At 38.1% G+C, this 288358-nt stretch overlaps 4 protein-coding genes and 5 long non-coding RNA genes across 12 annotated transcripts in view; 5 read left to right on the top strand and 4 right to left on the bottom strand.

Annotated features, from left to right (window-relative positions):
* The window catches only part of SYK (spleen associated tyrosine kinase), a 46993-nt gene extending 10384 nt beyond the window's left edge, over window positions 1-36609 (top strand). The window contains exons 2-14 of one of the 3 annotated variants that reach the window (XM_088156638.1): window positions 6800-7253; window positions 8622-8782; window positions 17260-17398; window positions 18888-18963; window positions 19980-20026; window positions 23892-23960; window positions 29813-29903; window positions 30568-30745; window positions 31902-32111; window positions 32524-32713; window positions 34030-34170; window positions 34362-34474; window positions 36049-36609. In XM_088156638.1, coding sequence (XP_088012764.1) covers window positions 6840-7253; window positions 8622-8782; window positions 17260-17398; window positions 18888-18963; window positions 19980-20026; window positions 23892-23960; window positions 29813-29903; window positions 30568-30745; window positions 31902-32111; window positions 32524-32713; window positions 34030-34170; window positions 34362-34474; window positions 36049-36121 — 1902 coding nt within the window. In that variant the 5' untranslated portion in view covers window positions 6800-6839 and the 3' untranslated portion in view covers window positions 36122-36609. Of the gene's footprint in view, window positions 1-5298; window positions 7254-8621; window positions 8783-17259; window positions 17399-18887; window positions 18964-19979; window positions 20027-23891; window positions 23961-29812; window positions 29904-30567; window positions 30746-31901; window positions 32112-32523; window positions 32714-34029; window positions 34171-34361; window positions 34475-36048 lie in introns of those variants that run through there. The other 2 variants (XM_014869180.2, XM_088156640.1) reach the window with 2 other exon arrangements.
* Window positions 16832-80441, bottom strand: LOC148219816 (uncharacterized). Its single transcript, XR_015799522.1, has 4 exons — window positions 75431-80441; window positions 39247-39310; window positions 18589-18659; window positions 16832-17047 (listed from the first exon to the last, which is right to left on the bottom strand). It is a non-coding gene; the product is annotated as an uncharacterized LOC148219816 (long non-coding RNA).
* LOC148219815 (uncharacterized) lies at window positions 78966-91802 on the top strand. The gene is made up of 4 exons (XR_015799523.1): window positions 78966-79011; window positions 79809-79892; window positions 83014-83126; window positions 90394-91802. It is a non-coding gene; the product is annotated as an uncharacterized LOC148219815 (long non-coding RNA).
* Window positions 91803-133157: 41355 nt separating this feature from the next.
* AUH (AU RNA binding methylglutaconyl-CoA hydratase) lies at window positions 133158-244024 on the bottom strand. The gene is made up of 10 exons (XM_014869075.2): window positions 243744-244024; window positions 233269-233336; window positions 233084-233171; window positions 203755-203841; window positions 188220-188312; window positions 187228-187284; window positions 138403-138590; window positions 137089-137139; window positions 135273-135320; window positions 133158-134342 (listed from the first exon to the last, which is right to left on the bottom strand). The coding sequence occupies exons 1-10, from the start codon at window positions 243964-243966 to the stop codon at window positions 134265-134267; spliced, it is 981 nt and encodes a 326-aa protein (XP_014724561.2). The 5' UTR covers window positions 243967-244024; the 3' UTR covers window positions 133158-134264.
* LOC148219814 (uncharacterized) lies at window positions 142294-152975 on the top strand. Its single transcript, XR_015799524.1, has 3 exons — window positions 142294-142387; window positions 149019-149084; window positions 152677-152975. It is a non-coding gene; the product is annotated as an uncharacterized LOC148219814 (long non-coding RNA).
* LOC148219813 (uncharacterized) lies at window positions 162171-176305 on the bottom strand. The gene is made up of 2 exons (XR_015799525.1): window positions 175894-176305; window positions 162171-162512 (listed from the first exon to the last, which is right to left on the bottom strand). It is a non-coding gene; the product is annotated as an uncharacterized LOC148219813 (long non-coding RNA).
* Window positions 244025-244139: 115 nt separating the features above from the next.
* On the top strand, window positions 244140-260032 carry LOC148219812 (uncharacterized). Its single transcript, XR_015799291.1, has 3 exons — window positions 244140-250198; window positions 259436-259483; window positions 259783-260032. It is a non-coding gene; the product is annotated as an uncharacterized LOC148219812 (long non-coding RNA).
* An 8521-nt stretch (window positions 260033-268553) lies between these two features.
* LOC148219811 (uncharacterized) lies at window positions 268554-270400 on the top strand. Its single transcript, XM_088156469.1, has one exon. The coding sequence runs from the start codon at window positions 268554-268556 to the stop codon at window positions 269415-269417; it is 864 nt and encodes a 287-aa protein (XP_088012595.1). The 3' UTR covers window positions 269418-270400.
* A 5223-nt stretch (window positions 270401-275623) lies between these two features.
* NFIL3 (nuclear factor, interleukin 3 regulated) lies at window positions 275624-288187 on the bottom strand. Of its 2 annotated transcripts, none has more exons than XM_014869181.2 (2): window positions 287975-288187; window positions 275624-277565 (listed from the first exon to the last, which is right to left on the bottom strand). In XM_014869181.2, exon 2 carries the CDS (start codon window positions 277370-277372, stop codon window positions 275999-276001), a length of 1374 nt encoding a protein of 457 aa, XP_014724667.1. In that variant the 5' UTR covers window positions 277373-277565; window positions 287975-288187; the 3' UTR covers window positions 275624-275998. The 2 variants fall into 2 exon arrangements, with proteins under 2 accessions (XP_014724667.1, XP_088012954.1); XM_088156828.1 differs by lacking the exon at window positions 287975-288187 and adding an exon at window positions 286165-286228.
* Window positions 288188-288358: the final 171 nt, after the last annotated feature.

Here is a 288358-nt window from a genome sequence, read left to right as displayed (position 1 = left end):
CGAGGGCAAAACTGTTTCCTCTTAAGCTGAGAAAGATGCTAGATAGGCCACTAACTTCCATAGTAATGATAAAACACGAACCTGTTACAGATTAAACAATCCCAAAGTTCACTGTTGGATCTAGATTTTGAATTCATCATCAGAAAAGTCTTCTGAGCCAAAGCTACCACATTCCCTATTTATCCCAGACAAATTTTAATTAAGCTATATTTCTGGTAAAGAATACATCTCAGTGTTTAAAAACCTTAGCAGAAAACACCATTGGCACCCTAAAAACATCACAATAAATCAAAAATATCTGAAAGAAAGAAAATGCCTCTGAAACTGAACTGTTAAAGTAAGATATGGAACTTGATACCCCAGACAAATATTTTTACTAGATAGAAGTGCTAAGGAAAGAGCCCAGGGCTGAAGAAATAGTAAAAATGAAGCTTGCTAAAAACACATGCTTTGTGTGTCTGTCAGCACTGGCCAGGAGCATGTGTGGAATAACAGAAAAGTCTTTGGAGATAAAGAAGGCATATTTTAAGAGTCCAAAGTACAAGGCAAAAACCAGAGCAGCATAGCTTAAATTGTCAGTGAAAGGTTGCAGAATTCAGAGATGAGTGTTGGATTTTATGAGGAAAACTTTTCATGGAGAAGCTGGAGAAAACACATGGAAGAGGAGGCCCAAGAATGAGTGATGGAAATGCTGCTGTAGGCTGTAAGCTGATTAGAGACACAGTAGGTGCAGGCTGAGACACAGTGCCCTAAGCATCAGTACTCAACAAGAGCACTTCCCTGAGGAAGGTCAACAACCCAAAGGAATATAAGCGTCACTCTTCCCTTTTAGACAGTGCTATGGTACATCCCCTTCAGTGTGATGAATGGGACATTGTTTGAAGTTGTTACAAAAATTACAATATCACCAGTACTATCAGTTGAATTACACAGGATTTCAAATGTTTTTCAGTAGGTCAGTAAGTTCACTGTAGTGTCCTGATCAAACTCTAGTTTGTTTGAATTACCTGATAAAATTATATTCTGCTACATTTCCTGCCGTAATGACTTCCTTTTATACCCTTGCTGTGTTCTTCCTTTGTTTCTGTATAATTTGCTCATAAAAAACTCCTCTCCTAAGGTGTGGATAGAAATTAAATCATAATGTTTATGCAAAAAAGTAAAGGAGACATTTAGATGATCAAATTAAGGCCACCATTCAGCTGCTTACACACATTGGAAGGTGATTTTAAAGGTGCAAAAACAAGAATAGAACAGTAATTCAAATTCATTTTCTTTGTTAAACTTCTTCAGATTTAGTTCCTTTAAAAACGACGTAGTAGCAATGGATTTATAATACTTCAATGCTAATTATGTCAAGGTGTATATGAGTTTGGAGTATACCTTTAAAGTTCTCCTTAAACACTGAAACTACCAAAATATTTGATATAGCATCTCACGTCACCATCAAATATGTATTTCTAATTCTATGCATGCTGAATTTCTTTTAGCTTTCAGGTATGTTATATAACTTGAAAATGCAGAGACGAATCTTAAAAAAACTTGTAATGCTTTTCTCAGAGGCACATATCTTGATTCCAAGAATCCTAATTAAATTGGCGCTTCAGAAAAATGTACATTAATATTATTCTTTTATTGTTTAATTTTTTCTTATGTATGATTAGAGAACTGTTGAAGTTCTGTGGGTGCTTAACTTATCATCCCTGTCCTAGAACTAATTGTTTCAGTAAGCGTATTTTCATCATTTGGCACTGTCTAGCGAGCCTTGTACATATGTATGCACACAAGAAGTTTGCTTTAAACCTTACTTCTTTACTTTCATACTCTGCTCACAGAATACTACGTTGAAAAATAGAAAAACTGAAAAAATAACTGCTCAAATAAGGAACATTTTTTGTAACACTGTTTCATCACTACACAGCTTTTGATCTCCTGTCACATTTCAGTCATTTTACCCAGGGAGGAATAAATTAATCAATCAGAAATCCCTAAATATCCCACCACACTACGGTTTGGTCTTTTTAGAAAGATTCATATTCCTATTTATATTTTTTCATGTTAGAATCAGTGCCTTGGTAATATTATACTATTTGCTAGGCAAAATTTTCAATGCAGCACTTATTCTCCCTTTATCCTTGTAAAAATATGAGATGAAATAGAATTAAGCTGAGCGTAGCAGTATGGGTAGCACAGATTTTTTCTAACACCTTTCAGTTGAGTTTTCCTTAGTTTTGCTTATCTGTTCTGAGAGAAGGTTTTGCTTCCTAGTATGCAAGAAATGTGTGAGGTACTAAACTCTTGTGCTATGTCAGGAGTACCCTACTGAGTTGATGAGGAAGCTGCCTGAGGGGAAGTGAGTACTTAATTTTCTTATACATTTGCGTAATACTTTTTCTTTCATGTGGGATAAGCCTGATATTTGTGTGCATTTGCAGCTTCCTTAAAAGTCAAATTTAACGACCAAGGGGAGAGTTGCACTTAAGACCCTCTTTTGCTATTATGCTCAAGCACCTCCCTTGGGTAGCCAGCCACACTTCCTTCAGCACTCTCAAGGGTAAAGCCATACATTCAATATTAGGGGCCCTAACTCCACTTTACGGTTTCATGTTTGTGACTGCACTGGCTTAAAAAATGCTGCACTGTTTGTGCATCTGGAAAAATTTAGAGGAGAAAACCCTGAATTCAAGCATTTTCTTCTACTCCATTACTCATCCTAGAAGGGTATTACACTCCCAAAAAGAAGTCAAGATTTTGAAATTCTAACTAAAGAGAACAGCCATCTCAAATTCAGACATTCTTCCAAAATTGCTTAGAAGTTTTTAACCACTGTCTAAACTTTTTTTGTGATTAGTTGCCTCTGTGCATACCCTGGAGATGCTGCATCAGTCCAAACATTTCCTACCATTGCTGAACACTAAATATTCTTCACATATTAGAAAATGGGGTAGAGAAATTTGACCTGAAATCTACCAATGGTAACCTATTTTGTGAAAGTAAATCAGGCCATTGTTTTCTGAAACGGTTACAAATAAATAATTTGGGAAATATAAGAGATAAGAATCCTCCTGCTGCTCCTTCCGTAAGTGAGAAATATTCTTCATATTTTAGAAACTTGTTATATATCAGGCCTTCTTATTCTGAAGATTTCAGAGACAGTCCCTCACCAGTGCCATCACTGATATTTCATCTAAATTGCAAAGTGGATTTCCCCACCGCCTCTCTTTTAAGAACTTTTTCCCGGGCAAATCATCCTGAAGAGTGTGTAGAAAATACTAACATTAATCTGAGACAAAACAATACTCAGAGGAGTAGCCTGATCTGAAACACATTGTAGTTAAAGTGAATTTAAATTTCAGTAGCCATAAAGGTTTTTGTGACCAGGGATGACATGTTTATCCCCTCTAACCCTGTCCCTCACCCCACTTTTATTTTATTAGCTGTGATTTTTCCTTTTAAAGTTATATATCTTTTTTAAGTCTGAAACTAGAAGTATGGCAAAAATGAACCTTAATGAAATACATTCTTGAAAATAAATTTCTACAGATAAAAAGTGTGGAGATATTTTTCTGTTTGATATTTGTTCAGTATGTATTACTGAGGTGTTTTGAGAAGGCACTGCAGTGCAGTACCATTCTTGGCATGAGACACATTATGGGATTATTTTGTCCTTTTCTCCAAGTTGTACATTGCTGGTGAAGAGCCAGTGTCAATCAGTCATGCATCCAAATTCTTTCCTTACTAAAAACCTAGCAGTAAATCTGTTTTTTTTCCATCATTCCTGAAACTGGTATTGAAGACTAGGAGCCTGCCTTCCAGGACCATTTTGCTAGAAGTTGAATAATATATATTCATCTCCTTAGGAGCACTATGTGTCATGCATAGTGGAGTGAAGAAAAAAAAAGACATGGGGGTGTGTGAGGGAAATTGGTATGCAAGAATAAAGAAAAAAGGAACTAGAGTATTCAAAACATCCATATTTATAATGACTTTCAAAATAATAGAATCAAAGAATCATAGAAATATTTAGGTTGGAAAAGATCCTTAAGATTATCAAGTCCAGCTGTAAACCTAACACTATCCAATCCATTACAAAACCACCTCCCAAACCACCAGTCTGTAGGTCTTTAAATCCCTTCAGGGATGGTGATTTAAACACTTCTCTGAGCAGCCTGTTTCAATACTTGATAACCTCCTCAGTGAAGAAGTATTTGCTGGTGTCCAATCTAAACCTCCTCAGTACTGCACAAGGCCTTTTGCTCTCGTCATCTCACACGTAGGAGGAGACTGACTCCAGCCCTGACTGGGGTGTCTGGCCCCATGCCACTGTCCCTTTGCAGCAGAGTTGTTCACCCCTGTGCCTTCCTAGGTGCCTGATGCCATGTCCTGCCAAGGGAGACATACAAAGTGATGGGGCTTGCCTTGTGCTAGGAGTAGGAAAGTCAGGGAGGCATCAGAAGGCTGTGGGAGAGGGAAGACAGTGGAAGAGCCTCTTGATAGCTCTCCTTGAAGCAGCTGCAGTCCTGGGACAGGGCAGAGAGATGTGGGGCTCGGCTGGTCTGTGCCTGTATCTCTGCAACCCACTGGAGGGCAGGGAGCAATGGCAGGCATGGAGAGTAGGAGGAAAACCCTGCTCTTCTCCACGCCTCCCAAGTGCTCAGGCTGAGATGTGTGTTGCATGTGGTGGGCTCTGGCAAGATGTCCGGAGGGCTTGGGATAAACACTTGCATATCCCTAAGCACCCATACCCTCCCCCAGCCACCACCAGCTTAGCACAGTGCACCTGGGGGAAGTGGTCACGGAAGAAAGAGGAACTTCGTGGGAGTACCCTCCCCCTGGCATTCTTGTTCCCACTGTCCCAGGACAGGCTCCTGTGGGACCCGCAGCGCTGTGGAGCTGGGCAGGGGAAGGGAAGCACAGGCAGGGGCTGCCCTTGTGCAGTGCCCAGACCTGCTGCTGTTCCCTATGCCAAAGCTGGGAGACCAAGCCAAGAGTCCTGATGGAACCTGCATGCCTTGCGTGTGCACCAACAGCAGCCCTGGAGAAACTCTGGGGAGTTTCTCTAGGGAGACCCTGCTGAAAAACATCCTGGTCACAGACCTTCCTTCCATGGTGACATCACGAGGGTGTGAGACATCACCTAGCCAGGAGGGCAGATGCCCCAAAAGGGGAAATGTCTGCTCCACAGGATGTTTGCCTTTGTTGAGTTTTATTAAATTCCTTTCATTCTAATTCCTTAGCCTTTCCAGGTGCCTTTGAATGCTATCACAGCTCTATGATGTTTTAGCCACTGTGCCATTTTCTATTATTTGTATAATGTGAACTTGCTGGGGCTGTTCTCTCCCCACTGTCCATTACCTCAATGAAAATTTTAAATAATATTGACCCCAGTCCTGACCCTGGGTTACAATGCTATCGACTGGCATCCAAATTGGCATTGTTTTATTGATTGCAATCCTCTGGTCCTGCATTAAAGTTACTGAATGAATCTATTCCATTTGAAGAAAGCTTTGTCTGGTACAGTCAGAATGGTCATTTTGTGTACAGAATAAATATTTGGTGGTGACTAACTGAGAGCTGCCTTCTGTGTCTTCAGTTACAACTTTTCTTCTTTGCAATTAGCAAGCAAAACTTATGTTACTAGATTAGTATGGAAACTTAAACCAGTAACTTTTAGTTCCAGATCAAAAGAATAATAAGTAACAAAGCTCTGTTTTGTAGAGTTGCAATATCTTTGCAACTTTGATATCTCCCTTATTTGAGATGGTGGGAGAAGACCGGAAGATCTGCACACCATGTGGTTTGTCATGACTGTGTCCTGTCTAGTTAACTATGCTGTGTGAGCCTTGTGGATTTGACTCTTTCGCTCCCCATATCAACCCTTTACGCATTCACAGCATAGCACAGGTATTTCTCTACTGTTTTTTGACGAAAGCACAAGTGACAGCAAATCAGCAAACTGATGGATCAAATATGAACTAAGTGGTAGGACTGCCTGCAGGACTGCAGGGAAGGTGTCAGTCTGAAGCGCTGTATGCCAAAAGGCTCTACATTAAGACTCCAATTCCTCGGTTACACCTTTGCATTATGGACCCTTGCTTTTTACACAGGTATCTTCTGCATTTTTCTTTTCGTATAACTCAGTTGCACTCTTTGGCCAGCTACAAGCTGTAATTCCCATGTAGCCTGAACTGTTTAATGCTGTTTTCACAGATTGCTGCATGTCTTCCCTAAAGTCATGCTTCATTTTATTGTGAAGGGCTCATATTTTAACTCTTAAGTGCTTCACAAAAATAGAAGCAGAAACTGAACTTCTGATAATTTTGTCCTCTTCTAGCCAAGGTGTGGGGAAGCAGGAAAAGAGCTGCTGGGATTTAGAAAGACGACTTCGAATAAGATAAAAATAAAAATGAAACATTCACTTTAAAATAAATTTTGAAATTGTCAACATATATATAACCAACAAATGCATTACCAAAACTGCCTCAGCCTGTGCCGGGGAGGTTCAGGTTGGACAGCAGGAGAAATTTCTTCACAGAAAGGATTGTTAAACATTGGAATTCTCTGCCCAGGGAGGTGACAGAGTCAGCATCCCTGGAGGTGTTCAAGAGACAAGTGGACAGAGCACTCAGTACTATGGTCTTGTTGACAAGGTAGTGATTGGTTCTACTTTGGACTCAACGATCTTAGGTGTCTATTGAAGCCTAAATCATTCTGTGATTCTGCAAATATACTGCAGGTGAAATGCCATCTTACTGCTTATCCTCTTTTTTCTACTGACATTCATGTCTCTTTATTTCAGATAGAGTATTCTAGGTTTACTACTTGGAAAAGAAAAAACCATGGCTTCCAGCACATCAAACCCTGCTAACCATTTGCCATACTTCTTTGGTAATATCACACGTGAAGATGCTGAGGAGTATCTGATGCAAGGAGGAGCAAGTGACGGACTATACTTGCTCCGCCAAAGCCGGAATTACCTGGGGGGCTTTGCCTTATCCTTGGCCCATGGAAGGAAGGTTCACCACTATACAATTGAGAGGGAGCTGAGTGGCTCATATGCTATTGCAGGAGGCAAGTCACATGCCAGTCCTGCTGAACTCATTAACTATCACTCAGAGGAAGCGGATGGCCTTATCTGTCTACTGAGAAAACCTTTCAACCGGCCACCAGGCGTTGAACCCAAAACAGGACCCTTTGAAGATCTGAAGGAGAACCTCATCAGAGAGTATGTCAAGCAAACTTGGAATTTGCAGGTAAAACCAGACTGATCTTGCCATAAAGTAATCTTAGAGCTAGGATAAAAAGAGATTGCAGTTTGTTTCCATCTGTTGCTGCTGCTAGGTAGTATTATTTCACAATTAAATCATAGCTGTTTGAGTTTTAACAGTGAGGGGTTTTTCTCCCCAGTACATGCAGTAACTTGGCAGTAAGTGTAGTTTTCCTGAAATTTAAACCTTTAGAATTTCTACAATGTCCTGGGCTAGCATAATTTTATCTACCTCTGCACTAACATATAACATCAGATTTGGACCAAAAATTAATACATGTAATGAACAAGATACAGAAATGGTTTGTCTCATTGCTTTTAATTCTGATTTTTTATGGATTAATATGCAGGCAGGCACGATGACATGATGACTTGTTTTACATCCTACTCTCTTAGTTGACCTTGTTTCTGTGATGCTAATTTAGATTATGTTCAAAACAGAAATTGTTCCTGAAAGAGAACAGTTTCTACACTGCAGAGCACTGCCTATACATCTTCAGTGCTGCAGTGGTCAAGCATGAATTTTCCATGTGAAGGATAAGATGTTGAATTTTTTTGTGAAGAAGCCAGTTGTAACATGGAAACACTAGTAGTAGGAGGCTGCAAAAGGATTATTTCATCTTGAGACGCCATGAGTTACCTTTATGAGCTCATGAAGTTATGCAAGTTTCTAATCTCTTTTGCTGCTAGTAAGTAACCCTATGAATTCTACTCTGTAAAATATATGGAGCAACCCCCAAGCTGGGAAAGCCTGAAACTTATACATTTTCTATTGCTGCTGAGGTTCACAGTGTCTTTTCTGGAGAGTCTGAGCTCAATTTAGAAGGAAGTTGATGAACTCTGCTTAAACAGTGGTGAAACTAGTGGGGGTTGCCCTCAGATTCTGAGCCCAATTTAGGTTGTAGACAAGGTTAGAAATGTCTAAGTTAATATTGCTCTAAATAATTTACTCTAAAATGGGGACTGTTCTGTCTGGGAAAATTTGCATTGATGTCTTTGACATAGACGTGCTGAAACAGTGTAAAGCACATTCAGTTTATTTTAGTACACTGCCATAGGATATATAATTTGGAGGTATGCTTGAAATCTCAGATTGACACTAATTCTATTTAGCTATGTCTCATTAGCATAACAATATAACTTTATTTAAAGTTTAAATACTAATATATCTGTGGTTTAATTTACTGGTTATTTTTCCTTCTTTTTCTCAGAGGTAAAGGGAGAACCCTGGATTTCTGATGTTTAGATTGCCATATGTTCGTTTCTGGTTTTAAATCATTCTTATAGTCTACCTGTCATCTTTTTATTGTAGAAGATAGTTAGACTGTTTTACCATGTTTTTACTGCTCTCTAGGGGCATGCCCTTGAACAAGCTATCATTAGTCAGAAGCCTCAGCTGGAGAAGCTGATTGCCACTACAGCTCATGAGAAGATGCCATGGTTCCATGGGAGGATCTCTCGGGAGGAGTCAGAACACCGCATCCTCTTTGGATCAAGAAGCAATGGAACATTTCTGTGAGTTTATTTTTCTGTGGTATTACTGTTTGCCTCCAGTGTTACTGTACAGCTCTTTTGAATAAATATCAAATGAGACCATGCCCTAAAACATGGTTCTTCCACAGTGAGGGTACCCAGTTTAGCATAATTTACATGACATGATGCTTCCTGCCCTAAGCAAGTCCCTCACTTAAATAAAGATGGAAAACTATAACAAAAGCTTGGAACACCTTCAGGGGTGTCCAGCAGGACTGTTGGAACCAGTCGTGATCAGCCCAAGGCATCCCCTGGCCTTGGAAGCCCCACAGTCAAAGCCTGATCACCTGCACCCAATACACAGGCTTATTAAAGTGGTACAATTAGAGACAAACTGCCTATCTTAGCATATTGGGATCTGTATCTGCCAAGTCTCCCAGGGACAGTGGTACTGCTTTGTTTTGTGTTAAGCAACAGAATGAATCACTTCTATCTTGACAGCACTATTTTGTGTCTGCTCCTTACCCCCTGCGTTTACCCAGCCTAAGGACCTTTAGTTTTCTGAACAAAAATGTGTCATTATGATAGTGGCTGACAGCCATCATCTTGTGAAGATTAGAGCCAGGGGTTTTTTTGGAGAAGCCTCATTTGAAAAATACCAGTGTTTTAACAGAGTTTTCTTGTCACTCTCACTCCCCACTCAGAAAGTATATATATATATAATGATAAAAAATTAGGCTGAAAAGTCATTGCAAGTAAGGATCACTTACAGCTTTATAATTTCTGAGAGAAATTTAATCACCTACCTGTGTAGTTTTTTTTAGCACTCAGCCTTCTTTCCCTTTTTTTAGAGATAGTCCAAAGTGAAACCCCACAAGTGAGCGCAGGAAGGTTATGTTTATTCAGTACCAACCCTTTCACTTTACTGATTTTCTGTAATTGTGCCATACTAATTGCTACTGTGGGTCCAACCCTTGCATATTTCCACATGTCAATCTTAGTTGACAGGAACCAGTAACTCCTTTAAATCCTATTCCCATTAGAGTGAATTCCTATGAGGTTTTAACCACAAATGCTTTGACTGTAGTGACATCTCATTTCTTGAACTCTCTTTTCTCCCCTCAGTCCTTGAATTTTTTTGCATTTCATAGCCACTCTCACCCAAGTATCCATGCATGCCTATTTTCAGCCTCATATTCCTTATGCCCTATTCACGGGGACCACATCCAGAGGGCATTTATCTAGTTGCTCTGGCTTCCATGAGTAATAAAACATTGTAATAAACTTGTTACAGGTTTTGTTACACTTGTAGTAAAAAAACTGTTGCAAAAGTTACAAAAATTTGTGGAGCAATATATTTCTTTCCACTGCGTAGGAGTTCAGAGGATTTGATGAACAAAGATGCTGTTACAAATTACCAGCCCAGCATCACCACACAATCTCTCCTTTTTCTTGCCCTCTGATTTTGCTAGTTTCTTTTCCTACTTTTTAGACATAAGGTCCAGTAATTGAAACAAAAACCAATCCTTTATTTTAATGACAGTTTTATACCTAAAAATATGTTATTTTTTGCTTTCTGTTTTAACGCCGTAACAGGCCAGCTTTGTATCACCTGAGTCATGATGTTAACCATGTATTAAAACTGGCAGCTTTTCCAGTTTGCCTCAGGCACACATTGTTTTCTCTGTGGCCAAAGTACTTCTCTGGGGCAAGGGTGGAGGGGGAAGGAAACTAGTTTTTCTTCAAAGAAAATCATCAGCTAGCTTTTCTGAAAAATGGGGACAGATTTGGAGTAATTGAGTGAAATTTTTTAAGAATTGACATTTTCAGCCTTGGTTGAAACACTGGTCTCCTTTTAATCTTCTATAAACATTCCTACTACTTTGATTGGAAATACTTCAACAGCATTTTCCTGTGATCCTTAAAGAAGGCCTAGGATGCATTTCTGATGCTGTTTGCTGCGACATGTTCAATGAGTTGTGGAGGAGCATTCAGACCTTCTCTCACAGGACTCGTTATGTCACTGGATCCATATTTTACATAGTTTTTTGATGGAACACAAAAGTGGATGTTTTCATATCAGGGACAGAATTCCAGGGAGGAGAAAATGCTAATTTTAAGGCTCTGTTTAAACCATGAGAACTGCCACTGGAGCTTAAAAAATGTGAACTGCTAGTGTGTTGATCTTGGGTCCCTCTTATTAAGGACAAGGCTGTTTACTTCTGCATCTGTAGGATGCTTTCTGATGTATTAATTGTTCTTGCACAGACTTCCTATCTGGCCATTTTAGAATGTAGTAACCACTCATCTGCCATTTGCTCTTATGGTCTCAGGAAAGACACAAGGAGAGAATTTCATCTACCCCACAGTTCAGTAGCCAGTGCAGCAAGAGAAAAAAATGCATTGTTCATTTGTGTTGCAATCAGTTATTTTAAATTCCTGAGCCGTTCTACCTCTCAGACCCTTCTACTTAGAGCCTCTTCAGGAATAGCAAAAGAACCGTCTAAGTCAAAGAGGTTTATTGCTTTCTGCAGTGGGTTTCCTAATGTGGGCTTGCTCGGCAGGTGTTGTGAAATAAACCACTCATCTCTGGCTAACTGAAGCAGAAGTAGCAAAAGTGTTGTGTGTGAGAGTGGTGCACTGTTTTACATTTCAGGCACAGACCTCACGTAGTTTTACTTACCCAGCAGCAGTGCTTGTCAGAATGTACAGACTCTGTGGATTCTGCACATCTGAAGGCTCTGAAGTTGTCACTGTGAATTACTATTTTTCCAACACTAGTCGAGATAATCAAGCCCAGTAGCTGACTGAAAGGTAAAACTTTCAAACATTTAAGGTCTAAGAGATGTTTGTTTGCTGAGGTAGGAATTGGAATCTGGGAAAAAAAGAGGAGCTAGCTTTTTGAAAGATTAGGTACTGTGAGGTTATTTAACAAGTCCACAAGTGGACACTTGTGTGTGTGAAAAATATCACATTTTTTATTATGGATAAAATAATAAATATTATATATATATTAATATATATTAGATATATATATATTTTTATATTTTTAGCAAGGGTCTCCAAAACTTCATTACACCAGAAATTTCCTATACCTCTGACCTACGTACCTTGAAAAAAATTCCAGTGCAGCAGTCTGTGTAATAATGCATCTAATATATAAATTTCTTTAGCACTGCTTTGCAGCAATATAAGATTATCAAATATAGAACTGTTTTAATGGTTTAAACATGGAAATAGTAGAAAAGCTGCCTGACTGTCCTTCAAAAATATCATTAATAGCACCATAAAAATAACACTACAATGCATCCAACGAAAAATTCAGAGCTAAACGTGGGTATTTTACCAGGGAATTTTCAAAGACCTTTTTGAAGGTTTCTTTTCACGGCTTAAAAGTCAATAAAGTATGTATGCAAATGCTTGAGAGTTTTTTTCAAAACCAAACACAGAAACCTTGTCATGAAATGACATGAAATGGGAAGTAGTTTCTACCTCTTCTGTAAAGAATGTTTATGTAAGATTGCCACTCTAGGCATAAACTTTGGAGGAAAATAAATAGCAGTGGAGTAGAAGTAAAATATCTTAAAATTATCTGAAAAGAAACTGAAAATAGGGAACTTTATGTCTGAAGTCCCACTTAATTTCACTAATACTATTTTGCATTCTATCTTGGATGACGGTTCTTGGCCAGTTTTCTGAGGTTTATTACATTTTGCCTGGTAAGGAACATTGACCATAGATCAAACTATTAATATTTGTTATACTTTTATTAGCATTTTAATAGTATTTTTATTAATAATACATTAAATATTTACAATATTGTTGATATCTATGTGAGTTCATGCATACATGTGTGGAAGAGCTGAAAAATGCATTATAACTTTGCTAAAAGCAAACAGCAGAAGAGTTAGTTTCCTCTGTAGTTTTACATGTGAAACACTTCTGGTATGTGGCAAGGGTTGGCATATCTTGCCCTCAGGAATGACCACTTAAGTTATACAAGCATGTGATCTTGCATATGTGTTAAAGACCAGAAGTTCTGAAGTTGGAGGAGGATAAAGAATATTCAGAAATACTGTTAAACTTAAAAATTCAGTATTAGGGAAATTGTGAGTGAAGGCATTGCAAATTAGCAGTTTAGTCTATATAAACTTTTTACATCTGTTCATAGTTGTATGTAGTTCACATAAAATATGAAAAGTTGTGTAAAAGGAAAGTAGAAAACTATTTTGGTGTCATGTGAGTGTCTTCAGTGTGTAATGAGAATATTAAAGAGGACAAATCTAGTTTAGACTATTATAATGTGTCACGGTAGTATGCCACATCGTGGCATTCCATGACACCTAGAAACTAAACTGTCTTTTATACATCACAATAGTTAATACTAATAACAGCATTTCAAAATAATAAGGTTTGAAGTGCAGGTGCCTTGTAAGAGTTTTCTTGTCATTTGTCTGACCAAAAATTTCTGTTTCTGGTATATGTAGCAGTATACATTTACACTGATATTGCTGCCTTCTTCTAGGAGTTTTCTGCTGAGATAGGTCATTTTTCTTACCTTGTAGAGAATTCTTTAGATAATTCTATCAGTATTAAGTTTATATCCATAAAAGGGACTAGAAATTTTTGACATCATAGAAGATGAAAACAATCCTATTAAATGTGATCTTAATTCAGAGATATTAATGATGAAGTTCCTCTTGAAAGTGCCAAGCAGTTGCTAGGCTTAGATGACCATAGAAATTTTTCAAGATGAATGATAATATGCAGACAATGAACTGTGTTTCTGGAGGTGCTGTCTTCCTCTCCACAGCAGCCTGGATGATTCCCATGACTCTTTGGGAGAGCTATTTACTGATCTTCAGTTAGGTATGTGTTGGGTGCCACTTGCAGACCAGTGTGGCAGGGCTGTGGCTTCTCTAGATGGGTTCTGCACTGGGTGCTTCAGCAGCAGAGTGGGTCTGAGGTGTGAAGAAAGGCTTTGATCTAGTTGAGATAGCTGTACTAGGAAGATCCCCTATTTCAGAGACAGTTTTACTGTAGAGATGTTTGTTAGGGATTTGGTGGAGCAGGGTGTATTTTGCTGCCAGGGTGAAGTGAACTAAATAGACTAATGTGATGTAGACCTTCTCACAAGAGTATTTTGTAACTGTGTAGCTGGCTTACCAGGAGATTAATTTTTAGATTCCATTGTAGATAGCAGTAGTGTGAAGCTGAGATATCTCCTAAATTCTGTAGTGTTCTGACATTTCTGAAACAGCTCTGAATATGTTAGTGACCAGGGGAGAAGAAATCATGTGAATGAAGACAGCAGTCAATCCATTTTGCTGTTTGTAAAATTCTTTTACAGATAGCACCAAGTTAATTTCTTGTTACCCTCAAACTTGGAACATATGCAATGTGCAGCAGATCTTTGAAGTGATAATGAGTAGCCACGTTGTTAACAGCATTACCAGAGACATGGTCGTGAGGGCAAGATAAGCAGGGCATGGCTGGAGCTCCTTCAGCAGTGGGGAATGTCATATCTCTGGCATCAACAAAGCCATAATTGCTGAGAAGGCAAAGCAATGCTGAGCATAAAATTTAGCATGCTTTTGGATTCAGGACCAAGAATAATTTCACACCATTCCTAAAGCAAGCATTTTATCTGTTTATTTTCTTCATAATTCTCCACTGCAGAATGATGCAACTTCTGTTTTTTCTATACAGTCAATGAGGTATGTTGAAATAGCAATTTATTTCTTTGACCCTCAGGGATATTTTCTTTAGAAAGAGAGGGATCATTTGGGTTTTCAGATGGAAACAGAAAAAATTGGGACATTGTTCTTTTTGCTCCCAAATGAAAATACCAATGGAAGGAATGGATGGCTATTTACACTGTGTAATAATGCTCCAGTTTGTTATTGGTCGCTATCTAGGCTGCATTTCCAAAACCACAAAAAATACTCAAACACATATTGCATAAAATATAAAATCAATACATAAATATTCTCTCCACTGCATCAGGTAACAATTTGAATTTCTACATTCCTTATTCTGCTGTTTTAAAAATGCAAGTCATTAAAAATCTAGATACCTTGGAACTTCTATAATATAGCTATGTACTCAAATCTGTTCTTAATGAAGTTGTTCATATTTTTTATTAATCTCAGTGGATGAAATGACAGTGTTTTTTATTTACGGGTGTTTATTATCTTTATGTTTTCTTCTGCACATTTGCGATTCTCAGCAATAGCATGAAATGGAAAACCAGGTGATACCTCCCTGTTGGCTTCCTTCCTTGCCAAAATTTTAAATTTAAGATCTTTTTTTTAGCAGCTTTTATTGAAGAACAGTAAATATTGTATTTCATTTCAGACCACTTTAAAGCAGAGAGTGCATTTGGAATTTTGAATTTTTTTCTCAACATTCTGAAAATTGTTACTTTCCATTCAAGGCAGCACCATCAAGAAGATGTGAAACTTTTATTTCTATTCAAAGTGGTTTCAGTTTACAACTTTTTAGTTTGAACAGCATTTGCCTATTATTCTGTTTTTCATAGCAACTGTTGACATAGAACTGGATACTGTTACCCAGCTGCAGTTCTGGAGGCTTAGCCTAACCTAGACACCCATTACCGCAGCCTGCAAAACCAAAATGTAATTGTGAAACATGGCTTGGGGCAATCCATGTCACCTAGTAAGGGCCTTGTTTGCCAAAACTAAGACTTAGGCTGTCAATTCAATACACTTGATACTTCTGCTTTTCAGATATATTTGGAAATATGGTAATATCTTCTGTTTTCATGTTTTGTCGGGATCCAGGTTGTGTACCTCCTTGATTTCATCTTTTGTAGGATTCTAGGTTGTGCTGGAGTTGACTGACTACAGTTAAAACCCATAACCCAACAACTGCTCCATAACCCAAGAACAAGGAACCCCCTGGACCCTGATTAACATGTGTTACAATGAAGGTGTTTTTAGGATGTGCAGTGATAGAGCTTCCTGACAGAAGCTGACAATACTGTGAACTGGAGATAGCTCCAGAGTTGTGTAGCTGTTGGGTTAGGGGAAGAAAAAGCTCCGAAATGCAATTACAGCCTTCTAAACCTGAACTTCACCTAAATCCTGCACTGAAGAGTGATAGAGCTGTCTGGATCTATGCCATGGTCTTCAGAAATCAGGAGTCTCCCCTCCCATGGGTGTCTGTGCTCTCAAGAAATGTTTGCAATGCCTCTCGTGAGAGTAATAGCTTAAAAATGAGAACCAGTTTCAGTAGAACTGAATTGTATTGGAGCCTCCATTTCCTCCTGTGAAACATGAAGGATATTTGCTACTGAGAAACAATCCATTGCATTTTTATAATCTTACTTGTGCTTTATTCTGAACAGAAGCCTGATTGCAATGAAATGCCATTTTTTAGTGTTTTAGAAACAATGCCTTCTATTCTGAAAATATTTTTCTAAGCTTTATTTCCTTAGGGCAGATCAGAAGACAAAGTAAAAGTCACTCTTCACTTTAGCAAAGCCTGTTGCTCTTCACTGGTCAGTCAACACAGGAAATCAGCATGCTGAGGAAACACCTACATGCCATGAAGAAACCACAAGTGGTTCAATTTTCTTTAGAGACTTACAAAAGTTACTTTGGTTTTAGAAAACAAAAAACTGACCCTACTTCCTTTTCTTTTAGCCAGTGTCCTGTTCACATCTTAGGCAACAAGAATCACTCCACTTGAAAGAAAAAGGTGCATAAGTAATTCAGACAAAACACAGTGTTACTTCAGCCTTGAGAAAGTCAGAGGAGGAAAATAATTTAATACTTGCCTCTGCGATCTCCTAAGATATAACAGCAAGTATCAGTGTTGTACCAGCAAAGGTTCTTAACACCTTAGTGAGAACTTACTGCTATATTTCTTTTCAAGGCTGTGAACTCTCTATGGTGAAGTTTAGATGAGATATGTGCACTTCAATACCATGTGAAGTTTCATATGAATTTTATGTGAAATCCACAAAAAACCATTCATGTCTTTCCTGAAATTACAAGAATTAATGATTACAGAAATATATTTTCTTCAAATTCCCAGGCACATAACAAGATATTTCAAACGCAAAAATTTTGCTGTGGCACATTACATTCTTTTAGTATTTTATTTTCTGTTCTTACTGTCATGTCTTTATTTCAAAATAAAAGATACAAGAGAGGTAAGCCATTACTACCAAAGCTTTAAAATGCATACTTGCCCAAAGAGGGCGTTATGCAGTGTACAGTGCTCTGTAGCTGTCTAACAGTGCATAACATCATTGATTTTTTTGTTTTCATTGAATGTTGCCTGTTGAAAGAGAGAAAAGAGATATTTTAGGCAATTTATCTGACAATTAGTTACATTAAGAAATAAATGAAAGGCTTACAAAAATGTTTTCAGAAGTTGCAGTGCTGATTTTGTTTTGGTTTTAATTCAAAAGCTTTAAGGAAAGTGTGATTTAAAAAAGAAAGCTCATTCCTGGAAAAGTGTAACCCTGAAAATCTTTCTTATTTCTACAGTATCCGAGAAAGGGACAGCAATGGTTCCTATGCCCTGTGCCTACTGAATGATGGAAAAGTACTCCACTATCGTATTGACAGAGATAAGACAGGAAAGCTCTCCATACCAGATGGAAAAAGATTTGACACCCTATGGCAGGTCTGTTAAATTTATATCACATGGATATCTGTCATCACCTTTCCATATAACTGACCAAGCAACGTTGTTTTATTTTGCTTTGTGACAATAGTCTTTGACTGAAACCAAAATGTCTTGGCAGGTTATTTGTCATATTTCCAACATTGTGTGGTTTCTGAACAAGAAGCAAGCATATATTTTAATGTAGAAAGCTATGTGAGTGTAGAGTTAAATAATTTTTAAATGTGATGTTGCAGCCTGACCGAGTTCAAAACTGAGATTAATTATTCACTTAGCTGAACATTCCCTAGAATTTGCAAGTAACCATTTTCAATAACAGATATGCTTGGTTTATTCTTTTGCTAATGTCCTTTATGACAGCAACCAACAGAATTCTAGCAAGCAAAAAGAGGATGGTTTCAGACGTTGCACACATAATGCAGTCTATAGCTTTGAAATTCTCCACCTTCAAGTCTCTAAAGCATGGCTTGGTGAGGTTTACCACCAAAATATGTCTGAACCCTGGTAAAGATTAAGGAATTAAGAAGTCCATAGCTGACCATGTCATAGTTGATACTGAAACTGAATACTGGTAAAATGACTAGGTAAATTGAAAATACTAAGGGAATTGAAATCCCTGCAGAGATATCTTATGTACTCTTGCTTAAAAATTTATTTAAATGAGAAAAGTGAGTCACAGATCTAAAATATGAATCTTTGCTTGCATATATTAATTCTTAGCATTTTTGTAAATGTCCTATGTATTTCTTTCCTGGTGTCACTGGAAATTTAAAAGCAGCTCTTAAAATCTTACAATTTTTGTAAACATGTCTGCAACTCTTATGCTCATAGACTTCTCCTTTATACCCAAATGGAAAATTGCAGTAACAAACCTGTAAAAAACGGCCTGGAGAGGACAATCTAGGAGCACAAATGGCCACAACTACTGGTGCTATACATTTATTAACTGTGCACATCCCACTGCAATTCTGAGGTCCAAAGAAAGTATTGCATACTAGGGCAATTCTTCCACTGTAAGTATGCGCAAACATTAAAAACAAAATAAAATTTAAAATGAAAAAAAAAAAGAAAAAAAAATGAAAAAAGGGAAAAAGAGAAAAAATAGTGGGAACTCAGAGATATTTATGAAAAGAAGTTATTTGCTCAGTTACAAAGCTGTTTAGCAGCAGAACCAGAGGGGAAATACTGACCCTTACAATTCCAGTTCCAGGATCACATCGCGCATTTATCCACAAGGTTACTTCAGAAACATGCACCCCTGCTAAATAAAGATAAAAATATAAAATAAAAAATAAAATATAAAATAAAAATAAAGAACATGTGCAGTAAAGATCTGCTGTATGCCAAGGTCATTTGTTGTAATATAGATCGACTATTTTACATATGAACACATTTCTAAAGAGACAATATATTTAATGATACCATCCTCATATTTTCATATCTTTTTCTTTCATTATTTCTTTTTTTTCCTCCCCTCTCATTCTGCTAGTTAGTTGAGCATTATTCATACAAACCTGATGGATTATTAAGGGTTCTTACCGTTCCTTGTCCACAACCAGAAAATGGTGAGTTATTCCTATTATTTTTATATGTTATTTATATGTTATTTATTTTTTAATTACAATAAGTATGTGTGAATTTTTTCCACTTGCCATATAGGTGGGTGCAGATTTTCCTTTTTCAGATAAGGTAATATCTGCCAGACTGTGCATAATGGAGGCAGATCCTATAGCTTAAGGCTACCAAATTACTGCTGGGTCTAAATTATTGTTAGATCAGAAATATGCTTTGCTGCTCAAAGTGGCAGTGTGTGTTACTTGGACCACAAACATGAACAAGGTGGTCTTCCCAGCACTGCTCCAGTGGTCCTTACTCCAAGCTGAAGCAGGGACAGCAGCAGTGCTGCTGCAGGAATTCAGGTTGGGTGCACCCAGCAGGTGAGTTCCCGTGTTGGGGAGAGCAGGGCAGAACAAGGCACTGGCTGCACACAACTCTGAAAATGGGGTCAGAGAGGCATTCCTTGATAACTTGTGGGAGAGGAGAAGGTAGGCAGGAAAGTGTCAGTGTGCTTTTTTTTCTGTTTTTTCTTTAATGTCAAGTCACACTGAAGAGAACGTTGTCCTCCCTCTTGTCCTGACTGAAAAAGGAAAAGAGATGCACCTGACTGGTCTATGTTCAGCTTCCGCTCTTCCAGAACTGATTTTCTTTCTCTAAGGCAACCTTCCGTAATTCTAACTGGATACCAGTGCCCATGATGAGAGGGTATAGAATAATAGAATATTATTAAGATCATGAAATCCGACCCTGAATTTTTTTCCATTCCTTAGAAACCCTTCATTTTTTTCCCCACCATTATTTTCCTTCTCCTTTGAACGATTTAGTCTCTGCACTTACTTTAGTCTCTGTGGCCAGAAGAACCAGAGTCTGCTTCATATAAGAGACAAAAGCAAAGAAGATAGTCCAAGAGAAACACTGTAATGTGATCTAAAAACTAGACAGTTGGTCCTCTCTGTAAAATTCTGTGTTCCTACATAAATTTCTCACCTTACTCAGTATCGTTTTACATTTGATTATTTTGCAGATAATCTTAGTTTAAATACTCATCCTTCTTCTGGAACGCTTACTAAGGTAAGTGAAGGTACTGGTATAGCAATAGCATTCATTTGAGAAGGATTGCAGTCACATACTGTTCTGGGAATTCTAATTCTTGTGTATTATTTCATCTGTCAGTTTATTTTTCTAAGGTTGTAAACAGTGAGTTGAAAAGAAACTTAACATATTCTATCATGATATTGCTTTCATTAGTGTTTTTAGATATGCTAATAATTTAACTTCGTGAACCTCTTTTACACATATAATGTATGTGGAAAAGTAATTTACATAGGCAAGATGCCTCATTGATGGTCATATTCTATAATGATTGTATCAACACTAGGAGGAGAGAAACCACATTGCTTATTTTGTTCACTTTGAGAATCTGCTGACTGAAGCAGAAATGGAAGTTCAATTTATTTTCATATCTGGTCTGTGCAGTTAACATCAGACTTTGCACAAGAGTTTTATTTCTTATGCACTGCATTAGGGGTGATTCTTTCATCCACTCCATGAAGAGTGAGCAAGTCCACCTCTTATTATAATTGCCTAAGTTCTCAAAGTTCATTGACTACACCTGAGGTGTGATCCACAGAATCACATAATACTATCTTCTTCAATATAGTTGATTTCATCTGAAATAGAGAGTTAATTTTAGTCATTTCCCTGCATAGCGTAACCATCTAGGGACTTATCTTGATGCAGTCCCACATTATGGAAAAAAAATTATTCAAATAAGCAATTACCTCTATTTCAATACAATTGACTCCTAGCAATTGACTCCTAGGCCTGTGAACAACCACTTTCATACCTTCACTTCTGAAAAGCAGGTACTTTTTTAAATAATTGGAAATTGAGCAACCCAAACCATCCATTTTGCATTTAAAATATTTTATATGTATTACTTCTTTATTATTAATAATATTTTAATTAAAAAGAATTAAATATAAAAATACTGCCTTGAGGTTTGGATCTGTGACATTTACATGGATGTCCATGAAGTTTAAGCACATAAGATCATATGTGTATAAACTGGTATGCATGCAGTTGTAGAGATAGGGCAAGCACATTCAGTGTGATAATACTGTGTATGTTTCATAATATCCACAGAAAAATTCACAGTATAAGTGTAAATTTAACTGCTACTGCTTAAGACCTGTCATGTCATGATAGCTAAAAAGAAAGTCACCAAAACTAAGACTGCATATTTTGCAAATAGTCTACTAAAACATTGTTTTAAGCTTCAATATATCTGACATTTTGAACTTCTTAAAACTGAAATCTGAATTTTGTGTTTTTCTTGGGACATTTTAAAAATGAGCCTGCTAAATTACTTCTTGTAATATAAATATAAAAAATGGAAAATTTTAAATAACTATTACTGCTTGTGGAGCTCAAAGACTTCACTTAATATTTCCAGGTTCTCACATCTTAATACTTTTCTGTAAAAGCAGTAACTCATGAATATTTTTAATATGCCTGAAATACAATTATTCAGATTACACACACACACACACAAAGAGAAGAGAAGTAATACAGTCACAAACATACATAATACAAATACAATTTTATCTGGAAGATGTGCAGTCTATCTTCAAATTATTTTCACCATGATAATTAATAATTAGGAGTTTCTGACATTTCTAGTATACTGCACAGATTTTTTTTTATTTATTAAAAGCATTGCCAAAATATGTAAATTGGAATAGTGAGTTTTTGAACTGCATATCAAAATAATTGCGATGAATTAAAGAAATGTCCTAGGGAAAAAAAGAGTGAGACTCAGTAGAAACTAGTGTAAGATATTGCACTTTTAATAGTCAGATATAAACCACAAAATAGCGAGCAGACATAGCTTTTCAGAGGATGGTATGCCTGCAATGAATCAGAATGGGAACAAGGATGAGCAACCACCATGCTGGTAGAGGAAGGGGAAACATCAATATGTTTCCAGCTTTTTCAACACTGGCAAGGTCTCAACTGAAGGACTTTCACCATTTTCTGACACTGCACTGAAGAATGTTGTCTGGCAGGAGAGCCAAGGGCTTGGAGTAAAAATTATATCAGGGATGTAAATCCACATCAGATTTCTCTAGTATTTGCTATTGTTCCTTGGACAAATTTGGAGTAACAAAATGCTTAAGTTTATGGACATCTCACTTTTAGTGATACAAATGTGCTTCCTCTGCAAAAGAAAGGACTTCATGCTAAATGTCTGTATTGAAGGTAATTTTCCATGCAGAACATGGAGAGTTGCTTGTTCTTGTTTCTCCCAGAACATGCTTAGACTGGGATGTTTCTTGCCTTTCACCAGCAGCTCCATGGCTAGGTTTAAGGTGATTTTGACCCCTTCCATTCTGTAAATTTCTTTTTTCTCCCTGCAGTCAATTTCACTCCAATATATATTTGAACAGGCAGAGGAGTTTTTGAAATGAGTCTTTAATTCAGTTCTGCAGCTGATGACATAGTGAAACTGCCAAATTCTGGCCATTTCCCAAATTCCCCTCTTAACCTTTCTCAGTATTTTGTGTAGTCACAGTCTTTCAGGTGGTAATTTACAAGCCTAAACTTTATGAGTACAGCCTAACTGCAACTATCTGCTCTGCCTGATGAGACATTCATCTCAACATGCATTTGTAGGTCTAACACAAACGCATGAGTTAAGCAGTATTACCATCATTACAGGTGGCTGCTTGCTCAAGTGCTGAGAGATACTCTTATGGAAAAAGTATAATGAAAACCCAGCTCAGCTTGTGCAAAAGAGCACTTGACCTCTTAACAGAATTTATCTATTGAAAAACTGTAACTAAGTAGTACTTCAGGTTTCATTTATTCCCAATATGGAAAGAAAATTTCATGAAGTAAAAGAAAATGGTTGATTCAGTAACCTTTTTTAATATGCAGTATATTGAATTTTTTATGCATCATAGCTATGAAGAATGTCAAGCATCAAAAAGGTGTCTGTTCTTCCAGCAGCAACAGGGACCATACAGCTATCACTGGTGTCTTAAGGCACCTTTTTAATGTGAAATCAGGCATTTTCTTTTAAAAGAAAACTAGGAAATATACCAATCCTATCTATTTAAAAAAGATATCTTTTCAGAAAACAGGAAGTCCAAATGGTTATTAAAAAGTTCAGAACGTCTAAGTGAGTTCAGTGGGAGTTTAACGTGACTGAGAATGTGGCTCAGATTATTGGTTTAGCCTCAGATCAGACTAAATGTTTGAACGATAAGTACTTCATCTGAGTTTTTAGTAGTCAGGTATGATCTCTCAGTGACCCCTGGAAATGCTAATTTGTTACATTTAATTAAGTTAATGGGTTCTTTTAAAATATATTTGCATATCTTTTAATGGTATCTTTACACAGAACATAAGTGCGTGTGTAAAATGTAAAGCCTGTTCCTTTTTGTTTGAATTAATATTACTTTGTGTGCTTTCTGCTTCAATAACCACATTGTTTGTTATATGACCATGGTGTTTGTTTATTGACCAAGGTCAAATTTTGCTTGATACATTAGTCATACTTTCAGATATGAAAGTTACCCACTCATTTCTAAATATGTTTGGGGGTGGGGGGAAGGAAACTGAAGTTCAGTGACAGAGGCAGGAGAAACATACAACATACTCTAAAAATAAAGATATGGGCATTTGAATTTAAAAACTGCCTTAAGGTATGTCTACAGGTTCAGGATCGTTTGACAGTAATGTAGATGAAAGAAAATTTAGTACAAAGATTTCCAGTACTACATTTGTTTGATGCATTATATGTGTACTTGCAGGCATGCACAACAGAAAGTTTGGGAGTGTTTTATTCTTTTAGAGTGTTTTTGTTTTGTGAAATACCTTTAGCTATTTTCATGACACATTTACTCTTCCTCTTTGACATTGTGGTTTCTAGAGTTGGACAGGAGGTGGAATTATCTCAAGACTCAAATCGTACACCTTTCCAAAGCCTGGCAGCAAAAAGGTGCCTCATATACTTTTTTTGACTGAGTTAAAAATGCTTAAAAAATACTTAAACTATTAATTTCACTCTCTTCTCCTCCTCTTTTCACTTGCTGTCTTGACTACTAACAATTAGATTGTGAAGATTTTGTAAGCTTTCTGTATCTATCCTAATCATCTGCATAATTATGGGCTTGGTTTAATACTGAAACAATAGCTTTGAAGGAGTTTTAAAAATAAAGGGACTCTTTTTATTTAATTTCTGGCATACCAAAAAAATGCAGATCTCAATATCTCTGCAAATGAAATGTAAGTGATAAAATGTTTTTCAAAACCACTCTGTTATATATATAAAAAAAAATTCTACTCTCTTTCCTAATCATAAAGTTGTCTTGCTTACACAATTATGTTATTACTGAGCACATTTATGGAACAATAAAAACAACAAAATACATACTTACATAACCTATGTGCACAAATCTTGTTATACATTCACTTACATTTAGGCAAGTGTAAGATGTCACAAGACCAAGGAGAATGGGAAAATTGGCTAGGTGCCAGAGACCTAAGGGGAGCCAGAGCCTGTCTTAGTGAAAATGCTTTTGCATGGTCCGAAAATGGTGCTGTCCAGTAACTGATGTAGTTCTGAAGCACGTAGCTATGAGAATATAGCTATTCTCTGCATGTAGTGAATAGTATGCATGCCCCTTTTCAATCCATGGGTCTCTCTTTATGTTTATTGATTTATTTATGTTTGCACTTCAACAAAAATGAGCAAGCATGAAAAGTCCTAGAGGTATGTTACTGTTCAGAATGAAAATCTGTGTTTGATATATACTGTATTTGATACTCCTTATAAATAACAAATACTCTTTTCCTATAGCTTCAGTTCACTTTTTTGCTGAAGTACCAACAGCTGTTGTCAGCTGTGTATCCCTACAGGACCCACACCTCTTTTTCAATATACAAATATACATCTCTTTTATCATATACAAATATAGATGCAGTCTCACAATCTACTCTCAACGATCTGAAATACAATGCCAAACTATCACACATTTTGGGTTGATTCAGAAAAATGATTGTTGGTTCTGGACTCTATAGACATGTTTTTTGGTCACACTGCTGTCTGTTAACCAGGTAAAACCTGTATCTTGCTCTGGTCACTTTCTGCTGTCGAATATCTATTTCCTGCCTTCTGGGCAACATACACAGAGTAGAGACTGGAGCAAAACCAATCATTTAAGAAAATTTCAGAAACCCGATTTGATCACCACTTACATGTACTGTACTCTGAATACTCAGACCCACATCATACTGCCAGGTTTTAGACTCTAGACAAAAGCTTTGCTCTGAAATATTAAAATATTTACCATTCTTTAACCCCAGCAAGCAGAGTTTACTTTAGACCTGGTTAATTATGCAATTACTTCCACTATGTCAAAAGCTTTCAGACAGTAAATTTAAAAAAAATATTTTATTTGTTATGTTATATTTACTCATTCTTGGAATTTTTTTTCAATTTCACAAATGCACTATTTGTATTAAATTTTAGGATCCAGATCAAAATTTTTCAGTGTTTTACTAATGTAAACGCTCAATTTAGGCAATTTAAGTGAAATCCTGCCACCTAGTGGCAACTGAGATGCCTTAGCCAAAGCTCCTATCCTCTTATGGCTAATGAGATGTTTGCAGTAATGTCATGCAGTATTTAGCTATTGATTTTTAATAAAATGACTTTATGGTCTACATTTTTTCAGACCAGAGTTATTAACCTGAAAGAATATTGCACTTGCTGTAAAAATTACCTTCATGAGAATATTACTATACTATTTACTATAAAATTGTAATTGTCACTGTAAATGTTGTAGTTGGAGCCATTTCATTCATATGTCACATTTTTAAAAGGCTCCTTTAGAGGACTCTCTTCTTATATTCCTTTTTATTGGTTGAATAAATCCATGGTCATCTTGCCCATTCTCTGTTTCTCATAAGAATACAAGAAGTAATCAGTAATCCCATACCTTAGATGTATTAAGACAAAGATCCTTTTGTCCAAAAAAGATCTGCAGAATTATACTTGCTGTTTTAAAAGTGTAGGGCAGAAACAACTCTGCATTTAAATGATAGTTAAATAAAAAGGAAATTTTATTTTACTATCATTCAGATCACTGTATATGCAATGATGCATACCTCCTGCCCCATTTCTAGTCAGTCTTGCTTAACTTTAAGAGAAAAAAATTCTAATTCCTGGTGGAAAATCCTGTTCAAAGTTATGCAGGGTGCTACATGCCATGAATACATGACTGTCAGTACTAAAGAAAAATATTTGAGGTTTTCTGAGTGCTGCACAATTTTTCCAAGTTGCTAATAGGAGCTGAAAACGTGCCTGTGAAATATTAAATTGTAGTTCAACCAGAAATCATAGAGTCAAAGAATGTTAAGGCTTGTAAGGGATCTTAAAGAACATCTAGTCCCAGCCTCCTCTGTCATGAGCAGGGACCCCTTCCACTAGACCAGGTTGTTCAAGGCCTTATCCAATCTCTCCTTGAAAATTTCCAGGGATTTGGCATCCACAGCCTCCATGGGCAACCTGTTCCAGTGCCTCACCACCCTCACACTAAATAATTCCTTCCTATTATCTAAACTGAATTGTGTCTCTCTCTCAGTGTGTACCCATTACTCCTTGTCCTGTCACTACAATTCCTGATGAAGAGTCCCTCTCCAGCTTCCCTGTAAGCCCCCTTCAGATACTGGAATGTTGCTATGGGGTCTCCATGCAACCTTCTCTTCTCCAAGGTGAATAGCCCCAACTCCCTCAGCCTGTCTTCATAGGAAAGGTGCCATTATCAACTTCGTGGTCTCCCCTAGACTTGCTCCAGCAGTTCCATGTTCTTCCCATGTTGGGAACACCTAAGCTGGATGTAGCCCTCCAGGTGAGGTCTCACCAGGGTGGAGTTGAAGGGCAGAATATCCTCCCTCTCTCTGCTGGCCACTCTGCTTGCCACGCTGCTTTGGATGTTGACTTTTTCATAATTCCCAAGTCCTTTTCTCAGGGCTGCTCTCTATCCCTTCTCTGCCCAACCTGTAGATCTGTCTTGGATCGCCCTGACTTAGGTGTAGGACTTGGACTTGTTGAACTTCATGAATTTCACACAGATCCACATCTCAAGTTTGTCCCTCTGGGTGGCATCCCTTCCCTCCAGCATGACTGCATCACACAGCTCAGTGTCATCAGTGAACATGCTGAGACTGCACTCAATCCCACTGGCTGTGCGACCAACAAAGGTGCTGAACAGCATCAGCCCCAGTACTGACCCCTGCAGACACCATTTGTCACAGTGGTGACAATGACAATGTTCCACATGAACATTGGGCCCTTGACCATCACTCTTCATGTGTGATCATACAGACAATTCTTTATTCACCAAGTGGTTCATCCGTCAAACCCACCTCTCTCCAGTTTAGGGACAAGGAGGTCATACAGAACAGTGTCAAATGCTTTGCATAAATCAGGTGGGCAGAGACAGCTTCTCTGCCCTATTCACCGGTGCTGAAGCCCTGTTATAGAAGGTCATAAAGTTTGTCGGATATGATCTCCCCTTAGTAAAGTTTTGTTGGCTGTTACCAAACACCTCTTTTTTCCCCATGTGACTTAGCATACTTTTCAGGAGAATCCACTCCATAACCTTGCCTGATACAAAGTAAGAGTGACTGGTTTATATTTCCCTAGGTCTTCTGCTTTTTAAAAATGGGGTTCATGTCTCCTTTTTTCCAATCATCAGAGACTTGACCTCACTGCCACAATTTTTCAGAAACGACAATGACTTAGTAACTTTGTCTGACAGCTCCCTCAGTACCCTCAAATGAATCTCATTGGGTCCAATGGGCTTGTACACATTCAAGTTCCTTAGATGATCAAAGACCTGATCCTCTCCTATAGTGGATTTAGGGTGTTCATCCTCCCAGTCCCCACATTTTCCTTTCTCGACTTGGACAGTGTGGCTACAGTGCTTGCTATTGAATACTGAGGCATGGAAATCATTGAGAACCTCAGGCTTTCTCTTTGTCCAGTGTAGTCAGGTCTCTCATTTCCTTCCAGAGAGGAAAGAAGGAATAGTATTAACCAAGCTAAGTAATAATAAGACACTATGATTCTTCTTAAACATGAGCAGCTCTCTGAGAAAGAGAACCTACTTTGTTATATCTGGTGTCACTGCGTGATTTCCAGCTCACAGCTGCAGAGCTTTATTTACAAGTATGGAAGTGATGTACGTTTTTTTTAATGCAGTTGCTGAGCAAGAACATACAATCCTTTCTGATATTTTTGTTGTTGTTCTTGAATTGCAAAGAGCAGGAATGTCTCACGTTTCTAATTTGAGGACTCAGCTATGTCTTGGCCAGAGCTAGGTTTTTACCAGCTGTTCATCACTGGTAAATGGATTCTTCAGGTGTACAAAATTTGGAGTACATAAATTACATTTGTCCAGTTCAAAGTATGTCAGTTGTCTTCCAGTCTTAGTGGAGGTTTGGGGTTAGTGAATTGGCTGTGTGAAATAGAGTGACACAGGTCTTAGAAAGATGTCAGGGTGAATCAGTCTAAAAAAAACAAAACTAGAGCTGAGGATCTTGGTTTATACCTTCATTTGCCTTGAGAATGGTAGATCAGTCAGTTTGTTCTTTGACATATCCCAGAACTGTCTCAGGGGTTTTGTGGCTTGCCTTGACAGAAAATGGCCTTTAAGGCCACTGTTCCAAGTCACAATTACCCTTACTGTACCTGATGTCAATGTGGCAAACTACTAGGCCAGAATGTTGCTGAAAATTGGCTTCCTACACATGGTTTGCAGTAAAATCTATGTAGTGAAACTTTTTCTATTTCATCCAACTGATAACTTCATTATGATTTCAAAGTCTGTAGTTCCCAGGCCAGGTGTTTCCCCTACTAAACGCAGTTTCCAAAGGATAAAATTTCTATTGCATCCAATAGCTCACTATAGGAAACTTCACAGAATCATCGAATAGTTTGTGTTGGAAAGGACCTTAAAGATTATTTTGTTACAATTCCTTTGCCAGGGTCAACTTCCACTGGAGTTTTGTTTCTCTTTGCTTGAAGAGAAATTAACCTGCAGAAATAGGTTCTGTAATTCTATGTTCCAAACAGCTCACAAACAGAAGTGACCAGATCAGTAGTTTCTCTCACCTCTACTTTATTGTGCCATACCCAGGCAAGGAGCTCCACAATGGATGAGATATTGTTTCTCTGACAAGAATAAAGGCAAAGGAATTTGTATTTGAACCAGATGCTTAATTAATTAAGTAATCTTGCCCCTCCTCGGAGAAGACAGACAGGCCAAATATCTGGTGTTTGTCCCTGATGTTACACAAGCCTATTAAAGTACTAAATTTTTACTAAAGTTGCTTCCAATTCTTTAAACTAGAGTTCCTCTGTAATATTCCCAAGAGAAACAGGAAATTGTTTTTGTTTACATTTGTGCTAGTAATTTCTCTATAGCCTAGATAGGGGGAGAGATAACTTGAAGAAGGAAGGACAGATTAAAGAGAAATCCTTCCGACTACTTGTGTTACATGGCAAATTTGAAAAGAGCATGTAAATGTAATATTTGCAGAATAAGATTTGTGCATGACCCACTACAGTTAATTCTATCTTATTTAATGCTCTGAAATATATGTAATACCTTTCTGTGCTTTTGCCCTGCTCTAACAATAACTTCTAGAATGATTTCCTTCTTCTTTTGTGTCCCTTTCCTTCTAATTCTCTTGCAAACATTATGCCAAAATTCTTGGGGGGCAAAAATGCTTTTAACTTACCTATTCATTGTTAAATAGAAAAACTTTATTTGTGTGCTACAGCTTCAGTCGTCTATTGGCCACCCACCAGAAGAAGCACCTTTTAATCCTTATGTGCTGCAAAGGAACAGAAGTCTTACAGGAGCAGAAAGAGGTAGGCAGAGTAATATACATAATTAGGAAGCAATTTTCTTCCTTATGGCAGAGCTCTCTCTCAATCTTTATTTCTTTTTCCTTGAATAAATTTTACTTTCTGTTGCGTATTGGTATAGCCACTATCATGCCTCAAGCTTGGTAGCTGAAGATGCCAGATGTCACCATCTACAACAAAAATAATTTAGCAGAAACCCCTTTTTCCATTTTGAAGTGGAGTATTATTTCCTGGACTGTAAAAACTATATCCTTGCATCTCATAAAAAGAATTGTGCCTTGTTGCATCCACAGTACAAAGCATAATGCAGTTAAAGTTGGGTGCCTAAGAATGAAGTACATATAAGGCAGCATTCTGAGTGAAGAATTGTGTGAGGTAACTAATGAGAAGTACAAGGGGAAGGGCCAACTTTTAACCCTCCTTTTGCCAAGGAACCTCCTGGTTTCACCCTGCACTAATGTTCAGTAGTTACCGCATGTCACCAGGGGGAGGCCACTGCCTTTTCGTGTGCTCTAAAATGCGTATAGATGGACTGCCTGTGGTTTCTTTATAATACCCTTACAAGTCAAACACATGGATGATCTTGAACATGTAAAAGGTGAATATATTAGCTGTGGAAGAAAAAATGTCTGAAATCATGTCTAATTTTTCATTGTTTGAACCGCAGGTGATCAGAGAGAGGCTTTACCCATGGATACTGAGGTCTATGAAAGTCCATATGCTGATCCAGATGAAATTAAACCAAAAAATGTCACTCTTGACAGGAAATTGTTGACTTTGGAGGAAGGTGAACTTGGGTCTGGCAACTTTGGTACTGTAAAGAAAGGGTTCTATAAGATGAAAAAGTGAGTGCTGCCTTCTATTTTTATGGAATCTAATATGTAAAAGCTCTAGTCTTTACTTTTTGGAGCATGTCATTTGGGGTGACAGACTGTAACTAATTTGAGCTAATTTCGCCAGTTTCTCTCTTTGTATGTACACTTACATACTCATTTTTTCTGTTAAGTGGGAAAGTGCTGTTTATGACTATTTTCTTTCCTGACAGGGATAGTAGAGTGGGAATTCCACTGCCTTCCTCTACAGTTTGCAAAAGTATTAATGCTACAAGTATTTCCCATCTGCACAACATCTCTGTCAGAAAACTTGGAGAGGCCCATGGACAGTTTACCTATAGCAAAGAGAGTTTTGCCTGAAGTGTGATAAATACCAGTTTCCTGAAGCTGGAATGTTGATTTTCAAGAAGACAGAATATGTTGTAACGTTTTCTATCATGTCATGTCAGTAGGAAGACCCTGTTTATACTTGACTCTTCATGCATTTTCACAGTAAAATGTTGTCAGTATGCTGTTTATGTGCATGGATGGATTATGTACGCACTCTCATCTCCTGAAGTTAGCGGCATTTCTTTAACCAAGGTTTTCAGAGGCAGAAAGTATTTCTATTTTTCCAGTATAGGCTGTAGGGATTTGAAGGGCTCTGATCTCAGCTTGTGTATATTTTAATCTTGTTTCATACTTTAACTATGTTGATCTCATCAGTCACTCTTTCAGTTTACTGTATGAATGGAAGGTTGCAGAAATAGGCTTAGATTCTCAGGATTTCAGAGCACTGCCTTGGCGCCTGGCAGTGCTGCATATTCCAGTCTCACCCCCAAAACACTCCAGTGCTTAGAAAGCTCTTTATAGCTTTTCTTGCCAGAAGAGTTTTATGCCATCCTTGCCAGTGTGGACAAGAAAATTTTGCTGAGTATTTTTTTTCAGGCTTCTTTAGGCATTTTTATGACAATCTCGGATTCTTCTCATTCTCACTCTTTTGCTTAGCTGTTTCTGAGCATTTGATAGAGAGATATTCCTGTTAGGGCTGGTTTTTTTCTCCTCTGAATATCAATTCTGTCTTTTGTCACAATTTGTACTACGTGAAAGGAAATATTTGATGAAGATTGTGTTTGTTAGTGCACAGATTTTTCATCGACTAGTCTCAGAGCTGGATTCTCTTTTGCAGGGGTTCCAAGCCTGTGGCTGTAAAAATTCTAAAGAACGAGAGTAATGATCCAGCCGTAAAGGATGAATTACTGAGAGAAGCAAATGTAATGCAGCAACTGGATAATCCATATATTGTCCGAATGATAGGTATATGTGAAGCTGAGGCCTGGATGTTAGTAATGGAAATGGCTGAACTTGGGCCATTGAACAAATTTTTGCAAAAAAATAGGTATGTAAACTTTTATTCTATTCCATAAGGTACAGTTCCTTTCTTTTATTTTTACTTTTTTCTTTAAGGACAATTAAAATGCATATGTTGTTAATGTAATTAATGATTGTAGTTACTCTTCACTGGAATATGTCTCCAAACTGTCAAATATTTCTGCCAAAATAGAGTATTTTGAATAAATGAAAGACTTTTCACATATTCTTCAATTTCTCCTTTATTGATGTGATCACACATCATCTTGCCCAGGACAGGAGCCTAGATTAGCTTTTCTAATTTAAACTTAGCTAAACGTAAGTGAATCAGGTTCCCAGTGTAATGTGGACAAGTTCAGAGTAAAGATTTGTATTTGAACTCCATGAAAAGTCATGAAAATGAACTGCTGACCTCTTTAAAATCCAATTGTGATTTTCAGACATGTCACAGAGAAGAATATAACAGAGCTGGTGCATCAGGTTTCCATGGGGATGAAATACCTGGAGGAGAATAATTTTGTTCATAGAGATCTGGCTGCAAGAAATGTTCTGTTAGTCACCCAACATTATGCCAAAATTAGTGACTTTGGACTTTCTAAAGCTCTTAGTGCTGATGAAAATTATTACAAGGTAAGGTCTGAACATTGCATGAAAACTGTGTTGTAACATAGCTTAATAAGGATATTTTCCGTTGAAATGCAGTTGAAAATCAGAAATATTATGTATCATTCAATATTTTATAACCTGATATTAGATTACCAAATTCAAAATATGTGATCACCATTAAGAGACATGTGGGGAAGACAAAGCTTTTCCTTCCTTTTACTTGTCTACTTTCATTTACTTTTGATAAACTTGTCATTAGAAGATTGAAAGTTATTGTGGAAATGAGATACTACCTTATACAAAAGAGGGAAAATGTATTTGTTGCAAAACAGTTCTCATCATGTCCAAGAAAAATGTAGGCTAGCACTAATACACTGTCTTATATAACAGAATTAGAGGAGGTTTTTGAAAGAATACTATTGTTAAATAATAAATTAACCTAAGAAAAAATTGTTTATCTTGGTTTTGAATTCCTTCGACCTCTGTACACCTCAAGTGATTAAATTAATTGCAACATTTCATAAGGTAAAAGGTAGGAGACAAAGGTTGTTATCACGTCTATATTTTTTTCCTGTTATATCACTCTTGCAATTCAAATTACTTCTTCCTTCTGCTTATTACCTTTTATCAGTTCTTTGAAACTAATAATCCAACCCTGAACACTGCAGAGGAGAAGCAAGCACATGCTCCCTGCTGATGAACTTCCTGTATAGGAACCGTAGTCACTGCTGCCAGAAAAGGCATGTTAAATCACTGTCACTAGCCTAGCCAGAGATGCTAGTCAATCCCAGTCTCAGGACCTCGAGAATTAGTATCAAAGTCCATTTTCTTTAAAACTCCACGGGCTGAAGTAAGGTCCTGTCACTAGATCTAGCACTGTGTTGGTACAGCTTGACACTTGAATGGCCATATTGCAGTTTATGGAATAATTTAGGTAAACTGTGGCAGTCACTGTGCTTTGAAATAGAGCACCCACTTCAACCATCTGGACATCTCTTGCCCTTTGTGAAAGCCAAATGGAAAAAACTGATTCTAAAGAGCAACTTTAAATTAAATGCCACTAAACACGTGACTCAAAAGTCATTTAGCTACGCTTTTTTTTAACCATAGATTTCATTTCAATGCATTATTTTGAAAATGGAAGATTAGAACAATTTTGTAACACTTTTGAAGAAGCTGTTACCCATTCTCTCTAATGCTAACTGAATCAGAAATGTATGGTATTTAGTACAAATGTGCATAGATCTAAGTTAACGTGAATTATGTGCATTCAGGTGTTGTTTACTACTTATCATTACATCCAGTCTGCTTTTTTTCCTTTCTGTTATGATATATTTTAGGCACAAAGTCATGGAAAATGGCCAGTCAAATGGTATGCTCCAGAATGCATGAATTTCTACAAATTTTCCAGCAAAAGTGATGTCTGGAGCTTTGGGGTTTTAATGTGGGAAGCTTTCTCTTATGGACAAAAACCATATAAGGTGAGTAGTCATATTTGACCATGTCTTTTCTTTAAAAATTCAGAGCAGTTTTGAACCAATATCTTCTCCTTTGCTGCAACAAATGAGACAAGATACCCGAAAATCAGTTCCAAGCCTCTATTTGATTTATGCTATCATGTGTGCTGTAATAATTTGCAACTTGGATGTCTGTTCTGGTCACCCTGTTCCAGGGAATGAAAGGTGGTGAAGTTGCACAGATGATTGAAAGAGGAGAACGAATGGAACGTCCTGAAGTCTGCCCAACAGAAGTCTATAGTCTAATGAAATTGTGTTGGACATACAAGTGAGTGTGACCGGATGCTCTTTTTGAAGTACATTTTAATCTACAGGGTTAATAGCCAGGAAGGGGGTCAGTAGGGATTACTTCAAAACACATCTTCTTGGCTGGAGTTTAGCTTACAACCATACTAAGCTAAGGAGTCAATTGCACTCTCAATTATAGTGAATTGTCTGAGTTATAGAATATACTACAAAAAGTCAATTTTGTACAATAGAGTTTGCTGGAACAATTATATACAAAATACAGGGTACCATAAAAAAGTAAGTCCACAAAAAGATCAGTCTAATACATTTTGAAAAGAATATTTGAAATTAAGCAAACATTTTTGTTTCATTTTTTATTGTGTTTCATTTAATTTTTATTTCCAAGGCTTTAGCTTTACTGAAATTTCAAAGTCATATTGCCAAAATGTTTGTTCTCTTCCTCAATATTTAACTGTTTTGAGCTGTTTATCTCTTTTCTCATAACTGAATATATTCAAATTGGATCCCACACTGACTTCTTATCAGTGAGAGGCAAACTGCCTTTTCAGGTCATACTGATACATCAGAAACGTTTTTTCTGTTTCATAACCATATAGAAATTAGAATTATGAAATATAGAAAAAAATAAAGCCTACTTGATTTTTTAAATTAGCATATTGCAAAAACTTATTAAAACTGGTTTATGATCTGTTGTTTTAGACTATTCTGCTGAAGTTACTTTCAACTTAACTGTAGGAAGTCTCCAGAAAGCACTCAAAATGACTGTAGTATCACTTATTCTTCCAGTTTACCACCTGGAGAATAAGTTTGTCCAAAAGGACTACATTAAGGAGCTCTGGTACTTCATTTTTAGGTACCTTGCTTCTTTGTTAGCTTTATTAAACCTAGTACTCTAGAAAGAACATGCAACCAAAAAGTAATTCCTGCCTTTTGGTTTGACTCAAGGAATGCTGTAACAGTTCTTCAGTGAAAGGGATCAGACTTTTATATAGTAACAAGCATACCATAAAGCATGCTGACCTCTTTTTTTTGTACTAAAATATCTTTATTACTGGAAAGAAAATAAATTTTAAAAAGAAGGTTCAGGTCAAGCAGAGAAACTATCTCAATATGTGATGTAAAATTGTGAGAGCTTGTTGTCAAGTTAATTGTGTTCTCCAAATAAAGAAACAATTGCAGATATAAAAGATGGTACAGTCATATAGTGTGTAGGTAGGCTCCTCTCAGTGCTTCTAACTATTCTGTGTGGCACTACCATTATAAGGCAGATATTGCATGGCAAATATTCTTTTCTCCAGATAATTCCTAAAGTAAATGAAGTAGAAAATTAAACGAGGCTGATTTGCCGTTTCTTTGTTCTAGTACCTTCACCAACCACAAAGTAACAGGCATGATAGTAAATCCACTGACTGGATGCTCTGTAGTAATATTTGCCAGTTGGCATTAATTTTGTAGTGTCATTTTTGTAGCCTTAAAATACTGCGCGCATGTTTAAATGAGCTGTCACAGCGGTAGAGCCTCGAGGGCTGTAAGGCCCATGAACTTTGACAGCTCTGTCCTTCCTGTGCAGTGACACTTGTCATCTTTCCACAGCGTTGACGACCGACCAGGATTTGTTGCAGTCGAGATGAGGTTACGTAACTACTATTATGACATTTCCCACTAACAGCGTGGAGAGCAGCAGCTTCCTCATCTCCAGCCAGCACCCTCTGAGAAGCAGCTCATTTTCTAAAACCAAGCAACCTCGATTTTTATACTTCCATTTTCAATCTGCAAAGCTCAGAGCTGAGCTTTGTGTCTGTACGGTTGCCTTTTCTTACCTTCTGCACAAAATCCAGCCCCAAAAAAGTGTTGGAGGTATAACAGTCTAAAAGTGTGCAGCAAGGACGTTGTATAAGACGCTTTTACTTTTGCTACATTCCATTTCATTTTATTTACAGCTTTATTTGCATTATATTTTGAAGTCTTGTAAAACCTGTTTAATGACTTTGAGCCCTCTCCCTCTTCTATAGTGGAATTGGAATTTAGATTTATCTCATCAATATTCTTAGCCTTTAAATGTATTGAGTTGTTCCAGCCTTCCCTTTCCTCAAGGAAGAACAGCATAAATATTTCTCACAATGAAGCAAATTCACTGTGGAACTGTGTCAGACACTTTGACTGACGGTGTGTTTGATTATATCACCAAATCCCTTTAAGCCAAACCACATTCTTCTTAGTAGTAAACTAAGCAGAGGGGAATTGGGAGTTCTGACTTTCTAACACCGTCACATCCTTTAAATGTGGCCATCTTTTGTTCCTCATCTCATGTATGGAGCCCAGCTGTTCCTCAGGGAGTTATTTTTTTCCCAGTGAAAACTGGAAACTCAGAGGCTTGGTTTCATCTTGGAAGGTGCAATAAACTCCAGCACTCCATTCCTGAAAATACACCTGTAATGGAGCAGCATTTACCTTTCTCAGTGCTCTTCCATCCTTCTCCAGACGTATCTTTTCTATTTTATTTGTCTATGCCATCGCTCCTTGTGTTGTGTTTTGAGAAGCAATCATTTCTATCTTTTCTTCAGACCTTTCTTTAAAATGCGTCTGTGAGAATTTTACTGCACCTTTTCACCTCTAGAGTTAAATTTCCCCTCTAGCTCAAATATTTTATAACGGGCATATGGACAACAAGATTACTTTAGTCAGCTCCAAAATCTTACTATTTGTCCTGTGGGACAAATCCCTGTGGGCATCTCAGGAAAAGGCATTTGTCTCATCACTCTTCAGTAATGCTGCATGCGTCTCCATTAAATTGGAAGTATAGTAGAGTAATAACAAATAATGTGGTCAACTTCTGTTTCTGTTTATAGCCTTATGCTTTGCTTGCTCAATCTCATTTTAAAATATTATCAATAGCAACATTTCTATCACTTACTACTCACAAGCAGCTACTTTATTGTCATTTGCATATATCTCAGGAATCTACATACATTTTGTCTGCTAGATATACAGATTTTAGAAGAATATAAAGAATAGAATTTAGAGTAGATGTATTTATTGCATATGGCTTGTTAGAGTATACATGTTTAATTTTTGTGTGAACAGAGTATTCTTAGAATGCAGTGATTTTTATTTTTTGTCTGGTAATGAAATTGTGTGAGCAATTAAACTGAGAAAGGATGAAATAATTTTCATAAAAGACAGGACTATAAACATATGTAGAAGGTACTGGGTAATTTTTCTTTTTACTAAATTTACAGTCTATTTGTTAAATAATATCTGGTGCCTTTTGGTAGTTTAGTCTTGGCCGTCCAGTGCAAGGCACCACAGGCTACTGGAAGATACTGAATGCAATAGACTGTGTTTCAAATGTGACCAAATGTGACTTACCTTGAAGATGATTTAAATTTTGTTTTGTTTTTGAGTAACATTTTTCTACAAGACCAGCTTGTGTAGAAGTTAGCCATAATTACACATAGGTGGTTTGTCACTTTAGTTATGTTGCAGAGAATTTGTTATCTCTACACGTGCAATTAGTACACTTATGGGGATATTAGTTATAAACAAATTGCACAGGTCTCTATGAACCAGCGAGTGACAGTACTCAGTTTCCTAGAATGAGAGATATATTCCTCTATATCTCTCACTCTCTTTAAAAGTGATGTCTGATACAACAAATCTGGAGGATTATTTCTTGTCCTCTCTTCACTCTCTTCTGAGTGAATGTCAACATCGCTTTCTGGAATTACTTGATTATTTTTAACTTCACTATTACATAATAAAAGTTTACAATGAGAATGTAAGGTAATAAATGGATTCGGTTTTAACATTTTAATTAAAGATACTTTTACAAAATATGCTGTCTTAAGAATCCTTTAATAACTGCATACTTTGTAAAAAATCCTGATGCTGTGCAGTGTGTATATGTACTGAGTTGCTGTGATTGTTGTGGAAGACTGGGTTTTTCCTACTGAGAGTGAAAGGTACCCAACAGGACAGATAAGCCCACTGAAGCCTGGGCTGCCTTTGGAGCAATTCAGGAATAGCAGGAAATTCCCAAAATATGCACATTGTTATTGCACCTAAGTCTTTTCAAAGTGATTTACAACAATACTGTGCTGGATCTGGAGAGTTAGAGATGCCAGGAGTCAGTGCAGTGGATCAGCTAGCCAAGAATTTCTGCCTTATAGATGTCAGCTATGCAAGATTTAAGTCACATTATATAACATGGAGCCTCCCTCAGATAGCTGTCTTAGGTATTCTAAAATAAAAACTGCGACATCTTAGTCTTTCATTTAGCTTTGTGTGCATGCTCAGGTTCCCAGGAAAGCTAAGGCTAGATGGGTGTGAATGTGAATTTGAATAACAAACAAGAAAGGTAGACAACTCTTCACTAAGCTACTTACCTTTGGGGGGGGATCAGACAGTGACTGACTCTATTCTGCTGTGGTTGTTGTCCTGCATAGCAAATCTGGCCTAATTGCTGCACTTTCCCACTTGTGGGGCTGCACCATCAACTGACATGAAGGGATTCTTTTGTCTTTTTTTCTAGATCTAGTTGTCAATTTTTAGACTTACCTGTCTTAGAAATTCCACTTGGTGGTGTAGGCCAACAAGTGATTGTCATGACAGAGTTAAGGGGTTAAGGGATTAAGAAAACTGCAGCATGTAGTTAGGGACTACTGGAGAGGAAGGACCAGTGATAACATGCTAAGAGGGGTTTTCACTGGAGGAAAACTGTGTGTTTACACCTTTGATTAGGGCTCAAATTTACAAAATCATTGAGCTTTTTGAAGTATGGGAAGCATGTACCTTTTTTCATGAAGACACACCCAAACATCTTGAAACTCTGGTCCAACTGTCCTTGCTTCTAACACTGTGAAAAAAGGTGACTTTTAATCAGACAGTGAGAAATACCCATAATTTTCACCCCTGAAATCATCACAGTCAGCATTGCCAGTTTGCCAAAGAACCCATCTGCAGGGGGCCTGGAGTGCACAGCCAGGTCCAGCACCAAGGCAGCAGCGTGTCCTTGCCCCAGCCCTGCCAGGAGGTGGCAATGACTGAGCACGGTTGGAGTGAAACACTTGTCTGGCCATTCCTGGCACTCTCCACTCTGCCCCGGCTGCTGATGTGCCTGCATGTTACAGAGGACACACTCTCTTTGCTCCTTGCTGTGAAGCAATGTTGCATGTGAGGACAAATCATCATTTATTTATATGGTGAATAGTCAGCTGTGGATGATTAACAAAGACTTCTGAGACTCGATGTCCCTTGTCTTTTAAGTGATTGCAGCAGTGAGAGATTGCACGCAGAAAGATACAGACTACGCCCTACACGTGCCTAGAAGGGAGTTGGATTGAATAAAATAGGGAAATATTAAGCAAACAGTTGTAATTACCAGCCCTAAGTTTAGTGAGGACAGAAAGACTGCAAGGCATGCAGAAGAAGGAAAAAATAGATTCCTGTTAACAAAACAGTCAGAAAGATGTTAGGCAAATCCTGAGAACAGTCCTCCAATCACTCAGAGTTCCCTGAAGCAAAGCCAGAGCTGTGCATCTGTCTCCAAATAGGTATTTTTTTTCTTTTGTGTCACATATGTGATAATTGAAGCAAAGACCTACTGGGTTCCTTGTCTTGATAACCAGAGGAAAGAAGAGAGGAAACAAGAGGCAGCTGGGGAAAGCATTACACTACTGTCCATTAAAATTCGTTACTTCAAATATAAATAGTCCCTGGATGAACAGTCCAGTGTAAATGTGCAGAGATCATTAACTCCCCTCATCTATCCGCTGTTGCAAATGCCTTAAAATGTCACGTTATAAACAGTTAGGTCTTGCTTAACTGTGTCAAAGTGCTTGTGGGGGAATGCCAATGCCATTCTCCTGCAGCTACACTGCCCACCTAGCACACTCCAAGTGTCAGAGGTTCAGTCAGTTGAGTTCCAGATTCCCTGCACCTCTGCCATGTTAGCAATGCAACATATTTCTGCAATGTCAGAAAAAAATTTAAAAAAAATTAGCAAAGAACAGTTCAATGATGTTGTCCTGTTACATTGCCACATGCCAGTGGCTGCATTGACATCAACATCTGTTCTTCCTACTTCCTGCTTTAATAAAGAGAAACTGTGCCAGTTTCAGCAACAGCAACAGTGCCAAGACTAAATTGCACGACTGAGCAGCAGAACAGGTAGCAGAGAATTTTAATAGCTGTCTCTTGAACAGCTTGAAGACTTTCCTTTGAAAATATTACACACTTATGCACATATGCACATGTATTTCTTGTCATTTCACACTTGGGTTCAATAATGACTTGTTCGTCAGTTGTTACTGCACAACCATTGTAGCTGTATCTTCATGTCTTGTTCTAATTTTTGTGCAGATTTCACCAGTGTTACCAAATAATTTCTCTCTGACTGGTGTGTCAGGTTCCACTTCCAGCAATCTGAGGCTGAGACCAGCTGGCAAGAATTAATAATGCTGATATTCAGCATAGAAGATAACAAAAAAACTACATGGAAGGAAACAGGAAGCACGGATACATCAAGAAATGCATGAGAGGTACAAGCTCACTGACCTTGTGAAAGAGCAGCACTTCGGGGCATTTTTCTCTCTCTGCTTTGGAGCAGATGTAAATTGATTGTTTGGCTATGTTTGATGTTTCTTTTCCCAAAAGATATATATTTAGAGTCAATGTTTCCTTAATTTTCCCCAGTAATAATACATCTTTATACCCATAGTTGGGTATAAAAATCTAGATTATCAATGTCATCTTACTTCAGCAAGATTTCCTCTGTTGCCAGTAAATGCCCCAAACTGGGCTGTTTCTGTGCATACAGCTACATTTCTGTTCTGGCAGCTTCCACAGGCCTCATCCTTCTGACTACCCTGCCAACATACGCTTAAGTTAAACAGCAGCACAAGCAGACAGCCCTCTGCCAAAGCCCTCATGCTCCCACTGACAATCAAAGGGCAATGCAGAGAAGCACAAGAAAGTTCTGCCACCACCACGAGGAAAGCTCCCAGCCTCCTTCTTTCCAGCATGTCTGCTTTTTTAGACAATATAGCCTCTTTAAGAGAGCGAACACAAAATTGTACGGATATTTATTATCAGATTACATTGGTGTTACAGGACTTCTACATACACCTTGCACTCAGGAGGCACCTCACTTTTTGCAGACCTCTAATGCACTAGAGTGCAAAATCTTCTTTCTTGTTCCTCTTTCTTCTGAAAATGTGCTGTTGACTAGTTCATAGATACACGCATATCTTTGGCTATTTTAAAATTGTATATTCACTGGTATAACTGCCTCCCCAGGGGCATGCAGCAATGAGGTACTATTTTTAAACTTCTCAGTCAGCCATGACTTCCTTTTTGTCTGTCCACTCTCTAGCTGCCATAGGGAGTAAGCAAGGCATTCCTCATCTTTTTGTGGTTTCTGCTTATATGGAATAAGCAGAACAAGCAGTGGTTCTTGTTGGTGCTGGAGTACTACACAAGTCAAATTACAGGAAAAAGCACAGACTGAATCATGTCTCAGAAATTCACCCACCAGTGTCACATTGTACCCGAGTTAATGTAAACCAGAACTCCTGCTATACAAGCACAAGTACAAAGCTCACAGTTTGTTCCCAAAACTCCCACAGCTTTTTCCATGCCAGCTATATAAAAGAAAAAGCAAAACCAAAAACCTAACCAAACACCAAAACCCAACAAGATTTAATAATATGACACATTCCTGTGTTTGTTTGAAGAACTGTATGTGAGTAATTTTATGAGTCATTTAATTACAAGGAAGCCAAGGCCTGGACAAAGAAATACACTCAAGGTTTTCTTGGGTTGAGGACAGTCTCTCTCTTTCTTTCCCCCAAAATGAAAAGGTCCCAATGTGTTTGAAATGCAGCTAGAAGGAATTAAGACATCAGATGCCCCACCAAAACTGGACTCTGAGACAGCTGTGAGACTGATGGTACCTACACCTTTTGCTTTAAAATTGCTTTACTTGGTAGTTTGCTGCCAGGTCCACAAAGCCAACATGTCCCACTGCCTGGCCCCTAGGTCTCAGCAGGAACCTGCTGATTAAAATACACATTAACAAACATTTGTGGAAAAAACACCCAAATACAGCACCCTCTTCACCTAACATGAACACCATACACTGAAAATGTCATACAAACTGGGACTTGTACTTGAAAGGGAAGGAGCATTTATGCTTTTAAATATATTTATCCCAGTAAATGCAGCCAGTCTTTGCTCCTTCTTACCCAAGGAGCACTTCCAAAAAAATCTATGAAACATACTTTCACTCATAAGATAAGAAATTTAAAGTAGCTGGAAACTGGGTCTGGAACATTCAGGTCACCAATAAGACTCAACTCTCAGCCTAGCAAGTAGTACCATGTTTGTAGAGGCAATGTGATAGAGCACAATTTTAAAAAGGCCTTTTTTCATTTTGCAAAAATGATACACATGTAAGATTAAATTCATGGGCCTTCTTCGGTTGATTTATTTATTTTTCTTAGGCTGTGCTTAGCAACATGCACCCATGTATAAATATGCCTTACTTCAGAAATATTTTATTCTCACCACTAATTAACAGGCAAGTACCTTCCAGTCTTGGTCTTGGTTGCAGGAAGCCCACAGCAGCAGGACAAACTAGATCCAGATCTACCCATTTCAAGGAAGAAAACTTGCAGATCTTGCTGCATGCTCACTGCTCCCCTGCTTCTGCATGGCCATTTGTATTCCAATTGGGCTGACCATACTTGTCAGCAATTCCTCTGCCACCCAGAGAAACTCCTTTGACCCCCAGCTGCAAGTTGTGTGGAAGGCACTGGACAGCTGCCAGCCATAGGAGACTTCTATGGGAAAACGGTCCAAACAATGGTGAAATGGCAAAGAACACCTGGCACCACCTTCTGCCACTGCTGGGGAACAGGATCTGGGTTCCTGTTCCACTGAGGCAGCAGCAGCTGTGGCACAGCCATGCAGCACAGCTGTTCTGCAGTACCACTAGCTGCTGGGGAGGCAGGGGCAGAGTCTAAGGATGCCAATGCAAACCTCAGATGAAGGGTTGGTAGCAGTGCTCTTTCTATCTTTTAGACAAATATTGGTCAGCCTAATACATTGTTTCCTCTTTCCATATTTCAGACAGGCTCTTTTGTGTCTCTCTCAGAAGGAATGTCAGTCTACCTCTCTGTGTAAAGAAAGCAAGGGAGGAAATGAGGTTCTAGATATCATCACAAAAATGATGATGTGCAGAGGAAGCATTCATGTTGGTAGGGATCTTTTGTTATATTCTAGGAAAGTGTCTCTTCTGTGGCAGAGTGTAGGTTTTGAGCTGAGCTTTTACCCCCTTATAGTTTAGATTGAAAAACATTCACCTAGCTTCATGTGACCAAGTGAAGCTAAAGGACAAGAAAGAAGTCTTGTACTGTGAATAGTCAAGTGCCTATAAATTTCAAGGTCTTTTTTTATTATTATTTGACTTGTAACTCAAAACCACTTCAGATTGGTTCTATGATGCTTATTTGTTTCTGTTCCTCACAGTCTTCATGTGACAATGAATAAACCAAAAGGTCACTTCCTTTAAAGCTCTCCAATACATGCTCCTCAGCCATAAACTCAACAAGGCCACAAAGAAAACCAGGTGAAACCAGCCAAGTTTCCAAAACTGCAGGCATTGACAGGGAAGTTGGAGCACACACCTGTAGATCAGAATGGCCTGAACAGGTGATCTCATCCAGCCTCTCTCTGACCCAAAGGACAAAACCCCCTTCCAGCTGAAGAACTCTAGGGTGAAATGAGTGTGCAAGAAGCTCACAGGGGTCACCAAAGTTTAACAAAAAAGAGAACTATGTCATTTCCATCTTTGTGTGCATGCACATACACACACACTCACACAGAGGCATCCCTGGTCAGGAACACTTACCAGCCAACATGCCTTACTAATAAAAGGCAAGTAGCAACACCCGATTCTTAAATTTCCTGTCTTATCTATATTCATATTTCTCTAGCAAATCTCTATTTCTGTTGTCATATGCAAATTTTATTACAAGCAAATTTTCCTATATTTTCAACTCCACAGTAAAATAAAGAAAAGGTATTTGGCCTAACATGAAATGCATTGGATTCCCTCAACAAAGATGGAAAGGAAAAGCATCTCCTGTCATCTATCACTTTGCAATTGCAAAACTCATTTAACCTAGAGGAAAGGGTTTTAAATACCCTAGAATAATAGCACAGAACTGACAGATCACACAACAAAATTGTTTTAATATATTCCAGATGTATTGTTTCAGTGAATTTAATACAAAGACTAATCTGAATCACTGCTCCTATGGTTGTCACTCTGCAATTCTCTCATGGCTACATGCCAATTTTATTTTTGCTTTCCACTGCATGGCTTTCAACAAAGTCAGGCTAAGAGAGTACACAGTTTGGTCCCAAGTAACTAGTTAAGTATTTGAAGCTGGTGCCAACCTTTTATGAGCTAAGTTCAAATTGATATTTAGGGAGGTTTGAAGCATCTTAGATAAGAAAGATGTTGAAGAAATTGAGGAGGATCTTCAGCAGGGGAAAAAAAAAGGAAAATCACTATCCTACTGAAATAATAGAAATTACATACATAAACAGAACACGTACATATGTCGTTCCCCTATTCCCTAAGTAAGCGTGCATCATTAACAGAAATTCTCAAATTATGAAAGGATATACAAAGTTTTTTAAATCCTAAACCTTCAGTTGTAGGGAAGTGATTTATTCTGTATCATTAAAATGTTTAGCTGCAAAACAGAGAACAGAATTGAATGTTCTGTTCAAATACTTACATAAATCCACAGTAAAGCTGGAAGACAGCTCTGATACCATCTTAATGGAATCAGTATTACAGTGTTATTTACTTAAAGAAAAACTGCATTTTGAAAGATTAAAAAGGACAAAAAAAAAAAGTTTGGGCTATGGTAAACAATCCAAACTATCTCTGCAAAAATAGCAGAAATTCAGAAGAAAGTATCAATGTCAGAAAATCTTTTGTAGGCAAGAATATTAACTTCTGCTGGTATGAATAAATGAATTCTAAATTATTCTTTGTCTGATGGATTTTAAGAAGTATTACCATAATCGCATAAACTCCCTTTTCTTCATATAAAGCTATGTATAGCATAAGTCTTCTCTTTCAGATCAGAGAAAGTGTTTGAATGAAGATATTAAAGAAGTGAGATTCCAATTAGCGTATAAAACACTAAATCTGTCAAAAATGAGCTGCTTGGATTACTGCTAAACTCAGAAATCTCCAAATGATGGAAGATGAAGGTGAGAAGAAACTCAGATGTGGAGCTGTACCCATTCCACAATCCCCTCTCCCCCACTCTGTTTGATCCAGAGCATGTCTTTCTGCAGCCAAATTGTGCTTTTCCTGTTCTACAGGTAGATGAAGAACAAAGTTTTATTCAAAATGAGAGTCAAGAATATGTCACATAGCAGAGGTTTGAAAGGCAGTGACCCTATCTGTCTTGCTGAACAAGTATAATCTGTCTGATGTAGATGTATGTGGAAAGAGGAGAAAAGAGAGCAACGCTGATGCCTGGGCTTAAAAGAGAAGTTTTACATAATAGCTGAAAGGACAAGATTCTTGCCCTGAAAAATGTGAAGCTTCTTGTCAGAAATCAGCATAAAGCTAAAGAGACCTGACAAATAGTTGTTTAGTGTAAAAATGTTTTATGGGATTTCTTTCAATGTCTTCAGTTCTTTACTGCATCTTTTATGCCTGTCAGGCATACACACACACATACACAATCAGGAAAACTTTTTTGGAGATGTAGATCAAATTGCTGTTCAAAGGAGTCAGCTAAAACAAATCTACCAACCATGCAGTGAAGTGATCATGCATTCATGCATCTCAGCGCATCCTAAGCAAACTCAAGTGTCTCATTCTTTACTTGAAAACAAGCATACGGAAAATACGTCTCCACACTGTCCTGGAGTCCCTGGTGAGCCACAGACCACTCACTGAGGCCACAGAAAAAATGAAGGAATTATCCACTCTTACCCCTGTGCTGAACCATTGACCTTACTGAGAATATCCCTCTAGTAGTAATAAATATTTACAAAAAAGCAGATTCCTTCTCTCTCTGTGAAAATCACCTATATTTTCAGAGGCCAAGAACTGTTGATGATTTATTCTTTGACCTGTCCAGAAAATATGTGCTGTGGGGGGCAGACATGAAATTGTCCTTTTCCTGGGAATTTTTCTAGGCTGGGTGACACTTTGTGGTCGCTGCAGGGGGAAATGCCTGGTCCTGGCAGAGCAAGGCTCAGTCCTGATGAGGGCAGGAGCCAAGGTGTTCCCAGCAGAGACAGGATGAATGGCAGAGGACAGGCGCCACAGCCCACAGCACCTGTGCCAGGAACCATGTGGGAAAACTGCCTGTCAGGGCAAGTTGCCCCTGTGGTTGCTGGACACCTTCTTTGCCTTCCTTGGCTGTCTACCAAGTGACATTCTGCAGCTGCTGCAGCCACTTCGGCCATAGCAAGGCTGAAAAGGAGAAAGACCTAGTATGGAGGAAAGGTAATGCTGCCCAAAGTAACAGAAACATGCGCTCTACTCTTTATGTGTTTAGACGAGGCTGAAAAAAAAAGTGAAATAACCAATTTTCACTATCCTCTCTTCAGTTTCTGAGTACTTATATATTTTTCATATTTTCTCAACATTGCTACTAGACTGCCTAGTAGTCATACTGTGGGTCTGATGGCCCAAGGCAGCACTAAATAAGATCATGAGAAGTGCTTGGTACAGACAAATGGTAAGTGTGACCTGTGGCATCACTACCCTCCAGGGCTTCAGACAGTTCCTCTTACAGTATCCAAATTTTATCCTAGTTTCACTTCAATACACTCCTCAAGCTGTCTGTAAGAGGAAGTGGACTAAGAAAGGTACATAAACATAAATAGAAGAGTAAGCCAGTTATCTTAGGAAGTTTCAGCCACCACTTTCTTGTCTTCTTAGGTACCTTTTGGATCAAAGTGCTGACTGGAACAGACCTGGACAGATGAAAAACATTTGCTCCTCAAGAGTCATTCCCACATGAGGGATCTGGCACAACCTCCTCTCTTGATTATTGATCTTAACACGTTTCCTTCCTTCAGTCTTCTCCGACTGTAATACCAGTGTGTGAAATCTTCTGATGGTCTAAATGCACCTCATAATCTTTACCTCTTTGAAACTGTTTGTTGGTTTAGATTGAGTAGTTTTACACAGTTAGTAGTTCTACACTTGATTTCAGGAATCACTGTTAAGCCTAGAGAATGTATTCTGCTCAGAGCATGAAACTTAATTTTAGGGATACTACAGCTGTACTTTGAAGCTGTTGTTTGTTTTATTATTATGTTATTATATATATTTCTAGATATATAATATTATAATCTATATTATATATATAAAATATTACAATATATATTTTATATATTATTATATACCTATTATATTTATTATATCATCCTCCCTCAAATTAATTCAGAACTTACTACGGTCTATGGTATTACTTCAAAATGTTGTAGTAATAAGCAGGTGTGTCACTTTGCTACATCTCTTCCAAGACTTAAAAAAATTCCTTAGATAAATGCTTTTACAGCACAATAGCTAACTCATTAGGAAGTATGGCTTTTAATAATAGCATTATTGGAAGTGATTACTAACATATGAAAAAGGTCTTTTTCATATATACTGAAAAGGCTGCAGTTATATATCATTTCTATATGATAAGTTGAGTCATATTTATTGCGGAATAATATCTACCAATTCCACTGAAGCTATATTAGGAATTAATTTTGGTCATGACGTCTTGTGTTCCTATTCTATATTAGCTACATTATATTATCTCCCTCCACAGGCACAATTGCATGTACGTCAAACTTCATTTGATGTAATTATCTAGGAATAAATGATCTTGTTTTGGCTTGTTTTAACAACTTGAGCCATTTCCACCTTGTTCTCACAAGATTTTTCTGCCTGCAGAACTCTCTTGGCAGTTCTTCAACTCTGATCTAAAACTCAATCTAAAAAACTGCAAATCCTTTTTGTGTACCTACTGTACAAACATAGTTGGTGCTTTTTCTTTTTGCTACAGCATGTCACAACTTTTGCAGGTGGCTTATGAGAAACATTATTTAAAGCATTTTTTAGTACTAATACACTTGCATATGAGAAGCAGGGTATCCGTGACACTTCAGGTGCTTGTGAGAAACACACACTTAGGTATCTATTGCAGCTTTAGCTCCTAAATCACTTCCATCCTTATAGAAAAGTATTTGTAAGCTATCATTTGTATGTGGTTGTTCAGACATATTCTGGTCTATTGACCAAAAAGATAAGAAAAAAAAGGTTAGGTTTTTATCACTAGGAGAGAAATTGGCAACCTACCTCAAAACACCCTACAGCTAGCAGAGGAAGAAGCTGTGTTTTCTTCACTGTTAGGCAATGTTTCAGACTTGAAACATCTAGGAGAAGGCAAAGAGCAAAGACTGATCTGGGCACCCTCCCCTTTAACTCCTCCACTTGAAAGCTCTGTGTTTGCTAGCATGCGGATACACACTTCTGTTGCCTTTCGAGGGTCTAGTGTTGGCAAGAAAAGTCTCAGTTTTGACTGAACTAACACCTTCAGGCATATCAGGAGCAGAAATGAATTTGGCAGATACATCAGACAAAGCCCTGTACTTTGTCCCAGTGCATCACAAGTTGCTGAGAAAGCAACTGGTACTCCTCATTTCTCTGGTTATTGTCTGATGTTTGCAAAACCTGCACGGTCTAGCGCCAAATCAGGCATCCAGCAAATATAGAAACATCTAAAGAAATGTCAGGGCTATCTACAGCACCCACTGAAATCTGCCTGCTTTTTTTCACTAAGTGTTCTGATGGCCAGCTCTGGTGAGTTGAGCTGCCTTTTTGCTGCCCTTGAACAATGAAGATCAGATCCAAGGCCTCTAGTTATTGCTGGATTAAAACTGATCAATATTACTGACATCCTAGCAGTCAGGAGCTCACCTAGGACCAGGACTTGCTGTCAGCCCTCTGTACCATTCTAACCTGGAAAGAAGCTAGCAAGAACATCTATTTAGTAGTAGATGTCGCTGCTCCATGGCACAAGACAAATCCCACTCCACCTTACATCTCTCATTTTCACATCAATACTGGGTGCTCACATACAGTGGGGATCCCTGTGTTCTCTGTGCTTCCATGCTCTTGCATTAGGCTGAGGAATGACAGCCCCTCACTCTGTCCTCATTTCATGGAATTTCACCACCACAAGATGCTTTATTTAACAGAATTATAAAAAGTTGCAGAAAGCCAGGAATAGAAGGTCTACTGAAAAAAGAGAGGGAACAACCTCCAGCACAGCAAGTCTCTTAGCCTGGCTGGTAGGAAGACTTATACCAGAGAATGCTCTAGGATCATGGGCTTCTTCTGGTCTAAGCATATGTCAGAGACAGGTCATGTGAGCAGATGAATTTTTCTTCTGAACTCATGTGGTTGGTTCTGTACTGTCAGTTTAGTTTTCCTGTTTTCCAGACCTGGTGAGATGTTACAGGAAGAAAATTAGAAGGGCCGAAGGGCCAAAAGCCAACTAGAATTTTATCTGGCTACAGATGTAAAAGAGAATGAACATGGTTTCTATAAATATATCAGGAGCAGAAGGAGAGCTAAGGAGAATCTCCATCCTTTAGTGGATGCAAGGCAAAAACACAGAGATTAAGGATGTGGCAAAGACTGAGATACTAATGCCTTCTTTGCCTCAGTCTTTAATAGAAAGGCCAGTTGTGCTCCAAGTACCCAGCCCTCTGAGTTAGAAGAAAGTGATGGGGAGCAGAAGCTCCATAATACAAAGAGCAGTGCTCAACAACCTGCTAAATGGTTTTCATATACAAGCCTGTGAGACCTGATGGAATCCACCAAAGAATAGTGGGGGAGCTGGTGAAACTTTCACTGAGCCACTATCAATCGTCCTGGTCAACCAAGGAGGTCCCAGTTTGCTGGAGATTAGAAAATGTGATGGCCATCTATAAGAAATGTGGGAAGGGGCACCCAGGGAATAATAGGCTTGTCAGCCTGATCTCAGTGCCAGGGAATGTCATGAAACAGATAATTTTGAGTGCCATCATGCAGTAAGTACAGGACCACCAGGTGATGAGGCCCAGCCATCATGGACTTAGGAAACACAGATCCTCATTGACCAATGTGATCTCCTTCTGTGACAGGGTGACCTACCTAGTGGATGCTGGAAAGGCTGTGAGTGTTGTCCACATGGATATTAACTAAGCATTTTGCACCATTTCACAGATATTATCCTGGAGGAACTGGCTCCCCATGACTTGGGCAGGGGCTCTCTTTGGTGAGTTAAGAATTGGATGGCCAAACCCAGAGTGTGGTGAGTGGAGTTACATCCAGCTGCTGGACAGTCATTAGTGCTGTTCTCCTGCACTCAGTATCAGGGCCAGTCCTGACCAGGGTGAGGGGACCACCCTTTTTAGTTCACCTGGTAAGTTCTCAGACTCCAAACTGTTGGAGGGTAGAAGGCATATGCAAAAGGATGAGGACAGGCTGGATCAATGGGCCAAGGCCAGAGGTGTGAGGTTCAACAAGGCCAAGTGCTGGGTCCCACAACACCCCCAGGCAGTGCCACAGACTTCAGGCATTGTCTGGAAAGCTGCCCAGTGGAAAAGGACCTGGGGGTGATGGTCAGCCGTGACTAAACACAAGCCAGATGTGCCCAGATGGCCAAGAAGGCTAATGGCATCCTGGGCTGTATCAGCAATAGTGTGGCCAGCAGGACCAGGGCAGGGATTGTCCCCTGGCATCAGCACTGGTCTTCAGCTCTGGGCCCCTCAGTACAAGAAAGACATTGAATTTTTTGAGCAGAGAAGGGCAACAGAGCCAGTGAAGGGTCTGGAGCATAAGTCCTGTGAGAAGCAGCTGAAGGAGCTGGGATTGTTTAGCCTGCAGGAAAGGAGGCTCAGGGATGACTTTATCGCTCTCTACAACTCCCTGAAAGGAGCATGTAATGAGGTGGGTGTTGGTCTCTTCTCCCAAGTAATGAGTCAGGGCAAGAGGAAATGGCCCCTATTTCCACCAGGGGAACTTTAGATTGGATATTAGTAAAAATGTCTTCAGCAGACAGGTTGTCAAGCAGTGGAAGAAGCTGCCCAGGGAAGTGGTTGACTCACCCTCCCTGGGGATGTTTAGAAGACATAGTGCTTAGGAATATGGTCTTGTAGTGGACTTAGCAATGTTAGGTTAAGAGTTTTACTCAATAACCTTAAAGCTCTTTTCTGACCTAAATGATTATACTACTCTTATTAACCTATTACTTTTTTCTCTCATTGCTCGTACTCTCACTCTTGTCCTGTAGTGCTTCTCAGAGAAAATGGAAAAACCTGCTGTGGTTAAAGATTTTTCAGAAACAAATAAACAAACAAACTCCTAGCACTCCATAAAATACTGTCTCTGGTAGGCTGTGAAGGTTGTAAAAACCATATGCACATGTGGCTGCAACACATTTCAACTTCCCAAGGGGAAGTCCAGTCTGCCTGCTAATCAGGCAACATAGGTTTTGTCACACACAGAGGCACAAGGGGAGCTATGGCGCTACTTTGCTGATGAAGGTGCCAGGTTATTGCTTTTCTGGGCGTGGTGCTTGGCCCATTTTCACAGCTCAGTTTGACAGTACACATCCCATAAAGCCAAGAACAACAAAAACACCAGAGCCAGATTTCAGCAAGGTCTGAAACACTCTGAATAAAACATATAGCCTCTTCTGCCTAAGAACATTTTGTTTTCAAAAGCAGAATTTTTTGCATGATTTCACTGATTTGAATGAAATTGAGAGAATTTGTGACATGTTTTTTATAGTGAGATTAGCCGAAAAATATGTGTATGTGGTGGTCAGTAGCAGTCACCATCTTCAAATTCTGCAAAGCACAGCTCTGCCCCTGGCAAGGCTTGGAAAGGCCACAGATGAGAAGCACATGACGCTGAAAAGAGAAGAATGGCCAACAGCAATCTTGACACTAAATATACTCTTGAGTGTGCAGGCTCAAAATTATCTCGTATTCTGCAGTGCAAAGCACTCCTCTGCAAGGCCAGATGCCCAAACAGTGTAAAGCATTTTCCCAGTGCTGCCATCAGCTGTGGGTTTGACTGTAGGTCCTTCTTTACCTGAAGCCAAACACCCCTAAAAGCAGTCAGCAGCCTTAGGCCTTGCTGTTTTCCTTCTCCCACCCCTCCTGGTGGCAAACCTACGTGGCAGCAGCCTGCTAGGAAAATGCATGTCAGTTTTGAAAAGCACAACTGCAAAAATGAAGGGAAAAGTCCTACATATCTCTTCCCTTTCTCATTCCCACCCAGAGGAATCTCACCATCCCACGGAGGAAGAAGGCTTGCTGGACAGAAGATGTAGCCCAAGTGGGATATTCCAACCCACTCAGTGAGGGGGAAGAGTCCCATTGCTGTCAGGCTGGAGGCAAGGACAAACATTTTACACATCTATTTTTGTGGTGGGATCTAATGGCTTGGTATCTGAGACATCTGCTGAAAACCAAACACCCTTTGTACACAGCTCAGCCAGCCTCACACTTCTGGTTGCTGAAGCCACAGCTCTGGACTGCTTCTCAGGTTTTCTTAACGGCAGACAAAAACAAGAAACCAGCTTGCTTTAAACTGCTATCAATCATGCTTAGTGTTACTCTATCTGGTACACCTTGTGCAAAAACCAAAAACCTGCAACATCCCCTACATGTCTCTCTGCTTCCCCAAATCCTATTTTTGAGAGAGGAGACAAAGTAAAAGCATGGTTGTGGCAGAACTTCATGACTTGCAGGACAATTGTAGGGGAACCTTGATCTGTCTTAACAGAAAAGCACCCTGCCCCCTGCATACACATTCACACCCACTTTCTCAAATACTATCATTCAAGTGCCAATTTCAGGTGCTGGTTCATTCATGGGAACAAAATACGAATATACAATAGTCTCAATGTATTTTTTTTCTGTTTCTTCACTTTAACCATTTCATTATTTTAATAGCTGAATCTTAAGCTCAATTCTGTTATATGAAATCCACTACTTAGGCCCCCTGTCCTAAACCAAAGTACCCATACCCTTAAACCAGTATCTGTCAGCATCAGTGGGTGCTCCAAGCACAAAGGGTGGGCAAGGAAGCAGCAGATAGTTTTTCAGATTGACCCATTATACTTTTGATGCAAACAGAAAAACTTTATGACAATCTATTTGCTCTGCTTCTTGCAGAAATTCCTGCAGCACTTGTCACCTGTGCTCATAGTGAGATAAAACACACAGATATTTTGTATTCAGAGGTAATGCTGTTTGAGACTTTGGGAAGGTAGTGTGCAGTCAAGATCTGTAAGTCCTCCTGAGGTATTTTGCTTTATCTGTGGCATATAGTCTAAATGAAGTCAGGGATATTATCTCTAAGAGCTGCAGCATCCAGACCTGCCTGGCCTATGGGCCTACTGAGCCATATATATGTTCCCATATATGTGTGTATATATATGTGCAGTAAAGAGAGAATAGCATTCAAAATCTACTCTGGACATTTTGTAAAATTCCTCAAGAAAGGGCATCCCAATGTCTCCGCAAAATTCTATTTTTGGAAAATGTGATTTAGCTTTTCAACATCACAGGGGAACAGAGTGGTTCCTTTGGCTTCATGACTCAACCACTTGGCTTCAAGCAACATGATTGAAGGCCAGAGTGAAATATGTTGATTGCCTAACATGAAAAAAAGTAGTCTTCCATTTTTTCACTTGCTCATCTGCCAGGTGAGGATTTGCATAATCTGTGAATCAGCCAGGCTGAGGCATGAAGACCACCCAGATCACCCAATGGATAATACACTTTCTATGATCCAACCCATATATTTTGTGGCTGAGGAGATGGCTCATTGGTCTGTGAGCAGCTCCTCAGGGCCCTCAGCTCAAATATACTACATCTTTCCTTAGCAGGACAGTGGCATAAGATTGGTTTGCTCTTTGTTGAGCTCCAAATCCAAATCTGCATCCTTTGCTCCTAGTTTAAGAAGGTCATATGCTATTTCGGATATGTAACCAAAAAAAAATGTAGTTGAAAAAATCAAAGAAAATTAAAAACAGCTTGTTACACTCAAATATTCAACAATTACATGCTAGTCCTTCATAATATACAGTTAATAAAATAGGAGACAGCAGGCAGAAACCCCAAGGAAATGTACATCACAGGGAAAATACAGAGGAAGATTTCAAGACTGGAAGAGATTTCAAGAAGCCATTCACTCTTTTTCTTAGGACAAAATCACTATCTCTGTCATTCTCTACAAATGCTTTTTTGTTGTTGTTGTTTTAGACAAGATAAGAAAAACAGAAATTCCCAAGCTGTGGGGATTCCACAGCCTCTCCAGGCAATCTGTCCCAGCACTTCACTATCTCTGCTTTAATGCCTTGCCTAAGTCTTCCAACCCTTACTTTAATTCTGTTCCTTCGTGTCATAACCAACAGGGACAAGAAAATTAGTAGAAATCAATTTAGAGAAATTACAGTGTGTTTTGAACAAGGGAAGCAAATGGTTTTCCTTTACAAGTTCATCATATGTAGTCCCAGCTTACAACTATGGAGTTTTCCCTTTCTCTTTTAGGGCCAAATTAGTTTCCACATGCTGGCAAAATTATCTGCTTCAGAAAACCCATTAGTAACAATAAATTCTTATAAAGATGTACTGAAATCTTTCCTGAAGCTATTTAATAGTGTTCCTGTTAGAGGTCTGAATCTATAAGACCTAGAGGCATGCTGGGGTCTTCAATGTCAATGCCTTGAAAGGCGATTTCATATTCTTATCTGTAAGGATATATGTTGAAGTTTTTATATGTATTCTGCTTCAGCCAGATAGTTCCTCTCAGACAATAGGAGTTTTACCACTGATGTAATGTGAGATCTTTAAAGAAGAAACTGGTAAGAAATAGAGTCTAAGTTCAGGCTGTGGCATCATTGCATTGTATTGCCAAAAAGAAATCAGTTCCTATGCAGCACACAGTTACTTTGCAAAAGTTATGGTTTTGACAGCGGCATCCTATTCCCATGGGAGGACATTAGTCACTGTGAATGGCCACATTCAGCTTGTGCCACATTATCCATACAAAGACACATTTGCAGAAGCCAAAAGGCAGATCTGCTTCTGGGAATGAGCTGTCATAGCTTCACCAACTTCCACTGGGCAGCAATAAGTTCCATAAATTAAGAAACTTGTTCCCAAGCATCTGCATGCTTGATTTCCTTCTCTGCTTACAGAAATACTCTCTACTAAATATGCAGGCTGGTGTCAGCTCTTTTTGGATGTGTTCCTGAGCAACTTATACCTGTTCAGCTTGGCGTGATTATAAACATTTCAGTACTGCTAGTAGGTACAGACCAGCCAGATCTTTAGCAACTGAATTAGGAAAAAACCCTATGCCTTACAGTCAAGTTAGTTCTGCATTGAAAAGAATATATTTAATGTGGAATTACTGCAATTTGTGTGGGACACTTATAGCAAGTAAATAGTGTGATGTAAGTTTTGACATGAGTTTGATAGTTTGAAGTGGGCAGAATGTCTTCAGACTTTAATACATACTTCACATATCCAATGAAGAATAATAATGCTTATACAAAGACTTGACATGTCTTTTATTGAGATCCTACTCAAAGACTTAAACTATGGCATAAAAGCAAGACTGCAAGATAAGTCTGTCAGTCTGTGTGTGAACCTGAAATTTTGTAGATCAAAATTCTGCCTGTCACAAACACTCAGGTTGATGCTGCAAGGCTCAGAGCAGTTGGAGACTCTGCTTGCTAGATCTGCCTGACATAAATTGTCTCACACCACTCAGCTCTACTAACTGCATGAAAGTTTGATGGGGCAGGATACAATCTGCTACCAATCCCTGATCCATAGAAACATGGAAGTGCATGTACAGCTTACTGCTCATGATCATGATCATGTGCAATGTCAAGTCAATTCTCTTACACAACCCAACCTGAGTCTGAGTTTTGCAAGAACTGACTTTTCATCATTTGATATTGTAAATGCAACATATCCATCACCTATATTGCACAATATTATTCCTGGACTGAGATAAATAAAACCAGACACTAAATAGGACATTTTTCAGAAGTGTGTATGTCTTCCTTTCTCTTCTCCATGACTTAATGCTATTACTTTCCAAAAGTCATGGGGCACATATCCAAAATCCCACAGCCCTGAGAGAATTTTCTAAGCAAATTGCTCCACTTTATTTTCTTCAGCATATTGTCTCTGCACAGCTGGAGCAGAATGGGGCCTTGAGTCTCTTACCTCCCATCTCTGTGTGTGATTCCTCATCAGTGTTGAAAGATACTGTCAACACAGCTTTGATTTCTTTTTCATTCCCTGCCTGACACATTTAGAATGGCAAAACTTCTAGATGCAAGATCAATTTGGCAAGAAGCCAGTAACTGCCAACACAGCTAAAACAAAAAAAATATAAAAACCCCTTCACTGTTGTATTAACAGAGGTCCTAGATGATGTTTAATTTTCCCTTTGTTTCTCTACAGAACCCTTGTTTAGCTACTCGAGGCAGCCAGATGCTCATATAAAACCTCCCAGTTCCTTGGAGAATCCCAGGCCTTGTGCTCATGCCCTGCTGCACGTTGCAGTGGCAAGGGACAGCACACGCCCAGGAGGCTCTGGTCCCCCAACCTGAGCTGCCAGAACCTAGACTGGGCTTGGCAGCTAAGGGAAGGAATGTCCCAAAAACCTCAGGGGGACTTCTCAGCATTGGTGAACCCATGGGAAGCTCTGCCAGCCTCCCTGGCATTCACAGCAACAGGCAATAGAAAGCCAGATCCAACAGCACATATATTACATTAATGTGCAAAGTTTAGTAAATGTGTTATAAGGAAGGAGATTAAAAGGCATGTCTTTAGCTCGATTTAGCTTTAAAGGGCTTCTCTTTCTAAATTCAGACAACAGTTCCAAAGCCAGACTTATCTTTGGAACAACTAGCACAGCTCTATTAGAGCAATATTAAAGATATGGACTTTCTTTATATTGCTCTTTTCTTCGGTAGTTTCACCAATGTGCCTGTTCACACATCCCTAAGGGTTTTCTATAACCCCCCCATCTCCAATAACTAATTCAACCAAGGCATCAGTTTGTACCTATTTGCCTTACTAATGACATTCCATGTATCACCAGCTCAGCTGCTGGTGGGAAAGTGGCTTTTGAAATCCATCTGCACAAAGAACAGATGTAGAGCAGTCAAAGAAACCTAGAGCTCATGTAAGTTTATGTGCATAACATCTCTAGATAACTAGAAAAAATCTAGTTATTTATAAATACACAGACAGAATTAGAAAGAAGCTTATTAATACTGTGTAATAGAGTTTAGACACAGGGAAAGTAGATAAAGTTTGATTAATAGTATCATTGGAAAGGCGATTTCCAAACATAATTTCCTTAGTAAAAATAGGGAACAAACAGTGAATCTTCTTCCATGGCAACATTCTCTTTTACTCCCTGAAATCATCAGGACCTCCCCCCAGAAAACCAGAACAAGGCAATTTCCGACCCATTGATATTCTGTGCTGCTCCCTCTGCCAGGTCTTAGTCACTATTCTTACTCAAAAGGCAGCAAAACATGCAGTTGCCATGTAACCATAAACTTGAGTGGTCTTGTATCAAATTACCCATAATTTGCTATCGGGCTTTTCTTTTCCAGGTGTAATCAGGACTTTCTTCTAATGTAATCAAATTAATTAGGTTCGCCAATAATGTGAGAAGTTTTCTAATTAACCTTCTCCACAGCTCAAATAAAACATCTTTCTTGTTCCGTCCCCATAGCCCCTGCCCAAGAGGACTTCAGCAGCATCCTGAGCAGGTACACCTGGGGAGAGACATTGAGCACCTTATTATAATTAATATTTTATGATACTTTAACTGGCGGTCTCTGACTAATGGCATTAACTGCCATGAGCTAAGTGTTATGGAGAGCTAGAGGAAAGCTACATTTTGTCCCAGGGAATATTGTTTACTTCTGCTGAGCAGCACGGGGTATCCTATGGGAATCCTTGCTTATAAGGAAGAGAAATCAGAAGAGCAGCCACATAATCTCTTGTCATTTGTCAATTAACAAATCACATTTGGATGTTGTTCCTTAAGTCAGAAACTAATTACAAATGTGCAAGACAGTTTGGGAAAAGTCAGCTAGCAGTGCCCTAAGGCAACCATCCATCTCTCCCTATCCATCATCATCTCTCCCAAGTGAAGTATCACCCTTTTTTGATCTCTCCTCTGGTTTGGAAATCCTTGCATCAGTTCTCTTCAAGAAGGAGGGCCCTGAATGGAAAGGGAAGTGCAGGCATATCACTTCTGCTGTAAAGATGTTTCAAGATATGAGGGAACTGCCAGGCTCTGTCTCTTAGTTTTAAATCTGGCAGAAGTTAAGAGTCTGGCAGATGTCCAAACTGCTAGACGGTTGCTCCAGGTATATCTGCTATGCCAGCTTTATCCAGTCATTGGCACACAGTTATATGGATTCCCCTTAACATCTCCACACTCAGCTGTACAGGAAGAAAATGATTCTGTTTCTTACAGTGAAGTAAAGACCACTGATCTTCACATTCAGCTGGGTGTATCTATGGAATAGACTCCTTTCTAGTCCATTGCAGAAAACCCTGTCTACCTTAGCCCCTATTTACAGAAAGTGCTGCAAGTCCAGTCAGATCCTAGGTACCAACTCTCCTTGTGTTGTGTCAGCTTGCGTGTAAGCAAAACTGACTTGAACACCATAACCCCAGCAGGCTAGGTTTGCCCAAGCTTAGAGCATCTCCAGCCTCTAAGCAGGGGCAACACCTGTAGCCTTTGATCTAACAGCTGCCTAAGTTCCCACACGTTAACATGACAATGGGAGTTTTCTCCAACACAGGGATTCTACAGAAGATTTCTATGCCATGAGTCATTAGCACTGTAAGCTGTAACCATAACTAAAATATAAACTCATCTGCTGAATTATTTTGAGAGCATCCTTCCCCCCTCCCCCCACACACACCTTACCTGAACGGCCAAAGTAAACTAGCTTTTAAGAAATACTGATAATACTTCACAGTAGGAGGGGTATAATTTTTCAAGGAAGTAATGGCAGCTCTTCCAGTGGCTGAATAAAAAACGTAAATGCTACTTGCCTAGGGAACAACCTTGAAAGAACTAGTGTCTTACATGCAAAGATGAAAAAATACTGTGTAAGATGCAGCTGTTTATTCACAGCCTTGTAAAATTTAATGATATCATGTAGAGTGTGGCTGCTAATGTAAACTGTAAATAATTCATTGGAAGCAATTTATGTGAAGGGACCTTCCAAAGGTCTTGTGTGGTTTTTTTTCTCCTAGTCAGTGACACTGACTTAGACCAGAACAGCTGTGCACAGGCTTGGAGTTTAGTGGGCTGAAGAAGACAGGCCCAGAAATAAGAACACTGAGCTACTGATTTTCAGGGGTTTTAAGGATGGAGCTATTGGTGCATTGCAGTGCCCAACACCTCTTTGTGACAGTAAGTCTATTTGATTTTGGGTGTTTTCCCCATCTCTTCTAGTAGGGAGAAAAGTGCTTTAAGTCCTGCCAATTGGCCAGCTGCTTCATGCACACACATGCATCAGTGTCATCTCCTATTTATCCACCTGTTTGCTACGGCAGACAAAGCCAAGCCCCAGCCATGCTGGCAGCTCTGATAGCCCCAGGGCTGCACTGGGGTCACTGTAAAGTTGCTTCAATTTAGATTTTCTCCTTGCTGTTAATTACAAGTAACTATTTCTCACAAACCTTCAGCTTGTGGCTATACTTGCACTTCATCACCAACAAAAGAAGCTGCATGCTGGTTTTAGTTCTCCTTCCTGCTGCGGTATTCATAACTGATGGCAATTAACGCCCCTCTGAAGCACGCTTTATTCATATTTCTGTAGCTGTAAATACCACCCGGTGTGCAGGCAGGGCAGCTCTCACCTCATCGTTGCCTACAAACCTCTCAGGGTTTGCATTTTGTGGTCAGAGGAGAAACAGAACTTGGGATTATCTATCCGTGCTACCATGGTTAGCCTAAACCTTCCTTGTGGTGACCATTAAAGTCCTGTTCCTAAAACTGGAGGTTTTAACAGGAAAAAGAGGCATATTTCAAACAGAGGTGGATATTTTAACTTCCTCTCTTCTCCAGAGCAATACAGCCTTAAGATTTAGCTTCCCCCCTCCCCAGTTTTTAACCAACAGAACAAATGCAGAGCAGAAGTCAGCATGCTGGTGTTACTTATCAATGAGACTGTGTTCACCTCGTGGGGAGACACCTCATTGTCCCTCTGTGCCTCAGTCCCCCCGTAATGGCTGTTCAGGTTTCTCAAGGACTTTCCTGGGAAAGCACTCTCTGTGTGTTAAACATCATGGTAAAGGCTCTCTGTTCCCATGCACTGGAGAGCAAGCTGAGCAGGCTCGTCTGGCAGATGGTGTAGTGGATCTGCCTTGCCCTTGGTCACCCTCCTTCAGCCTCAGTCCTAAGCCTGAGTCTTTTTGTTTTCCCAAGAGGCCTCATTTCATATGCAGTCTTTATTTCTTAAGAGATGTCATGACAAAAGTGTCAAGAGTACCTAGGTTAAAAATTATATTTTGAAAGCAAAAATAATGATTTTTCCCTGCCATGGTTTAGCCCTAGTAGGCAACTAATTACCACACTGCCACTCACTTACTGTGCCCTAAACACCAGTGGGGATTTGAGGTGGATTTACATAAGAACAGTTTTAAAATTAAAATAAAATATAATAATAAGGTAAACATAACACTAACATAACACTGTATTTAAACATAATATAACACTGTGTTTAAAAGGGAGTCAACAGAAACAGAAGCAAAATCCAAGAAAGACAAGCGATGTAGAACACCTGCTGACCAATGCCCAGCCCATCTCCCAGCAGAGATCAGCAGCTCCCAGCCAACTCCTCCAGTTTGCACTGGGCATGACATTCTACCAGTTCAGGCCAGCTGTCCTTGGCTTAGGGTTAGCACTACTTAGCAACATCCAAAACATAGATGTGTTATCAAGATTATTATCATAATTAATTCAAACCACAGCTACTAAGAAGAAAATTAACTGAATCCCAGTGAAACCAAAACATTTGCTCATCATTTTAAACCTCTTGTCTGTGAATAATGCATGGATCTATATTTTTCCCTGTCAAAAGAATAGCAAATGGACATTTCATCCATTTTAAACTTAGTGGAGCTTAAATCAAAAACACCTTAAAAGCCCATTTACACCCCAATCTAAAATTCATCAATCAGACCTATTCTGACAATTTTGCAGGTCTGTCCCAGATGTTCTCAAAATGTTGAACCACATCCCACCTGCCTCTGAACTGGCTTGTTTACAGGGTGAAAGTCTCTGCAGTCCTCTCCTTCCTTCCATGTTACATCCTCCTCCTCCGATGTTCTTCTCTGCCTCAGTCTGGAAGGTGGCTACTCAGATCCCTTGGGCTGTGGCCTCAGCCAGGAGCCCCATCTGCCCAGGCTGTGCCAGCACCTCTGTAGTAAGAGTGCAGGAGGAAACTGTGGGGTAACATCATTTACTTGACATCTAGGGTCATTCAGAAGCTGGGGAGAATTTTTAAAATTATGTTTATGTATATTCATATCTACTGAAAACAACATAAGAAGGATTCTGGCTGGAGGATTAGGTATGTGGAAGCAGGCTGGGAGCCAGCAGGAAGAAATAGAGGGAGCCAATTGAAAGGCAGGAGACTAAAGACTTTTCCACTCACTGTAATGAGCATCCTCAATGCTTTTCTGTCTGTGTGTGTCTTGATTTCTAAAGCTAGAATTTCAGAAGGAACAGTAATAAACTGTTAATGTTGGTTTACATATGAGTATTTAAACTTAATATATGCAAGAGATATATAAAAACAAGATGGAAGCATATAAATGTAATCTCATTAGATAAGATTCAAGTCATCAGATCATCCTCCCTTTATCAACACTGCTGAGCTATGTCACAGACTGAACATTTCCACTAGCAGAATATGTAATTCTTTTAATTAGTTAGGAAGCATATCAAGAGAGATTGAATTAAGAATTCCTGGCATCTCAGATTATGTGAAACCTTTATTCACAAGTGTGTCCGGAAAAAAACAGTAATAATTTGAACTGATATTACCCTGTTTATAGGTTACACTTGAACCTACTGCATGTAGTACTGACATTATGGGCAGAAAATAACCAGTTCAAGCCCAGATGTTGCAGTCCTCGCCAGGCACCCTTTCTGTGATTTTCAGCAGTTTTAAAGGCCGTAACTCAGCTTACATGAAGTGCTAATGAAGCTCAGCCCAACAGACCAGATTACATTTTGTGTAAAATGAAGTCCTGAGCCCAATGGTGAGGAGAGGAAGAAAAGAGCAGGAGAAGGAGGGACACTTGCAGCCTTCAGGGAACGTGTTTGCAAGGAGAAACAAATGCTCTCCATGTGCCTGTTCAGAAAGCTGCCAGATGTCCTGCAACATGGGATTGATGTGAGGATGGTAAGCAACAGCCAGATACCAAGAAGGGGTCTAGAACGGGGAGTCTGTCCTGGGGTGTGGCTCATTAGCCACCAGATACATCAGCCTTACTGGGGTTAGACAATCCCTAGGAAAAGCAGCACCCTGCACTGCCCTTATTCTTCTCCCTTCACAGACCTGACACTCTTTGCACTAGTATGGCGTTATTCCTTTGCCAGCATGGCTATGTCCTGAAATGCTGGTGCTCACCAGGGCAGGAAGCAAAACTATTCTGGGAGGCAGGGGAGGCAGCAGAAATCAGAGCGCCTGCTGATTGGTACAGCACCTATGAAGAAAAAGTTTATAACGAGCATAGTCAAGGGAATAACTACAAAAGCAAAACAATTTAACAGGTATAACTTAACACTTAATTCCTAATATCATTGACAATGTTTAGAAATGCCAGTAAGAATGAAATATTTAGAAATAAGCTTGAAGTCACACAAAATGAGATCTTTCTGTGCGAGTAGCCCAATTAATTATTAACAGTGCAATTGGGTCAGCAGTTATGATTTTATTCCAATGGCCAGTGACTGACATTCATTGCTGTCTGGGCTGAATGTCAGTTGCAGATAGCCATGTTGTTTTATTTTTTATTTATGTTCTTTTACTGTTGTAAAAAGCCCAAAGACTCTAGCAGACCCAGAAATGAAGGGAAAAGAGGACGTGCTTTTCACAGAAATGCAGGGATCACTTTTCCACTTCTGAAGGTCACCCTATGTGCCTCTGGAATAAAGCCCAGCAGGGCTCCCTTTCCAGGAGCAGTGGAGAAGGAGATGGATGTGAGGTTTGAGTTTTGGCCATTAGCTGAACCCTTGCTGTCATTGTCCACGCAGAGCTCTGAGCTCTGCAGGTGCCTTTGGCTTTAGCGCTGTTCCCAGCCAGGTGCCATGCAGCACCTACAAAGCCTGAGCGAGGCCCAGCACTGCCTTTATTCTCACCCTTGCACTGCCTTTTCCTTGCACTTCCATGAGAAATACAAGCAACTTTTATGAGCAAAATGAGCAACTTTTATGAGCATTGCATACAAACCTGTCTACAGCGCATGTGGAGACATTCACACTCCCTAGGCTGATTATCTACACTGTTTATAAAACACACACACATTCACAAAATCCTTATTTTTCCCAAGCACTGTATTCAAATTAAATATTCATCTCCCTTAAAAACCAATTAAATTTTACTCTCTAGCAATTTGCAAATCTAAACAGCAAATGTAGAAAAATAATTAGCATTGTAAGAAATAAGTTATTTCTCTGATAAGCTCATAAACCCTTTTAATTAAAGTCGCAATATTTTTAATTGCTAAAGGGAATATTTTGTTTATAATAGCAAACATTTCTAAGTTTTAATTTAAGTTTCAATCTAATATTTTGATAACTGAGAAATGGCCTCCAGGGGGCAACAGTATCCACAAAAGAAAATAATGTGCATTTCAACTTTATCGAAGGATTTCCTTGCCTGTATCTTCTTGGGATACAGGAAAGTTAAGTTAGCCTATGCAAATTCTGACTAGCCTCCTGTGAGAAGACACTGAAGAAAACAATTGCCACTCATTCAAAACTCCATTTATTAAAAATATATTATTAATCAAACTACAAGAGCATACTTCCAGTAACTTTATGCAAACTAAAATTCCTAATAAAACGTATAAATAGGCATTATTTGTTTTTTAAGCTTTTTGATGTGCTGTTTCAAACACATCTGAAATGTCTTGGAATTGCTGTATTGTGTCACTTTCCCTGTTGACAGCAACCAATTGACGTGCAAAGGATTTACGAAACCTTGGGGCTGACAGAGCTGGTGGCCTGATAGGGGTCAGGGTGACACCATCCCGTGTGCCACAGGGCCAGCCACGCTCACAGGCGTGCTCAGCCCTCACACAAACACTAAAAGAACTATAGGTAACCCCAGCTGCATCCATATACACACGCACAGCATGGATCCCTCCCGCTGGTGGCTCCAGGAGCAGCCATGGGGAGATGGAGCAGGGTCTCTCATGGAGTTCTTGGGGCTCTCCACCACTCCAGAAGCTCAGTGGCCTGCCCAGTCAGGCTGAGGAGTCACACATAATCACGTAATTAATCACATAATCTAACAATGAGCACACCCAAGTTGTATGTGTTGGATGACAAGAAGCACGTGTCTCAATGCTACACCAACATTCATCAACCAGAAGAAGGATTCTAAAAAACGGCATTGAGATTCTGCCAGGGGTACCTTCGAAATGGCAACCCCTGAGGAATTGATCACAAGGTGTTGCTATCAGACCACTACTTACTGGCAGCTTCCTGGCAGTAACTTTGTAAAATGTTGTCATCCTAAGTTCAAGTAACAGTCACATTAAAATCCAACTTTTCTATTATAGATTAAAAAAAAGCTGTTCATTATTCATTATTTACCATGCTGTTATGTTTAAGCACTTAGTCAAGATCATGCTGCCCAGGCTTTTGGGAAAGGAATTATCCCAGAGAGCCTGTAGTCTGAAACTGCAAGAACATATATAGGACTGAAGGTAAATGCAGGTGTCACCTTGTGAAGCAATACGAGACATGAGGTTGTAGCTGAGAAAAAAAGAAAAGCGTCTAAAGAAAGAAGAATATTATGATGTCTCCAGGTGCCATTTCTTTAAAAATTAAGAAAAATTTAATTAAACATGAAGACTGAATATGCAAGCAAATCACAGTAATCAAAGACCTCATATTCAAGGAAGGAGAACTCCCATCTTCCCTCAGGACACTATCCACAGAGATCTGGACTAGAGGTACATGGTAGGAGGAGAGACAGGAGAGACTTTAGTCCAGGAATGTGGTCAAATACTGTCACTTTCCTTTTGACTTTTCAAGATGCCTGAGCAATGATGAGATCCAAAAGTAACATTGCTTAGTCCACGTGTTGCTCTCTCTTGTTCTGTTGGATTTTTCTCTTCAATGTCTACACGGCAGTCAGAATAGAGTCTTAAATTAACTTTCTCATGTTTAACTTGGCAGTTCTATTTCGGATCCGACGAGCTGGTGTAATATTTTCTTTCATTTTGATCATAAAGAAGGAACTCTATTTTGAAACACATTTTAAATTCCATTCATCATGTTGCTTTTGTAGTTTACCATGTCCAGGCTTGACAAAGTGTTGATCAATCACCCATTGAGAACATGACTCAGATAGGAGAAAGCACAATGAAAGCTGTGTTTTTCTGACTGCGGATTTTAATAAAAGGAAACTGCTCTTTGAAGAATGCCAACTTTTTTCACCCTACAGCCAAAGGGACATCCAATAAACCTTAGGAAAAAAAGTCAAAATAACTATCTTCCTCCATATGAACCAGTATGTCAGAGTCTATTCCAAATGCCTTTAGCAGAAAGACTTCAAATGACGTTGGATTAAGCATCAATTAGCACGGTGTTAGTAAAGCTATCCTCAACAAAATAAACAGTTTTTTTATTGTTGCTGTTAGCTAGAAAGGGAAGTATTTTCATTGTTAAAGGAGGGAAAATCTGTGTCATGTAATTATTTAAAATAATTTTTACAGTTAAATGTAATTCCATGTAATAAAATACATTCACTGTTTGTCTTGTAGAAAAAAAAAAGATTCTACAAAGCCATATCAAGGTATAATTACATTAATAGAAACTTGGGAGAATAGAGTCACAAGATCAATATATTCCTATGTTATTTAATCAAATAAAACCTAAGGCAACCATATTTTTTCCAAGACCAGAAACATAATGGCCATTTCATTTTGAGAGATATTCCATAGCTTTCTACTCTGGTAAGCTGAGTAGAAACATGAAGAAGTGCTGATAGGTAACACAGAAGACCAAACACCTGAAGCTGTGTGCATTAAGGAGGAACTTATCTGGGAATAGCTACAGCTGTGAGGTCACTCTCTTACAACTATTGAATAGCTGGAAAGTGGAAGCTGAGAACATCTTTTGCTGTGGATAAGTGGCTGGGAGTGTGGGGCTGCCTTGCAGGGCATGTCTGCACATATCCCACATTAGTTGTCATGACAACATGAGCTTTCCTTGCGTCAAAGTACACCATTACTGTGGGTTTTCCACCTGATTCTCGCCAACACAACATGTCCAATCAGCTGTGCAACTTGCTTAAGTGATTTTCCATGGACATCATTAAAGTAGAATGTTTACTACAAGTTCAGGCCCTGTGCAAATCTTTTCTTCTGGAGAGCCTCGTCATTCATGTTTATTAATTATACTGGCTCTCAAAGCTCTTAATTTCCTACTATTTCCTTATTTAGTAAACTAGCATTGTTGGATAATAGAACAATATCTATCTGATAGTTTCCTTTTGGAAATCATTAAATCATCCAATTTAGTCTGTGCGTCCTCATGTTCTTTTCTGTTGGTTTTTTTTTTTGTTGGTTTGTTTTATTTTTTTTCCATAAATTCTGGAAGCATCTGGATTTGTTCCTTAGCAACACTTTTTAGTTTGCCATTTGCTTTTATTCAGCTCTCCAAAGAGTGCTTTTAAAACTGTAGTAAGGTTGGCCATTTTAGAGAAGCAGCTTTTATTTTTCCTCTTGAATGAATGGTGAGATCATGTCCAGATATCACAGCCTGACAGAAACATTCTCCAGTATATTAAAAACTGTCCTTGAAACAATGAAATACTTTTAAACTGAGATAATAGGTGAATTACTGGCAACAATACTGATAACTTTGTCTATTGTGCTTCGGAAGGGCACAAGAGGAAAAGGACAGCTAATAACTTAATGTTCTGTATAGAACATTAATTTTGACTAAACGAAAGCTGAGACATTTATCTGAGCCTCCAAAGTTACTTCTTATCTTGTTCGTATATATCTAGCACCTAGCTTTGCCTACCCACACACAGAGGGCAGTCTAGTTATCCAGCACATCTCACAGTGGTGCTTAGATATTCCTGCATTCTGGTAAATACCAAATCAACAGCACAGATTTTACATGTAATGTAAAGTAAATAATTTGAGATTGCCCCCTTTAGACACAAAAGGTACCACAAAATATACATCACCCATACAAATAGTGAAAGACCTCCCAAATAATTCCGGGTCAATATGTTGATGCCTCTCTCTGTACTTTGCAGTTCCACCCTTCATCACACAAAGAGCTCTACACTGTTTCAAAGGTGAGTTTTTTCCACAGCATGCTCAGACAATGGTAAACCTGACTCTTTTAAGTTAATTTATAGTGAAATAATAAAACAGAGCAGAACAAAGAGTGCTACAATGGAAAAATAGTGCCAGCAGAAGTCTGTTCACCCATTAACTTCTGTGGAAAGGCCCTGAGACATACAATGGGCTCCAGATTAAACAGAGATTCTGTGCCTGCTCACTCACTGCCCAGAGTCCCCGAAATATACAGTGCTCTCTTTGCTTCCTGGCACTCTTCCAAGTTTAATGGGTGCCATGTACTACAGATTGATCAGTTTATCTATAAATAAATATATTCCAGAGAAAAAGTCCATTTTCTATATGCAGGTTTCAGCACATTTCATGATCTCAACTATTTCTGTCCAAATAAGTCCATTAACAAAACCCTGCAATAAATAGTCTCCTTGGCTAGACCCTTGTCCTAGTCTACTCCCCTTCTGTCGTTTAACCAGAACAAAAGACACTTCACATTTCTGAGGAGAGATAATAAGTTTGCTACCCACCACAAGTCTTTGTGTAGCTGCTTTGGACGTGGTTTCTGGCTGCAGTGCGGAATTTCAGGCAATGATCTCCAGCGTGACAAGGAGCAGCTATTACTGTATGCAATGTAAAATGGTTTTTGGCATCACTCTTTTGCCCCAACATACACCACAGAGAAATGCAACTGGAATTTCAACACACTTGGGGATCTATTTCTTGAATCAAACTGAAATTTAAAAAGTTGCTAAGACTGATATAAATCTTCCTTCTTTTGACACACTCTTGTCTATGAACAGAAAATCTAAAGATCCATCAGGAACTTTTAATCTACAGGGAAGCCAGGATGAAACCATCTTGGAGGACATTTGACAACACTTAGCTTGTTTTTTCTGTTGAATCTCTGATGTTCATGCGCACAAGTCTCAGCCTTGCCCCCAGGGCAGCTATTAATATGGTCAGCATTGGGATCAATAGTAGCAGCAGAAGGGCCAGAATAGAGTTGTTAACAGCCAGATCTGTGACATGTGTTACCTGTTAGGAGGTCCTGTGACAGGTATCAGCCCTGCTAAAGAGAGATAAGGTGTATCATACCATCATCTGACACAGCACAGCACAGACACAGCCCAGTGTCAATGCTGAGCACTCACTCAGAAGATAAGCAAAATGGAACAGAGACACAAACTGGATAGATATCCAGCATTATGTCTTCTTTTCTGCCCCTACAGTAGATACCTTTATCAGCTTTCCCAGAGTTTGCACTTTGCATTATCAGTTTCCAAGAGCTCTTGCACTTCAGTGGAATAATAATTATAACTCCTCTCGCTCAAACAGAATTCACTGCCTCTGAGATATCTCACTTAAAATTACAGAACTTAATGGTGCAGTCTTGGTTTTGTTCCCTCTTAAGACCTGGGCTTTCATATTCTTCAGAAAGACACTTGGTGGCACTCATTCAACATCTTTTTTACTTCACATACCACAGATTCTCTGGGTTAACCTAAAAACATGGGAAAATTCCCCTTAGTAAGTGTATCCTATGAACTCTGTAACTAAGACCTACTTTTGCAGTCATTACTCACTTTTCGACTTAATCATTAATGACGCAAAGAAATACTTCATTTTTTGTTAAAAAAAACCCCTAAAGATCACTTTGTGATAGTAAACTGATCACTAAATTTGAGCTGAGATGTTTTTGCCTACCAGTTACTTTGCAGAATCTTCATGTTTTTGCTTTGATGGATACTTAAAATTTACTTCCCGTGTAAAGTGCAAATTCTTTGTCCCTTAACATCACTTCAACTTGCATACAGCTCTTCGAAAACAAACAAGAGAAACACACCCCGACTGAACCATCTGGTGACCAGAACAGTTACTCAAAGACAACTGCAAAGGAGGTAAAGGGTTTCACTGGCAGTACCCTGTAGTTCTTCTAATTTATACTTCTGAGTGACAGCCATTTGCAACCCAATATTTAATATTCACGTTTTAAGAAAGACAAAGGGGAGCCAGCAGCAGCCTGACCCATTTAGATTAACAAATACCTACAATCTCTCTATAAAACCCAGCTTTTCCAGGAAGTACCCTAGTAGTTCCTCATGGACAGTACCCTAAAGTGCCGCCAAGGACCATAGCCTTATCACAGACACCTGGCAGTTACTCTTATCAAGGCTGCTGAAAGATCTGACAGCCAGGAGGGGATTTATTTATTTATTACCCTTAACAGCAGGACAGTATGACATTAGCTAAGGATAATCTAACACGGTTAGATATCCCAAAGCTTGGCTGAAGGTGCCTCCTTTGTGGGAGGGGGAAGATCATGCCCAGATGTCCCTGCAACTCTCCACTTACCACACTCAAAATAAAATTTCTGCGAAACAGATTACAAATAGGTCAGTGGCCACTCAGTGGAAATACGTTAAAGCAGTGGAGCACAGCTAAGCGCATTCTCAAAGCACAGATAATGCTCTCACCACCAGTGTAAGTGGCCTTCCGCTAGAACAGAAACAAGGGTCATTGCCTATCCCCACCATCCTTCAACGGCAGCCAGAAGAGTGACCCACAGCTGTTACTCCACGGTCACAGTGACCACAGAGCTCGATTACTCCGTGGACGCCCATTGGTCCCAAACCTATGAAATCCATGCTGCTGGGAAACTCCTTTCCCAGCAGTTTTGCTTTTGTTCCAAGTTTCACCAGCTGTACCAGGGAAAGCTTTAACTTTTTCGGACAAAGTGACCATGCCATTATCTTCATGTACTTGAATGCAATTTCTTTGTATACTCAGTAGAGTTTACATACTTGAGGAAATGCTTTGCTGACAAGTTCCATCGTTGTCTAGTAATCTTTATTAAAACCCAGGAGGCTTTTCAATGCAAGCAAAGTTTTTTGCACGTTAAAAGATGTGCACTCAAGGCAATTTTTTTTATTTCAGTACATTTTACTTCTGGCCTTTCTAGAAAGAGTATTATATTTTAAAATGTGAGAATATTATTTTCCCCCTTTCCAGACATTTGTGCAGCTAAAGGTCTTTTCCTCTAATATTCTTCTAAGAAGAGTGAAAGACAACCCATTGTTTTAGCAAAAACACAGGGAGACAAAGCATAATCCAGAAGTGAGTTACAATTAATCAGCTGAATATCATACTGAGCACTATTTGACCACATTAAGAACATCCAATACAAAGCACTTACATGTGCTCTTCACACCAAGCCAGTATTCAGCGTATGCTGTGTCAGACGTGTTTTGTCACCATAATCATACAGCCTTTCCCACACCAGGTGCCAGAGCATGAGCCACAAAGGGCAGAGCCTCTCCAAAACGCTTTGATGACCTGTCCCTTACAGGAAGGTGGGGCTGCATTTTACAGAAATGCAAACAGCGCCATTTCTGTGAATTCTAGGCACTTCGTATTTCATTACGGTTGTTATTTGCTTTGTCAAAGGTTCGTTAATGGGAGGAATAGGGAAGAATAACGGGAAGTCGAGTGAACGCCAGTCCCGGGGAAGGTCAGGGCAGTAGGCGAGCAGGCAGCGGGGCGGTTCAGCCCGGTGCCGTGTCCGTGTCCGTGTCCGTGTCCGTGTCCGTGTCCGTGTCCGTGTCCGTGTCCGCACACTGCCCAGCGGGTGGTGCTGCGGCCACAGGCTGCGTGGAGGCCCGGCCCGACCAGCCGCGCTCCGCGGGCCCGCCGCCCCGCATCGCCGCATCCTCGCATCCCTCCAGCCTCACATCCCCGCCGCCCCGCATCCCTGCATCCCCCCATCCCCGCCGCCCCACATCCTCAAATTCCCGCTGCCCCGCTGCCCCGCATCCCCGCATTCCCGCTGCCCCGGCTCCGAGTCCCGCGGCCGGCCGGCACCGGGGAGCCGCGGCTGCGGCTGCTGCGCTCCGAAGGGTTAAAAAGCTTCGAGCCCCATGCGTGGGAGGGGTCGGGGCAGTGTAGGGAGAAACGCAGAGAAAGTAGGTCAGCTGCTCCCAGCGGCGGAGCGGGACGGGATGGGATGGGACGGGACCGGGAGGCAGGGGCGGCGGGGGCTCTCTCCTGCCGGGGGCTGCAGGCGCTCCCGCCCTGACTCCAGGCGCCTGCAATTTGCTCCCGGCCATTAGCAGGTACTCATAGTATTTACAACCCGATAACTCTACCGCTAGGTACACATTTGTATTTTGGTAAATACACAGACACATTCAAGGAATTTCGGAGGGGGAGGGGGGAAAAGGGGGAGGGGGGAGGAGGGGAGGGAAGGGCGCTGGAAATTAAAAGTGAAGCACAATTTGAAACTCTGCCTACACCACAGCTTTTATAATCAGCTTGTGACATGCTTGGCACTAAACACTGTTTATGTCCACAATTAATGCAGTTAATACTAGGTTAGTAACTGTGGCAGCCAGCCACGTGCATCGCCTGGCACATGGGTGCCTGCTCCCAGCCGAAGAGGCAGGCTTTGCTCTTCAGTGCACGCAGCCAGGCCAGTTCAAGCACATCTGGAGCCAGTTTAACTAGGGCCTCCCTCCAATGCAGTACTTACCATTGCCAGTGTGTTCTTTCACACAAAACGCTAAAAAAAGGGGAGAAGGAATTAGGACAAAAATGGGAGTGAGAGAAGATTAAAAAAGGGGAGTGCAAGGCTCTTTCCAGTAAAAGCCACCCTGTCGCACCTGGCTTCAGAGCCTGCCTGAACAAGACCCAGCATCAGGGAGCCCCTAATGGGGCCTCCAGAACCAGTTTGACCAGTTCCTGTTTCTCGTATCTCTCCATGAAGTTGGACATCTCAGCGAGCATTACACACCTGTAGCTGCTGCTAGTCATCTGTCGTCCCCACCTGATGAAGAGAAGTGGCTCCTCTTAATAAAAGGTGGTTTACCTAAGGACTGTACACCTACCAATCACAAGCATGCAATCCCAAGTAAAGTTTTACAAAAAAGTCTTTCTCAAGACAGTCACCATGTTGTGATGGGGAGATTTTATGAGCTGGTTGCAAAAATTCATTTGTACTTTTTGGGTGGGAGGTGAGGTTTTTAAACAGAATTTTTACAAAGCTCGAAAGCTCTAGCAAGACTTCTGGATCAAGTTCAGGGCTTCCTTGGGAAATCCAGTATCTTCAAACTGCATCTATGTCAAGGCATACACCTACAGACCTGCTCACTGATACACCAGGCACACTGGCAGCATGACCTGTTTTCCTTTTGTGGCCACTTACGGTGAGAGCAGAATATACCTGAGAATCGGTCACGCGTAAAGCAACGTCACTATCATCGGTCACGTGTTTGCTCACTTATCTGCTCCCCAAGGAGAGGAGTGTTTGTTTTGAGATTTTACATGCCTCTAAATATTTATTCCAGTAATGTCAAGGTCAAAGCAAGGTGTTCTTCACTTGCGGTAGGAGCTGGTGTAATCTGAGATAAGGTCCCAAAGGACAGTCGCAGCTTGGCCATCGAACACAAATGCATTCTGCACAGACACACAGCAGCCTCCACCTGGAGGGCTACCTCATGTTAGAAGAACATCCCTGTCAACCTTCATGCTATAACCCAGCCCTTCACACAATCTGAAATGACTTGTCATATCAATTTCCGCTTTCCTTGGCATGGTAGCATTAGAGACAAATTCTGTATCTCATTTCTATTCGAAACAAGTCCACAACTACTAGAGTCATAGCTTCTTCAGTAATATTTTAATCAAAATTATTGGTATTCTCTTACTTTTTGCTGAGCAAAAGGGATAATTCCGCTTGTTTTGGTTTTGGTTTTGTTTGGGGTTTTTTAATTAAGCTACAAATTCACTAAAGGAAATTAATACTTCACAGGATACAAAGAATACAAAAGACCACATGTGTTTACTGTTACTGTTCTCCAGACGTCTTTCCTTTATTGCATTCTTAGTCACCCATTACTCCTTTTTCACCTGCTGCAAGCTATAAGCAAGAGGGTAGCAAATACAAGGCAACACATGCTTTAAATTGTGCTATTCTTTCCTGTTTGAAGGTTTTAGAAGTAACTTCAATGCACATGCCTCCAAAATGCTCCAAGAAACCCCAAATAATTGTCTTCTTAGCAGAAAAAAACCCCACTGAAAATTATCTTTAGCCGAGATACTTTCAATTTAGTCATGCTTAAATATCACAGAATTAACACTGCATATAGACAACAAAAGGGTCACACACTCATCAGCAATTAAAAAATAATCATCTAGCAATGCAAAAATGCAAATGTATGAAAAAGGATTGTGTCCAAACAATGCAAGGATTATGAGCAAAGAAACTTCTATGCCCATTGAAGGGAAATGGCATCCTATGCAGTCTGCAATCATTGGGTATACTAGAGAGATATTTTATCTCCTAAATTATGAAGAAGGGGGATTAGTTAGAGTCCCTGTTCATTGCTGAGTAAAACTTTTCACTATTTTTTCATCAATGCAAACTTGTGTTTAGGAAGATAGGATGGTGTATGAGAAATATTCCCTCTCCCTGCTGTTGAGCTCCTCACTATATCAGATGGGGAGACTTCCCCTGTTTCAAATGTCTTTTCTATCCATTTGCCTACTGGGGATAATTAGAGTGTTTAAGCTTAGTGCATAGCCCCCACTTCTGGGGACAAGGAGAGGCTGACCAAAGCCAATAGAGCTAACATTATTTAGTGGATTTATAAGTAGAATTCCTTGGACTCACTGCTATTCATCATATATTTTAAAACTTCTAAGATGGAATTGCAAGGCTGAGAATGGACATGGAGTACACTTGGTCTTATCACTGAAATCACTGTGTGTCAATTATCGTGTCCACAACAATGAAGTTAGTCTTCTACATATAGCTGGAGGGCACAGATTGCCACTGTAGCCCTCTTGGATAACTCCTTGCGGGAAGAAATGTTTCAGAAGCCCTGGTTTCAATACAGTGGTGAAGACTATGGAAGTAATGACAATCAATTGGCAGAGAGGTCATCTTAATTTATAGTGAAATCTAGGAGGAAGTCTGATGCATTTGCATGCTCTCTGCCCTTTTCTCTCTGCTTTGCTTCTTAGCAGCATGTTCAGGAAGAGTCAAAGAGTGGGAGAGTGAGCTGAAGGACACCTAGGCAATGGTCAGAGGAACTGGAATGTAAAAATGGAAGGCAAACAACGCCACCACTCACAGGCAGATATCAGACCCATGAGCAGCTATCAGCCCTCAGAATAAGCACTGCCTGTTGTAGCCAGTGCACAGTCAAACCATATTTTACCAGCTGAAAGAGGAAGAAAGGAGAATTTTACTCACTTTCTGCTTCTTCATCCTGTTTCTTCAGATATGCAGGAGTTACGAGAGAAAGGGATAAGGCAGTCTTTGACCCACAGTACAGAATAATTGCCCTGTAAGTTACAGTTGCAACTGAGTTCTGCTGTTCATCCTGAGGAGTAGAGCTAACTAAAATGTGTGCCTTCAATCATTTGTTGACTAACCCAGTCTTTGTGGCCAACTCATGCACGTTCCACTGCAAATGCTTTTGATAATGCTGCTATAAAGGCTTGTGAATATCAGTGTAGAAGGGCAAAATATTTTGAGCTGCTCAGCTTCACTTTATAAATATTTTTGGAAGCCACCAGTGTGAAATGCTCCATTCACATTCAGCACTGAAAAAAATAATGGCTTCTTCTAAAACAAAGACACATCTGTCAGTGCAGCAGAGTATATGAATTTACATAATCTGCAGCACAGAAAAAGTACTTTCTCAAACAAATTAAGTCAAAGCAGGCAGAGAAAGAACAGCATGAAGCTCTCTATGCAATGTCAACAATAATTAACAGAGTACTTTATAGTCTGCCAGTGCTTCTCGTGAATAAGGTACTCTCAGACATTTGGTATGAAAAGGCTGCCCTCCTGTTTCTCTGCTGCAACCCAAAGCTGCAAGTCTTCACCCTTACTGCCTAGCCTATCATTAACTTTTAAATATTGTATGCCACCCAACATTTCCCCTTAGAAGGACAAAGGACAGAGGGCATGAAGATTGCAACTGCTGCAGGGATTCATGGGGTTTACTTTGCCATGCCATACTAGGAAATTCAGGGAGTTTGCTTCTTTCTCAGATGCATAAAAAAAAAAATTAAAACAAACAAACAAACAAAAGAACCCAAACAAACTCAAACGCATTACCCCATGCACAGAACTTGTTAATTCCTTTATTCCTCAGTTTCTCTGTTGATACCTTGGGAGAAGGCAGCTTTCTTGCTTCCCTCACATATGCATAAAACATTTGGAAGTTTTCTTCAATTCCTTCTGATTCTCCAGGGACACAGACTGCAGACATTTTGAGTCATGGAGTCTCTTCTCTTAGGCTGCCCATGCACAAAATGCAGAACTGTTGTTAGCCTGCTTTTGTGCACAGAATACTATTGTATTGCTCCTGTACCTCTGATTTAATCATACTGCCTTTGCATGTACTTACAGATTAAATTTCCAGTATTGCCACAGAATGAGACACTCCTGACATCTTTCTCTCTTTACAAATGGTAAAACTGAAGCCTTGCCTAGAGCAATAGGATTTCCACAAGTTTTTTCCTTATAGACTAATTTTGACTGATTTCTTCCACGTGTAAGAGTGCTCAGAAGGTTGTCAGGGAGACAACTGTTGACACAGCTTTACCCTGGTATTTGAAGGGCTTGGGCAGTTGAGTGCTTTTCAGCAGATTGTGCATTCACGCAGATGCAAGCACATTGGCAAACTACAGACCTGACTTTTTCATTTGCTGGTCTGAGCTCACGAGCAAGCACTGCCTCCAAACTACAGCTATAAGAGGAGGCCAGCATACCTCAGCCAGTGTTATTTGAACTGGTTTAAGCAACAGAAAAAACCTGGTGACCAAAAGTCAAGTGCAGTCAGTGTGAGACACAGGACTTATATGGAAGGTTGGCCTGCACTGTGTATATTGCTGCTAGTAACACAGCCGGTTGTTTAAACTCATCCAGACCAATATAAAACACTGTAATAATGCTTCTCTGATGCCAGCATCCTTTGTAAAGTGCAGCCTTGAGCCCAGAAATTCCCATCAGCCTGCAGTCTGTGTCATTGCCTCCAACTCCTCTGTGGATCTCAGTGCTTTCTTCCTTTCCTTCCTGCAAGTTGTGACAAAATTAAATCAAAACCAGCCATCACGTTCCCTGAATTGGTGTAAAGGTTGAAAACAAGTATAATAAACTTTGCACTGACTGTGGCTAATTAGCACACAGGCAATCATTTATGATTAAGCCATATAAAATGTTTGTTATTAGCACAAGAGCTGAATGCTGCAGTACACAGCAAAGGTCCAGGGCACAGAGAAGTTAAGTGACTTGCTCGGTTTGATGCAGCAATTCAGTGACAGAGGTAGAAATAGTCCACTCAGTTTTCTCTCTCAAAACAGGTCTAATCTCTAGATCATACTTTGATCTCCCTTTAGCAGCAGAAAATAAAACCCCTCTGTTCACGGTATAAGTCTTTACAGAAATTACTTTCAAGTTACAGACTCACCATTATCACATCACTGCAAGATCAAACAAAGAGAGGGGCAGTAGGAGAGGAAAAGAAGGGTTACTTTGTGTCATTTACTTCTACAGTCTGCTCAACAAAGCCAAAGAGGAAAAACAATTTTTTTTTTCAGACAGATGTCTTTTACAGCACATCAAACACTTCTCATGGGCGTATGTCAGAGACATTTTACTACAAAGGCTTTGTCCTTTGCATTCACAGCAGCCCGGATGTTTATCAGGATTTTCCATTCCCTAAATTCAAGATCACACTGGGATCTGTGTTAAGATGGCAGCAGAAGTACATCAACAAAGTCCAAAGTACAAAGTCTTAGTAAAAAGAAAGCACTGACACAACTTGTTCCTGCACTAAGGCTGTAGTGGGGGAGTTCCTGCCATCTCTAAAGGAATGTCTGGAGAAGGAAACAAACTATTTTCAATGCACTGGCTTGGAAAAAGTCAGTATGAGGGAACAATTGTCTTTCCTAATGGATTTACTTCTAGTAAATGTTTAAGTCCTTCATGCAAGGCATGTGACCACAATATCACGAAGACAACATCCCCTTATTTACTAAATAACCTCTCATGCACATATTGTGCTCTCAGTGTGCCTGCAGCAATCCTCTGATTTGTTTATTCATAAGGGCAGTTTGTAATTCTTTAAGTTATCTAGTACAACAAAGAGCATTACACACAGAGACAAACTAAATTTTACATTGCTACATACTCTTTCTATCTTAGGCCAAGACTCAACAACATTTTGCATTTCCCCTCTCCTGACCGCATGCTCTGGTGTGCATAATCTCAGTCTACAAATTACTACAGGATCCTTCACAAAATTCATGCATCCTTCCTTGGTGAGGTGTTCTTCTTTCTAGGAACAAACCATGTCAGTGAGTGTTGCTCTAAGGCAGTACTCCCAGCCTCTCTGCCAGTAGAATGGCACATGCTCCCCCAGCAAGCTGATCTGCTCCACTCCCTGGGAATGGTAATACCTGACGGTTTCTGAATCACCAAGACACATCAGCAACAGTAGAAGCACCTGTCCCCAAACCTGATACTTTACTCTTTTCACCTAAGATGACACTGAGCTTCCACAAGACATTCTGTTCTCTGGCATCTCCATAGATTTAAATGCCTCACTTGAGAGGAAATTTCATTGTAAGCCAGAAGGACAGCATGGTCCAACATTTACTGCAGAAGAAGAGCATAGGCAGAAATAGCAGAAATGTCTGAGGTCCCTTCTTTTGCTTCTGTTTGGGATATTTAAAAAATCTCATAATTCTTCTCTATGCCAATTCTCTTGTAGGTTGAAATTAACTGTTTTCCTATTTTGGTGGTCCTAGTTTCTCAAGAAGGTAAGACATCAGGCAATCCTATACCTTACTGTCTGCCTATCACCACTGCTACTGTATAGTCTCACACAGCATTTGTGCATTGCCCTTGCATTCACCAGCAAGGAATAAACAGATCTGTCCATCAGGCTCCAGCAAATGTGTATCTGCAGAGAAGGGAACTCATGTCTATTGCTAGTAGCAGTAACTCCTTGCCCAGTGAGTATGAGCAGCCTCTCTCTTCATTTTAAACCAAATGGCTTTGGTTGTCTCTCAGAGATGTGAGTGAATGGATGTGCTGCCCCAAAAATCCCACCTCTCAGATCATACACTACTTATGTGAAAACAGTGGGTAAGCTTCTGGCAGTTTTTCCTGTTTAAAATGGGTTGGGGAAAAGCAGCATGTAATTTTCTGGCAGCAACACTGGAACAGTAAAACTAATGAGTCCCCACAGCTATTCCCACCTGTCTAAGAGCAATGTATATATATGAGATATATAACCACCCATGAATCTATCTGTGATGTTAACTCAAACTATTAAAAAAAAAACAAAAAACCCCACCCCGGACTTTCCTTCATAGGAAAAAGGGTGTAAAGGAGCAGGTGGAAATTTCACCTGTTTTGACATCTCACTTAAGTTGGATCTAAACTCCTTCTGTAGAAGGAAATAAAAGCAGGACAGATGTGTCCTGCAGCATCAACCCAAGGGTGATACTGACCAGAGATACTGTACTACTTGAATATGGAGCAAGACGAGGGTGAGTCAGCAGAAGATGTTTGTCTTCTATCCAGAGTCCTAAAATTTGTCTGTCTGTTACAGGAAATTACACTAATACTGAATCACAGTTCTGTACACATCATCATCCTGTACAGATGTTTTTCATGGTGAGGAAGCTGTTGTTAGGTAGGTTTTACAATTTTATGCAATAATTTTATTTCAAAATGTGTCCTAGAGCATCTAGTTTTTCTTGTGCAAGAAAGTATCTGCAGTATTTATGATTTCTATTCTCTCTAGTAAAAACTGACCAAGACACTCCAAGAATAGGTGCAACAACCTTTCCACATCCTACTTGGAAAAGACAAATCATTTGCAATTATTCTCTAACAAAACACACAGAAGAGAGGATGAAAGAGGTGGAAAGGATCAGTGGAATGTTCATAAAATGGAGATTTATCTCATGACAAATGCACTAGGATTGCCTGGGATTTTTCTGAGATATTTTAAATTATTTTCCATATTATATTTTTTGTCAGTGGACATATCTTCACAAGGAATATACTAATTTAACAGTACTTCCATTTTGCTTAGAATAGGCAAGCTTTCTGGGCTCCATAAACTTTTTAAAAAGTCTTGGGGAATAACTGTTAAAAAAAGTCCCAAAGCTTCTAGAAGTTGACAGGGAATTAAATCAACTCATCTGTAGCAAAACATGTTTAAAATTTATCTCTTTTAATAGCTATTAAATGTTGACAGTGCAGTAAAGAGATATGCTGATAATAGAAAAATCATCTCTTTTGCAAATAGTAAGAGTAATGAGGCATTATTGCATAAGGGAAAAAAGTAGAAAAGCATTTCATCCTGGATACTCTTTCCCCTCAGACAATACAGCCTTTGGCAAACTGATTTTATCGAGGTCTTTAAATAGTGAAGTTTCAAAACAAAAGATTGTGTAAAAAAGATTTGAAGAAGATATATTTATAATTAATGATGGAGCTTGGAAGAAGTCCAACAATGAAAGCAATTCTTGTTTTCTAACCTGGAGAGCAAGCTTTCTATAAACACACAGTAAAGATTACCCCAGTAAAGAAGCAAAGTGATGAAGTAAATCAGGATACACATACCATACTTGAAAATGTTTCAGACTTTCAGATATTCTCAACCAAGATGTAAGCTATCTACCACAGATAGATTCAGGATGTAACATCAGTGGAAGTCGGTGGAGACAACATTGCTGCTACATCAAAACCAGCTCCAAATGATCCTGCTTCTTTTCATAGCTGCTTCTGGGTGGAAACAGTTCTACTATCTTTTCAGTAGCCCATAGTCAACATTGCATAAAGTGAAGCAGCTGAATTGCAGTTGTTCTTTTAGTGTTTAGTGTTTCGTTCTGCTGGTGTGTGCTGTTTTTATACATTCACTGCTAGTTCTCTGATTGAGGCTTTAGCCTAAATACAGGGGGAAGGGAAAGGGGTGATTTGGTCTTTGCAAAAGCCAAACCAAAGTTGTTTCAGTTCCAGGTCCCATTTTTTCTGAACCCTGAAAGTTAAAGCATGGATCGCTTTGATAAGTGCTTCTAATTCTAGCATACCCCTATTTAAAACAAGAGGGAGGATGTGTTTTTAAAAGCTAAAACTAGTATGGCTGGAATTAAGTCTCTGAAGACATTTAGGGAGGATTCAGATAAACAATTCCATTCCTCTCCCCACCCCTTATATCTCTCATTAATTTTTATCCTATCCCTTCCTTGCTTTCTATCTCTCAGATATCGTTTGCTTCCCCTCAATTTCCAATGGAGCTTGAAATTAGATTTCCTTTACCTCCTTGCTAGTGAACAAAGCTCTGAACTGCACATCCTGGTGAAAGTTAACTTCCAGACTGAGTCACTGTACCTGAACTGGGTGAAACCACACAAAAGAAATTACTGTGTAGTCCTGTGTTCATCTCACACCATCACTATTTGACTGTTGGAAGGATAACCCTGAGTTTAGTTGGACAGAAATAGAACCACCCAATTGTAATGGTTTTAGTCTCCATTTATGACAGCAGAAATTGGGCCACACTGTTACTCAAGATAGAAACAGCACTCATTGTCACAATTTATAACTTCATCAGGAGTTAACTTGGGAGCTGCAAGCTGGCAGCAATAATTCATACATTGCTGCAAACTGTATTTTCATAATTTCTGTTGATACTGGCAAAGTGCTTGTTTTGGCTTTCTGCATGTTGCAGTCATTAGTAAAATATAACATAGCCACTCAGATATATTTAGGGGAAGGTCATTTTTATACAAATTATTATGTACTGGGAAGTTAAATAAACAACCAAGCTAAAGATATCAACAATCCCACTCCTTGATCCATGCCAAAGTGAATTTTAAACACAAATTGGTTCAATTGGAGGAAAAGTCAAGAAGAGATTATGTCAGTTGGAAGAGAGAGGACATAGCATTTCCTTTTATTTGAGCACTAACCTGGAATGCTACTCTTTGAAAATGGCTAAATATATCCATAAAGCTAGAGGTGTTCAAAGACAAGCTAGAACACACTTGGTCATTATGCCATTAGCAACATTACTCATCCTGTTCATAATAATGAAAATTCCTATTGAAACTTCACTGACCAGAAAGTACAGTATCCTGATTATTTATTAACAGCTCTTTGGAATGCGTTTCCAAGGCACAAAAGGACACTGACCTTGAAAATAGTATTTGGGTGGAAGTAAATGTCCAGGGTTTTCATTTTGCAAGTTTGTAACCATAAAAGTTACAAAACAAGTCAATTTTGAGAAGCACTCATCTTTTACGCTCATTAGATTGCAATCCAGCGATGACTGAACATGATATTTAAACAGTAGTGTTTTTGCCAATGAGTTGCATGATCAACACGAACTGCTAATGTTTTCTATTCTAAACCTTCTCAAAATGTCAAGTGTTCTTGTCAGCTGAGTGGAAGTGGCATAAAAGTAACTTTTCAAGTTGTTGTTGATGAGATACCCTTGGGAAACTCAGTACATATACTGAAATGATATTCACAATATTCTCTAATCTCCCCTGCTGCAAAAGAATTAGGATCCCAACTCACATTTCCATTGATGGTAATGTAGCACAGTCTGGGTCTTCCTTCCAAAAAAGACACTGAGCACTCTTAAATAATACAGGTCTTGTGTCCTGAATTTTCTCAAGTGGCAAGAAAATGAAAACCTAAATTAAAGAAATTCCTTTTGAAAACCTAGACCTGATAACTAACTCTGTTACAACCCTCATAATTGCAGCACTGTTAATTTTCATGTTGTTTTTCTTACACAGCAGAGCACCAGGACAGCAGAGAAATTCACAGTTGTCTGAGTCACACTGGCTGTAGCAGTTTCACAGATTTCTTCAGTTCCAGTTTCTTCTGTGGCTTGAAACATCAGAGAAAGGTAAAGAAACTGGTACATTACCAAAGGTCCTTGCCAAGGATGTGGAAAACCTGGGTTCACTCCCTGGTACTCATGGTTTTTGTGTGAACGTGTACAAGCCATACAGAACTATTTCCAATAACAAACTGAGGCAAAACTTTGGTGTGCCTGTCCAGAGGTCTCAGTCAGGTGCCTCCAGAGCTCTTCTGGCTCTCGGGGGGCACAGTTTCCCCTCCTTGATTTCACCCTATTGCAGCAGGAAGAACCACGGGCTTCTAGGCTTTTGGCCCAAACCAGTGCTGGTGATGTTTGTTACACCATTTACAGCAAAAGCCATGAATTAATTTGCTTCTAATGTTCCAATTAAGTCAAGATCATCACTGACACTATATTTCCAGTGCCATGGGTTTCACACGTTGCAGATCAATTGTTCCTCGGAGTCCCCTTTTTGACTACCAAACAAAATTTTTTTACTCAAAGTATTTCCCAAAAGTTTAGTTAGACAGATGGAAATTTATGGAATACTAGCACAAGGACTGCACACTTGTGATCAGTGTTTGGTACTTAATTCACACACCAGAGAGTCGCAGAATGGGCATATTGGAGGGGACAACAGTGGGTCATCTAGTCCAACCTCCCCACTCTAGAAGGGCCATCCTAGAGCTCATGGCACAGAATTGTGTCCAAAACGTTCTTGAATATATGAGATCTTTTCCTCAAAAGGTGCTGAAATGCCCTAAAATCTCTGTTCACTTTTTGAAAGGCAAATAGGTATTTTATGATGCTGTTTTATGAACAAGTGTCTGATTGCAGTAATAAATAGTATTTTGAACAGGGAAACTCAATTTTCAATTTTAGCACACCACAGAACTACAATGGTGCAAAGCATAAGTGTTTATAGAGATGAGCTTTCATAAACGGCACTTCATGGGTAAAGTAAAAATAAGCATAAAAATCTAAAAGCAGGGTAGAATTTGGTTTGCATTTTTATTATCTGATTTTGTATCTGCATTTTTTCACTTGACCTGTAGCAAGCATTAGTTAGGATATCAGTTCCATTAAATAAACATTTCAGAATTTGAGTGCTTTCAAATTGCTAACTGCTCATTTGTGATCATTTAGTAACACTCAGTGATGATGTCCCTATAACAAGTAATTCATGCCTAAACTGGCTTTCACACTGCTTAAATGTAAAAGTTCAAGTATGCTGGTAGAACAAGTTGGCCTCCTAAGAACATTTCAGGGTCATTTCACGTGTTTGATCACGTCTGGTCTTGTAACTGTGTTATGACACTCCTGGATCTAAAAGCCTGTTTTCACCCAGGTAATATACAGTACTGCAGCCTCATTTGCATTGTATTCACAAACTTAGCAAGCGTGTTGAAAAATGCAGAGGGATACTCAGCAGAGAGGCTAACCCACATCCAGAGATATCCAGAATGTGGGTTATGTGCAGGTGGAAGAGGTAGAAGAGTAGAGCTGCCACATCCAGGTCAATGAGATGCATCTGGGTTTTCAGCCCGTCCTTGCCTCAGCTGGCTTCCTCTGTAAACCAGGCAACGGGGCCAGTGGGTGATGCTGCTTTGCAGCTCACCCTGCAAGGAGGTAATTTTTACTGTCAGCCCCAACTGCTCACACAGTCCTGACAGTTGTAAAACCCAGAATTTTGCAATATCAACTCACTGTAATGAAGTATGAAATTAATCTTTAGAACATCACGTAAGGTAGGTTCTTTCTTAATTCCTAACAAGGATCACAAACTCCTCAACAAGGTACAGAGCCAAAAATGCAGCAAAAAACATTCTACCAGTATGAATTTTTAACCGAAACATCAGAAGCCAGGGAACTGATTAGAAGCAAGAGGCTACCTGTTTTTGTATAAAGTAATAGTAACTTTAATGCTTATAATTTTCAGGTGATTTAATTTAATCTTCACACACATCCACGATGAAGGAAACCAAAACAATTCTGTCTGTGCTACACGGGGATGACGAGGCAGCAAGAATACAGAATCTGCCCAAGGCCAGCATGAGGAGTCTGGAATGCCTGGCTGCCAGCCCCATTCTCAAAATACATCGTTCCTTTCTAGAGACAGCAGCTGTTTGTTCTCTGACAATTATAGAGCATCTAAGATTATTTCCATTGAAGTTAATAATCTGTGCAGTCCAGTGAGAACAAAATTGGGTCATAGATGTTTAAACTGGCCCAATTTCACTTAAGACTCCTGGTAAACTCATGGTTACACACAACCCTGTAATTATCAGGTTCAGTTTGGGAAGCTGAGTGGCACATGTGAAAGACTGGGGCAATAACACAAAAGCTGTGTACTGAGCTTTGTTCTGCTACAACCATGGCCAGTCTTTTGGCCAGGGCAGTTCTTGTAGACTGAAATGAAGCTCAGGGTTGCATGCACTCTCTGTTTCCTCCTATGCCATTGCAAGAGGTGTGTGGCTTTTGCAAGGAAAATCCAAGCATTTCCCCAGCCCGTGACCAATGCAGGCACCAGAGACATGAACACACAATGCCTTGGGCAAAAGGGCTTCCTCTAGGATATATGACCATCTATCTGCATTTCAGTTGTGTGATGGGCTTGTCCATCCCATGACAAAGAGGGCATTGTGAGCTTCTAGGGAAAGTGGCTCATAAGGGTGTACAGACAGGAGAGTTGTCCTGGCAAAGCAGGATCCAGATTTGAAGGCCCAGGTAGGATGTCCTTATTATGCCAAAGTCTCTTTGTGAGACTTTGGGCAAAACATAAGCATTTGAACTTTTTTCCACAGCAAAGCTGAGGATATTAATTTTTTTTTAAATGTTCTGTTCACCAAAATTTGATAATTTTAAAGCAGAAGAATTGCATTGAAGCTGATGGACAATACCTTGTGACTGCAAGAAAGACTTCAGTGCTGACTTCCATCAAGTTCCTGCACAAGCAGGACACAGAAGCCAGAAGCCATGAGCCACTGATATTTGTATATCAGGAACAGTAGCATTTAAATGAATATGATAATTTCCACGGAGGAAATCTGTCCTTATTGCTTCTTTTTTTTTTGTTTGTTTTGGTTTTGGTTTTGGTTTGGTTTTTTTTGAGCAGTGGTAGACAGAATGAAAATGGATGTAAATCTGACTGCTCATTACAAACTTCCTCCTGCTTTTTGTACCAGATTTGGCCCTTACTGTATGTTCAGAGGGCATACTGAGACACTACAGGCATTTCACTGGGGCAATCCTGAGCTGCTGTGTAACACTTTGGACATCCTTAGTCACTGAAGAAATGCAGGTACCACGAAAGGATAATTAAGCCCACCTAAGAATCTCAAAGTGTGTCAAACAGCTAACACAGAGTCTTGTATAATAATCTACAATTAGCATGTAATGCCCAAGGCACTTGCACATTGACAACATGGTTTAATCCAGTAATAAAGTAGGCTAAAATTATTATTATAGCTAATAGCATTTTTAACAGAAGTGAAACTACAGAAAAGAAGCTACAGAAGCATATTGATTTCAGCTGTGCCTCCCTGACAAGTCTGTATAGATTTTGTTATTTATGGTCCATTTTTTTCAAAAAGGACTCAAGGCAAATGTAGAAATCCCTGGCTGTATGAAATGGATGGTTGTGCATCAAAATCAGGGATTTGCATGTTTAACTGCCCATATTTGTATCCTTCTATCCAGTTTGCATATGCAAAGGCGAAGATTGTTATATTTATCAGTGCATAAATGAAAGGAGAAGAGATAAATGACCTGGTTTGCAGAGGTGCTGAGCACATGCAGTTTCCATTTATTTCAACTGGAGTGTGAAAAACAGGCCCTAAGTGACTGGCTCAACCTCACACAATGCATGATTGTCAGTGCCAGGAAGAAAACCCAGAAATCCTTCCAGTCTAATCCTCCCAGTCTAAATCCTCCTCAGTCTAAACTCTAGACACAGTCTCTCCAAGAAATAAATTTTTTTAAAAATAATAATAATAGAAATCTGTCCAATAGTCTGACCACACTCATAGTCCTATCTTAATTTGCTAAGAGAATAAAAAAAATGGGACATGAAAAACTCCTGCATAATCTTTAATGACTAGCAAATAATGCCAAGTAGGGCAAGTAAATATGTGTGAAGCATTGCTCACACACCCATCAACTTGCATGTGTGTCACAGATGGTTTTAGTGAAGAGCCAAAAAGAGAAGGAGAGAAAGGAAAAGGAAAACAAGTCCAGATAAAGAATAAGCTAGAAAATGAGACAAAGACATTCTCTGTTATCTAAAAAAAAAATAAAATCTTAAAAATGCTACAAAAATTAATGATTAAAAAAAATCACCATTCCCTTTCCTTGATAACGTGTAGGCTAATCTCTACATAAATAGAAATAACAGCCCTTTGAAATGGCAATGATTTGCTTGGAAAACATTCATTAAAAACGTCCTGCAATTATTGACTCTATCATTATTTCTTGGCAGCAGCTGAGTCTCACTGCATCTTGTGTTGTTTCTCCAATGAAAAGCAGAGCATTGTTTGGGAAAAAAACCCACAAAAACAGAAACAACAAAAAAAAAATCAGACCAAAAAAAGCCCCACAAGGACATTGTATTTGAAATATGTGCTTGGTGACATAGAGCTGATTGCCCAAAGGAATCAGGATACATATATTTGTATTATTGTACACGTGAGTAGCTTGAATCATGTACTGCTCGCTCTCTTTGTTTGGATTATGCAGCTTGGCTGGGCAGCCATCCAAAAGATTCACATTAAATTCTAGCTATATTCAGCACAAAAGTCATCTAGCATCAGAGGATCAAAGTTACATCAACCAACAGGCACTAAGGAATTGATAAGCCACTAAAATTAGGTCATCTCCTAGCAGCTGCTTTTGATGGATGAAGCAGAATTTAGCCTCAGGTTTTCTATTTAAAGATCTGTTACAGCATCTTTTCCTGCAGCTACAATGAGAACACAACAAAGTATAATGCTTCTGATTAAATGTTTAATCATTACTCTTTACTCTTCTGATTGTTTCTGCCATGGCACAGATTTACAGCACATACTATTTGCAGCTTTCCTAGCCCTTTTTAAACTGACATTAAAACAGTCAGGATTTTAAATTCCTTAGTTGAAAAACCTAATAAATTATTTTTTAAAATGTAGATAAAAATCTTTCAAAGATATTTACTTGCCACACTTAAAGAGACAGACTGTCATTTACTGGAACTGAAAATTAGTATCTAAGCAATTATCCCATCACTGTGTACTCTGGAAGAATCACCACATCACTAGGAACTGTATGAATACAGAAGTACATATCCATGCATAAGTACATGGGGGGGCCTAAGGAAATTCTTATGTTTTTATGATTTTATTTGTGGCTACTTTTTGGGAAATGATCTCATTAATCTAATTAATACATACTTTTAAAAGTACTAGCTAGTGCACTAGGCTATCTTTGGTCATTAGCGACTGGCATTATAATTGCTGGAGTAAGACATATGTCCTACTAAGACATGCTTGTGGTACCAGGGAAATACAAATAGTGCCATCATTATCACCATTAGCATCAAAACCATGACACAGCTTTAGAAGAGAGTTCAAAAGGAAATTAATAAAAAAACCTGAATTAGTTTCAAATGCATAGAATCTGCCCTTGAACTGTTCAGAAGGTTGACTGGCTGCAGCCTGTGTAAAACACTGTTGTGTCATCATTTCATAAATGAAGCTAGTGCAGGACTTCATTGTCAGGGTTTTCAATGTGACATCTCTCATGTCTGTTAAAATCACTAGAATCTTATTTAAATAACCTACTGAAAAAAGGACGGGAAAAGAAACTACATCTGTCCAATGAAAAAAACCGAAGTAAATAGTCGTCTGAACTGTTCAAGTAAAAAAATGATAGGGGAGAAAGACTGAAAAATGCAGTACATGACAATGCCACATAAGATACATAACTTTCTACAAATGACAGACAAATGCATGCTGCTCTATAGCAGTCATCCTCTGTGCTCCCTTCTGCCAGCCTTGTAAGAGGGCTGTTGCTGGAAAAGAGTCGTAAGAAGTCGAAACTCACTATCGTTTCCATTCCAAATTTGGTGTGCCCGGTCTGTATTACTTGCAAAAGCAACATTATGCACTGCAATTCAAAGCCCAGATCTAGCTTTTTCCTGCTACATACCTCTTCTTCAACAGAAAGCCTAAACTGGAGTGGAGGGGAGCGAGGGGGGGAATGTGTAATATGTAATAAGTCTGGAGTAGATAACACATCTGAAACTCTTTCTTTTCAAGAAAGAATCTTTACAGGAAGAATGCAAATGAGTTTAATTTATCAGTTCTTCTTAGTACTGTATTCTGCTTGGATCTCAAGCTAATCAGCTTTGTCTTTTGCTTGGGGCCTCAGAGAAAAAGCCAGCCAGGGAGCCAGCTTGTAGGTGCCTATCTGGCTCATGGAGTAGGACATCTGGTGAGATGGGGATGCTTTGATGCCACATAAATTTCTGACAACCTCAGCTGAAGGCTGTCTGTCATAACATCTGCTGTCTTGCTGCACTATGACCATGCTATGCATTGAGCATATCTGATATCACACTATGTAAATCTTGGGATTTCAGTTTTGTCTGACCTAAGTAGAAGTAGGACCAAAATGTCTCTTCTGTGCTCTAGCTGGCCTCCTTGGCATATCCTAAGATTAATATCCTTTCTGTTCATTTGTTTACTACAGTCACCTACTAATTACTGTGCTTAAGGCAAAACTGTCCAAAGATGCCAGAATGCAACAAGAGTTTGCTTACTTTGTGCTATTGCATCTCTGCATCAATCTAAGGAAATAAACACAACGTCCTCTATTGTGAAACACAATACCCAACACTTTTTCCACTGAAAAAAACCACATATTTTCACTAGGTCCACAAAGTTTTTTTTAACTGAGGACAGAAAAGAAGCATAGCATTTTCAGGAGAAACTGTATTATCCTGGTAAATTTTCGGGCAGTGGATCTCATTTAAAGTTAAACCAGTTACTGAATATTTTCTTCTTTCAAATTATTCTTATTCTTGACAGTGACAGACATGCATAAATGACAGTAGGAGTTTAGTTTACATAGTATACTGAGTCTGATACTAATCTCAACACAATGTAACATTACTTAACCTATGACCATACACTAAAAGTTGATTGCTCCAAAATGGACCTGAGTCACTTTTGAAAAACCCACTGGGCCAATTTATCATTTGACAGTTTGAAAAATTACTTTTTAATTAATGTTAAAAAAAAACAAACAACAACTTTCTTTTGCCTGTTTCTTTTCCTAGAATCGTTTGCTTCAACAAATCATGTGATGATCAGAATTTTGGGATAATCGAAAAAGGAAGAACAGCTGCCCTTCTCTTTTGTGCCATTACCAGCTTTATCAATTGTCAATATCCTAGAAAAGATAAATGGAGATAGAAATAAAACACCAGGAAAAAATAAATCAGTGCAGTAATTTCTCATATTTAGGGCATTTGTTCGGTATACTACAGCTCCTAGTTTTGATAAAACACTGTGTTTTTAAATATCAGATTTGTCCTTGTGATTGTGAGAAACTGTACTTTGTTAAAAAGAATGTGAGGAATTGAAAACAGATCAAATCACATTATTATGAGCTGCAGTTCTATTCACCAGGTATGAAAGCTCTAATAGTTGTAGCTCTTCTTACTTGCCCACACATGGTTGCTATGCATTACGTTCCAAAACACAAATGCACAAACCTGCTGGCAAAAGTCAGTAAGAAGAGGAAAATTGTGGTTACGCATCTTTTTAGATGAGATTACCTGTTTCTTTTAGGTCTCTTTGCCTCTGCCTATGTCAGAAGAGCTGCGCCATCCTATCTGTATCTTCTTGGAAGGGCAATATGCCCTATTTCCACTTAAAGGTTGAGGGTTTGGCAAGGAACGTTCTGATCTTCTAAGAGTGAACAAACATTGTGCAAGATCTCATTACAGAGATCCGAAGTTGCCAGCCTAAAATGCTTTACCAGGCAATCACTATTTCCTGGATATGCTTATGTACCACAAGGAGCCTGATATTTATGCAGCTTGCAGTATGCTGCACATATAAAAATCAGCTACAAGAGGGAAAAAGTGTTTATGGAAGAAGAGGTTGGTATACACTGACACATTTTGATGGGTTACTAATCTAAACAAGGCAAAGCAAAGATTAAGCTGACAGTATGAGGTTTGGTTTGTGGTCATGTGTGCTGAGGAACCAGCTGTGCCAGCTGTCTTTCAGAAAGTGTTCATGTTGTTATCCATACCCATGAACTGCACTGGAGAAGAAAACTGTGAAAAGAATAATTAGACTTACAAAATCAAGCCCTTGAACCTGTGTAAATTAAGCAATAGGATCAAGGTTTTTCTCTGACTCTTAATTGAGCCCCCCCACCACGCTCTCCAAGGTCAGTTCCTGTGGCCATGTTCAGTTATACACTTCATACCTATAGCCAAGTAAATAATATAAAACACAGCCAGATATTCTGCTGGAACTTTGACTTCTTTCAGTGAATGGGCAGTTACTCAATACTTATGTTTATCCTACTCATTCAACATGAGATCTCGGGTGTCATTTGCTGCATGCTTTTCAAACCCTAAAAGCAAAAGAGAAACTTTCTTTTTCTCAGGCTTTTATCTGGCTTCTACACCACAATATGTTCACATTGTTTCCTGTTTTAGTTTTTGTTTTCCCTTAAAATAAACCTGAATACATTTACTAAAAGTGTGATGTCATTACTAGCATTTTTAGATGCACAAAAAGATCAGTTTCAGTGAGAAAAAAAGTTAAATTTGTCCATACTGCAAGCTATTTTGTGTGGCCAGTCTGACTTGCCAGCTCCAATTCTCAGTACTCGAGAGCACTCTATATTTGCCAAATATGATTCTCACTGCCATCGGTTTCTGCCGTGAGGGTTTAGTATTTCTGCATATCAGATCAACACCTCTAAACATGGATATTCCTAAATCAAGAATCTACTGTTCTTCCTCAGCCATCTAGGTCCTTCTCTTCACCTGCTATTTCTCACCTTTTCACTGACTGCATTGCACCAAAGCTGCCATCTTCCCCTCCTACCAGGTCAGTAAGATTTGGATTGCAGCAAGGGTAGCATCTTTACTCTTGTGTCTAGTATTTAGCTCCAGATAACAGCTGACAACAGCAATTTCAAGGGAAATTTGCAATGAAAAGTCTCCTCCCGTTTGTGTATGTGCATGCATGTGTGTGTAGCAGAGGTGACTGAAGTAGAAAATGATCATTTTACCTTGTCTTTATCTAGTATCTTGTCTAAAAGCCTCTGACCACATCTCTTTTTCTATCCTGCAGCTTGTTGCTGAAGGTAGAGAGCCCACTTTGGGGTGCTCTACCCCTTTAACCTTTCCCCCACCACTCCCACTGAGGTTTGGGATGGGGTTACTTACCTAGGGCCAAGACCCATAATTGTGAGTGGTTTAAAATGTATAGTGAGAATAACATGAACGAAAACAGGAAAAAAAGAAGAACGTTCACAAAATAAAAAAGAGAAAAATTTATCACACTCGGTAATTTATTTAAATCCAAACCAGGCTTCTAAGTGCCTAATGGTGGAAGACTCACATCTCAGAGCTGTGAAATCAAGAGGACAAAACCTGTTTTATGTGTGTTTGTGGAGGATTATTTGGACACATTGTACCAGATCTTTTCCGGCTAAGATTCCTAGAATTAAAGCTTACTCTTGAGATGTTGCCAGCAACCTGTGTAAGCTTTGCCTAGTTGAAGTGGTCAAGAAAGTTACATTCACAGCTACATCAAGGCCTTTCCAACTTACTTGCAATAGCAGTAATGAATATATGAAATATTTTATCTTCATTTTCTTTGCTATATATAGCAATTATTCTGTCATTCATCAAATGTACACAAATTTCTTTTCATATGTAAATAGACCATTTGCTTAACAGCTCTAGCCAAACAGTTGTGCAGTTCTTTGTTAAGAAGATAATATATTTAATGATGGAGTGCCTTGTTTCCATTGTATGGAACAGGTGTTGTTTAATGGCACAGGCATTGTAACATTATATTCATTTATTAATGCGAGTGTTACAAACATATTGTAGAGACATGAAGGTACTGGTCTCATGGTTAGGGTTAGTGGTTTCTTATGATGTGGTAAGTGTAGCATAGTGGCTTAGATTCAGACTGCAGAGAAGCAGGAGTTCATTATAGCAAATCCAAGTGATGTGGCTGGTTTTGGCCCTTGTTCACTTTTGAAAAGCAGAGAATACATGAAAGACTTCATTGAAAATGTGCAAGTTATTCAGTGTGGTTAATTTTACGTTGGCTTCGCTCCCACCTTCTTTCAAGACTGTGTATGTGAACATGCTTTCTGAAACAGCAAAACCAATCTGCAATGCATTTACGTTGCTTTTGGATACATGCAAAATCCCTAGTAACCTATTTCATGAAGTCACCTGTCTTCAAATATGAGGGAAGAAGTCTGTGGGTGATCCACTAATGCCATGAAACAATGCTTGCTCGGATAGTGCACTTACAGAAAGTTGGACCTTTAATCTTTTTCACACATTCTGCAACATTTTAAGAGTTTCTGCTTTGCTTGTTACTTACCAAGAATTTCTGCCCAGCCAACTGGCAAGGTAGCTACAGCTGCACAGGCAAACCAGGTGATTGAGTGAAGTAACTAAAATATCTGATTTTTCTTATTTTGTGAAATTACTTCGTTAGTACCAGTCAGAGGGCTAGAACTGACAAATTCAGTTAAATGCTGGCACTGTCGATTTGCTTATGAACTCAAATGCTCACTTCAGTTTGTTTGGACACATCTAATCTTTTTTCTCAAGTGCCTCATGCTAACTTTGATGCTTGTTATCACCACTATGCAGTGCAATAAAAGTATCTTTTTTTTACCTACCTTTTTGGAAACATTGCCTTTAAGAATCAAAGAAAGCAATGAAATGATTCTGTTAGAGAAAAGTTAATAAGTGTGACTAAATCCTCACCTCTCCACTACCTTCTAATACATGACATATCTTAGTTTTTGTTTCATCTGGCAATTTAATAATCCTAATCATGTTAGTCAACATTTCACTTCCATCTGTAATGTTAATGGGTCCTTTCTGAGCACTTTGTATACATCAGCCACAACCACTTTCCTAGTAAAGCAAATGACAGCATCCCATTAATGATTTTCATTGCTACTTTCTGAACTCCATCAGTTCCCAAAGTTTTACTTTTAGTGAAGGATCAACAAGAGAACAAGGTAGCTAGGAGATAAAGTGCTAATGTTATTCAAATATTTTCTTCACTCTTCTCTTGAATCTTCTTTATACTTTTAAAAGCAGTTGAACAAATGCACCCATTAAGTTGCCCAGCTTTTCTTCTTGCTTAAACTGAAAAATGTATTTGCCTTATTTTCTTCTCACTACATCATTTTTGCAATATTCCATCTCCAGATGCAGCACTTTACACTCACTAAGCAGGAGGACAAACAGATTCATTATCTGCTTTCCAGTTTCCTCCCATGAGGCTTGGGATCAAGGCATGGAGTGCTCAATTCCAGCAAGAGAGGAAATCACTTCTGTGTTCATGGTCAGTTACAAACCGGGGAGAAAAGCCCCCACACATGATGATCCCTAAGCCCTGGAAGCTCAGCCCAGATAAAAAGATAAAGCTCAGCCTTGTGCTTGAACTTGCCATGGGTATGTAGGACAGGCAAAACATTTGGGACTTTTATTTGAGCCACTTCACAGATTTGCTGCTGTATCTTAAGTCGGTTGCAAACACTGTGCCTTTGCTCTCAAACCAGGCTCTGCCCCACATCCCACATCTCATCATATTTCATCCTCTTAACTTGGGCCACAGCAATAATCTTCTTGTCCCTCTCATTTCACTCTCTCTTCCCTGAAGACCCAATTTCTTCTAAGAAAACCTACTGCAGGTTACCAAGAGCAGGGGAGTCATCACCCAAGGGCACATAGGTTAATTTTGCATTGTAAAATGCAAAATTTTACATTACTGTAATAGTGACAGTACAGATGCTTATACATGATAGGAGTTCCTGTCTTGGCCATGGCCTATCTGGACGTTGCAGAAGCACACCCTGAAATACAACTTCTTCCCAAAGAAGTTTGTCTGCCTTGCAAGCAGGACTGACAATGGATTGTTGTGAGTGGAGGCATGGGCAATTCGCCTACTGTTACAAAACGCAACAGAGAACTGAGAGCAAATGCATCTTTTGGCTTCCCAACACAATACTGTATCTGACAAGCCACATCAGGCTGTTCTACTTAAATAGTTTTTAACTGAATTTATTATTAACCAGAATGAATTCTATAACAAGATGGGAATAGTAGCCAGCAGCCAGCTGTGACAGGCCACACAGCCGTCCTAGAAGCCTGGCTTCTGCTCATCCCTCTGAGGACATAGACCACAGCACAGGATTGATCACACAGGTTGCAGTATCAGCTCTTCTCTTTAGTAATACCTCAGTTTTGTCACCTGCCACCCGAGACCTCAGGAAAGGTTTTTTAAGTATGCCTGTCATGTAAATCAGATTTTAAATAATCACCCTCTCCAGGGTGAAGCAGACAGCACAGCCAAGTTTACCTACCAAACCGCTCTGCAACCTGGACTTCAAAAGGAGAGGCAGCAGGGACAGTTAAATCCATACACGTTTCTGAGCGGACATTGCTCAGACATCTTTGCTGCACAGACTTCAAGGCTACAATATGACAGCTTTATACCTGAACTGGAACCAGAGTGGGCAAAGCAGTTTTCCTACCTCTCCCACAGTAAAGACAGTGTAAAACTTTCAACAGCATCCTCTGAACTAGCTGTCCTGTGAAATACAAACATAATGCACTACATGCCAGTTAGAGACACTTGAGGGATCACACTCAATATTAATTTTTCACAGAGTATGTTTCTATGCACATCAGGAGATCACACTGTTATCTGCAGCACGGGCTTTTCTTAACAGATGGAAAAATAATATGATGTTGGCCAAGAGAAACACTATTTCTCTACATAGGAAAATGAAAAGAATATATTCTTTAATGGACAAAAATAAATCTCTGATTGATAGAAAAAGGCAAAGAAATTCTGTTCGCAGCTCTGCATCTGTCAATGAAATTGGCCAATTTACCCTGAATTGTCAGCAATGTAGCTAAGAGCAAATTCTGAACAGTAGCTATGTTGCATTTTATCTTACTATTAAAAAAATTACTAGCATGCAAAGTGATACCAAATCTTAGCATCATGAAAATAGCAAAGCAGGTAGGTAGAGAAGACAGGTGATACGAGGTTTTCCAGAAACAGCTGTCCCTGAACAAGAGAGTTTCTCTGTGCAGAAGAAAGATTTCTAGTGGGAGTATAAGTACCTTTCAACTATTATTTTGAAAACACTACTCTTCCTTAATAGAATAAGCCTATTAATATTGCCCTGGAGCACTTAAGTGACAATAAAGGCATTACAGTATTTTAAGAAATTCTCTGTCTTCAAATTTGTGTTTTCGACCCTAAAAGGAATATTTGTAATGTTATTACAAATAATCATTACAGATAATCATTACAGACTATATTTTAGGAAACTTTTTATGCTTTTTTCTTCAAATGTCTATGAAGACTAAAGAATGCTCAAGCATCTGTGTAGTGAATCCAGAGCCTAAACAGCTGAGGGAGATGCAATAATCAGTGACAGTATAATTCCCTATTTCTGAAAATTTGACTGTGCCTGAAGTGATGTGACATATATGGGTACAACGCAGCTGTTGTATGGTCTCAGGCAGAGTGCAAGGGAGAGTCAAGTCATATGGGTACTAAAATGATGTCACTAAACATAGCTATCATTAAATTATTTTTAAATTTTAACACAGAAACATGATACTACTAGCCAACAGTTACTGGACAGACCAGCTGGGGAGATCTAATAGCAGCATAATTCAGGATGTAGACATTCAAGACATTGCACATGAATCTTAAAATAAGCAAAAAGAGGGGTAGAATTCCCGAATTATTTTTTAAAACAATTTCATAACAACCCTCTCCACCATGCCAGCTACTCGGTGCTTCAGGACACTCCCTAGTAACTGCTGTGGTCTTGCTATCATGATCTCATCTTGAATTGTCATTACATAATGAGATTAAAAAAATAGTATCTTGTTACCAGTGCAGAAAAAAATCCTATATTCTAAACAGAAAATGCACACACAATTTATAGATATTAGTTGCTGTGTTTTCTTCCATCAACATCCTAAAAACCTTGCTAGTGACCTCATGTGATTTAAATTTTCTTCTTTGCTTGTTGACAGCTGCTGGGTGGCATACAGGCTAGAATGGGCCAGAATGGAGCAAATGGCACAGCAAGAATTTCTACAGCAGCACCACATGTGGCACATTTAGCAAGGAAACTCAGAGCAGAGGTTGTGCTGTGCCAGCATGTAGGACGAGCAAGTGTAGTAAGTGACAGGACTCCAGAGCAGAAGGGCTTCCTTACATCTACCATTACTTAGAGCTACCATGATGTTGTATTGTGAGAACACTATTTAAGCAATACAGCTTTTTTTTTTTTTCAGTGATAGTAATCATGTTTACCTATTCTCACACTACAGACTTCTAGTTAATGAGCTAATATATTCCTCAAGTTATGCAACACTCCCATAAGATTTTTCAGATTACACATGAATTTTTTTCTATGCACTAGATTGCCATGTAGCCCCAAATTATCAAATGACCTGCATTAAGCCAGAACTTCTGAAAAGTCATTATGCAACATAGCAACAGAGGTACAGGAGCAGAGGTTAGTCATTACCATGCCCTTAATTGAAGTGACAGCACTAAAATCACATTAGAGAAGAATTTCAAAAGACTACACCTACAGTGTCTAAGTAAAGAACGTAAATGAAGTGTTAATTGAAAGTCAGAGAAATAGCAAGTTATGAAAATAAGATAGTAAGAATTATAGAGCAAAGAGAGACTCTGCTGATTGAAGAGAAATTATTTACAAGGCCAACTACTGGAATTTGGATAAAAAACCCTCCAGGAGCAGACAATTTGATATTATCTTATTTATGTTGAATTGAAAACCATGAGAGATAATTCCTGAAGATGCTAAATCCATACACTGGGGAACTCACATGGGAAGGCTGACCATGCCTGACATTTAGGATAAAATGCCATGAGGTTGCACCGTTCTTTACATTTGCTCTCTGTACTCCTCCATTACTGCCTGCTGGTGATATGTTCAGAAGGAAACCTGAGCTGCCCTCAACAGAAATGAAGTGCCATTGTGTTTTAACAGCATGCTTAACTTACATGTTTCACTGTTATTTTTGGCAGCCATGTGATAAAACCCAAAAACTGTGTATGCGCACGCACAAGTACATTAAATTGAATTTGCATGAGCAGCAGGCATAATTCTGTCCCAGAAATGAATGTAGCATCAAGGCTTAAGTTTTCTAAAAGTGTTTTTTCCTATCTGATGCTTATTTGGTCAAAGACAAATCTGCTTGTCCTTCTGGGAGACACAGCAGCAATTTGCAGTGGAACATCTGCCTTCCCTCCCACCCCAACCTTTGGCATTTTCCCAGTGCTGCTCCACTCCTATATACAAACTAACCATGTTACTGGGAGCAAATCTCAATCCTTGCCTCATGCCACCTCTACCCCAGGACCCAGAATAGACTATGATGGATCACTGGGCTTCAGTGGTGCAGCAGGATTGAAGTAGTGCTCTGTACATAAGGGTAATGCCAATATAAGGTGTTTGCAAACTTAACTGCATCAATGCTGAGAAACTCAAGCTGCTGTTAAGCTTTCATCCAGGCAGGGTAGCATCTGAAGAGAAAACATGGAATGTCTCCCATGATTACTCCTCCCCATAGTCTCAGAGTGTCCTTCACATGATGGATAGGTCAGGAAAGAAGAGCAATATGAAAAAGCATTAACTATCAACTGCCATATCTAAGGCAGGTGAGCAGAGCAGGATACTGTGGACAACCCCAAGTTAACTTCAAACAAAGCCAACTCAGCTATCAGGCTGCTTTGGTCTCTACCACGTGGAGCTCTCTGCAGGGTACTTTGCAATCCTTCTTCAGCAGTATGGCCTCATTTCTGGCAAAACCAAAACAACCAGTGGCATTTGGAAGATATTTTCCTTGTCATGGCAACACATGCAACAACTTTTATGGAAGAGATTGCAGGGCTTGAACAGGCAAGGCTCTCCTCTTGCAATACTAAAAGATGAAGATTCAAAGGACCCAAAGAGCAATATAAAAAGCAGGAATGGGGAGCAGTGATGAGCTCCAAGGCCTTGAGGAAGGAGAACATTTGGCATAGCTAGGATGAAGATGGAGGATGAAGATCTGTGTAAGCTGCTGGCCACATTGGCCAGGACCAGGACAGTGATTGTCCTCTTGTACTCAGCACTGATGAGGCAACACCTTGAATCCTGTGCTCAGTTTTGGACCGCTCACTACAAGAAGGACATTGAGATGCTGAAGATTGTCCAGAAGGGCAACTGAGTTAGTGAAGGGTCTGGAGCACAAGTCCTGTGAAGAGCAGCTGAGCGAGCTTGGTTGTTTAGCCTGGAGAAAAGGAGGCTCAGGGGAGACTTTATGCTGTCTACAACTGCCTAAAAGGAGGTTGTGGCAAGGTGGGGGTTAGCCTCTTTTACATCCCCTGCCACTCTATAAGTGGCAGGATAAGAGGAAATAGCTTCAAGTTGCACCTCAGTTTGGGGAGGGATTGGATACGGGGAAAAAATGTCTTCAGCAGAAGAGCTATCAAAGTTGGAACTGTCCAGAAAGTGGTTAAATCACCACGATCCCAGGAGGTATTTAAAAGATGTGTAGATGTAGTATGATCTACTGGTGGGCCTATCAATGTTAGGGTTATGTTTGGGCTTGATGATCTTAAGGGTCTTTTCCAACATAAATGATTAAACTATTCTAAGCTACTTAAATGTCTGTATGCTGTACCTGGTTACTGCTGTACCTGGTTACTGCTGTACCTGGTTACTGCTGAGTCATTTGGTGCCTTTGTCCAAGTCAAAACTCCTTGAAGTGTCTCAGTTTCTTCACTTTGAAAGCAGAATAATGTTTACTTTGCAGAGTAAACTTCAGAAACACCAAAAGCCTGTCCTGTACTTTGAAGCTCACAGATACCATTTTACAACACAGAGTCATTCTCTTTGCCTCCGCTGCTGTTTTCCACATGAAAATGAAATTATTCCATGAACACTGAAATGAAATCTGGTTAATAACGGAGGTCAAACCTTTGTCCCCTCAGATTTTTTTTCCCCTGCCCAAACCTGCCTTGCCAGTCCTCACCGTGTTCCCTTATGCACAAAACCATGTGTACTGTTCCAAGGAGCCCCATGTTAACTGCTGACAATTTCTTTACCTGTCTTCCCCTCTGCAGAACTACTGCCTCTGCCTCTGTTCTTCTAGACAGAAAGCAGCTTCCACAAATCTAGTTCAAATATAATTACTGCAAGCACTCTTCAAATCCAGCTGAAGACTGAACAAGTTCAGAAGCTGCTTGTGAGGGCAAATAGCAGACAGACAGACTGATCATAAAGAAAGATTGCATAAACTTCATTTTCTTATGAAACCAAGCTACAGTGGAATTAGGAGATTCAACATGATGTTCCACAAGGACTGCAATTCATCCACCTTATACAATGTATTATACACCAACATTTTTCATTTCACAGAGCAACACAAAATATTACACAGGAAAAAGAAGAGCTGATCCCTCATTATAGTTTCTCTATGGGTCATGAACCTCATTATGGGTTTTGCAAGCAAATATAAAAAAATAACTACTGCATTGAAGAATTTCGCTTAGATTTAAAACCTACAGGAAGGTGAATAAACAGAATTGGGATTTGGATTTATTATCAAATCACCATAAAGCTCAGCTACACTATTTTAACTTAGTCAAGTATCAATGAATCACAGACATCTACAGGAATACCAGTCACCCTTCTAAATTTCAGTAGATACAGCATAGTCTTCCTCACAAACAGTCATGTCTATATACCCAAATGTAGTTCCCACAGCTGAGCTCCATTCTGTGGTTGTTTTGCAGTGGTGTACGTGCTTTACATTTTGGTATTATGCACACTTCACTCTATAAAGCACAAGCTTTCTGTTTAATTTAAGTTCCTCATTCCATTTGTGGTTGCCATCAAAGTATTTAACCTTGTTTAAAACTCACAGAACTGAAGACTTACCTTAACAATATTGAAGCTATGCCCTACTGATGACCTGCATCCAGCCATTTTAAATCAACAAACATGTCTTTTCCCTGACCCTTTTGAGCTTTTGTTCAAAAGTTTGAAGGCTGCTTACTGACAAGTGATTTGTTTCCATTAGAACATGCCTCATTCCAGCCATCCGTGACCATTTTGTACTTAGAGCTTCATAACCAGCACGTCTCAACATTCCTAAAATCCCAGAGAGAATCTGAAAATAGAATAAGAAATGAGCATTTAAATTAAAAGCAACAGCACTTGCATGAAGCTGCCAGATTTTTATGGTAGATAGTGTCTTTTTGCCCACCCCCACTCTCTCTACTCCCCCTTTTTCTCAGGGTTGTAAGCCATGTTTTTCATAATATTTTGCAATGCCACCTAGGGTTACATTCACTCTATTTATAGGGGCCTGTTTTAAAGTGAAACAGGTGTCAGATTGAATGAGGCTGTTGTCAGCATACAAGTCCTCTTGGGGAGGGGATGGGAGGTTTACTACTCTCTGTACTTGGGGAATTTACAGTCTGATCACTAATCTCTCTGCAGGGCTCAGTAGGAGGAGGGAGGAAGGCAAAAGAACAGTGGAAGGAAAGGTTAGCTTTCTGCTGGAGCTAAGCACTGCTGCCTCTCCCCCAGATCTGTGCAACCAGACCCTTGCTTTTTTCATGCGCTGAAACTGATCTGTTTGTAAAAGGGGCCAGACAGACAGCCTGTCCTGAGGAATGAAATCCTTCCAACAGACATGAAACAGACAGAGCTCAGCTGAGAATGGGGCAACTGAAGACCCCTATCCCATCTGTATCCCACCCATCCCTTTCTGTTGATTACACCAGGGACTTGTCCCAGAGAACAAAGATCAGCATAATGGCTCCATCCATGCCTCTCCATCTCATACCACTTTTGCCATTGTTAAACCCTGAATAGCAAACCACTAACATCACAATCAGGAACCTGCAAGGACACAAGCTACAGAACACAGTGCTAATATTGTGTAGCAGTAAATACCAGCATAAAGAGTCCCTGGCACACTGAGCTCAGTGTCAGACCAAGAAGGCAATGAGTATGTGAATACATGAAGGGGGTGGCATGGCAAGATGAGGTAACACTTAAAAAATAGTTTAGAGAAAAGAAGTCACAGCTCTTTGCTCATGTTCACTTTGTTTGCAGGATGATCATGCTTATTGCCTAGGTAGTGATTTGTAAGACTTAGAGACCACTGAGACTGCTGACACAGACCAGTAGCAGTTCATTAATTGTTGCAACTATTAATCACTACCTATATCAAAACTAAGACTCCAGAACATGCCAGACATGCTACAGTGGCAAGGAAAAGAGTTGCTACTTATTCAGGAACACATCCAAACTGCAGAAGTCAACTTGACACACAGAGGGAGGACAGAAGTAATGTGATAAAAGTGAGATAGCTGATATGAAGAAGGAGAATGGAACAAGAGAAAGAATGATTGGCTTTTCTTGCTGAGAACATTTAATGCATAAATGAGTGCCTTTTTGGCACAGTATAGAAAGCAGGTCTTTGGGAAGTGCAGGAATGAGAATCTCACAAATGGCATCAATGCGTAGGGAGAACCTGAGCGATGTGCAGCATCAACACTGGAGGCAAGGTTTGCATCATGAAGACTGCAAGGGGAGGTGTCAGGGTGAAGATAGTGTGGAAGGACAACAGAGACTTTTTGATAAGTAAGATGACACCGATGACAATGATTTAGAGGTATCTTGGACTTATCTGCCATCAACAGCATACGAGTTTGGCCATACGAAATACATTTTTTAAAGTATTCACAGGTGTTCATCAGGAATTGGAAGCTAACAACTTCCGTAACATCTGAAACTGAGAGGATCTTTAAATATCCCTCTCTTCCAGATTTTTCTTGAATGTGGGTTAGGCGACCATACTGATTTCCATTGCAAGAAAGTCATCTGTAGTTCTTGGAAAGATATAAGTCACATAAAACTGCCATATTTATGCAAGGAACAAGGCGTTAAGGCAAATGGATTTACATGTGCAAAAATCCCAGTTCAGCATGTGTTTGTGGATTTACTGTGATTCATCAGTCATTCATGTTAATTGGCTATACAAATAACAACTTACATTTTAAATTTAGGATTTGTACTTGGAGTTATCACTACTGTATAACTCATCATGGTATTTGTGGTTTCTTTTGTGTATTTATTTATGAACACTTGGGGTTTAAATATAATGAAAATCACAAAAATATGTAAAAATAATCATAAAAATATGAAAATCCCATTGCACAGAAATGCAGTGGGACTCTTGCAGAACTATTACTTTTGTTTATTAAGCAAGGAAACTCTGAAAATAACAATGAAAAAATAACACATAACTTCATGGAAAATGGGACTGGGATAAAACACACAAATATTTAAGTACAAAAGGTTACATTTTCAGAAGAGCTCACCAGCTCCCATTCCTGAAAATGAACTCCAGACCCATTGGATGCTGAGTGCTGTCAAAAATCTAACCACTTCACTGAAGAGCCTAACTGGGAGCTGAACTGTCTTTGTAATCCGATCCCATTTGGGAGATGTGGCATACCAAACTCTTTGGAAAGAACTAGATCTTATCACTGCCATTCCTGAATTAATAGAACACAGTTGATAGAGCACTCTGTGCAATATAAGTAATTTTAATAACAAATCTGCATATAGCAAAAACAAACAAGCAAACAAAATCTCCGAAGAATATAAGGGGTTTTAGCAGGTTGTTCTTACATTTGATAGGGAACTCCAAAACAAGCAGCTGGATCAATTGCCATGTGCTCAGAGACCCTGAACACAATTTCTCTGGACTTTGCCCTTCCCTAACCTCCAGGGCTTCTGTTTCTTCTTATGCACAAGAGCAGAGGAAGAGTGTTGGAGACTATTAAAACTGCCATGGCTCTCTTGCCTGCTGCACTATCTTCCAAAGGATGGTACAACCATTTCTTCCACTCCACCATCTCTAAAGCTGTGGTGCCCAACCCCTCCTTCACGGCAGGATTCAGGTGTGCAGCACGTCCATATGCATATATGTTTATGTACATATACACGTGGAAATACAAAAACTGAGACATTGCAGAGGTTATCCAGAGGAGATTACAAAGCCATTGCTTCCACTCCCTGAAAAGTGTTTGGGTCTTGAATTCAGTTATAACAATGGAAATGCTTTCCAGGCATAGTCTGCTACCAGTCTCCTGCATCCCTTCAGCTTTTGTCAGACCTCATACCTCTAAGGAAATGCTCATGTCTTGAATGACAGGAAGCAGAGATGACAATCACTGTAGCCTTTCTTGTCATTCTTGGGTCCTTATCCCTAATATTCTTGGCAACTGATCACTTCAAAATTATTATTATCTCTACCCATCTCAGTAAATCTGCTACCTGCTGCTCTTGGTTTTGCTCTACTCTCCTACAGATTCAGTTTATTTTGCATTTTTTGTCTTCGATCACAGTTCTTTCAATTATTTCTGCAAAACGTCCTTTGTGTCTACAGCATCGCACAATTCTGCATTATATTTTCATTGTGTGACAGGGTCTTTCACTCTTGAGGGTCACCAAATCTGCATTTGAAAATTTCTCGATGGTTAGAGCAGAAGCTTGTACACCACTCCTTGTGCTGTACAAGTAAAATAACAAAAGCATCACTGTGCAGCAGGAACATCACATTCACCTTTCAAAGGATTTGCCACCCTTATGGAGTTAATTTACATTAACATAAATATTCCATTAGTAGAAATGTTTATAACATACTTCTCTCTCAAGAGGCATTCTCCAACAAGATTCTTCAACCACTTATGTTTAACTAATATGTATCACATTTGAATAATATAAAAAAACAACTGAGTTAAGTGATTGAATGCCTGGAGAAAACCAATGCTAATTTCCACTAAAAGCAAAGCACATTCCCTTCATTTTGCCACTTAATTACTGCAGTATTTGGCCCACTAATAAAAAAAATGGTTAAAGAAGTCTCCAATAATAGGTTGCTGATGCTTATTTTTGCCCTCCCACATACCTCTAAAAAGGATTTTTCATATGCATAATTTCAAGCCTATTCCTGTGACCCAGAGAAAGGCGTAAGGTTGAATACCTGCTTCTCAGTATGTTGGTAATGTAATCTGAAGCCTTGCAGGAGCTTGGCATGGAGTGGCTTCTGCATCATGCTGCATTACTGCCAAAAATCCACCCAAAGAATATAGAAAACAATGCTCTTCTCCTCAATTCTGATAGGATATTCTCCATGGTTCTCTAGAATTTTTTCCAAAGAAGCTTTATAAGTAAACTTTAGCAATGAACTGAACCCTACATTGTTCTACTGTGACTTGCTGGCCATGTTTTAAAAGTAGCAATGACTTGCTCAAGGTACTTGGTTACAATGAAGGACATACAGTTTCATATAAGCTTCAACTCACTGATATCCAAAATAGATTGAGTTAGTTTTCCAGCCATATAAAAGGCAATCCTAAATACATTCCATTAAAATGAAGAAAAGGCAAAGCCAAGTCAGTAAGTAAAGAATGTATTAAAAAGCTTAATCAGCCTTGTAGTTTATGCAGAGAAAACATATCACCGAAAAAGTTCAGACAAGCTCAGAACAAATTCGTTGTCATGAGCAGGATCACTCCTTTGACTTCGGTAGGACAAGGGCAATTTGCTTTATCTGGAATAAAGCAGTGTACTGATATCTTACATCATTGCTCAGTGAAGCTGTAACCCAGATATCTACTCCAGGCATCTGGAAACTTATCATAAGAGTCACTTAAAGTGTAATTATTCCTATTTTATCATGGTTATAGAAAGTTAATTTGTTTTGTATGAACTACTGTGAAATTTCTAAAACCCAGTTGCTAAAAATTTAGTTCTAGAGACTGTTTTTTAAGCAGTCAGATGAACATGCAAGAGAAAAACTCAGAAAGATTAATTTGAGCCTTGTAAAGCTTTAATTCTTTCCTTTAATGCTCTGGCTGTTAATTATTTCTTTCTGTAAGTAATAAAATCTTTGATTCTTCACTAAAGTATGTGAAAAAATCTGCAGAATGGCATTAACAGGAAGCAAATGTTTAATTTCAACTCAAGCTTCAATGACTTTTAAGAAAGAGAGTTTATTTCCCTGTATATACACCATAGGATCTCTTGTGTGCTCAGCCCACCCCAATTCTCTAGTCTATCTTTGTGTCTAGAGTGCACACAAGTGCACTCTACACAGAGTCTTACAGGACCACCCTTTAATGCAAGTGGACATTCACGTTATGGCATGACTTTTTAAATTCCTGATAGTGTATGTGGCACATTGAGATGGCTGGCTTAGATTATGGACTTCTATGGACAATATATATTGAAAAATGGCTCAATGGCAAATCTCAGAGTGTTGTAATCAGTGGCACAGGGTCTAGCTGAAGGTCTGTCATTAATGGTGTCCTCCAAGGTTCCATACTGGGCCCGGTGTGGTTTAGTCATCAATGACTTGGATGAAGGGGCAGATGCCTGCTCAGCAAGTTCACTGATGACACAGAGCTGGGAGCAGTGGCTGATAACCCAGACACTTCAGAGGGGCCTCAACAGGCTGGAGGGATGGACAGAGAAGAAATATCTGAAATGCAACAAAGGTAAATGCAGGGTCCTGCACCTGAGCAGGAACAACCCCAGGCAGCAGCCCAGGCTGGGGGTGACCTGCTGGAAAGCAGCTCTGTGGAGAAGGAGCTGGGGGTCCTGGTGGACAACAAGCTGTCCATGAGCCAGCAGTGTGCCCTGGGGACCAAGAAGGCCAATGGGACCCTGGAAGGTTAGGAAGAGCATTGCCCCTGTGCTCAGCCCTGGTGAGGCACAGCTGGAGTGCTGTGTCCAGGTCTGGGCTCCTCAGGACAAGAGACAGGGAGCTAATGGAGCAAGCTCAGTGTATGGTTATGAAGATGATCAAGGGCCTGGAGCATCTCTCTTACAAGGAAAGACTGAGGTAGTGGGCCTGTTCAGCTTTGAAAAAAGATGATTGAGAAGGGACCTGATCATGGATCCAGGCTCTATTCAATGGTGCCCAGTAAAAGGACAAGAAGGAGAAACTGATGCATGCAAAGTTCCATCTGAACTTGGGGAAGAACTTCTTTACTGTGCAGGTACAGTTTGACCAAAAAAAGTGTGGAGTCTCCCTTTTCTGAAGATACTCAAGAGCTATCCAGACACAGCTTTGTCCCATGAGCTGCAGGATGGCCCTATTTGAGCACGGAGGCTGTACCAGATGAGCCTCTGTGGTCCCTTCCAACCTTCCAACTCATTCTGTGACTCTGTAATAGTCTTATGGCAGCATGGGTATAAAAAAAGTGCACAAGGATAACACCATTAAGGACAAAGGGTTGATGAGAAACAAAGGAATAAATGTTAAAAAACTGATGTAATTTTATTTTTAAGAGCCTCCCATTTCTCACATTTAACATTTGAGGTCAGTTTAATACAAAGGCACAGGCAATTTAGTTTTTTGCCTGCTCATACAAGGGGTTATTTGAAGCAATCAAGCCGTGCTGAGAATAACTACTATGTCCATGTAGAGATTGTTCACCATGTGCAAAAAGGTATTTATGCAGTTACTCTCAATTATAGCTTTTGTGCATGTGAGTAGGAATTTTCTGCTAGTCTGTGGAGGGTTCCACAAATTCAGTGATCCTTCTTATTTTCAGATGTTATGTCAACTATTATCTGCTGAGTGAAGGAGATGTCTTATTTTGAAGAGCTGTTGAAGGAAACAGTCATATCTATATGACTCCTACCCAGTATTTTTGTCTTTGGGCATGTTAATTGGATAAGAGACCAAACCAGCTGAGCTGTTCAGAACATCAATCAAACAAGGAATGTAAGTATATGGCTGATTTTACAAATGTAAGTATACTGATGAAATCTGCTCATATTTTTGAAGCTAGACAAGTACTGCAATTCCTTACATGAAACCAATTTCTTAATGATGATGGACTGAGACTAGACCTTGGAAGAAAAACTTGGGGGTGTTTGTGGATGAAAAGCTCAATGTGACTCAACAATGTGCACTCACAGTGTAGAAAACCATCTGAATCCTGGGCTGCATCCAAAGCAGCATGGCCAGAAAGACAAGGGAGGGGATTCTGTTCCTCTGCTCTGCTCTGGTGAGACCCCACCCAGAACACTGCATCCAGCTCTGGGGTTCCCAACAGAAAAAATACATTAATAGATCTAGACAAGAGCCACTAATTTGTTCAGAAGTCTGGAGCACCTCTCCTACCATAGAGAAGAGAACACTCTGGGAAGACCTTACAGCAGCCTTCAAGTATCTAAAGGGGGCCTATAGGAAGGCTGGAGAGGGACTTAACACAAAGACATTTAGCAAAAGGACAAAGGGCAATGATGGCCTTAAGGTGGACGAGGGTGAGATTAGATTAGATATTAGGAAAAAAATCTTTATTGTGAAAATGGTAAGGTACTGGAATAGGTTACCCAGAGAAGCTGTAGACTATCCATCCCTAGAAATGTTCAAGATCAGGCTGGATTGGGCTCTGAGCAACCTAGTCTAGTGGAGGGGCTCCCTGCCTGTAGAAAGGGGAATTGGAACCAGGTGATCTTATCATCCCTTCCACTCCCAACTCTAACCATTCTATGACTCTAATTAAATTATTCTCTTTTATAATGTTCATTTAAGTACACTACCATAGACAATTCAAAACAGTACCTGCATGTTTCATGGCACTTCTGATACTTTTTATCTGCCAGCTAGGTAGTAGAAGAATACTTATTTTACAACTGCCTTATTTTGGAACTGCAAGCATCTCTGCATTGGACAGCAAACAGTTTCTCTGTTTTAGTGATTACCGGAGTCATTAAATTGTTGCCATAAGAATGAACAATGCTATTTTCATCAAATGTAGGACAGCATTGAAATCAAATAAAAACTCTGACGTGTGTTAAAGGAAATAAAAATTTGGTTATAGAAAGAAAGAAGTCCTCAATCTGACTTGGTAAAACACAGGGCAGTAAAGCAGAGTGGAGGGAGTTCTAAGTGTGCGTGGAAATAATCAGCATGAAGCTGTTGTGGAGAACTTTCAATGCCAGTGGGATGGAATTTCTAGGATGGACAGAGAGGATGCACATCAGACCCAGAAACACGATGGTACAGCAGAGAGCTGGGGAGAAATGTGACAAGGCTCAGAAGAGCTATGGGGAAGAAGACCCATGCACTCACCTCTGCACCATCAAATTCCTCCTTTCTTACTAACAGTGACTTCCATGCCACAGTCACAGCATCATCCATCAGATGTCAAAGAAAAACACAACTGAAAACATATAACCACAAAATAAAATAAAATAGCTATTCAAGCACTTAAAGAGTACTGACACTTAATACCTGTAACCGCATTCCAAACAATAGACTCTGAGCAGTCAGATGTTCATGGTACACTTAATCATAAAGAGCAGAGAAGCCTTCCAGCTTCTTTGTAAGCAAGCCTGATGAAGGATACCCGTCTGATAGCTGTATGAAGGATTTAAGCCTCAAATCTATTTCAGCAATGCACAGAGGTACACTGCTCTGGAAGCTCCACTCTTCTCTAGACGGTAGGAAGCAGAAGCTACAGTTGCTGAAAGGACTATGCACACTTGAAACTCATATATATGTAATATACATATACATATATGCATATATATGTGTATACATATACCTATCTATATCCATATCCATATCTATCTATATATCTATATCTATATCTATATCTATCTATACCTATGTACACACATTTAAAACCACCATTATCATGTGGAGTTACTCTCAGCTCGGCTCACAAAAAGGGAAGCATAAAGCTACCTGGCCTTCTCTTTACACATAAACTTTGCCACTGGAGAACCACAGCCTTAGGAAGAATCACCAAAGAGCACTCCTGGAAAAAAGTATCTATAAGGAGACATCACCAAGAAGCAGCTACCTTCCTAACAGGCATATTTCTTTTTTTATTTTATAGGAGGAATATATTCTTAGCAGTCAGAGTAGTACTTTCTCAAAGACAGGTTATATAAAGCAATACAACACACACACACAGAAGCACGCAAAAATAAAATATGAATGACTCACTGCACTTATGCAAACTAAGTTGCATAAGCCTGTTTTTCTCAACTCTTAAAAAACCCCAAAACAGCACATACACAACCCTACAAAATGAGCTGAAACGCTCAGTTATGAAAGCAAAAATTGTTGAATAAAAGCAGAACTCCCTCAGCTTCTCAGGGTCCTTCACACCCACATCTGGTATAGTGTTTACTAAAGGATAAAAATAGAAAGTTGAAACTCAACAGACCCTAACATTTATCACAGTATTTAAGAATCAAAACAGAAAACATCTAAGAAGTGGCATTCACTTCTCAGGCAAAAGAAACCTAAAGAGGAAAAGATCAACAGCTGCGTTTTGAAAGGGATCCAGTTAACTCTCACTGAAATACTACCCTCTCGGTACTTAGCAAGGACAAGCTAGAAAGAAAATAATCAACTGTACTTCTTCATTTCAGCAGGTAGGTAATTTTAATGTGACCTGAAAAGAATTAAATCTTTTCAAAAATTTTGTTGAATTTTTTTAAACTCTTACATTCAACCTGTTGTTGGCAGATGACATCACAAGACTTGATTAATCTTTAGATATGTACAAAATGCATTTTTCTTGAAGAAGAGCAGGCTATTTTCTTATTTGCCAGAGCCAGCAGATGATACCATGAGTGGTAGAGGTGGGACATGAGTACATCGGTCACTATTCAGGGGTTCAATAACCATTATGTGTCCCGTGCACAAGGTCTCCCTGATCAGTCCATAAAGTAATAGCTGTTCAAATGCAGATTTGGAAAAGTTTGGCACACCAACTTTGAGAGCTGCCAAATCATGCTTTTGAACACATAGGCCACAACATTTAGATAAAATAAGCTCTGAATTAAGGAAGGTATAGCATGAAATGAACCCCCTAATGTATTCTCAGAAGTGTGATCCAAAATAATCTAACAGAGCTTTTCCAAATAACCCTTTTAATTGCAGTAGTTTGGTGAATTCATTACTTTGCTGAATTATTCAAATCTACTGCTGATGAGAAGATGTCAGGCTAGAAAATTTTATGAGTCAGCTAACTCACAGCATTCTGTTCTCTCTGTCTCCCATACACAGTACCCAGATATACAGCACACAGGTGGAGCATGTCATTGATTAGCCATTGGCTCCTATGAGCACCTAAATGTCAGAATCACAGAATGGCTTGGGTTGGAAGGGACCTTAAAGAACATCTAGTTCCAATCTCTCTGACATCAGGGATGCCAGGTTGCTCACAGTCTTGTCCACCCTGGCTGTGGACACTTCCAGAGATGGGGTATCCACAGCTTCTCTGGACAACCTGTTCTAGAGTCTCACCACCCTCACAATAAAGACTTTCTTCCTAATATTTAACCTATACCTACCATCTTTCACTTAAAAGCCACTCCCCCTTGTCCTGTTACTACAGTTCCTGAAGAAGGATCCCTCTTTGTCTTCCCTGTAGGCCCCCTTCAGATACTGGAATGTTGCTATGAGGTCTCCATGCAACCTTCTCTTCTCCAAGATGAACAGCCCCAACTTCTTCAGCCTGTCTTCATAGGGAAGGTGCCATTATCAACTTCGTGGCCTCCCCTAGACTTGCTCCAGCAATTCCATGTCCTTCTTATCTTGGTGGTACCAGAACTGCACACAGTGCTCAAGGTGGGGCCTCACCACAGCACAGTACACGGGAAGAACCACGTCCCTTGCCCTGCTGGTCAAACCTCTTTTGAGGTCCAGGATGTAGGTGGTTTCATCAATCAATACCCCCAAGTCCTTCTCCTCCAGGCTGCTCTCAATCACTTAGCTCAACTTGTAGCTGTGTCTGGGACTGTCACAACCCCGGCACAGAACCTTGCACTTTGTTAAACTCCATGAGGTTGAGGCAGGCCCAGCTCTGAAGCATGTCCAGGTCCCTGTGGATGACATCCCGTCTTTCCCATGCGACTGCATCACATAGCTTGGTGTCAAACTGGCAAACATGCTGAAGGAGCAATCAATGCCAAGTGTCTGTGACTGCTCAGAGGCTGAAGCACTGCTCAGAGAAAGGGCAAGTGGAGACCCAAGCGTACCAGTGTCTGTGCCAACGCTGAGCAGAGCTGTAGTACCAGGACAGGCAGACCAGGAGGACCTAGACATGATGGCAGAGAATGCTGCACTGGTAAAGAACAACAAAGAAGGGAGCAGAGAAGAGAGACTGCAGGATGGCTCAGGAGGAACCTGAGGCAGGGCAACAAGAAATTCTAAAGGTAAGGCTGCTTTACAAAGGATACTGAGCCGGCACTGGAATAGTACATATGTAATAACATGTAGGAAGTAAAGTAATACATGTAAGTACATGTAATAACATGTAGGAAGGAAACTCTCAGCACATCCTGTGTTAGAAGTTGCAGCTCTGTCTCAGGACTCCAGCACCTCCATTCCAGCTCTATGACTGCAGAAAAAGCCCCTGATGGAATCCTAGCCTCAAAATTGAAAGAGCTGCCTGTTTTGCTTTACATGATATGTGGGACACAAGTCCTGATTCTGTGCCCACTGCCTGTTACTTATTCAACATGACAGACACATAGAAAACAGAACAGAGTATATTTAGAGGAAATAAAAGCCTAGACTTTAAGGCCACAAGCCACAGCTCAATAGTTTTGTAAGATATCTTTAGAAAAGTACCATTTTCTGTGCTGTGGTAAATTAGAGTTTCTATTTGAAGAAAATATTGATTTTTTTGAACTACAGAGTCGGCAATAAAATAAAAAGAAATCTTGCTCTCTGTCACAAGAGCAATCAAAGCAACCCTGATTTTCAGAGAGCTCATGGATGACCAGACTTCAGTTTTAAACTATTGCCAGTACATTAGCTTTGAAATACAGGTTTTCAGCACACTTGTAGAAAAATCTGCCTGCACTATTGCCTCAGCCACAGAGACTGACAGCATTCAGGAACCAGCTCTGTCTGCTCTGGAAGACAGCCTAAGGCAGAATCAGTAGTTCCTTTGCCTTCAAGTTAATCTCACTTAATACTAGGAAGGCAAAGAACAACTACATTCATGGACTCCACTGTTTCCAAGATGCTTCTGCTGCTAGAGCAAAATGTCCTTCAAAACTGAAAACTAGCCTAGGTTTCGTTTCAGAAAAGATTCTCAGGTATCACACAGTGTCAGCCACTGCACGACTCTGCCTTCCACTTCAAGACACTTTGGGCCACTGCAGGGTCAGGCTGAGCCAGAGGCAATACACCATGCTAGGCAGGAGCAACACCAAGACAGCGTCTTGCTTAAGATCAGTAAAACCCTGATGAACCATATTTTAATAATAAAACCACTGCTAAATATTCCATTCTGGGGAATCAGATGAAAGCTAGTTTGTACTGCTGACTGCTTTAACATGCTTTAAGCAAGCTGTTAGGGGTATCAGAAACTTTTAGTACTGCAACACAGAGTTCTGCATGGGTCATTTATGATACACTGTGCCACATAGACCAGGAAATTATATAATCTTCTCAGCTACAACAAACAAAAAAATTCTTTCTACTAATGGAACTTAAGTGCATAATCACAGACAAATCCAGCTTGACTGATATGAACAATACTATGGTTAAGAAAGACACAAGGAGGAGGTGAAAGAAATAAAGTAACACAAACGTATCCTCTAATCTTAACTCTACCCACTTTGTTCTGTCAGAAATCATATAAATTAGCTTTCAAATTTTAAGATGCTTTTTGATTCTGAGGAATAAAACAAAGCAGAAGAAAGTTCCAGTCCAACCAAGTGGCTGGTTAACTTTATTTCCACAGTTTCTCAAGTCACATAAAGTCAAATCATGCACAGGTTTTTGCATAATGCAAATTTTTCACTATTAGCCTTTTCAGAGAAGGAAACATTTTGAATGACTAAGAATATTGTGCATGTACAATTAACACTATTTCAGCATATTTGGATTTCCATTCAACTTTTGTCTTTCAATAGCATCACAAATAACCAAACCAGTTCATTTCCTGTATTGTGTCTTTCAAACAACATGATAGAGGACAAAGTGCTCTGTCAGACAAGGCAAACTTCAGTTTTACAAGAATCCATTTTACTGAAATCTGCTAAGAATATCCACTTGGGTTTCAAAACTTCATCCTGACCAATGACAAGGAGTTCTGAATTCCACTGGAGATGGAGAAGATTACATGCTGGTACTCCATAGTACTTACACTGATAAATTAACTTTATTTTTAGGAAGTACAGACTCTACTTTCAGAAAGTACCACTACACCCAGGTTCTATTTTTAGGTCCACGCAATAATCTAAAAATTCAAACCAGCTAGTTATACCACTGATTCAAGTCAAAGGTAGGGATTTTTCCCTGTGTTCTTCACAACTTCCTGATCTCCTTTCCTTCTGAGCAGAGGATAAAGAACAGGAGTACTATTTTATTCACTGGGAGACTACATAAGTGCAAAGAAGCAATGATGACTGAGAAAGGAAACTGACAACAACTCAGAAATTTTGTATTCCATATTTACCATGGACAAAAGGATGCCTTCTCTGAAAATGACAGTCCAACTTCCAGATTATGCACTGAGGTTTTGCTGAGGCTGTAATTTGAGTAAAAATGAGCTGACATCACAATTACAAATGCTAAATGATTGGCCCAAGTCAGAAGATAAACACCCTAGCCTTGAGAAATGTCAAAGTGAAGCCCGATAGCTGGAACTTAGTAACTCACACACATGAGATCTCTGCTGTTTCAAACCAGCCAAATCAGGTACATCAGTTCCTGACCAAAAAGCATCACTGCCGGGCACCCTTCTCAAGCAGACAAGCCCAAAAGGATAATGACAGGAAATAAATTGTTCTTCCAGCCCCAGAGGCAGGGCTGTGTCACACTGGCAGAGCTGCTCTTCAAAGACAGACTTGCCAGCCTTGGTGTTGATGGAAGATGTTGGGCTCAGCAATTACACTAGACAAGTCACACATGATGTCCAAATTCACTTCCTGGTTCTAATGCAATAGTTGAAAAGTCTGATACAGAGGCTGTCTTCTTTTCATAAAAAACATTTAAAGCAAGCTCCATACATGAGGGTATGATAAGCATGCAGGTATATATGTAACTACAATAATTAGACATTAATGTCTATATGTAATAGCAACATTCTAAACAAACATAAATGTAGTACGTTTTGCACATGTATTTCACAGAATTACACATCACTCCTTTTCATAATCATTGCCTCAGTACACATTTGATTAGTGTTCACCAGAAGAATGCTTGTGCCCATTCTTTTGAAAATTTTAGTGCTAAATTTAAGGAATACTTGATTTTTAATGTTAATTAAGCCATTCCAGATATTAAAGCCACTGGTATCTGCTAAAACTATCAAACACTATGTCCCACAGAGTATTTATACTGTTTAAACAGACTCTTTATCTATGAGGAAGAGGTATAATTGAGACCATGTATCCAAGTACTCAAGTGCACTGCACAGGACACTCTTCTTTAGAGTACTGCTAGCAGCTTAAGCAATGCCACACAGTCTAGAGCTGTTTGTGGCATTGGTGAGTTATGCAGAGAGGCTGCAACTGAGGAACAATGACAACAGAGAACCCATCTATAGTTTAATAGAAATTTCTGTGAAACAGTGTTTTCTTTGCATATAAGCACAGATGGGTCTATTTTTTGCTGTGCTACCCTAAGCCAGTAACAGAAGCCTAGTAACATACAGCTATAAACTGGCACAAGAACTATTTTCACTCTTTTTATAATCTGGGGAGCAAATTTTAGCTGTGAGTTGATCATTATAATATAAAAGGCCCTGGAAAACAAAGGAACAGCAACAGTTTGTGCAAATTGTGACTTTTAAAGGTATTAAGTAGACACAAGCATATATGCATTGCTCCACAGACAGCTGGCATGTTATGTGACATTTTTTAATATACACACCTATTATATTCTCATTTTTAAGGATGAAAACTCTGGTAATATAAACAATTGTACAAAAAGGTGTCATCTATTTGATTATTGAAACAGTTGACAAGTGCAACCCTGTAAGTCAGTTCAAAGAATACTGCAAGAGAAGCCTACTCAGAGGAATGGTAATGAAGTGGTTATGTGCTGACACATCATATGTACTATATAAGCAAGACCCCTCTCAGCTGCAACACCTCTAGCTCCCTTCAAACACTCACAAATTAAGTCCAGCTGACCAGCTGCAGTTGCAATTGAAAGCTCTTTATATATAAAGACTTTTCTGTTAGTAGCTCTGGGTAACTTGACCAATCCTCGAGCTTTGTCTTCTCTCCTATCTGCAGAGGTATGCTTGTGTTTAGGGTAAGCAAAGAAAGAAAGATGTGATACACCAGGCTTGAAAGACAAACAGACCAGATATGGTACACCAAGTTACAACTTTGATCCACCTCTACCAAGTGAAAATATGTCCTGCATGGTCAGACAGACAGAAACCCCGTGTCTTCTGAATGGACAGTCGGTCAAATATTGTCTTGCAGGTTGCTGAGATGTGGGGGCACCTGGAAGGAACTTCGGGAGGAAGGGTATATGGGGACTCAGAAGGTGGAAATAGTTGTAGAATATAGATCACAGGTGTTAGGAAATATTTGGATGGTGCTAGCTGCCACAAAATCATGCAGAACTTTTAGCTGTGTACTTCTATAGTAACATTTCCTGATGTGTTTCACAAGAAGCCTGTGTTATGTGGAAACAGGTAAATGAGCACGAGCACAAACTATTTTCCAGTACAACCCTGCTAAAGTAGTATTTACTACTTTTCTTTGAATTAGAAATCCTCAAGATGGCATACAGGAGTTAAGTCCTGTTATCCTGGGGTGAAGCATTAGTCTTTCTTGCATAAGCAATGTAACGGCAAGCTCAGAAACATCTTGTGTATCCTGACTGCTAGTGCCACTCATTAAGCTCTAGGCCAAATCTACATACCATAAAGACCCCTTTCTCAACAAAAAGCTGGAGGAGAAAGACATCAGCAGAGCACACATTTGCTCCCGTCACCTTATGACACCTGACTAAGAAGAGACTTCCTGACCTGTGAGGGGAATTCCTCTGAGTAACAGTGAAGTTTCCATTCCATCAAGCTAGCTCCACCGTTCCAGCTCAGCAGGTGAAAATTTAAGGCAGTGGAATCATGAAAAGGAGACTGCGGACAGTGTCCTCTCAACTGTCATCCAGAGCCTGGTTTGCACTTTGAGAACACACCCTCATGCTGATGTTCCATGAAAGGGATAGAAGGTCTCAAGAACGGCAGAGGATAAAGGGTCCCAAGAAGGACAGAGGGATAGAAGATCCCAAGTATCATTTGAATGGGTTTCTTTGTTGGTTTGGTTTTTTGGGGTTTATTTTTTAGTTTCACTGTATTAATGTAAAATTCTGGAGAGAAGAATAGAAAGCCCTAAAAAGCACTTCGAAAAGTTATTTTTCAGACCAGATTCATGTTTCAACTTAAAAATCTTGAGGGTCCATTGCCACAATGTGCTACATCTCCCACCAGTATACCAGCCATTATCGTCGTCTTCTAGCAGAGCTCCTTGCACTTTGCAGATAGCCTTTTGTATGTTGTATTTCATCCCATTAGGATCATAGAAATACAAAATATGCTGAGTGGGAAGGGATCCATCAGGATCAAGTCCAACTCCTGTGCTTGCGTAGGACGCCCCAAGAATAAACAACACCATGTGCCTGAAAACATTGTCCCAAAACTTTTCGAACTGATAGGCTTGATGCTGTCACCACCTCTCTGGGGAGCCAGGATATTGAGAAATAAGCCCTATTCTATAAAATAATTAGGCCTAAGTGTGTATAAAACCCACTATTTTGCAAATCCTATTTGTTCAAGTAAATTCTGATGCTCAGAGACAACAAAAGAACTATGTATCTACATTACAATCCTCAGAATCAAAAAACACAAAATGTTCAGCCCTGGTCTGTCCATGAAAACACCTGAACCCTTACAAAGATTGTGTTGGATTCCGCACTCCAGAATAACTTAAAAATGTCTCAAAATGATTAGACACCTCATTTATGCCCAAGCCCTTATCTTAAAACACAGAAGACAGGTGTTCCTCCTGTCAACCCCTGAAGAGGTCGAGTCCGACACATCAGCATACATTTACTCCACTCATTGGGTCAGGCTGATGTACAAAAGTAACAGCCACCACTGTCTTGCCTTTCTCTTTCAGCACAGCTACAAGTGATATGCATTTTATGCTGGAAATGGCATAATCTTAAGTCACCGCCTCTTTTCCTGAAATGCTATTGGTCTTTATTTCACAGGAACACATCCTCAGTGGTGCCTCAGCCTAGAGGGCCGAATTTTCAAAACCACAGAAATTGCACTAGTGACCACCAAATCACTAGTGTGGGTGTGTGACATTCATGAACATCTTGAAAAAAATGAGCCTACATGGGTATGAAACTGAGACACCCACCTGAAAGTGGTGAGTTCTCCATTTTGGTCACTAAATGAAGTATGGAAGCAATCATATGAGCAGGAACAAGACATTCTTCTCACCAGTCATGAAAAAAAACCCACCAAAATTTTATACACTGAAAAAATCGCCAACAAGGCAAGGCATAGGCAGTAGCCAACTAATTGTACTATTGCCTTACAGAAAGAAACAAATACGGATTTGAACAGGGGAGACAGATAACTGAATTAATTTGTATCAGAAGCCAGCAATCCACTTGCAGTCTAGAGACTGGTTCTAACACCCAGTGTCCGGATTCCACCTGGAGACCCTTCACCAAAGTCCTCTGACCATGCCTTTGACAATCTTTCAGACAGCTCCTTTCCCTCCAAAAGAGCTGTTTTCCCCTCGACTTAAGTGGTCAACATCACCCAATAAGCTCATTATAATCAACCATGCTGGCACTTCCTGCAGAGCTTCTGACATTCTTGTCTGTTGAAACTCCTCTGACCTTGGGGCCGTATACCATGGATCCTGCTTTAATCCACCCCTACGTTTTTCCATAATAAGATTCATATACCCCCACACAAAAAATACAAGCACACATACAGACAATGTTTTAAATAATGAGTAGTTTTCCCTTAAGGGTAAAAATGTTCTGTCATAGTATTTCTTTTTGTTATGAAATAATGTAAACGCTCTTGGTGTGGTAATATTTTGTAATATGTCTGTGTTATGCAATTAAGGCAGTAGGATTCAGATGACTTACATGCACCTGGAGATACTGACAGATAGTGGAGACTTGGAGCTGTTGAAAAGCACTTACATATCCTTGTGCTTGCATAGATACACACAGATAAACACGCAAAACAACATACCCACCATCAGTCTACATACTTTTACAAAAAAAATACTAGGTACAAGGTCTGTGTAGTTCAATTTCTGCTCATTTCCTGTTCTCTTCAAATGAAGACCCCTTTGTAAACCTTAAAACCCAATATTTGTGTCTCTTTTTACAGAGGTAGATCTTCTGCTAAGACTTGTAAATCTTGTTGACTTCAGCTAGGCCAGGGCAATTCTATATCCTCAACTTTGATTTTGATTATTTTCCTCAGCTTTTAAATCAGCTTGAAGAGAAAAATGTAGAAACTTGCCAAATGTTCATATTTGCAAAGCAAATCCTACTGCCAAGAACATAACAGTTTGTTTGTTTAGTGACTTCTTCTTCTAAGATCATCATCAGGTTAAGGTGATCTGAATATTTGCATGAAAAGCAGTTGCACACTTCATCTCCCTTATTTCTTTAATTCCAGCAAAGACAGTGGCTGACTGCATACTCAAAAGTTTATCTCAAAATCATCACAGACCATGTGGTCATGCCTAGGGAAGTTAACCCTTAGTGGAGTTAAGCACCAGTCTGCTTGTTGCCTCAGCACAAGCATCACAGCTAATCACATGCCTGTCGTGGCAGCATCAGGCATTTTTTCACACTTTTCATCATCCCACGGATTCTCTCATCTCAGGATTGTGGGATAACAAATCTGTGTAGGAAAGGTATGCTTTTAATACTCAGCAGAGTGTTAGTGTGAAAAGAGAATTAATTTGTTACTGCATGGAAGGATAACAGAAATATCAGTGTTTGGAAGATAAGGAATATGATAAGAAGATTCAGGATCAGTCTTCGAAGATAATACTGAGACAATGATAATTGTGGCCAAAAAGTGTCAAGCCTTAAATGCACAAGGTTAAAAGGTGGACAAGGGTTTTCATAGAACAAAATGTTAGTAGTTCACCATTCTAAAAAGAAATTAGACTGTTTCCATGGGGTTTCCGTTTTCCCCCCTAACTCACAGTCTGTCTCACCCAGTCCTAGGGCTCTGCACAAGACCAGATCTAGGTCAGGCCACAGTGTGATTCCACAACATAAGCAAACACAAAGATGAGTGTGCCACCAATACTGCACAGTTATAAATCTGAAACACAGAGCAACAAACTGACACCAGAGTATCGGTATGTATACACCTTACCAGATACGACCACTCCTTGAAACGGTCTGTAATCTACAGCACTTACAGCAAACTGTGCTGATACCATGCACATACAATCTACCTATTCTTGTAGCAAGCAGCACCAGCCTCCTGCGGGTAGGATCTCATTCCACTGTGCACTCAGTGTGACATGGATCTGAAAGCTGAAGACATAGGTCAGGGCAGAGTTCAGGGTCTTCAGCACAGCACCTACACAGGAGGTAGGTGTACTCTTCAGTGCAACTACAACAGAACGTGTATCAGAGGCTCTTCTACCTTTCCTTTACACGATAGCCTGCATGCTCTAGAGCTTCTCTCCAGGAATACTTCAGTCAATTTGATTTCCAGCCCAACGGATGCCACATTGCAGTGCCATGGCTGCCAACATTACTGATTATATATCTACAGAGAAAGCTTTTCCAACTGAACATTGCAAGTGAAGTTCAGGGGCCTTGAAGAAAGGTCTGCTATGGAGCATATGCTGAACTCTGACAAGAAGTGCCACACTGCTTGATGTAAGCACATAACTTATGTGGGAGGACCAAACTATGGGGACTCCTCAGGAGTCAATGGAAAGGAGTTGATGCTGTCAGTAGAGATGATGCCTGATTACTTTTCTCTGAGCTCCTCCAGACAGGGAGTGAGCATGCACAGCACTTAATTGGTAAGATAAAGTACTGATCTGGGGAATTATTGATATTGCCAGTCTTCAAATGATACTAAGAATTCTTAATACTTACAGGATTTGACTCTAAGGAGCTGTACCTCAGATACAAATCCTGCCAGTAAAAATATTTTGCACTGAGATCACTAAAATAAAATACCTACCTTAGAGAGCTAGTTTTGGTTTTCTGCATCCATCCTTTTAGAATAAGTTCGTGTGATAGATACATGCTTTTACCTGAACCCTTATATTTCACCCTTATGCCAAGAGTTATGCCAAAATCATATAATACTGAAAATACTTCTGAAAATACTGTACTGTCAGTCTCTTGTTACGTCAATCACCTGTAGATGCATAGGGAATCCAAAAATCTTATTCCTTTCCCATTCAGCAACTTTGTCAAACCACACTTTTAATACAAGAAATGTATTAATTTATAAGGCAAACATAAGAGCCCTATTAGACTCAGATGCATTATCAGTGCTTTTTTTTCTCTGCATGAATAACTGTCACTCTTATTTTCATTTTGGTAATTACAGAAAATGGGCTGATTTTTAATGTCTGTTCCAGCAGAGCTGAAGATGTTGATTTCAGACTGATTCAGACTTTAAAGTCTAATTCATTCAGTTGATCCACAACATTAACTAGAGTGTAGGTTTCATCAATTTGATAGAGTGTCTTTAATAACAACAGATAGTAATTTTCTGATATGTAAAGCATTAAATGGACTCTGTTACAAAACCACTTTAAATGCTTTCTTTTAAAAAAACCCACGAACCAACTAAATCAAAACCCACCAAAAAAACTACAAAAATTTCTCCCCCCACAGTGCTCAGATACTTTAACCCAAAGAAATTGCTGATAGATTTGTTTTCAGCGCAGCAGAGTAAAGAGCTGACAATGTTTTTTTTTTTTGCTGGATATGGTAACTTAGGTCTATTTTTAGGGCTTCTTTTCTTTTTTTAAAGTACACCAAAATAGCAGTGGGCTTAAAAATCACCATCTGCTTCTAGAAATTAAATAATTCTATAAGGAATAGATAATAGGCATAAAAAGCCCACTCCCAACTCTCAGATCTTTCACAGCAAGATTGAAAGTCACATGTTACTTGTAAACATTATTTATTTCATAAAAAAATACTGCAGGGTCACAACACCCCTGTGAGTGTTCAATACACCTATTTATCAGTTATCACCAGCATAAACTGTTTACATTCTAGTAATGAATGACTGGCTTGCAAGTGTTATTGCTATTGCTTTTATGACTTAGAATAAAGCTGCTGATATTTACAGCACAATAAAGCCTCTCCCCAGTTCTTTCTTTAACTTTGATTTAGTTAAGGTGGGAAGATTCTAACCTGTAGGGACTTTTTTCTTGAATGCCAGTTAGAGCAATTAGCATGTTAGCATTATTTGCAAATGCCTGTAAACAAATCTGAGCTTGTTTGCATCTAGCTAGTTTGGATCCTACTAACAACGAATCACTATGTCAGCTCAAGATGGCTCAGGCCCTGGACACTTGTTTGCTGGCTGAAGTCTGTCAGCAGTTTCCCCATCTTCAGCATTTGTGCCTCTGACAGCTCAGATAACTGCTCAACAAGACAAAGCCTGGCCCCTATTTCCCATGATCTACCCACGCATCAGTAGTCTCAGAATGTAACATGGTACCACTGCTATCAGTCAGTCCTCACCCTTGTATCTTTTGAACCTTACAAAATGCCAACTGAGCTTGAAAAGGTGGAAAAAGAGGATCCGTTAGTTTTCCATGAAAAGTGGTTTGATGAAAGAAAAAAGGCTCATGCCAAAGCCCTTGTCCCACTTATTTTCTGAATTAAAACTCCAGCGACTTGGTCATCACACCTTCTGTGAGGGCTCCGGACACTAACAGCACATACCCAAGGTTAGATGGCATGTACTGCCTCTCCTCAGCAGGGAATATCGGGGAAGTGGGAGCAGGCATTGTATGAAAGAATGGTCAGAAGGCAGGAATGGCCAAAGAGGAGAAGAAAACCAGTTTCACTCGTATATGTGCTAGTAGGATGGTGTTCCCCAGTTCTGTGATTTCAGTAAAGATGAGAAAATTTCAATTGAAGTAATTTCAGTTTAAAACATTTCCATGTTCCGAAACACAGAAGAGCATTTATCCTTTTAGTACAATTTTCAAGAAAGGTAGTTTGGGTTTTGTTTTTTCACCCATGATATTCCATTAAAAAAACAATATCTTTTTTCAGAGAATAAGACTAAATTTTCTAAAATAGAAAATGAGATAAGACACAGCAAGATCCTTTAAATGACACACAGGATGAGTAATAAACAAACAAGTTTACAAAATGAAGACATTTTGAAAGCTGCAGTATTTAACAAGTACCATTTTTAAACAAGATTTGACTACTGTAATTATCTAAAATCAAAGTTCACAATAGCAACAGTTCAAAAATATGTCCATTATTCATATTTATACTTGGTGGATTACAATTTTTGTGAAATGAGTTGTCTAACATTTAAAAGGTCTGCTAGTGACCATTGTAGCAACAGTATTTAGGCTAACATTTTAATGAAAAGAAAGCAGAAAGATCATGGAGAAACATATGCTTTGTTGGTATATCCTGCTTTGACAGGAATTCTTCACAGTAATGCGCAAGAATCATCTATTTCTAGTAGGAAATACTTTATTTGTGAGGGATATTCATTCTTATTTTTTTCTTAGTCAGTAGTCAGTAACTAAAGAAAGAAACTTTTCCAAGAAAGGGAAGCAAAAAGTAATTAAGGCAAGCAGCGAGTTTGAAAACTTTAGTGTTCCTGGGATATTTTCAAAGGGGACCCTCTTTACTGACGAACAGTTGCAGAAAAAAAAAAAAAGAAAGAACAGATTATGAATAGCCAAGATTCCTAGTGATCTCACGAGGAATTACACATTTATTTGGAAAGCATTAAAGGAGTAAGATTACAGAAGCAAGATCTGATCCAAATTCCATTATGTAAATGGAAAAAGAAAATTTTGTTGTCTTAAAAGGCAATTGAATTGAGGCTTTAGTTCCCAGTTAATGAGATACTAGTAAATGCTGAGAATTGCAGGGGAAGTGACAAAGGAGAGATGCTATTTTGGATTGGGTTAGGTTATTTCATATTAAATATTTATTTAGGTTGTGATTTACTCAAGATTTATCATCATAAGACTCTTCCTCCTACTGACTACATCTACCTAAAGTCCCATTCAGATACAATGGAAAAGGGGCACATCACAGATTCTAAATGTTTCATTAGAGTCTATGGACGAGCAAAGAAAGCTATTTAACCTGCATAGGATCCATTGCTTATTCCAGACAATTTATTCCTTTCTTCAATAGCATAGTTATTGCTGGTTCTAACGGTATTATCTGGTTTGAAACAAACACTTCATAGAGTCCTCTTTCTTTTACAGTTGGGACACTTCTGTGATTTGTTTGATTCCACTAAAGTTGCTTTTGTTAGTGCATGTAATCACCTAAATCCATGCCAAGGCTGCAAGATGATCTCACAAACAGGTTCTCCCATCACTGCTAAGTAACACTTAGGACAACGGGGCTCCTACTCTGCACACAGCCTAGAACCTGAACCCAATTCCAGGATAAAGAATTAACCTTTTGTACTGCAGGTTCTCAAAACTCTTGGCTTTTGCTGGACCCAGAATAAGTTCAAGGCACTCGGCAACTGAGTCAGCAGCATATCACAGGCATAAGACTTTTTGTTTTTTCTCTGAAGTTATAGGTACACACAGGGGACTACAAATAATGTGAATTTCAAGAGAGAAACAGTCCCATTTTGATCTATTTTTCTTTAAAATTAATAAATTCAGGCTGTGTATAAACTATCCAGTCATATCCTGTAAAAGTTTAAACAGTGAAACCACAAGGGAAAATGAACTAACATCTCTTCCCTTTTTATCTTAAAAGTGTCTGAAATGAATTGGTTGCTAAAGAAACCTGATATAATTGTGACAGAGTGTTTTGAAACCCTTAGTGGAGTTCATCTGAAACCTCAGCATAACAAGTGGCCTCTTATCTGCGTACTATTCCAGGAAGAAATGCATGGCATTTCGTCATCACAGCTGAAAGAGTAGCTGGCTCTGCACGTAGGCTAGGCGAGAATAAGAGCCCTCAGCTATAATGAGGGCACGCTGGTAGCTAATGCTTAGTCAGAAGCCATTTCCTTTAGCCTTTGCTACTGCTTGCAGGAGTTGGAATGCAGGAAAAGGCAAAAACTAAAGTGTATATATTGAAGGTCAATGTTTACCTTCTGTACTTTTTCTCAATGAAGATTAATTCTGAAGACATGGCACATATGCATTAATGTGGTGACATCCTAAGCCATCCCCCCTATTACAAGAACTTTAAGTAGCTTTATTTAATGCAGCAGTTCATGAGCAGAATTACTTAAAGGAGAGAAAATCATGAAAAAGCAGATGTCTCTTTTTTTTTTAGTCTGACATTTAAAGGCAAATTAGTAAGTGGGAGTTTAATATAGATATTTCCTTGTGAACACTGATCTTGAATTTCCAAGCAGGCAAACTGACTTTCTCCTCAATAAAGCTGTTGAAACATAGATAACTTGTAGCAATTACTTCAAAACCAGGGATGAATCTTCATATGTGAGGGAATATGGTAAGGAACATTTCTTTTTATAGGCTTTTCCTCTTCTGTACATCCTGAAGATGATAAAATTACTGATGTACTGTCATTATGCTTTTTAACATAGGAATGTGCATAATTTGAACACGGAATGATTAATCAATAGAATATGAAAATGTTAAATATGAATGCGTAGCAATGTTCAGGCTGTAAGTCTGCAAGACACTTCATTTGGGAGTACATTTTGCTTTCTTACTCTGCCTGCAGAAACACTGGCAATTATTGTGAATTTAATGAGCTATCACTATGCTGATTTAAGCATACAACTGTATGTACTGTACTACTGAACACACTGGACTGAGTCATTTTACATACATGCATTTGCTGGTCTAAATAAGGGCTAGATTTGACTTGTTCTGTTTAACTCACTGGCTGAACTGAAAATACTTGGCACAGATTTTTCTCAGGAAATTCAAACTTACACAAGCAGAGGAAAAACATTGCAAATGAGATGCTGCTGTGTTCAAAAATTCATCTTGGGTAAAACTTTAAACCCTAGAAATAAATCTTGTTTTCAGTTCTCACAAATAGGCTTTTCTATTCAACTCTGAAGGTTTAAAGCAGTTGTTAATCAAATACTGTACACAGTACTAAGCAGGAAAGTGCTCGGTTATTTCTGAAACACGTTATTTTGAGGCTGTTTGAATCTTCCATATTTATGTGATGAGAGTTATGTCACAAAGTTAATCATTCCCAGGATGCTAGCATTCAGGGTAATGAAAAACTTCTTGTGTAAGCAGTCATTAATCAGTGAGTCTAACATTGCATAATGCTTTCTGAAGCATGTGTTATGTGATCAGAGTACAAGGCTGCATAATACAGCAAAGTGTTTATGCCATATGCTGACCTTTTCTAAAGCAGAAATGGAGCCATGTGATGTGCCGCTCCTGCCAGCATTTGCTTATTGCCAATAATTAAGTTTGATGATATGAAGAAACACAAACTTGTATTGCTTTAGAGTTCTAAAAGGAAGAAGCTTTGAAGTTTTTGGCACTGTAAAGCACAAAGATAGCCAACTTGGCTTGGATACAGTACCGTTGTCCATTATAGGCACCGCCCATCAAAACTGGAATCAAGTGCCCTGCTCAAGTGGTTACTGGCATTTGTGTAAAGGAAAACATGTGCATTGTTACAGGACTGCTGTATTAACCAGAAGAGCATAAAGGTCACAGGAGCAAAGCAGCCAAAAGCATGCATGGTACCTCAAATCTCAGAACAGCATTATTACATTTGATATTCTTGTGCAATAGTGCTAGTAAGCAGCTATTACTTAATCTCCTACCAGTATTACACAAAACTATACTTGCGAAATACTTCAGATAAATGTGCTGTAATTATACGAAATATAAAAACATGTATAGGGCAAAATGTTTTTGTAACTCTAAACACACATACTTGTGGGGATGTGGTTTGAGTGAACTATTTTAAAAATTGAATCAATGCTTTAAAAGGTTCTATGAATAACCTTAAAACTATGTGCTGGAGGAAGAGTGGACACATGGACATATATATACTATGCATACATACACACACACATGAATGTGATCAAAAGCTCTGTCCTGTATACAGCTAATTTGTGTCTGTTGGCAGAATCAGGCTACTGAGCTGGAATAACCAACTTCATTCAACTTTTTTAGCACAGACAACTGTACTTATGCCACTGCTGCTCCAACATCATTTCTCTTCTCACTTGCCAGTGTTTCCTTCTCTCTCACTGATGACTGTCTTTTCAACTTTGGCGAGCTAGTACAGACAGTGGTTGCCAGTATCTTGTGAGTATTATCTATCAAATGTTAACAGCATCTCAGTTCCATCATGTGATCTGTGATATGGTACCAAGTGTCTGAAAAGTGATTTCTGATATCCCTTGAATACACTGAGGAAGATGTTCAAGCTTAACTAAGAATCTTAAAGAGTAAACCAGACTAGAAGCACAATCACAAAACAAAGACATCTCTATACAGAGGCATGGATGTCCTAGTCCAAAATTTAGATTCTCAAAATTCCTGCTGAGATTTTGCATCAGGAAGTGATGATATTAGGCAACTGCACTTAGAAAATGCTGTATCCAAGGCCTTTTGGGATTAATACATCTAAGGAGTCTGACTCATTAAGGATATTCATGTTTAGCAGACAGGAGTCTGTACAAAGAAGATGCTGAGGACAAGAAGAAAGTGAGCAGGTCTCCCATCCTTGCTACAGCATCTGTTATAAAATCAGTAGGATACTTGCTGCATGAGGGAACCCCAAGACAGGCCTTACCTCTATGAACTATTAGGTGGATGTCATTATCTCTACATCTCAATAAATTCACTTGTAGAATAAGTAATTAGAGCAGAGAAATTTCATCACGTGTAACTTTAAAGAATCTGGTGAACAGGTCACTACTGTAGGAAAGTTTGACTCAGGTCAATTAAGTGACAGGACAGAGCATAAACTGAGTAGCTTTGGTGTTTCATGAGTCCTGCAAATACTGAGCACTTATACAGATGGAAGTCATAGCATATCCTCTTCACTTTTTCAAAAAAAGGACTGATGTCAGATAAGTTTTGTGAAATCCAAAATGGAGACAGGGATTTCATTCCACCTGAAGTGAAAAAACCCATGTCCATGTGCTCATTTATGAACTTGTAACTTAGACAGAATCCTTCTTGTTATGCTGTTTTCGTGGCTCCTGCCTCCTTTCATAAGTTATACAGACACTCTAGGAATCATGTTTGGAGGGTACAATCTCTATGAGTCCTTTGGGTACAGAACTAGGTGCTGTAACCAACCAATAAAGAAAGACCTAGTTTTTGGCGCTGTTCATGAAGATACTAGAAATGACTGTGTTGAAATTAACTGTGACCTAAGAATGCAGTCTGAACCCACCCTACAAAACCTCCTTCATATACACTCTTCCAAGAACCACTGCTTCTTAGAAGCATGCTCCCTAGATCTCTTCTCCTTTCACCTTTACTTGGACAGAGTGGCCGAAAGATGATAACTACAGGACAGCATGAACCATTCACCCTGAGGGGTCACTAGCTAGGGACACTCACATGCATTTACAAAAATACTTCAGCTTTGAAGACAACAGTCCCAGCAGTAAAGACTTATTACACAAAAGATGGAGAGTCAAACTCTTTTCACACAAACTTACAGATGTATTATTAATATTTATATGTCATGAAAACACAACCTTCACAAATCTATCCTCAAAATTATATTTTTTAACTTTGTTCTAAGCATGGAAGAGATGCATTCTAAAAAAATTTGTGTAACTGGCATCAGAATTTTTAACATACTAAAAAGAATTGAGCCAAAGATGATATCACAAAGTCCCTTATGCTTAAGGGAAAATGTTAAATCAATTAGCAGTTGCCAGAATACAGAAGCAACAATTTGCTGTATAAGTTCCTTACAAAAATAACAAAATTTCCATGTTCTTCTGAAAGTGGTTCTATTATGCAACAAGAAAACTTCACCAGATTCTCAGCACTTTAATGCTACAAAAGCTTTGTTAGCATATGCTTCAGAAATTATAATCAAAGGATAGTACTCACTTGCAAGAACTTTGAAGAGTTTATAAACATACATGTACTGACTATGCCTTAGAGGGTTAATGTACTATTTTGAACTCGAGTATTGCAAATAGGAGTTAGCTTTGACACAGAATGTTCACACCCTCTGTAATAAATTCTTTTAACATACTTCATATTTCTTCCCATGTGAATGAGTGTCCTTGGAAGAATTATCTCCTAGATAAAAGTTGAAGATGAAATCTAAGTCTAGACTTATTTAAAGGGGGTAGACACTGATCTTACAATCTGTGACAGTGGCTGATTAATGAGCTGCTCATGATTGCTGCAGGCCTCTCCAAAGTGCAGGAGCAAATGATATTACAGGACTGGGAGGAATGTACTATCTGGATGCCACACCTTTGTTGAAACTTAAGAACTCACTTTGACTCCTGCAACATTTATTCTATCCTTGAACTACCATATGTAGATGATCAGATACATGGCAACACACATGCATACCCTCACTACTGGCCTGCTGCTTCTGCAGCAGACTTTCTGTGCTACAGAATACGTGGTAAGTATGCCCACTTGTAGCAGTCAAGGTAGGTGCTCTGTGGGGTCCACTATTCTGCTGGTTGTGCTCCTGCACAAAATAACTCAAAACATCCTGAAGCAGAATAGCAGTATCACAGCCTCAGGGATTGATTTGGTCTAGCCTGACAGTCTGGATAATTTTATTTACATATACACACATACATATGCACTAATACATGCACATAAACATACACATGCATGCATATGACATGCCAGTATATGCACATATATATATTATAAAGCATAATGAACACATTGTGTAAACACAGTACATTCTGCATAAATACAGAAACTCCTATTCAACTCTGTTCCAAGGTTGAAACAGAGCATGATTTAAATCCATCATAAGAAATGTATATTACCTAGTCTTTAGTGATAACACAGTAATTTCTGATTACCTATTTCAAATACTTTTCAGGAATTTTTTTAAACTCTACTAATTTTGCTTATAAAATACCAATGTTTTTAAAGTGAAAACAACCCATACAATTTTTTAAAAGTCTTCCCTGCACATTCATGTCCGAGACTTAGAGGAAAGAAAAGCCAACAGCAAAAAAAGGCACAAATGGAAAAAAAAGTCATTGTAATCCCACAAAGTAGACAAGCGAAATTTTATTACCTTTAGCTGAAAACAACTCTTCTTTTGGTTTATGTGCTTGCCATTTTTCTTTTTCTCATCTTTGCAGATAGTTCTATTTCTAGAAGTGTGCAGAAAAAGAACATCTTAACCATATCATCATGAACTTTATCACATCCTGTGTACAAAGACTGTATCAGCCTCAGTAGACAATGAAACCCTACAGCTTTTCAACAGCGTCATTAGGTTCAAGAACAAGGCTAAAATTCTACAAATGAGATGTGAAAGCACATCTTGTTCAATGCACACAACTCAAAAGGAACAATAATTTTTTAAAAAATTGTAAGCAAATCCCCTCTCTAATCTGAGCAGACATCTCTTCAGGGATTTTCTTGCATGAAAAAATGCATTAGTAATGACAAATAAAGATTTCAACGACTCTTTTCACTTTGCATCTGTGAGTTTGGTGTGGTACGTGAAATGCCAATACCCCTTACTTTTTCCAAGCATGATACTTCGCCCTCTCCTGTGGTGATCTCGTCAACAAATGTGATAATGATTAAATGCATCAACAAGCAGTGACTGAGTAAAATATGAAGCAGTTGAAAATGACCCTGATGTTTACTATTCTAAATGCAGCTGGTTAAAAGCAGTTGTAGAAAAGCATAGACACGTACCTTGATGTAGGACTAAGACTAATTTCACGTAGACTGAAATAATTTCAACAATAACTGGGCACCAATGACTGCAAATATCATGAAAAGGTTCCAGAGAAAAACATCTCCAAAAGCACTTAACTGTATCATTACATAGCCTTAGAATAGATAAAACACACCTTTTTTTCATTACAGGTGGGCTACTCAAAAGCATTGGACTAGAGCCATGCAGACAATCATGAAAACTTTATCCAGAAATTTAGTAAAACTACTAAGAATGTGAGTTACTTCAGTAATGTCAAACATATAAACAGTTTGCTACATTAAAGGCTAAAATTATATGTAATATGTAAAGCCACATATTAATTTCTGCATGAAACAGAATTTCTAGGCAATTCAGTAAGTTGAACTTACAAAAGTTGAGAAGTTATCAGCAGATAACTAAAAATGGATAATGGACCTACCTGTGTTACTCAATGAAGTGCAGAAGAACTCACTATCACTTGAGCTCAGCAGGAGCTGGAGAAAAAGCTGCTTATGTCTAGGGACCGTGAGATAACCTTTCAGAAAACCAGCGGAGACCAGGGCTCACTCATCCGTGTGGTATTGTGGAGAAAAGCATGCTTTACCAGGAACTGAAAGTGTTGAGCCTAAGTGCTTGAAGGAGGATTTGCCAGATCATACCTTTCATAAGGAAAAGTCAGCCTATATATAAGCATTTTTGTTACAAATAACCAACCCTCCCATGGAAGCAGAGTTCTAATACTACTATTAATTACGAGCACTGCAGCCATCATAACGTGTCACTTAATAAATGAGACAGTAAGTGATTAACACATCTTTTGCTAAAATATTGTTCCCCCAGAACTACTTCAACATCACTCCAAAGTACCTTTAAAAACTGTCCTCCTAATACTCACTTTGTAATAACATTCAAACTCTTGACTTCAAAGAAGGAACTCAAATTGCTATGATATGACACTATCTTCTCCTGAGAAAAAGAACGCAGAGACCACTGTGACAGCAAAATTATTTTCTGAGATCAAAACTACTAGTTAAAGGCATGAATCTACACAATTATATACCACTATATTTAAAGTTATTGGATGTTTTTAAATAGACATCCACAGAAGCGACTTAATCAGTGCTTGGTAGAAACAGAGGCAGCTCAATAACCAGACTGTATATCAAAGTTATGCAACAGAAACCCATCAGCATATGCTTAATATTTTTTTCCTATTAACATAATTGTTTTGTAGTCAGTAAAAATGAAAATTACATGTTAGCATTTCAAAAACACGAGAAAATGACCCTCTAGGCTTTATATAACTATCAAAACAAGTACCAGTACTTTATTTGCAAATTATTGTGCAAGAAATTATTGACTCAGCAAGTTTACCAGTCAACAAAGTGTGAGCTCTACCAGTTATAATCAATTTACATGTAATGATATGTCTAAATATGAATTTAAATGAGTTCTTGTCATTTCATGTTGATGAGCTGCTTTATCATCATAGATATGGACAGTGACCATACCTAATGTTGCAGAAACAGCAAAGCATGCTCAAGTTTCATGAGCCAATGGTAACCCAGAATGAATACATTTCTTTTTAATATAAAAAGACAGCCTTGGACTGCTAAGCCATGTTTATTTTCCAGTAAAATTAACAAAAATACTTTCTATGAGGTTATTTGCAGACATTTGCTGTATATGCTGCATCCACGGCAAATACACAGTATGAATCACAAGTTTTCTTACTTTGAAATCTACGGCATTTCTCTTGCAATGCACGGAAAAAACTCTGAGGCCACCACAAAATAAAGAACCTTTCAACATCATCCCTGTTGTATATAAATATACATTCATAAAACTTGCAAAAGGAATATTCTAGAGATTAAGATAATTCTAGGTTCTATTATAGCACATTGGTCATATCCCCGCAGAACCATCTTTAATACAATCATCAAAAATTTAAAATAACTGGGGCAAGTGAAATAAAGTTCCATTACAGTGCTGATCAGATGATATGTTGGAGAAGCGCAAGACAAAGACAGGTTTAACAGACAAGAATGTATAATTAAAGGCTGGCCTCAAAAATGTCTTCATTTAATACAATTAAATGAATATAATGGCAACTTTATCAAAAGGACATCATTAAGTGCTAAAGTGAATTTCATTTTGCTTAGGATAGACTAAGTAAGATAAACAAAGCATAACATTTTCTAAATCATAATCCTTTTCATTTCTCCTAGCTTTATTATTAATACACATATTCCAATAGAATACTCAAATATAATTTTTACTGATGTACAGAATCATTTAAATGCATATTTGGTACAATTTCTTATTTTTGGTGTTCAGTAGTTGCTTTTGTTTTGATAAAATGATACAGCAGATTTATGCTTAACATCACAGTTACATCTTGTCTATGTAAAGAATTACAAAGCTTTTTCAATTGTGGAATGGTATGTTTCATACATGTGAAATTTTAAAAATGCTACACGAACCTGTGACTTTGCCAATACACAGATCAACCATCAGAAACTGTAATGAGCATGAGCTGATACACATTTCTATCTTGGCTTCGTACAAGTACGGACATATTCAAAATGTTGTAACATCTGTATGATTTGACTTTGGTGACTGTGATATTCCAGGTGCGGATGTAAAGTGCACCTTAATGGTCTTCATAGAAGTACTTTTATCCCCCTGTATTTTAAAGGCATCAGATTCTTTTATTCTCCCTTGTAGCGAGGAGGTCTCTTCTCCTTAAATGCAAGAAGGCCTTCAATTCTATCTTTTGTTGGGATAGTCTGCAATGAGCAGAGTAAAAATTCATTATTGACACCAAAAACAATAGCAAGAAAAATATTTTCATATAAATCCTAGTTCTTAAATGCATCCAGGATGCATCACAAAAAATATAATACAACAGAAAAATTAAAACTATCTAGTCAGATATAGGAATGTATCAGACATTTCAAGGACACGACAAAAGGTTGATAAACAATTTGGGTGGGGAAGGAGTACCTTTTATCCGAACAGGTGAGTTTAACAAAGTCTCTAGAGTTTGCGGTTTGGTTGGGTTATTTTGTTTTGCTTTGTATTGCTTTGTTTTTTGGGGGAGGGAGGGGCAGGGGAGGGGAAAACAGGGTTTGGGTTTCTTGGGGTTTTTTGATTGGGTTCACTTTGGGTTTTTGGGATGGGGAAGAAGTTTATCAGTCTGATTAGCACATCTTAAATAAGCATATAATGCTGATGCTTATATTTCCATCCTAAAAACTTGACTCAAAGTCCAAGAACGTATAATCTCAAACACAACATTCCTATATTTCACTGGCAAAGAGGTTTGTCTCAAATTTTTATTGATTAGCACACATGCCATTAATGGCACATGTTAGTGAAGTGTCCTTTGTATTATTTCACGTTAACTCAAAACAAAGCAGAAGCAAGGCTGTCCTTAGACTGGCATAGTAGTGTCTGACTGTCTAGGTATATGGCTGGAACTGCTTCACTACTTTCACCCTAAAAGTACTGGTATGGACGTGTTATTTTCCTGATCTACACCTCCTCCCTTAAACTCCTTACAAAATTAGACCAAATAGATGGGAGTTCAAATAAAATGCCAAAAAGTTTGCAGAAGAAATCACAGCGCAATTTCTAGTTGAATTTCTGCATGTTTCGTAACAGGCATCAACAAAGCCTGTTTTCTGTGTTTTTTTCATGTAATCGTATTTACATACCTGAGCATAACAAGCTTCTTCAATTGCTAAACCTGTTACTAAGTCGACCTGAGGAACAGAATACAATGGTTTTTAAAAGATTTTCAAAAAGATATTATATATTATTTCCTCATAGCTAACACAAGTATTGTGTTTTCATATGCCACATACTGAAATACTTCTGCAAAGCTCTTTTACACTACTTCAACATAGAAATGCTACATCGAAATGTGGTAAGAGTGGTTAATATTTCTGGAACAGACTCCTGATTTGGCAATACAACTAGCATGCAATACACACAAAAAAATCTGCTCTTTACTATAATTCATCTGCTTAGGTAAAAACCATTAGCTACCTGCATATTTATCATAATTTCATTTACTACGGGGGAAAAGATGCACTGCATGATTATTTAATTTTTTCTGAAACCATGTATCTTCAAAATGTCATATAAGAACAGGACAGCATGCCACAAAATAAATACAGATTTAAGCTCAAAAGGATTTAAAGCGGAAAAATAAAGAGGCCCATGTCCCACATCATCATCATCATCATCATCATCATCATCATCATCATCATCATCATCACCATCTATTTTTAATAAATTTATTTTCCTTGGGAGCTGTCCTGAACATTTGAAATAGCCGAATTTTGGCCTCACTATTTCTCCATCTGTCACCAGATCCTCCAGAATTCACTAGCTCTCCACTTGACCACTGGAAGGACTATAACTATGCATCACAAGCATTTTTCAAGGAGAGATAAGTTATAGGATAATCAAAAGTTATAGGATAATCAAAGGAAGCCATGAAATCTGTGCCCATGGTAGTTTTGTAACAACAGCTTGGATGACCACTTGGCTTGATTGGTTTTGATACAGTAGATCTTGTCTTGGGTCTCAAGACTGAACTAGAGATGATCATTCAAAGTCCATCTAACTCTATCATCCCTAATTCTATAAACAGCATTTTTTTGACCTTTCAATCCACTATATCTGGTAGTCAGATAACTTAGCTTGTAGCATTCTAAACCTTGGGTATTGGAATAAATCTCAAATTTCACCATTACTTGCTGTGGAAACCTAACATACTCTTTGTGCAATGGCATCTGAGCTCGGTTCTGAGGCCACCACTTACTGGTGTTACGCTTTGCTGAACTCACTGGTTGCTTTTGTGATTTTTAAGAAAAAAGGACAAGTTCATCTTCTTGGATTCAGATGCTGCACGTGATATGGTCCTTTTTCCCAGACTGAGCTGCAAAGTGTTCTGGTGCAGAGCCTAACTTTAAATAAGAACAGACCTGGTGAACTCAGCATTAGGATATGTACACCTAAAGTAAAACACATGTCCAAATGAGCTTTAGATCTCGGTCAATAGTTGGCAATGGAGTGGCAATTAGAATCAAACATGAAATCAGGCTCCAGGTACAATTTTAACACTATCTGCTACTAAGCTGTTACAAATAAATAAAATGCCCTTCAGCTTTTAACTTTATTAATTACTAAACTTTGAGAGCTTGACAGAGTATGACTTTGATAATTTTTCCCACCTGAGATTTGAAACACAATTTGTTCACAGTAGTTTATGTTTACTTTCTACTATTAATAATTAGCAAAGTACACTACTCTTGAGGTTACTAAGACTTGTTACAGAAATCTGCATTTCAGGAGTCTGAGATATAAAAAATACACTTCATTCTTTAGAAAGTTTTGACCAAATAGACTCTGAAAGAGTACACAATAAGAAATAAAAAGAGTTCTGGAAAAAGAATTTCACCACAGTATAACTGTTGCCAACCTGACTTCTGGCCTACTCTCACAGAAAGGACAGATCCTTACCTCCATTCCCTGATTGATAGCCAGTTTTGCAACTCTCATTGCTACTGGTCCCTAAAATGAGAGAAAAAGTTTATTTACATCAAAACCTGAAAGATTTCTAATTGAAGAGTCTGCACTCTATATTAGGACCATCTAGACTTTGGATTTTCATTACATTTATAGTATATAAGTCATATATTTCAAATTTTATCATTATAGTAGACATTTGCTTCTAAACTGATAGTTTGAATATTGAGAAAAAGTAAAAGTATTTTCAAAAGAACCTGATTATTGTGTTTGGTTTAAGTTTCAAAAGTGTTGAGTGTGTCCACATTTGTCAAGCTTTATCAATTTCTGTCAAAACAAGGCCCAGAATGGCCACTTTAAGATACTTCAATATAGGTCTTTGCAAGGTCAGTCCTATGTCCCCATTATTGCACAATGGAGATGTGAAAATACATAATCATGAGATAAAATTAACTGATGCAAGCTTCAAACCTACAGTATGCTAATGCAAAGCCTGCTCTGGTCAAGTGATGACATTCTCCCATGAGCCACTGAGATCCCCAGTGAGCAGAGGGATTCCCACATTTGCCTCCAATGACCTGCAGAACTACAAGACATCTTTGGGAATCATCTCAGTCCTGTGTCTATCCATCAGCTTCTCAATGTCCAGGCCTGCTGATTTGGGAAAAGCTGAATTCTTATGAGGCATCTCTAATAAGAAGCTGTAACCATCAATCAATTTTCCAGAACCACTGTATGTTAAAATTTTTACTGTACTTTTAATTTTTGTCTATCAAAGTGTTCAAGACACAAATAACCACCATTAATGGTGGTTAACATTAATTGACGTTATACCTAAGCTACCACATTTTACATTTCCAGTGAAAAATTTTAGCTGTTACACTTGTGATTCAATAAAGTGGTTCACTAATTATTTTCTTTTTGTGCCTTCTATGAATTTTCTACCTAGGACCTTTTGCCTCTCTTCTGAGGAGTTCAACAACAAAGTAATCTATTGAAACAATTGCTATACTAAAACATAAAACCTCTATAATTTTTTTGTTCTTGTTTAAAAGTTGAAAGCCAGAACACATGAAGACACAGACCAGATCATGGCAAGATGAGGACTGATGGAGGCTTTTTCTTCACTATGAAATAGTTTCCAAATAACAACATTCAATACAGGAAAGAAAACTTATTACTTGTCACATAAATAGCACAGCTTTTTGATACATAATTTTGTGACAGTTCTCTTTAATAAAGCTGTTTCTTTTTCAGTCTTATTATTTGGTAAAAACTAAAAACCAAAATCAAAATAATTTGTTATACCTGAGGTAAGAATTCTCTTGCCAGAGCTAATGCTCTTCTGTATGCAGCATCCCCTGCTTCATTCTGTTCTACCACATGGCTAATCAATCCTATTGATTTTGCTTCCTCACCATCTACAATGCGTGCAGAGAAGATGAGTTCTTTTGCCAATGACACTCCAATTGTGCGAGGTAATCTTTGCGTCCCCCCTAGAGTTTGTAAAAAGAGAAAATACAACTATTAGTTTCCCATGTATCTATACCACAAGTGTAGATGCCTTGTTCATTTTCAGTATTTTCATTTTAAATTTCAGAAGCATTTACATAAACATATAGAAATTCAATTAGTACAAAGGCATTATTAAGTACTTTCTTCAATTTTTTCAGACTACATGTAAATTGAAATAAATTACCCTGTTTCTTAGAAGGACATATAAATAACTGAAAAGAGGTACTATTAATAGAAATTTCTGTTCTATTACAGACAAGTTACCTTACTCCTATCAGCCAAAAGCTGAACAAAAACTACTTGACAGTAATTAACATAGCCAAACCCTCTGTTTCTTTTTAACACTCATATTTTTATGATATAAATCACTACTTCCAAAGAACTATACTAAACAAACCTTAACAAGTCCATTCTAAAATCTGAACCTTAGGGACAGTATTTACATGTAAACTGAACTAAAACCACTACTAGACAAAGTCTCTAAGAAGCCATGGTTTTGCCTCATCTTACTCACATATTATTGTTGTAACCATAAAGTGTGATTACAAAAACTAGGGAAGAACAATGACAGGTGCTGATCAGTTGAGAAAGGCATCTAAATTTAAAACAGTTATCTGTTCTTAGCACATTAAAAACTTATTTGACTATCAGTATATTCAGAAAGTCAATAAGCACTAACTACATTAACCAGACATGAAGATTGCTTAGCTTGACTAACAATTAACTTTTGAGAACTAACAAACAATAAGAATGTGGGAATAATGTTTATCAAAATGTAAGATGTAGATTCAAATGACTGAAACACGTGTTTACTAATCAAAACAGTGGAAATGGCCTTTAGCCAGGAGAAAGGATTTTGAAAATCACAAGATCTACCATTTTAATATGTATCTGAAACAAATAATTTATACAAACAGTTGGTAAATAAAAATTTCTTTCCATTTAGTTATTTCTGCAAGAGCATGCAAATATATTCAAATGTAAATATATGCATATATGCAAGAGGAATATTTATAGAAATTGTTCAAAGCGAAGTTATATAACACTGTGTTAAATGTGTGTTCAACTAACGAAATATATTAATTTCTACTACACAACGTGGACTAAGCCACCAGTATTTTACTCAATTCGATTCAGCTCTCTTACTGATGTTTCCTGAAAATACTTTCAATACATTCCGAGATAAATAAACTGACTGGAAGCAAACTAAAAGTTTTTGTGATTTAATGATTCAGCTTTCAACTACTATTTTTGCTGAATCACAAGCTTCAGCACTACTGTATTCCTTTCTATAACAACAGATCTTCCTTTGAACAGTATTTATAATACAAAATTATAGACGGTTTGGAGGAATTCTGCCTTATGACTTTCTAGAATATTAGACAGTATGCCTATAACAAAAACAGATGCCTATAACAAAAACTGAGATATATTTTCCAGGCAAAAACTAGGGGAATGAAAAAAAATATAACAATTGAAATAATATTTGTAGAACAAAAGCATTAGTAAATACACATAATATGACATTCTCTATGATCCTGCAGTGTGTGAGGGGATTTTAGCAAGTTTGTCCTAACGGTCAAGGGCAACATTAATTCAATAAATTCTGCTAATTGTGCTAATTTCTAAAACTAAGCCGGTGATAGTGCTAGGGGTAAAATTTTGTTACCGGTACAGGGAATGCACATACTCTAAAGTAACCCCACACGGGATCCCAAAAAACACTACAACCCTGAAGCATAAGCTTTCTCTTCAGCCTTGGCTTCCCTCACTGACATTCATGGAGAATGACTAAAGCTGTATCTATAAAATTTATACCAGACCTACATGCCAGAAAAATGTGAGCTGTGTTTTCAAGGAACTCACTGCTTCTGATACTGAGCTGTACCACCACCACTACCACCCCCACCAAACATTTATTGGGTTTTTTATTTAAACATTGAACATCTTTTAATTTCTCACCCAAATAAGCTGTCACACTAATCAACATCTACTCTTATACACATTTCAGGCACACATTGAAACATAGCAAATGTCTACCTTATTATCCTTAAGAATATTTTAGTCACAAATTATTTCTTTCACTGCCGCCATGGAATCTAGAAAAGCATCCAGTTTGGCTTTTGATTAAAGAAAACTATTTGTCCAAATCATAAGACCTGAAACCATGTGAGGCTGAATTTACTGACTCTGCATCTTCTGCTTCTTTCTTGCACGTATTCCTAGTATTTTTATTTACTTAATTATCTGCCCCTTCCTTTACTGTTTTATCTCTTCTATTACTGCTCTACCAGGAAATGCTGAAAACAAAGTTTCATTGAGCAACAATATTTCATAACTTTGACCAAACAATGGATATGTTGAAGCATGAAATAGTGTTTATAGATTAAAAAAAAAAAAAATGTTCTTGCCAGTGTCTTACACAATAATGATTAAAGAGCAGAAAAAAAGCAGACTATAGTTGTTTGGCTGCCTCCTACACTGAAAAGCCATTAACAGAGGAGCATACTTTTTGATTAATATTTACAGAACAGAAGCCAACAGTTCACTGCATGAATCATATATATTCAGTAGTACGGGTAAGAAACTTACACACACAAAAGCTGTAAGACCAAATTAATCAAAGGCAAACAACACACTAAAATACATCCAACACTCCAAAGTTGCATCCATTTATGAAGAAAAGAGGGAGTACGCCACAGATAGATGTTCTGTTTTGGTAATGCACAAAGAACACATCATGTCTGCCAACTATAATCAGAGCTAAGGGAAGTAACACCCAGTCTTCAAAGACGTTACTTAACCAAGGCATTTCATCTAAATGTAGTGCAGAATTTGATGGAAGAATAGTTGTTTCATCTTCACAGATCTAATGACATGTTATTTCAAGGACTGGTGATCTGGTATTACTCACTGTGCTGATAAAAGTATTTAACATACAGTTGCAATGTGAATGTGTTCTTACCTGAAATGGTATAGAGTCAATGTTGTAATAATTGTAAATAGCATTTTTAGATACACTAATTCATATTTAAAGTTTGTTTACTATGTAAGCAGTAAACACAGTAAAAAGACACAGTAAAAGGAAGACTGCTAATTTCTGGCACAAAAAACTGTTAAACAGTATTTTTTTTAATTTCACAAATACTTGATTTTGTATGAATATTTATTTACTGTGAGCAATTCATCAATTACAAAATATGTACACAACTGGTTTGAATTAAGGGAATTACGTGATAAATGCCCAAGAGTATATCCAACAAGATGAAGCAACTAGCTTACTGGAAATAGATTCATCATTCTGGCAAAGAATATCTACAGTCAGTAGTTTCTCATAGCTGATGGTGCTGTCAAAATACATTGGAAAAAATTGTGTTCTGACAAAAAGAAATCCAAAATTTAATTCAGTAATAATCCTGTTTATTAAATCAAGTAAAAACCAGTCATCCTATCCTATCCTATCCTATCCTATCCTATCCTATCCTAGCCTAGCCTAGCCTAGCCTAGCCTAGCCTAGCCTTTGTTTGATTCACAGCAGATTAATTTGACAGGCTTCTAGCTTTCTTCTTTCAAAGAGTATTGTGCACATATTACATTTTATTAATAATCAGTGGTGAAACCAAAGCCTGTCATCCACAAACCTTCTAATTAGAAGTAAAATGTATCCTTGTGATTTTTTTTGCAGAAAACTCTACGTAGATTTATCGCTCTTCCATTGAAACTCAGAAAAATATGGAATGCAAAAAGCTACTGTTTATAATAATGAATTCTCAACAATGTAAGTCCATAAAAAACCTAATATGGATAAAATTATTATTTTAGTATAACATTTTCAGTCATGTTATGTCCTATTTTAAAAGTCCTTGTAATAAACATAGCTTCTGCTTGTAAAGTACCTGCCATCTGTTGCTAAGTTAAGCAATTTCCAAAATACAAAACACACTAGAGGTCTAAATATTGTACCTAGATAACATTCAACACCCATTTTCCAACAGATTATTTCCAAGATTGGGTCTTGATCCTGAGAAGCTGTATATGTTTTAGTTAACTTAAATCCAGGTATAAACCTTTATTGGCTCAGGCATCCCCAATTTTGTCTCAGAAGAAAACATGAAGAGCCCTTCCCCAGCACAAACCAACTAACAACCAAAACCAGCTCAGACTGGGAAAGATCCATAAAGATGCAAGAAGATGACAGAGTGAAAATGTGATGGAGAAGAACCAAACCCCTATTTCTGTAAGAGGAAAAAAAAGCACTGAGATGGCGAAGAACTGGTGGTAGGTAAGACCACTCCTATATATGGCCACATAAGTCATTTGGAAAAAGACTGAAGATCTGAGGAAAGACTGAGACAGTGGCCTGAGGCTGATTCAGAGAGTGCTGCAGAGACTGTAATGACTGAGAAAAGAAGTGTTTTGAGCAAAATTTCATAGCAGTTTGCCCAACGGGCTCATAGAAGTCTGGCTTGTCAGTCAAGCCAAAGCAAGTCCCACAGGCAAGCCAGACAATCTCCCTAGCTGAGGTCCAAAAGGCAGGACAACTTGCTATCTATGCCAGTCTGGCTGTGGCAAACCCCATCTCCATAACAGCCCACTTAATTTGCAAATCAGTCCTTAACTTTCACAATCCGTTCTATTCATCTGCATCTGTGGATTGGTTTATTTAAAAACCTATCTGAAAAATGCCTACACCAAACCGCCATGCGTGGGTGGCTTGAAGATGACAGCTTGAATCAGAAGAATGCAGTACTTGGCTTGAAGACATACGAATGCTTAAGATGCATGAGAGGAAGTGTAAATACACTAAGAATTCACTAGCAGTTAAATAATTACAGCTTTTGTACTGAAAGATGAAATGGTCATGTAATTTAGAAAAACTAATTTATTTTCCAAATAAGTAACTGTCTTGTAGATTGAGAAAATAGCAGATAGTTTCCTAGCAGATGGCTGTGTACGTGAAATGGATGGAACCAAAGAAATGCATCTGGAACCCAAAGTTTATAAAATGGACTCCACTTCAAAAGGGATTCTGCACCTGGTGTTAAGGAGCTCACTCCACATTTCATTCACAAACATGGTACTAACAACTCCACTGTCAGCCAAAACACTGTTTGAGAAGAATAGATCTGTGTTATTCCCCATGGATTCCCAGGACTTGTGACTTCCAGTATTGCAAATGCACATGCTGACAATATATCTTATTTTATTTCAAACTGAAATTATTTGAGGAAAAAAAAAAAAACAAACAGAAATGCAAAGACTGTTCATCTACTTATTAACTTTTACCTAAGTGTACACAAGTGCAACAAGCATGAGCACACAGAGATACTCAGTAAGACCATGTGTCTTCCTGTTACTCCATATAGGAGCTTGGTATTTTGTTTGAGGATGCAATAAGTCACCTTAAATGAAATTCAGAAGTAGATACACATTAAAACATAAGTCTTCTTGCTGCAGATAGATATTAATGGCTCACATGAAGGCATTTTCCAGTTTCAAAATTACACCCACACATTTATGAAGTCATTGCTCAGCTGTAACAACAGGTAGGAGGTTTAGACCCATGCTGCACTGTATGATCATACTTCATAAGTCATGTGGGATTTATGCATACTATTAAGTAAGAATTTTTATTTAACTTGTATTTTAAACAAATGATTTTACTAGTCCATATTTGTGCACTTTTCAATTGACTGTGACAGCAAAACTTCATATAATGTGAAAATCAAGACAAGAAAAGAACAGACATGAGAAAAAAATCACTACCTAGGGCAAATGAAAGAGAAAAATTAATTACCATGGTAGCAATTTTTTTAACTTATATTTTTAATGAGATCAGTCTGAAATTGAGTCAATTACTAGAGGTTTCAGTAGACCGAACTGTACTGAAATGAATAAACAACAAGTAAAAAACAGAGTAATAAATCTGAAGTCTTCACTGCTAAAAAGCAAGTGACTTGAATGTTTTCCTCACTTCAATGCTCTTCTTACAGAAACCATTTTATTCTTCCACACAGCAAACCAATTCCTATTCCTTAACCCTATTCCCTCTCCCATCCTGACTACTATCAAATTAATCTGCTTTCAAGTCTTCCAGAGTAATGGGTTTTTAAGAATTTATGTCTGAAATTATTCATCCCTGTGATTCTGTGACTTGAGCAGCACTAAAGAAAGGAGAATTGGTGGCTAATACGATGGAAGCTTAGGGAAAACAGAAGAGTCAATGAGACAGCAGGAGGATAAAATCTCACCTGGTTCAGCTATCAAATCTCAAGAAGGCAGAGCACTTTCTCTACTGATAAATATATGCAAAATGAAATTGTACATATGAAGCACATTTTTCATATTAAGTAAAAAGTCTTCCCAGCAGAGGAAGCATACGCTACAGCTACACTGCAGCTAACCTAGTTCTTAGGCTACATAATGTCTATAACAATTTGGGGACGGCTTTGAAAACAGAAATTCTACAAAAGAACTGGCCAAATCCTTCAATACTGGCATGCATTAATATAGCAATATGCAACGCTCTCTCAAAACTCTTCCATAAATTGGAACTTGAGATACATTAGTATCAACATTTCAGTTTAAAGCCAGTTCCTGTGCAACAGTGGACCTACCCCAATAAGCACATACTGGTATTTTTACACTTTATTTTCTAGAACTACTCAAACATTTTTCCTTAACTAAAGCTCTTCATCACCTTCTCAACGTTTTTTAATTCTTGAAAAAAACTCCAGAAATCAATATTTGAGAGGAAAACAAAAAAGAAAGAGATTAAATGAATCATTATTCCCAGTCTTCAGCTGTAAGATGGTTACAACACTACAGAAATGAAGTACATTAAGAAAACACCTTTTATGTTCTTCTTGCCTGCTGCTGTGACATAGCAATACAGGACAGAAGTCACTGTTTTTAGCATGCAATATAACATGGCTGTATGCAATAGCAAGTCTTTCTCCATAGATTAAGAAACTAGTGCTAATTATATTCTTCTGTTACCTCATCAAGCACACATGAGTTGGATTTCATGGACCTCTACAGTTTTAAGGATCAAAAAAATGAGACACTAATTTTGTTTTCCTTACATCCTACATCCAAATTCAAGGAAGAAAGTCATTAGGGGCTGTATAGGCATGAGGTAATGAAGAAATGAACCCATATCAACAGCAAGAGCTAGAATAGCTGCCCTGCATCTGTGGGGTCCTGCACTGCACTTATTAAAAAACTTACAAATATATTTTCATTAACATAAGTCATCAAGAATAGTTTGTATAACAAACAGTAAGGATCAACAAGATAGGGAACACCACTCCTATCTGACTAGCCAGCTTCATCCTGCTCTTCAGGCAGGACTATACTGGAAGTGAGCAGAACACTCTGTGCTTCTACTTGTGGCTACAGCCCAGCTGCTGCTCCCAGTTTCTGGATCTTAGGGCACTCCTACATGCAGATCCTCTGACCCTTCTCTGGCAGCAATCCATTTGCCTGACTAAAGATTCAGTACAAGGGCACTCCTTAACTCTTAGCAGGTTAGGAACATTTTTCTGGAGCCTGGAGACATGAAAAGCTTTATTACTGCCTAAGTCCTTCAAAGAACACAAGGCATTTGAGCAAGAAATTGGAAAAAAAATTTCTTTAAATAAAGGACACTTTTCTCTTGAAAACTGAAGAGAATCACGGAATCTTTAAGGAAAAGGTTAAATGACAAGCTTTGCAAGAATCCTTTAGCCTGAAAGGCCAGAAATTAGATGAGCAAGTATGAACCCACATCACCTTCTTGGCCTCAGTCTTTCTCTTTCTTTCTCAAATAAAATGGTATTTTTTAACACTTACTACTTCTGCTCCATTTTAAGCCTAGGATGTGTTTCTTGGAAGCAGACCACTGAAACAGCTCAGAAATTGAAAGCATTCATCACACCTCCATTTTTAATCCTGGTCAAACATGGTTGTATCTTACCGTGCACATGTAATTGCACAGAGAGCTGCAGGTGTACCGTGGAGCTATCTTGTGGAATACCAAAAGCAAAATAAGCTTGCAATGTGTTAGCATGGCCCTTATGCCTTTCTATGTTACAAAATATAAATATTATTATTTGAGACAGTCTACTTTGCTCTCTCAGTCTCTCTCATCTATTTCCTTGTCATAAATCGCTGTTTCTTTAGGTGTTTCTAAGATTCTAAACAACATTTCTGGTGAAGCAAAAGAATAACTTAATCTGAAACACAACTTTATAGTTTTACAACTTATTTTTGGTTGATAATTAGGTGCAGCCATTGAACTGAACCTTCAGTATTTTAACAGTCCTACCTACACCTGAAAAAGACTTATTAAAGCAAATTTATCCCTCCCTTCTAGCCTGTTGCTTGTATTTAAGCCACACATTAATTCATACCAGTGAGAACTTGTGTGAAAACCCTGGTTGTCTGAACAGACAAAAATAAAATATAATCAATAAAAATTAGAACATTAATGTGACAGTGATCTTACATGGTACTTACACTAAATGTGAGTACCCTTGAACAGAAGTAATTTTAATTGTTTTGCACGGATAATTCTGCAGCCCAGGTAATAAGTACATCCTCTCCTTATTGGTTCATAGCAGAAGAGAGGGCTAGGTGCAGCTGTAAGCTCAGGTTGCTAGGTTTGAATCCCACAGACAATCTCACCCTCCTGTTTTGACTAAATACAGTCATGATCCCCCACAATACTCTGGCTTATGTCCCTAAATATGACAGCAATGGTGCTTTCTTCCAAACATGCTGAATGGAAAGGAAACAACAACTTCCCCTTCAAAAATTAAGAAATGTTTTCTGCAAATATAAACTACGTAGGGCTCAAGGCACATAGAAAAGAAGGCAGGGTATGGGGAGAAAGACATTTTTAAAGAAAAAACACTGGGAAATTGAGGGTAGGAAGCAAGTCTGAAATTGCAAGGAGTTAGAACAGATGACTGTAACTGGAAGTAAAGTTTTCAGTGACCATGTGAAAGCTTCTAAATGTCTCCTTTTTGTGCAAGATCATCACTCTATTTCCTAGAAATTGAGCAAATAAGGGCTTCCTTTAGCTTGGTTGTTTTCTAGAAATGTCTAGAAAAAATTATTACGACCATCCAAATTCTCACTGGTCAATAAATATGTTTCATCATTCTGCATAATTAAGGAAGCTAAGAAGCTATGAGGACCCCACTGGGCCCAAGATAAGACAATTTCACTCTATTCATAATGAACGAAGAAACTCCTTCTGTCAGGTATTCTTCATGTTAGTATATTGAATGAAAAGGTCAAAATTAAACTAACTTTCTTCATCCTTTTAGTTAAGATAAATCAAGTTTCAACATAGTTGTTTATATTTCTTGATGCCCAGATGCAAAATAATGTCAAAAATATGCAGCAGGGTAGGCTTTTGAGTGACTGAATTCTTAAAACACTCATGTCTATGTCAAGTAGATTGCACTCTGTTCCAGTTTTCTTTACAGTTTCACAAAACTGCCAGAGCAAGAATTAGCTTAGAATTACTCAAGAGAAAATTTAGATTAACTCAGTCATCTGATTAACACTGTCTTCCCAAATCTCAACTTCTTATTAAAATATAAAGAATATTAATATAGAATTGTTAGCATAAAGTTACAATGAAATAACAGCTTTTGTTTTCATAATGAAATATGGAGGTAAAGAAGGAAGGACAGGAATCTACTATTTGTGGAATTCAGAGATTTGCAATAGTTGGCTCAAACAAATCTCCAGAGCCAGAAAGGTTCTGTGAAATAATTAAGGAAACAGTACTCCATAAATCATTTGGTTCAGCTTGCTTTGTGGTGAACGAACTTGTGCAGCTGTTCTTCTGAGGCTACACAATTGCCATTTCATTTGTTGAATTTTCTGGAAGCTGAAGAAAAATGCCAGACATAGAGTGAATTCATTAGGAGTTTGGAAACTATTTTTCTTTCTCAAATAATACAGTCATAAATGAATATGAAATGGAAATAATTAGATTCTGTACTCCTATTCAGTAATGACAGATCTCCAAATAAGTAAACTACTCAATTAAACAGAGCTACACTATTCACACTGATATAGAAGATATATTTTGAATTTCCTTCAGATTTAAAATTTACCATAAGTAGCCCAAATTTAGTGTTTTGATTATGTTGGCCTGACACATTGATGTGACTTACTTCACAGTCCTCAACCCTGTGGCAGCTGAAAATGGGGCCAAAGCAAACTAGAAGGCTGTGCTTCAGTATCAGAGATGTCAGATGTTTCACTGTATTTTTACACTATCCTAGCTGAGAGATCAGGAGATGACTTCGTTTTGTTTTCCAAGCACCCTTCAGTGTTCCATAATGCCATATGGCAACCATACAATATACGTTGAATATTTTTGAACAATTGCATTTTATCTGTTACAGGATAAATGATGCATAACTGTATTTTGTATGAAGATCCTAAATTGAGTTACTGTACCTCTGAAACAAGTAAGTTTTATTATCTTTTATGCTTTATCAGGTGGATTTGTTTATTCTTTTTAGCAGAAACAAGAGATTATAACTTTTGATCTTCTGTTCCTCAAAACCCTTAAGTTCTTTATAATGAAGTAAAAAAAAGTTTAGCCTAATATTTTCTATCTTCTATGCCTCAAAAATCTTTAGTAGTAATGCTTCTTAAACACAGTGTCCACTTGTAATATTCATAAATGAGTAGGTGGGAGGGTTGCTATTTTAAAGTATCTTTTGACACAAAAAAGTGCTAAAACTTGTATGCACTAACAAAAGCTTTCTTCCTCCCATTTCCTCCCTCTTAGTAACAGCTCATGCTCTTACGGCTCCCTACATGCAAATATGTGGATTTCTTTTGATTGAACGCTAAAATTTTCAAATTAAAACCAACTGCTCTAGCAATACAAAATCGGTTTAATATTTTCAGTTTGCTCTTATCCATTATATACATATCTGTGAACAAGGGAAGTGAGATACATCAGAATCTGTTTTGCAGCCTCTGTGGTTATTGCTAATCCAAGTCCAGTAATCACTGTGTTACAGGCTAAATTGGCTTTTCTAAAAGCAGAGGGGTGGAACCTAAGATGACACGTTACAGCAGATGTGGAAGTTAAAAGTTTACAAATCTGATTACACCTGTTCAAATTTACAAACGACACAGGAAAATACCTTAGGGTATCACAAATGTACTAATGTGAGTTTATTTAGAAAAAGTAGAGATTAGTATTTTTGTCACCTACTTAACATTTTGCCAGAACAATTAGGAGATGAAGGAAGCTGTTGTTCGCTTGATTTTCACCTTGTTAACAAAACAACGTCGTTTATACTCCTTCACTCCACAGGAGTTTTGGAAAATCAGACTTCTTATCATCACCACAACACAGTTTCCTCATAGACACTACTGTAATCTAATTCCATAACATTCCTGTAAGATGAAGTATTATCACTTTCATGTACTTTTATGTAGCAAAATGAATAATCGTGTTCCCAGAACTAGGCTAAAAAATGTAAAGGAAAGAGGGAATGATGTTAATTTTACATAAGCAGGAAACAAAATATAGAAAATATTGAGTATTTGATGATCAAAGGAGAACCATTTATTTCATGAAGGAGGGGTCAGTGAAAAAAGTATCATGTTTCATAATACTTACACAAAGTTAATTTCTGTCAAAAGGCATTCTAGAGGGAGCTGAACTTGTTACAGTTTCTCTGACAATCATTAGAAAATGTGAATTTACCAGTAAGTGGAGTATTCAGACATATTTTTCTTTGAACAGAACACAGGCGGGTTTCCTGTCAAAGCAGTTCTGCTTCCTATCAGTAAATGGGTGTAACTCATTTAAGGTCACCGGACTCTTCAATCTGAGGAACCTTAGCTAAGATGACTGTCCAGTCCCACACTGAAGGATTGGCAAGATTATAGCTCTGCAGTGGACTGACCAAGATAAATATGTTAGGTTTAAGAAAAAAGAAATACTAGGCTACCTGGACAGTTGGCTACAGTACACCAAGCTCTGGCCAAAGTGAATGCTCAAGGCCATTAGCCAAAGGAGAAAGCTGGCCAAGAAGCCTGACAGCTCTTCACAGTTCTACCAGTTGAGGCCCCAGAATCAATGGCTGCTGCATCAGCAGCTCGAAGGCCCTATTTAAGATGATTCGTGGACTTTAGAAGTGGTGTAGAAAAGCTGTGTACGAGATAGAAAGGTTGCATAAACAGCTAGCCAAAAGTCTAGAAACCCACAGACTTCATACAATTAATTTCTTACCTTTTAATTTCATTTGTTTCTTACTAATTCCAGCCTTAGATTTATGCATCAAAAATTTCCTACTTCCTTCTGTCATTACAGCTATCATTCTTAAGCTCTTCAGTTGTCTTTATCATTCACTACAAAACAAAATGTGCCTTATACACAGCTTGGTTTCCCTCCTGGAATTATTGTCCTTTTTGTCTCACCAATCTGATTTCATTATGAGACTAAGTTTCCCTTGTAAATTTAGCAGGTTGAAGCTGAAGGTTAATAACTTTCCTGAGTTCTGCCGATTTGTAAGAAATGGAGTGCGGCAGCATTTCACACCCTTCTGCTCAAGCTCTGGAAGTGAATAAGAAACCTGTATATGGGCATCAGGTAACAGTAAGAGAGTCTGCAAAGAGTAGATGTTAATTATCTCTGGCAGGAGGAGAAATAGCTAAATGCTACTTGGTTCAATTTTCTAGTACCCCCTGCAGGTTAATACAAAGGAGTAGCATTTGGCTTCAAAGTGAATGGCATATATATCCTGCCTAATTAAAATGAAAATAAGACCAAAGGTCTTTTATGTTGTTATTAATATTTAATAAAATATTTCTAGGCTTCTGTGTGAAGAGAATACCAAAGGGAGTTCTTACTGTATTTCACCCATCTCCTCGATTTCAGGAAAAGATAGTATCTTTTGCACAATACCATATTACCTACCATTATTGTTGGGATTATACTTAATAGTCTTCCTTGTTTTCAGTTTCCTCACATACATATCAAGTTATCCAGTCTACTCACACTCCTCTGGTCAAAGAGATAACATTGATGGCTCATTTAATTTAGCTACTTCAAGTGCAAACTAATCTTCCTAAGATAAATTCAGGATTCAAAAAAAAATATGGAATTTTGTGAATTTCCTGGATTATAGTGTTACAGTTTTCATTTCTTATTGCATTGTCTAACAATCTTGCACTTTCTACTACTGTGCAATCAGTTTTCATTTCACACCCATATTAATTTCCTTTGTATGAAACAATATGGTAAGCATATTATTGCAGATGTAATTTTTCTTAAATCAAGTGCTAAAAAAGTTAAAATCCATCAAGAAGTTAACATTTAAAATAAAGAATCTTAGTGATATGATGCATTTATATTTTTCTTTCAGGCAGTGCTGGTAGTATAACCTTTATTATTATCATATAAGATTTTCCAATACAAAAAGTTATTTTTATTTGAGCATAATTTCTCAAGATTTTTAAAAGTTCTTCCCTTTATAACTATTATAAACAGCCCAACAATCATACTAAGTTCATATTGCTAGACTGGTCACAGGTTATTGTTTTCCTAATTCAGACAAAAAAGTTTAACTGCATCTAAGAATGAAACTCATAGGGAAATGTGACTTGCTCAGAAATGAAATGAGAGTAAAAAAAAGGAAAGGAAAAAAGAAGGGAGGGGAAGAGAGGGGATGAAAAAGAAAGGCTTGTTTTGAGGCATTCTAACATTTTTACATTGGAATACAGAGTTAAATTTGGCTTGACTTTGGTAGCATCGTCATTTGTAATTGACACAACATATTTGGGGAACTTTAAGTCTTCAAAAAATTCTCATTGTGAACTGCACCAGTATCTATTCCCATGAAATGAAAGAATATACAGAACAAATTATGAAGAGCTGGCTTAAAACTTTACAAGCTATATTGTACAGTTTTGTGCAAAATTGCATCTAAATAGCTAATTTTTGGGTGCTTCAATTTTCAGTCAGTCTTTGCCAAAATATATTTTACATATATCTGTATAATCTTCAAGGCATTGCCCCTGTTTCTGTTTTTTCAGGATCTGTATAAGGAACCATACAAGGAAGACTTTTAGATGAACTATAGGCATATTATCTTCAGCTGCAAGGTCCTGGATTTCTCAGCTGCTAAAAGAGAAGAGTAAAATTTTCCTACAGCAAGACTGAATGCTATGTAGAGCACAGTACATACTGCAGTTGGGACTGCTGATGACAGAAGATATAACTTGCAGGATGACTGTACGGGAGCATTCAAAAATATCAGACTGATTTATACTGAAGTAAGGAAATCCAAAATTAATTAAATAAAGCAAGTTGAGTCTAACTGAGAATCATTTGTGTCCACTACACACAGCTCAAGTAATACTTAAGACAAATAAATTTTGAAGTGATTCCCCTCTTCCAGCATATATAAGTCTTTAAAAAACACTAGCTCCATTCCCAGCTCTGTAAGGGACCTTGTTTTAGCAGGCACAATCATCTCTGGTATGTTCCCATGGAAAGGTTTTTGATGTACCATTTGTCCATCTGGACACCCTGTGCCCTCCCCTTTTTCCCATTTGCTTGCTGAGTTATCATTCCCAGTCCTCTCCTCAGTGTTATGCTCTTTAACAGGCTTTTCTCTCCCTCAGCTACTAGCTCCTTAAACCTTGTCCTTTAAGTTCCAGGATCATTTACCAATTTTCTCCACCTAAAAAAGCTACTGTAACTCCTCCCAAAATCCCATTTCTTCTCCAATTTTGCTTCCTGCTGCAGTACAGCTTCCTGCTTACAAAATCCTGAGCTGCATCTTTTTTCCATACAGTCCCTATAAGCTGTGAATATCCACTGGGGTGCTCTGCATCCATCCATACGTAATATGGTGGGCATTGCAAAGGGTAACCAAGACCACAGGAAAAAGTCTAAGATTTCTGCCCTGGCACCTGACTTCAGCCTCTCAATACAAGGAAAAGAATGCTCAGGCCTGGACAGAAACAAGTAAATGTCTTTGGGAAGTAGCAGACAAATAAATAGTATGTGAAAACTTTTTTGCTTCAGTCTTCAGTGGCAGCCTCTCCTGCCATAACCATGAAGTGGACAGACCACAAGACAGGGACTGGGGGATCAAAGTTCCACCACTGTAAGAGATTGGGTTTATAATCACCTGAGGAATTTGAACATACATATAAGTCTGTGGGACCTCATGAAATACAATATCCTGCGGCAATTGCCTGATGAGATCCTGAGATGGGATCAGCTGGTCAGAGCCTGGTGCTAGTAAAACCAAGATTGTGGGTTCAATCCTCATATGGGCCATTGACTTAAGAGTTGATCTTGATGATCCTACTCAGAGTATTCTGTAATTCTCTAATTCTGTAGTTGCCAAACCAGTCTCCATGATATTCAAAAAGTCATGTCATTCAGGCGAAATCCCAGGTGGATGGGAAAAGGGGAAACAATAGATCTGGGAACTACTGAATCAACAGCTTCACTTCTATACATGAGAAAGTCATGGAATGGATCCTTCTGAAAGCTCTTAAGTATATGTGGGACAGGTAGGTGATTTGAGACAGCCAGTACAGCTTCATCAAAGGCAAGTCCTGCTTGACCAAGTGGCCTTGAATGATGGAATTGCTTGGACAGCCACATCCCGAGCAAGCTGATTAACAGTTCAATGTCCAGATGGACATCAGTTACAAGTGATGTCCCTCATAAAATCTGTATTGAGACCAGTGTTGTTTATTTGTGAAAACCCAGCGACCTCAATAACACCTCAATAAAGGAAAGGCAGAAACAGGCAAGGAGAAACACACCTCTAAGATCACGGTGAGAAGTGCCTCCTGCCCACAGCCCTTTGCAGGCGCTTGGTAATGCTGGAGTTTGATTGGTCTGCACAGTTGTTCCACCCCTGTTCCACCCCCACTCAGGTTATTTGTTATCCATCCTAGAATGTTCTCCTCTCTCCTGATCCCTTCTGGCTATGTTTTGCTGCAGTGCTCCACCCCTGTCACCCCACTGGTTCCCCTGGTTGGCTGCCCCTCCTCTGTACCACTTTTTCCTCTTCCTATTGGACCTTGACCCTCAGACCCACCTCTTTTGTCCCATATTTAACCCTGTGCCCTCAACCCGCTTTCGTCTTTGTCGCTGGACCTTCTTTGAGACTCAGTAAACTTTCCCTTGGATTTGCATACAGAGACCCATCCTTCACCTCTTTCATCGGCCAATTTTCTTTTTAGCAAGCATGCTCCGGGCTCCAAAAGCGCAGGTCACTCTCAGAGAGACCCACTGAAGCGCACTGGTTCAGTTTATTATCCTCAGCAATGACACAAACATAAGGATAGAGTGCACCCTCAGCAAATATGCAGATGACACTGAGCTGAGTGGTGCTGTTGACACACCTGAAGGATGGGATGCCATCCAGAGGGACCTGAACAAACTCAAGAACTGGACCTATGGGAATCTCATAAGGCTTAACAAGAACAAGTGCAAAGTGCTGCAACTGGGCTATGGAGACCCATGGTGTCAGCACAGGCTGGGGATGGATGGAGAGCAGCCCTGTGAGAAGGACTTGGGAGTGCTGGTGGGTGAGAGGCTGGACAAGACCCAGTCATGAACACTCCCTACCACTGAAGGTGTCCAAAGCCAGGCTGGATGAAGCTTTGAGTTCCCTGTTTCAGTGGGGCTGTCTTTGCAAGCTTTACAAGGAAATCTCATGTCCTCCTCTGAATATCTTAAGGAGCTCAGAGAGAGGTAATATCCACTCAACCTATTCTTTGTGTTTTTTCTTCCCTACAGAGCAGGTCTCTATCACATATCCACTGCTGTTTCATGCAATAATTTGACTTCTTCAGAGAAGAAACTGAACCACACAGCAACCTCTCTTCATCACACACAGCACTGCAATCAGAATCAGTGTCATAGACATTTTTCTGTCAAACAACTCAATTCATATATACTTATTTCATCATACCATTTTAATTGTTTCAGATAGAAGAATTTAAAATGGAGTGAATAATAACTAATTTATTAAATTTAAACAGGACATTAGTCAACTTGTGTACTTTTCAAAATCAATTTTGAAACACCTGTGCCATTGAAACATTAGAAAATCTACTTTGTTGTCTAACTGCATGTGCCTGTCTTTCCAAATTTAGAAAATCACAGCTGAAACAAATATATATACACATTACGTATATACACATACTTGAGTCACTTTGAGATAGCATTACTGATTAGGTTTGTGTAGAGGTCCTTCTGGCTCTCTGAAACTCTTTGTGCCAAGAGGAAATTATAATTTTTATTGACATTCATAAACAAACAATGTTTACATCAGATTAGTGAACACGACACAGAGAAATGTAACATCATGTTTACACTTGTTAAGAGCTAATACGCTCTGCATTTGCCAAGTGCATCAGTTTTGACATGAGATGTTGGAGGTGCACAGCTCTACATCTCCAGGAACTCAGTTGGTACCTTATATTCAAAACAATCACTTGCCTTAGCAATTTGTTGAATTGAAGCTTTAGAACTTTTCACCCTCAACAGCACCACAGTGAAACTGATGAACCGCTTCAAAATGTAAACATTTTAGAACACAAAAAACATAAAAGTTCTTAAATGTAAAATGACAAAATTTCAACTGGAAAACTAAAAATATGGCAACAAATCCTGAATAAAATGAGCAATTCCTTTTCCCTCCTGAGCAGTGCCTCAGAGAGTTTCCTCAAAAACCTTAATTAAGAAAGGTTCACTCTTCACCACGTAAGAGAGTTGTGCCCATCAAAATGTTTCACTTTCATTTCTGAAGCTGAGATATAGCAATATGCTTCAAAGTTTTGCTCTCTCAGTTAAGACAAAAATAACACATGCTAACGTCATACTTAAATATATCATGTCCCTAGTACAATCTTGACATATATTTATGTAAAAAGCCCATGTACCTATTGGTATGATAACCTTTCATGCTTGCATTCTGTATGTGTCACAGAATTTGTCAGCATTGGGGGCTTTCCAGTTATTTTATTATTAAAGTGAATGGAAACGGAAACTTAAAAGGGCAAGCTCGACATAACTGTGGGCATAGTGATGCATACGTTAACAGGAGATACTAAATATCTTCCAGAAAAAGCTATACAAAGTGCATTTTCCTATTCAGTACAATCTGCAGAAACACAGTCTGATGATAAAATGTCATCCATCTGCATGCTTCTCTAAATGCTCCAATACCCTCCTGCATGTCAAACACCTTCTCTTCAAACTTTTAGCTTCTGTTGACACTTCATTAGCGAACATTTTGAAAATCCCCTTGATTTGAAATATATGCATTTTGAAACACAGAGTCTCTGGAAGGCTTTTAGCAGTTCTCTCTTGGTTTTGTGTATGAAGTTTATCTTGCATCTTTTAAGTCTAGTTTTTGCACACTCAAATAACAAAAAAGCCCTCAAATGGCAAATCAGTGAGCACTGGGAGCCTTCCCAGTCTCCTAAAAATTCATATACTGATGACACAGCTAACTAAGGAACCTTTATGGCCTCCAAAAACCGTTCCTCTGCAAAGCCTTGGCATACAATTATTAGGCTGAGACATCGAATTCATTCAAATTCCCTATGGCAGAGCTAAGAACTCTTACAGACTCTACTATGAATTTAAAAAGCATGTAGACTTTAGAAGGAAAAGATCTTTGTTCAAGCAGGTAGGACACCTAAAAAAAAAAAAAAAAAAAAAAAAATATATATATATATATATATATATATATATATATATATATAAATGCCCTGTGAACCAGCCTTCTTTGACTGTCTGCTACATTTCAATTCAATTCTGATTAGGATTTCATTATTTTAACTTGCATCAGCCTTGCTCATCTCAGAGCTCAGTGAAGTTGTACAGGAGTGCTCCCCTAACAGCATAGAGTAGGTCAGGATGCTCACACTACCCAACTGAGACCCTGTCTGCACCGATGTTCAGGCCAGGAATTGTGAGAATCCAGAACCCAGAGTTATGCAAAGAAGTCTAAAATTTGATGCATCTGGTCCAGCACCAATTTTCAACTTTCTGATAAACTTGCTGCAGTTTTTTTTTTCAATGCCGCAGATAATTTCTGAAATTCTAATTTTAATTCTAACACATAATTACTTTCCCCACAATCATTTAAGATTTTTAAGAGATACAGTGCACACATTCATCTACTGCTTACATAAAACTAGCTCCTGTAGAAAATCAACAACTGAAAGGATATTTTAGATAGCTGTATATTATTTCCATTTTCTATCTGTCCAATATTTTTCTTCTGGTCATTAACTATCCTTGCTGTAGTGCATTGTATATGTCTGAATATAACTTCTAAAACTATTCCTGTAACTCACAGATGAAAATTAAATGAAAAAGGACAGCTTTTCAAAAGTGACAGGACACTGTCACTGACACTGTAAAAGTATACAAACACCAACTGGAATTCCATAGCGGCAGATGTCAGTATTTTATCATTCATTTACCTCCTAATTCAGGGACTTCTAATTTAGAAGTCCCTGACCAGGCGACTGAACAGTAATATTTTGGTCACCAGTTTCTTTCTTATTTCATCTCTAAAATTAACTTTCCAAAAAGAGATTTTCGTGGTACTTAAAAAAAGCTAGTAGAAGAGACTTTTGACCTGCAAACAAGTAATTACACCTTAGGTTTAACCAGAAGCTGAAGAATGAAACAGCATACTGAAATTCTTCCTTTGCTCTTGTTACATGTCAAATGCAATTTTCTACAATAGTTATACTTGTGACTGTATTTTGTTTCTCTATCACTGAAAGAACATCAGGAAGGGGTTTCGATAACTAGTCTATCATACCTGTGCTTAAAGTAGATTACAGAAAGAACACGTAATTTAAAAGCTTTCAAATATATATCTGCTTCTTTATTAAAATATATAATATTTTTCAATTTGGGCTGATTATGAGGGTAAGGTTAACTGTTAAAACATTAATTACTCGAACTGTGAATACAGTACAAAAGTGGTTTCATTTATTTTACTTATTTCTACAGACTTCCCAACATGTAGCACCATTCAACAGGTTACTAAAACCATCACATTCTGAACCACAAGTGAGTCATCATACACGTTCCATCCCTGAGGATCAAAGCTAAAATTTTACTTTGCTCAACATGAAGTCATCAGCGTTTAAACCTCATTTTAATTCACCAAATAAAGCTTGAAACTGTCACTGACATCCCATATGTCTGTAAACTATTAAATCAAGCCATTTGGAAACAACGGTCTGTGCCTTCTAAACTGCCTTACACCAACAGAGCAATTTGCCTTTTCAGATAAGTCATCATCTCATAAGACAATATTAGGGAAAATGTACCTTTTAGGAAGGGCATGATAAAAAGGCTTTGGATGCAGTTAAACTCCTAATTTAAAATCCACTGGAGTTGTCCAATTTAAGACACTGACAAAAAAAAGCTCTGTACTTTTGCATACATCATACAGAATGTAAGTACACAATTATTGTACAGGGTAAGTGCTATAAACACAATAACATTACGAGAAAATTGTGATCAGCCCATTAAACTGGTTAGCGAGCCCTGAACTGCGTTAAACACATATCTATTATATCTACAGATTGCAGTAATTAAGCTTCCTGCATTTTATTGCCATAACTCTTCATGAACAGTACAACATTTTATAAATTTCTTTCAGTGAAATAAAATTAAGTATGTATTTGCTAACAAAGCTACTACAATAAGGATATCAACAGCTCTAATTCTCTGAATTGCTGTTAAAAATAAATTTAGTCATCACAGAATGATTGATTCTTTTAAAAAAAGCGCTATCAAACAGGTATTCATAGCTGCCTACTTTTTAATGGAATGTCTCAAATACTGAAAAAAGAAAAGAGAAGGAAAACTACTTAAATACACACTTGAAACACCTGAATGCCACTCCTAAGGTTTGAACAAGATGACTTACCTTACAATTGCCTTCATCCATTTTATAAACAGACTAAACAGAAACAACCTTTCTAAAAATCAGAAAAAGATTAATCTGATTTTACTATGAAGTCTTCTATATATGTTGATAATTATTATATGGTTTTGGACTGCACCCTAGCTCTCATATTTCAGAATATACTTCGAGTATCACATTCCCACATGAGTTAGCAGGAGCTACAATTCAATTATGGAACACAGTCAATTGCTCATGAAAAGAGACTTCAGGTTACTGAACTATTTGTTCAAAGGTAAGTATTTCTCCAACTGAACGCTAAGAACTTGCAGCAGCAGTCATCAAGTAAAAAAAACCAGGCATGCTAAAAGCCTCATGATAAATTCCCCCAGCAAATATAAATGTAGCAAATACAGCATCGCAAAGGAAAATGAGGAAAAAACCCAGAATATCAGAAAGTGTATGTAAAGTGGAAGTGGGAAAAGTCCACTCAAGAACAATACAGAAACACCAACCACATGAACACAAGTGGAAGTAAGAGCCGAATTAGAGGGGAACAAAAAGAACATGCTTCTCTAAGCATGTTAGCACCTTAGAAAAATTTAAATGTGTGGGTCTCTGGTGAATAGGGCATGAGACCAAGCCACAAATGACAGGGAAAAGCTTCAGCAAGGGTCACAAAAAAACTTCAGTATTATTCAGTGCTTTCTTTGCCTTGTTTTTCATTGATCTGCTCCCTGGCCCATCAGAGTTCTGTCTGAGCATCACACTGGTGTCCGTGGGACTGAAGTACTGCACACAGTAGCAGATGACTGGGTCAGGGACCAGATGAGCCGAACTGGACATTTCTAAGTCTCCAGGGACAAGACGGGTTGCACTGAAGGGTGCTAAGGAAGTTGACTAATGTCACTGTGATATGAATCTCTTCTTCCAAAGGTCACAGCAGTCAAGTAAAGTATACTGGAAGTAATTTGTATTCACAGGAAAGTAAGTGACTGACGAGCCTGACAGTGAGAGGATTACACTCAAAAAAATGAGGGGAGAACAAAGACTGTAATTTACCATAAATTTAGGGAGTTTTTGGCAATCTGCCACAGTGTCCTTGTTATCCTCAACCAGCTAAATGATAGATATAGAAAAAACAGAGACCAACTCATCTCAGAAATACACAGCAAGAGCCTCAGATGGAAAAATCACAAATTACAGTAAATTAAATTCTAATAAAATAGAAGGAAAAAGGTTTTTCACAAGGAGAGGGATCAAACCATAGAACTGGTTGGTCAGAGAGGCTGAGAAATACACAAGGCCCTGACGAACCTGATCTGACTTCAACAGGGAGTTGAAGTATGTCTTCAAAAGTGCCTGTCCAACCTAAGTTACTCAGTCGTTCTAGAATACACAAGAGAAGTTCCATCTTGCATGGCATCAACCTTAGTCAACCTGACAGGTCCAGCTGTTCCAATAAAAGAGGTTACTGCTTCTCTAAATGCCCATGAAGTTGCTTCTACAACTGATCCCTGGACTCAGAATCAGATTCTCCAAGTCCACTGTAGTCAAAATTAGCCTGGACATCTTAAAATAGTAACTCTCTTGTAGACTTTTATATTTTTTACTACAATAAAGAAGAATTTGAACAGGCTGTTCAAGTAGATCTGCAAGTGGATCTGAATGATGGTGATGACTTCTGGCAGGAGGGCAAGAGACGCAGCTGAGGGTATGATAGTAAGCAGTAATCTCTTGACACAGCTGCTTGTAATATGCTGACACCCTTCCATGTAACTATTTAAATTGTTTAACCAACCACATCAGGAAAAAGTGCATCATGACTAGGTCACCAGAGCTAGCATTCCACAAAGCAACTGTTCTTTGTCAGGTAACACAGAGACTCATATAAGCTAGTGTGAGTGAGGTAAGGAGCAAGGACCAAAAAGGCAGAAAATAAAAAAAAAGCGTGAGTTTTGTCAGCACTTCCCTTACTGCTCAGAGAATCCACAGTTGCAGGCACTGGCAATGATGTAATGGTCATTAAAAAAAAAGTGGTACTTAGATCATTCAATCACTTAATTATCAGGTCACTGTTACATTAGAATTTACAGATCCCTCTGTGCAAAATCAGCTCAGTGGTACAAGTTCTGAACAAAGCTTGTAACAAAGCAGGGGCTTAAGGGGAGGAAAGATCAGACAATTTCATGGAAGCAAAATCCCACAAGAGTTATTAAAAATATATAAAACTCATCCAGCTCAGAAAACCCTGAATCAAAAAACCAGAGACTGGGAAAGTAATCCAGTGAAGTTTCATTTATAGACACTTGCCCTGTGGGAGACAAGACATGAGACTACTCAGACCTTTGGGGTATGCAATACAAGCTCTTTGGTTCTAAAGTCTCACTTGCTCAAATAAGCTGGAGAATCATATGTGGAGAACTATACCCTCTATTCATCCTTGTACTTGAAAGTTTAAATCTGAGCTTATAGACTTAAACTCATTATTAAACTTCTCTATAGACCAATCAACTGTTGAGGAATGTTAGACTGTGTGTACATCAGGAGACAAAATAATTAACTCAAACACATTTAGTCTATAGCAGTTTCATTAGCAATGCAAAATTTAAATTTTGTTTGATTTTAAATTTTATTCTTGTTTCAATATAAAGAAAACAAAACAAGTGTACAAAAGTGTATATCTGTGTCAGAAACAAAAGTTCTAATAACATCTTCATTTATGCCCTCAGGGACTCATTAAGGGATCAGACAGAAAAAGGAGACCCTGACATGGTTTGCACAATCACCTCAACCAGTGGAGATTCATAGCTCGAGCTGTATTTACTCAATCAAATGTACTCTGATTTCCTTTAGTAATTTTCTACAAGTCCTTTGCCAGTTCAAAACCGTTTTTCCACACTTCCACTGAGCTTCATTTGCAGCATCAAAAATTATTCTTCAGGTCAAAAAGGTCTGTCAAAAAGATCATAAGTAATGTATTGAGAGAGTATTGAAAGCAGTTTATTTTTTCTCCACCTAGAATACCTTGCGAATGTCAGAGGCTTTCTTTTCTAGTCCTGTTGAAAGAAACAATGGGTTTAGATTACAGTATATACAATTATCTTTAATATCTCTGCTGATCAGTGTATTAGGATGAAACTTCAGAAAATTCTTCATACTCTAAATGTTAAAGACAGTGTCTCTGCTCTGTTTCTGGTCCTGGCATTCCTGTATTTGCATTTCTATTTGACTCTCCACTGCTTCTATTCAGTAAAAATATCAGTGTAATGCTTTTAGGTTTTTGTTTTATTGTCCATGATAAAATCCTGTACTGTGAGATTTAATCTGGTCTTTGAACTCTAGGAGTAATTCCAGCCTCCCCCATTCACTTCTCATTGCTTGTTCTCATTCTCACTTCTCACTGCTGGTTGTGAAACCAGCATCATTGTGCCTCCTTCCTTCACACACCTCATTCTGGAGAGTAGTCTTGTGGACACAGTAACTATTCTCTTAAATTCAGGCCTTAAATTTTCTTTACTCTGATGCCTAAAGAAAACTAAAGAGACTCAAAACCTATCACATCTGTTACAGTCTCTTGATTTCCTTATATTTCGAAACAATATATTTCACCTTTTCTACATTTATACTTACACTTCTATAGTAAATATTTTCCATCAGAAGCAATTACCTTCCTCCACCTTGCCACTTGCCTTAAAATACAGGCTTCTCATCTTTAACTGGGGTATTATTGTGCTACAATAGAAAACATGAATGACACCAAGCAATTCTAAAAATATTCTTTGATATTACAGATTTTAGAAAATATTCAAAATTAGTTCTATTCCTAGTGTGTTAGATTTATAGTTATCAGAAGAAAACCTATCTTTTTTTAATATAAAAAAACAATTGAAAAGTTCATTTAAATCACTCACCTAAATACCACAGATATAAAGTAGGACATGCAAATGATTAGCGTTTGGGTAGGATTGACTTTAAAAAAATCACATTCAAAATTGAAGTGATTGAATGAACTTTAAAGTAAATGGCAAATTAACAGACTGCTGCCATTACATCATTGCAGAACAATTGTCCAGGTATAAATACGTAATATTTTTCCAACATGTAACACAACAGCCTAATTCTACTGCACTTGCTTCATGGTATGAATAATATAATATCCAAACACTGATTCATGTAACTATAAAACAAGAAGCTACTGTGAATCACAGTTCAATGAGCTTTTATTCCACTGAGACAAAGTGATTCATATAATAGGCATTTTCTAAACTTCCAAGAAACTATACCACATTAATTCTTCCATAAAAGAAGGATTAAAGCCTTAACTGATACAAAGTCTTAACTGCCCAGAAGGCTTGATAGACAGACGTTTTCTAGGGCCAAAGAAGTTCTCTGACACAAAAGGTATTTAATATAATCTAATCACTTCATCACTTCTTGTTCTGCCAGTCATAAAAAGGCCTTTTTTTTAATGTGAAGGTATCAAGAAACTCGGATTGTAGTAAGAGCTATCTGCATTACACACTCACATTCACTATGTTTTTGCTGATGGCCACATCACTGACAATGTTTCACTTTTCACAAGCTTTACAGAATTTATTCAGCTCCTCCATTTCAATATACAAGGTTTCATCTATAAGGTCTTCTGAAATACGAGGACACATTTTCTGTTGTTTGTGAGACTTCTATAAATCCCTTTAAGCTTCTTCCTTGAAGGTCTTCAAAAATTCATATTCTATCCTTTGACTGTGGTAACTCTTGTAAGGTAACTGGTGCAGCCTGTTGAGACCAGGCAATTGTTCCCCCCTCATATCACCAAACATTGAATAAAATGTCTCAAACCCTAAGCTAGTACAAAAACGTAACATAACTGGCTTCGAGTGATCAGTGGCATGAACATTTATGAAATTAATCAAATGAAAATGAACAAACTGCACATCATAATAATGGAAATACCACTACTAACATCCTACACGCAATTAAAGCAAACACTTCTACTATGATTAGGAGCCTAAAAAAGTAGAAAAAAAGAAAAATAACAGTGTTTAACGAACACCAGTATCACTTCTGCACCTATTTTAGGTTTGAAATTTTCACAGTTAAACACTTAAAGAAATACAAATATCACACAGCACTAGTCAAAAACAGACACTTTGCTAATCCTTTTGAATGTTTAATTGTCAAGAATTGAACAAAGTCATTATTTGTACTTCTTCAATGTCAATAGAAGCTGAAAATAGTCACTACAAGCCTCTGATGTCTAAATCTATTTTCTCCCCTAGCAAACAGATACTTTGGTAGCTTACACTTTTCCAAAGCACTTAATAAGAATTTTGGAGTCATTGTCATTTAGAATTTTCAAAATATTTCCACAAAATGTTTCTAAAACAAAAAATTCAAGCTGGAATTATGTTAAATTCAACTACAAAAATAAAAGTCCAGAAAAAAAAAAGAAAAATAAAATTGTAGGTAGTGAATTAACTAGCTATATTCACTTAAAAGCATGAGTGTATGGATGCATGCATGGGTATACAACAGTCTGCACAAGGCAAAAACAGAAGTTATTTTAAAGTGTTAAATCTTACATTTATAATAATTAAAATGTTTTGGGTATAGTACCAATCCCTTCAACACCATCCTTTCTTCACATTTAGAATTATTACATGAGCTGTTGCAGAATACTAAGTGCAAGGGAGTAGCAAGACATAACTTTATTCAGACACATTACAGATTTAACCTTCCACATATGGAAGAAAAATATTTTTATACACTCTGTCCTTCAATAAATCACAATATATTACACTTTCTTTTCTGCCCATGTCACTTTTATGTCTTTACTACAATAAATCAGTCAAGTAAATAACCACTAGACTTGATCTTAAAAATCTTTTCCAACCTAAAGGATTCTGTATTCTAGCATTCACTAAGCATTCACTGAGCTACTTTTCATCACCTCTACTTAAAGTAATTCAAAAGAGCAAGTTCAATAAGCAGTAGTCTGTAAAACGAACTAGGCACCCTACAGCATGACCCTAAGTCAAGGAACACTTGGAATTACAGTAAACATAAGTATCCAACAACTAAAATTACTTAGATACAGTGTACCATTATGTATACATCTTCTTCACTAAGTTATCTTGTAAATCTACATTTACTTAGACTCCTGAAAACACAAGAACTATGGTATCAACTTCTACAAATTTAACTTAGGTTAAATAGTTCATTAGAACCTCAGTTCCAGGCAAATGAGAGAGTCCTTAGTTATGTGAAATTCCATTCAAATTATTTTGAATCATTCGTATTTGCCTAGCGTCACAAGGCAAGGTCAGTGACACTAAGCACAAATAAACAGTATGGATTTAATAGTAGAGATATAAATTCTTGTTTATCTTACCTGCGAAGTTTTATTGACAAGTTTTAATGAAGCTTCAGCTGTCTGGTTTCTAAGCAGACTGGAAGTAGAAGATCAAAAGTACACTGAAGACTAAAACTATGTATTTTTAATGACGTAAATATGAACTGGAGCTAGAACAATTAAATAAGTAGATGACTTCTAGCAAGCTTCTCCATTTTCTGCAAGTAGGATTTTCAAACTGATGAACTTTTTCATTGGTTACTTTCTGCTTCTGCACTATTAAACTACAGCCATGATGGCAAAGCATTATGAAATAGCCTTTGCAACAACAAAACATTAACTACTCTATGAAGCCAGATTCTACCTAGTTTCATATTCAATATCATATTTCTTCCCCAGAAAGACAAAAAAGGAGTGTGGTGCATTACTGAATCAATCTTTAATCACATATTGTAAAATATTTACTAAGTTAAATAGAGAGGTTTGTAATTTTTTCTAGGTATTTGGGAGTCTACATTACAACAAACCAGTAATTAAAAAGAACCTTCCTAACATCTTAAGAAAATTATTTTGAAGAAGTGTACCTTGCTTAATTATGATTGTGTTTAGAAACGACAGATTTTAAGATTTTGACTGAATCAGACACATACTTGATTATGAGGCTAAAAAATGTGCAAATCAGCCTTTTTCACTAACCCTTAAAAGACCTTAGTAAATCACAGCAAAAGATGACAGAGAAAACTGGCAGACTGACCATGAAAATAACTACCAAAGAAGTGCTGAAAATATTTGACTCATCGTATGATGCAATGAAAATCAGAATAAGGCTTTTTTTTTTTTTTTTAGTGTAGAGAAACAAAAACTTAGCAGGCCAATATTCAAGAGATGGAATCAAATGCAACTTCTCATGAAGAATGTCAATGATTACTAGAAATTAAAATATCAGTCAAATGGTGGTGTGTTCTATTTAGATGAAATGGTATTCAAATGCAGTTAATTCTTGGGAAAAAATTTCCTCCCACACACATTCTTAAAACTGAATTTTTCATTGTAGAATTGATTACTACTATTATACCACTTCAATATTTCTACATTGCCATCTCAGTGATTGATGTAATTTACTTTAATCAGACATTCAAAAATCAATGAGCTACATCGTGAATAGTTCATGTTCCAATATCCCACTTCTGTGGCAGTGAAGGTTAGTCTGGAGTTACTTTACATTTCTAAGAATAGACATAAGAATTCCTACTCATACTTTACTTCACACATATCTGAAGATCAAAAATGAATCAATAACATTTTTATCCAAAAAAATTTCAAGTTATTTAAAAATACTAACTACATTTTTCATAACCTATGATTATTTAAAACAAAATAACTATGTCATTACACTTTGTTAAAGCTGACTTTAAATTCTTCAAAGATATTATGTTCACCTGCTTAAATCTCTATATAGAAGGGAAGTACCAGGAAGAGAAACCAACATCATATCAACTTTTCCCCAGAAATTACTTTCATTTTAGTGGGCATCACTATTTTGCAGAGGAAAGGGACAGCAAAGACCCTGTATACAGCTGCAGAAACAGCCATACTTGTCTCAGTAAATGTCAAAAGTCAAGTTTGGTCATGTACAGTCAGCCAACCAAACTCCACAGTTGGTCTGTGCTTATGATTCTATTATCTAGCCTACTAAAAATCTATCATTAGTGTAACCTTACCATCTATACAGCTGTACACTAAAAATTTACTGTAAAATATTATATACACTCAACCTTTCAGAAACCTGTGATTTGATAATAATGTTCAAGGAATAACAGAAATATTCATTATATTATTAAGCATTCATTTCTCTGTGACAAAAAGTCAACATCATCACACAGAGAAATGATGGATCTGTGATCTTGAAAATGCACTTCCCCTAAGGTAAGTGCTTATTGATCTGTTTATGTAAATGCCTAGCAGTAACACTCTCCCTGACAGAATTAGACTATGTACATATAAATAAGGGATCATTCCTTTAAGAAAAGAAAATTTGACACTTGCATTAGTTATGGTATTTTTCATATCAGTTTACTTTGGCATTCTTGATGGATTTAAGTCACAATTCTTCAGGCAATGCAGAACCTTACCTCTATCAATGGCTACTTCAGAGAATGATGAAAACTGCAACAGCTAAACTACATCTTTGATAAGAATAAACAAGTAAAACAAAAAAAAAATCTCATTTTTCTCTTAAATATCAAAACAAAGCAATTATCTCAATGTTATTTTCAAAATAAAACCTTTTAGTTAAGATCATGCCATATATTCTTTGCATATGCAGAGGTACTAGACATATGCTGAAAGACAGATTCCTACTTGGTAGTTAGAAACAAGTCCCAGAACAAGCAACCCAATATGACCCAGCAAAACCTGGAACAAACACCCCAAGGCAACTCAGTCAGTAATGTCAGGCACGCTAGAGTATAGTAATGTTAAATTCAGATAAAAACTTCTTCAGCCATATAAAAGACCTATTACTCTAAAAATTCACCACCAATCTCAGAGTTGTTCTTAGTAGTCTCTCTACATTCTGATGACACACTTTGAAATGAATTATTACAATTTGATCCTCACATTTATATCCTCATACACACTCAAATTAGAATTGGATAAGGTGCTGTGCTAGGCTGTCTCCCCATTCCTTTTTATATCTTCTGTCCTGCCACCTTCTGGGTAAAGAATCACTGGACCTTGTGGATCTCTTGTTCCTTATATGTGACTGTTCACGATAATCACATTTTCAGTAAGATACAGACACTTTTAAGATAATCTCAGAACATATTTTACCTTTAGAGCAGGAAAAGATCTCCAACTAAACAGCCAAGTTCATCCCAATCTTAGCTGCAGCAGTATTACTACTTCACTACTCTGCATTTATTTGTAAGTGTAATTTTTTCCTTCCTGTTACTCAAGCTGGCTTCCTGATGTGACAGCTTAAGCCAAACTCCTTTTAGCAGCAACTCCGTAACTACATCTTACATACTTTATCCTTAGTTATGCAGGAGTACACCACAGATCTGCAGTAAGCCTATTACAATCAATAGAAGAACATGAAAGTGAGTTTACTGTCCACACCACACAGAGTAAGAAGAAGGCAGAAATCACATAACACCCTTGTTTAAAAGACTAAAACTCCTTTCTTTTAAAGACTAAAGTATGAATAGTACATGTAATGAAACATTTGGAGTAGGGGTTTTGTCAGAAGTGATAATATGAAGTTCTATTACATCAGGAAACAAGAGAATAAAAAAATAACAAATCAGAAAAATAGCATGAGACTCAACAATATTTTATTCTTTGAATGAGGTTTTCAGGAAATTCAACGATTTTTCCATTGACACACCATACTTCACCACTGTGAAGCACTACTTCTCTTTTCTATGCAAGGGGCAGGGGAAAGGAAAAAACCAACCAGATTTAGACTCACATACACATTTAACATGTTTTTTTATGTTGTGCTGAGAAGTGAAGACGTTGATTCTGAGAAATAAAAATTCAAAACCTAAAATAACATGTTTTGATACTTCATTGAACTGCTAAAATCACAGAATCAGTGAACGTTAAATTGGAAGGAATGTCTGGTGATTGCCTTGTCAAATATCCATGAAAGGTCACCTAGAAAAAGTTCAGGACCATGTCCAGATAAAGGAATTCTGAAGACCAAATTTTCTAATGCAGTAGCTAGCTCCTGGATGACAGGACAAGCTAACAGATATTTAAACAAATCCGCTAAATATATGGCAACTGAAAAACCTGAAACACATGTCTAATAATTATTTGGCCCACCAGAACAAGAAATGCAAAAGATAACTTTCACTGATTTTTTTGTCCTTGTTTTTTAAATAAACACTTATTTTCCTGGAGGAATAAACACTGGGGGCTTGGGAGGCTTTTTTTTCAGGGGTGTTGCAGTGGGTTTTTTCAAAAGCAAACAATAGAGAAATTTTGTCACTATTACTGGTTCCATTATGTATAATCACCTTTTCTCTAGGAATAGAAAAGCATGACATTCAACATTTGCAGACATTCAACCATACCAAACTAAATTCAGATTTTAAAAATGGAAAAAAAAAAAGAAATAGAAAAAGGTATTCTAAAGAAAAAAATTTTAGTGAAGGTTAAAGTAGAGTAGACCCCACTGACCTGGAAAAAAAGTCTTGTCTACATATTACATACGTATTGCAGGGAATTCTAGCATATCACAAAATCTGTAGCTACAATACAATCTGTAGTTACATTCTATAATTTAGGACATCTCTTTTACAGAACATGGAAACAATTTACTTGGGGTTTAACCCATTTTAAAACAGAGAAGCATCAGAACTGACAGCATATCAGCTTTTTCAGTATTTGGACCTCTGACATTTCCAAGACTACCTTAAATCCTTCTTAATTCACAGAAGCTTTTTTTTTTCATATGAACAATGAGTAAGGACAACAAAAGTTGCTTCCTATGCTGCATGTACTATTATTTTTGTACTCCCAGTGTTTCTTTCTTCTTCTGTATTTCTCACTTCAAGATTGAAGAAAAGAAAGCTTTTTAATGGCAACAGTGTTATGCTCTGGGTGACCTCCTATTCAGTTGAAGAGATAGATATCCAGAAATCTGGCACTTCTAAAGTTTTCAGCATGAAGACTTTTGATCATCTGTAGTAGTTATAAAGCTGGCTAGGTATAACATGCTTTTGAGAAACCTAACTATCAAAAATTCAGACACTCATTTCTGCCTCTAATCTTAGAGAAGCAGTAAGAAATCTTTCACTGCTATGAGTTCAGTCCTATAGCAAGTGATAGTCCAATATAACTGGGTTAAAATTGTCTATTAATTTCCTCAGGTGAAAGAACTTTAAAGTACATGCTATATATTACCTCACTCAAACTCATGGCAATTAGCACATGAATCTAGCATCAAACTTAGGAATTTCAATAAAAGATCATAGCTACCAGCTAATTTTCAGGGAGAATTATTATAGCAGAGAGCATTTGGTCTTCAAATGATCATATTTCTCTTCCATATTGGAAGCAGTCAATCCTGTATCAACTCTTTTCTTTCCCACCTTTTTAAAATTTTATGCAAAATGAAGACTGATATGGATAACAAAATAATAAAAATATGAACATTTACTCTATTTTTATGACTTATTACTTATAAAAGAGTTGCTACAATCTTTTATGTAAGCTTTTATATACCAAAATTCAAAGGAAATTACTGGCTACAGCCATGCAACATACACTTATATATTTATTCTGAAGCATACTTTTTCCTCTCAGATTGTATTTGGTATATTTACAATGGCTATGTGCAGACCTATGGTATACCTCTGTACCTGCATGAGTTTGTTATCAGAGCATATCATTCACACATAATTGTATACTGCCTATCCCTTTTAAAAAAAGAGAATAATCCAAACCCCGACACATCCATTTGAAACAATTTGCTCTTACATTCTGTATTTTACAAGAAATTCCCCTTAAAGCCTTCTGTGCTTTAAGCCTTCTAACACTGAGATTATGCATGGGATTCAATTTAATACAACGAAGTTTGAAAAGTGCCTTTGGATGTTGCAGTACCTGTACAGCTCCTGCACTGACAGCAAGTCCACAGAAGTAATCAGAGACCCAACCAGACACTCCAAGGCACAAGGACACCGTGTTTAGGGAACTGAGTTCCATATGCTATCTTCTGTTGGCAAGAACAGACTTCTAGGAACCACGTGAAGGGAAAGGTTGGCTTCTACTTCAAGGCATGAAAACTCGGCAACACTTAGGTCCTTTCGCTACTCTGTGCTTTGTTCTGACAATTAAGATTAACCTAGTTACTGTCTGAATTGAGAGTTGTCCAACCAGGTAGCAGGGTACAGAGAGAGAAACTTTAACTTTGGCTTGCTTATGTTTGACTCCAGGTGTGGTAGCACTCTAAGATTCCAGAAAGAGGAAATTATACAGAAAATATCAGATTTCCAATCAAAGTAGCTTCCCTTCACTGATCTTTTCTAAGAGGACAACTTCTCCCATGTTTATTGCTACATTGGGACAGACTTCCACTAGAGAAAAATGGTGGGGAAGTCTGTGATCTAAGATGAATTTTCCAGAATTTTTTTTCTTATAATTCCACTAATATCCACCCAGCATCTCACTCATTCATATAGGCTGGAAGAAATTACTTGGGAGATGTTTAAATTTTTCCTTCTGTTTAGAAGATACGTGAATTCACTGAAATTTTAGATGTAATTGAGATAATGCACCTGAGAATAGCTGGATGATTTTGAAGGCAGAGTTACAACAATAAAGTCATATAATATAGAGTGAAAATTCAACACATAAAGTGTTCAAACCTATGAACACTTCCAATATTTTTAAATGGTTCTAATTCATCTGCTTTCTGCAAGACCTACTTTTACTCCAGCTCTCCTGGGAGAAGTATCACCTGCTGACTCTTTACAATAAGAGTTATGAGAGATATTTTCCAAAGAACTTTGCCCAGTAAAAACAGATGAAAAAAGTGACCTCATGACATAAGAGGAAAACTGCACTTAGCTTATGTTATTGGTAAATGGAAATATTTGGCAAAAGTGTCATAGAAACACGTTTGAAACAGTCAATATACAGATGCCAAGCTCAGCAAAATGAAAAAAATTCTGTCACAGTAATAACAAAAAAAAAACCCAGCAAACCCTTAGCATACTGATATTTTAAAGAACAACATTGATACATATGTTTAGGTGATTAAACTTCTCTATTTTATGTATCTTACAATGCAGGTGAACTAGTGATTCAGGATGAGAGATTTTCCAAACATGTTCAAGGCGCCAAAACAACTGCGAGTTTAGAAAGTCACCAAGCATTAACATATTTCTCTATTTCTTTCTGAAACAAAAAGATAAACAAGCTCTCCCCGCAAAAAACAATCATGTGAATCATGACCACACTATGTAATAAAAATGTAATAGTATAAAAACACTATAAACTACCAAAAGAATTTTCCTAAAAGTAATTTAAAAACTAATACAACCAAAAAGATTTCAATAGTATGTTGTTAAGAAAAACACAGATCTCAAACACAGGGAGATGTATCCAAATAATTTTCATTTGATCTTCCTAGCATGAAAAATCAAGTAAGTATGTCCTGCATCTATGTGATTTACTAGATCAAAATGTTCTTTCGCATTGTTCATCTCCAGTTTTTGTTTTATACTTTATCAGATTAGAAAATTAATCACTTATAATTTACTTTATTTTTACTCTTTTTTGTTACAAAGACTTTGGGGACCAGTCAGCAGATGGAGAGAATAGAGAGCAGCTTAATTTACTGTCACTTGAAAGAATCTGAAAACAAAGGAGACATCAAAAGATGCCTTGGACCAAGTCATCAAAATTTGCTAGCATTCCATACACTGAAAGACTGGATATTATGCAAAGTAGCCAGACCTTCCTTTGTTCCATGCAGGGAAATCATATAGTTAGCAGTCTGATAAGATAAATATCACAAAACAGAGGAGTATGCAGTAGCTACTGCCCTTTACACAAGTTTTCATTGAAAATACTGGTTTTAGCAAGAGTCAAGGAGAAAAAGCTGATATTATTTAGTCCCATTTTGCCATTTTTTAAATTTAAAAAAGTATTCCCTATAAAATTCCAGGAAAACAACTAGCCTTCAAATTTGATTTCACAAATTCTCTTCCAGCACTACAGAAGTGTAGGATAATACTTCAATGGATATAACAAGATGTTTGGTCCCTCTAAAGACCTCAGGTACACTATACAAAGTTGGAATTTTCAAAGATTCTCCATTTTAACATAAAAGTTACTGATAAAAATGACCCCTAGTGTTTTTCCATCCTCAAATGTCATTAAGACATTTAAGCAAGACTTGGAGAAAATCAGATTAGAAATAAAAATAGCTATTCACTTACACTTACTTTCCAAGGCATGATGAAGAAGGGACATGTTTTCAACTATCATTGCTCAGCCATGGAAATTCAGGCCACAAGTTTTACCTGAAAGTAAAACTCAAGAAAACCCCCACTACTGATTATGAAACCTGAGACCAAAAAAATGGCAACTCTTTCCATGCTTGCAATGGCAGTGATAGCAGATCTGAACTACGCTCTGCTTAAGTTCCATCAGAAATTTAATATCTCAAATATCACAAGAAGTACCCTAACTCAGAAGCTCCTCAGCTGCTTTAAATTACATCTCGAAATCCCCCAAAACCATAACCCTTCCATAGCAAAAACAAACCAAAGAAAACAAAAAATCGCATAAAAAACCTTTTCATTATTAAGCTTAAATCTGTGCCCAAAGATCAGTTTTTTCACAAGTCTAGAAAAGCCTGTCCCCCTATATACCCCAGAGTAGGGTTTACTAGTTGGAGTGATGATGCCTGACACTTTAATCAGAGCCATCTTACTGCTATAGGCAAAATTTAATTTTTCAAGATGGTGGATTAAGGGGCAGGATGCTGTGCAGCCCATACCATGGGGAATGGTAAATGAGGAACAGGAGAAATACTCAGATCTAAAGTAAGGTAAAAGGCTCAGAGCTAGGATGCACAAAGTGGGCGATGCCTGTAGAGCTAGGTATGATACTTCTCTACAGCAGAAACACAAAAATTGAAGATAGCAGCAGCATTGCTAGGAATTACTAACCAGCTGTGCCACTGTACAATAAGAACTGTTCTCTGACCATTGAATCCTTCTCCCTCAATGGCAGCATCAAGCTTGTCTCTCCAGGACTCTGGCTCGTATGAGGTAGAAAAGGGCTAACAGCTATTTTGCTCTGCAGAGTAACCCACTGCCACAACGTAACTGCCTGTCCCGCCTGTGGCAAAAGACAATCCTGATTTCAACAAAAACATTGTAAAGTCTGGGATGAGAACAAACCTGAAACACCAGCAAATTAAGATTACTAAGCTTCTTTTTATTTGTCAACACTAGTATAATGTGCTTTTCCAAAGAATTATATATCTACAGATGCTGAATTTCTGTACTTTTTCAAAGGTAACCAGAATATTCTCAGATACACTGTAGTTTATTGTGGGGTAAAACCACCACTTCAATCTCTCTCCAATATTTACTAATTACACGTATTTTCCTTTTGATTAAGTTGCTGGATTGTTTTCATTAACAGTCAGACTCTTCTGCAGGATCAAAACCAACATTGTTACATTGAACAGCAGTCCTGTAACTGATCACCTGGTAGGGTGACCATGACTATTTCCAGACACTTCCTCAGCCTCTGTTAAGCCAGTGACAGATTGCAGTTATTAACAGGTCAGTGAATAAATTAATTCCAGGGCACTGAAAATGATGTTCATGAAATGAAAAGTGGCCTTGCTGACATTGCATCACTATTTCGAGACAGTGTGCTTGAACACCAAATAAATCTCACAACTTGGACGAGTGCCAAAAACTAGTGACCTAGTTTCATTAGTGTGGGAAAAGACTAGCAATTGGTCCTAAGAGAGCAGACTACCAAAATAACTTCACACAAAAACATTCCATAAAAAATTTTCTTTAAATCAGACATTTTCCAATCTAACAAGTCACTGAAAATGCTCTCTCCCTTGAAATGTCAGTCTGAGATCCATTAAATTCTAAAGCTAAAATGCATTTATATTACTCATGCTGACATTCCTATACAACATTTCGATTAAACAGAATAAATATTATCTTCTTTCCATCTCATTATCTCTTTCCATCTCATTCATAATAATTTAATACTGTTTTAAATCAAAACAGCTTTTGCATTTTCAGTGAAAAATGTAACACTTCAGGCTTATACAAAAAGTTTTACTAATAAAAGTAAGTCTATTTTTAAGCACACAGTAATCTGCTCAGTAATCTTCCTTGATTAAAAATTCCTTGGCTTCTCTTCAAAAAACACATTGAGTATAGATGAGCTTAACAGCTGTCAACATAATTTTTAGGAACTTACCAAGTATTGTTGCGTCTATACTAGCCCCCATTTACACACTCCAGCTGGTCCACCAGAGCCCCACTCCCAATCCTTCGCCTCCAGTAACATCTATATTGAGATGAAGACATTTTGAAGAGGGGAATCTTAATAACAACACAAAATCAAAAGATACTTCATCTTCCTTTCATCTTTCCAAGCCGGTTGCTTTCTGTAAATTGCTTTCCATTCACTAATCCAGTGAAGTGCAGAAGGTAAACTGAAATACTGTAAGAAAACTATTACAGCACTGGTAAAAATCCCAGAACATTCTTTCCTAAGTCAGACTTAAACATGACATAAGTAATGCAATGCAATTCATTTCACTCAGCAATCCCTGCTTACAAGTCCTTACTAACATATGTCAATGACAAAATCACAACTGTGTTCTCTGCATGCTACAAACAGTGAGGGTCACTTGCGCAATGACTTACACAACAGGTCTAGAATTTAAAAGGCTGAAAAAATCTCTGATCATTTAATCTCCGCAAAATGTTGGGTCTTCTTTTATCCTCCAGATTCCCTCTGGATTCATGGCTACTGGAAAAATCCTAAAGGACCATCATAGCTTTTGCAAGCTTAACTGTGGCAAATACTCACGTCAATGGAAATTTTGGCAAATAATGTCATTAAGACTGGTGCCTAAGTTTTGAACGGACATATGCACCACTTAAATTTCAAAAATGCTGTGGGAGTATCTGGGGTAAAAATAAACAGAATGAAACCCCATACCTAATTACTCTCTTCTTAATAAACCATTTATGTAAGAGGACCAAGAGGAAAGTTTTAGCATCTTATTTCTTTCTCCTCAGTTATTAAAAATTTTCAAAGTCCTCACGTTTGTATCTCCAACCCATTTAGTTTATCTTTCAGTAACCTCTTGATCAGTGAGAATGCTTTTTTACTCTTTTTTCTCTCTTACACCTTCTGTGTCTGTGTCTATGCACAATGTCCTTGTAGACTACCATACCAGCTACATGTACAGGCTGTGGCAGTATCATAACCACGTGTTGTCAACTGTAGATTTAAAGGGCAGGCATGAGGACAGGGGGATGCACCACAGAAGCTGAGTCACTCAAACCACTTAAAAGCAGCTTATAAACTGTTTGATTCCAATTTATGAAGGTTGCTTATCTCAGCCATTAAAATAACGCAAGTCTTCTACAAGTACTTTTTAAATCTCACAACTAAAATGCACATTTGGTCACCACTTTTACAGGACTACTGAAAATGACCAAGTAATTAACATATAATAGATCAGCTATATGGGTTTGCATCCAATGTCCCATCTTCACCACTTTGTACTAAATTATGTCTATCGTGATGCAGATTAACAAGCTTCTTAACACTACAAGGAGTATTTTCATCACCCATTTTACACATCTCATTTAGTGACAAACCAAGAACTAAAATAAGGATTCTAAGTTTCTAGGGCCGTCAATGCAGACAGACAAGCACTAAGTCTTCCAAAATTACCTAGATGAATAATCTTCTTTACTCCTTTTATTTTGTTGTATTCCACTGCCCTGGTATGTTTTTCATGCATATATACTGGTAATTTGGTAATAATATTTCTGCTTGATTCTATACTAAAAGATAAAATTAGATTTTTCCCTCGCCACCTCAAGGTTTTAGAAAATAAATTCCCAATCCAGACTGAGTTGCTTATGCATTTTCATCTTCATTGATTCTTTAAGGTTAACAATTTTCTTACTTCGCCTGCCCATTTTTTCTACCTCTCTTAGAACTCCTAAGGAGTTCTTTCTCCTTATTTCGCTACTGTTGAGATAGGAAGAATAGAGAAAAAGCTGCTTTAGTTTGTCAAATAAAGTGATAAGTGAAGCTGCAGGAAGAAGGGACACTATTGAGATAATATTTAATCTCTGACAATAAGCTGAAGTAGCAATGAAGCTCTTTATAGAGGAACTTGGAAAGGTAGTCAGAAAAGATAGAGAACCTTAAAATTCAGAATGCTGACTATGGAAGAAGAGGCTGAGCCTAGAAATCAAAGCTATTTTGTTTTAGCCTCTAGGCCACCAGAAGGAGCCAAGTCCTTAATTTGCCCACTATTTACTTCCAAAATGCATTTTTTTTAAATTTAAAAAGAGACCAAAACAACCAAACCACCAATTTTTAACAGAAAATTTCATGCAATTCTGTTTTCCATACCCAGCAAGTTTTTATTTTTGTCATGCCCCATTTTTCCCCAGAAACACTAGCTATTATACTTGGTCTTCCTTTTGTTTTTGCATAAGCTTAGAAATAAGATATTGAAAGAAAATTATAAAAAGCTTCACATGAAAATGTGCCATTGGAAGTTTCTATTATGATTTTCAGTAGACAAGAGACAGACACTAGGTTCTGGTTTTAGGACATGTTTGTAGAACAAAAGGGTGGTCTTTTACAAAGTAAAAAAGGGTGGTCGTGTACAAAGGCTTTGTACAACTTCTAAAATTAAGTCCAAACTTTACAAAAGGGGAAAATTATTTCATCAAAGACATTCGTGAACTCTGCTAGATCTGTATGAGTCAATAGAAAACTCATTTAACTGATTATGTGCAAGTCTGTACAGAGGTAATTTTAATATTTTAACTGGCTTTGAAAAAAATATAAAGTTCCTAACCTAGCAGCATCTTAGATCATTCTTTATTCACTTTATTCTTTTTATATCCTCTTCACTTGAGCACCCCAAGTGAATACAATCTTCTTTGCACCTATGTTATGAAACCTACTGTGAATTCCATTCATATTGTTACAGTTGGCCTAGACCATAATTTCTATTCAGTGTCATACTATTCTAAATATGTCGTGAGAAAAATCAAGCTGCAAAAGCGAAGTTTGGTTTTGCTTTCTTTTCAAAGCTTCACTGCATAGCTCCCTGCAGTGCAGAGATGGTCTGGAAAAGATACAAATTGATAGTAGAACCCATCATTCTCAGAGAAAGAGTACCTGAATGGGACTTAAGTCTACGTTACTTAATCCACGAATCTCACAAAACAATTTTCCAGCTCATGAGAGCTTTCGTATGTACACATGATAATTAGGAAAGTAATTGATAACATTGCTCAGGTTGCAACAATGAATTTTAGCAAAAACAGTACTCCAGAATTCAATCATGATATAAAGAACAATGGTTTTATTCTCCCAAGACATGACAAAAATCTAAGGAACAATCAATCACTGTTTGCTGGTAAAATTTGATTTCTCCATTGGTATATCATACCAATCTCAGAACGTCTATTCTCTGCTTTCCAAGATTAAGAAAATTCTCTGTCTCTGCTCCGGCACTTCCTCTAATGCTCAGCTTGTCTTCTGGGTCTTTCTTTTGTCCTTGTTTTACTTCCTTTTCCCTCTGGAGCATCAGAGACAAACTTTAACTAAATACAGCGCGTTGTATATACAGCGCTGCTACTTAAGATATTGCAATTTCTCAAACGCCTGACTGTTAATTCTGCTTTCTAAACGAGACATGTACAAATTTAGGTCAGGAAGAAATGTTCTGCAATCTCTGCTAGCAAAATAAACCAGAATGTCAGAAGTGGTCAATTTCTTATACTGAACTTGACATTTCAAATACTATCCTATACAATTGCAGTCATACGACAGCCTTGGGTACATCCTCTTTCTGTAGGAAGTACTAGTTGAGTTTTTAATAAGGATTTGGAAAGTGGTTTCTGGCTAGTAGGCAAGGGCGAAAGGTTGCTCTGAGGATTCCTCTGCAAAGTTGAGTATTGGAGACATCTGCTTCATGAAGGTACAGAGGATAGTTTGGATGACACAGAGTTCTATCATCTCTTTTGTTTTACATTGCTACTACTTGGGAAGTATTCTATTTATAAAAATGAAAAAAAATTGTATATATAATTTGCAAAACATTAGTTTTATGTATGGAGGTTTTGAAGTGTTAGTATTGCAAGACATTTTGCAGTTTTACCTCAACATCACCATTACAATTGATCAAAAAGCCAGGGAGAAAATGAGTCACTTGATGACAACCAGCTTACTTTTATTTAAGAAAAGGAAACTGTAAGAACCACAATTCTTTTTAAGTTACGGAAACAGAACAAATTTACCCCCGTCTAGAAACATTCTATATACTGTTTAATTACTTGGAGGAAAACATGGATGCTAAGACACCTCTTTTCTACGCTATTAGCAGCTTCTCATTTCAGGTCATTTATTAAATATATCTCATAAAACAAACATTTAAAATATTAAAATTTAACTAGAGGTATTGAGACTTCAGATGACTGAATAGATAAACGTTATCAGTAACTAATTCAGGTTTTTTACTGTATCAAATCATAATAGAATTGTTAAATGCTCAAGAGTCACTGTTAGTCCAAAAAATTCAAAGCTTTTGTTATTTGTAAGCCAAGAAGAAGAAAATGCATTTTCTTGGTTGTTCCACAGTAAATAAAATTTTAAGCACAGTATTGATGAAATGCTGAAGATGTGGATTCAGGACCTTATTTTAAATTGTCTTCTACTAGTATTTAATTTGTGTAATTTATAGCATTAAAACTCTGACACAGGATGGAGATAAAGAAACATGAGAAGTAACAGAAATTACAAAAGACATTATAGACTAACTGAAAAGACCTCAGACTCAGAGCTAACCTTTCACTTTGGGTTTTTTCCCAATCAGCCACTCAATTGTCACAGGACTAAGAGCTGAACTTTAAAAATTTAAAAAGACTCTTAAACAGGTTTCCTTATGTAATAAAAAAAAAGTGCATGCAAAAATTTGGGAGACTATATGAAATAATTAAAGGAGAGGAAAAAGAATAGGCTAGTGAGGGTTGGAATAAAGATGGACAAGAAAGGTACAGTATTACCCAGGTAAGAGGTAAAAAGTTATACAAAACAAGCAGATTTTTCATTCTAAAATCTGTGATGATGTACTATCAAGAAGCACCTACATGCAGAAAATCAACACTAAATGTGCAGAAGCTTTCAAATCTTACCTCAGACACCACTACAAATATTAACACTTCAATTTTTCCAGCATTTATCAAATGCTATTCCTACTGCAAACGAAACTGAAATATAAAAATCTAAATAACATCCTTACAGTCCATTGTAATGTGCATAGGATTTCAACTTGAAATGTCTGACATTCAATTTAACCTTTACACTTGGCTGAATTGGACAACTACTGCTGTTACCAAGAACATACTCTGTGTGAGATTTTCACATGCAGAAATTCCCTTGACATCTTTCTCATCCAAAAGAGAAAAAATCTTTTTAGCTTTAAAGTTAGTACTGCAACAGAGACCATAAGGATGTTTTTAAAAGCAAGGAATTAATACTTTCATAGACAAGGAAAATAAACTATGATTACCTAAATTTACTTTTCATTCTTACACTGGTTTTCTTCCTATGCAAAAACCCCTAATATTTTAGTGCTGCTATCTCTTATTTTATAGTCTTGTAATCTGCAAGCACTATAATTTCTCCAAATACAATTTGAAGTCCGGAAAAACAGTCAAAACAATACTGTTAGCAAAGTAAGGGGAGAACACAGCAATGCTGTAATTTAATGTCTCCCTTGTTCTATATTTTAAAGACAAAACCAGTCCAGTCTCCTACAGCATGAAGCTTCAGTTTCACCTTTGGAAAATAGGGTTCAAAGCAACTTTTAGGTGTAGAAAGAATATATAGCTTATTTACAAAGATTTTCTTAGAGAGTTAAAGGAGTTTCTTTTTGTTTCCTTCTTTTTTTTTTAAAGTCTTCCTCATAAAATATGCTTTTCAACTGAACACTCTCAAGAAAAGCATGATCCCAGGGCTATGCACTTGGTTTTTATTTTAATGTTAAACAGTGGAAGACAGCTTGGTAATGAAGTACTGGGATTTCTGGGAGGAGCATGGAAGAATAAAGGCAAAATGATGATGAAATTAACAAAGCCTTCGTAATTCAAGTGCCTTTATAAACATAACAAACAAAAAAAAGAGTGACAGCTGTAAGTATGCAGGGCAATAGCCAGTTTTTATCTAGCAAGGTCAAATTAGCTGCTTACACAAGCATATTAATTTCAATGAAGGGGTGCTTTTTTTGTTTGTGGGGGGGGGGTTTGTTGGGTTTTTTTGATTGTTTTTGTTTTGGGTTTTTTTTGTTTGGTTTTTGTTTGTTTTTTAGTTTTTGGGGTTTTTTGTTTGCTTGTGGTTTTTTGATTTTTGGTTTTTGTTTTTTGGTGGAAACATAACTGTAGTTCCCTGCAGTGCAGAGATGGACTGGAAAATATACAAATGTGATAGTACAACCCATGCTCAGTGAAAGAGTATCTGAATGGGGCTACCCATTGGAATGGCCATGGAATACCAATATCTAGCTTACACCCAAATCTTTTGTGGAAATAAATGGCATAAAGAAAATGCAAGTTCTTTTTTATATATGTGCCTGTCTTTTCTACTTCTTGCTATCATAGAATTCCCCTTGTGAACTAATATATCTCATTCTATTAACAGAGTAGGAAGTTTATGCATGTTCTTTACATCACTAATTGAGACATTTTTAAAAAGTTATAAAGCAGAAAATGCTCCAAAAGACAATTTTTGGCTGATGAGAAAGTTGTCATTGAAAAAAAACTTCTTTTGCAAGTTGAGAGACATAAAAAATGACATTCAATTAATGACAGATATTTGCACTTTTTAAAATGTCAGTTTGGGAAACAAAACAAAGAGAATGAATGCTGTTTTCCTCAGTAAAAAGACTCTGCCCACACTATTTTGAGTTCTGTACAGATACAGGATTGCACAAAAAATAAGTTGTTTTAACAGCTTTTTAACTAAGAGATCAAAAAATAGTAACTCCTTTTAGCAGTGAATAGCTTTGAGAAAAGTCACTCTGATAACAAGAATCTCCTTAAACTGCAAAGCTAATGAAGTCTGGTTTCTCATGAAATACTTTCTCATACAAACTCACTGCTGTCCACTGTGATAAGTATTATGACTGAAACACTATCCGCAGCAAAGACATACCAACAACTTCTTCCTGAGCCCTTTCTTTCATGCCTAAGAACAGGTTAGTCTGTGCTGAAACCTTTTCATCTGAGGCCAATAAAATTTTCCCTTCATCTGGCCACCTACTTTTAATAAAATTCTAGGGACTGTTTGTTTTTGCAACCTCTACCCTGTAAACCACAAATTATACCACAACACACCAACAGACAATAAGTTCACAGTGAAGGAACCTGAGGAAGAGAGGGGATGAACAGATTCATACACACTCTGATATACAATACAGCACAGAAAAAACAGTCTAAGAGATTCCTGGACTATGTGGAAGATAATTTCCTGACAGATTTGATGAGTGAGCCAAGAATCCAGGTGCTGTCCTGCTATTTATGAACAGAGAAGGATGATGTGCTGCTCAAAGGCCATCTAGGGCACAGGCAACCATGAAATGATAGTTTTCAGTTCTCAGAGCAGTAAGGAAGTGGCTTAGCAGAATTGCCACCCCAGACTTCCAGAAGACAGACTTTTGCTTGTTTAGGAGACTAGTTGATAGAGTCTCTTGGGAAGCAGTCCAGAAGGGCTAAGGCTTTCAGGAAGCCTGGACATTCTTCAAGAACAAAGTCCTAAAGGCAGAGAAGCAGACCATCCCTACGTGGCAAAAGAAGAGTCAATGGGAAAGAAGACCAGCCTGACTGAACAGAAAGTTTTGCTGGAACTCCAAAAAAAAAGACACTTGGGAGACAACCCCTTGCAATGCTTCACGTTTGAGGTAGAGTGGCTGGAAAGCTGCCTGACAGGAAAGGACCTGGTTGACAGCAGATGAACATCAGCCAGTTGTGCCCAGGTGGCCAAGGCCAGTGGCATCCTGGCCTATATCAGCAATTGTGTGGCCAGCAGGACCAGGACAGTGATTGTCTCCCTGAACTTGGCACTGGTGAGGCCACACCTTGAATTATGTGTCCAGTTCCGGATCCCTACAGAAAAAACGTTAAGGTGCTAGAGCATGTCAAGAGAAGGGCAATAGAGACAGTGAAGGCAGCCCAAGTCCCATGAGGAACTGCTGAGGACTGTAAAGCCTGGAGAAAATGAAGCTCAAGGGAGACCTTACTGCTCTCTACAACTACCTGACAGGAGGTTGGGGTCAATCTCTTTTACCAAGTAACAAAAGCTTCAAGTTGTACCAAGGGAGGTTTACTCTGGATATCAGGAAAAATTTCTTCACTGAAGGGTTGTCAAGCACTGGAACAGGCTGTCCAGGGAAGTGGTTGAGTCACTTGAGTGGTGTAGATGTGGCACTTAGCAACACAGTTTAGTGGTGAACTTGGCAGTGCTTATTTGACAGTTGGACTTAATGAGCTTAAAGGTCTTTTCCAGCCTAAATGATTCTATGACACATGTTTTTCGTGTTGGCATAAGACTACTTGTGCAATGAAGATTGGCACACTCTCGCTTGAAAACAAAAATCATCAATATTCATTCTCAGATAACTTTCCCATCGCTAAGTTAACAAGCTTTTCTCTCTGCTACATATTTCTTCTAGTTCTTTGAATCCCTAGAAAGTGGGATGTACTCAAGAGGAAAAACAGTTTTTCTACTTTTTCTAGTTCACATTCTAGCAGTTTAAGCTTTTTCCATAGTGCAGAAAACTGGGTTTAGATTTCCAAATGCAAAAGAATAATCCTGCTCCCTCACAATATGAACAGCAGGTCTGTGAACATAGCTATTGTATACAAGGAGGCACTGCTGTCATCCTGCTTGGTCTTGCTATGTTGCCTGCCATGGATGAATTTTCTGAGGAGACTCAACCTGCTACAATACAGCATACTCTATAAATGCCTACGTGGTCAAGACCCTCAGCAGACTTAGAAGGAACAAGAATTCATTTTGGTTAACTCAACTAACTGCAGCTCAAATTTAGCCTTTAGAAAGTTGCAGTACATCTATGCATATTCAAAAGAAAAATGTCTTGCAACTAGGAAATCTGTGTTAAAACGAGTCGGTCAATAGACAGCAACGCACTCTGTCTTTTGATAATCTCATTTCATTAGGAATAGAATACACAATAATATACAAGGTCTAAAACGTAACAGCTGATATGCCCTAGATCTGTATTTCATAGTATTAAATTCTAGTAACAATCTTCTAACAGAGCTCTTTGATTATAAATTTCTGGGGTTTAAAAAAAAAAACCCTCACAGTATAAATATGCTTTCCATACAGCCTCAAACACCCATTAATTATCATTCGAGTTAAAATATTGCCTCTAATACATATTCCTGTCAGCTGACAGAGCAGAATAAAAACAGTAGCTTGCCATGGTACAGGAACCTAGTTCAAAGAAGCAAATCAGTTTGCCAGCAGATTTCAGGTGTACTAGATGGCAGCAGAAATCTATGTAGGCCTCTTAAGAGCTACAGCTCGGCAGTTCTCTTTTGGCTCAGAGCAGCTTGAAATAAATACTCTCAGAAAATATTCATTAACCTATGAAGCCTATGGTTCAAGTGTGTATATCTGGCTTCTCTACCTAAATGACATCGGCAAAATTCCTTCACTCACTCTTCACTTTCTGATGACAAAAGGCACAATCAGTTACTGTTTGGATGACAAGAAGCAAAAAGGGCTGAAATAATGTCATTGCTCAACAAGACTGCAAGCACAGGCTGATCAGGAAAAGGTTGTGATTAGTTCAAACATGTTCAACAAAAACAGTTGTCAGAAAGGCTGATAGGAATAGGGAAAAAAATTCATCACTGAACATACCCCGAAATGTTGGGGTAAGATAAAAAAACAATGTAACACGTTTAAATCTGTCCCATTTCCAAGGAGCTGAAGACATGCACCTGACTCATTATTTTAGGATGAGAAAAAAACAAAACAAACAAACAAATAATAAAAACAAACAAAAAACCCCAACTTTTCAAACCTCAGTCTTTGAATAGCAGTAATTCTGAATGAAACTTATAATGAGTCAGTTAATTAGCATTTTAACGTAAGAGCACAGAAGTTTGAAACATCTATAATTAACTGAAGACAAGGGAATGAGACAACCTAAAAAATTTGAATACAGAGAATATATGGGAAATTGGAGCTGAATTTCTTGAGCTGGAGAGTATGTTTCCAACACTGTCCTAGAGAATTATTTAGGAAAAGGGAGAGTGGGAGGACAAAGAGCAAAAACTGACAACAAATGTAAACAAGATAAATTTCTGTCTTTTTCTTCACTGCTTCTTACTGCCAAGGCATATTATTTCATGACAACACCACTACCAGTAAATACATCTTTAAAATCATCTGCATTATTATCTTTGTCCAGCACTAAAAAGAAACTAGACATCAATCATAACTATTTTCCTTATGCAAAATGTATCTCTGACCATAGAAAGTGTTGATTAAAATAACATCTCAGCAATAACCAAAACAATATAGCAACTGAAATTGTACAATAATTGTCCAGATTAGTCATAGCATGGGACAGTTTTATACACAAAGTTCATACCACTACTCCCATTATGGTTGTTTTTTACTGCTTTTTTTAATGTGACTTGCAATGGTATCCATTAGAATTGGATATAGTGTTTTCAAAATAGGTTCCACTCATTAGAAAGAAAACAGGAGTAAAGAAACAGTATAAAGAACTCCCAGAAATTAGGGCAAAAAAATCACAGGGATGCATTTTTTTCCTAGTTATTGCCTTTTCCCAGAGCAGCAAATATCTTAAGTAGCAATGATTTATACATAAAATAAAAACAAAAGGTTTCGTAACAACTTCTTGAAAATTATTTATTACATAACTTTCATTCACCTTGAGTCTGTGAAAAGGTGGTCAATTGGCCTTCCAAATACAAATGGTTTTGACTCAAAAAATCTTGGCAAGGTAACAGATTTATCCACACCTATACTTTCAGTTCTTACACACTTTACAATCAATATACAAGCAGCTTGAAAACAGTATTTGAATCCTGAAGTACCAAATGTTACATAAAAGAGGATCTTAATTCAAATAATTGCTTTTTTACATTGACAGCTAATCCTTCTTCCTCGATTGACCCTTAGCAAAATTATTCAGCCTTCAGATCAAGACATTAAATGTCATTAATGTCATTTTAGAATCACTCAATGTTGACTTAGTTAATGAGGACTTTGTTTAAAAACATAATATACAGGTGACTGTTCCTGAAAATAAGAAATGCACTTTTTAATAGTTTTGATCAATAATACAAGCAATAAGCTATAACACATGCTATAATACTTAACAGAAATATAAAAGTAAGCAGAAATCCATAAACAATCCAAACTCCAATAGTAAATACATATGTTATTTTGTTATTTGTGGTAGCAAAAGCAAAACATTCATACCTGCACCTGGAATGATCGCCAACTTTGTTTCAACTAGGCCCATTTTAGCAGAAGATGCTAAAAAACAGAATGTAAACAAGATCTTACTATAATGTAGAGGGGGAAAAAAAATCTACGGAAAATACATAATGATGACCTAGAAGTTTGCTAATATATTAAATTTTCTTCAAAAAGAACAATAAATCACTTTTTAAAGTACTTTTTTATTAAAAAGACTTCAACTAGATTCAACTGATCTGCTTTTAGTGAAAAATCCAACTACTTCCATCAAGGCAAATTTAGTACTTTATTAATTTTCACATAGGAAGTAAGCAATTACAGTAAGTAACAGAGACTTGCTTCCAAATTGAAAGTAATAAAAGGAAACAGCTGTTATTGCTTAACATCTTAGAATGGGGTAGAATTCTGTATCTGATTATTTGAATTCTTTAGGTGACAGAATATTCTCTAAGGTCAAATAACTTTATAAATCCTAAGTTACTAGCAATTGCTCAGGACCAAGTATCCATTTACTTTCCATCAATAGGCTTTGCAGTTCTGACAGCTTATTAGCTCAAGGCTGCTCTATTAAACAAGAGTTGTCACTTTTATAATTTAATTTCTTATGTAATAATACACTTACTAGGAACTTTTGTTCTTTTCCTGCACCCAGTTTAGATAAAATCAAATCTCCATCTAGAGCACTTCAAATGCACAAGAATTAAAAAAAAAAAGGAAAAAAATTACATGACCCTTCTGGCAAAACTGATAAAATTAGGGTCAGAAGAATCAAATAAATGTTTAACAAAACAATCCAGCTAACCGGGTTAAGTTGTTTTAAATTAAACATTAGCAAGTACTTAGATAGGTTTCTGCTGAAGTCCTTTAAAATAATGGGTTATAAACAATGTCAAATACAAAGTAAGTTTTATAAAACTGCTGCCAACAGAAGGATTAGTCAAGCCAGCTTTAATACTAATAACCCTATATTCCATAGCAGTATTCAGACCTACCTGCCACTCGAATATCACAGGCTAATGCAAGTTCTAGGCCACCACCTAAGGCAGTTCCATCTATTGCAGCAATAGTAGGTACAGGCAGATTAGCTGAAAAAGAAAGTACCAATTAACACCAACCTCATTAAGAACACCTCTGGAATGTGATTTCATTACGTTTTGCTCATTCTACAGTTACAGTACAGGAAAAAAGTTTCATAAAGTACACTGCGACTAAAAAATTAGTCTCCCTATCCCTCTATGGCTGAATAGGTTTGCATGTCTCTCTGGCTTCTGCTCACTTTTGACAAAAATCTGAAAAGTAAACCTCAAGAACACAGATTGCAGAGCTAGACAAAGCAGTATACAAGCAGTCCCAGATGAAACAGAGGTGTATGTATGTATGACATGCCTGTGATGCTTTCACAGGTAGAATGTCTCTGTGTCTTTGCATTCCCAGACCACCACTGGCCGCAGTGGCCATTACTATTGCCCTTTTCTCCTGTTAAGCAGAAACTAACAGCTTAATAGAGGTAGGAAAGTCTTCAGTTTGACAAAGAGAGGCACATTCTGCCAGAACACATGACAGGTAGCAGGGCTGCAGAAGCCTGTGCAATCATGGCATGGTTCGTATGTAACTTATCATTAGTGTTCTGACACAGGAGTCATTTAAACGATCAGCTTAAAGTACTGCTTTTCACCTTCTCTTCATCTCTCTTTACCACAAACTTAAAATTTGATGAAAAATGCATTCTCATTTTAGAAACAAACTTTTATATTACAGCTTTAATTATGTTTAATGTAAGAGTTACCACAAGCTATCCATTTTTAAATATACTCGAACAGTAGCCCAGTAGTATACTGATGCTACTAAAGTTTCAAAGATAGTCAAAAGCAATTCATTAGCTGGACATTCGGGTGTACAGCTTGTTGAAGTGTTAAACCAGCTCTTGACGGCAACAGCTTTTTCTGCAGATGTTAAAAAATATTTTTTTTGTTTTAATGTTTCAACTAACTGAATTCAATGTCTAGTTCATTCAGTCTTAGCTGGAAATAGAGGAGAAAAACTCTTCTGTCAACCTATAAATTAAAATTATGCATGAAAGACTTTAAAAGACTTATTTCTTTTTAAAATATAGAACGGTAATATGACAAAAATTATTAATTTATTGCATTAATTAGAACTTTTCCTAGTGAAATAGCTAGTTCTAAATTAGAAATTGTGCTACCTAGCTTACCTTTTTCCTGTCTGACAGATAAACTTCAGATCACTTCATTTAAAAAAAGAATCAAATAAATATTGGTATACATCAGCATGCCAATTATTATACAAGCCTGTAATCTCTCACTGAGTAACAAACAAAATATGTAATTAAACAAAGGTTTTTTGAGCTGCAAATTGACTTGCTTTCCTGATTAACAACTAATGAAAATCCAACTGTCTTCAAAAAAAAGAACAAAAACTTAGCAATGCTTTTCAAGACTCTAACTGATGCTTTAAAACAAAGTCCCTGAGTTGCTGGTTTAGATCATGATTAATAGTGATTATCTGAATCAATTTCAGTGCCAAAAGAAGCTACTGATTACTGTTTGCAAAAGCTCTTTCAGTGACTTAAAAGAGCTCAAGATATCCATTATACCTGCCATCTGCCACAGAAGGCGTAAGAGACAGAGGAATAGTAGAAAAATCTCTTTCTCTGTTTACTTTTTCTTAGTTATATGGAAAGGCAACTCTCATTTCCAGCAGGGCCTGGTTGCTGACAGAAACTTATAACCCTGTCAACACAACCAATTTGCCAAACAGTCTTGCAATTTTGCTAGCTGACACAGCTTGCCTTTCTCTTAAAGAAATATGCCTTTGCCATGAGTAAATAAAAAATCGTTTGCCTGAATATGAAGGCAGGGTCATTGTTAACTGCAGTTCCCAGCAGTTACCGCCTGTATGAATGTTCCATTTATCAGAGACTAGTAAACAGTATCTTGAGCACTATTTGCATGGCTTTTGCAGTACTCCGAAGCAGAATACTTTCCTAAGATAAGCAACATCTAGAATTAGCTATGGTGCAATTCAAGTAGACTATTACATATGGAAACGGAAGTTACAGAGTAAGTATTATAAAACAGATTGGTTTCAAGAATTACAGCCAGCACTCCTATCATGAAATAATAAAAAATCATAATTCAAGGAGATAAAAAGAAGTTTGATAATGTAGTATGTTAGAATCATCACTTCCCAAGGATATTAATTTGAAAGGATCACCTGACATAAGAGTTGACAATGAATGAAAGGCAAATTCCCAGTAATAGCCTTGTGTGTATCTATTAAATGAATTTAAGAAATTAATCCTTTTAACATGTTCTTGTGAAGCATCAGAAAAACTAGCTCGGAAAAATGTTAGTAATCACTTGGGATTGCAAACTAGTTTCTAGGCTACTAGAACTTGTTAACAAGGGTAAAGCTTCTTGGAGTATTAGTATTTTGTAGTGTAAGAGACACCTGATCACATTTATCTGCATTATTTTAATGTACAAGTGCCAAAACTGTTGAGCCCATAACAAAAATGGAGAAGATGTTTGACAAATAATACCCTGCAGGCTTAATTGAGTTGTATGCACTCAAATTTTAAGAACAATAAATTACACATATTGACAGGTCAATCTCCACAATGACTCTACATGACAAGGCTCATTTGCTATGAGTGATAAAAAAAATATTCAAAGCTTTGCCAAGAGGTCTAGTGATTTTATACTTTAACATTACACATTTTTGTCACAGTTCAAATAACAAGTTATAAATTTCACACGATTTTTGTACTACTACTCATTAGTGCTAAATTCTAGATGAGATACAGGTTTATCAGAGTGCAATCATGAGCTGCACAGTGAAATAAAAAAGGAGCTAAAGATATATATATATATATATATATATATATAAAAGAAACATATGAGCTAAACTAAATGAGAGAGTACAACACAGAGACAAGAGTACCTCATGTATATATAAAGATTAATGTTGTTAGAAGTAGTTAAAAAGACTACGTAATGAGCAGCATTAAACTTTAGTTAGAGAATTGCACTGAGTTACCATAGTACATCAAAGTGTGGAATATAAAGGACACTAAACAATAAGGTAGTTCACACAATTAATTCAGAAAGGATTACTTCGCACATCTATTCTAATGTAAAACATGCTGCTTATTCTATAAACTGTAAGTAACAGTTCTATTCTGCAAATAAAACATGTCCCAAGCAAATGCCTATAGTCACATCCTAAAGTAACATCAATGCTTAATTATATTTCAAAAAAGTAAGGTTCTAAGTACAGTAAAGAAAGAGAAAAGTCCAATTCAGTTTATGTTATGTCAGCAACAGAACCAGACATAAAACAAAAACACGTGCCTGTATTCGAGAACAAAGGAGCAGAGACTTCTAGCTGAGGAGAAGAAAAATGTGAACAAGCAGATCAAAATAAATTTTATGTATTAAGTTGTTTGAGGAATAATCTCTTAGCACAGAAGCTGACAAAATCTGTAAAAAAGGATGTTTACTGGCCGTTCAAGACATAATACAGGTAGAGTGACCAACAGGTAAACCAAACTTCAATGAGAGAAAATAAACTTAGTAAAATAATAAAGCTAAACTAAAACCATAAACAGCTCAAACAAAATAGAAAACATGACATAAACCAATATAAGAAATGGATCTGCTTCCTAGTCTGCAGTAACTGTGAATCTTCAGCTCAACGTCGGGAATACATCCCTGCTAAACAGACCTGTCACATGTAGTTTTAGATTAGGCAGACCAGCAGCATCTTGAAGTCTTGGGATACCACTTGCTCTCCTGTGATTCCTCATTATGGAAAGTTTAGAATAGAGTAACTAAACTGTCCTTCAGATATGCCATGAGTACAGAAAGTCACGGGGCAGCATTTTGCAATTAAGCATATAAAAACACATGTAATTAATTCGAATTAATTTCAAAGAATCACACTTGTTTTGAGGCAGGTAATTGTTATTTCATCTTCAAATGACTTTCCACATGATGTCTACTGCTGGTGACTAACAAGGGATTTCCTTTTTACTTAGAGGCCATGACGAACAACAGGGTAGCATATGAATACAGGCACCTGGTCTGGAGGACTTGACCACTAAATAGTTTCTCAGATGTGTGCCATAACGCCCACACAGCTGATTCATACTATTGCGGATACTGACATTCCCCAAATAGAAAGCAGAAACTGCCTGGATTCTACTGACCTGAATCATAAATTACTATTTAGTCTCCTGACTAATTTGTTAAGAAAGTTCTTATAAAATTACAGATATATAAGATAATAGCTGGGAGAAAATTAAATTACATGTGACACTTTCTTAGTAACTCTCAGGCAGCCATTTTTTATTCCTGCACAACCTCAGCTTCTCAGTTTGTCATTATTGACAAAAAACAAATGGCCTGATCAACAAAGAAAAACCTACTTTCCACAGTTAACAAGGAAGACAGAAGTATGAAGAATGAATATATATAGTAAAACCAAAATGACAACAATTTACATACGAAAGTAGCCTTGTTTTTATGAAACATCATATATAGTAAATTTCACATAATAGGCAAAATATCACTTTCTTTAGCTGGTGTCCAATTACTCAAAGGAAGATCTATTACTAATGCTGATCCCTTACTGTGAGTTCCTGAAACAGGCACAAGAATAATATGGCTATCCAGAATTCCAGACTTCATGATTTGTGTTTCTGGTCAACCTGCATGAACTTCCTAGAGTGTCCTCCTTGCTTGCTAAACAGATTTATACATATAAGATTTTCTGTAAGCAACTGTACCACATACGCATATAAATGGAAAAAAAAAATCCTGAGCTAGACACAAGATTTTGAGATTTCTACTACTGAAGTGCCAATGAAGTGTATGAGAATCAACCATTTGTAGCTTAGCAGCTGTTAAAATCAACCTGAAGAATACCTGCAGTACTTCCTTCCTTTAGTTAAGATGCAGGAGCCATCATTAAAGAACTAAAATCCAATAGACAGAGAATTCAGTTTCTCTAGAAGTAGAAGGTCTGCACAGTTTCTGCAGTAACACATCATGATTCCCATGAATCAGAAAAGAAAATTCCATGAAAGCCCACTCAAGTCCTAACAATGCAAAAACTCTACACAGTCCCTTAAATATAATAAACTTCTATTTTTGAAATACTTTTTACAGATTAGGGCAAATATTCTCAATTCAACTAATTACAGCAGTCAGAATTTGTTATCTACAAACTTTCAAATGAACCCCCAGTTTAAAGTCTGCCTTTTTATGCATTTGATACAAAACATTAAACTGAAAGACAGTCAACTTCCCTTACTATTCCTGTGTTATCCTATACCATAGGATACCTATAGCCTATTCCTGTACCTATATCCTAACACTGATTCATGTTCAAAAAAGCTACATATTGTTCCTTTCTCAATTCAGTGACCTCTGGCAACCAACCTTCATAAAGAACAGCTATTTAGATATAAACCAGAAGCTTGTCACTAAGTCTAGGACCTCCTGAACCAGATTCAAAACCCTGACTTGTCTTTAATTATGAATAGAAGAATTCTTGTTTCCCAGAATGAAACTGAAAAGAAAGTAGTGAGCATACTCTACTTGCCTCAAAAACTATGAGCATCCATCTAAGACAGAAGTAGCTACAGAATTCGATTTTAAATAACAACACAACTGAATTGCCACAGAACAAAGAAACAGATTGTCAAAGATATTTCTTCCACATGTGCATTTCTGATTATTTGACAAACAAGGTTGATAAGTGAACAGCTTACTAGGATAAGCAACTTCAGGGGGCATTTCCAGCAAGTCATTTTTCCTTCTGATTAATGAATTTCATAAAATATAAAGCCAGGAGGATGAATTGTATAAGAATACCCTGCATACTGTCAGTATTACATGGATTACTAGAGGAAAATGCTATAAATTGAGGAAGAGATTAACAGTTCCACAATTTGTTATTTAACTCTAGCAAATTAAGAAGATGTGACAAATACCTGCCTACATATGCCTGCAACACATGGGAAACCCTTAAATCACAGAATGGTTAAGGCTGAAAGAGACCTCTGGAGCTCACCTTTGTCTTGCTCAAGTTCATGTCCAGGTGTCTTTCGAAGATCTCTAGGGAGGGAGACTTCACAACCTCCAACAACTGGGCAGCCAGTATCAATGTTCAGTTCCCTTCACAGTGAATTCCTGATGTTCAGGGAGAATCTCTTCTGTTCTGGTTTGTGCCCATTGCCTCTGCTCCTGTCACTAGACACCACCAGAGACAGCCTAGCTCCATCTTCCAACACCGCCATATATTGCTGAGATCACCTCCTGAGCCTCTCTTCTCTAGTCCTAGCTTGCTCAACCTTTTCTCACCGACGAGATGCTCTGGAGCATTTATCACCTTCAGGGCCTTTCACTGGACTTTCTAATAGCTCTGTCTTTTATTGAGGAGCATAGTACTAGCCAGAGTACTCCAACAATGACCTCATCTGTGCTGATGAGAGTGAAAGGATCACCTCCCTCAACTCCTGGCAACATTCTAATGCAGTCCAGGATACCACTGTGTACCCCTGCCAAGGGCACAGCGCTATCTCACATTCAACTTGGTGTCCCACACAGATCTGCAGGGCTTCTGTGTGCTGCTTTTCATCTTATTATCCCCATCATGTACCTGATGCATGAGGTTGTTTGCATTTTCCTTTGCAGAAATTATTGAGGTTCCTGTAAGTCTATTTCTTCAGCTTGCTGAGTTCCCTCTGCATGGTAGCACAACCCATTCCTTATGCTACTACATCATCGGCAAACTTGCTGATGTTACTCTATCCCATCATCCAGACAATTAAAGATGTTGAATAGGACTGAACCCATGCTGCCCCTGGGATACACACCAGCTAGGGGCCTCCAAGCAGACTTCATGCTAAATGATTCACAGTCTGGACCCATTCATTTAACCAATTTTCGATCCATTTCACTGCCTTTTCATCCAGTCCATACTCACCAGTTACTCTACAAAAATTTTGCAAGTGATACTGTCAAAAGCCTTACTGAAGTCAAGGTAGACAATATCCACTCCCTGTTTCTCATCTAACAAACTACTCATTTCATCATAGGTTGTCAGACTGGTTAAGCAACATTTCCCTCCTCTGACTCCATCTCATGACTACACCTTATGTCCCTCATGTGCCCAGTAGTAGTTTAGTTTCCACTTTTAGTTGTTCCAGAACCTCTCCAAGGACAAACTTTAATCTACAGATAAGAAAGCTCCCTCCCAATTTCTTAGTACATTTATTTAAATGTAGTAACAACAAAGACTTCAAATTAATGAAAAGAATGGGCACATGCCCCCAAAATGTTTAAATACTACTAAGTGCATATTTGTAGATAGATTCCATGATTGAAGGTCACCCATTAGGAAAGCAAGAGGAAAAAAGGAGTCATATCTTAAGAGTGAGAATGTCAAATAAAGAATCACAAATTTTAGTGTTGTTATTACAAAGCAAAGCACTTATTTACATGCCATTTATCTTTAGTGTATATTTCAACTAAAAGTAGCTTAAAACCATATAGGACTGCAAGACTGCGGGCTGACATCAGCATTGAAAAGTTTGGCATCTGTTACCTTACGGAGTTTCTTTAGGAACCCAAAATCTCCAAATTGTCTGGTTACAAGTTATAAAAGAATTTTCAAAGGGCCACAGGCATAAATAGGAATTTTGAATCAGCAGTAATGATTTTTTGAAACTATGTTGTAGCTTGTTCAATAACTGGAAATGGATTTTTATTTTGTTCTTAAAATAATTAAGTTTACACCGAAATATTCTTATTTTGTAACTCTGAATAAGTTTCTCTTCCACCTCTTCACTACCCCAATTCTTAATGTCTCTTGGTGATGTGGCTCTTGATTTTAAAAAACAAGTTCTTTTAACTTAAAAAAATAAAAGGCAAGGGGGCATAAATGTCATAAGCTATGCCCTTTGAGTGGCAAGCAGAGGCAGTCCATATGCAGTTCTGATAACTGGAATATTCTTTATACTAGGAAGATTAAGATCACAAAATTACATTTAACATATTAAATAATTTATGTCACAGGAAATCATAAAAATAATTAGAACACAGCACTGTATCTTGAGTTCATTTTTGTGGACCTTTTCCTGAAGAACAACATTGTGATGGCATATAACCTTTGCAATGAGTTTTGTTTCAGGCAGTTACCTTGCCTTGCAAAATCTGTAATCAAATCAGTGACTACAACAGTTTGCTTTCATTTTCAGTTGCAAGCACTACCATCAAAAAAGATTCTTCTATGAGGAAAAAAGCTAACAGAAACAAAATACTTCAGCAAGTACTTTCATCCATTCTGTAACACTAAGAAAACCAACCAGTATATGCAGCAACATTTGAAAGTGGCAGAGAGAGACTGTCAAATTTTCCTACCTGAACTTCAGGGTAAAGAAGACTGGTCAAACCATTTCTGCACAGGGCGAGTAATTAAATGTTGCAAAGCTCTACCTCTCATAAATGCAAAAAAATGACAAAGTGATTATTCCATTAATTTATATATCTCCGTATGTTTCAAAAATACATTCATCTGCAAAAACAACCACACTTTAAAGTCTGAATATGAAATTCTGAGCCATACACTTGCTAGTTACAACTGTGAAAGGATTTTGGGTACCCTCTAATTCCTGTGCTTTAGATAAGAAGCTTAATAGACTACAGTTGTTGATAGACTTGAACATTACTGTCTGCTTTAATACCTTCAAAGTTCAGGCAGACAATCAATAACAGCAAAGAGCTGCATAGAAAAACCCCAAAAACATATTTTTTAGTGTTTGTAAAGAAATTTTGCTTTTTAATGAAAATGGTTACTGCAATTACAGCTGATTATTAAGCAAAAGGTATTAATAATGTTTTTCTTCCATTTGTTTTGACAGAGGCGACAGCACCTCACTCAATCCTATTAATTTCTCAGTTTCCTCCATTAATCATTCACTCATATATGACACAGAAACAATGTATTTTTTAATTGGAAAAAACTTCAAATTTTCATACGGTAATATTATATTCTTTACTTTAAATTTTTTAATTTTGTACTTTATTATGGGCAAGTAAGAGAGACAGTGTATCCTACATTCTTGATAATAGAAACAGAAACTGGGAAACTAATGGGAATGAAAGAGGTGGTTTAATTAAAGCCTTCAGCTACTGTTCTCTGTAACCAACTCTCTTATGATTTTCTTGTACTATAGAAAATAATTTAGATATTTCAATCACCTCTCAGTCAGATAAACAGGTTCTTCCGTTTCTTCGTATATACATAATTTTTCATCTTGTAGTCTCATTCTGCCCTCAATAAGACAATAATGAAGTAAAACCTAGATGACAGAATTCACTTTCTGTGCAAATGAATTAAAGCTTTGGATAGAAGTAAAATAAAAATAATTTCTTGTATTTTTTATTCTTACTAAGTACATTTAAGAACTTATTATTCACACAAAAACAGCACAGCACGTAATCAAGCAGGGAATTTATGAAACACAAAGGAGTTAAATTAATTCAGTTACATTTCTACATTTTTACTTCTACGCAAGTTTTTTTTTCTTTCTCAAAGAGCACACAAAATAAAAGTCAAACTATAGTCTCTATGTAACATATACACATACACCTATAGTCTCAAATATAATCTCTGGTTGTTAGGACAATCAAATTAGATACAGTTTTCTTTTTTTTTAATTGTCTACTTGTCTGATTTACAGTATGAAGATAACACATACTCTATTATTACTAGCAATCTTGTTTGACACAATACATTCCCCAGTCTAGTGCTAAAATATTTTATTTCTAAATTAGCGTATTTTACCAAATAATAGTTTCAAGACAGCTCATTCACAGAACACTACATAAGAAACACTCCCTAACATTTCACAGTAAGCATATTTTTTTTATTTCACAAGATAGCTTAGCAATATCAACAAGCCAGTGCCTACCTAGGCAAAAGGTGTATTCACTACAAGACCTGACAATTCTGAAGTCAAAGCCTCATACTTGGCCCAAGCAGTGAGTTCAAGATTTCTTCAATAGAAGAGCAGCATTATGCTTTCAGTGTCATAATACCTATGTCAGGAGTTGCTACCTTTTGAATACCAATTCATTCAAGGAACAGAGCCAGAGACCAAGACAGGCAAAGCAAAGAGCCAACAAACTATTCTTTCCCATTCAGAGACTGAAACACGCAATTTCAAACCTGAACAGGGTGAGAAAAGGACAGTGTTACAAACACATCAAACATGCACATTGTGGCTCCCTTGAGAGGGAATGGAAGCCCTGGAGAGCAAGTGATAACTGGAGGCATGTTTTAACACAGAGCAAACTGGCTATGCTGATCTCAATAAACCACGTGAGCCATGTGAGCGAGTAGCATCCTACTTTTGGTACAGTTACCTTGGTGGAAGGAAACTTAAAGAGCTATGTCCAGAGCATAGTCTCTTGCCCTCCAGAACAACACCAGGAATTACGACCAGAAGAAAAACTAAACTACTGCTGAGGTTATGTTGATTTTTGTCATGGCTGTACAGCAGCACCAGGATCAGACAACATTTAGTCAAAGGCTACGTTAATTTAATTCAATATCAAGAGAAGAAATAAATCTACTATTGGAAAACAACCAAGAGCCTAGCAACACACTCTGAATGCTGGTACTCAAGGACTGTACACTTAATCAAACAAGCAACATCATAACACAGAAAGCGAAATAACGTGCTAAAATCTACATTTCACAGAGTCGGCAACGCAGAAAGACCACGATGCCTGAGGCTGACTGTTAAGTATGGCTCTGCTAGCTGTAACTTCCCCTTTTTCAAATCTGATAGCTATCTGAAATTTCTTTCAGCTTCCCAGTAAACGCAGTTCATAGCCTGTATCTCTCTTCCCTAAGACAGAAATCCACAGTTCTTATCAAAGGATATCCAAACTAGAGTACTTCATCTTTGATGGCCAGATCTACTTCCAGCAAACACAGATGGATTTGGTAAATTTGGTAGATCTTGACTGTTCATGACTAAATCAGGATTTAAAATGCTAACCAAAGCTCCACAGAAGCCTTAGAGATTCAAATAGTAAAACAAGGCACAGCACTGACCTCATTAATGATAATTCTTGCTTATTTTTAAGCCTTCACAATTGGAAGGTGGGGTAGCAGCTAGCAGACCAGCAATCAAGTAAAATTTTTTATAATCTTGATTTCATTCTTGGGACCTCTGAAACAAATTTTTGACAGCTCACATCCAAAACCAAACTATAGCATATAATGTGGCATCAAAAAAATGCATGTATGCACAGTCTTTAATAGTCAAACTAGGAACTTTTTCAAAAAGAGGATATTCGTCTGAAGGATGAACAAGTATGCTCTTTAAGGTAAATTAAAAGTTTGGTGATGACTGAAAGCCAGAAGGACAGAAAAAATTCTGAAGAAGGAAGAAAAACCCTTTAAATATAGAACTGTATCTGCTCATAATAAAATAAAAAGCAAACAATAAAAAACACAACTGCAACACAATTGACCACAAGGTGCTTTCATTCCGGATCATCTCATTCGAATGGAGTATGTTAAAACAAACCATATCTCATAAAACTATGTCTAAACAAAGTTACTAAATATTACCACATATTAAAGTCGTATTACAGCTTATGCATCAAAACTAATCAAATATTTTCAACAAAGACCTGTAAGATTTGTTATAATGCAACAAGACAGACAGAAAACAAGTAAACTTAGTATTTCATTAAAAAATTTATTCTTAACTTAGTTCAGATCTAGGTTCTATCAAGCCATGAGTAAGATATTTAGTCTCCAAAAGTGAAATAAAAGAAAAGCCTGACCACACATTAATTTTAAGAAGTAACCAAGAAAGTCAGTCTCCAATTTTTATTCCCTGTTTATGGGATATGACCACTTATGCCTACGTTCTTTGGAAAAGCTTTGCTAATCAAGCGTGTTTCTCAATAAAGGTTGGAGCCAAATGTCAATTTGAGTAACTACATGTATTTGCTGAATTGAAATTCTTTCTACAACTTCAGTTTTAATTTTTATTAAATATGGTGTTTTTATTAAGGAGTGTGGTTATTGCATCCAGCTCTATACGTACCCTCGAGTCTGCTTTGCAACTGAAATCCCAAAAGAGAACTATCACAGTCCTGACTCCACAACACGAATTTAATAGAAGGCATACTGTAAAATATGTATTGAAGATCTGACACACAATTAGGGAGTTTTTTTCCCTGCCAAAGCCTCAAAAACAAGGCTTCTGGAAATCATTGTCATTTGACATAATTTAGTTAGGCCTGTCTTTTTGTGCATAGTTACAAGAGATCTGTTAAGGCTTTTCTCTCCCACTTTCTTGAGGGTAAAGACAGCCTTACATCAGTAATGAAGTGCTTCAAGGAGAATATAGTAGTGGACAAGTAGGCCTATAATTCTTACTATTAAAAAAAAAAAAAAAAAGAAAACACAGACACACACAGACAAACCCAAACCCCAGGCAAACCTCCACAATTCTGGTATAATTTTAGCAAAAGCAACCACTGCTAAAAATAGAGGGTGTTTTCATTTTCCCCAACTTAAAGCTCTAAGTGCTGCAACTAATGGCTCCGTTCAATTTTTTCAGCTCTTTTTTAAAGCATTTATTTATAAACAAAGTCATAATTACTGCAGTCTTACTTCTTCAAATTTAGCAAGACGTTATAAATTATTCCAATATAAATAAGTGCAGTATGCTTTTAATTTCCAGAAAATTCCCTTCAGCAGTGGTATTTCAAAATGATACTACAGATTTTTACACAACAACCAGTGTTAGGATTTTAAATGTAATGACATTGACAGAAACTAAAGAAAGCCAAAGGATGTTAATTCTAAAAAGCTAAGTTTATCTAGTTGTTCAAGACATAATTAACCTTTATTGTATTTCATCTATAAAGGTAACTTAATTGTCTTCTTTCTGAAAATATAGCTAAAAAGACTTAACTCCTTACTAGGTCACACATCTAAATACAAATGCAATTATCAAAACATGACCTAGTTCTGAAAAGCAAGAAGGAGAATACATTTTAAATGAGATTATAGTATTAAACTTAGATAGAAAAAAAGGAACAAAATAGGAGATTGGAAATATTGTTCCCTAGCTACATAATATTCTGCAGTGGTAAATATTAATTTGAAAATTGTTTCCCCTCTTTAACTACCTCACAGCATTCTAGTTGTTGCTGGGCAAGAAAAATACCATTATTATTTTCAGTTTACATATTAATTGCAGTGACCAAATGCAAATACAATGTCCCTATAGTTCTACATAAACTACATTTCGTAATGAACAGATCACTTCTTCAGAAGACTGAAATAAAAGAACTAAGAACCTTTGACTTGCTGTAAAATTAATATTCACTTCTATTCATCAGAGCATCAAACAATGGAACATCTTATGCGCGCATCTAATCTAACCTCTTATATATTTTTTTTACATGTTCTACCTTTTCCTGATGTAGAGAATGGCATAATGAGACCCCCACCTGGGGTAATACATTCATCTCGGGGGTCCTCATCACAGGATGGACATAGACCTGCTGGTGTGAGGGTACTCTGGAGTGAACCCAGAGAAGGGACACGTTGATCAGAGGGATGGAACACCTCTCCAATGAGGAAAGGCTAAGTTGGGATTGTTCAGCCTGGATAGGAGAAGGCTTTGGAGTGAATAATTGCAGCCTTCCAGTATCTGAAGGGAGCCTGGAAGAAAGATGGAGAGGGACTTTTTACAAGAGTCTGTAGCAACAGGACAAGATGAATGGATTCAAACTGGAAGAGACTAGGTTTTAGGAAGCAATTCTTTACTGTGAGGGTGGTGAGGCACTTGAATAGGTTGCCCAGAGAAACTGTGGAAGGCCTGTCCCTGGAAGTGTTCAAGGCCAGGCTGGATGGGGCTCTGAGAAAGGCCTAGTGAAACTGACTGAGGCAAGTAATTCACTGTAAGCCTTTTAGATAACACTGAAAATTTGCTTACATATTCAGTAGTTAAATACTCTCACAGGAACCCTAATGAAGATGAAAACAAATATTTTTCTCAAAGTTTTTTCAATCCTGAGGCAAAACAAAGCATCAAATAACCGTGAACATTTTCCAGCCATTCAGCGAAGAATGTCAAATTCAAATATTCTTCAGACTTTAGAAATTTTCTCACTTAAAAATTTGAAAATAAATTATTTTAAAAAACTATTTACACATCATAGGAAAATCTTGAAACTAGTTGCTCATATTTAAACACTAATGTATTTCCAGTAGCTTCAAGCCAAGGAAGGCTGAAAAATTATTAATTAATGGTAAGAAAGCATCCTAAAATTCTTACAAAGTAAATGAATCAAACAACCTGTTGCCACTAGCTTGGCATTCCAATAGAAGGACAAGTACTAGCATGACATACAGTATCAGTTGCAGGAAATTAATGATCTATTCACTTTTAGGTATTTTACAGATTTCACTTATTTAAACAGCCTTGAGTGTCTACTTCACTCCAAAGACATGACAGTCATTTTCATGACACAAGTATCTCCATGAATTACCTAATCTAAGTTTCATTCTTCAGCATGTTGTCATTTACCTAAAAAAAAAACCTGCTATCCATCCATAACATTCTGCCAAACCAAAATGTGACATAGTATTCTTAAGGAAAAGCATCTAAATAAATTTTCCGAGCAATTATTTATTCCTCAGAGTTGTGTGCCAAATTTCAAGTGAGAGAATATGTTTTATATAGACCATAAATGTAGAAAATTAATTCCTTAAAACATGGAATACTACACTTTTCTTTTCAACAGATCATATTGGCAATAACCTGTTGAAAAGTAATTACATTTAAACTGATCAGCAGAGATGTAGAAATGTAATTACTTGATGGCACATTCCTAAAGTAAAACATACAGAAAAATTACTACCCTTAAAAACTGGTACAAATTGATTAAAATCCAGACCTATTAACAGGTTTTATTACACCAAAATATATTAAATAAAATTTGAAAAAACCTTGGTAGCTAAATTTCTATTAGCAGCTGATGTTTAACATGTTTCTAAAATGTATTAGACCATACTAATTATACAAACCACAAGAATGCAATAGTAAAAACTGAATTCTAAAGAACTTTGATGTCACTGAACAATCTATCCTTTATGAAAACAACAGGGCAAATCATCTCTATTTCAGTTGAGATTTAGCTTTTCTAGCATTCTTTTAAAAGGTCCAACTCAACTTGGAACATTTTAAAAGAATAAACGCACCATGATTCATATTTATCAATATACTCAATAATCCTTATGGGTTCTTTCCAAGTCAGGACCTGTGATGTGATACTACACAGTTAGGGATACTCTACTACCTGTCAAGAATTAACTATGCATGTTTATGTCATTCCTCTGATCTAACATTCTCAGGTTAAAGTTACAATAACATTCTTCAAGGGAGAAGCTACTTACCCAATTCATTAATAGTTGCTCTTGCTCTGGAGACAAAAGAACTAACTTCACTTGAGTGCATTTTTGCCCTTTCCTTAAGGTCAGCACCTGTAAGTGACATTTCATATACATGTTAGCAAACTGAAAATAGTATTGTAGATATATTTGCAAAAGCAAAATATTTCTTCATTTATAAGAATTTTAAGTCTAATTTTAAACAAGGAGTTAAAATTGGTCATAAAAATTTTCCACGGATTTCAAGGAAAACATGAACTATTTGTCAAGGAAAGACAAAAACAAAACCAATAAGCCCAAAACAAACAAAGAAAAAAGGAAATTATCCATAACCAGATTTTCATTAAGTATATTCTTCCCAGTGACATTTCTCTCTTATTAAAATACTTTATGAACAGCAGCATTTACGCTTATAGTTCATCTGTCATACCATTTCATTTTCCCAACTGTGTCACAAAGTCTGATATATATGTATTTTTCATACTGTACTCTTGTTATTCTCTTATTGGTAGATCACACAATACATACATTGCATGGTTTTATATTAACAGACTATATATATACCTAAATAAAAATGGACCAATTCTTCAGCTCACTTTCCACTCATTTACTTGAATTCATTTTGGAATAAGTTACATACTGTCATTTTTTATTTGTCAAAAAAGAAGCCAAATTTTGAAAATTTTTACCTATTTTCTTCATGAGTATATAAAAATTAAGTTTGTTTAATATGCATGCTATAGCGAGACATGGACACAAATGTGATTTTAAAAACTCACTTAGAGGAAAAGCTGACATTTTCTCTCATGAGTGTGCAAAAAAAGAAAACTAACTGTAGTAATAATAACAGCTAAATATAGAAGCCTATCTTTCTCACAGATGAACAATACATAAAAAAGGCAAAACCTTCATAGACACATCCTCAAAAGAAGCAAAACAGTCACAAGGCAGCTTAGTGTGTATTTGTTCCATTTGGTAAAAATTAATCTATTGAGCTAGTCTCTTTGCATGGCTGAAAAGGCTAAACAAGACAATAAAAGGAAGATTTTAAAAAAAAAGTTTATGTTTTTCTATCCTGAGAATACTAGCCATTCAGGAAAATGCACTGAACTCAGATTAAGTGAAGACTGTAGCTCAGATTTTTAAATTACAGGTTTTGTTTCACCTTTTAACTTTCTGGACTGAACTCATGGTAACCCATCCTGACATCTCCATCAAACATAGTTTTAGACATACTTTTGTTGACAGCATTAGTTGTAATGCTAAACAACGCTAGGCTAGCTCTGTGAAAATCAGTATCTAAATCTGACATTTAGTGATGGACATCCAGTTGCTGCTTTAAAGTACCATGCCTAATAATGCAGCTCTACATCTTTCCTACTTCTGTCATAGAAGCTCCTCTTTTAACTGGGACTTCTGTTCTCCTTCTATGCATGTCAATATAAAAACAATGCAGCATCAGTCCTGTCTACATTTGCATATTTCCTGCTCAGCAATGTTAAGCCTAATTTACACTACCAGGCACTTTGCCAAAAACTTCCAAACAACCTTCTAGAATGTGCCCTAACTGAGAGAGTAGGACAGACCAGTTGACTGGACAATATAAAACAGGAATTACTACAGCCAAGCCTGTAGTGCAGAAAAATTGCTACTGCCATCTTAATAGTTCATCATCAATGCCAGGAAATCCAAAAAGCAAACAAAATTTGCATCCATAAATCTGAACAGAACTCCAAATATATAAAACTGCAAGCAACTTTCACAAATCCATTTACATATAGAGTTCTGGAGCTAAAAGGAGCTTTTGAAATGTCATGTTTAAGAAGCTAAATGGTAAATTGCTTTAGAAGTCACATCAGCAAGGATGCGAAAGAAAAAATATCATTTACTTTATATCAGTTAAAGTCTGGATTCAGCTTCTTCAACTCTATTCAAATCACTGCGTATGTAAGAAACTGCATGCTTTATGAACAAAAATCTCTTTGGGTCAAAACTTCCACACACTGAAATCTTGCTCACTGGGCATCCCCTTGAAAAGCATTATAAAGAAAACATCTAGCATTACTGCAAAGAAAATCTTCTGTCAATATAAGATTAAAGCAATTTTTAGGGTTTATTCAGACTAGAATATATGCATAGAAAAATGGACTCAACCAAGAGAAACCTCAGCTCTTCTAAAACAAAAAATATGCTGTAGACGTCTTCCTTCAGTTAGAATATACATTTCTTTGAAGATATTTACATAAATTAATTAAATATTTAACAAAAAACTTGTTTCGGAATGGATTAAAATATAGCTGCTAATTTTAAATTAACGATATTGATTACTGTAAAGAAATTTCAAGTACATAGCTGACCTTAGTGCCTTAACCAACTTTTGTAAACTAACATTTCCCTTTTTAAATGTTTCTCCCTCATAAATGTCAAGGAAATGGAAAGAGCCCTTTTGGTAGCCCTTTTTCTATTTTAGCTCTCCAAAGAATAATAATAGTAACTGAAGCTTTCTCAGAGGGAAGAATTTTAGTCAGAAGCCATTCACTGCACTCCAAAAGAACATATGCCTTGGCATCCTCTGGGTCACAGGAGATAGAACTGCCACCAACTTAACACCTTTGTTCCTGTTGTAAGATTTGACTACTGGTTGAAGAATTATTGATGAATTCTGACCCACATAGCAAAGAACTGTTCACATATTTCTTCAAAATCTGTTCTTGAGTCAGAAGCAGAAAAAGTTACGTTTCTGAAGCTACCCATGAAGGACAATGCAGATTGAACTAGAGTTCTGCTTTCTCAGCTATTAAAAGCGAAGACCCCTTCTCTCACCCCAGGTTTTCTACTTCAAAGTATCTGAAAATAGTATTTGCTTAACAGCTCAGAACAACAAAGTAGCCAAGGTTTTTAAACCACAGAAAGTCTGACACAACAAAACTCTGCAATTTTTTCTACGTGCCACAGCTGAAATCTGTGGACAATTTGACCTATCTGCTCCCCCACATCCACTCCCAACAGACTCCAGGGGCTCAACTGTGTGTCCATTCCTTCCCACCACACTGAACACAGAACTCTCTAAGACCTCCTACCCGAGAAGGAAAAGGGCAAACCCAAGCTACCAGGGAGCAGAGGCAAATGAACTGTTGCAGTTTTGATGGTACACTGTAATTATGTCCCCACATCCATTCGGTTTGTACTGGAGCATGAATCGTTGTTTTCTCCATATTAAGCTCCCTGGCGTCTCAATGCTTTGTCCCACTAATTGATTTTCATTCACTCAGAACAGTAACAGAAGCTGTGATTTTAGGAGTTATGCTCCCGAATTCTCACCTTCACTGCTCCCAGCACTTTATGAACTACACTTTAAAGATTGTGAAATGCCATTTTCAAATTACTAGCTGCTACTGCGGACAAAAGAAAAGTGCCTCCTACAGCTATATTAGCATTCTCATAGGTACTCTCCACTTGAGAATAAACTCTTCTTGAATCAACTTAATTCACAGAAGTATCACTTCAAAATTTACACAGCAAACTGGTAGGAGAGAACTTTCCTGACGACTTCCAATGAAAATATATGTTTGAAAAATACCAGTATAAATAGCAGTCTTTTAGCGGTTGGCTGTGATCTTGTCTTTCCAGATCAATTCTTGAAATTTATGTAAGGGAGATAAATGCTGTTTTAAATACTACCTACACTTGTATTGAGAGTGGACAATCCAGAAGAAAATCTGTTTGATTTTGATCCATCGCTTTCTCATTTCCCTCCTCCAATATCCGAATAAAATAGGAAGGTTAGTCTGTGTGCCTTTTTTACCATACGTCCACTAAATATGATAACTGTCTTATATAATAACTATCTTTCGCATGGTTTCAAACATTTGGCTATTCAATGGTTGGCTGTAATACACTGTCAGTTGAGAGAATTATTGCAGCATGTGCCTGACTTCCACTTCACAATGATGCCAGAGAAAATGTTTATTTGAGAAAGCCAAGGGCAGTCCAACAAGTTAGGGATATTGCTGTTATTCACCAGAATTTTTCCACCTACACATACGTATGACAAGGATGGCTTTTAACTCAGAGAACACACCAAAGGAAACCAACTTTTACAGTGATTACTCTGACCCCATGCCTCCTGCCTTATTTGGATATTTTTACAAACTTGCTAATCAGTATTTATATATCAGTGAAAAGCTGTATGTTGTGTTTGTAAAGTATGTTCCAACTATAAGCCTCACTTTCCAAATAATATATATGCCTAGACTATTCTATGTGACTTCCAAAACACACCACAAAATCTCTAAACAAAAAAGGCATAAAATATAATGGTTAATATATGATACTTAAAAACTTATTCAATAAATACTTTGTATTAAAAAGTAGGTCTTTTAGAAAGCTGGAACACGCAAATTAAACAGTGAAGTTATTCTATCAAGTGTATAAGGTGCTTGAATTGTCTTTTGTCTGAGAAGAAGAAAGGAAGTGACACATGCACAAGCATTTGAGGTAAAGTATTAAATTCTTAGTGCAGCAGTGTTATTGTGAGCTTGGCCTTTGATCTTACCAAATACAGACTGACCACTTCTGTCAACACACCAAAATTTCAATAAGGAGGTGACACTGGGGAGTATCAGAAGATACTGTCTTGCATACTATATCAAATTCATCTGGATATTGTCAGCAAGTACTAAGAACACTGCAAATAGCAAAACACAAAGGCACCACTAATCCACTCAAACAGGTTAAGGAAAACTTACAATGCTTTCAACTAGAAGCACAAAACACGCACTACCTCACCATTAAAATGCTAAGAATTCCTATGAGCCCACATCTTATTCCCAGACAATGCATTTAAAGCAGACTATGAATTAATATTCATCCTTCTCCACACATACTGAACTAAATAAAATACTGAGGGCAAGGGGCCAACTTTGACATACATTATAGATTAACTTACAACCACTAAAAAAATCCATTAAAGTCCACGGAAATATCTTTATTTAAAAGCAGATATGTGCAACTTCTAGAAAAGCCATTCCATGAAATCCAAGAAATCATTAGCAGAACATCAATAAACTTCTACAAGGTTAAGAATACCCCAAGAGGAAGCTGTATGTGAAGACAACACTACAGTCAACTTACATTCAAAACCAGAAAGATTTACTCACATTTCTTTTTCCTCTAAATTTCAAAGAACTTCAGAAATAAAGCTTTTACATCTTGGAATCTATTTAGGACAACTTAGCTCCCAATTTTTAAACTACAATACCTTATGAAACAAACACATTTATTTAAAGATAGTGTCAAGTCTAACACAAGTAAAACTTTGTTAACACAGTAGTAAGCCATGAGTATTATTCTGTTGATATGTACTTCCAATTTATATCCTTAAAATCCTTTTAAAAACATACAAAAGCATAATTTAAATTTGATCATGATAATGTTGCCATGTAGATTAATGATTTTTACTTTGCTTTCAACTAACATTTTTCTGCATGTAAAGCACATGCTTGACAAATCACAGCACAAAACAATGTCAGTCACTTCTGAAATCTCTTCCCTATGTCAAAGTAAAGCATTTTTTGCTTTGCAGACAATATATGCATGCATACCAGTAATAATTCCATTGCACCTCCAGCTCGGCCAGACCCAGGATACTCAGATCATCAATCTGTAACCATTACAGCTATTACTGACTGTAATACTGAAAATAAATGAGTTCAGACTGCTCAGTCAAAACAGGGAGAATGTCTCCTAACTACTGATACTCTGGAACAGATTCCATGTGTCCTGGTTTAGGGCAAATTTTGGATGAAACCTCTTAATAGGGTTTCCTCTAGGAAACAGATTCAAGCAGCCCCTCCTCCAACTGGTTCGGGGAAATATTTCATGGGAGAGAAGCAGAAAAAACATGTTTATTTAACAGGCAAAGCACTTCCCAGCACAAGAATGAACAATACTAAACAGAATAGACGACTGGGAATACCTGCATCATAAAGTCACCCCAAGACACCATGAAGCAACAAAAAAACCTGACCTATTTGATAGAATAATAGACCAGTCTAGCCTGGAGATTTTATTTTTATCTTCTCAGATAAAATCTCTAGAGATTACCCGGTCCAAACTTCTATCAAATTCACAACCCTAGATTAGGTTGTCTGGGGTCATTCCAAATCTTTAATACTGTTGGCAAGGGAGATTCCACCATTTCTCTGGGAAACCTATTCCTATCATTAATTCTTAATTCTTAATTAATGTTCTCACACTAATTTATTTTTTTTAAAATTTGGATGGTATTCGCCTAGAGCAACCTGTGCCCACTGCCTTTTCTGTCACTGTACAAACCCTTGTAAATAAGAGTATTTTTCTCTGAATCTACCTGGCACAGGAAGACTAGTTATCTCTCCCCTCTCAGCAAGCTCCAAACCTCTAATTACATTATGCTGGCCTATGAAGTGCTGAACAGAATAAGCACATGCCTTGATCTGCTGATGATGCAGTCCACGACACTCTTTGCCTTCTTTATGCCATATTATACTACTAGGTCATGTTAAGTTTGCTGTACCCCAGAACCCACAAATATTTTGCAGCAGAGCTACATCCCAGCCAGTGTGTTCCCAGCCTGTTCTGCCACTTAAGTTTATTCCATACCAGATGCAGTTCCAATTTATCTTTGTTAAAACTCATGCAATTCTTCTCGGACCAATTTTTCATCCTCTCAAGGTTTCTTTGAACAAAAGGTGGCTCTGTGCTCCTCCTTCCCAGACATCTCCCTCTCCTTCCACTTTGAAGTCATCTGCAAACTCAGGGATAGCTCAGTCCTACCATTTGAATATTTACAAATATACTGAATAGCACTACCAAACCCAGCATCAGCTTTCAAGGAACTCCATTCCAAGGACTGCTAACAGTTTGACTTTGAGTCACTAACATCACACTATGCTTTGATCTTTAGAGATGAGACACTTTTCACAGTCTGTATGTCTAAATTGTATCTTACAAACTTGTCTACAGGAATACTACGGGTGAGTATGTCAAGCGCCTTGTTAAAGTCAAGGTACAGAGCATCCATTGAATAAGTGGTTTCATCACAGAAAGCATCATGTTGTTAAAGCACAATTTATCCTTGGTAAATCCAAGCTGGGTTTTCCCAGCCATTTTCTTTCTTGTCTTTCATATTCTCAGAAAAAACTTCCACAAACACTTGTTCCACAACTTCCCCCAAAAATAGTAGTGTCAGTAGTTTCCCAAATTTTCATTTCTGTAGATGGGTGTATTTGACCTTTTCCAGTGACCTAGGCCTTCAATGACCTTTCAAATAAGATAGATGGTGGATCAATTCAGATGCATCCCACCAAACCCCGTTAACGCGTATGTGTCCAACTGCTACAGCTGCATCTTAACTCAGTCCTACTCTATCAGTGTTTTGTTAACTTTGTTGTTGTTTCTTGGCATGAAAGAGACTTGGGAGCTGACCCTTCCCATGCAGACCGAGGCAAAGAGAAAATAGAATACTTCTACCTTTACTCTGTTGTCCGTAATTAAGCTGTCAGACCCGTGCAGAGGCAGACCTACATTTTCCTTGACCTTATGTTTGGTACTAACGTACCTACAGGAGTTTTTCTTGTTACTCTCGACACCTGCCAGTTCAAACTCCAGCTCAGCTTCTTCCATCCTAAACATATTTCTGCATAACTGAGCGCTTTGGAAGTCCGTCTGATTTTCCAAGGGTGAATAAACAACTCTTCCAAAAATATAAAAAGGATATTCAAGAGATTAAAAGACAGAATTTTTTTCCCCAATAAAAATGAATACTCAAATCTAAATGTTTAAAAGGTAAAGAATATACAAAAAAACTTAGAACATACTGCATATGCTATTCCTAAATATTTTCAAAATTTTAGATTCAAACTGACTCTACCAATACTTCTAAATCAGTTACTAATTCCGAACATTAAGAAATGAAATGTTGCTTCAGAGAGAGGCCTGAAAGTTAAGGACAAAAAGTGAAAAAACATACCAAAATATCTGCTAAACAAAGAACTGCTAGCAACTTGCCTCTGTACATGCAAGTACTTTTAGAAATACTACTGAAAAGGAAGATCCTACAAAGCAGTACAACTTACTCTACACTTTCTATGTGGCAAACATGACCTGGCTCTCTACATTTTACTGCACTTCTGTTGTGGTTTAAGCCAAGCTTGCACCTAAGTATACCACACAACCACTTACTGCACTTCCGTTGCCAGTGGGATGGGAATGACAATCAGGAAAAGAGTCAAGATAAGGACAATTTAATAATGAGAGTAAAATAAGAATAATCATCCTCATAACGACAACAACAACAACTGATAGAACAAAAGAGAGAGAGAGAGAAATGAAGGTCAAGGAGAAAAACCACATGATGTACAATGGCTCACCACTCGCCCCAGCAGCAATCAGCAGCTCTCAGCCAACTGCCCCCAGTTTATAAACTGGGCGTGATTTTCCATGGTAGGAAATGCCCCTCTGGCCAGTTTGGGTCAGCTGTCCTGGCTGCGGCCCCTCTCAGCCTCTTGTGCACTGTAAGCCTTTGGCTTACAGTAAGCACTACTAAGCAACAACCAAAACATCAGTGTGTTGTCTACATTATTCTCATACTGAATCCAAACAACAGCACTGCAGCAGCAACTAGGAAGAAAATTAACTCTGTTCCAGTCAGAACAAAAACCATGTAATGATTTCAACAAAGGTAGAAAACAAAAAACACAATGGTAAAGAAATCAGTAATATACCACAAAACACTAAGCAAGTGCTTAAAATATTCTCATATAAAATGGAATGGAGAACTTCAAAAGTTAGATCAAAATATTCAGAACTCAATTTTATAGATGTACAAAATTCTTAGAAAGTCAGCAGCTGCAAAAATCCAAAATGATTTGAAACTAATATAAGTAAGGGCACATATGCTCATGGGCATTAGAAAGATATTTGAGTATGCAAAACACAAGGAACCAAAAAAGTAATACCAGAGCACTATCACGAGATTCAGCTTTAACAGTGAATTAATATACTAAGATCAGGCTCTGAAGTGCCAAAGAGCTATAAACAAACAGTCACTGACTGAAAGCACAGACCTTGGCCCTATGCCTATCTAACTGGGTTATCTCTCAGCCTTTGGTACTGTTACACAAACATACAAAGGAGATTATGACATATTTTTTATAACTGCCTGTTAAATATCACTTTATCTAAGAAATTAGTTCTCAATATATGGTTAAAGCATCTTTCACAACTTAAGAGAAAGCACCTTTCATAACTAAAGAGTAACTATCTACTTTCAGTTGTAGCCATTTGCTTTACTAAAGAGCAATCACCAATCCTGTTGCACACCTGTACAGACACAAATCTTTGCAAACACCACCTGAACTGAGTACAAAGGAAAATGCATTTACATATAACAACAATAAAAAGCAAGCAGTATTCTAAATTTCAAAACACAATGAGAAAGATGCTCACTGCAGTCATTTTAGTTTTATGGAAAAACAGTTTGGCATGAAGGCCGCCATGCATATTTCCTACATAAGAAAGTAATTTAAATTAATAAAAACAAATTTTTTGCATGTATATGGTAGATTCCTGAATTTGCCTAAATGCAGATATATGATTTTTAATCCAAAATGGATACTGATATTCTTCCATGTAAGATTGGCTATCATAATTTATTACCATGACTTGGTATCTGCAGTTTTTGCACATATGCCCTCTGTGTCACAGAAACATTCCTGAAAACCATCCAACTGTGAAAAACAAACAAAATGTCTGCAGTTCCTATATATTTAAGCTTGTGGCAACATGCCAGTCTTAAACATTCCCTGTGGTAAAATGGCAGCATTGTAGCTCCACTGTAAGTTATCCTACATATCTTGCAATAATTTACATGCAGATCGGCATATTTAAAGCACTATCTGCTATATCAGTTCTCCTAAATAGGATATTTCAGAAGGTACAACTTCGGGAATAGAGAGAGGTGGTTGCCCATCTTTTTTTCCCTTTAAGCTTTTTAATTTTGAGACTTTCTGAAAGGCCCAGGTGCTATTTTACACAAGTTTCCACTTAAAATATAGGAATCCTGAATATAAACAACTAACATCCTATTTACAGGATCTACAGTCTTCTTCCAATGCCTATGCAAATTCAGATCAGCTATAGACCAAGGTCAGCTGGCTCTTTTTCCATCCTGTGTCCAGCTCTAAACTTAGACACACATAACAATATTCCTCCTGCTGACCTCTTAGGCTGCAGAAAGACAGTTTACACCTCACACGTGTTTCCTGAATTCATCTTCACTTGCAGAAGCAGGAGGAAAAAAGAATCATTATAAAGATATAAATCTAATCTCTTAGAAATACAGTAATTTTTTTCCCAAACACCAACTAGCTTTCTTTGTGAAACTTCCATCATTCAGTCACTCCCCAATCCCTATTCTCTTACAACTTCTAGTACAACAAGACTTCCTGAAGTTTCCTCCATGAAACATTAAAATAGACCAGTTGTGCTGGTTGTGGCTGGGGTAATTTTTTTTCTTTTCAGCTCGAATGGGGGCCTGTGTTTAGGATTTGTGCTGGGAACAGAGTTGGTAATATAGAGATGATGTTGTTATTGCTGAGCAGGGCTTACACAGAGCCAAGGCCTTTTCTGCTTTTTGTACTGCCATGCTGGTGAGGAGACTGGGGGTGCATCAGAGACTGGAGATTCTCCACACAGGACAGGTGATTACAACTGACCAAGGGGATATTCCAGACCATGTGACATCACGCTCAGGATATACAGTGTGGTGGGAGAAGGAGGAAAGGAAGGACATTTGGAGTGAGGCCATTTTTCTTGCCAAGTCACCATCACACTTGACGTGGCCCTGCTCTCCTGTCAAAGGCTGAACACCTGCCTGTCCATGGGAAGTGGTCAATGAATGCTTTGTTTTACTTTTCTTGTGTCCACAACTTTTGATTTCCCACTGAAACTGTCTTTATCTCAGTCCATAAGTTTTCTGCCTTTTATTCTTCCAATTCACTCTCTAATTCCACTGGTGAGGGCGTGAGCAAGCAGTTGCATATGCTTAGTTCCCAGCTGGGGTTAAACCACAAGACCAGTACTGGTGGAAGAACATGAGGATAGTACAGTTATATGTTTCCAAATAGTAAATTAAGACATTATTTTTGATTCTGTGCTATGTCTCAGTTCTACTGATTTCTGTCAGGCTAACAAATCAGGACCACCAGTAGACCAGCACACAGGCTGCATAATTTTTTACTTAAATGGATATAGAATCAATGGAGAAGATCCAGAAAGAGAAAATGGTGGCAGCGGTAGTGAAGGTCAGCTGGTAAGTTGCTAGGACCCACAGCCATGGGGCTTTAAAACAATAAAATCATGGCAAACCTGTTTGCTCCAAACTTAGAGTAATAACTTACAAAATATCCCAGCTACAGGACATGATCGTGGGTTTACAACTCACATCATAGTAAAGATAAATATCAGCATTTAATAAAAAACAATGTATGTTGCAATCATTATTCAACACAGAGCTTCTTTAAAAAAAAAACAACAAAAAATAGTCGAGGTTTTTCTTATAACACTTGTATATTTCAACATTATTTCCACAACAAGCATTACAGAAGTACTTAGTACTTCTTTAGTCATTGCGGTAATCGGAAAACTCAACTTCAACTTCCTCAAACAACCTTTCATTTTCAAACTCAACCTTCCCTAGGAGAACTTCTACATTAAGCATAACTGAATTCTTATACAGAATACCAAAGTTCAAGTTAGGCAATCAAAACAGCTGCATTTTTACCTTTAAGAAAATGGTATTTTAACCTTTAAAAAATGGTATTTTAAATTTAAAAAGAAAAATAATTTGCAGCTAAATTTTTACTATTTAGCCCCAAACTAATGGCGCAATTATTACTTGTGATTTATATTAATTCTACTTCTTCCTCAACAAAATCCTCTAAAGAGATCAGCACCAAAGTTATTTTTTTAAACAAAAAATGAAAACTAATTTACTTAATAGAATAATCAGATATGGCTATTCTAACAACACTACCACTGAAGAAAATAGCATTAATGTAGTACCATATCTCATTTGTATCAATTGCAACAGCTCTGCAGTAAAGTCTGCTTATATCTTATCTCTGTAATAACAACTGACACAGTTTTTTACCTTGTGATTCACAAGAAAACATTCCTAAGAGTCGCTAGTGGTGAGACTCTTCATTTTTCTTCTCAAACCTTAAATGAATATTCAGACCAAATATTTTTACTAAATACTACTAAGCTTTTCAACTCAAAAAAACATGAACACATGCAAAATTCTCAGCAACCTGTTTGGTCCACTTTGATTTCTAGTAAATTCAGTAATCAAAAAAAAAAAAAAGCCATTTCATAGCACTGTCACACATGACTGACTCAAATATTTTGCATATACTGTACATCTGAGCATAGCAGATATGGGGTTTTAAAATAAAAAGGAATCAATACTGATGGGTTTATCTTTTTCCGATTAGCAATAAGTACAGAAATAGTTTACTAACAGCACACCCAGTTTTATGAGCTGTAAACAGAAAAGGAGGAAGTGTGCTATGTGGTAAAGAAGAGAAAGTCAGACTTTCTTCTAAAGAAGTCCTAAAGTCAGTATTCTAGCATTTAAGAAAGGAGGAGTTTTTTCTGAGAAAAACCATAGTTTGAACTGCTAGATCACTTGAATGCAGACAAAGACATGAGTGAAATTATTTTTCTCCTTTTTCACTACTTTTCATTCCTTCCCTTGATTTCGCAGGCATCACGCTGTATCTCTTTGGCCTCTTTTTTTTTCTCCCAATGATTAGTCACGATGGTATACTAGTCATGAACTTCCCACAGGTCATGATTCAATGACACTGAATTTTGTGCTGCTACACAGCAATTGATGCTTTTAGTGGAATATTTAAAGAATTTGGTAAATAATACTTACAGTATATGAAAATGCAGACACCTTTAAAGAATATCTACAATAATAATCACATTCTGCTGCCCCCAAATTACAAAATGCCCATTCTCTGCGTACATCAGACTGCAAACAAACTTGAAGTAATGGCCTTAGAAAGACTGTAGACTAGAAACCTTTGCAGGCTACACCAGGTAAGAAGAACACAGATTTTTGTAGGAAAACCCAAACAGGGGAAGAAGCACCTCCTGGGTTAAAAATATAGACCTCAGCTTTGGCCACTCTAGGTCTATTCAGAAAACTTAAATCTTGGACTTTAAAAAACAAAACAAAACAAAACAAAACACAAATCACAAATAAAACAAAACAAAAATTAAAAAATAAATAAAAACAAAACAAAGGAACAAAAAACAAAACAACAACAACAACAAAACAAAGCCCACACCAAACCAAAAATTCATCAAAATGGCTGACATTCCCTGCACAAACATTTCTGGCTCAAATTAATACCAGGGCAGTACTGAAGGACAGAGTCTTCCTATTCTAAATAGCAGAAAATGTTCTTCTTCACATGTTCTGTGAAACTAAGAACAAGTAGACTCATGAACAGGAACACCTCTTAATTATCCTTTGTTCACACAAAATTCAGATATGAAAACAGTAGCTGCAATCCTATTTGTCAGTAGACCAAGTTAAGCAGTACTTCCCCTTACTCCCAATGTCCCTAAAGGCTTCAAACTGACTAAGAAAAATAAATCAAAGAGCTTGCAAATAGCAAAATTTTCCATCCACTGAATATATTTTCAGCACCAATATTGCAAAATTAATTCTATTTTCTAAGGACTTGTTATTTTTAAACATTTCACAGATATTTGATCCCTTATATTTTTAAAAGACCATCCAATAGATCTGTCAGCAAATTATTTTAGAGCAAGCAAGCAAAGGAATGGAAAAGGAGACCCAACACAGGAGTATTACCTGCCATTTGGAGCAGTATAACAAATTATACAGACTCATGATATTTGCACCCAGAGCTCAACTGAATTGAATCACTTTAAAACCATGTCCATCTATATGCATCCATATGCATTCAGTAAGTTCCAGATGGTAACAAGAACCCCACAAAGAAACTTTAAAATATAAAATAAATACTATCTTAGATCTAAATTTCTTATATTCTACAAAACCCTGATACTTCACTATCAATACGAACTACATATATTAGATTGGAAGATGCTAAGGGAAATTGCAGACAACTAATTATCTACCTGCTGACAGACAACAGAGAATAGAAATTTTCAGTTCCTTGAAGTTGTAAAATAAAGCTCAAATTCTAACTAAGAAATTAGATAAAAGAATGCAAAAGTAGACATACAGGATGTTAAACTAGTAGCTGGAACCAGTGGATAAACAGATAAGGAGGAACATAAGTGGTTTTTGTGGCAAAGTTACATAACAAGAAAAAACAGCACATGGCCTAAGGGAAGTTCAAGGCCAAGTCATTACAGCATTGGGGGCACCCACTGAGTATGACTGACCAGAGACCCCTATGGACGAGCCTCTAGGATCATAGAAGAACTTCCAGCAGGAGGCAGACCCATGCAAATTAGTTCTAGGAAAGGTGATGTTTATGTATTACCTAGGAAGTATGCTGTAATGAATATGTATGATCATGATGGAATAAATACCTTCTTGTAGAGTTTCATGACAGACATTCAATTAGAGAAAAAAGCATCCAAATGTGTCCAGACTTGCAATAAAGAATGCCTGCTTTCTAATACCTCAAATTGTGTTAGAAGTTCATTCTTAGCCAACTTCAGTATCAATGAAGCTTTTTATCATTAAATGTGTTTGGAGGAATTGCATTTTGTTACAACAGGCAGGAGCTGACTAGAAGTCACAGCATTTATTTACTTGTCCTATGAATTTGGTACAAGACAACAAAAGAGTTGCCTGATCGGTATAAACAGAAGCACCCATGTATTTCTATTTATTAAATCACACACATGGAATCAGTGCTTAACTAGGAAGAAAAGTAAAAATTTTACAAGGAGAAAATCCAAATACAAATTTCAGAATTCCTCCATTTTCATACTTTGTAGCACTGGGGAACAAAGTGGCATGGACCCCCTTATGCATCTGAGGGGGATCACTTCACTGCAGAAATTACCCCATTTTCATACCTTTTATCTCCACCAGACATAACCAAAATTTAACAGAAGGGCACCCATTGACTGCTCAGCTGCAGGGCTGCTGTCCACACATCCTATCACCCAGTCAGCTTCCTGCTCATCTGCTGTCCGCACATCCAGCCTGCAGCTGTGCCTTTCTCACAGGGCCTTCTGGTGAGCATAAGCCTTTACAACTTTAACAAATATAACCCCATATTCCACACTTACCTATATTACTTTTACAAATACATTTTTAATGTTTTCATAAATTTTTAGACATTCAAAACAAATGTCCACAGATTGCACTTTAAAAAAAAAAATCTACATACAAAATTCAAACCATTTTCACTATGGACAGGTCTCTACATTTTCCTGCATCACTTCATGAACATATTATAAAGGTGAAGTTACACATGCATGTATATAAGCAACTCCATGCTACAGTCAGGTAAATTCAGTTACTTTTTTCTCCTTCAGCTTTAAAGATTTTCATATTCAATTTAGATGCTACCAAAAAAAAGTCTTCTTTTAGTTGCTACCAAAAAAAGTAGTAAATATTCAACAAAGGTATTCTTAAAGTAAATCTATGTCAACTGAAGGCCAAGACAAGAAAACAGAGTAAAACATTTTAATTAGTGGAAGTTTTTCTTCATATTTGTGGCTATTAACATACACATATATAGCTGCATTATGTCTAATTCTATGCCATTTATAAAAGCAGATGTGAAACTGACTGTTGAAAACTGATGAAAATGTTATAGACTCAGATATGTCTAAGTACCTCTGCTACATGCCACTTTTATTCATTTTTTTCAAAAGCAAATGGAAAAGAATTCCTTACCATGTAATAACTATTTTTGCCATGTGTTGCGCACATGTATTCTATTTCCAGCACCTACCACCAAGCACACGAGATCAGATTATTTTTGCCAGCATGTTTTCTCTGCCAAGGATATAAATGGCTAAGCAGGCTCAGTTCCCTCACCAATAAAGAAATCAGGTGCCACAGGCATTTAGTACTCCAGATAAAAGTGTTACTTAACTCATACAGTGTACTGTGACAATCTGCCTCAGAAAGTTGTGAAGAAAACTAGCATCCTTTCTTCACAAATCAACATGACAAATACCCACAGATGTGAATATGAACATTTCAAATGGAAGTGACTACTCAAGTTGACTTAATATTTATGGAAGAGATCTGGACCTTAGATACTGCAGTGGAAAGTCAAATGTTCAGAGGTATATAATAGAAACTAAGAGGAACTAAGTTCCTCATCTATGAAAAAATGCACTTCCCAGGGCTTCGCCGAATTTATCTTATCAATTTAGTATGATCAGGGCTAATGAATAATCTGTAACTTCCTGTTTGATCTTCACATTGATCTTTTAGTCTCTTTAAAACCACAAAGTTTTAAACCATTTTATATGGCTCATAGATGAGCGAGTTTAAGTTCTGAAAAAAAAAAAATTGATCCATGAGCATGCTATTGCTCTCTTTTTAACTAAGATTTGAACTGTGAAACTTACATTAACTAAAATAGCTAGCCTCCACCATAAACATGTCAAAATGGCTCTTGTGGCATGAAATCAGAGCATTGTTTAGGCTGAAACAGTCCTTCAGGATCATCAAGTCCAATCACTTACCTTGCCCATGTCCCTAAGTGCCGTACCTACACATCTTTTAAATACCTCCAGGAATCTAGCTGGACTCAACCAATTTGCTCAACACTCTTACTAACCTGTTACAATCGCCAAACCATGAACAACATACTATTACAAAAAGACAGATTTCTACCTCATACTGTCCTCTGTGTTTTCTGGGCAATTACATAAAAATCTACTTCAAAATATGCAAAGTTCTCTTGGAAATCTAAAACTGTATTTATTACAGAGAGTGCAAGCATTTTGGAAATATAAGTTCCTGGATTGTCTTAATGCCAGTAATGATACTAACCAAGCTCTCAAGAGATCTGAAAAAAAAGGAAAAAAAAAGTGAAAAATTTGGTGTTTTCATTCTTAAATATAGACAACTTTTTCTCCATTCCAGGATTTGAAATTAAAGACCTAAAGCAAAACCACATAGCTAATGAAAGGCTAAAAAAAAGACAGTCAAACAATATTTTGTAATTCAGGAATATATCTCAAATTCACAATCTAATACCTAAAATTCTAAAGTGCTGCAATTCCAGACTCCAAGAAAAAAATGCAACATGGGAAGTGGTGAGAATAACAATATCCATAAATCGTATCTCAGAGTTTTGCTAACTGCTAACCATTAAGGGTTAGAAATACAGAAATAATCTTTTTCCAAAATCTGGGTTTCTACCAGTAGAGTGCTAATGGTACTTCTGGATTAAAAATAGCTAAGAAGCACCTCCCTAAATACTAAGTTCTTGACTAGGAATTCACCACTGTATTCTGAAAATAGAATGGGGAAAAAGAATAACCCTCTAGGGCTGCAACACCTGTCAGAACAGGCTTAAAGTGACTTCAAGCATCCCCCTAGCAAAGCTAAAAAGGAGTACAGTAGCATTATAGCAATGTTGGTATTCATTACCATGCAGGACATTTTTGGAACTAATCCAGCCAATGACTCCAGATTTCATTTTTCATGTCATACAAAGCCAAAGCTCTGTACTGCTTGACTCTGGATAGCAGGTAAGCCCCACCCAGTTGCTTTCTCACTGCACAGCAGGACGGAAAAATGAAAAGAACCACAAAAGCAGTGAGGAAAGAGAGAGGGACCCACCTTGCAGGTTGAGAGAAAGGCAGTTTAGTAAGTACAAGGGGGAAAAAAGAAGAAAACAAATGATGCAAAAGCAGTCATTCCCCACCAGCAGACCAATGTCTCTCCAATCCTGAGCAAGGTCTACTTTAGAAAAACAACTACCCAGTTCTACTGCTGAGCATGTTGCCATATGTCACTAAATATTCCCCGGCTCAATTCACACGGGCTGCGCTAGCTGTGCCCTGTCCTCTTGCTTGCCCCACCCTCAGTGGATTGATTGGCACAGTGAGAGGTACAGGGGACTTCAGTGTTGTGCAAGCACTATTCAGTGACAACTACAAAACACTGGTGTTCTTTTCAACACTATTCCAGTCACCAATCTATAACACAGCACCATAAGGGCTGCTACATGGGAAATTAACTATAAACCAGACATGCCCAGTACAAATTTTAAAGACGACTAGTAATTAATGGATTTATTAGTACACACATCAACCACAGAGGAAAAAACTCAAATACTTCAAAACAGCTACAGAGAGGTACAGAAATCTGAAATTTGATATATACAAGCATATCAGAGGACTCATCTGAACTACCTTGTGACTTAAAAGAGCTTAAAGATACCAATGATGACTACACAGTTATTCCTGTAGTTTTAGATATTAAGTCAGCAGTTATCTAGCTTTAATACACATGCAGGACACAGACTGTAGTTTGCTTAAAGACGAAAAATTATACCATACTAAGAATTTTTCTGAACAGGAGAATCTCACTAAGACTTTATTCCATTCCATGGAAACAAAACTGTTCAGATACAGCATCCTGTCCACTACAGTCTACCCTACTAAACCGAAGACTTCAGCAGCATTGAATTCTACAGTCCTCTCACTTTGATCTACATACAAATATGAGAAGCGGTCTGGTGATAGTTCTGCAGGTTTCCAGTTAAGTTTTTCTTTACTATAGTCAAGTTCATCTATACATCTCTAACATGTGAGCAATTACAGGAATTTCTTATATAGTGTCATGTATGCCAGTAGTCTTCTAAATTACATGCTTCAATGACACAAGATGAAAAAGGAGGGGGGGAAAAAAAAGTGTGATGCACATGAATACCTATATATGAAATTCAATGCAACTCCCAAGCAGTCCTAAGCAGTGCCACAAGCACTACATTCCAAAAGTCAAATCAACTGCAACAACTATATAAAATACAGGAATTCGTCTACTCATGCAACCTAGAAAATATGGGTTTGGATAAACCCGATAGAAATAGTATAGAACTACTTTTTAAAATCAAAAATTAAAGGCATTGCACTTGCAGCACATACATAACCATTAAATATAGATTCCTGAGCAGCAAAAACTGCAACAAGACAGTGACATCACCAAAGATATCTGAGGAGCAAAGCCTTGACAAGCACTTTTAAAAAAAACCAAACAAATACAGAGGAAAACCATTTCTGATTTTTCTCTAAATATTTACATATAATATTTTAAGTATTTTATATCCAGAAAACACAGCCTTTTTATAAGAGCAAATGGGAAAAGAAGCTGTCCAGCTATCTAGGGACATCTGCTGCAGAACACAGTTTTCCCAATATAAAATGTTCTGCAACATCTAGTATATTTTCCATTTTAATTTAGTCTGTTCTGGTATATCCACTCTTGAAAAGACTTCACTGTTTGAAAACTCATTATAACATTTTAAGTAAGGTCTGTATGTGTGTTTCTCTGTTGTAGGTAGTCAGGTAAGGTACTTGAGTGAGGTACCTTTCCTTGCTTCATAATCATCAGGATGTCACTTTTATTTAAATTTTGGAATATGCTGAAGTTGCATATCCCAGATATTCTCCATTCCTACCTGTGTCAAGTTTGGACAAGTCCTACAATTGTCTACTCTGGAAACTTCTGTATCATTTCTGTAACAATCCAAAAGATCTAGAGCACTGCATCAATTTCAAGCATCTGAAGAAACTTTAGAAGTTCTCCAGCTGTTCAGGATGGTACTTGTTTTACTTATTTGTAAGCTATATGGTTATATTTATTTTCATCCATTAAATGACTTTCAGTCATTTGGTTATAAAAGTCTTAGCTTTAGACTCCAATCCTCTATTTACCATTATAAAAAGTAAGCTGCACCTCCAAAATTTTTATGCAATATAAACAAGATGTAGGAAGAGAACTCAAAAACAGCCAGCTGCTTCCTTCAAGGAGACATTTGTTTGCCTAGGTTTTCTGTACAGCTACTCAGAGGATGCCCTGAGCCTGACTGCCATACACAGAATCTAAACAAATCAATTTCTCTTATCACGAGTATATGTGTTTGTAACTACTTCTCCAGTCATAACAAATTACTTTGCACCTGATATTTCAATTTAACAATTTTAGGTATTCAATTTGATCAATTTTTCCCATGTTTTTATAATTTTTAATGGCTTTGGGAAAGTCATTCCCTTTCTTGGTATCCTCCACTGGATAAAGAACTAATCAAATAACACTACCTCAGAAATATATCTTTTACCTAGAATTTAGTATTTTTAATATTTTAGGTAGTTTTCATTGGAAAAAATATTTCCAGAAAACACCACATTAATTGTGTGCATTTATTGTAATGGACTAAAAGCCTAATACTTTTACTTAATTACTAAAACCAGAAAAATGTTAACTACTAAACAGAACTAAACTACTAAAACAGAAAAATTTCTAAAAATATATCTTTTAATCAGCAGGTAAAACACCCTCACTATGTTCTCCAATAGTAAATGATACACTTTAATCCTGCTTGTATACTTCCCAGAAAACATAAGCCAGTTCAGTGATACCAAATATAGGATAGCCTTCTGTTGCTCAAAATTCCTTCTAAAGACAGATATCCATCACATAAAATAATCCCACATTTCCAGTAACTGAAGTAGGTGCAGTACTTCCACATAAGTGTATTACAGAGTCCAGCCTCTGGTAAATATTATACTAGCAAAGCACTATCTTGATCAATCAAATTCGGTAACTGTCTACAAAATGTTGATTCAGTTTGGCAAAGTTCACCACACAACTAGAGAACCAACTCAGACAAATTTAGATCTTTTTAGTCAACTTTAAGTAATAGCACAGATCTCAAGTTCAAGATGGCTTCAATTCTATTGAGGAAGGAGAAGGAAGAATGCTTTTTTCATTGGAATAAGTAAACCTTTACATTTCCATTTTTTATTAGATGTCACAAGCTACACAAGAGAAGGAATGGTCAGATACTCGTTTCATCAGCTTGAAAAAGCAAATCTCGAAATTTCATCAACCAAGGAAAAATACTGCTAAAAATGTAACTCTCTAGCTACATAATTTATCTTTCACTAATGGCCTGATCTTACACTTGTTTTTTGATTTTGTGTGCACAAATCACAGTAAGCTATGGTCTACAGCTCATTCAAGACCAAAAAAGGAAAAAAATGGCATGGAAATATCCACAACTAGCATTATAGTTGAATACATCAAAATAACAGAAACATTTTCCTTTTTATTTTAGTTTTATGCTATGGTAATATTAGTTATGAATTAAGTTGTCTCTACTTCCACTAGACCCTTAGAAATCTTTGACACAGGACACAAGTACACGGTAATTGAAAGTGCTTTCAATTCAAACTGTCTGTATTCAGTTAAACAATGGAATCCCCCTTAGACAGAAATATAATATTTTTGTAAATTGCTCCTGATACTAAAGGAGTAACTGAACTGAAGTTGCCATTCGAGAACTTCAAAACTAGAGAAGAACACACAATACTTCATATACAAGTCTTAAGAGCACACAATGTAGGAAGAGTGAGTCATCTAAACAGATGCCATACACAAGCCTTAAGAAAAAAATCCTGCACTTCAAGTAAGGGATGGAAAAAAGAACCAAGTACTTAATATAAGATTTAGTATTTTCTGTTGAAGTTATTGCACTTTAACTACTGTACCATACTTATTACACAGCTCTGGTCACTACTCACTCAACTGGAGAGAATCTTCATGACTACTTTTATTTCAGACTATTTTTTACAATTTTTTATAAATTCCTGTGAGACTTTATATAACTAATCCACCCTCAATTCATAGCTCTTCAAGAACAAAGGTCTTGCATCAATCTTACTTTGAAAAATCCATAATAACTGGATGTGGTAGGTTAACTCAGGCTCCCTGCCAGTTCCCCTCCTCAGTAAGATACGGAAGAAAATACAATTAAAAGCTCATGGATCAAGATAAAGATAGGGAGATCACTCACTTGCTACTACCATGGCAAAACAGTCTGGACTTAGGAGAGATAAATTTAATTTACTGCCAATAAAAGATAGTGAAAAACAAAAACCAAAATAAATCCATCTTCCCCCCACCATTCCTTCTTCCTTTTTTCCTCACTTAACTTTATTACTAACTCCCCCACCTCTCCCCACTGCTGTGCAGAGCAAAAGGGAGGGAGAATGGGGCCGGCAATTCAACCATAACACTTCATCCCTGCCACTCTTTCCTCCTCACTCTTCTTCCTTGCTCCAGCACAGAATCCCTCCCACACAACAGTCATTTCCAGAATTTCCAAGGGTACACACAGTTCTTCAAGAACTGCTTCAGCATAGTCCTTTCCACAGAGCACAGTTCTTTAAAAACAGACTTCTCCAGCACGGGTCCCCTATGGGCCACAACTGCCAGAACATCTGGTCCTGTATAAGCTGCTCTTCACAGGTGACAACTCTGCCAGGAACCTGCTCCTGACTGAGCTCTTCATGGGCTGCAACTTCCATCACAGTGTGTCCACCTGTTTCAGCATGGGGTTTCTCATGGCCTGCAGTATGGATATCTGCTCCAGATTGGTCTCCCATGAGCTCCAGGGTGACCTGCTTTGACATGGTCTTGTCTTTGGGCTGCAAGGGAATCTCTCCTTTGGCACATGGAGAACCTCCTCTCCTGCCTTGCTATTGATCTGGGGGTGTGCAGGGCTGTTCCTCTTACATTTTTTTCTTACTCCTCTCCCGTGGCTGCTGCACATGGTTCTTTACAATTTTAAATATATACATTATCACAGAGGTGCCACCAGCACCTCTTAAAGACTCAGCATTGGACAGTCATGGGTCTGTTTTGGAACTGGCTGCAGCTTGCTCTGTTGAGTACCAAGACAGCTCCTGGTCTCTTCTCAGAGAGGCCCTTGCGAACTAAATACATTGGTTTAAAAGCTCTATGCCCAACTAGACAATACCTTTCAGAAAGCTGAACAAATGAAAACCAAATTCTGTCATTTTCTCAAGTAAGGCATTGCACCAACCAATGAGAAGACAGACAAGTGATTCCTAGCTTAAAATTTCCTAGCTGGTTAGATGCTGATTTGAAGACTGCACTGTTAAGTCCCACCCAATTTCCTACCATATTCCTTGTGCCTGTTTCCTCATCAGGAATGGATCTGTCTTTGGCAAATTAAAAAAAAACGAACATAATTAGATTTTCATATTCTTACTGAAAAACCTCCTGGAAAACTCATTTTTGCATTTTTTTGCTCTGAAAAATCAACTGTCATTCCAATTTCTTTTGAAATTTAGTATGTATTGTCAGGGTAGGAGGCAGAGGAGCATTAGGAGTTAGATGACTAAGGTACTTCCAAAGGAAAGATATTTTAACCAGTTTTTCTTACTGGGATTTTTTTTTTCTGTATATAGACCAGAGGATCAAACCACAAACCTAACTGCACTCCTCATTGGCTCAGTTGTTCAACATGTGCTCTAGAAAATCATGACAGTAATTAGTCATTCCAGAAAGACAACATCAAAATTAAGAAGCAAAATCATCTATGTTGGAAAAATGCAAGCTGTAGAATCCAAATGTAACAAACGACTGTGAACACATTCACAAGACAGAGCTGCCACATGGCTGACCAACCTAACACATTTTATGTCATTGATGTTGCTCTAGCAGAAATGCAAATGTTTTTAAGTCTAATAGCCTACAGGCAGCTAACAGCACTTGGAATCGGAATACTGGAGAAAGCTTGGAATGAGAAACAGGAAAGAACCTAGCTAAAATCTACATCATAAGACATTTATTTGTGAGGATGAAACATACATGCAGTAACAGAAATATTCAGAAGGCACTAAAACATTTTCACGTGTGACCTGAATGCTCAAAAGGGAAGAGCACAGTAATATACAAAATCTCTTCTCAGTTTCTGGTGAACTCTGGAGAACCAAATATGGTCTGGGTAAGTATACAGTCCTTATTGCTTGCTTAACAGAGACTGCACGAAAAAAGGAGACTACACCCACAGTAATGCTTCTCAACTACTTCTGCTAGTTCTATAAAAATAAGAGTAGGTCAAGTATTTGAGAGCTATTATGAAATTCCTCTACTCCTCCATATCAAAACCTCATAAACAAAGAAGTCTTCAAGGATCTGCTCTACCAGGCTTGTCTGCTTCATAAACTTCTGCCAGAAAAACTGCACCAGCTGGAAGTGGCAGCCGGGAATTAGACTCCATGTAGCCAATTCCACCCTGCTGCAAACAAAATTCTGATGCAGACAAATTATGCCAACAAGAAAAGCATTTGGGTTGGCTTTACTCACACCACAGATTCAAATGGTGAATTTTTTCTGGCACAGAGATTTCTTCTGCTTTTCCAAGAAGCGAGGCCAAGCTGCAGTAACTTTTAGGTCAAAGTGGTTTAAAGAGCTCAAATACCCACATTTTTCAAACTGTCTTGAAAGCCTGTTATAACAACAACAGCAAAAAGTTAACTGTCTATATTCTGATATGTTTCAAAGATTTTTGAAATAAGGCCTCCAAAGAACATTTTCCAAATATGTCAAGCAAAAATTGTTCCAAAGCTTGCTCTCTTTGTATGCACACATATACAAAGCAAATAACCCATCACCCTCACAACCTCTATTTCATGTAGTCCAGCTCACTTTGAAACAACACTAGTTAAGAGAGACTGTTCTAAACACTTACACGCTAAATCCAGTCACTACAAATCCTCAAAAAGTTACAAGTTACAACAGAAAGTTCTCCTAACTCTACCAGCAAATCAAAATCCAGAAGCAGTGTGTGCCCCTAGTCCTTTTCTCTTTTATGAGATAGCAGAATTTTTTTCTGCATATCAACAGAGGAGAGATGGCTGCAGGGAAACTGACAACACCTCACAGCGGATTTTTAAGAGAAATGATTTCTCACTGGACTTGGACAGTAAGAGTTAAGCAACTGTCCTGGTTGTTCAGGCACCAGAGGTACTACTCTGAATGGTAAAACAACGGCAAGCAGTTTTATTTATTCGTGAGCTGTAAACTGAACCAATGAACTACGGGCCAGTAAGTTACTACCTAGACAAATACATGAAGAGTATTTTTTTACTGCCTTCTTAACAGGACATGAAAAGAGGGCTGGAAGAACATAACAATACCAAGAAAAACAATAATACAAGGAACAGCAAGCAAAGAGGTAGAAGGAAAAGAATATAATCATTATCTGTTTCTTTAATCACTATAACCATCAACACATAAAACTGTTTAAAAAGGAAAGACCCTGATCCCGTAGTTTTCAATTGCAAAATATAGCATAATCCCTATTTCACGACATCAAACACATTGACAAGAGCAGGTGAGATGGAAAAAAAATAGAACAAAGCAGGACACCTAGAACTATGCAGCAGTCTTCACCTTCAGCCAAAACATATCCAAAGGTAGACTTCTATAATAACTAGAAGTTCTAAAAATTTTATCTTAGCTTTTATTCAAACCCTTAGAAAATTGAACACCAGAAGCTTTAAGGTGCAATATTAGTATGTTCAATTCTTCGGACCAAAGCCATTCTCAAATACTGTCTGAAAACCAAAAAAAGTAGTATTCTTAAATGATGTATTTTATTTGTACCTTTTTTTCAACCTCACGTAGTCAAAATCAGAAGGTCTAAGATTGTCCCCGGAATTACCCTGATTCAGCAGTGACGTGGGACCAGATGACTTCACTGAAGCCTCTTCCAACCTTTCCCATTATGCAAACACACAAAATTAGATTTTGCAACATCTTGTGGATACTGCCTCCCCTCTTCCTCACAGTACTGCATCATCCAACACTATAACGCATACTTACTTCTAGAAATATTTTGAAGATTAAATAAGCCTAAAGATCTGCTCATAAAAAGTACCTCAGCAATATCACTAATATACATATGTTAAAATTATATTAATAATGAAAAACAAAGCTATTCAAACTGCCTATGTGAATGTAATTTGGCCCCTTGTGTGAACACAGCGCAGCCCATGATTACTTGATCACAGACACTGTACTCATGGGACACTTTGGCTTATTCCATGCATAAAACTATGCCTTCCTCAAGAATGGAATATTGTCAGGAAATTAAAAGACTCCTGTCTCAACAGTCTCAACTGCTTTGCTTTGCATACCTGCAGAATGATTCAAGTACACAGGCTCAACTTAGATCGGCAAGGACTGGTCATACATGTTCAATCCAGAAAGGCCAATACCTCTTAACTAATTTGGTTTCAGATGCAGAAAGAAAGGAGCCAAAAAGTGACTCAGTGCCAGAGCACTTCTAATGGAAGCACAAGAAGACCTCATAGACGTTATTACTCATAGACATAGTCTGTGCATAATCATAGACATCCTTAACCCCAGACAAGCAAGGCTTTGACTTCTGGATGTCCCTTTTGATCAGTGCTAGGAGCATTAATGAGGAACTTTCTGCACCCACGGATGTATGAAGTATTAAAGTGGAGACACAAAGAAAAGAGTAGGTGAAGAATCAAAGTGATTTTTTTATGCAGAAATGAAAGGATATGATTTCTGGTACATCTCTACATTCTTTTATACAATTCCATCTTTGTCCCCCCTCTGATTTCACTGTGTGAAAATACCATAATTTGAAATCATACCCAAATCTACATCAGTCATCAACAGAGTTTAAATATTTTAATCATCCACACTGTTACTTTGAGAAAAATGGTTGAATGTCAGGTTTTGTTGACAAGGCCTTAGAAGGAAACAAGACATTTGGCTTGTGGCTTTCACAGATATTTGTTGATAGCTAGGGAATGGCAGGATTTAATGATCTTGGACTTCGTTCCACACATAAAAGGAACTACATTCTAGGACAAAGCTTCCCAACATGCGGTCTGTAAAACATCAGACAGTGGTTCAAAAAATAATCATAAAAGTGTATTTTTAAAAACATTCATTCCCACACATTAGCAAGAAAACATTATTGAGGAAATACAAAAAAATAAAAACATTCCAGGTTTAGCCTAACTAAATAGCACTACAAGGCATAAGAAATGTGACATTTCACAAGATGATCCTTGCATTTTTTAAGGAAATTAAATGTTCTTGAAGCAACATATTCTTCTTTAACATTTAAGTTCAAAAACACTTTCTTCTGTTCTACTATATTTCCTGAGTCCCCTCCAGAAACTGCCTTCTTACACCCAGTATGTTTCTCTCTTCATCTTACTTCCCTAAGCTGTTAAACCTCTTTTTTCCAGATCTCACTATGATTCCTCTATTATTGTTCTCTTTAGAGACATCCATTAAAGTCACCTACTGAAGCAATCCATCCATCCATCCATCCATCCATCCATCCATCCATCCATCCATCCATCCATCCATCCATCCATCCATCCATCCTCTGTGCAATTTTTGCCTATTTTCATTAGGAAACTCTGCCTCAGGTATTCTGTTTCACTCTAAATTTCAGTTACCACTGTTGGAATATCCTTTATTTCACTTGCTCAGCTACAGGAATCTCTTTTCTTAGGACGCTTGTTGTACTTTTTAAAAATCACAGACACCTAGTTCACACCCTAACTCTACTCTGTGGCTTAAGATCCAGATATAGCTACTGAGCCCTTGTCTTTCACACTCTTCAGGATTAATTTCCCTTCCTAATGTCCTTATATCTTCTCTATTGTTAAATGTTAATATATAATCTGAATTGCTTGGTTTTCTAAGCCAGACAAACAGGCAGACATGACTATGTTAAAACTTTATACCAAAACAGGTCAGAAGAGACAGTTAACAAATAATACTGGAGACGTACTTGGAGCTCATAAGCACAATAATAGAAGCACACCTGACACACGCTCCCTCAAAATTAGTACTTCTGCTCTCCTATTTCCAATACACGACTAGTACAAAATTCAAGAATGTCAAATAAAAAACATGGTTAAAAAAACCCAACAGCAATCTTTTTATTTCAAGTACATAACATTCACCTTGAAACACTATTTGCATGTTTTGCTCTTATGCTTCATTCTTCATCAATTTAAAAACTATAGATTTTTTCTGAGATGACTAAAACTTAAAACTTCTTGATTTAAAACAAGATACAACCTTTAAATTAAATATGCTGATTAATACTTACATATTTAACCTATTTATATGTACTACTAAGTACTGAATTGATTATTCTCTTTTTTCCAAGACAATTATTTTCACAAGTCTTTTAAGTGATAAACTGTTACCTGCATGAGAACAGGCTTACTAAAAGCAACAAAAAGAATGTTAAACTCAACTGAAAGTGCTTAGGGATGCTACATATTTTAAAAATTGGAAAATCTATTAGGCATTTTAAACTAATTATGTTATTTGGGGCTATCAAGAATAACAACTACATAAATGATCAGAAAAGTAAAATTTCAGAAGCGATCTCCTCTTTCTTCATTAATCTATTAGAAAGTTCTATTCATGTATTAGAAAGACCGAACTGGTTTACTTCTGTTTTCTGTTTCAAATGGACATAAATTAAATTTGAATATAGCAAGAACGGGTTGAAACATTTTTAAACAAGAAACATTTTTAAATAAGAAGACTATTCACTTGATATTCAGAAAAGATACTGCTGTATGAATTATCTTAATATGTCAGCAAATCCTGTTTCCCATCATCTGGTAGTTGAGAGCTTTTGCTTTTCTGAGTACTTTGGCAAGATGGATGTACTGTTGGATATGTGGGCTGGGGTGTGTGCTTTTAGTTTTGATTTGTTTTTAATTTGAGAATACATTCAGCCTGCGTATTATTATGCGTATCATGCGTATTAATCATGAAATTTTAAGTTTATATATGTTTCTTTAAAAGTTCAAGTTAATGCATTTAAAAGACAGGTTTGATACAGCTTTCTACAAAGCCTCTTTATATGGCCTCTAAAATTATTTGCACCTTATTCTGACATACTTGCAAGAGTTTCTAGATCGATTAAACAATTTTTCACCATCACAGTTAAACTATTATATATTTTGAAATGCTTTATGACACAGAAAGAATAAACCAAATATTTGATTTGTGATAGCAATTGAGGAAAATAATTTTAAAATGCTTTGTTTGTTACTGACATGAATATATGAAAAAGACATGTTTCCTTGGAATCTGGGCTTTTTCTTTTTCTTTTTTTTTTTCCCCTTAGCGCAGTAAGAGAACATGGATTTCCAGCTTCTCAGGAAAATTAAGTTTGCATACCAGCACAGAATATCCCCGGGACTTCACTCCGGAATACAACAGTTCGTACTTTCTTATCAGATTTCAAAGCATCCACAGCTTTTGACATCTACAGAGAAAAGGAGGAAGGGGAATAACCAAACACTTTTTAAAGTGCTTCATTCCAATACTTCACCTTTATACTAAAAACTATTCTTTTCACTTACCATTTTTACAAGATTTTTGCTAAGTGCATTCTTGGCATGAGATCTGTTTAATCCAAGCACCACAATTCCTGGAGGGGAAGAAAAATCACATCATTGTTACAATGTAGTGAAATATGTATCGCCTATGTAAATTAATATAATTTTGAAATTATACAAAAGACATTGAGGACTGACAAAAAATATGCTACTGTAATCACTCCTGAGTTTCTGAAAGAAAATAAACTGATTTAGTCTTTTCAATACTCAACAAAAATAACATTTACTTCAGAAACAAAAATATGGCCCTAATATCTTCATGTGGAAACAGTGCTTACAAAGATCAAATATAGAACTATATAACTGCATGCACAAATTTCATGTTTGTGCATGAAGTGCTGACAGGCAATCAGGAAAGATGCTTATTTGTAAAGCATGTATTTCCATATTTAGAGAGCCTATCTCCAGAGACTTAAAGCATGAAGTGCTACCAGAGCAAAGACCAGAAATTCTGATACAGGTAAAAGGAAGTCATAAACATAGAAAGAATGCTACCAATGGGAAACATGTACTTTTGTCCAAAAAGGGAAAAAAAACCCCCAAAATTTTCCCCTGAAATATTAAAATAAATGCTTGGTATATGGCTCCGAAGACACATTCACAGCTCCCTTAGTCCAGTTACAGATCAATTGTCTAACTGACCTGTGCATTGGTTTGAATGTCGCAGCAGAAACAAAAATTGTCTTTATTTTGCTCCCCTCACCTTAACAGGCACAATTATCAAAGAGGAAAATTCTGAATAGTCTATTTTGGTAATGCCTAAGTTTACCACAACTGTAACAATCCTTCAGATAATTACTGCCTGAACCCAAAACAATGCCAGAGTTCAAAACACCAACACACAGTCCTTATCCTGCCCTGGTAACATTTTATCAATCAGGACCTTTTATGCAGACAATGCAAGGATAAGGGGGGGAAAAAGGATTAGGGCAGGACCAGGAATGAAAGGCAGAAAGGGAGCTCTGTCTAAAACAAAAATGCCCACAGTATTGCCATCAATCTACAATACGAAAAAACAAAATTCCAAAAACTCAGTGTTTGCCCAGGTGGTTACTACTTCACCACTCAGCTTTGAATCTACAATCTATATGTCATCTTGCTCTTGTAGCCTTCTTTGTCATCTCAGCGCATACTGCTTCTTCTATTTCTGGAAAACCTGTCCTCCCTTAGGACTGACCCATTAGTGTTTGAGCTCCCTACCTCTCCTTCCTCCTGCATGCATGTTGCACATACATGCACACAAGACAAGATTTAAAAAAGCTCCTGCTCCTTCTGCAGTTACCAATTTTAAGACAAACTTTTCTACTTGCTAGCTACCACTCTCAAGGTTCAAATAAAAATAGTGTTAAATGCAAGTAATAAAGCACATGTTCCTTTCTTGCTCTTAAGGTACAGTCAATTGCTAAGCAGATACCTCCTAAAAGGGTAGTGGTGCTAGGTCAACCCAAACGACCTTCATTCCCTTTTTCTACAAGCCTGAATTCCCATGTTTATCCCTATGGCTGGAGATATTCACACAGGATCTCCTGGAAAGGTCGTTACTCAGCACTTACACAGCAATCTGTTTATATTCTGTTAAGCAGAAAGGAGTGGTGCTGTAGCACTTTTTTCAGCTGTTACAACTTTTTCTCCACGAGGAGGATCACTCCAAATTCAAATACTCCATATGTTCAACACAAGTAGATTAGGCAAAAGTATCTTCCCACGTTAAAGCATAAAAAAGACCCTTCACCCTGACTTCACTTTGATTTTCAGGCACTACAAATCCCACGCTTTAATAAACTAGAGACGCTATTATCCCAAACCATACTTCAGTCAGGAAATAGAGTCCTTTTCAGAAGGACTATTATACTTAATGGCAATGACACTTAATGACACTTGAATTTTTCTTCCCCCCACTGGAGCCCAAAGACTGCAATTCCACCACCAACAACAGTGTATTCAGAAGAAAGCTCCAGTTAACATTAAAGCACTTAAGAGACCTTTTTCCTACAAATGAATGATCCTTGAAGACAAATCATACAAATCAATTTTTGCTTAGCAGTGTCAGATCAAGTCATAAAGCAACCATTTCTGCTTCCTTCTACAAAAGCAAAAGATAAAGATGGCACCCATCCAGTTGTTTCCATTTAAGTATAAAAAAAATATGAAGCAAGAATGGGAAGAGGAAAAGTATAAAAGGTTCAAAAGGGCTACCTACATATTGCAGTGGTATACATATAAAAGACACTTAGAGTCACATTTGAATCGTTTTTGTCCTGATATGCCATTACTACAAGATCTGAGCATCCTGAGGATGAAGGGACCTTGAAGATCATCTAGTTCCAAGTCCCCTGCAGGGACACCTCGCACTAGACCAAGTTGTCCAGAGGCCTATCAAACCTGGCCTTGAACACCTCCAGAGACGAGATATCCACAACTTCTCTAGGCAGTTTCATCCCCTAAGAGTAAAAAATTTCTTCCTAATATCTAAAATAAACCTGCTCTCTTTCAGTTTAAAGTCCTTCTCTATGTTTCTTACAGGTTCCCTTCAGAAAACAGAATGTCACAGTAGGCCACCCCAAAGCCTAATCTTCAGGATGAAAAAACTCAATTACCTCCTACTTTTTTCACAGGAAAGGTACTCCATCCCTCTAATCATATTCATGGCTCTACTGGACTACCTCCAACAGGTCCATGTCTTTCCTGTGCTGGGACCCCAGAGCTGGGTGCAGGGTTCCAGCAGGGGTCCAACTAGAGCAGTGCAGAGAGGCAGAATCCCCTCCCTCCCCTGCTGCCCACACGGCTTTGGATGCAGCCCAGGACATTTTTGGCTTTCTGGGCTGGAGTGCCCATGGCTGGGTCATGTCCAGCCTCTCACCCACCAGCACCCCCAAGTTCTTCTCCCCAGTGCTGCTCTCCATCTGTTTATCCCTCAACCTGGACTGATACCAGAAATTGCCTTGACCCAATTGCATCACCTTGTACTTGGTCTCATTAAATTCCCCACTTCCCAAGCTTGTCCAAGTCCCTCTGGATAGCATCCCATCTTTCAGGTGTGTCAACTGCACCACTCAGCTCGGTGTCATCTAAAAATTTCCTGAAGGGGAACTCAATTCCTTCATGTATGTCATCAACGAAGATATAAATCGCAGTGGTCCCAGCACAGGCCCCTGAGGCACACCACTTGTCACTGACATCCATCAGGACCCTGAGCCATTGACTGTTACACTCTGGATGCCACCATCCAACCAATTTCTCATCCACCAAACAGTCCATTCATCAAACCCATCTCTCTCCAGAAAGAAGGATGTTGTGGGGAACTCTGCAAAAGGCTTTCCAGAATTCCAGATAAATGACATCTGTAACTGTTCCCTTGACCACTGACAGAGTGAACTCCATCATTCAAGGCCACTGGGTTGGTCAGGCAGGACATGACCTTGGCGAAGCCATACTGGCTATCTGGAATCACCTCCCTGTCCTCCATGTACCTTTTCAAGAGGATGTGGTCCATGACTCTTCCAGGCACAGAGGTGAGGCTCATGGGTCACTAGATCCCAGGCTCCAGCTTTCTGTCTCTTTCAAATATGGATACAATGTTTCCCCTTTTCCAGTCACGGGGGACTTGACTACTGTGACTGTTTAATAATACTTGTTATATTGCCATCTGAAGCATTTAATCACCATTCATTCTTCCTAAAGCACAGACATATATATATGTGCTTTCCAAAATCCTTTAAAATAAACTGTTTGAAAAATCTACTTGTGAAAGAAAATAAGCATTCATTAATAAATAAAAATAGAAATTAGTAGTAGTAACAGCAATAGTAGTATTTGCTTTGTTCATGTATCTGTATAGTATCAAAAACGTGACAAATCAACTAAGAAGGACTAAGCATTCATGCAATATTAATGTCATAGCTTTTCCTGGGAGTCATCCCCACATTATTTCTGGGACATACTTTATCACATAATGTGCATCTATTAAAAAAACATCTGCATACTGAAAACTAACTTCATCTTAACTGGCTATGCTCTCCAAGAGATGATGATTCCCAGCATTGTCTAGTATAAGCAGCAATATTCCTATATATTACTTTCCTAGCCAACCACTAGAGGCAAAGCATATGTAAATGTACAATATGTTCTCCACTTATAACTTGCCCCTGCCAAAGAGAAAGCTGCCTGTGGTATAATTCTCAGTGTTTAAGAGAAGAAAAAAACAAAGAAAGTTCTATTATAAAAGCTATATGATAAAAATTAACTTTATATTATAAAATGAAAGTATAGTAAAAGCAGCGTCTTCTACCGAAATAAGAATACATATATATCCTGAAGATAGCTTCAAAATACTTGTAAATTCGTCGAAACATCCTGTTTTTTTCATGGCATGCACTAAATTTAATGCTAGAAAAAAGTGAAGAGATTAGATACTGGTTTAACTACCGTTTGTATCAGCACACAGGAAATCTTACTTTTAATAATGTTTTTTATCTCTTTTATCTTGCACATTTTAGAGATTATCCTCAATGCTTGGTATAAACACATTTAAATGGTGATTTAAAAATTAGTCTTTAAACCAATATTAGTCAGTTTGTCAGAGTTCAAAAGATTCACTATATCTGCATATCAAATATTTACAGAATTTTTTAAATTTATTTTATAATTTATTTGCATTAAATACACACACACATCATTTTCCATAATAAAAAAAAAAATAAAATGTCTGAATTATGCTTTGAAAAATGGAAGGAGGATCAAAGTAAGTTATTTTTAAGCTTGTTTCACTTAACTACTCAGATAAACCAAGGCAGACAAGTGGACTTGGATGTTTATTATTCTAAAGTAGTTTCTTAAGCAAAACAGGAACATATGGTGAATATATCGTGCACAATTCTGGTGGCTTTCATTAATCATCTTATCAAGAAGTATATAAGTGAAAAATCACACAGATGTGTACTAACCACCACTTTTTAAAAGCACCAAAACACTCTTCAAAATCCCCTATCTGAGCCTGTTTCATCTCTAAATTCTGATTTAACTCTTTTCCACACTTCGTAAATTAGTAGATCTCACCTGCTTAGCCCTGCTTTAAACACAGCAAAAGAAGAGGGAGTTTTTCCAATTTATCAGCTAGCTATCAGTTTCCAACCTCTGAGTAAACAACTTTAACCAAGACTGTATTTGTTTCTGCCCACTCCATGCACATTAAAATTCTAACTTATGAAGACTAAAAGCTGTCCTACTCTAAACTGAACCAAAACCAGCTGGGAAATTTGACCATAAGGAGTCATTCCAGTGCAAAATCTAAATTTTGTAAATACTTTTATCGCATTCCAGCAAGCGACACTGCAACACTCGAGTCAACACTAAAAATATATTTCTCCCAATTGCACCTATAACTTAAAAATCCAAAGCACTAGGTTCATTTAAATTTGTAATGGATCACTAATGCAATTTGGCTAAGTTCTGAAACGACTGTAGCTGTAATACATTTCAGCTAGTGATGATCAACTAGAATTTCAAATAAAGTAAAAGATACATACCTAATTTTAAAAAACTAACACGCTGACAGTCATCTTTACTCACAGAAAACTGACACTAAGAGCTTCACATGTTGCGACATGGGCAGAATATACAGTTATTTTTCAATCACATTCTTCAAAAATCTCACACCTTTTGTATTCTATTTCAGGTGTCAAATTTTGAAGCTGAAAAGACTGAAGTTAAAAATTTCAGTAACTAGTCTTTGCAAATATAGTCTCATTTTAGTTCACGTTTAACAACTTCCCAAGATCTGGGATATGCAAATCCCATGGCAGTGCTATGAAGCCGAACAGTTTGCTACTTTGCCTACAGGCAAAGATTTGTCTAGTGCTACAAGACACGTGCCTATACGTAGCCAGTTTTCCTTCCTCCCCAGTATTCACAACACATCCCTCTCTTGGTTTAATTTGAATTTCTTGGCCAATGCATCAAATAATGTTATAGTTTTGATTTGCCAATTTAAATATATTCATTTTTCTGCTGTGAGACAGAATCAGGAGCAAAAGAGCAAGGCAGGCCTAAAACTTTAAAGGGTATAAAAAACTTTATTAACTACACAAAGAAAGAGAAAGAAAAGCAAATTCAGAATAAGATTTTCAGACCACTCCCTCCTCCCCTCTCCTCAACCTTCATAACAACAAAACAAACATACAAAAAACTGCTTCAATCAGTTTCCAACTTATACAGTCCTTTTCAGTTCACTTTGGAGGGAGAAGTTTCTTCTTGTCAGGCCATAGGGACTTCTCCACAAGGAGGGAAAAAAACAGTACTCTCGTGGCTTCACTTTTACGATTGGCATCCACCCAGGAAAAAAACCTTGCAAATCGTGAAGCTCCTCCCATCTTCACAGCCTTCCCAAAGCTGTGCTTATGGGCCATGTTAAATTCATGGGGTATTTACCTTTAAGAATGAACTGTTTCAAAACAAAAATTCTTTTATCTCTCTTTCTCTCTGTTCATGCTTCATTTCTGGAAACAGAGATCCCCTCTTCTTTTCTGGACGAAGGATTTTCAACACAAATGCTTTTGATTAACAATCCATCAAACGGAACACTCCAACTCCCCATGTTTTTCTCCGTGGTTTATAGGAATATTCAGTGCAGTATCAGTTTATCCCTATAACTTCACAAAAGGATTTTCAGCCAACCTTCATAGCATCTTCTCATTCTCCTTATACCTAAAGAAACTTAGCTCTTACTTTACTGACTTTGCATCTGTTTTGTTTCTCCCTTTCATTCAAAGGAAGATTAGCGGTCTTATCTGAGCACTAAAAGAGTTAAAGTTTCACACATAAGTTGCAGAGGCTGGACCAGGCCCAGGCCACGCTGGGTGAGGGGCAGCTGAGGTGTCCATCAGCCTTTCTGGGGTTCAGCTGCAGCCCACACTGCCCATGGCCACCGCTGCTCCCCACACAGGCCCGGCTGCCTCCCCCAGGCCGTGCGGGGCTGGGCGGGCTCGGCCCCTCCAAAGCTGCTCCGAGCCCTCAGCAGGAGCCGGGCCCCTCAGAGCTTTGGCCCGCGGGGGAGGAAGCCGGGCTAAGGTTTTATCACCGAGCCTTTCCTTGCCCCGGCCATCGGGTCCCTGCGTTTGCAAACGGGGCCCAAGTGGCCTCCCGAGCTCCCCCCCTGCCATATGGGAACGGAGCTCAGGCCAGGTGGTGTTAGCCGCTCAGCCACCAGAAATAAGAGAGCTTTTTCTCGGGTTACCTCTTTCAAAATGTGTTTTCACAGAGCGAACTAACTTTTTCCAATTGGTTTCTCAGGCTGTTAATAACTAAACTAGCCTTCAATTGGTTCCATCAACTCACAGAAGAAGTTCCCATAGAGAAAACCTCTCTCTGAGTCTGTCCTCCCCAAGTGAAACCAGCACAGCCCCTCTCTGAGCAACAGAGAAACACTAGGCATGTGCAAGAGCATGACCACAGCATCAACAAGCACGTGTGTGACATAAAAGGTAGTCAGAGAACAGGGTCTGACCCTGCGTGGAATCAAGAACAATGTAATGGGATGGTGTGATGAGGCCATGGGGGCACCAAAGAAAGTCTAGAACATGAAATGGTAGATCAAGGAATGGCAGGGTAGAAAAGAGCAAGAAAGACCACACGGGTGTTTATATAGCTGGTGTCCTCATTCAGCAGAGATACTATATGCTGTAAGCAGATAAATATATATGAACATGGCATAGAAGATGAGGACGAGGAGGGTGTGTGGTAGCACTATAGGGAGGAAGCAGAGCCATGTTTCTTTTGCAGAAATGCTGCCCGCTCTTTGTGCTGCTGAAGAAGGCATATGAAGTTTATGTCTCTTTCTGGCCTATTTCTACATCCTTGCTCTCATATTTTTGTAACAGCGTTTTCTTCTATGTCCTTCTGAAAGACAACACCAAAAAAAATTCCTTCTGCTTAAGATAATTAATTAATTAAAAATACACTGATTGAATCCTTCCTTATGATAGTAACAGTCGCTTTAACATTACAAATACTATCTCCACGTCTTGGGGCGTTAGGCCACATATTCTGTATGAAACATCTTCATAACATTAAAAAAACAATTATTCCTAGCTGATTCAACAGCTGGAGCACACTACCTAATTCTATGTTTGTTGTGTAATAGAAGTAAAAGTTGAGTGCTATGTAAGATTGTTATATTTTCTACCATTTCTTGGTAAAGCACAAAATAAGGAAAACTCTTCTAACATTTTACAAACTCTTCTTTGCTCCTGTCTTGTCTCTTCCTTAACTTAAAATAATCCCCAAAAAAATCAGATTAGATGGTTTAAACTAATTCCAAGTTCCACAGTTGACTGGAAAAACAGGACTAATGTAGTACATCTTAAAGGAAATGGAAAAACTTGGGAACAAAACTACAAGGCAGAAGAAAAATTTCAGGTTCAGATTACATCATCTTTTCTATCAATCCTAAATAATGACAAAAACCTGCCCTCACATGAAAGCACAACATCAGTTTTCCTCTGAAAAAGAAAGAATAATCTTCTAAGCCTCATACTAAAATTCAAAGTTTTAAAGTTACCTCTCTGTGTATATATACAAATCTATGCACAGGAACACTCAACTCACAGGCATTTGCCTGAATTGGCAGCAGGTCTGACATAGCTGAGTTAATGTGCTCAAAGATGTAAACTAAACTGTGCATCTCAACACATGGTGGTTCCAAGACATATTCTCCATATAAAGAGACTCATGTGCTGCAGATAATCAAAACCTTATACTATGGCCCTCTCCATAAAAGCAAATATAACATCATGGCTATAAAAATAAATCCTCAGGAACAGAGTTTGCACTTACTTCTTCCCCACCATTCCTAACCCTGCTGTATCCACAGGAGAAGGAAGTGACAAACAGCAAAGGAAGTGGAACACCTCCAAAATCTGGTGAGCACCACATCGGAAGAGGAAATACAAAATGTCTGTGCTGTGATGCACTGGCTAGAGATCACTAAGGAGCACAGATTTTATTTCTTTTTTTAACCAGGTGAGTTAAAATAAGACTCTTGGTATAGTCGAGTAGAAAAGGGTGAGTAGTAATTGACAACACTAAAAGAAAGGAGGAGGATGAGATGGTTATTAGGAAAGTGGCTTGAGATGAGAGAATACTGAAGCCATACCTTCCAGCACAGAAAACATAGACATCAGTTCTACGCCCTTCTCTGCTCCCTGCACACAGGCAAAAAACTGATGTCCGAAGCAAAATGATTGTAGAAGTTTGCCACTGAACTTCATTTTCTCACAATTAGAGTGGCAAACAAATGCCAGCTCAGAGAGATGTACCTTGAAAACACAGTAGATATGCTGCCGTACCCTGGAAAAGTAGAGTGATGCTGTTCACACACCTCAAGGATGAGATGCCGTCGACAGCAACCTGGACAAGCTCATTAACTGGGCCCATGGGAACTTCATGACGTTTAACAAGTGCAAGGTGCTGCACCTGGGTCAGGACAAGCCCCAGTATTAACCCAGGCTGTGGATGGTCAGATGAAGAGTAGCACTGGGGAGATGGATTTGGGGGTGCTGGTGGATGAGAGGCATGACCCAGCCATGGGCACTCCCAGCCCAGAAAGCCAAACGTGTCCTGGACTGCATCCAAAGCCGTGTAGGCAGCAGGGGAGGGAGGAGATTCTGCCCCTCTGCTCTGCTCTGGTGAGACCCCAGCTGGAACCCTGCACCCAGCTCTGGGGTCCCTGCACAGGAAGGACATGGAACTGCTGGAGTGAATCCAGAGGAGGGACACCAGGATGATGAGAAGAATGGGACAACTCTCCTATAAAGAAAAGCTAACAGAATTGGAACTATTCATGGTAGAAATGAGAACGTTTTGAAGTGACCTAATTGCAGCCTTCCGGTACCTGAAGGGAACCTACATGAAAGATGAGGTAAGATTATTTACAAGGGCATGTAGCAACCGGACAAGGTGGAACGGGTTCAAATTGAAAGAGAATAGGTCTAGATTAGATAACAGGAAGAAAATCTTTGCTGTGAGAGTGGTGAGGCATCGGAATAGGCTGCCCACAGAAGCTGTGGATGTCCCGTTCCTGGAGGTGTTCAAGGCCAGGTTGGACAGGGCTCTAAGCAAATCTGGTCTAGTACGAGGTGTCCCTGCCCAATGCGGAGGAGTTAGAACCAGATGGTATTCAAGGCCCTTTCTAATCCAAACTGTTCTACGATGCTGTGACGAGCCAAGAGGGACCAAGCTGACCCCGTTCTCTCATGGCCATGCGGACAGCTCCCAGCTCCCTGCGACGCAACCCCGGCCGTGGTGACAAGGAGAAGGAGGAGTCACCGCTCTCTTCCCGCCTCTCGCCGCCGAGCAGCTCCCCCAGGGCCGCCCTCTCCCTGCCCCGCAGAGGTCACCCAGGCCGGGCCGAGAGAGCGGGTGCAGAGCCGCCTTCCCCTCATTACCTTTGTGCTCATCATCCAGGTATCGGACGCGCAGCTCCTCCTCTTCCTTCGCCTGGGAGCCGTAGCTCCTCCCGGCCGAGGGGAGAGCGGCGGCGGCAACGCCTCCACGCAGCGGGGGTGCGCGGTGGCCGGTTCGGCCGAGGGCGGCGGAGGTCGCGGCGGCTGCGGCTGCGAGCCTGAGCCGGGCGCGCAGGAGGCCGAGCCCGCCCAGCGCCGCCGCCATCGCTGCTGCCGGCGCCGCCTCAGCCTCTCGCGGCCCCGGCCCCGGTCCCGCCGCCCACGTGACCGGCTGCGGCACGCACGGGCGCCGCTCCTCCCCCCCCTCCCCGCGCCGCCGCCGCCGCCTCCCGGGGCCGCGGGGAGGGGGCGGCTCGGCCCGGCCTGGCCTGGCCGGGACCGGCTCCTACGCCCGCCTCATACTGGCTGGTGCTCGTAGCAGGAAAAGGCTCGTCGGCCAGAGGAGATCTGAGACTTGACAGAAAACCAGCCCCGTCCTCGGCCGGACATATGTACTGTCAAAACCAGCGTGGGCAGCTGGGCAAGGGAGGGGATTCTGCCCCTCTGATCCGTTCTGGTGAGACCCCACCTGGAGCCATGCATCCAACTCTGGGGTCCCCAACCCCAGAAGAAAGATATGAAACTGATGAAGGAAGTCCAAAGGAGGCCATGAAGGTGATAAGGAGGCTGGAGCGTCCTTATCACAAAGACAGGCGGAGGGAGCTGTGGCTGGTGAAGAGAAGGAGAAAAGAAGGTTGTGTGGAGACCCCATAGCAACCTTCTGGTATCTGAAGGGAAGTTCGTCAGGATCTGTAGTGATAGGACAAGCAGTAATGAGTACAAATTAAGAGAGGAAATTTAGCTGAGATTTTGGGAAGAAATCCTTCACTGTGACGCTGGATGAGATGCTGGGATAGGTTGCCCAGAGAAGCTGTGGGTGCCCCAGCTCTTGCAGTATTGAAGTTGAATAAAGCCTTGAGCAACATGGTCTAGTGGGAGATGTCTCTGCCTATGCCGTGAGAAAGGGGTTGGGACAGGATGATCTTTAAAGTCTGTTCCAACCTCTTGACCTTCTGTGATTCTCACATGCAGCTTGAAATGTGCAGGTGTATGGACAAATTTCTCGCTGGTAAAGCACATGTTTAGTTTCATCAGGGCTTCATGATACTGCAGGAAGTTGTGCAGTTGCACATTTATTTGCAGTGAACTTGAGAACATCCCACCTTAAAGGCAATGTGCTCGGGCACCAGAATGAACACTCATGAACTCTGCAGCACTTGCTTCTTCCCCCACATCAGCCATGGCCAGGCCTGGTTGTGGCATCAGCTCTGAAGAAGGGAGATACGGTCAATAACAGAAGCCAGGTAGCACATGGTTCTGCATGCTGTGATAAAAGACTGCTTGGACTGGCCATCCTCCTGTTTCAGGGCTCTCAGAATTAACATTGTGTTGCAAAGCTAAGGATCAAATTAATATGCCTTGGTGTTTAGAGTTGGGTTTAGGTCTCTAAGCAACACTGCCATGGTGTCTGCTTGCCCTCCATGCACACCAAAAGACTTACCAGCATGAAACAAGTCGAACAATAAAAGCAGTAACAATGGAGGTAGGAGGTAATTGCTGTGTTTTCTTGTAAATTCACATGATTCAAGACTGCTATGGCCTGTTTCAAAACGGTTGAAATTTCAGCAATCCATGTGTCAATACAATAACAATTTAGTTGAGCCAGAATATGCATTAGATATAAAAGAAGTTGACTTGCTTCCTTACACAGGACCTGGCAAAGGTTTTTGTAACTGTAGTTAATGCAGGTCAGTCACGAGGCTCTTAAAAGCTGTTAAGTTTGTCTTCTTCAAGTTTATTTCCTTCAAATTAGGCCTTGAGAACTGAAAACGTGCCTTTGAGCCATCCCCTGCCATTTTCATAATTCAGTGTTACTTAATCAGGGGAATAAAGCTGTACTGCTTCTGAGCAGAGGCTCAGATGGAGCCATTTTGGTTGTTGTTTCAGAAGACTAGCTACTGCATTCCTTCATGCAGTTGCTCAGCAGCTCCTCCATGCCTTCCTTCTGGAGAAATGAAAGTCTAAAAATAATGTCCTATTTGTTCTTGTGGAGCACCATGAAGGGCAAATGTGTGGGGGGGGGTGGAATAGGCAGACTACTCCCTTGAATTTATTATGTTTTACTATTTAAACAGGGCAATAGCTTGTGATTCACAGCCCTTTCCAGTAGAGCCAACAGTATGCCAAAGAGTAGAAAGAAATAAAGAAGTTTTGTTTTCAGTTGAAGAACATTTTAGTTTCTGAAAAGGAATTTTGAAACGTCATATCCAATTACATCGATTGAAACAGACAAAGAGACAGCACTATTCTAAAAGATGCAGAAGATAAAAAGGCATTAAAAGCAGAACTAAATTCACTGTTGCATCATAATGTTGCCTTGAAGCTGAAGGCAGACATTTAGTCATGTGCAGTGGTTCCCAGGCTGAAGGACTAGTGAACACATTCCTGAGCAGAGGTCAGAGAGTGCAGTCAAGCCAACAGATTCATCTCCGTTGTAGAAACACACAGTCGTTTTTAAAATTAATTTTAGAAATTCAATTTTCTTTTACATGCCACTGTCTGACTTTACTTCTTTGTGTAAGAAGTGAAAAGAAAATTTCATTTCTAATTATTTTTTCTCTATTAATGTATAAAACTGCATGATAAATTTTGCATATGTGTGGTTTATTGCAGTTATTTAATACTACACTGCATTTTGTAATACTGTGTTCAATTCCTCCCATTCCCTGACATGCAAGCATAATTCAGGACTCAGATGAAAGCAAAGTTTTCCATATTTTCTTGTTCCCTGCAGTAAACTGTAGTTTACTTCTAAAACCCAGCTTTGGGGTCTTAGTAGTACACAGAAAGGTAAAGTATATTGACACAGAGATTCTTATTTAAAGATATATCCTAATTTTTAAAAATTGAGCAACTGGGAGAGAATTGTAACTAACTACCTAAATAACAAATCACACTGCTTGGTAGCTGGATTGCTCCTACACACAGAAATCCAAATATTGATACTTGGTGATGGGTAAAATAAACTGATTATAATAAATTTTGACTCAGCCATCCTTATGTCCACAGAAGCAGTGAATGAAAATAGAACCAGTGTAGTGTAGATGGAGACTAGCTCACCAGATTCTCTGTACTCAGCTGTAACTTTCAGTACGGTCCCTTAGTCATCATCTAATCAAAGGGGAAAAACTTGAAGGTCCTTCATTCTAATTAATGTTACATTTGGAGTTGCCTTGGAAAGCCCATTTACATCAGGTTACAGGTTCTCACAGCATACAGGTGAAACGGACAGGTGAAATGTGCAGTCCCTTTTGTAGCTTTTGTTTGATAATGTAATCTGAAGGGGGGTGGTTGGGGCTTGGGGACAGCACAGTGTAGAGGTGCAGAAATTGGGAGACTTTATGTGATTTGTGGAGAGGTTTCTTAATAATGCTGTTCTGCATGTGTTGGTGCAGGACACCTGCCGTGGTTCATTTTCTAGAGGAACAATCTCACTGTTAATTAGGTATAAGAGAAGCATGTGGTCTCTAAACTTTAGATCTAAATTAAGTACCTAAAACCAAAGAATGTGAAACTACTTATGGATGTTCAGTTAGGAATCTAATGCTATTAAAATGCTAATAAATCATTTGAAATGAGACAGAAAAATAGCTGCACGTATATTTATATAATATGCAGTTTTACAGTGAACTATTAAAGGGTTCAGACAGTATGTACAATGAAGCAGGAATACAGGCAAGAAATCTCACCTAGTTCTAAGTTGCTTTAATTTTCTTACATTGATGGATGTAGATGAGGTGTAACAAACAGTTTCATTTTCTCTGGATGAGCATATCAGTGCCAATGTGTAAAGTGAAAAGGGAACATGTTTTAGAGGAAAAATGTAGCGCCCAATTTTGGCTTTTCAAACTTAAGCCCTTTGTCTTCTTGCAAATTGAAAAGTAATAGTCTCAGTAAAGGGACTGTGATATTTGAGAATGAGATCCCTCAGCTATCCATCCTCTAAAGTTGGTTTGCAAAGGTCGTTTCAATTTCACACCACCCACCAGAAGCATTTGTCTCTTCTAGTTTTCACAGTTTGCTTTTTATCAACAGCAGGATTTTTCTGATTATTTTGTTATGCAGTTAGTACACTTGTCTTTCCAATCTTGATTTTTAACTTTTTTGTAAAGCCTTTTTGATCTTTTAAAACTGATAGTGATAAAGACATAACCCTTGTTATGTATTATTAGTAAGCATATAGCACACACAGCATGTTCCTTCTTTGGCACTGAGCCTATTCAATATGTTTTGCAGGCAGCTGTTTCCTTAGATTGTCTGTTTTCTTTCTTCTCAGTGCAGCTTTAAGACTGTAATGCCAAGATATAGGATGTTTTTACAACTTAGTTTTTCTCTTCAGGAATTACTCTTACTAAACTTAGTCTACTTGAGTATGCTTACAAGCTTGCTTACTTGGCACTTGTTACCTGGCTCCAGCACATGTTATTGAGAACTGTACCTATGTGTCACTCATGTTTTGGAGCACAGAGCAGATTTTGGCTTTGAATTAATTTCAGCCCCATTTATTTATGCATATACTCCTTCATCTTGAAAGTGGAGAGAACTGTATTGGATTAATATAGTGGAAAAGTGCATGGCATATGTGAGCCAATTACAGGGGCTTCTTAAAATCCTACTTCCCAAAATTGTCTGCCCATTCTCTTCAGATCACAAACAAGACATAATGCTAAAACAATTACAGGAACACAAACATGCTGAGCAAGGCCTCTTCCATGAGTAAATTGGCACTAGCAGCCACAGGGCTACAGCTCTCTAATAGTGGAAGATCAGAGCCTAGAGAGGCCCTTAGGTACTTAAAACTGGAATTGAGCAGATATTTATTAAATAAAATGTATAAAATGTTTTATTTTGAGGCAGAGTGCACAATTTATCCCTAAAGAACACGAAATAAAGATATTTATTTTTATGAAGTTAGATGTGAACACAGATCTGAAAACAGAGAATTTACAGACGGTGAAGATTCTTAAAAATTGATTTATATTGTATATTTAATTATTGTATTTGTAAGTTCTAAATATGTGCATGCTGATATGTCTCCTTTTACCAAAGCTTTTAAAAAGCTTTCTTGTGTTTTTAAAGTAGTTCAGCACATCAGAAATTCACTGAGCCAGCTAGGTAACTATGATTCAGGCAAACTGCAAACTAGCTCTAACATCATACATGAATACTTTTCTTACAGTGAATCTACCGTGAATGTTCTACTGAGATTGTTAAAATCATTTCTTTTCATCATGATCTGGCAAACCTTTGTCTGAAGTAATATTCCCCTTCCTTATCTGTATCCTCCTGAAGAACTCCAGAGCCAAGAGTGATGTTAACTGTGCCTGAGAGAATCTTTGCTTTGGCAACAAGCAGGGCAAGCTCTCCTGTAATATATTTGGGTCATACTTGAAAGCTGTACAAGAAGCACAGAAACCAGGGAGAACATGACTAATGTAATCAGCATTTGATTTAAGGTATTTGACACGAAATTCTAGCAGAAAATGGTTTTCCCAGTTTTATCAGGGTACTTTTATGTGTGGTGAAAGGCTATCAGGGCTGCTGCTAAGGAGTCAGTAAAGCAATATTGTCAAATCTGTGATATCAAGAAGGATGAAATAGAAGTAGGTATTAGTCCACAGAAGAAAGCGTTTTGCAACAAACAAATACTACCTTCATCAGAATAGTATCTAAATGCAGAGGGGGGTTTTCAACAATGCGAGCATTTGGTGAACTAAAAGGGGAAATTCATATGAATATCATTTTGTCTAAAAGTTTTTTAATTAAAGTAATAAAGGACATTTCAGTAGAACTCTCAATGAAACAAGTTAAAAATTTGTCACCATTACAATCAGGAGATGAAAAATATTTTAATACTTCTGTTCTCATGTTCTGTGATTCCTAGTGAAAAGAAGTTACCAAGAACCACTGCTCTGTTTGAAAGCAATACATTTGTCATGAAAGCCAGCTCACTATGAGGAGCTAAGAGAAGCCCCGTCTTTTATGCTCAAGTAATGTAAAAAAATATAACAGAAAAATAAAAAACACCACATAGTCTGTTTTTGTTAGTTTTAGTTCTTTATTACTCTCTGTGAGCAAGCTGAAAGTTAACATGTATGTTACTTTTACGAATAGCATCATTACATTTCCTTTATGTTTAGCTATTTTTTTTTTTTTTTTTTGTGAAAGGGATTTGTCTAACACAAAATTCAGCTTACAGTCAATGTACTGTAGATAATACATGAAGTTTAACGTATTGTTCACTTTTTTGCTAAAAACTGCAGCATTTTTGAAGAAGATAATTGCATAGCTACTGCTTGAAAAATATGACGCATTATGCACAAATCACTCTAAAAAAGGTAAGCTTACATTTTACGATATAAAATGCATTTATGTTCATTACCTTTCCCTTTTGGTCTTTTATGATTAACAGTATGTTGTGCAGTGTTTTACTGACTATATTGCATTCTTTATAAGAAATGCCTCACATTGATTTTTCACACTATATGGGGAAAACATTGGAATCTTTTTTGGTCTTCTCTTCAATTTCATTAGACTAGATTACCTTTTACATTTTAACCTTAATATATTTTTCTGCATTCTTTGTTCTTTACATACTGATGCAATTAAGATACTCTGACAAGTTGAATAAGGATTTTCAATGAAAGCCTATTCAGTCCTATATAGAATTCTTCTGAACTCACAAAGAATCTGCATGACCTTATGACCCAAATTTCCAGGACAGAGCAAAGGTTAAATAATCACAGTATTCTCATCTCACATGGATTCAAGAATAGATGAATTGGGAAACTACATAAGCTAAGGACTGTTTTGTCAAAATGGATTCATCATAACCTTCCTTCTATTTAATCACTCCAGAGTAAGTCACTTGTCTATGTAAGAAAACAGGATCCTTAAGATCAAGAACTATGAACCTAGCAATTGGTATTAGAAATAAAAAGAAAAATGTGTACTAAGTGGCTAGCAGGCACTTATGTGCCTGGTCACAGACTCAATGCAGTGTTACTCACCAATGTCAGTGAGCAGCCACTTCCAAAAGAGCATTTTTCTGACTTCTAATTTCTTAGCATTCTTTTGCACACAGGTAAAGCCTTATAAAATAAGGGTCTTGTTCTCTGGTAAAATCATGGCTCAGGCCTGCTACTTAGGCTAAGTAGAAGGGAACTATGGGAGAGTGACTCACTGCAATAGGGGTAGAGAGACGTGAGAGAGTGCCCTGTGTCCATATCGTGGTGTATGGTGGCTGGTTGACTTGGGCTTGTTGTGCTTTAAAATTATGTAAACTGATAACCAGCTAACTGCTTCAAAAGGGCTGGTTTTTGCATTAAAGCAGCTCTCCTTTGCACCTGCCTGGGGACTCTGTGTCACTTTGCTTCCTACAGCATTCCATAAGAAATTTGTTTTTGTAGATCGGTAAAAAATAGGATGTCATCTAGGAATAAATTCTTGCAATTCTTTAAAATTAAACATAAATTAAGGAAAACAGCTACAAAAAAACCCTCACCTAATTGCAAAGTTAAATTTTCTTTCTAGTTAGTGTATATCGTTTTATGTCTAGAAGGTGAAATCATAACCTGTTCTCTTATGTGTCATGAAGTATGTTTCACCTGCTAAACAGAACACAATATACCGTTTCTAGGACTTAAAAAACGTAAACCAAATTTCCAAGACTAGGCCAGTATGTTAAACTAATGTTGCTCACAGCCTTCTGCTTCAAAAGTGGCCCCTAATGTTCAGAATATGCAGCATATTCAGTGCTGTTTCAACAGTGTACCTGAAAAGAAGTTAAGAATGTGGTTTTCCTATTCATCGAAATCTTTCAGACAGCCATTATCCTGTGGAAGATGCAGTCTACCAGTTGGTGAAAGAAGTAAAAGTATGAACATGAATGGGGCATTTCCATGTCCTGAAACAGTATTTTAAAACTACTTAGTGAAAAAAGTTCCCAAGATGTTTAGAGGAGCTAGGAAACAGTGAAAACGGAAATATATATTTAATACAATTAGGTGTATTGGGACAGTTCTGCATATAATTCTTAATCAATGTATTAATCAGACTCTTATTATGACTTAATATTGATGATTTTTGCAATGGAGGTATTGAATATCCTTGGCATCTTTCTACTACCTCATCTGGGCACCCTCTGCCAGTGGAGCTCACAAGGGTACATCATATTTCTCTGAACTTATGCATCTTGAGCAGAGCAGGACTAGACAATTCTTCTAGTAGCCACTGCACGGAAACTTAGAATACCATAGCTTCACCACAGAGTAAAACTTACATTGTTTTCTTTGTAGTTTTGATATCACAACAGCTTCTGGTTCCCCAGTGTTGCTGTGAGCCTTATCAGTATAGCTTCAGTTGTATGCACTGTAGCATGAGGTTGGAACAAGATGGAACCACTGAAGACTGCTTTGACCCTGGAATGAGATTTTTAGTAAAATTTCTTATGCAACTTGCAGCTCTTTAGTCTGGAAAAAAAAAGAGTAAGAGTTTGACCCAATAGAAATCTACGTCCATGTGTATATCTGCATTATACTCTAAGATGCTTCATAATAACAGAATTCAGCCACAGGGAGTGCCATTTACAGAAGCCAGACCTTTTTTTTTCTTTACGTAAATTGGATTGTGCTGGACTAAAAAGATGGTTTTATTAAATAAGTTTTTTTTTTTTACTCATCATGTTAAACATGTTGGATTTCTTAACATAAACCTACTAAGACAAATTAATCTACAGCCATGTTTCCAAACAGTTGCCTGTGCTGCAGTTTTTCAAAGTTATAACTGAAATGTTCCTAGCATGATTTTTCAGAGGTCATGAGAGCCTACTACCTCTACTATGTAGCACTGCGACAAGTAATGAAAACTCACCATGTTCTAAGTACACACGAATAAGACTAACGAATATGTCTGAAATTTTTGGCAATATCTGAGTTCCACGGTGGTTATATCAAATATTGTAAACATCTGAAATAAATAACCAGTGTGTGCACCATCACACAGAATTTTAATGCTACAAAAGTGGAAGTATATTCAGCATTTATATTCCTTTCTCCACTTTTTTAACAGAGCACCACTGAGTCTAATGAAATGTTGCTTGCTCATGGTCTTGTTTTCCTTTTACTCAGTCCTGTGTTGGATTCATCATAATCGTGTGTTTAAAGTGTCAGTCTGTTGTCATGGAAGTGATTGATGTTACAAATTCAGTTAAAACTTCATGACATAATTGAATATTTTTTTTTAAATTGGACTAGAGAAGAAGAAAATCATTGTTCAAATAGCAAAGCTTAGATAACAAGCTAAAAGGAAAAAGTACACAGGGATATAAAAAGAGTAAAGTGTTTTATTACTGAAGTCTATTGGAGTAAATTTCTCTTTCAAATACAGTGTTCTTTTTAGAGTTGTATGTAAAATACATATACAAGTGTATCATTAAACCAACCTTGAACTATTATATGTACGAAAACAGAAGTACACAAAATAGATGCAATAGTGAACAAGAAATGAAGATGATAGGTGTAGTTTTTTAATGTTAACAATTGGAAAATAAAATGCTTTAATTAAGAGTTGGTGCATATACTCTTTATTCATTACTGGAAAAGTTAATTGAAGTACCATTTAAAGATTTATTCAGATTAATGTTGATATGTTCACGAAATGACATTTCTCTGAGATCAGAATTTGCATGTCTTTTTAGTCATTTTTACTGTATCCAAGTCTTCAATTACATGTGTTGGCTGAAACTTCTTACTAGCTATATTATGTGGTCTGTCAGACTTGTCAGATACAGTATGTCTTCGAGTAAAAATGCACTTACAAGATGCTCAGGGGCACCAAGTGAGCTACATTGCCATTCCCACCATAGAATGTAACCAGCTGTTACACTTTTGCTAATAGAAAACTAGCAACAAAGGTAAGAAACAGATGATTGCAACAACTTGAAGACAGCAATTTTGAAAGAAAAAAAAATTAAGGAGTTGCTGCAGCCTTCTGAATATATTTGTTCAAGTCCCAGTAAGTGGCAAAGCAATTTGTTTCTTTATAACAGGACTAAACAGCTTTGTGGATAGGATAAAGTATTTAAAATATATTTTTTCCTCAGTATTTCCCTATGTGCTAGCTTAGATCTTTTGCTGCTTACATTGCTTTTTTTGGCTATCCCAGTCTTAAAATGTCCACCTTTCCTCATGGAGATTCCAAAATCCTGTAGAGCCCAGCAGTGCACCTAGGTGTCCTAAAAATTGGGTGTTGAAATATTCCCTATCATGATACCAGGCTCACTTTTAGAAAAACTTAGCCATAAAGATCATTTTTTTCATCTAAGGTAACTGATGAACATACTGTTTGTATGAAGTAACAGAGGCCAAAGTGCTTACGTAAAAGATACGTCATACAGGCAGGCCTCATAAAGGGTGCTGGTTAAGATGTAGAATGTAGACCTTTTTTGTTCTGTACCTTTTCTAATAGAGGTACAAATGCCCAGATCTTGCCTAGACTTGGAGACAGGAGACAGGAAGCTGGAATGTGCAATTTGATCTAAAGAGATGGTGAACCACCAGCTATGTGGACCTGGGAGATCTAAGAAAAAGAACTAGATATCTTCTTGTCATCTGTTCTACCTCCAGGTTAGATTTTTGTACAAGATGGATTTATACTACTTCTTGCACTCGTTTTGTGTAGTATTTGAATACTTACCCTGTATTAGCAAGAGGTGCATGTCTACAACACCAATCCAAACCTCCCTGGAATCAATGGAGGGTCTCACTGAAATAAAATACTGGCAGTGTTATAAGGTTGGGAGGTCAGAGGTTGCTGATAGCTAACATAATCCATCTTCATAATAACAAAGAGTTTATGCTGCCTAAGCTTATCTTATTAGTATTTAATTGGAAGCCAGGCATAAACTTCTTTCAGTCAGCACTTCATTAAATTTACAAGCATTCCCACACACAAATGTGTGTGGGATGCAGAGTAGATGAGAGACATTTGACTACTTGGAGGCTGACTTTGGCGCAGAGCTATTCATCCAGACACACTGTTTCTTTTCCATATTTGAAGAGCAAAAGCAGAAAACTATTTCATGCTATACAACAATGCTGCCTACATTCTTCCCCCTGTCCACGCTATAAAACACTTTACACTTGTAATAAATGTAGCCATCCAGACTAAGATTTGGCATGGTAAATACCTGCCTCAGGCTTTGTCTAACTTTAAACTCGAATGGCCCAGTTATTTCTAAGATTATAAGATTTTTGGAGGAAATTAATTGTCTTGAAAGATATGCCAGCTAGCCCTTTTATCATCTCCATGTCTTCTTACAGAGTATTATATTTGTCAGTGGAGTACCGAGGATGTGCCTTTTGCTGACTTTTCATCCTTCTGTCAAAAGTCATACAAATGGCTGAGTTGCAGTATTTCCATCTTGAAGGACCTAAAATTTAGAAATAAGCCATATTAAAACACAAGTGTGTCTTAAAGAAAAGTGGTGCCATATGGTAATACTGAGGCAGTATCATAGAAGTAATTAAATCCATGCAAATATCTGCTAAATATGTTTGAAACCATTTTTAAAGCTACATTTTCTATATATTGACTCTAAGGTCCAAAACAAGGTACAGTCTGTACGCATTTATACTTTTTTCCCCTTAGTAGAACAACGAACTTCTCTAAAGTGTGAAGTTACTAATTCAAGTTTATGCAAGATTATAAAAAATAATATGAATAAAATGGTATGCTCTATCAGTATCAGTTCAGGTCATGTCCTCACATAGAAAGGTTAGACATAAAAGGGGAAAAAACCCTTCTGCTTCAACCTTCTTTCCCCATAAAAGGGGAAAAAACCTTCTGTGTTTATGTGAGAGATAAGGATCAAGGATGGAGGAAAAATAATTAGCAAAATCACTCGGACTCTCGATTTCTGTTGTCCAAACCCTGTAAAAGTTTTCAAGCAATACGGTGTAAGACTAATTCTCTGGGGCACTGGGCTTCTCAGTCGTAAAGGACCTGTAAAATTTCTCAGGTAATTTGTAGGTGACCTTGTTTTTCTGCTTTATTCTGCTTCTCTAAGAATACCTTGTATACAGGAATCACAATAACAAGGTTTCCATGAGGCCAAATGGAAAGTAAATGTTGATCTCAACAACTCCCAAAACTGCTGCAAGACTCTTACTACAAGAAAATGCCAAAACTGACTGTAAGACCTGCAATTTTCCCTCTTAATAAGCACTATAGATATGGGAATGACTTTTCATAAAATTAGACTTTCGCCTCTGACCTATTTGTTTTTCTCTTCTTAATGACAAATTACACAAGCAAAATTATGTGCATTTGCTAATGCTGTTTTCCTCTAAATGGTTTCATAGCTGAGATTCAATCCTCCAGTTACGCCCTAACACTGCTGGGTATAACTTTTATTATGTTATAATGCTACTGAATTCTTTTCTTTTGTATTTGTAGTAGTTTCCAAAGATTTCAAAAGAAAGTAATTGCTTTTACAAGACTTTGCAGACTTAAAAAAAATAAATCTATCTTTTAACTGACTAAACAGAAAGAATATACATTAAGTTTTTATGTACATTTGAAAATTTTACTAGAAAACAGTGTAAATATTTGAATTTGGGGTTTTAAATTAAATCAGACAATTGAAACTGGCTTATTGTTGGATAATTCATAAAAGATTTATTCATTCAGCTCTCTGAAAAAAAAAATTCTAGAAACCCTCCACAGTGTTTCCACGTGAAGTTAAAAGTACTGAATTTATTTCAAGTATTAACACAGTAAAAATTCTGGTACCACTGAACTGAATGGCTATATCTCTTATGACTACTTTAGAGGCAGGATTTTGCTTTATTTCACCCTGGAAAAAAATTATCTCAGTTTTTTGTGAATCATTTTAATCTGAATTGTGACTATTTCTTCTGCCTTCCCTGCCTTTAAGTTAATTTAGATGTATTTTCTCATTAACCGTGTTACTGGAAAGACATAATGCAATTCCAGTTGCCTGCAGCTGGAAGTGACTGTGGATTTTAACTTCTTTGAGTACATTAAAAGGTCTTAATTTTAGAAATTTTCAGTTCCTCACTCTGTGAAACCCATGCTCCATAAACAATAAGGTAACTGACTCATAAAACCAAGGTAGTATACAGAGACTAAGCAGATCAGTGTTTACAGTGGTACATGGTACAGTCAGAAAGAGAAAATTTGTATTTAAATTGTATTAGGAGAAGTCGGATTCATGTCAATGAAAACAAGTAAGGGAATTTCTACGATATGAGCAATCCAATAGTTTGACAATTTTTAGATTATCCTGGAAAAAAAGTGAAGAATATGTTCTTTCGCATTGATGGTGGATGTGACTTAACTGGATTTTTCCCACTCTGTGATTCATTATCTGAAATCAAAGGAAAAGGGTTGCAAATAAAAAATTAATGTCTAGTCAAAGGTATTAGAAATGCCTTATCTTAAGAATGATATCATCCAAAGTAATTCCTATGTTTGTCTACTGCTACAGCCTAACTAATGTTTCAAAAACATCTTCACTGGACCGTACAGATTTTTCACATTACAAATATGAGCTATCAGTTTTCTGTTTATCTTCATTTTTTAAGTAAATCAAGTTCCTTCTTAGATTTGTAGGCAAATTTTCATCCAATGAGCTAAAGTTTTTTAAAGAGATTGAGTTTTCCTACCAATATAATTCTTACTGTTATCAATATAATTAGCAATGATTTGACATTTCAAACAGGAATTGATGAGGTGAGATGAGTAAACACTCAGGTAGGAGTAAGCAATCAGGTAGGAGTCAGATATAGTGTAATAGCAAGTCTAAAAGATAATGAAAATAATTTATAAATCAAATATTACTTTCAAAAGTTTCAAAAAACATGTATTTCTAGAATAGAACCACAATTCAAAAGGCATTCAGGGAGCCGAGATAGCTGAACTACTGTCTGACATTTTCTTGTATTATAAAGGAGGAGTGAATTTTCAGTAGTGGCTGAAGTCAGACCTAGAGCAAATCATAATGGCTCTGCATGTATTTTTATATACTATAAAAAAATAACATGCCATCTAATGATATTAAATTTCACTCTGTAAGCTTTTACTTGTAACAGTAGTGATAAACTGGGGGAAAAAAATACTTGATGAACAGGAGGTGGGGATAAAAGTAAAACATCTAGCGAAAAACAGTCAACAATGCAACCATCTTGCCCCTCTTAGTTAGGACTGGGAATATTCCTTTTCATACATACCACTGACTTCTTTGGCATCTCCACTACTACATATAATTTGGTCATACATTTATTTTTATACAATTCTATGGTGAACAGGGAGTTGGACTCCATGATCCTTATGTGTCTCTTCCAGACTGAGATGTCCAGTGATTCTGTGGGTCTATGACATTGCTGTCAGTGGTAAATCCAAGTAGAGCTGAGCATATTTTCCCAAGTTGGGGCACACATAGTTTGTATAGCTGTAGACAACTGTGTGAGTTCCTTGAAAGTCACCTAAACATTGATTCTTTTATTATACTCATAAAACAGCAATTTGATTAGCACTATTCCCAAGTACATTGCAAATACTGATTTTTATACATTCATTCTGAGGCAGAGAAAGTTTGTTGAGAAAAGCAACTAGGGCAAAGACAGATTATGGAACTACACAAAGGTTGGTCTAAAGGAACTTCAAGAAACAGACTATTTATCCCCTTTTCCAAAAAACTAACATCCTGACAGATCCTTATCTAAGATGCCTTTAAATATGTCCAGTGAGGGAGACTTCATAGCCTTCACAGATGATCTGGTCCAGCACTTTTCAACACATTCTTAATGTGAGTTTTTCTTATTGAACAGTTCTAACTTTTCATGCTTTTCTTGAAGCCTACTGCTTCCCATCTTATCATCATTGAATATACACTGATTACCTTAATCTTAGCAGCAACATTTTATGTGCATGAAGATTCTTGCCTGTATTACTCCTTCATGTTTTTTGTTTTTTTCAAGGTTAATTAACCTTAGTTTTCCCAGTTTTTCATGTGGGTCCTGCATTCCGTGAGCTTTTCATGGCCCTGTTCTGGGTTCTCTGCTATTGTTTGGATTTCGCTTTGAGTTCTTCTTGAATGTACTTTCCAAAACCAAAAAAACCCAAAACCATAATAATGCAGAATTTTTATCTGCATCTTTTAAACTGTTCCTCTGTTCATATGTCCCAATGTGTTTTTCTTCCAACATCATGATCATGTTAACTCATGATCAACTGGCAAGCCAAGTCATAGATCAAACCCATGGAGGCTTGTTGGGAGGCAGTTGATGCTCATCACACAATTGTGCAATTGAATATTCTCATTTGAATAAAGTGTCTTGTGTTTACTACTGAATATCATTCATTCACTTGCATATCTTTTTTCCAATTTTGCCAACACTATTTTCAGTCTTAAACCTCTTTCACTTTGCAGTCCCAACAGCTTCAGATTGCCTCCAAATTTAATAAGCACATTATTACAATTTGTAATTTTACTGAATATATTTCGCATAGGAAACTAGGTGCAGGCTACTGAAAAATACTATCTCTTCCAGGTTTTCTGCAGATTAAAAAACTGGTAACTCACCATGAGGTATTTTCATGTAAGTCCTATAGCCATCCCCATCTTAACAATTTCATCTTGAACACACATCCCTGGCCTAGTATGCATCTGTCAAGTGAGAAAAAAGACCCTTACGATATATATATATTATATCAGGTATATATCTTTTGTTTATTCTTCCCTTCTCCATAGCCATCAGGGGCTGGGTTACAGTAAGACAGATTAATGTTCACCCGTTTCCTCACTAACTTGGTAGTGTTGGCAAGTAGATTGATTCATAATTTTTCAGTTTGCCTCCCATTTTTAAAAGAAGCAATCTATTTCTTTTTTTTTCCCTAGGGTCTTACCCCATTGCTGAAGAATAGCTACTACAAATTCTGAGATATCTTCAGATGATTGTTTGAGCATGTATCTCATCAATCATTAGTTCGAAGTTGTATTAATCCACAGGTGGAATACTTCGGTGGCTGCCAATTTGGAAGCATCAAGTTAACTGAATTAGTCTCATGCTGTCCTGTACAGATACTGTCTTGACCTCATGCTTATCTTAATGTTGCTGGAGAATACTAATAAAAAAATACAAAACCTTTGTATTTTGTGCATTATCTATTATTATTTCCTTTTCTTTTTCTTGCAACAGAGCAGCAATTCTCTTCTCAGCCTTACAGTGCTGATGTTCTTGTTCCTGGTGATGTATCTCACTCATTTTCTGCCTGAGATCTCCGTATGTGTTTACATATCTGAACCTAGTTTCCACCTTCTGTATGTTTTGCATATGTTTGGTGCCACTGAATCCATCATTAAGCAAATTGCTCTCTTCCTACGTTTCCCTTCTTTGTGTCGTTAGTATCACTGCTGTACTGGTTTTACTAAAATTTCTACTTCTTTGACTCAGTGTCCTGATTTCTGCTTTTATTTTTTTCCAGCTTGCTGATTTCATGCTGCATTGCATCATCTTTTTTAAAAATAAATCAGCCCTCATATCATGGTCCATAAGTCACTTTACTTTGTACTCTCAACATTCTCAAACTCCTTGGTGAGAATGAAATTTTAAAGCTCTTTCACTACTTCATACTTCACTGTCTGCACCAAGACATTATTACTAATGCATTCCAAGAACTTGCTGAGCAGTTTGCATACTGTTCTGTAACTTCCCCAAAGTCACGCCAAATTTCTGCAGAATTTAGCTGAAGTTACTTCTGCTAACCACAGAACATGTTTGTCCTGTGAAAACCCAAATAAAGATAACCATGCATTCCTTGCTCTAATATATACTACACACACCTACATCGCCAGATCCACCCTCCCCTCCCCACAATTGAGAGGGATACAAGTAGAACCATTTTTTGTATGTTTGGAATTATTTTTACTTCTTCCATACTATCAGCCCTTCGAGATGAACGGAAAGGGAATGTAAGAAAGCTTTTGTCAAGCCTGAAAGGCAAAGAGGTTGTTTGGACTCACTTCCTTCCTGAGGCATTTTGGATGTTAAAAGGAGAGTACAGTGCAAAGTCTAGAAAACAAAACCCTTAGCTCTACATCTATATCATTAGGTAACAGCAATATGAGACAGAATAGTGTTCAGTGTGCATTCATAGATCTGATCCACATGTTGTAATGATGGCATAGGAAATTTGACCAGTTGGTTTTCCTTACAGCTGCAATGTACCTTACTTTGTAATTTTCACAATGAAAATAATGAGATGATAGACCCAATGGTTATTTTCTTAACTATACATCTCATTTTATTCAGTAAGACAAGACTTTAACCTGGGATCCAAAAGACTATTAAGTGGCCAAAATTCTCTAGTTAAAATGCACTCTTGTTTACAAAGTACTCTTAATGTTCCCTAAGTCTTTAGCTGATGACTGAAATGCTTTTTGGATAATCATATATACTATTTTATCTAGTTTAGGGTATTTTTCTCTATAAACATCTGTGAAACAGAAGGGATGAGACTTTCTCTTAAAAATTGTGGGAACACATAAAATATACAGTACACTTCCTGTTATAGAAGGATATTTATTAGTCTAAATACTTGTGCAATATTTGGCAAATGATCAAAACTAGTTTCCCCTAGTGTGTTTACAATGTTCTAAATTAAAAGCAAAGCCCATTTTCAAGTGACATTTGTCATAGAAACTGAAATGTTTCTCTCATGCTGCATGTAGTTGTACTTTCTACTTGACAGGATAAGCTCCAAATGTTGAGCACAAAGATTGCAGCAAAGTTTGTAACAAAGTTCTTGAGAGAATTCGACTTGCCATCTAGCAATTCTTTTAATAAGAAGAACCAAAGGAGTCTTTTCCCCAGTGTAGGGTCTTTTTTTTCTATGGCTGTGTGTTTACTTAACTTTCTGCCTGATGCTGTACTTAATCAGCTACACTGAGGGAAATTCTTTTGATTTCATTGCAAATTCAGTTGCTCTTTATCCCATTTTAATGTTCTTTCCCATAACCTTTGAGTGGTAAAATGGTCACAGACAAGAACATAAGAGCTCCCATTTCTCTAGTGAATGCTTCAGAAATGTACTAAGGCATAAATTTAGCAAAAGTTTTCAACAGACACTGCTTCTGCATCAAACTGAAAAAATAGCTTGGAGAGCTACAGAAATGCACTTTCAGTGAAATAAAAATTACTCCCTGCCATTCTCTTTTCCACACAGGTTCAAATTCTGATGGAAAAACAAACTGGTTTATTAATTACCATTATTGTTACTAAAGGGGTTTTGACAAATTTGAGAGAAAACTGGGTCATTTCATAATAGCAGCTTTTGAGTGTATGTCACCATTACCTAAGTATTCAAAAAGCTGTGCAACACTTAATAAAATGTTGCACAGGAAAAATGTGCTTGGGTCATGTTTCATGTTATAAATAGATAGGCAAACACATACACTGTACCATTTCCAAGAAAAACACCTCCTATTCCAGCAACCTGTCTCTCTTTTCATATCTCAGATTTAGTAATCTTTTTACTGAATTGCAGACTGCCCTTGGACTTTCAGTCATCCTTGAATTTAAATAAAAACTACTGGCATCTGTAGTTTTATTTCTTTTTTCCTTTACCTAAGTACTTTAATAACCATGAATAGTCTTGTCTGAAATTCCGATGAGACACTCTACTGCACTTCAGGAAAACCACCATTTGCCGTATGCAGTCAACTGGTCTATGGATATTTTAGGGCTGTGGCTTCAGCTGAATCAGGGACACTTGAAAAGAGAATGACTAAAAAAAGGCATGTGTATGCAGCCTTCTAAAAACAAATCTGCCTTTTGTCCAACACTTCAGTACATTTCTTAGGAGTACCTGCCTCTCAAAAGAGCATCTTTTGCTTCATGATCTAAAGGATTCAACTGGGGTTTTTCCTTTGAAATAACTATGAGTTAATTAACAATTTGTGGAGCCAAGGATTTTCAGAGATGGTACAGAAAATATTTCTGTCAAAGTTGAGGCAGACAATACCAGAAAGCTGAAATCCAAATATTTCACCACATTATATAATTGAGGCAGACAATACCAGAAAGCTGAAATCTAGATATTTCACCACATTATATAAAGAAATTTGGTCCAAGTTGTCAAACCACACTTATGCAATGAATACACTGTTGTTGCTTTGCTTTTCACATTCTCTCCATTTCCAGCACCCCTATTACATCACAGAGAAAGATTCTACCATGAAAAAAATTAGATTCTTATTGAAGGCTGTATCTCTTTTATCTCGTGTAAATACAGTGCAGTCAGAAAATTTATGCCAAATTAAAGCAATAGTAAGGTAGTAGAATTCAGATTTTTCTAATTTCACAGGAGTCAGAAGAAGATAAAACGGAAAGAATTCCATGTAACACCATAGTACTCAGCTTGATATTGAGCGATATAGTCTGTAGAACAGGAATAAACAAGGTCAACTTTCTTTACGATCAACTCTAAATCTTTTAATTTTAAAATTTAGCTAGGATTATTCATTTATGCTTAGAACCCATAAATGCTTTTTCAGGAGAGGCTGATAAGAACCATAATGATAGCTGAAGAAAGAAATATTTCAAACTGAGCAAGGATGCTGAAATCAAGACAATAGGTTTTGGCTAAACTGGGATTGTAATCAGCAATTGCTTGTGGCACTGAACTAGTGACTGTGGTTTCCCTATTTCAGGAGATAGCTTCATCAACCTATAGAAAATTTTAACATCTAACTAACTGCGATGGATGGGAAAGTGAAACAGTTTCAGGTAGTTCATTACTGGTACAGACAGAAACTTCCTGAGATCTGCCCATGGGAATTGACAGGAGAGAAAAACTTCTTAGTCAACAATTGTGGGACATGTGGAAATCACTCTGGAGCGGCAGCAGTGTGTCAGTCCATTGTTACCCAGATAGACTCTAATGCTCTTTTAAGAAAAAAGGTCACTTCCAGTCAATTTTTGAACATGTGATATGTACAATTGAAAAGGAGAGAGGAGACTGGTGTGTATTCTCTGAAGTGTTTCTGTAATCTCTTGAGGCCACACATGAAAAAAAAAGATAATATTTTCCTTAAGAAGCATTATCATATGGATTTAAGGTCAGCAAGATCATCAGAAGAAAAATAAAATTAACAAAAGCATGAAGCAAGCTAGTGAGCTAAAGCATCAGATTCACAAATGTCACATTGACAGATTGAAGCAGATAGAGATAACATGGAACCAGGAGGCTCTCAGGCTTTTCTAACTACTTAGATTCTTTTATGACATCACACTTACAATCTTCTGAGAGCGGCCTGACTTTTTGTACAATCTGACATGGTGCTTAACTGTTCATTCACATCAAATATACACATGAAACTGAGAAGTTTGTAGTCTTTTTAACAAGGGCAGTTTCCTTCTCAACCTGCACTTGTTAAGAAGATGAGAGACATGAAAAAAAACAGAGTGGCTTCTAAAGAATTCAGACTGCAGAAGTGGTTTTCGTCCCTCTGAATGTCATCTACAGGCCACACTTTTGGTTTTTTTATATGAGGAGAGACCAGTGCAGAGGTATTACATGAATCATATACGAGTATAGATCATATCATATTCTCAGTATAGGAGAAAATTCCCTGATGGACTTTCAGATACAAGCCATTCTTTTTTGTTTCCATGTATATATCACTGTGTTGCTAAGACTTAGAGTGAAATCTATTGTTCATACAGAAAATTATATAGATTAATGTATAAACCTAAAGACTGTACCTCCCTACCTACCTAACACTAGCACTAATGAGTTATCCTGTAGTCAGTTAAGAGAAATCTCTAGGTTGTTAGCCCTTGTCCTTGTGGGAGACTTCAAGTTCACAGACATTTACTGGAAATACCATACTGATGTTACAAGCAAGTCTGGGCAATTCCTGGAGCTTCTTGAAGATAATTTCTTGCCACAAATCCTCCAACTAGAAAAGATGCCTTCCTACACATGTTATTTGTTTGTAGAGAAGTACTCATGGTAAGTGTTTGTCTTGGCCACAGTGATGATGAAATAATTGAGTTCAAAATTCTTAATATAATGAGAAAAGGGTTCAGCGGGGTTTCTACTGTGTATTTCAAGACGGCAAATTCTCAGCCACTCAAGTAGCTACTTCGCAGTGTCTGCTAGGATTATGCTTTTGAGGCCTCTTTTCAGTGCTGGTCAGTCTTAAAGAACCACTATTTGATAAGTGTAGAAGCAGGCCATCCTATTGTGTCACAAGTCAAGCAAGAGAGACAGAAGACCAGCTTGATTTAACAGGGAACTCCTCTTGGAACTCAGGAAGAAAAAAAAATTTGATGATATCTAGAAATAAGTTCAGAACATGTAGGAAGATCACATATGTTCACAAACACAGGAGATGGCATGCAAGGCCAAAGCTCAATAAAAGTTGAAAATCGCCAGTGTTGTGTCCAACAACAAGAAAAGACTTGTAAAACATGTTAATAGCAGAGGCCCAAGGAAAACGCTAGACCAGTTTTTGTTGAAGATGGTCCCGTGAAAAATAGAAATACAGAAAAACTGGAAGTATTCAGTGCTCTTTTTTTTCCCTCAGCCCTTAATAATACTGGTAAGACCTTAGAGTTGAAGGACCCCAACTGTAGGAACAATGACTCTCCATTTGTGCACAGAAATTTTAAGGAGCCAGCTGTATCACCTGACTGTTCATAAGATCATGAGATCTGGTGAGATTCATCCCAGAGTACTGCAGGAGCTGTTGGATGTGACAGCAGACCACTCAAAAGTCATGAGTGTCTCTGGGGAGGTCCCTGCTGACTAGATGCTGGCTAGTCATTACAATTTAGAAAGGTGTGAGGGAAGACACAGGAAACTGCAGATCTCTGAGTCTAACCTCAGTACCTGGAAAAATTATGGAGAAGATACTACTGGTCATAAAAGTCATTTCAAGGAAACACAAGCATCAGGCACAGCATGGGATCACGAAGGAAAGCCCTGTCTGACTAATCTGAGATGCTTCTACCATTAGGTCACCTGCCTAGTGGGTAAAGTGACAGAGGTGGATATGGTTTTCCTGGATTTTCATAATGCTTTTGATACTGTCCCTTAGAGCATCCTTTTGGACAAGTTGTCCAGCTGTGAGATGAGCAGGTGCATGCTATGCTGCATGAAGATCTGGTCTGGTTACATTCAGAAGCATTTCCATACTGAGAGGGTGGTCACACACTGTAAAAGACTCCCTAAAAAGGTGGCTGATGTCCCATACCCGGTGGCACCTTAATAGGAGACATTTGGACAATGCCTTCAATAATTGGCTTTAACTGTTGGTCAGCTGTGATCAGGCAACAGGACTAGATGAGTCTTGTATGCCCCTGCTAAGTGGAACTATTCTCTTTTCTCCTAATTAAAAATTTGTGAAAGCTGAACCAAATGCGACCAGGAGGTAAATCCTTCTCAAAACAGTTGCTCTTTTGGGGACCTTTGCTATGTTTCTTCCTGTCAATGCTTTCTCTCTCAGGACTTCAGCCAGCATCTGTTCACAAGCTTGTGACTGTTGTCCTCTGGGTTATGGCCACTGAGAATTTGAAGACCTGGGCAATTAGCTTCAGTGCTTCGTGATTCTTACAGCAATTTTGGTTTTATTCCTTATCTCCAGTTTGAAATTCTAGTTTCAGGGCATGCCATCATCTCTCACCCTCCCTTGAATCTGTTCCCACCCTTTTAATGGGGGATGTGCCCATCCTTAGAAACACTGGGCTGGGCTGTGCTGTGAGATGTCCCAACACCTTGTCTGCTCCATGTTGAACCAGACCCAGCTTCATAGAGCATCTTTGTTTTAAAGGATGGAGCCTCTCTTATTAGTCAGTCTGACTCCAGGACCCCAAAGAAGATGCAGTGCCTGGATGAGGTCTGGTGCATACTAAGCAGAGGGAATCACCCTACTTCCTTCCAGCTAGAGAACAAAGATAGGAGAATACATTCCAGAGCAAGCCAAGTGTTGCCTGTGACACATCGTGGGAGAAAGCAGGAGAGCCCAAAGGCTGGCCAGCCATGTGGAGAGTGTGGACAGCCTGTGGGACTTTGTCCTGCAGCCTCCCAGGCAGGCAAAAGTTGTTGCCGAGCAAACACTCATGCTTCATGTGCATGGTGATGTCTGTTATGGCCAGAACAAACTGGCAGGACTCTGGGAAGGCACAGCCAAGGCCTCAGTGACTGTCTTGTAACATCAATCTGAGTATAAGATGACAGGATGGGGAATGGAGTTGGCATTGCTGTGGAGGTAACCCCAGATGCATGTACTGCCTGTATAGTGTACAGACAGTGTACCATACATGTTGATGGCCCATTGTGATATCACCTAGAGATGGATTGTGATGGCTTTAAGGGAAGGATTGTGACCCAGCATCCCTCACTGCTTACAGCTGAGCACCAAGTTTCACCCAGCCAGCTCATGCCCAGATACATCTGAAGAACAGGATGCCATCCAGAACCTAGACAGGCTCCTGAAGTGAGCCCATGGGAACCTCATGACGTTTAACAAGAACAAATGCAAGGTGCTTCAATTGGGTCAGGACAAGCCCCAGTATCAGCACAGGCTGGGGATGGTCAGATGCAGAGCTGCCCTGTGAGAAGGACTTGGGGGTGCTGGTGGGTGAGAGGCTGGACATGACCCAGCCATGGGCACTCCCAGCCCAGAAAGCCAAACGTGTCCTGGGCTGCATCCAAAGCCGTGTGGGCAGCAGGGGAGGGAGGGGATTCTGCCCCTCTGCTCTGCTCTGGTGAGACCCCAGCTGGAACCCTGCATCCAACTCTGGGGTCCCAGCACAGGAAGGACGTGGAGCTGTTGCAATGAGTCCAGAGGAGGGACACCAAGATGATTAGAGGGATGGAACACTTCGCCTGTGAGAAAAGACTGAGGGAATTTGGATTAATTAGCCTGGAAAAGAGATGGCGTTGGAGTGACTGCCTTCCAGTACCTGAAGGGAACCTACACCAAAGATGGGGCAAGACTATTTACAAGGGCATGTAGTCACTGGACAAGGTGGAACGGGTTCAAATTGAAAGAGAGTAGGTTTAGTTTCACTATTAGGAAGTAATTATTTACTGTTAGAGTGGTGAGGCATTGAAACAGGTTGGCCAGGAAAGTTTGTGAATGCTGTGGGTGTTGTCTCTGGAGATGTTCAAGACCAGGTTGGAGGGAGCTCTGGGTAACCTGTTCTAGTTGAAGGTGCCCCTGACTATGGCAGGAGGGTTGGAACCAAATGATCATGAAGGTCCCTGTCCAACCCAAATCATTCTATGAATCTGTGACTCCTACTAAGCATTTGGCAAGGTTTGGAGTGCTGAGTGAGGCCTTTGGTGTTGCCATTGTGCAAACTCTCTGTGTTCAACTCCAGAGTCAGTGAAGGATTTTCCCCCTCCCTGCCAGGTTCAGGCGTCCGGGACACCCAGGAGATGCACGTGCAGTAGCAGAGGTGAGCTGGGAGGTGAAACCTACTGGGGAGCTGAGATGATTTCCTTCCTGAGGGACGAGGGCATTTCTATCACCCCTTCTGGGTCCAGAAAATGGCCATCATGCTTTTTCCTCTTCTAGCATAAAACCTGCTGCTGCAGTGCTGGTGAACGGGAGCAACTCATAACCCCAGCTCCCCTCAGGCCACTGCAGAGAAGAGCATGGCCACAGAGATTGACAGCTGCTGTCCCATCTGCCTGGACAGCTGGAAGGAGATCAGCTACATATTACCATGCCTACACCAGTTCTGTTACACCTGCATCCTGCAGTGGGCAGAGAACACACCCAAGTGCCCCCTCTGCAAGAGGAGGATTCTATCCATCTTGCACTCGGTGGGGACAGAAAATGATTACATGGAACATGTCATTGCACTGTCTGAGACATCATCCATCATTGTCCACCAGGCAAGAGGAGACCCCAGACACCTTGACCTTCATTTGTCTGGAGCATCTCAAACATGGGCTGCAGAAGGAGCACCCAGGCATCCTGTGGGCAGCCTCCAGCCTGGGGAATGGATGGTACTTTTCCGGGACCACCCATGCCTCCTAGATACCCTGGTGCTCTGGGTCCGACCAAGGCTGAGGCAGATCTTCAGGAACAACTGGACGGAGGCAGACCTAGTGGAGGATGCTGTCATGGATATCCTGACCAACCATGGAATCGATGAAGACCAGCTGATCCAGATACTGTGGGTCTCCCTCCAAAACCATGCGGCGACATTTGTGCAGCAGCTGATCCGTGTTGCTGTGCGACAGTGCAGCAGGGAGGCATGTCGTCTGCTGGTCCACCAGCCCTGTCTCCCTGCCCAGGTCCCAGCCCTTCTGACAGCCCTGCAAGATGCACCATGGATGAGGTGCCCAACACCTCCTCCATTGCCATGGATGGGGATTCCAGAAGCTACCCCTCTGTACCCATTACCAACGCTGTTGGAGCAAGAAGAGCCCCAGGAGGAGCCAGAGGAGTCTGATCCTGAGTCATCCACTTCCAGACAGGGCAGTGAACCCTCTCTTGAGGGGCCATGGTGACCCCTGAAGAGGCAGGTAAATGGCCCTGGGGCCTCTTCAGCCACCCCTGCATCCATGACTTTTGAGGATGCCTCAGGGCTTAGCCAAATTGGGACTGGGCCACCAGCTGGGGCATGCACCAACTCTCTAGGGGCTCCCAGCCCCTCAGATCCAGCTATCCAAATAAAATGAATGCATGGAAACTCAAAAAGAGTCTCAGTGTTACAAACAGGACAGGTAGCATTTCTGTCCTTGTTATTCTCCCATCAGACGAGTGATGGCCAGATCCAGGCCCATTCCTGTAGCCAGCCTCAGGGCAGATGTTTCCGGCTGGGGGTTTCCAGGTTCTGTTTGTGCCCCACAGCTCATCACCTCAGGCCACTCATGAGCTCTTCAACGCCAGCCTCTGCCCCCACATCCTGGTTCTCTGCTCTCCTACCAGCCTGTGCTACCAGGTGCAGCCTCACTACAGCCATGATGAACTCCCTTCCTCTGCCTGGAATTACAACTTGGTGCTGCTCTCTGTGTCACCCCAGGGTCATACCCTGCCAAGGCAGGAGCCCCTAGAAGTTCATCAAGAAGTGCCCTTTGGAAGGGACAATGCCAGACTGGCACATGCATCAGGCTGCACAGCTGGTGAGCAGCAAGGGAAAGGCAACCATACTGCCCTTAAGCAGATTTTCCTCTCGCTGGTCTAGATCCAGCCTCAGTGCTGGTATTTCTGCTCTGCTTAGAGAGGGCCTATCTGTGCCAGATGGATGCCAAGCAACTAAATGCTTTGTGTTTGTCTAGTTTGGAGAGAAAGAGGCTGAAGAGTGACTTCACTGCTCTCTAGAGCTTCCTGAGGAGAGAAAGTGGAGAGTGGTTTGCTGAGCTCTTCTCCCTGGGATCCAGTGACAGGACATGTGAGAATAGTTCAAAGCTGCATTGGGGGAAGTTCAGACTGGACATAAGAAAATATTTTCTTACTGAGAGCATGGTCAGACATTGAAACAGACTCCCTATCTGTCAGTGCCTTAAAAGGAGGCATTTGGACAATGTCCTACATGATGGGATTTAACTTCTGGTCAGCCCTGAAGTGGTGAGGCTATGGGACTAGATGATCATTGTAGGTCCCTGACATCTGGAAATATGCCATTCTAATGCCTGTCAATACCATCAAATAAGTGGTATTTGCCCTCCTTGTATTTATTTTCAGTGACATAAATATTATTTAATGAAAGAAGCTAAAATTTGCATTTCTTAAGAAATCTCATTACAGAAAATGAGAAAATGTAAACGATTCTTCTAGTCCCATGCAATACTGATGGTTCATATGTGTTTTTGTTGTTGTCAGTTGTCCAATATAGTTTTGCTTATACAAATATTTTTGATGTTTGCTTGTTCACATTTTTAAACCATGAGGTTTTTATAGAACATATCACCAAGTATTTTTTGAGAATGAGAACTTTCAGTACATGTATTGTCTGTTCATGTGTATAGTGTCAAGAACACAGAGAAAGGAAACCAGTGTTCTGCTACAATGGCCCTCATTGCATTTTATCATCTTTTCAGCTCTTTGGTGTGATACAACATTATGCTTTGATATTTTCTGATTCTTATACAAAGCATTAATATCTCAGCTTTCAGGGTTTCATAACAGAACTGCTATGGAAATGAATGTATTATGTTCTCAGTATATTTATATATCAAATCTAGGAGAATTTTTGGAGATGCAAATTATTAGAAACTTGCTTAGAATCATGGCTCAGAATGTAGACATAATGGATACCAATGCTGGCACAGAGTGGGATAGTGATAGGGGGGTAGCCTGATTGTTTTACATGTGTCAGTTATTAAATGAGATGCCCATTTGCACATGAAAAAGTCTAACAGCTGGCTAATGTTTTGGGCTGTGCATTGACTTTGTTGGCGGAGTGAGGGATGGTGGTGGAAAAATTTGATCTGATTATCTGAATGTCGGTAGTATTAGATGGCCATTTAGCATCCTCAGAACCTTTGGACTGATCCAGGCTTTTTCAGGTAAGGTCTCTTTTAGATGCACTAGAAGCAGGAAGGATGCTTGCATGCAGGAGACAAACCCGGATCAAATCATGGCAGAGTCCTATGCCCTGCATTTGTTCTTCCCAGGTACTTCTGTTTGTAATCCTGTGGATCTCCACAGTTTCAGAGGGAATTACTATAACGCTAGTGATAGCATTGCAATTAGTGCATGGATAATAGCTAGTCAACTCATAGAAAGCAAAGAAACATTCCCACTATTTTTTGGAGTCCTGAAACCAAATGTCTTCTGACACTTTCTCTTCCAAGCAAATAAACACTTTGCCTCTACTCTGACCTTTTGCTCCTAATTCACCAAATCCTTCTAGAGCTGTCATTGAATTAAATAGTAGTTGAGTATCTGGCTGCCTTCTCTTTCATAGTGAGGAAGTTCTCTACAGCTCCAGTGATATATATAAAGTGACTTATATATCACTCTTTTGTCATGAGAGTTAGCCGTAGAACAATCACTAGGAGTCTGTGCCAGGAGGGAACTGTTAAGTGTCTATCTGGTGATGCTACTCCTCTTGACTGAGTCCCTTATTGTACACAGAAAAAGTCTAGTTTATCAAGTCTACTTCAACTTAACACTGAGTTAAAAGCCCTAGGATTCTGCCTGGTGTTTTTAACTTTTGATTTGGCACTGAAATGGAACAATATGTTACTTGCTCTTATGCAAGAAATACCAAAAATTCTTTTGCTGTATTCTTGTAGTTACCAATCTTGTATTGTGCAATAAACTATAAAAGTATTTTTCAAACAATATGGTAATAATAAAGGCCATATTAATTGGATTCTCAGAGTTTCTTGCTAAATTCATTGTACACAATTTTCAACAGTATATTCATGTGCCAGCAAGTAGAAAAGATTTTTAACAGTTGATGTCTTAACCAAACTTCAGGAATGTGTTTATTGCACAATTTTGCATTTAAGTTTCTGCCACAGATGCGGTTTAGGTGGCATAAACTACTCAAATAGACATTAGAGAGAAAATAACAAGAGAAGAAAAATCAGGAATTGTCAGTTACCTGTCTCATATTCATGAACAAGGGCATATTTAGCTGTACAGAATATTAATAAAATTTAAATATATCCCATACAATACGTAAGACAGGAAGTTGAAAGTGTTCAGAAAATCATGTTTGGGCTCAGTATATGTATGGGCATATCCAAAATTCACCTCTCTATCAAAATATTGGCATTGATAGAACATGAGGCTATATTACTGTGTTTATACACAATTAAGTTAGGCAAATTTAACAAACAAGCTGTGATCACACTTTGCCGTGTTAGTTAGCCACCAGTTGATATCACTAGGAAAACGTTTACCTTGCTAATCAACAGTCATTTTTCAGACTTCTCTTAAAACTTTCCATGAAGCCCTTCACACAAACAATTATCATAAAGGAGAAATTATACTGATAAGTCTCAGAACTACCAGTTTCTGTATGTGGCTTTCCTTAACATTTGTAATTGAAGACACACTAAAATGAGAAAGATTCCCCTTTTGCTATGTTTCATGTTGTTTTGTCAATTGCTGAGTTTACAAGAGTTTTTTTAAGTCAGAGGATGTTATGCCAGTTTTTACACACTTTGATAAAGCCCATTTTGTGCTCAAAACCAACCTTCTGATGTCCCATTGAGAGACTAGATGACCAGCCAGGGATACTCTTTCCATGGAGGCTGACTCTGTTTCCTGCAGTGCAAGGAAGGCAGGTTGGAAGAGCTGTCTGGTCCTACACTTACATGAGTGTGTACCAGCTGAAGGCTGGAGCAAAGCAGTCCCACTGCACTGTCCCCCTCCCTGCCCCCACAGGGTGACACTCCATCTTTCCCATTTCCCATCTGGAGAGGAAGCAGGCCAAAGATGGGCAAGCAGGAAGAGGGCTCTGTGTGAGGAGGCCATCTACACAACAGTTACTGCAGTTGAGCAGTTCCGATTTGGCAGTGTAGCCAATAACGGGGCTTTGCGTGGACCACCCACACTCTTGTAGTTTGTATCTTTAACAAAAAGATATTCCAAGTATTAGATGGAGAAACACCAACTTCAGCATGTGAAGATCAGTTATCAACCCAAGTTAATGCCCTGTGTTGGACTATGACAATGAACATAATAGAAAAGCATGTGGTAGGTTAGATCTGGTTTTGAACAAAAGACAAATTATTTATTTCTTTCTTCAAAAGAAGCATAACACTAAGGTATAAAGGGAGTATAAATAACATCTGATTGTGCTCCTAAGCTCCATGCTATAACTTTCTTGCAATGACATCCTTCAACAAATTAACTACATCATTACTGTTAAGTATTAATTGCACAAAACAGATACACAAAATATATAATGAGCTAGAAAGAGGACAACATTCTTCCATTATGACAAACAATTCTAACAAGAAATGGAAAAAAACCCAATAGATCTAGGCTTACACTGATGGCAACACTGAGAGTTTTTAAGTCCTCTCCTTGAACACATTACATGTGATAAATAATACGCAAAATATTTAAAGAATTTTATTGTTGCTTACAGAAGATACTTAGCAAGCAAGGAGACAGTAGCAATCACTGCCTCATGTCTCATATCCCCATCATTCAATGCAAATTTTTACATTTCATGCAATAATCCTGAGCTTATTTTCAGTAACATTGAAATGTCATCTATGTTAATTACCAAATACATACAGAGCCCAGCTATGGGGTCTATTGTATTATTAAGGCATGAAAAAAGAATAGCAGTTTATAAACTCTGAATGCCACAAATACAGCACAGCAGTTAGAAGGCTCAAAAAAGCTCAGAAAGTACCAGTGATTTCTGCGCAAAGGTCCTCCCAGAACACAACTGAATCATCAGTTCCTGAAAAGGCACAGAATCAGATCCTGTCCTTACTGACATCAGGGAGTTCTGCCATTGCCTTGACTGCTGGACCAAGGTTCAGAGCTATCAGGAGTGACTCAGACTCCTCTTCATATCCCCAAAAAATTGACAAACTTCCTCTCTCTCAAGTCAAGTATTAATTTAAAAAAAAACAATACCTACATATTGTTTTGTTATTTAGTATTTTAAGCCTACGTAAAGGTTCAATTCATTATACAGTATGGCAATTAATAAAAAGCTTTTTCAGAAAAAGCTTATTTGTTAGTCTGATTTATTAGTATGTTAAAAGAAGGGGAAAGTATCATGAAAAGAACCTCTGCCAAGTTTATGTTCTATTTATAAATAATTTTTAGTTTTAAAATTAAAGATTTTGGTAAGCCAAACCAAAGATATGTGATACAGTTCTACTCCATGGTTCAATGGCTCTTCTGAAAGACAAAGAGCACTACAGCCCTGTCCAGTCATCAAGTGAAGAACTCATCCTCTGCATAAGTTGTAAAGGGCTAGCAGTGTCTAGATTGTCCAGTCCTTCACACAGTCTCTATTCTACATTTGAGAAGTTCTTGCAAAATGCCCTTTAGCAAGTCAAGGTATTCCAGTTCAGTTAATTAAGCCATTGAAACCAGGGACAAGTTGCTGGCAAGACTTACTTCATGTATAATTGCATTATGTCCCATTCTGGGAACTAAAATAGCAGATGATCTCCTTTAACTCTGCAACTGCTATTGCCTAGCCTTTGTATAAGTGTTTACCTAGCTGAGCTCAGAGTTTACAAATCCAGTAGCCTTATACTTCATGTACAGGTGGCCCATGGTCTGCCACGGACAGAAGGCTGGTATGTAAGAGGGGTGGACTCTCCAAGACTGCACCCCTTGCAGACACAAGCCAACCCTTTGCAGAGATGGTGCTGTCCAATTCTGTCACTGCAAGGCTCTGAAAACTTTGCAGATGCAAAAAATCTGACTTAACTAATTTCACCTAAAACACCGAGTTATAATATTGAAAAATTGTTTGTCACACTAAAACATTCAGGAAACTCATTACTGTCTCGTTTGAGATTGAAGGAGGAAAAAAAGGTTGTTGATATTAGTTACTGGGTTAGAATTTGCAGGGGTTTTGGTTAATTTCTACTAAGAAATAAGTTAAAGAAGGCTAAGGCTATAAATTGGTACTGTTTCATTTATAAATATTCACTTTATGTCTCTTCTAAAAAACATGTTAAGGAAAAAGGTGGCCAGAAGGATCACACATGTTGTAAATTGTAATTTGGTTGTTAGGCTGTAAAAACCAAAAACATAAGTGAAGTTGAGCACAGTGTAAGAAAAAACCCAGTTTTTAATTAACTTATTTACAAGTTCATAAAATCAACTGAACTGGAGTAGATGTTCTATGTTTGTCACCAATATTTTATTATAACTGGTAACTTGCACACTTTGTAGTAGAACAAAAAGAAATTAAAGTCCACTATATACAGCCTTTGTACAGGCTACTTGACTATACTCAAGGCATAGTGATCATAGCACAACCTAGTCTTCATAATATTTTGTGCACAAAAAGACACCAATCAGACATTATGTGAACATTACAGTGAAATGACATCACAAGTCCAGTGAAAATTCAGCATCATACAAAACATATTGATCTACTGCAAATGACATCCTTTGAAACAATAAGCATTTTTTCAGTAGTAAGTTAACCAGAGTCTGATGCAGAGATTTGTGTTGTTATAAGTCTTTTAAGTGAAGCAACCTCTGCAGATAAGTTTGCTATGCCCTGCTTCAAATAGAGGTTCTCTGACTCAGAGACGTTGTAGATATTGTCTTTTATTTCAACAACTCCAGTTTTGCAACCACTCTGAATTTTAACGTTGAGTTCCTTCTGATGCCAGAGCTCTGGTTTAAGTGACCAGTCTTGGATATTAGTCACTTGAACCGAGAAAGGAGTGTGAGAAGAATGCACCAAGGTTTGCGCACCATGTTTTTCAAGCTCAAAATGTCTTTTTGAGGACATGTCAATAGGTGACGACAATTTCTGTGTTGCATCATAGTCATTATCCATTGCTTCCACTTTAACTTGCATGGCTTTGGCTTTGATTCGAAGCTTATGAGGCAAAGCTGAAGAATTCACCTCTGGAACTTTAACTGTTGCATGAACATTTTTATGTTCAACTGGGGAATGAATTGGACCCTTAGGAACCTGCTGTTCATCTTCTCCATCAGATGACTTTCCAACTACACCATCATCAGTTTCTGACGTTCTCGGGGAATTACTGGAGGACCTATTAACTTGCAAGAGAGGAGGAGAATGTGAGTACACATTAAAGGTAGCTCCCATGTAGTTTGGATATATGGATGCTTTATATGAACCTCTGTCATCTCTTGGCTCTCTCTCTAATTCCATGGGCTCCTGCTTTATAATCTGGAACTTATTTTCAGGACTTCTACAGTTGCTTTGTATACGACTTGGTTGGGTGTGCTCTACAGTTGATGTTTCAGATACATCAGACATTGAGCTTTGAGGAGAATGCTTAATGACAGAAATACAACTGCTACTAACTATAGATGGTTCATGTTCATCTACGAATGAGTTAATATTAGATTTTGAACTCTGATAATCTTGAAAATACACAGTTGTTGAGCTACTGAGTTTCTGTATCTCTTGGGCATAGGCCGCAGAACTAATTAAACCAAACTTTAACTTCAATGAAAGCAGCTCTGCCTTCAAAGTGGCATTCTCTTCTCCCAGTGCAATTAGTTTGTTCTCTAAGACAAGGTCATTCAGTCGTCGCTTTTCACGAGATCTTTTGGCAGCTTCGTTATTTTTCCTCCTTTTCTCCCAATACATTGCATCTTTCTTTTCATCTGGAATGAATTCTCGCTTTCTCCGGCAAGCTGAAGATTTGCTCTTTCCACTACTTGCTTCAGTAAGTAGTATATCTTCATTTGTAGACAATTCTTCAGATACTTCTGCTAAGGTTGACTTAAGTACCATGATTTTGTCCACGTTGCTACTTGTGTCAACAGGTCCGTGCTCCTTTTTAAGGGTCTGCATTTTTCTCAGCTGCATCAGAAACAATTCGTAGAAGATCTACAATAAGCAACAGAGCAAGCTATCTCCCCAGTACTTCTGACTCCACAACTCGATAAATACAGCAATTTTAAATCCACGCACATTCTTCCTTTTCTTTCATAATCTCAGACAGAAGTATCTGTCTAGAACAAATTTTCTTAGCAGATTCAATGGGAATCTTCTCAAAAACCTGAAATAGATAGAGAATTTTATTACTATTTAGGAATTGCTGTTCAAAACACACAAAAGTAGCTACTGACAAATAGTTTAGACAAGACTTTGGTTCATTAAACCTGTTGTAATATGAAGATAGCTCAACAGTGAAACTACTGATATTCTAAATTTCATAACACTTAGAGGTAGCAGATTTAATTCCGAAACAAATATTGTATGATCCAAGGAAGAACCAATTTTAAAATATTTGGGTTTTGACCCTACAGTAATGCTGCCACAGAAGCTTCTATGATATCACTGGCCAAACTAAAACCTTCCAACACTTTAAGCTGCAGGACACAAATCATGTTGATGAGCAGCACTGCAAAGTATCCTGTTCCACATTAAAGCATCTCTTCTGAAAACAGCTGTGACATATGACTTAGAAATGCAATATATTTGGGTTCATGGATTAAAAATAACATAAGCTGATTTAGAGAAGCTGGAGTGCTTTCTATTGTCTTAAAATACCACCATTATCTATTATATCTATTAAGCATTTAATTGCTGCTTTTGAATCCTGTAAAAATATATATACATATATATCTATATAGAAGTGGTTGTATCCATCATATTAATACAAATAGCAAGTTCACACACACAGTTTGGGCAAGTACCTAATGACTAAAAAATATTGACAAAAATTATGTCATTTTCTGGTATCTTACAGAGGAAATCTTAAAATGAGTATGGAAAAATACATTAGAGATATAACATTTAATTAAAAATTTGCATTCGACAAAGAGTCGCATTATGTCAAAGTAAAGTTTAATACCATTGAGGCATATGCACCTCCAGGAAACAGTATTTGCATTGAAGTAAAAGTTTAGACACGAAGTCTTACTATTAACAAAGAAAAACTAGCTTAACCTTTAGCTTCAAACATATTAATCATTAAATTTGAACTTAAGAGTTGAAATTGGCCTTTGTTTCATTTAGTCTCTTTTAATGCAAAAATATTTATTCTCATAAGATCACTTGGTTTTGATCTTAGACACAGCTTCTCAGCATATACATTTTCCACAGTCAGTCATGTTCCTGCTAAAAAGAACATAGTATGCCAAGTGCTTCTATAGAAGTGACTATCAAGTCAGCAATCATTCTTGCCTGTATGACAAAAAAAAATTAAATAATCTGCCACTTCAGATTAATGTCGCTATTTACTGGGAATGTTTTTACAATGACTAATGAAACTAATTTTAACATTATCAGTCGAGAAAGTTATAAAAGAATTAATGAATTGTATTCTGCCAGTTTCTCTTGTCTTTTCCAGAAGGCAAAGTGGAATGAGTGATGTAGTAACAATTAAGCAGGGTCATAAAGACTGAGGTTTCAAGCTGGGTTCTGTTCCATCAAACCATGCCAATTCTTCTGTCATGAAAAAATTAACACACTTAATAGAACAACTAAGTAGAATTTCCTAAAACCCATGGTTAATTACTGACATGTAACTATTTGTCTTTGATAATATAGCCCTAATGAAAAATAGAGTTACACACCACCCACACCAAAGACACCATCTAATATTTTAGTGCAAAAGCAGCACCACAAATTGCCATGTTTGAAAAGAAGAAACATACCTCTAATACACAAAGTTACATAGTTAGACCCTGATCCAAAATTCTAAGTGGAGTCAAAAGGGAGTTTTCTGTCAAGACTGAAGGAGCTGGATCAGGTTTAAAACCAAAAATGAACCCTACAGCAAAGCAACATCTGTTTCTCCAAATTTTCAGTAGTTTGATTTTCTGAAGTAGGTGTATAGACATTTTGTCCATTTCACTGATAGAGGAAATCAACGACTTATATACTGCTTTAAACCTAGTGCAACTCAACACTTAAATTAAAAACTTTAAAACCTTTAGAACAACAAAAAACAAAGACAAGGCCACTTGACCTTTTGTCACATTTGTAGAATATTCAGTGTCTGTGGCATCATTTTACACTAATAGAATACTGGGATTTCATTACATTATATTGTAGAACTGGGAATACACAATTACTGATCCGTAATTGTCTCGATCAACTACAATCACTGTATTCACCTGTACCAGTAGCAGACACCTTCCATGGCACACAGCAGGAAATTGTATCATCTACTGAATACCTATGAAATCATCATTTGTCTCTTAGCATATATCTCAGCCAACTCTCACCTAAGCAAAAAGTGCTCAAAATAACTTTTGTGAAATTTCACATCCTTACCCGTTCAGTTCTTACTGAATTTAACTATACTGGAGAGCCACACTCAAACCCAAATATTTGTTCTCCCAGAAAACACACACTAATATGCCTATCTCATCATTATTATTACTATATATATATATATATATATATGCCATATAGCCTAAAACATCTACACTTACTTGAAGTGGGAGCAACAGCAAGGAAGTACTTATAGAATCATTGGATATTTTAGAAGAACAAAACCATACCTGCAGATTAAATACTTTTTTCCCCCCCTATAATATTCCCAACTTTTATTTTCACATGATATAAAAGCAAAGTCTTGAACAAGACTGTGTCAGGAAAAGAATTTGGACTGTGTCTATCTGTATGGTCCCCAGCTCAAAGCTATCCACTTCAGTTTGTCCTACACTGTGGTCTAGGAGAAATACTAATAATGGTAATAATAATTAGCAAAAACAGTTTTTGATTGTGGGTTTTTTCCTAAATGAATGTCGACTAATTACATAGTTCATCAACATGACCATACTGATGGATAAAAACCTCAATTGTATGTCCAAATATCCACCTGCAAGCCTGACACTGGCAGAGAGTTGCACTTAGCCCAACCAGCTGCAGAGTTCATGTCCCTCATTCCATGGGACATCTGCAGATTGTACACTGGAATGGCCCAATCTGCTCACTGCAGCACTGCTAACTCCTGTTTTGGCCAGCCTCCCTCCTGTACACATTGTTCCTGGCACAAACAGACAGAACGTAAGTAGTATGCAATCTACAGCAAATATAAAGCATGTATCAAAAGGACCATGTTTTTTCATGCAATATTCTACTTTGCTCTCTGGCAGAGTCCATCAGTAAAGCTGTCAAGACAGACATGTAGCCCACTGACATAGTCATATGGGTTTGCTATTTATGCAGTTAGACCTAATGCCATTAGTTTTGTGAATTAACCAAATAACAGAAGATCTTTAACTTTTTCTATATTTCTTGACCACTTTTATTATGGTAACTGGAATTGTGGCTTTACAAACAGGAGCCAAAATCCTTGTTTAGTAATACTTCTCCATGTGGATCAGCCCAATGCTAAGTCTGTAAACAAATTAAATTCCATCTGATGATAATGGCAACATGCCTTCAATGGAACCAGCCATTCCACTTCACTTCACTTGCATTTTGTAATTCCACTGGAAAACATGAGTATTTACACATAAATTAATGAACTGTAATGATTCCTCTGACTACATTTCAAATTCCAATATTTTCCCTTATGATTAATTTTTCAATTGCTTTATCACTCCCTCATAAAGTGTTATAAAACCAACATTTGGTTGGTTGATGTTAATGGCATTGAGTGCCAATTCTACAATGTAATAACACTCGACCCTATTAACTTAATTACAGAGCCAGTCTTGCTCCCACAGCAATTTTGCCATTGACTTCAACAGAAGCAGAATACAATCCCAGATCCAAGTATTAATGAGACTGCTGTGTAGGACTCATGCTATTGAAGCAAAAAATTATGTATGCAAAAATCACAAAAAATTAATTTATCCATAGGACTCAAAAAAATACAGAAGTGACAACATTGCACATTCAAGATTTGATCCTGGGGATTTATGTATTCACAGTGCAATAATTGAAAGGTCTCAAGGCTTGGAGGACAGGGCCACAACCTTGCTTACTTCTGCATAATTTAATTACATAAGTAATTTCTGTTTTAGAGAATGTATGGAGGCCTCCTCATGTACGTAAGCTTCCCCATAGAATAACTGCATCTTTTCATTTATACTTAGCAAAATAATTCATGTTACTTCCAAGCATATTTTTTCAAACATATCCTAGGATAAAATGACTGTTTAATTCTACAGCTCTAGCATTTCGATAGTGATTCTATCAAACTAAATGAAATCCCATTTTGAGCATTGGATGCTCAAACACAGTTCAGTTTTGTATCACTGTGTCTAAAAAAGAACATATACCAGTCCTTAAAAATGGAAGAAAAAGCAGTTATGTATAGCTTCTTCTTCTGGAAAAAAAAAAGTCTCTATCATCACCAATGTTATATGGCACATTCTAGAAAAACAATTGTGATTATCTTAATGTCTCTGCCTATTTTTAGTTGCTGTTGTCCATGTTTGCAGAGGTATCATTAATTATATTACTGCCACCATTCTGCCCCAGTTTATCAATTTTAAAAATCTGTCTGCATACCAGGTAAGCTGCTATAGAAACTATTCATAGATTCAAAATTCACTTGTTTGCATTCCAAATTGTGGAAAACTGAAAGATTCTAAAAACAGTTCCTATCTATCTCAGTACTTTTATGAGGTACAGAAAAAATATCATTCTCATCAGACACATGGGACAGGAAGCTGAGTTTAAGCTCAGGTGATGCACGCACAGCCTCCCTAAACACTGCTGAAAATTTTTGGAGATACTTTACCTCTATACTTTCCACAGACAAAAATTATGCCGTGAAACTCTGCACCTATCATTATCTATCATAATTCTGAAATCCTCTCCAACAGAGAATATTTCCAATCTCCACTGAAATCCTTCAACATACTTCTTGCCCTTTACCTACAACAGTTTGTGAATTCATGTTCCTGTTGAAGAAAAGCTTTAATGCTGGCCATGTTGAAAGAGTGATATCCCTGGGAGAGATTTTGTGGGCCAGAGGGTTTGGACAAAATAGAACAAATGAAGTTAAAACTTTTTGAAACAGCCTAGGTGACTGCATTTTATGCTATGATGGACAGGTTATCCGCAGTCACAAAGGGGAAAAACATTTACAATACAAATATTGCCACCAGATTCTGCTGTTATGTAGTAATGTGCATAAGGATCATTAATATATTACAACAGCATGAAGCAGTGCAGAACTATTGATCCTGTATGCAGTTTCCTTTTCCTACAACTTCATGGACATCTTAAGTGCTTACTGTTTCAGGACCAGTGTGTAATTAGGTCAGTGGAACACTGATGATGATAACTTTGTACAAGATGACCCACTTTTGCTAAAATGTTGATCATATTATTGAAATAAAAAAATAGAATATGTCCACAAAATATATTCCATTGGGCACATCAGAAATCATTTATTATGACACTGTTCAATAAATTTAAGGAAAAAAAACACGTAAGATTGTCATGGAACTCAAAATTATATTGCAAATTCATATTACCCAACTCCAGAAAGCTGATGTCATATGTAATTTTTACAAAAAGCTTTCATTGTTAGAAAAATTACCTAAGTTACTGTTTATCCTAAGAACTACAAATTAACTCATTAAAGTATGGCCTCCTTACCAAAGGTAAATTACTGAAATAAACTTTCTATCTGTGGAGCACAAAACATATGTTAAGGGCAGTTGTTGTTCAGAAAAGGTCAGTGAAACTTTATAAGTGCAAAATTGCCCCACATTTTCTTTCATCTCCTTATGAAGATAGTATGATTCTGCCAGATCTGTTCATTTTTCCCAAAATAAGCTGTTTATTGCTCTGGTTCAAATGGCGAAAAACAAGATCTAAGAATATTACTGATAGCACCAGGAAAAAATGTAAAACTGAAAAGGAAGTAAATATATCTTGGGTAAATATTTAATTCCATATATACATCATATATATATAGTATACACATGTAAATAGGCAATTTAATAATTATCATATCACTTTCCAGTATTTTTACTAAAGCCTCAACAGAAATAACTGTTACTGAAGTTATGGTACTATGACAGTTTGTTCCTCATTTCTATAGCTACTTGACAGCAGGAAGAACTAGACTGTGAAAAGCTATAACTTAATAGCAACCATGTTCTGGAAATACAGTCTCAGGTTTCCCTTAGTTACAAACTATTAAAAAAAAAAGCCCACAAAATCAAATATTAATTATTCTGACAACAAATGGCTTCTATTATTGAACTGTGTTCTTAAAATGCCAACCATGGACCAGACCTTCAGCTGACCTAAATTGATATGGCTCTATTTAAAGGCAGTAGAATTATGTCAATTAATCCCAACTGGTGCTCTAAACATGTGTCTTGTTATATAACAATTGAAGTAAATATATAAAATAAACACAGGCTGTAAAATGTTGTTGTCTACCACGCACAGCAAACAGAGCAGAGAAACAGCAATCTTTAGAGCTCCAATTCTGTGAGATGGTCCAGACCACTGCCCATGCTGAGCATTATTTTCTTTGTTGGGTTGCACTCCACTTGTAAAGAGAAGTCTTGCAGCACTGGCATCTATATTGTCAGCTGTTGTGCAGACACCTCTGTAGCAAAAACTGGTTAATTATTCAAATACTGCAGGACAGACTGAAAATTACACCAAGGTGGAGCAACTCAAGAAAGGGAAAAAAGCCATGTCTTAAATAAGGCATTCCTTCTAATAGAATATATATTTAATATCTATCACAAAATTCAATCTCATGGTATGCTATTTTGGATATGGACCAATTCAACAAGTGAATTAGTGAAAAACACAGGGTATTTAAGGTGGCTTTAGATTTATTTCAGATCTGCCATATAATACAATTCTTTAATAACATTGCTTCTGCCACATTTTTAGTGAAGACCACGTATTCCCTTGTTTACACAATCTTCTTTTTGACAGTCATGCTTATCATCAGTATTAGACAGCTACATTATCTTGTAGCTACCAAAAAAATATTTTCAAACACTGAAAGGTAATGCTTTAGCACTGTAAAATACTAACATGGAAATCAATTGTCATTTGCTTTTAGAATGGACTGCAGGAATTGGCCATCTATTTGCATTTTTTTTCTATTACATAGCCTAAGCACATTTATATCTCATAACTGGCTGTAATGATCATGGCAAGGTCACCTAGAAGAGTCAATTAAGCTGATGAGTCAGATACATTGCTTAACAGTGTGTAATAAGACTCAAACAGAGGATTTTATTGTTCATATTATTGCATCACAGTGATGTTATAACAGCAGCGAGATTGCCGTCTGGAAAAAAACTATTGCATAAGCATAGTTTGCATAACTACTTGTTAAAATAAGTAAATTTAAAATGAGTTAAAGGTTTATTTCATTTAAGAGTTTTATTTCAAGATAAAGGATTGGAAAAAAGCAGCATGGTACTGATATCTTTCTATTTTGACTCTGTATGTTCTCTGTGTCTGTACGTTCTATAAATTTCATTCAAAGCAAGGCAAATACTGTTCTCTCTTAAGATGAGATAATCTGCGTGGAGGTCATATAAGTTCATACTGCCCATGGGAAGATTCTTAGCTTTTTGACACCTTCACATCAGTTTCTTAAAAAACAAAAACAAACTAACAAAAAAAGCCCCTCCCCAAACCTCAAAACAAAATGCAAAACAACCCCCACCAAAACAGCAGAAACTTGAGGCTTTGGATGCATATTCAGGAAGCTGGATATTTCAAGAGCTATTTAAGAGTTCTTAAGAGCACGAACTAAAAATATGAAGTAAATGAAAGGGGAGGCAGAATATTCTGACGTGTACTAGCATTTTAACAGTCAAAGACATCTGTAATGTGAGAACTTTTCTAACAATAAGTGGTAGTGCCAATGTTATTAACGATCCTTATTCAGTAGTCCTTGAACTTGTTGGTATAAATCAGGTTTTTGGGCCAAAACACCAAATCCTTATTCATTCGAGTTTCCCATCAAAGTCAACCTTTTGATTGAATAAGGACCATAAAAGCAATGCACATAGCAATATTTCAAACGAGGCTCTGGATTTAATTAATTACCAAGGAGGGCAAAGATAACTCAAAGTAGGTTACATACACACTGGAGCAAACACAACGAAACTAAGTGCAATCACTCAAGTTACAAGGACAACGAAAAAAACAGGGTTGTTTTTAACACAACAGTAACTCCAAAAGGGCCTCACTGTCAAGGCTGTGCTCGGCCCCAACAATCAAGTACCAGAAAAGTTTATGCAATTACCAAGAATATTACATTTTTTAAATACTTTGCTGCTACTTCCTAAGGCAGGTACAAAGAACATAAAGCCTGTGGCTGGGGTACTCAGTTAGGACGTTTTTGGTCAGAAGCACAGCGATGTTGGTCCAGCCTATTGGAGAACCATTTTAGTAATTATGAAAAAAAAAAAAAATCACCTCATCTTGAAAGGCAAGTTATCGTCAGCAACTTTCAAGCTATGCTACCATCGAGGACACAGCACAAGCTGGCCCCAGAGTACAAAACACGCAGCCACCGCGACGCCGAAGTGACTTGGGGCGGAGGGGGGGGGGGGGGGGGAAGGAAAAAAAAAAAAAAAAATTACAGAATTGGGCAACGATGAATTTTTTTTTTAATTTTTTTTTTTTTTCCCTCCTCCTTATGATGTTGTTACGTAAGAAACGAAAGAAAAGGCTCGTCTCGTGCCTACCTGCGAGGGCCTTTGTCTGGCGATCCCTGCCTGCAGGCGACGGTGGGGCTGGGGGGGGTGATGGGCAGTGGGGTGGGGACGCTCCGCGGGGCGCGGTGCGGGGCCGAGCTGCGGGGAGGCGGCGTCCGCCGCCTCCCCGCAGCTCGGCCCCGCACCGCTCCCCGCCACAAAGGCTGCCCGGCTCGGCTCCCCTACGTGACCGGCGGCGCATGGCCCCGGCCCGCTCGGCCCCGCGCTATCAGCCCGCCGCCCCCCCCCCGCCGCCGCCGCCGCCCCAGCCCAGAACAAAGGGCTGAGGGGGAGCGCCAGCGCCCCCAGCCCTGGCTCGCCCGCCGCCGCCGCCGCCGCGCCCCGCCGGGGGAAAAGGAGGCAGCGGCGACCCCCGCGAGCAGAAGGGTGGGCGAGGAGGAAGCGCCGGGCTCGGCGCAGCCCCCCCTCCGCCGGGGCTGTCACACTGACCTACTACCGGCGGCCGCCCCCGGAGCCCGCGGCTCCGCTGCCCCACGGGGGCCGGCGGCACCTGGCCCCCAGCCCGCCGCGGCCGTCAAGGCACGGCCGGGACGGTTCTCCCCTCCAGCGCGGCTGAGATGTCCTGTAAACGCCCTTCTTCCTTAAATTAAGACGTTCCCGTTTGTTTCGGGTTGTTGTTTTGCTTCTTGGTTTGTTGTTTGGGGTTTTTTTTAAATTTATTTATTATTTTTCTTTATTTTTTTTTTCCACTGAAAGCCCGTACCGGAGAGATGGCACGGTGTCTGGGCGAAACGCCTTCCCTAAAAAAAAAATACAGCCTTGATCTAAAACGCCTCCGAAGGCGTAGAGTTAAAAATCCGAGCAAATGCCTCGAACGTCTTACACACGCACGGCTCTGGAGAAAAGACCAGAAATAGCACATGAAGCCACAATTGCTAAAACGCGAAGAGGCTAAATATAGACCCAACACAAATCTCGTTTTAAGGCACCCGGCACGCAGCCGGCGAGCGCGCCTCGCCTCCCCACTTACCCAGTTGTCTACTTCCCTTAATAAACACACTTTAACAAAACCTGTTACAGTTACGGATTCGGGGGTCTTTTTTTTTTTTTTTTTCGGGGCGAGATTGTCCTAGTTTCTTTGTAGGGAGATTATAAAATCGCATAATTAGCTCCCTCTTCCCAGCCCGGCTGCCAGCAAATTTTGTGGTTACATAATGCAACATTTCCAGGAACTATTATGCGATCGGTCCCGCAGCGCCTAAAAAACAGCGACAAAAAGTGACGGAAAGGGCTGGCTGAGACAAGCGCAGCCCCAGTCCCGGGCCGCTGCCATCGATCCCGACTGCCCGCGGGCAACATGCCCCTACGCCGCCCGAGAGAGGGCTGGGTCCGGCCGCCGGGCTCCGGCAGCAACTCCCGGTGGTTTCGTGGCCGAGGCACGGCTAATGCTGCCCGGGACCCAGCCCTCCGCCCCGCACGGCGTCCGCCGCGGCAGCTCCGCTCCCCACCGGCACATTATGCAATGCGGGAGAGCCGCTCCGGCGGCGCTGCCCGGGGCTCGCTGCGCGGACACGCGGGGAGCAGCGCGGCACGCCAGGAGCAAACACGCCCCGACAGGGAGAGCCGTCGGCCGGCATCTCCCGGGCTGCCTCCCGCGCCACCACCCACCCCTCCGCCGAGCCGCCCGCCGCGCAGAGCGGGGCCGCCGACGGACCTTTCCCCTCCCGGCGGCAGCCGGAGCCGGCTGGGCTTCCCTTAAGCAACAGCCGACCCCCGCCCGAAGGTACAGCGCAGCACCGGGCGGGCGCCCCAACTTTGTACGCGCGCCGTCCTTCCTTACCTGCAGCGCAGCGCGGAGCGCCGAGCATTCCCCACCTCGCGCCGGTGCTGGGGCTCGGCGGGCGGCGGAGCGGAGCGGTGCGGGCGCGGTGCGGTGCCGCGCCGTGCGGGCGGCGGCGGAGCGGCGGGCGGGAGCGCGCGGCGGCGGCGCGGAGGGATGTGTGTTAGTAGGTCAGGGCTGCGCGGCGCGGGGCTCATAGCCCGCATGCCGGCCGCGCCGCGCCGTGACTGGCGGCCACCACCGTCCAATCGGCGCCGGGCGCTGCCGCTGACCCACCAATGGTAGCGCTCGAGGGCGGGGCGGGGCGGGGCGCGGGGCGGGGCGCCGTACAGTAGGTCTGTGTGCTGCGATTGCATAACCGCCGGCGGGGGCGGGGGGGCGGCG

Source organism: Sturnus vulgaris, chromosome Z (genome assembly GCF_052056855.1).
Source record: "Sturnus vulgaris isolate bStuVul1 chromosome Z, bStuVul1.hap1, whole genome shotgun sequence".
NCBI lineage: Eukaryota > Metazoa > Chordata > Aves > Passeriformes > Sturnidae > Sturnus > Sturnus vulgaris.
Note: the sequence above shows the minus strand (reverse complement) of the source record. Positions and strands in the feature narration are given on the sequence as shown.

Coding starts and splice junctions, on each gene's coding strand:
- NFIL3 (XM_014869181.2), bottom strand. CDS start 277,372: ATGCAGCTGAGAAAAATGCAGACCCTTAAAAAGGAGCACGGACCTGTT.
- LOC148219811 (XM_088156469.1), top strand. CDS start 268,554: ATGGCCACAGAGATTGACAGCTGCTGTCCCATCTGCCTGGACAGCTGG.
- AUH (XM_014869075.2), bottom strand. CDS start 243,966: ATGGCGGCGGCGCTGGGCGGGCTCGGCCTCCTGCGCGCCCGGCTCAGG. Junction 187,285..188,219: donor CTGTGATATTCGAGTGGCAG/GTAGGTCTGAAT, acceptor TCTGTTTTTTAG/CATCTTCTGCTAAAATGGGC. Junction 138,591..187,227: donor GGCGATCATTCCAGGTGCAG/GTATGAATGTTT, acceptor TACAAACTCTAG/GGGGGACGCAAAGATTACCT.